The sequence below is a fragment of the Clytia hemisphaerica genome, unplaced genomic scaffold (genome assembly GCF_902728285.1).
Source record: "Clytia hemisphaerica strain Z4C2 unplaced genomic scaffold, Clytia hemisphaerica genome assembly, whole genome shotgun sequence".
Classification (NCBI taxonomy): Eukaryota; Metazoa; Cnidaria; class Hydrozoa; order Leptothecata; family Clytiidae; genus Clytia; species Clytia hemisphaerica.
Window position 1 is genome coordinate 243,892 of NW_027103699.1, and position 272,627 is coordinate 516,518.

The 272,627-nt window shown below is 35.1% G+C and overlaps 24 protein-coding genes and 1 long non-coding RNA gene across 33 annotated transcripts; 15 read left to right on the top strand and 10 right to left on the bottom strand.

The window, feature by feature from the left end:
- Positions 1-4,905: 4,905 nt before the first annotated feature.
- LOC136804006 (testis-specific serine/threonine-protein kinase 5-like) lies at positions 4,906-12,438 on the bottom strand. 2 transcript variants are annotated; one of them, XM_067060748.1, is made up of 9 exons: positions 12,183-12,438; positions 8,471-8,563; positions 7,638-7,813; positions 7,178-7,233; positions 6,799-6,949; positions 6,340-6,416; positions 5,920-6,185; positions 5,585-5,632; positions 4,906-5,220 (listed from the first exon to the last, which is right to left on the bottom strand). In XM_067060748.1, the coding sequence occupies exons 1-9, from the start codon at positions 12,345-12,347 to the stop codon at positions 4,993-4,995; spliced, it is 1,260 nt and encodes a 419-aa protein (XP_066916849.1). In that variant the 5' UTR covers positions 12,348-12,438; the 3' UTR covers positions 4,906-4,992. The 2 variants fall into 2 exon arrangements, with proteins under 2 accessions (XP_066916849.1, XP_066916848.1); XM_067060747.1 differs by lacking the exon at positions 12,183-12,438 and adding an exon at positions 8,808-9,061.
- Positions 12,439-13,616: 1,178 nt separating this feature from the next.
- Positions 13,617-15,773, bottom strand: LOC136804007 (transcription factor sox-2-like). The gene is made up of 2 exons (XM_067060749.1): positions 15,230-15,773; positions 13,617-14,865 (listed from the first exon to the last, which is right to left on the bottom strand). Exons 1-2 carry the CDS (start codon positions 15,519-15,521, stop codon positions 14,018-14,020), a joined length of 1,140 nt encoding a protein of 379 aa, XP_066916850.1. The 5' UTR covers positions 15,522-15,773; the 3' UTR covers positions 13,617-14,017.
- An 883-nt stretch (positions 15,774-16,656) lies between these two features.
- Positions 16,657-33,111, bottom strand: LOC136803986 (uncharacterized). The gene is made up of 22 exons (XM_067060719.1): positions 32,836-33,111; positions 31,871-32,020; positions 31,345-31,510; positions 30,434-30,870; positions 29,973-30,079; positions 29,606-29,664; positions 28,805-28,950; positions 28,306-28,419; positions 27,724-27,830; positions 27,279-27,337; positions 26,918-27,063; positions 26,122-26,244; positions 25,565-25,834; positions 24,806-25,201; positions 24,407-24,571; positions 23,659-23,874; positions 23,045-23,470; positions 22,143-22,529; positions 21,217-21,429; positions 20,756-21,004; positions 19,955-20,113; positions 16,657-16,818 (listed from the first exon to the last, which is right to left on the bottom strand). Exons 1-22 carry the CDS (start codon positions 32,885-32,887, stop codon positions 16,784-16,786), a joined length of 4,182 nt encoding a protein of 1,393 aa, XP_066916820.1. The 5' UTR covers positions 32,888-33,111; the 3' UTR covers positions 16,657-16,783.
- Positions 33,112-33,323: 212 nt separating this feature from the next.
- Positions 33,324-104,410, bottom strand: LOC136803984 (proteasome adapter and scaffold protein ECM29-like). The gene is made up of 55 exons (XM_067060718.1): positions 104,265-104,410; positions 92,930-93,060; positions 92,694-92,783; positions 92,106-92,132; positions 91,840-91,958; positions 91,598-91,747; positions 91,316-91,427; positions 90,885-90,982; positions 90,473-90,514; positions 90,219-90,306; positions 89,423-89,539; positions 88,889-89,053; positions 88,686-88,735; positions 88,487-88,553; positions 88,255-88,377; positions 87,854-87,957; positions 87,296-87,392; positions 85,569-85,607; positions 84,462-84,585; positions 84,188-84,256; positions 83,991-84,094; positions 83,659-83,793; positions 83,352-83,496; positions 83,129-83,242; positions 82,468-82,532; positions 82,165-82,266; positions 81,875-82,023; positions 81,450-81,637; positions 80,700-80,859; positions 48,775-48,892; positions 48,128-48,216; positions 47,762-47,843; positions 47,065-47,144; positions 46,788-46,941; positions 46,238-46,359; positions 45,230-45,263; positions 44,852-44,926; positions 44,607-44,660; positions 43,980-44,039; positions 43,510-43,599; positions 43,252-43,318; positions 42,584-42,678; positions 42,333-42,399; positions 42,017-42,139; positions 41,575-41,634; positions 41,305-41,433; positions 40,881-40,963; positions 40,402-40,445; positions 39,844-39,886; positions 39,230-39,370; positions 38,671-38,818; positions 38,060-38,165; positions 37,811-37,914; positions 37,474-37,548; positions 33,324-34,163 (listed from the first exon to the last, which is right to left on the bottom strand). The coding sequence occupies exons 1-55, from the start codon at positions 104,284-104,286 to the stop codon at positions 34,021-34,023; spliced, it is 5,382 nt and encodes a 1,793-aa protein (XP_066916819.1). The 5' UTR covers positions 104,287-104,410; the 3' UTR covers positions 33,324-34,020.
- On the top strand, positions 34,777-37,369 carry LOC136803996 (uncharacterized). Its single transcript, XM_067060732.1, has 3 exons — positions 34,777-35,256; positions 35,499-36,233; positions 36,763-37,369. The coding sequence occupies exons 1-3, from the start codon at positions 34,894-34,896 to the stop codon at positions 37,312-37,314; spliced, it is 1,650 nt and encodes a 549-aa protein (XP_066916833.1). The 5' UTR covers positions 34,777-34,893; the 3' UTR covers positions 37,315-37,369.
- Positions 49,915-55,907, top strand: LOC136804005 (testis-specific serine/threonine-protein kinase 5-like). Of its 2 annotated transcripts, none has more exons than XM_067060746.1 (9): positions 49,915-50,170; positions 52,586-52,678; positions 52,917-53,092; positions 53,416-53,471; positions 53,737-53,887; positions 54,246-54,322; positions 54,499-54,764; positions 55,228-55,275; positions 55,569-55,907. In XM_067060746.1, exons 1-9 carry the CDS (start codon positions 50,006-50,008, stop codon positions 55,800-55,802), a joined length of 1,266 nt encoding a protein of 421 aa, XP_066916847.1. In that variant the 5' UTR covers positions 49,915-50,005; the 3' UTR covers positions 55,803-55,907. The 2 variants fall into 2 exon arrangements, with proteins under 2 accessions (XP_066916847.1, XP_066916846.1); XM_067060745.1 differs by lacking the exon at positions 49,915-50,170 and adding an exon at positions 52,089-52,354.
- LOC136804003 (testis-specific serine/threonine-protein kinase 5-like) lies at positions 59,798-63,521 on the top strand. Its single transcript, XM_067060742.1, has 9 exons — positions 59,798-60,002; positions 60,233-60,325; positions 60,564-60,739; positions 61,060-61,115; positions 61,375-61,525; positions 61,884-61,960; positions 62,137-62,402; positions 62,840-62,887; positions 63,181-63,521. Exons 1-9 carry the CDS (start codon positions 59,835-59,837, stop codon positions 63,412-63,414), a joined length of 1,269 nt encoding a protein of 422 aa, XP_066916843.1. The 5' UTR covers positions 59,798-59,834; the 3' UTR covers positions 63,415-63,521.
- LOC136804002 (uncharacterized) lies at positions 65,581-71,601 on the top strand. 2 transcript variants are annotated; one of them, XM_067060741.1, is made up of 9 exons: positions 65,581-65,664; positions 68,609-68,701; positions 68,936-69,111; positions 69,470-69,525; positions 69,773-69,923; positions 70,162-70,238; positions 70,415-70,680; positions 70,914-70,961; positions 71,263-71,601. In XM_067060741.1, the coding sequence occupies exons 1-9, from the start codon at positions 65,647-65,649 to the stop codon at positions 71,494-71,496; spliced, it is 1,119 nt and encodes a 372-aa protein (XP_066916842.1). In that variant the 5' UTR covers positions 65,581-65,646; the 3' UTR covers positions 71,497-71,601. The 2 variants fall into 2 exon arrangements, with proteins under 2 accessions (XP_066916842.1, XP_066916841.1); XM_067060740.1 differs by lacking the exon at positions 65,581-65,664 and adding an exon at positions 68,114-68,378.
- Positions 72,624-80,040, top strand: LOC136804004 (testis-specific serine/threonine-protein kinase 5-like). 2 transcript variants are annotated; one of them, XM_067060744.1, is made up of 9 exons: positions 72,624-72,894; positions 76,985-77,077; positions 77,317-77,492; positions 77,835-77,890; positions 78,138-78,288; positions 78,550-78,626; positions 78,817-79,082; positions 79,315-79,362; positions 79,665-80,040. In XM_067060744.1, exons 1-9 carry the CDS (start codon positions 72,733-72,735, stop codon positions 79,896-79,898), a joined length of 1,263 nt encoding a protein of 420 aa, XP_066916845.1. In that variant the 5' UTR covers positions 72,624-72,732; the 3' UTR covers positions 79,899-80,040. The 2 variants fall into 2 exon arrangements, with proteins under 2 accessions (XP_066916845.1, XP_066916844.1); XM_067060743.1 differs by lacking the exon at positions 72,624-72,894 and adding an exon at positions 76,454-76,740.
- Positions 104,411-109,027: 4,617 nt separating the features above from the next.
- On the top strand, positions 109,028-111,861 carry LOC136803997 (collagen alpha-1(III) chain-like). 4 transcript variants are annotated; one of them, XM_067060733.1, is made up of 6 exons: positions 109,028-109,990; positions 110,125-110,268; positions 110,432-110,598; positions 110,798-110,939; positions 111,247-111,381; positions 111,714-111,861. In XM_067060733.1, the coding sequence occupies exons 1-6, from the start codon at positions 109,153-109,155 to the stop codon at positions 111,836-111,838; spliced, it is 1,551 nt and encodes a 516-aa protein (XP_066916834.1). In that variant the 5' UTR covers positions 109,028-109,152; the 3' UTR covers positions 111,839-111,861. The 4 variants fall into 4 exon arrangements, with proteins under 4 accessions (XP_066916834.1, XP_066916836.1, XP_066916835.1 ...); XM_067060735.1 differs by having other exon boundaries at positions 111,718-111,861; XM_067060734.1 differs by having other exon boundaries at positions 111,247-111,377; positions 111,718-111,861.
- Positions 111,862-121,454: 9,593 nt separating this feature from the next.
- Positions 121,455-123,768, top strand: LOC136804017 (uncharacterized). The gene is made up of 3 exons (XR_010846227.1): positions 121,455-122,182; positions 122,862-122,947; positions 123,312-123,768. It is a non-coding gene; the product is annotated as an uncharacterized lncRNA (long non-coding RNA).
- Positions 123,769-124,556: 788 nt separating this feature from the next.
- Positions 124,557-125,610, bottom strand: LOC136804014 (vesicle transport protein SEC20-like). The gene has a single exon (XM_067060755.1). The coding sequence runs from the start codon at positions 125,559-125,561 to the stop codon at positions 124,851-124,853; it is 711 nt and encodes a 236-aa protein (XP_066916856.1). The 5' UTR covers positions 125,562-125,610; the 3' UTR covers positions 124,557-124,850.
- A 294-nt stretch (positions 125,611-125,904) lies between these two features.
- LOC136803995 (uncharacterized) lies at positions 125,905-128,494 on the bottom strand. Its single transcript, XM_067060731.1, has 3 exons — positions 128,375-128,494; positions 127,129-128,139; positions 125,905-126,852 (listed from the first exon to the last, which is right to left on the bottom strand). Exons 1-3 carry the CDS (start codon positions 128,450-128,452, stop codon positions 126,235-126,237), a joined length of 1,707 nt encoding a protein of 568 aa, XP_066916832.1. The 5' UTR covers positions 128,453-128,494; the 3' UTR covers positions 125,905-126,234.
- A 206-nt stretch (positions 128,495-128,700) lies between these two features.
- LOC136804012 (oocyte zinc finger protein XlCOF26-like) lies at positions 128,701-136,907 on the bottom strand. Its single transcript, XM_067060753.1, has 3 exons — positions 136,712-136,907; positions 130,919-131,032; positions 128,701-130,307 (listed from the first exon to the last, which is right to left on the bottom strand). The coding sequence occupies exons 2-3, from the start codon at positions 130,985-130,987 to the stop codon at positions 129,450-129,452; spliced, it is 927 nt and encodes a 308-aa protein (XP_066916854.1). The 5' UTR covers positions 130,988-131,032; positions 136,712-136,907; the 3' UTR covers positions 128,701-129,449.
- A 1,847-nt stretch (positions 136,908-138,754) lies between these two features.
- LOC136803987 (ubinuclein-2-like) lies at positions 138,755-165,653 on the top strand. Of its 2 annotated transcripts, none has more exons than XM_067060721.1 (18): positions 138,755-138,996; positions 145,671-145,831; positions 146,308-146,391; positions 147,237-147,287; positions 157,256-157,341; positions 157,549-157,579; positions 158,031-158,155; positions 158,395-158,802; positions 158,956-158,998; positions 159,263-159,389; positions 159,891-159,972; positions 160,125-160,158; positions 160,275-160,351; positions 161,857-161,944; positions 162,152-162,207; positions 162,403-162,462; positions 162,641-164,692; positions 164,886-165,653. In XM_067060721.1, exons 2-18 carry the CDS (start codon positions 145,688-145,690, stop codon positions 165,178-165,180), a joined length of 3,843 nt encoding a protein of 1,280 aa, XP_066916822.1. In that variant the 5' UTR covers positions 138,755-138,996; positions 145,671-145,687; the 3' UTR covers positions 165,181-165,653. The 2 variants fall into 2 exon arrangements, with proteins under 2 accessions (XP_066916822.1, XP_066916821.1); XM_067060720.1 differs by lacking the exon at positions 138,755-138,996 and adding an exon at positions 145,252-145,393.
- Positions 165,654-177,261: 11,608 nt separating this feature from the next.
- On the bottom strand, positions 177,262-186,152 carry LOC136803990 (adhesion G-protein coupled receptor G6-like). Its single transcript, XM_067060725.1, has 12 exons — positions 186,014-186,152; positions 185,134-185,252; positions 184,647-184,705; positions 184,060-184,217; positions 182,634-182,857; positions 181,908-182,099; positions 180,865-181,489; positions 180,451-180,661; positions 179,907-180,172; positions 179,542-179,608; positions 178,881-179,266; positions 177,262-177,638 (listed from the first exon to the last, which is right to left on the bottom strand). Exons 1-12 carry the CDS (start codon positions 186,084-186,086, stop codon positions 177,574-177,576), a joined length of 2,445 nt encoding a protein of 814 aa, XP_066916826.1. The 5' UTR covers positions 186,087-186,152; the 3' UTR covers positions 177,262-177,573.
- Positions 186,153-186,351: 199 nt separating this feature from the next.
- Positions 186,352-196,462, bottom strand: LOC136804008 (uncharacterized). The gene is made up of 9 exons (XM_067060750.1): positions 196,390-196,462; positions 195,795-195,843; positions 194,452-194,514; positions 193,949-194,128; positions 193,131-193,210; positions 192,525-192,636; positions 191,737-191,775; positions 190,945-191,001; positions 186,352-187,445 (listed from the first exon to the last, which is right to left on the bottom strand). Exons 1-9 carry the CDS (start codon positions 196,435-196,437, stop codon positions 187,054-187,056), a joined length of 1,020 nt encoding a protein of 339 aa, XP_066916851.1. The 5' UTR covers positions 196,438-196,462; the 3' UTR covers positions 186,352-187,053.
- Positions 196,463-203,438: 6,976 nt separating this feature from the next.
- LOC136803991 (uncharacterized) lies at positions 203,439-206,722 on the top strand. The gene is made up of 2 exons (XM_067060726.1): positions 203,439-204,804; positions 205,195-206,722. The coding sequence occupies exons 1-2, from the start codon at positions 203,745-203,747 to the stop codon at positions 206,547-206,549; spliced, it is 2,415 nt and encodes an 804-aa protein (XP_066916827.1). The 5' UTR covers positions 203,439-203,744; the 3' UTR covers positions 206,550-206,722.
- A 7,498-nt stretch (positions 206,723-214,220) lies between these two features.
- On the top strand, positions 214,221-216,601 carry LOC136803998 (glutamate receptor ionotropic, NMDA 1-like). Its single transcript, XM_067060737.1, has 3 exons — positions 214,221-215,059; positions 215,756-215,925; positions 216,168-216,601. Exons 1-3 carry the CDS (start codon positions 214,298-214,300, stop codon positions 216,589-216,591), a joined length of 1,356 nt encoding a protein of 451 aa, XP_066916838.1. The 5' UTR covers positions 214,221-214,297; the 3' UTR covers positions 216,592-216,601.
- Positions 216,602-216,851: 250 nt separating this feature from the next.
- LOC136803994 (glutamate receptor ionotropic, NMDA 3A-like) lies at positions 216,852-221,043 on the top strand. Its single transcript, XM_067060730.1, has 5 exons — positions 216,852-217,034; positions 217,692-218,149; positions 218,518-219,358; positions 219,661-219,830; positions 220,394-221,043. The coding sequence occupies exons 1-5, from the start codon at positions 216,933-216,935 to the stop codon at positions 220,839-220,841; spliced, it is 2,019 nt and encodes a 672-aa protein (XP_066916831.1). The 5' UTR covers positions 216,852-216,932; the 3' UTR covers positions 220,842-221,043.
- Positions 221,044-221,119: 76 nt separating this feature from the next.
- LOC136803988 (uncharacterized) lies at positions 221,120-225,000 on the bottom strand. Its single transcript, XM_067060723.1, has 2 exons — positions 223,614-225,000; positions 221,120-222,680 (listed from the first exon to the last, which is right to left on the bottom strand). The coding sequence occupies exons 1-2, from the start codon at positions 224,962-224,964 to the stop codon at positions 221,302-221,304; spliced, it is 2,730 nt and encodes a 909-aa protein (XP_066916824.1). The 5' UTR covers positions 224,965-225,000; the 3' UTR covers positions 221,120-221,301.
- A 3,558-nt stretch (positions 225,001-228,558) lies between these two features.
- LOC136804009 (uncharacterized) lies at positions 228,559-232,756 on the top strand. Its single transcript, XM_067060751.1, has 4 exons — positions 228,559-229,259; positions 229,518-229,783; positions 229,935-230,064; positions 230,801-232,756. The coding sequence occupies exons 1-4, from the start codon at positions 229,136-229,138 to the stop codon at positions 231,211-231,213; spliced, it is 933 nt and encodes a 310-aa protein (XP_066916852.1). The 5' UTR covers positions 228,559-229,135; the 3' UTR covers positions 231,214-232,756.
- Positions 232,757-250,654: 17,898 nt separating this feature from the next.
- LOC136804015 (transmembrane protein 128-like) lies at positions 250,655-251,427 on the top strand. The gene has a single exon (XM_067060757.1). The coding sequence runs from the start codon at positions 250,759-250,761 to the stop codon at positions 251,257-251,259; it is 501 nt and encodes a 166-aa protein (XP_066916858.1). The 5' UTR covers positions 250,655-250,758; the 3' UTR covers positions 251,260-251,427.
- Positions 251,428-251,660: 233 nt separating this feature from the next.
- On the top strand, positions 251,661-271,950 carry LOC136803993 (integrator complex subunit 13-like). Its single transcript, XM_067060729.1, has 20 exons — positions 251,661-251,917; positions 252,202-252,276; positions 252,522-252,685; positions 252,932-252,997; positions 253,135-253,207; positions 253,421-253,546; positions 253,795-253,879; positions 254,454-254,546; positions 255,284-255,373; positions 255,761-255,835; positions 259,268-259,371; positions 259,612-259,690; positions 267,157-267,233; positions 267,461-267,532; positions 267,746-267,831; positions 268,580-268,661; positions 269,182-269,251; positions 269,609-269,848; positions 270,321-270,468; positions 271,335-271,950. The coding sequence occupies exons 1-20, from the start codon at positions 251,693-251,695 to the stop codon at positions 271,387-271,389; spliced, it is 2,085 nt and encodes a 694-aa protein (XP_066916830.1). The 5' UTR covers positions 251,661-251,692; the 3' UTR covers positions 271,390-271,950.
- LOC136804013 (heart- and neural crest derivatives-expressed protein 1-like) lies at positions 263,219-264,998 on the top strand. Its single transcript, XM_067060754.1, has 2 exons — positions 263,219-264,195; positions 264,576-264,998. The coding sequence occupies exons 1-2, from the start codon at positions 263,470-263,472 to the stop codon at positions 264,648-264,650; spliced, it is 801 nt and encodes a 266-aa protein (XP_066916855.1). The 5' UTR covers positions 263,219-263,469; the 3' UTR covers positions 264,651-264,998.
- Positions 271,951-272,627: the final 677 nt, after the last annotated feature.

Genomic DNA, 272,627 nt, shown 5'->3' on the forward strand with positions numbered 1-272,627 from the left:
TTCAGCTATCTTTGAAGGATGTGCCAAAAAGATCTAGAAGGTGCCAATAAAAACCAAAGCTAGGCTAGTCACCTACAACCTTTTTCCAACCCAAACCACTTTATTTTGACTCTGAAAGACTTTCCAGTAAGGCAAACTAGCTAAAAATAAAAAGGTCCCATTTCACATCCAATTTTAGCATGCCTGCTTCCGCCATCTTTTTCTCAAAAAATAAAGCATGCAACAGCAGATTTTTTTGTCAGTGGAAACCCCAAAAGATCGTTATTAGCTTTTCAGTTGTTTATATCAGTAGGAAACCCCTCCAAAGGAGTAAATTCAGACAGTTTTTCTTGAACTGTTATAATACTGCACATAACGCCATTTTTTTCGCAGTACCTTCTTGGCCAAGTTGTTCCCTAGCCTAGCGACATCAGACGACGCCGAATTCAATGGTCAACAATGAGAAAACAGCGAGCGGCAGCGGCGATTCTTATCCTCTTTTCCCAAATCTCTGGTAGGACTTATGAATAAATTAAAATTATGAAATTTCAAGTTCTAAGAATCTCCAATCCTGTAATGAAATATATAGTGGAGTCCCTTTTAACTTTAACGTCTAAAACTCCAATGTCTCCTTATCTCGATCAAGTTTCGTGGTCTCTTCAAATGCTCTTAAACCTTTCTCCAAAATATCAAAGTTTCCTTAACTCTAACAAATTGGTTTTCTATGTTCGAGTTCTGAAGATTCCACTGTAGAACGCTAACCCAGAACAAGTTGAAGTGAAAGAAAGGAAAATCTATGAACTTTTTTAAATAAAAATTTATAATGACGTTCAATCCCCTATTTTAGGTGGGACTTGACAAGTCAACTATGAAGCGGAATTTTCCTGAAAATTCATTAATAATTTGTCTATTTGCAGCAATAAAAAAACTTTGTAAAAATATTCTTAAAAAGTTTAAATCGGAAATATAATATGAAATACTGTATGATGTGAAAAATAATTGAATAAATTTACTTATGAATGTACACTCACTTCCCATTCTTGTGCAAGCGCTAACAAAGTAATACGTTTATCATCTTGCTTTGTAATGCCACAGATATCAAGTTCTGATTTTACTGTACCATCAAAATTCTGATTAAGTCCCCTATCATGATAAGGAATTGGCAAAAGCTGGTTATCGGGTAAGAGTGAATTATTTCGATGTTGACGTGATGGTCCATCGGTTGAATCAACTCTTGGGCCCTCTATCTGATGATTGTCATCATTACTCGTCAACAGAGGTCTTTGGGCCTCGTTATCCCGGTGATGGTCATTTCTATTACATGCGCAAAGATATTTGTTTACCAATGGCCATATGTGCTTATCGATTATAAAGAAAACACGAGCCAACTTCCCGAGAAGATTTTTATCAAACAAAATGACAGCAAGGACATTCAATAAAGGAGTGATCGATATAAACGGGAGGCAGTAGCTACCATTCTGTAAGAAAGATGAATTTATTCGATCTGCTATCTGTTCGCATTCCTCTTGGTTATAATGGCAATAAGATTGATAATCAATGATACAGATGTAGTTCGATACGTAATAGATGGTCCCAACGTCGTAAAATGAGGATAATAAGCAATGTATTAAAACAGATTTCTTGCTTAATGATTTAACGTTAAGATTCCTCCATTTTGTTACGCGTAAAGTCAACATAACAAAAGTCAATGAGATGAGAATACCTGACATAATTGCCGGGTTTAAGATGGCGGATAGGAAATCGGTAACAATAAAACTCTCTGGGTAATAAACAGAAACAATGCCGTTAACTATGATGAATATGATTATTTTACATCCAAAAGATATGAATATGTTGAATGCATTAATTACTTCGCGATATGCTTTGGCATATAGACGAAATACGAATGAGACAAACATTAACAGTAAAAGTAATTGCGACATAATCAAAGCTACAAAAAGACGTGCAGCCCACCAGCCGCTGAAAAGATCATATGAGAACCACCACCATCTATCGTATCCAGAAGGAAGTAAAAATAATTTTTTATAGATCCAATTCAAAGTCAAGAAAGATGCCAATTGCATTAGAAGACTTTGTTGTAACAGAAAAATAACGGGTTTGTCCAAAAATGTTTTGTCCCATAATTGGAGTAGGACGAGTAGTCCCAAGTGTCCGATAGAAGTCCGACCATTCAACAAGATAATTCCTATTTTATTCCATAGAATCCCCTCATGATAATTATGTGCATTAATTTCAAACTCTGTTTGATCGAAAGTTACTTTCTGTGACATCACTGTGTTGTTAACTGATAGAGATATTGCTTGAGACTTCACGGCTACAACAAATTGGTTATAGTTGCTTAAGACGAACCATGCGCAGATGAATCCCAATGATGTACATAACAGCAAGGTGAAAAATACTCCGGATAAACTCATATTTCCTTAAAGTTCACCTGACACAAGATACAAGATCTATTCTCTGCAGCCAAACACTCTGCAGTGTTGTAAAGGATTTTACTGAAACGCTCTTTTCCACACTACACGAAGAGACTTTCTCCCAGGAAACTTTTTTGTTACACACAGTTTAGCAGCTAGGTCTCGTGATTTTGCTTCTGTGTTGTTTTATGTGCAAGAAAGAAAGCAACTTATAATCTCAAATTACTTCAAATATTTAGATTACCTCAAGGGTTCTCTTATACCGGGTGCGCCACAAAAAAGTTTCTCTCTTTAAAACTAATTTTCTCGAAATCTAAAAATTTTAAAAGAACCATTCCTATTTCATTGGAAAGAAGAATGATAAACTTGAATTTGGATGGGTCATTTATTAAATTCGGTCCATTAGATCAAAAGGTATCCTCAATTGAATAAAAAAGTTACTTTCAGAAATTGCTCGAAAACGTTGAAAATCGACCTATCAAATTTTTACATTAAAATTGTCAATCGCAATAGCTTTTACATGATTAAAAGCATTTTTCGGTAATTAAACACATAAATTTCGAAACTGAAAGGCCGAACCGAAAGGGGTTTAAAATCTTCATCAAAATCACTTTAATTTACTTTTACCAAAATTTTCTTCCGATTTTTGGTTTTAGATTGGATAAAGTCTATGTAAGGCTGGATGTATCTCGAAACCCATATTTGATGTATTTCTATGAATTTTACCAGATATATTTGCCTTTTTCGACGAATTTTCTGCCTTTTATTGAAAATCAACCCTCCTTTATATAACAAAAGGTCATTTAGACAGCTAATTATCATTTTTAATGACAGAAACGAAGATAATGATGTATCGTGTAATTATGCTTCTGTTTAATTTGATATGTCGATTATTAACGCTTTTGAGCACTTTCAGAAAGTAACTTTTTTATTTAATTGAGCATAACTTTTGATCTAATGAATCGAATTTGATAAATGACCCATCAAAATTTAAGTTTATCTTTCTTCTTTCCAATGAAATAGGAACGGTTTTTAAAACATTTTTAGATTTCGAGAAAATTAGTTTTAAAGAGAGAAACTTTTTTGTGGCGCACCCGGTATATACACCATCTTCTCATAAACCCACTGGGACCCCTTCCCACCTGGAAAGATCTACCAAAATTTCGTCCCCAGCCGAAAGTTTATACTCTAATTTTTGTCCCCGCTGAAAATACAGTGATCAGACAAGTGTGGCTGTCGGATACAATGTCAATGTCAATTGACGTATTTACGTGCGAAAAATATTTTTCAAGTTCTAATTTTACCTTTAATTTTTTAGTGAGGCCTGTTAGCACATAAAAACGTAAGAATACTTCAGATAGTGATAAAAGCATGAAATTTGGCACAGATGATCCTTAGAGGGTCTAAAACTTAATTTTAAACAGCAACACCAAATTTTGCCATCTGACCACCTGCCAGATGACGTCATCAGGTGGCTAGGCAAAAATTTAGTTTTTTGAAAATATTCAAAATCCGATGGTTCCAGCGTGCGGAAAGAGCATGAAATGCTGATGAAAATCGAGGTATAAACATGCCTTGAAAATCTTCCTATCAAAAGTTATGAAGGTGGAAAGTTTTGTTATGTTGTCATCACAAGCATTTCCAGGCAAAACTTAAAATCCTCGTAATTTTGGAACAAGTTGAACAAATTGATGTTTTATACATGATTATACATTATATCTGATTCTGATGTTTCAAATTGAATTAAAAGCTTTAAATCCTACAAAACACTAAAACTTAGATTTTGAGATTTACAAGGCAAATCAATACAGCGTTCTCCCTTCAGGAACACAATACCGAAATTTTGATCGTGCCGTTGTGCCGAAGCTATTATCCCCTGGTGTAGGGTGGTGTAAACCCTGTCCCCTACTTGTTGGAAGGGTAGGCAAATGAAAACTCCAGAATTAAGCTTGGCAGATCATGGGCCAACAATGATGGTTTATGTCCAGAGACACAATTCTAAATCATTCAAATTTAGAATACCGTATGTATATGTCTTTGAAGATTATATTTCACTCTGAGAAATAGCAGAAAGAATATGTGCAGGATGATTGAGAAAAACCTTGCTTAGCAGTCAAGAACACCATAGGCTGTTTAGCTTATCATAGGGTAATTAGACTATTTTATATAGTCTAATTAGCCGAAAATCGACAAAAATATCAATTGCTGACGGAATATTGATAGTTGCGTTTTCTTTAAAAAATATCTGGTTTCCTATTGTCCGAGGAATGTTCATGCTAAATTTTGACTTTGTGTCAGTTCAATTTGCCTAGCCAGGATGCAGCATGCGGTGCTGATGAGTCCTAATAAGGACGAAATCTCGGACGAAATGCATATGATACCCTGCCACCCAATCTCCTGAAAGAAGAAAGTTAGACAGAAATTATTTGAATTTTTTCATATATATAAGTCACCACCAAATTAAAATCAAGACACGGTATTCTTGGGGGTTGTTTGGTATTTAATTTTGATTCGAACTTAACACCATGATTTTCTATTTATACTATTTACAAAACTGACAAAAATGTTTTTGATTGATTCATTCCCAGAATTCTTGGGGCTGGAAATGGTGTCCATTAGGAAATCGTGATGAGTTGTTAGCAACGCATCTGATTTTCTCGATGTCTTGCGCAAGTTTGGTATTTTCGTTCTTTAACTCAACTAGCATTTGGTTTTTGTCTTTGATGACATTCTTGATGTTGTAAATTTTGTTGATCAAATTGTCAATCAGCATGAGTTTTTCATCTGTGTTGTTGTTGATTGGAACCTACAGAAAATTAATAAAAATATTTACCATCATTACGAAGTCTAGTCATTAAGCGATCTGGTTTATTGAAAACAAAAGCCGTATATCCTGATTTAGATGTTTTATCAAAAATTTGAAAAATCAAACAGGAACGAATTCTAACTAGGATATATGTATGATGATAAACGTTCGAATTGAAAATGTCAAGCATTAAAAAACATTAAAAAACGAGATATTTCATTCTTGTTAGCCTCGTTCTTTTCAACTTCACTTGCAAAATTGCAATCACTGGTCCAGCGAGACAGGGGCGTTTTTTCTTAAGTATGCTACTGTGAAGACTGTGTAGTGGTTATTGAATAAAACTATTATTGAAGATAATAATTACCGTGTTTGGTTTCAAGATAGATTTTCCGTTGTGTTGGAGGATTTGATTCTAAAATCAAGCCGAAAAAATTCTATCATTAAATTCATCCAGCCAGAAGCCTAAGGAAGCCAGCAATTATTTTTTTAGCTTCATCTCCTCTTAACTTTACTTTCTAAGCAAACTTTCACAAGCCAAATACACCCCTTTCTTACACACCCGGTGGGATTTTATCATAGCCAGTGTGAGTAAAAATAACGGAAAAAAAAAACTTGATGGGGATTGATATTCCCATCTTTTTTAACGACAAGTGTTCATGGGCAACATTAAGCTTCAATGAAATTAAATTCTGAATTTACCTTTTGAGCAATGCCGAGTTGCTGTTTCAAAATCTTGTTTTTGTTGTTGGCTTGGACTAACGCTTCGTCAAGTTGTTTTTTGTTTGCGTTTAGACCGTCAAGCTTTTCAACAAGTTTGTTAATCATTTGAAGTTTTTCGTTCTCTTGACTTTCTTTGTTAACCTCTTTGTCTTGAGATGCAAACCAAGGGTGGTTGGCAATTTCGTTGATTGATGGACGATGTTGTGGTTCATATTTCAACATAGAAAGCAAGAGGTCTCGGCATTCTAAATTGAAGAATACGAAATTGTTTTTTTAAACAAAACAAAATAGTTATTGAAAGGTTAGGGTTTTCGGGAATGTTGAAGGAAATGGCACCTGATTATTATACATAACAATTATTAGAATTCAACTAAAAAAAAGTAAAGAAGTAATTTTTACCTGCAGAGAAAGAAGAATCTTTAAACCAAGTTTTATGTGGATATTTTCCAGTCAATAGTCTGTACAAGATGACTCCACTAAAAGTAAAAGGAAGTCATTAGATAATACCGGCCTTGCATCCAAAATACATCCTGAAGATGGGAAAAATATGACCCTATCATATAAAATTCTAAAAGTAAAAGTAAAAGGAAATCATTAGATGATACAGAGTGAAGATTGGACCCACCGACAATTTTGATACTTTTTTCAAAAACACCCTAAATATCGTTGAAAACACCATAATTAGCTAAACTGAACTTTTTGATATTCTATAAAAGTATGAATGGGGGGCTCTGAACTAAATGTTCCTTTTCACCATTTCGCCTTAGTGTCTTCAAGTTGAACGTTCTTTAGTTTAATAGTTAAAATTCAAAGGTTTTGAGAAGTCGTGAAAATAATTGAGAAGAAAAATCGACTTACAGACTGTAAATATCAGCTTTAAAGCCACAATACGGATCGTAACTTAAAAGCTGATAGCCATGGTCAACTTCTGGGGCTGTGTAACCTGGTGTACCACAATATTCATCGCATAGCTGTCCTGGTTTGGAAGGGATAAATCCAAGACCGAAATCTGAAATTGAAGGGAAATTGGGTTTTGAATACAAAACAGATTCATCGAAATAAAAATATCAAGTATATGAATGAATGAAACAGAAAACTCAAATACAGACATATATAAAGACACTTAAATCTTCTTTTAGTGGACAGTTCTGTTACAGATGGATACACCAGCAAACCCTGCTTTGGGCATGCTACAAACATTTATACTTTTGGTAACAAATCTTGTTGTAAAACTTACCAGCAATCTTGACAGTACCGTTTTGATCGATTAAAACATTTTGCAGTTTCAGATCGCTGAAAAAACAAAAGTAACGAAAAATCGCTATAAGTAAAAAGAAGGCACCACTTTATCTATTGGTTGCTTGAAACTTTGTTGGGCTAAAAAGATTAAGATGCTACCGGGAACCGTGTAGGCTGCGGGCATCCACTAACAGATTCATGCTCCCTATATATACGATACTACCTGTGGTTTTTTAGAGGGTTTATATAACTAGATTTGTGGGTTTCCAACAAATTTTCATCTAACCTTTTCTGAAATGTCCAAAGTTCGTGATTTCAAGGACCTAAGAGAGGTTGGGCAGATTTTGCAACCTTATCACTTGCAAATATCTGGTACTCTCATAAAGTATCCTAAGAAGTCTTCCATCAAGAACCAAAACGTTTAATACGTGTAAATGGTTAAAACAAAAAGATCTTACCGATGAGCAATGTTTTTTTGGTGGCATTGCTGCACACCAAGAACAATCTCTTTAAAAAATTTCATCGTGTCAATATTTTTGTTTTTGAACACGAAATGTGCCAGGTCTCCAACGCTGCAAAACTCCATAACAAAATATACGTGTTCTTTTCCTTGGAAGAACTTGAGGAGTTGAACCTGTAAAAAGATATTTTGACTTCCTTATAATTTTTCAAAGAAAGAAGAGTTTCGTAGTATATGATATGATAGAATTAATAGTTTTGGCATTGTAGAAGCATTTGTTTACGGTCATGATGCTACCTTTTTTTTCTGTATCTGGTGACGCGAAAAAGATGCTTTATGTTCTAAAGACTTTCTTAAGACTCACTCATATTATATACGAAGCCATTTGAAGTGAGGGACAAATATTTTCAGAAAAAAATTGTCACTCATATGTTTATGATTTTAAAAAATTGGTCTCCAAAATGAATAAACAACCCTGTCTCACAGCCCCGGTGGAACTTTTCCTGTACAGTGGGGATAACAATTTCTTACGAAATTCCAGTGGGAATAGAAATCATATTGTTTTCAGATAAAATAATCTAGTGTGGATGGTTTTGGAGTACAATTTTTTGATTGAATTCCAATTTGGAATAAAATCAAAGTCAATTTTCCGCTGAAAATGTAGGATATCTTCCCCACCAGACACGTAACAGTGGAATGGGGCTGTGAAACAGGGGTGTGAGTGAGGAGGCTATGACCACCGACATAATTTTTCGATTTTTCAAAAAGGATAAACGTGACCACGCAATTGTACTGAGTGAAACATTAATACTCAAAAGATGAAATACTTACAACGTTGGAGGAACCTGAAAGACTGATCATGCAATTCAGTTCGGTTTTGATTGTAACCATTCCGATAGACTTCGGCATGATCTTAATGGCGACCTGCAATTGAAAAAGAGAAAAGTATTATATTTTCAGCTATTTTGATTTGGTACTGTTATTCCTGGGTCAGTCTGAACCAGCAATTTAAGGTAAAGAGTGTGATTTCCTTTTTGTAGAATAATTATCTATTTCAATAGACAGAGAACCTCTAAAAAATAAACATTATTGTATCTTTAAATTTCTGAAAATTAATTCAAAAATTGGAATCACCAAACATTCAGGAATAAGCCGCAGGACAACTTACTTGGTCGCTGTGTCCTAAGGATCGGAGCCTTTTGGCAAGAGGATCGTTCGGGAGATCAAATTTAGCGTACTTTGCTTGTTTAACCATTCCAAAGCCTCCCTCGCCTAGGCTCCGTCCTAGAACAAATCCATTCAATAGACAATCTTCTACTATAGTAAGAATTACCATAATGAAGATTCAAGTGTTTCAAAATATGAAATTTTTACAATTATATTCAACTATCTTCTCAAAAATGAGCAGATACAAATCCTTCAAGTCTAAGCTAGAAGGCGGGTTCGAAGAATGAAAAGAAAGTTTTTTGAAATAGATTATCTACAATCAATTTTTTTATTTGACGTCAAATAATATATTTTCAGGTGACGTCAATTTTTAGTAATTAAGTATAATGTGGTTAGTAAAAAAGGAACTCTTTAATTTTTATAAGAAATTCTAGGAAATATTTTTCTTAATTTGCTATTTTTTGATTCGCTGAGAAAAAAAAACCAGACTTTTTGATTTTCGTTGTTTCATTAATCCTTAGAGAGTACCGACCCTTAAGTGAAACACAAAGCACTATTTTCGTCTAATTACCCTCAACTCCCCAACAATAAATACCATCCATCCCTGTCTCAATATTCTAGCTTCATGGTTTCACAACGAAACCTGTATCTTACCGTATTCTATTTCAACCAGTATTTTAGGTATTCACATTTTGACCTTTTTTGGGTAGGTCAAATGTCAAATTGAGATTAATCTAATCATATTTTCACATTACAAAGGACATTATCTGCATTAGTGCCGTTAGTATCGCAGTGTAAAGATATTATTCTGTGAGGACAAATATCGATTTTATTAGAAGTGCATTTGGCGAGAACAAAGGCAACCATGGCAATCATCCAGAATCTTGGATCTTGGAAATGTAGAAAAAAGTGATCTCAACACATAACATACACATTTTTCGGCTAGACTTTACATTTTTCTTACATCCTGTGAACCCAGTGGAATTCACTCCACACTGGCCACCCTAGTGAAAAATTCTTCACAAAATGGCCCATTTTGTCCAAATTCATCCCACTGGAATGCCGTAGTTAAAAAATAGCCTCATTGAAAATGATAAAGAATTCACACATACCCTAGGCTGCACGCATCCCCTAAAATAGTTTTTGATATATCAAAAGTAATCAGAGGGGATGCAGGCAGGCAGCCTACACATACCCCACTCAAAGCTCTGGTTTTAAAAATTTTCATCGAAAATCACTCATCCAATTTAAAAAAGATCTAAATTTTTCCTTTGAGAGTTATTTGTCTATTATGCGTCGTTATGACGTTTAAAGTTGTGAAAAAGATGCAAATTACATGATCGGTATGATGAATGGAATGGAATGCTGATATTGGAAATTTTCATTATCAACCTGAAAAAACACCTCGCAACCTCGTGCATCCGAGAGATTTTTATAACACAGTGAAGCCAAAACACAGAAAGTCTAGTGTATGTCAATTTTTTTTGTCAATTCCTCAGAAGCAGCCAGCGGAGAGATTTTTTAGAAATATGTGTTCTTATCTTCTAGGAGACCAAATGTTATGACCTTTCAATTTTTTATACAAATGATGTGTTCTTATTTCTAGGAAACCTTTATCGCACTATTTTTCTTCCTAAACTTATCACTACTTTATGGTTTGATGTGTTCTACAATCTAGGAAAAAAGTTTACCAAAATAAACTTTGTAAGATATTTGTTTTTCTCCATGAAAGATGTGTTCTGAAGATTTCTAGGGTTACTAGGCAACAAGATTACATCAATTTTCTCTTGATTACACCCCTGTTTCCTTAAAAGATGTGTTCTTAAGCTTTCTAGGGTTACCTAGACAACAAGAACACGTTAGATGACCTTGATTCTACCCCTGTCTCGTCCGAACACATCACGATTTCTAGCTGATTGATTTACGAAGGTCCTATCAGAACAGATCCAAATTTCTAGTTAAAACATGCTCTCAGAACACATCAGAAAAAAAGGTCGCCTCGCCGGCTGCTTTCGATTCCTTAAAACAGTGTGTAAGAAAAATATTCCAAATTGAAAAATTTCGTGTCACTGTAACTTACAGTGTAAGTATTTTGGTTGATTTTTCTCTTGTAATGATGTTTTTTTTCACACCATATTTTATAAATGTATTCCATTTGGTATTCTACCTTTATTTTCAAACTTTTGGCATTAGCGCTTCAAAATAGAAGAATTATTAAGGACTTTTTTGTTACCGTGAAAAGCACAGGCCGATATCATATATTGACCTGTGCCGACCAACCGAGATTCTATTCAGCGTGCAATCAACGCAGAGAAAAGTAACCATGATGACCATTCAAGATGTTGGATGAAGTTCAAAGTTGATATTTTTATTCCCGTCGTTTAAAACACAACTTAAAAATGTCATCAATGCTTTTTAAAAAGAGTCAGTGATAGAGAATCATAACAAGATCTGCCTATTATTTCCATTCCATTAAAGTGACATTTCCAAAACTAATAGTTTAGTACTGTTATACATCTGGGAATCATGTAAAAGATTTCTTTCGAAAGAAACTCATTTCAATTACATTTGGAGGTTATTGGGGAATTTGTAAATAGTAAACTGCATACTGATACAGTCTGATAGACATTAATATGGTAATATTTGCTCTTCATCTTTAATTCTTTCTACGCTGATTAGATTGACACATGCGCGATAAAATTTCTAGTATTGGTCCTCAGAGGTTGATACATTCTTTGAAAACTCAACCTCCGATACTCAGGGTACTTTTTTGTTTGAGATGAGATTATAAAACATTCTTAAAAATCAGAGACCTTCAAGCACCATGACAAAGCTAGATAGTCAATTGTTTTCTGAAAAAATTGATAAACAATGGTCACTATCCACCGAGTCTTTTATCCAGTGTCAACACCCACCGGGGCACAGAAATATTGGGTGTTTTCTTCATTAGAAGATTGAAGTAACGCGAGAGGATTGAAAATGACTATGTAACTACTGTTACACACTTGGGAGTCAAAGTATCGTTTTGATTAATTAATGTATTTTCCAATTTTTTGTACGATTTCCGTAACAGCTTCAAAGTGAGAGCTGAAAGTGAACCCCAAAAATTCTTAAAAGTTCACCTCACGGAAATTTTGACGATTCGGTGTCAAAATGCAGAAATTTTTTTTGCAAAATTTAGGTTTTCTGGACAAAAACTATTTTCAGTCTCCGACAATGTACTGTCAGTCATGTCTAAATTTTTGTTGAATTCCGCCATTCCGTACGAATATAAATATATATTCTACGGTTGTGATGTCGCAGCTGATTTTAACCGAACTTTCTTTAGATAGCTCTAAGAGTTTAAGAAGGAGAAGAAGAAGAAAAAATAACTTACTTGGTCTCTGTGTCCCAAGGAACGGAGCCTTTTAGCAAGAGAGTCATTCGGGCAATCGAATCTAGCGTACGACGCCTGTTTCACTTGTCCGAAGCCTCCCTCACCAAGACTCCGTCCCAGAACAAATCCATAATGTAAGCACTCTTGTGCTTTAATAGTCATCATGATACTTCAATATATCAATATAATTAACAAGTTTCAATAATACAATTCTCATAAAACAACGAGAATAATCCTTCGAGCGTCTATTCTCAAAGGTGGGTCGAAACGATGATTTTTTCTTGCAGAAACTTTTCTTTTTAATATTACTATTTTTTTGACGTCAAATTATTTTTTTTAAATAGTGACGTCAATTTTCCAAGTAGGGTGGAGTTTATGGCCACAGACACAGTGTCATAAAACTAAAAGCACGTTGGTCCTAAAGTAAAATCAAGGGTAAATCTTTTTTACAATAATTTTTTAAACCCTTTGGTTTCTTAACTTTTTGAGTTACAATGATCTTAAAGTACTTTTTTTTCTTTCTGACCAAAAAAGAAAGACACATTGAGATTAATTTTCATTGAAACACCCCTGTCTCAGTAACCCATTGGGTCTTAAAAGTTCACCGGGGTGACTTTGAAATGAGAAATATCCACCGGGGTAGAGATTTCAGTCGCTGGGTCAAGAAAATCGGTAATTTTAATACCGGGCAAAGTCAAAAGTCAGGATTTTTCCCTGGGTTTGTGCTATTTAGCATTTTAGAAAAATCAGATTTCGTCGGGGTTTTTGATAAAGTTCTCGTTTTTTACCCGGGTTACACCGGGTTATCGACCGGGGCGAATCTGACCGGGCCACTGATACAGGGGTGTATTGAATTTCATTCTTCTCAGTCCTTTAGTCCCAGGCTTCCTTGCTTTATACGATTATACTGAGGAAGTTCGAAAATATCGAGTGGACTATGAATGGAATGATATTTTCCACTGGGTCAGTTTATCCATTCAATTGCTTTAGATATATAAGTTTTCATGAATTCATCTAGTGGACTAACTTTCGCGAATCAACCTCTTTTCCACCCAATTTCTTTAATCAAAATGCGGTTGGGTTATTTTCACATAGGTCCATTTTCAAACTGAAGACAAAATGTGTAAGAAAACTTCATTAACTCGCCAATTAGTAGTTCTATGTTTTCATATTTTGAGCCTCATTGAAAGGGGTGTTACCAAAAGCCCAAGTCACCCACGCAAAACTAATTTGGTTAGCATGATGCGAAAGATTGTTTTTTTGTTTTCATAAAATTTTATTTATTTTTATAAGCTCGGTTCTTACGTCATTGTGGGCAAGTCATGCTTTCACATGCGCTAGAAAGATAACATATTTTCGAAATTTGATACACATGAAAATGCAAGATTACACCACGTAAAAAAGGGTATCAAAATACTTTTCACTGTCATTTTTCTTTTTTAACTAATTTTTTCTTTCTTTTTTCAGACAAAAAGTAGCATCTAGAGGGGAACATATTTTTAAATAGTTCTAATAAAAGAAGGTTTAAAATAAATTAATGATAAAGGATTTAAAAAGAGCTTGCATATTAAAAAATTCAAAAAAAAATAATTGTCAAGAGAAAAAAATACCTAAAATATTACCTATAAAACTTTTCTTTTTTAACTTTACGTTTTTGAATACTTTAAAATATATAATTTTAGTTTTACGATTTTTACGATAAAAAATAATAAAGAATGTTGAACCTAAACATGTAAGTCTAGGCTCAGTAAACATCAAAGAATCGTAAACTTTAAGATTTAATTAGGATAAAAAATTTTCTTTTTTCTTTCTTCGTTTTTCTTCATCTTCTTCTTCTAAAAGGGCGAAACCATATTATTATTGGCGTTGGCATCTAAGGGAAAGTTTTGCTGTTGAAAGTTCATATTTTCAATATTATTTTGATAATCTTGCATATTAATTTGTTGCTGAACGTTTTGTTGGTAAAATTGTTGTGGGTTGCCATTATGATAAGGTTCCTGGTAATTATGTGGCTCATTGAAGCTTTGGTAACTCTGAGGAGACGAAACTTGGTCGACATTCTGCTGAAGATCGCAAGCCAGCCATCGAATAGCATTAGCTTCATAATCTTGTTCAGTCATTGGAGAAGACTGCTTGCTCTGTGGAAAAGCATTTTGCAGATTCTCAAAAACGAACATAGGGCGTTGGTGATCGACTGCAGCTGGGCTAATAGTGGGTGTGGGCGGGAAGCTCTGTGGTAAAGGGTGTTCAGTGTAATCAATATATTCGTTGTTGTTGGTTGGATATTCTTGATGTGAACCTGATGTCAGAATTGGTGTATTTGGAGCTGATAGGTTACCTTCGTATGATGGTAATTGATATGAAGTGTTGGGTGGATTCTGATGGTTTATTGGTGTAGTTAATGGCTGAGGAATGGGCGGTAGATTCATATCGTTGGATGATGAAGCCGATCTCATTGCATTGTTAGAAGGTGAATGTGTTTCGCTCCTGGTGTTTGTTGGTGATGATAGCTCAGTATTGCTTTCTGATTGATGAGATTCTTCACCAGGCTTTTTCGGTTGATTTTTTCTACGCGGTTGATATTTATAATCAGGATAAATTTCAGTGTGAAGCTGTCTAATCCTCTCTGCTTCCTCGATGTAAGGCTGTTTTTCTGACGGTGAAAGTGTTTTCCATCTTTTACCTGGAGTCGGAGAAAAATAACAATAGAGTTTTAATGAGGTGTGTTATTGACCAAATTATATTTCTTGTTAGAATTTCCAAAATGAAAAAGTCGCACTCTTGCAAAACTTAATTTTAAACACAAACAAAATGGCGGTCAAAATATTTCCTGTTAAAGAATAAAAACTTTTTGTGGAATAGCTTTGGTGAAATGAATCAACAACAAAAATAAAGTTGCCAATCAAAAAATAAAATTTGAAATTTGAGAACATAGACATTATACCAAGAAGGAGGAAAGAAAATTCATTATTACCACACTATTCTCGTGTACGATGAAAACTTTGATTAGTTTGAGGGAAGATGGTGAATATCTGGAAAAAACTTACCGAGAATTTTGCTTAAATCAGCATTGTGTAATTCAGGGTGTTCCTCAGCTACTCGCTTACGTTCAAGATGCGAGAAAACCATAAAACAATTCAACGGACGACGTATACGATCTTTAGTCGGCATCAATCGCGATCGGTGTACCGTCCCATGATAAAACATCTTTGAAGTTTGTCTTTTAACGTATTTGAAATGACCATTTGGTGAAAGACTGTATGCTTTATTAAACTCAGTTTGCATGTTTGGTTTTTGTAAGAGTTCTTTTAAAGTTTGTGTTTGATGCTTTGAAGCCATTTCTTTTTACTATGTAGCAGTTATCCTTGATCACTCCTTCTCTAAAGAACGTTGTTTCAGCTTATGTCACAAACGTAAAAGAATCGTTGATTTTTGAATTGAAAAGAACGTTGCCTCATCTTGCCTTGACACACATGAAAGTAATTTTTTCTATAGAAGCATGTTATGCGAAATATCGCGATAACGAAATCTTTTGTTGACACGAACCGACATAACGGTAACTGGATAACTACGTCACTGCACTGTCTCCGCCAATCAGAAGCCAAAGTTCTGTTTTCCTTTGAACTACCAAAAGAAAATGCTTGAATAAACATGTATTATGGAGATAATCAAGTTTACGTTATCTCCCCAATGTTTAGAATAGGTGTTGGTACATCATAAACAGATCAGATTTCGAGATTTGGAGGAAAAAAGTTTTGAAATGAATGCACCTTTTACTTTGTGTGCCTTAGTTTTGTTTATTCTGACCCCTTTTCACGTTCTCAAGTTGCAAATATTATGGAAAATAGATGTTGACACTTGATTTGAAATTAAAAGTAAGACGTGATCGAAAAATGAAATACTTGAACCCAAGTATGCTTATTTATACTTACAAAAATTGATAATACCCTGAAGCTCAGGAAGAAAGGTTGCTAATGTCAAACTGCTAGATTCGAAAATCGTTGCCTGGCTCATTGAATTCAGTTTACCGTATAATCAAATAAACACCCCATTCCTTTAAACGCCCCTTTCGAATAAACGCTTCCTACTAGGAGGAACATTATTTGAAAAAAGCAGCATTAAGGGGAGTATAATATGAAAAAGACTTAGATATACAACAGTAATTGCATTCTGTTTGCATTCGAACTGGTTTTGACCCATATCTACATCCCTAAATTTATATATGTGTACTCAAATAGTAATGAAGAGGCAAGATAAGGTTCCCAATTCACGTCCCTAAGTGACCTCGTTTATAAATCATTTAATAAACGCCCCCTTATTTCAAACGTCCCCTCGAAATACGCCTCTCCTAAAATAAAAAAAATAAAAAACACCAGGGGCGTTTATTTGGACTAATACGGTATATAAGTTTTTAGGAAATAGGAATTCGAATGGGAATTTCTATAGTCACGCATTTTAAACCTTTAACATAAAGTTAAGTAATTTTTGAAAATTATTTTTTATTTATATTTGAAGTTTTTATTTACAAAAATATTATATTATTCGTAAAAATATAAAGGATAAAATCATGTTCTATATAGCACTAAATGGGATGTGTTGTTTTAAATGACTCCCCAACTACCTTCTTGTTTTGATTCTAAAAGTGACAAAAAAGAAATATAATATTATATTTCAAAGGAATTTAGTATGTGAGGTAGCCTCTCTGTCAACAAATATGCTTTCATAAGATCGTTAGTCGTTAAATAAAAGTGGAATATGAAAACATATATCTTTTTCTTTTGCCCAAAAAGCCTTGAGTCTGACTAAAGAGGCCCCCTAGCAGTTTGGATAAATGCGTGGATGGGCTTTTTTGGTTGCGTGAATGTGTGAAAATTAAAAATAAGTGCGTGAATGCGTGAATTAAAAAAAAACCTGCGTGAACATGAGAATTCACTTTTTGATTGCGTGATGCGTGATTCTGCGCCATTTTTGAAAATTCTGAAAATTCGGGATTGTGTGAAACTCGAGAAAATTTTCGTGAATGCGTGAATTTCGAAAACAATGCAGAAATGTGTAAAATTTGGGTCCGGTTGGAGGGGGGACGGTGCTTACTGAAAAACTGAAAATTTCTAAATTACGCATAAAAGACCTTAAACATTTCGTTCCCCACTTTTTGCCAGCCTTTGTCCCTACTCACTTGTTGAAGAAAGATGGAATAATGCAGTTACGATTACAGTTAGTTTACAGAATTCGAAACTTTGTGACGTAAGCAGACACTACTACTTCATTTCCAAAAACTGATATCCGATATTTTGTTTTCGTATGTGCAGTTTGTGTGTTATGTAATTTCGGGGATGATTTTAAAAGGCATACACGTTTAAAAAAAATAAGGAACACGTTTATAAGGAACTTCAGGATCAAAAGGGTCCGAAAAACTAGGAATTGTCAAGGAGCTGCTCAGGCTGAGAATAACAAAACAAGTCAAGTCACAGAGAATTAAACTTGAATTTGCACACATTTACAAAGCCTACACAAAGATAACAAAATGTTGACGAAATAACGTTCAATAAACGTCTCTTTTTGCATTTTAGTTCATTTTTATACTTATACATAAGTCACATTCTTAGCAAATCCAATCTTAGCAGCTTAGTAAATAAGGAACTGGATAAGGAACTTTGAGGCTGAAATTCTCTCGAAAAATAAGGAACTCCAGGCTCAGAGCCAAGTTAAGGTTCCTTATAAAAAAAAAAAGTGTATTTCTTACGAAGCAGAATCGACCCGAAATTGTCTTGAATTGTCCTTAAGGTCCTAAAGACAAATTTTGTCTGAAATTTTGCAGCAGTCCAAAAAAGGTATATTGAAATCCACCAACTTGAGCTCCACAGAACTCAAAATAATACTTTTGGTGTTATTTTTATCAGGTTTGTTCTTGGAAATATTGGAATAAATTTTGACGAAGCTTTAAGTGTCAGTTTGGAAATACCCTAACTGGTTAAATGAACGTGCCAAATCATCATAAAATGATGCGGTCTGAAAGGTCCGTTAGTTACCGCCTGATCTTAACAACCACTTAATATCACTTAACTCACTTCACATGAGAAGGTTTTAACTGATGATTGATTTGTTTTTATTTCGGGGATGATATTACGAAAGATACCAAATACTTTTAAATTTATTCTGTAACAGGAAAAACAGGTTTTTTTTACTAAACATGCCGAAATTTATCAATTTAAATTTTGTATCATTGGAAACTAAACACTTATCTATACACCCCCTTCTCACAGACCCGGTAGGATTCTTTCAGAAAGTGGGGATAAAAACAATGGACTAAAACTCGATGGGGATTAATATTCCCATAGTTTTTATGGCTAGGGATTTCCATTAATTTGTTTTCAAGTCAGAAGATTCAGTGGGGATGGGAAAAATAACATAAAATTTTGCGGTTAGGATTGGTTTATAAAGATTGGAGTATAATTTTCCACCGAGGACGATATTTTAGCCAATTTTTCCATTGGGAAGGGTTTCCAGTGGGTCTGCGAGAAGGGGGTGTATATAAATGTCATATGAAAAAAAGCTTTTATAATAAAAGATTGAAAGTGGAGGACTGGATTTCCATAGACTACTTTACTGAAGGCCAAAAAAATTCAATACAATCCTAATTTCGAGACATGTAATTATAATTCCCGCTGACTAAAATGTTTTTACCAAGACATCGAGATAGGGGTTTTTATTTTGATTTGATATATTTTGGTATGTAATTTAAAACCTTGTCATTGCACATTTATATTTTGACCCAAAGAGTGACTCAATCTATTTAAAAATAGAAATTTCATCGCATACAGATCTGTGCATACAAATTTCCTGACTTCAACACGACAAAGTGAGATTTGAACATTTTCCAAAGTAAATCTTTTTATAGATATATAAAATCCTTGAACTAAAAATAGATTTTGATAAAGCTGCATTTAAAACAAGACAAGACTTTTTGTAGATATATTATTTATTATGTTTGGACCTTTTGTAAACAATGGGATTAGAGTGTATGATTTGGGATTTGTAGTTAAAAGGATTTTCCGTTATCATCGTTTATAGGCTACATTGTGCACACCCCATGTACATCAGACCATTTGAGAATAAATTAAAGTTTTTACAATACCTAAAAGCTTTCTCTGTCTTAATTGGCAGTAGATTATTTTACCATGAGTAAGGAAAATTATATCGGAACATTCCTGTCTCGGCGATCTAGCAAGAATCTTACCGGCGGGGATAAAAGGAATGATTGGCTTCTTGGCTAATGGTGATAGTAAATATCGTCGTTGACAAATAAATCTCAAAATTATTGCCTGAGAAAACAAATTTTTCTGTTTGTCTAAACATGAATTTTGAGATTGACCCTGTTTCATGTAGATGGGCCCTCACTATGCAAAAAGGGCCAGACAGAGAATTCTTAGCTTAGATATCTTGTTAGATAGAATTTGGTTGGAATTTCTAAATTATTTTTAAAATTTTATAGCAGTAAAGATTCTAAAACAATTTTGGTATGTGATGAGTTGGGTGTTTCGGACGACACCCCTTGGTAGTAATTTTATGTAAGATATTGGCGTTTTGAACCAATAAATGAAGTTTATATAGTTCCTACATTTTTGCCTGAAGGATCAGGTGTCTTCAATTATTGGCAATAGAAGCGAAAAACATTCTTCTTTCACGTGCAAGCAATAGCAAGTGGCGGGCAAAGGCTGGCAAAAGTATGGATGTTTGTTATTCAAAAACAAGACAAGCAGAACGTTATTTACCTGCGTATATTGTTTTTGCTTTTGAGATGATTGATTCTGTGCCAAGTGTATTACGTTTAGCTCTTAACAATTTTGACAATTTTGAACGCCATTCTTGGACAGGGTTGTTTTGATCTAGTCCAGCTTTGACGATTCGTTTTAGCAGATCTTTTCCACGATCTATAAATAAACAAACATGTATTACGTTGATTAGATATCAGAGATGGCTCATCAAACGATACCCAGGCATTGTGCCCATATAAGGCGATCTTTACCTTAAGAGGTTGATCTATGGTTATCAAAATACAGATCTGCAGATTAATAAACAACTACTTCCTAAAACCTCTACCCTTCAAAGCGCAAGTTCAAGGAGCCTTGATGAGAACCATCCAACTCAGCGTGGGCAGGAATCGACATTCTTAAGATATTTCAATAAGCGTCAAAAACATTCTATGAGGTGTCACGAAGATCACTCTATCCTGAAGGGTTGACGATTGTTATCTCAATTTCCAGGAAAAAGAAATATCAATCTGCTTTTCCGCTGCTTTTAAAAATTTTCGTCACAACTTCCCTCATATTTGAAAGAGGTAATGGAAGCCCCCCCCTACTAAATTGAGAGGAAAGCATGTATCATTTTGCGGTTTCAAAGTTATCAATCAACCAGCAGACAGCAGAGTTATCCACTTACCAAATAGTTAAGAGTTTTAAACTGTTTTGACGAAAAGGAAAAAAATACGAGATTTTTTGGGTTGCCCTTCGCACTGACTGAATAATAAACAAATTTCGTAGTTGACAAAATAAAAAGATTGTGTCGTGACATACCTGATTTTTCAAGACATGCACCATCCGCAATATTTTCTTTGTCTTTTTGAGAGATTTTGATCAAGACAGCAAAATGCCAGTACTTCCATTCTTCCTCGTTGGGTCCACCAAGAAATTCTTTTGGATTCTCTCCTTCCATATCCTGACAGATCAAACTGAGATGACAATTTTCACGCGCTTCAACGATATACTGGCCATCCATTTTACCGACGCCACTGTCGCGTATCTCGGCACATGATCTTGGCAAACCTATAAAATGAAACAACATTTATAAATTTAACGCTTCTTCTTTGTGTAATAGCTTGGGAGAGTTGCCCTCATCACTTCAAGGAATATCTGAAGTATTCAGTTTGTTTTCTTTGCGTTTTCTGGACTTTGCCACTTATTTGGAATAAAATTAAGGATTTTAGTCGATGCAGTAAAATTGAATGAAAAAATTTCTCAATGGATGAAAAGCAAACCTTTAGGGAGAGTGACCAATTCATCACTTTCCAGGGAGGGTTGTGGTGATGATTGTAATGTTGCATTAGTGGTAGAGTTGTCAATAACGACAGTAGGGCTTCCATTAGGTCCTGCCACAAGTGGGTTCCCAGAAGTTTGTACTGCAGTAGTTGTGTAGGTTTCTGTTGTAGCGAACGGAACAGGTGTTGTTGCTACCGGCGTTGTCGTGGGTTCTAAACGATAAGCGTAAAGAAAACATGTCGGTGTAGTTTTAACACAGGCTAAATCGCAAATTAACTTGCATTTAATAAGCGCTGCATCATGCGCTAGCTGGGTGGCCATTCTCAACAGATTGGGTCTTTTTTCTCTGAGACTTTTTTGCCCTCCTCCCTCCCTGACTCTTTGCCCTTATCCGAGTGACGTAATAAGTTATAGTGGCCCTCGTAGCTCTCTGCTCAAGTCAACACTACCAATGAAAACCGAGTCAATGATAACATTTTGCATCCCCCTCCTTCCCTGCAGTTATGGTTGTAGGTGATCCCTGAATACTTGAATTGGTTTTGAATTTACCTCAATAGTTCCTTTTCTGGAAAGTTAAACTTAAATTTACAACATTCTCAACCACCGAGTCTGAATGACCAAAGGAATATCTTTCCCCAGGTTTAAAAAAGTGAATCCTTAACCATCATTGCGACCGAATGTTTCAAATAGCTTTTTGTTTTCAAGCCATAAGTATGTTTCTCAAAATCTTGCAGCAGTAAATTTTACTTTTAATCAGCCTGCGAATCGTACGCGATTGACTCCTCTCAATGAGTTTCAAATCTAACACCCATCTGACAACCACCCTACAACCACCCTATGGGTACTAAAAAATGCTGCTAAACACGATGGATACAGGTGGAATGGCAATAATATAGGCGAAGAAATTGTTTTTTATAAAAGTTACCTTCAAACAAGTTGAGATATACATCCTTGATCATCTCGATGAAGCCAGTGGGTTGTTTTTCAATCACCAATTGTTCATCTGCATACAAATCTCCTGACATCAACACATCAAAAGCAGACGTTGTATTCTCACCATGGCACCAACCAATATTCAAAATATAACTGATGCTGAAAGAACCTGTTGAAGTGATATTTTCCAGTTCGACATAATAGGGTAGACTATTATTGCGGTCAACATGTAAATCATGGAAAACTTGACCAGCGATAAGTTCGTGGCCACACTTGCTAGTGTTCTGGCAATCTTGTAATACTTTGACAGTTAAGCAGGAATGAGGAGGTATGAAGCTGTTGTTTGATGGTAAAAATATTTGGCCATCCACTGCAATTTCTGAAAAAAAAGAAAAATTGAAAATGCTATAAGCGTTTGGGGGATGACCAAATGTTTGACGGCCTGGAGTTCTTGATTCTTGATGTCAATACATTTGCCGATAAACATTTTTAGTGTCAAGAAAATCTGTGAATATATTTCTGCAGAGGTTGCTACGTTCTGGCACACACCTTCCATGAAAGTGTTTGGAATCTATTTGCTTACTTCAACTTTCTAACAAAGTCATTAAAAATCGATATTTTCTTAAGGTTCTTATATAAAACACTAGATATTATTTCCTAAGCAACGGCAGGTAAAGCAAAGTAGACCGCCGTTCTTGCTGAAACTAGCCCATAGTAGACCACAACTTGGTACCGGCAATTTGTTCAACCAAACCTGAATGGCGTGAAGCGACGAGGCGAAAATATTGATTTGATCGATCAAATTGCCGGCACCGAACTATAAGCTCAATCTAGTATCTTATATAAGATATTTTGTGGTTTGAAAGCGTTTGCTCAGAGAATAGTTTTACCAACCTGCAGGTTCTGGCTTTTCTAATTGCGTCTTATTGCCAGTATCTTCTTCACCAGTGAAAATAGCTGTTTGAATATTTTTGCCAATAGACGTTGCCGGTGATTTCAGTTCAAAATCATGTATTTTATCATTGTAAAGATCCCCTGGTCGGATCCATTTTCCAGGGACTTGAGACTTACACCAACCGTTATTGATAACAGCGCTGACCAAATAAGATCCAGGTGAATCGATGGGTAGAAAGAGAGTATATGGGATACCTTGGGGTTGATATTTGACCATTTCCCAAGTTTTGGACGCAACAGGTGGTATCTTACATCTCTTGTTTTTACACTTGATGAGTTTACGTGTTGAGACAGAAAGACAAGATCCACTTTGGAGTGATGTGGTTTCTGGTGGAAAGAGGACACGACCAGAGATGGATACTCCACCTAAAAACAACCAGTTTGAGAAAGTGACAATCAAGGGAGAATCATTGTAATATCAGCGGGGAAGAATAAAAGTTCAGTATTGATGATAAGGGAAGAAAGTGACTTCTTATTGAATCGCGAGAAACATCATACACTTTTAACCGTAACATTCAGAGCAGTGATTTTGCTAGCAATGAAGTTGCTCATACCTTCAGAATGCTGCAACTTGACAACAGAGATATCTTTCTCAACATCATTCGTATTATCATCGATAGTGAACTCTTCCATATCTTCATTGTAATAATCACCATCCACAATTGCCTGTCCATCACTCTCTGCGCATGCACCAATATGAATGACAATAGAGATGACATATGTCCCTTCATTCAAATTGGTCAAATGAACTTCGTAAGGAAGTCTGTTACCTACCAATGAAATAGAAAATTAATTGACTGCGACCAACTTAACTTGAAATCAAGTAAAACCGAAGAGATCGAATGCTGAGGCGGTGTACCATTAACTTACCAATTAGATCAGATTACCCAATCTAAGCTACTCACTGAGTTGGCGGTGACCGGAGATCGAACCAAAAGCCCTTTGATTATAAGGCGAATGCTCTACCGATTGAGCTACCCGGCTATAAATCAAGAAACTAAGATTTGAGGCGATTGTTAAAGAAATCCTAAAATTTTGAGCTTTTTGATTCTTATAAGAAAAAATCATTATTAAAAACTGTGTGGTTTTATTACAGGAAAGGAGTGATAAAACTAGTTTATGAAGATAATTTGAGAAATCAATCGACTGACATGAGATACAAAATCAAAAATTCTTTTTTCAAAATTCTTTTTCAAAAAGCCTTTTTTGAAGATATGTACTTGGAAAACTTTTCATCACAAAAAATGACTTGACTTTCTAAATAAAGGAGTGTTGATTTCTATGAATATGCAGTAAACTTACCGACAGCTGTGAGGTTACGAATGGTGTGATTGTTACTGGACATCAGTTTGGTGCAATCAGCACCATTGCATGGTTGCAAGAGTTTCGTTTCCATGGCAAGACAGGAGTTGGATGAAAATTGAATGTTACTTTCAGGTAAGATGACGTCACCATGTAATCGAATACCTTGAGAAATGCAATTAAAGGTTCCATTTTATTAAAGTTAATTAATCATAAGCGCCCAGTATGATCCTTAGCTTGATTGGTCTATTGCCAACCAGAGTTGCAACGACCGCGATACAATAGCAGATTACTAAACTGCACTGTACTCGTGTTGACAATATATTGTCCTTGGCGACAAATTATTCATTCTAGTTGACAAGTTTACTTATACTTATAATCGTGAAATAGACAACATACCGATTTCTGCAATGGTGACCAATTCAGCAACCAAGTCTTTTTGAACAAGATTATTCTGTTGGTTAACATAAAACTCTTCATTGCTTGTGGTATGATAATCACCTTCATGAACGAGATCGGATGTTTTCAAACTGTTTAAGCGACACCATCCCATGTTAACCACGCCACTGATCCAATAAGTGGTTTCTTTCAACGATGGTAACATCAACTCGTAAGAAATACTTCCATTTTGTAACTGGATATCATGGAATGTTTTATTACCAGTGATCGGCACCTGACAGTTAACATTATTTCCGCATGAAACCGCCTCTTGTACGTAGACGGATAAACAACTACCTGCAGGTATGGTAGGTTGTTGATAATCTAATAAAGCAACTGTTCCGTATATCTTGAAACCTAAAAGAAAATCGAATGAAAATGAAAATTTCACATTGCATTCTTACGCTGATATCGAAAAAGGAATGAATGAATGAATGAATGAATGAATGAATGAATGAGTGAATGAGTGAATGAATGAATGAATGAATGAATGAATGAATGAAGGGGTAGAATAAGAGAATAGAATAGATAGAAGGGTGGACGCAAAAATTAAACGAATGTTTTTTTTTCGTCTTTAAAACTTAACGAGGTAAAGATTGATCTAAATTGATCTGTATTATTAACATCTATGTCAGCATAATTCAACGTACGATTGCTTATCCCAACTGTTCCAAAATAATTTAAAATAAACACTAATTATATCCAAGAAAAGCATTATACCTCCACAGTTTGGCATTTTGAATCGTTCTTCTGTACCCTGCACACGTGCACCATTCCCATCCACACACCAACAGAATCCGGTCAAAGCGTGACATTGGACTGGCTTGTACGTACCATCAGATTGACATTGTGGAACAAAAGCTCCAACCACTTGTTTGTTGTTAATGGATTCTTCAGCGTTTTGTTGTTGCTGTTGGCATGGTGATACGGGATTGTTTGGCTGTTGATAAGCACTGTTGTATGGCACTGGTGTTGTCAGTACACCCGTGTCTGAAAGAAAAAAAACCGTTAAAGCAAATGGTAACTTTTTCTATATAAATATCGAGAAAACTTCATATTTTAATTATCATCATAGTTAAAAGCGTTTTTAAAGTTCCAGTCGTTTTGATTTAATTTTCCATGAAACTTGGAACTACTAAACTTCTGATCATCTTCTAGCTCTTATATAGAGTATAGAGGTCTGCAAATTCTAACAAATTGTGTAAGGGTGATTTTTAAAGTCAAAAATTCTGCATCGCTTGATCATAAAGGTGTTAGAAGAAAAGTTGTGAGATTACCTATGTTTGGTTGTTGATTATATTGTGCTTGTTGCTTTTGTCCATGAGCATCTTGAGTTGTTGTTGATGCTTGTGGTGGTTGTGTTGCTCCTTTTGCACCACCCTTCAATCGGTAACTGATCGCTGCAAAGTGAAAATATTCAACTTTCACTTTAATTTTTGTAAAGGTAGGTTAGTTTGTGGGAAGAATTTATATATTTAGGAACCTATAGTATTCGAATCTTTCTATAATTCGAACTAAAATATCTGTCCCCTCAGCTAGAAATTAGTATGAAATACTTTTTGTAATTCGAATCCTTCTCCGATTCGAGGAAAATTCTTGGTCTCTTGAAGATCGAATTAGAGAGTGTCAACTGTAGTGGTATAGTGGCAGCACGAGGGTCAAATGGTCGGGAAGGTATAGTATCTTTTTCACTCTACTTTTGATTCTCATTCTTTTCTTGTGGTTGAAATGAGGAATGAAAGACTGAACGGACAGTTTTTTTAAAAAGTTCAAAAAATTGACAAAGGAACTCAATTTAAAAAATTGGGCTATTCCAGAAATAGTCTGTATCCCTTATGTTAAAGAGGTGTGACGTCCAGGGTGGTCTGGAAAATAAAAAATCCAGGTCTGGTTTTTCGAGTGTAAAAATTCAGGAGGTGGAAAATCCAAAGTGTTTCAAAAAATGAAAAAAAAGGATCCTAGGGGTCCTGAAAAATTGAAAATTAGACCCAGGGGGTCACCTTTTTCAAAAAAGACCTCCTCAACATAGGGGGTACAATTTCTTCTTTCTGAAATATCTCATTAAACACTTACAAAAGACAACAAAGAAGGTAGGATCAACATGGATTCCACTGAGTGAACCATTCTTGATGGTATTCAACACCACAGGCTCTGGATTTGTCTCGTTTTGATAAAAATGAACAACGATATTGCCAATGGTTAATTTGTCACTGCTCTCCCTACGTTAGTGATTAGAACGATATTTTAGTTGAATTTCAACATTTCTAGTTTAGAATTCGATCCAACGCCTTAGACAAATTTTGGGTCTAAGCCGAGAAGAAAAATCAGTTAATTGTCCACTAGGCAATATAGAAATCAATGCACATAATCTTTTCAGTATTGATCCGAGTTGTTGAAACTTTTCCAGGGGATGAAAAAAGTAAACTTTACTTACAGGAATTCGACGACATTGCAATCAATATAGTTTGGATTTTCAGCCAACGATCTATCCACCTAAAAAGTGTGAAAAGAATTGAAGTTAAGTAAAGTATTTATTTTTTTATCCATGTGATTTGTAACTTTTACTGGCATAAGCATACGTATTCCACTGACCTTTATATACCCTGGACCAGGCTTTATCCGCTATCTATGATCAGAGTTTTTAGAAAAGGGTACCCTAATTGTAGCAAAACTCGATGTGGGCCAATGAAATTTTTTTTCCACCAGCATCGAGTAGTGCTACCATAAGGGTACCAAAAAACACTGATCGAAGATTTTGCTTGGCCAGGATCAAGAAATTATGTCCAGGGTATATAAAGGTCAGTGACGTAGTCCCAGTACGTAAGTATTTACGACAACAACTTATGAAAATTAAGTAAAAGAACAGATATTCTTCTTACAGCTTGTTCGACGTGTCCGCTAAAAACACCATAATGAACAGTATTATTATCGGACAGATCATCTGCCCATGCTTCTTTGATCTTGATTGAGTAACTTATCTCTACGTCTAGAAGAAAGGTTCACAAAATTTATGAAAATCTTGCTATTCTTTCGGATTTTTCTACATGAGAATGATTAGCAATGCTAATTTGACGGGAGTTTTAATGAAAATATCTACCCTCCAACCTCCAAACTAGCCCTATAATATAAGAAAACGTTGCTAATATTGGAACAAAACCTAACAACAAATGAAAAAAACAACAAAAACAATACCAGCTTAAGATTTGTGTCAGACGTTCAATATAGGAAGTTATTGTATCCGAGGATATCGAGGGTGACGGTAAGTGAAGTCGACGTAAAACAAAGTCGAAAGTTGATATACGGCTCTATATCGCCTTTGCTCACCTAAATAGACGACGGTATTTTGATGTTTTTACCGTCGTCGAGCAAAGTGGATGGCGATTTGGCGACATATCAACTTAACTTTATACCGTCTCCTTCGATTTATCTCGAATATACAAACTCAATATCGTTAAACTTACAGTGCAATGGTAACAACTTGAGATGGTATTTGCTTTGTGAAGGTTTGGGAATCTTTCCATCAACGTCGGTCAACGAATGCAAATTCTCACCCTGCTCGTCTGTTTCACTCAAAGCTAAAATGATGAGGGGAAAACTAGATGATTAAAACGTTTAAAAGACAAATTATCTGAATAAGTGAAATTATTTGGAATTTCACAAACAAGACTTCAAACTACAAAACACATTTTAATGAAGTCCGACTAATGTCTTCAAATGAAAAATCCTATTTACGGGCATGTTACGTCTAAGTCCTGCAAAGGGTCAGGAAAAAGGAAATTTCAACTTAATGATCCTTGAAATATTGAAATTTGGTAAGATTTGATCAAATTAGTCCCAATAAGGGTGGCAAAATTAACATAATTTTCTTATTTTTCCTCCCTTTAGTCCCGCTAAGGGTCAGAGGGTTGTAAGTCTGACAATACATATACCCCCTCCGTCCCGGGCCTATCAATGACTTACAGAGCACTCTGAAGAATCGATCATCCACAGGCATGCCATCAATAAGACCACTTGTGATCAACGATTGACATTTCTCAATTACAAATAATTCTTCATGGCGAAACCTCAATTTCAAAAATGCAATCACGTGACCACCTCCACTCTCGCTAAAAGATTACAAAAGAAATAATTGAAGAAAACAATTATTAACCGTTATGAGACTGGGTTGGAGTTACCAGGAAGGGAGGAATTGGGACGTGAAATTCTTGACTATGGGAAAATCAATTTAACGACTTTAGATATTTAACGTCAATCCTCTCAGGTAAAAAAAAAACTCGAACCTAGTCTTCTGATAATCTAAGGTTCAGATCCAAAAAAATTGTTTTTTTATAACACCACTTTATAGCACCTAAGCATATCATTTTACAGACTTTCGGAATTTCTTTTCGGAATGTTTCAAGCATTTTTCAGTCTAAGCATCTCCGAGCTAGTTTATGGGTTTTTGTATGTTTATAAAAAAACATGTACATTAGTAAGTGAGAGGAAACGATCATTTTTTTCATAAGAACAACGAGGCTAAAATGCTAAATAAGTAAGAACAACAGAACAACTTAAAGGATAAATTTATATCGAAATTAAGCAAATCGAGGGTAGATGTAGAAAAATTTGATGTAGAAGGAAATATCACAAATTTGGTCCTAAAAGTGAAATCTGACGAGAACAAATCTAGACTTAAGTGCTAAAAATTAACAGTTTTTGAGCCTCAAGCCTGATTCTTATAAAAAGGACTGTACAAAAAGGCAAGTGTCTGAGACTTTTTACCTGAATTTGACCAAGGTGCAGTTGATGTAATATTCATCTTTTGACAAAGCTTTTGATACCTGAAAAAAATGATAAAGATGAATTTGCTGATTGTGCAATTACAGTTGACTCTCTCTAATTCGATCTTCATGGGTTCAAAATTTTTCTTCGAATTAGAGAAAGATTCGAATTAGAGAAAGATTCGAATTACAGAGAGAAATTTAAGCCACTCTACATTTAAGGGGACCAATATTTTGGTTTGAATTACAAAAAGTTTCGAATAATAGAGGTTCGAATTGGAGTGAGTTGACTGTAAAAATGTGACAGATTTTGAAGTCAATGAGAACTTAATTTTAGATAAAGAGAAATCAAGTGAACGTAATTTTACCGCTTGTTCGATGTTTCCACTAAGTTCACGGAATTCTGGTGATTGTTTATCTTGTAAATATTCTTGATATGTTGCAGCTAGTTTGATCACAATCTCAGTTTCTTTGTCTATAAAAAAGAGGAAAGTTATATACCAGGAGTGAGAAAGTCAGGGTATTCAATCATTTGGTTGTGTGGTGTGGAAGTAATTAATACTCATAGAAAATGATAAACAAAGTCTCCTTCAAACAAGGGAACTCTAATTTGTTCCAGTTATAGAGATTTCGAGTAAAAGGATCCGTTTCTACGAGTTCGCGAACTTTAAGGATAGAAAAGAGTATTTAAATAAAAGCGATATTCGATATCGAATATCGAAGGTTCGAGAGACTTTCGTGTTGATGTAAAATGTATCAATGGTTTTCCAAGCTAGCTTTCAAAAAGTCTAACAGTGACTTTCATTCCCAAATATTTTATGATACATACATTGCAAATAGAATTGTTTAGGAGGTGCTTCTGTAGTCGATGGTTGTGTTAAAGCTTGTGCGACATGTTGAGGTTGTTGTTGTTTTGTTGCAGAGGTTGCGTTCTGCTCTTGTGGACTAGCATGTTTCTTGTGAACCTCTTCGTTAATCGCTTGTGGTGTTTTATGAACAATGTGGAGGAGGCCCTCTGCAGGTTTGTGATGGAGAGAGAGTGGTTGAGAATACTCAATCTTTTTGGTTCCACCGTAGAGGTTTTTATGATTAGTGGCTGTTGGTGTATGCGATGATTGACCATTCAAGAGTTTGAAGTAGTTGGGATCAACCGATTGTCCAGAGATCCATCCTTTGCTGATGATTCCTTGCAAATGACGTTGTGCGTTGATCTCGGTATTGAAGAACCGTAATGAGATGTCAACATATGTCTTCGATTTCCCATTCCTAGAAAAAATGTTGTAGAGATGGTTTTCTTACCTTTTTTATATAAGAACATCAACAAATTTTTGAAGCCTTTGGATGTTCTTAACCTTTTGAATTTCAAGCCTAAAAATGTTCTTAACAATTAACATGTTCTTTTTTTCGCCATTGTGTGAATATTTTTGTTTATTTTTCTAAGAAATCGGGTGTCTCAAAGTTTGCAAAGCCTTAAAATGTTCTGTTCCGAATTTGTTCTTAATATTTTTGTCATCGAAGCCTTATGTTCTTATATAGTTTGCTCCTATATAAAAAAACGTGTACTTGTTTCAGTAAAAAAAAGCTTTATAATCATTGCCTATGTAGTAGGTTAAAATGATTTCTTATGAATCATACTTAAACTTTCTTTCTTTAGTTGATTACCAGCATATCGAGGTAGAATTTCACAGGTCTAAAACTAATGACATACAAGAACAGATTGTGCAACATGAAATATCTTACCTTAGTCTTAACACAGTAGATGTGATGAAATTGAAATCAGCTACAAGTTCATTACTGACAGCGTCCGCAATATTGCCACTCAATAATTTGAATTCCGGACTGGTGCGATTGGCCATTTCGTCTCGCCATGGTCGGTTGAGTAGAAATTCGATTTTTAGCTCTCTCGCTAAAAAAAGGGAAGAAAGAATTAAGAACATGTGCACAAACTTAATTAGAAGTAACTGTAGGCACTGTATAAATAAATAATTCCTGATTCATTTGAATTACATAAAACGATGAATCAGTAGGGTTACAAATAAAAAAAACAGGATTGCTATAAACAGGAATGGCACTCTTAAACAAAACAAAGATACAGTTGACACTCTCTAAATCGATTTTCAAGAGACCTAGAATTTTCTTCGAATTTCTTGCTGAGAAGGCAAATATTTTAGTTTGAATTATAGAAAGATTTGAACAGCAAATGTTCAAATTAGAGAGAGTTGGCTGTAAGGGCTTTAAAGTCAAAAATTTCCTTTGTTTCACTTACATTGTCTTGCAATATACGGTTTACTAGTGGTGGATTGATTCTCCAGGTCCACATAAGCCGTATTATCTTTTCTCTTCAGTAACGCTTGATAAACAGTTCGTTTTGTTCTTCTTAATTCTTTCTCAGCTGTTGGCAATGATGAATACAATTCTATGGATGGAGATAATATGAATATATTGACAGGTAATTATGAAAAAGGGTATGAAAAAGGCCATCGAGCCAGTGTTGGAACCACCTTTGGTAAATATGGACGGAAAGTTCAAAATTACATAAAAAAGTTTGCTATACATTGTATAAAAAAGTTTAAGAATTTTTCTTCAAAGGCTTACAGTTGGAGCAGAGATCTAAGTGAAAAATCTCAAATAGATGGAGTGTAGAGTGTAGACGAAATCAAGATTCATGCATGAGCCAAGGTTAAATAAAAATCAACGTTCCCTGAGACCGCTACTGGATTTAAGTCCTTAAATGACAGTTACTTGATCTTGATCACTTCCTTAATGGCTCCTTTTTCGTTAAAGTTGCGTGAAAATTATTATTGTTCTTATTAATTCCAGTTATACAAAACTAGAAATTTCTAGGGCTCAAACACGGAAATAGTTTAATACTGGTTTTTTACAAGAACTAACTTTATAAGAACATAAGGTTTCGATGGCCAAATATTAAGAACATTTTAAGGCTTCGCGAACTCCAGAACGCCCAATTTCTTAGGAAAATGGACAAAACAAAAACAGTCACAAAACGTTGTAAATAAGAACATGTTAAGAACATTTTTAGGCTTAAACTCAAAAAGTTAAGAACATCGAAGTCTTTAAAAAATTTTAAATGTTCTTACAAAAAACGTGTAATTAATTCAAGTATACAATAGAAATTAGAGATTTATACGGTTTAAACACAGAAATAGTCCAATATCATCCAATTACTAAGAGTGACTATTTTACGAATGGACTGAAATCAAAACAACTTACCACCCAATAAGGTGAACAGAATCACCAACAAGCAAAATTGTCTTTCCTTCATTTGGTAATTTCAATCATTTGTCGAAGTAAATTTGAAACTACCTCCACATCATGTCAAATTGGAAAAAAGTAGCTTGAACAATATCTCTAAATTTTGCGTCACAGCATTGACAAAACAAATAAATAGGAAACAATGATAGCGGCTTCAAATAGTTTCGAAAAATTCGTCAAAAAATAAATTTTTTGCGACTCAGTAAAAAATCCATTAGCGGCAATCAAAATCTCATTTTGAGCATGAAACTAAACTGATCATTTGATCGCGTTTGACGAACAATTGTTTTGAAACTCAACATGAGCTCACGTACAGTATAAAAAAAGTTTTTCATTTGAATTTAAAAGTTTTAAATTTGTTCGAAATTAATTTTATATTGTTTGTAGTTTTTCTTATAAAATGTTAAAATTCTATAAATTTTATAAATAAATAAAGTTCTAAAATGAAAATTTAGGAAAATCTGAACAAAATTTCTAATTTAACGAAAGATAATCCTCGAATAGGGAAAATGAAAAAAAATTCAAACACTGATAAATTAACTGTTTCATGCAAACAGTAAATAGCGTTTGTTTGGCGTTCAAACTTGAAACAAGATCTCCAAAAAGGAAAAAAGGTTTTCAAGCAATCTTCAAAGCATAAAGAGACAATTCACTGAAATTAATTCACTTATATAATGTCATAATTTTAATATCCATTAATCTACGTACCTAGTCTCAAAAATTCTAAAAATAATAATGTTATCAACATCGGCCAAAACATTAGATCTACCTTAAGGAAAGAAATTTTTACAGGAAGAAAATTTGGCCGGATTTGGTCAAAATCCGCCAAATTTGATTTTTTCTACCGTACGCCAAATCAAATTCCCATACTAAAATTTGTGTGCCATTTTAGGCTTTAAAACAGGTTTTTCTTATTTAATGGCGTGTTTTGAACAAAAATGTCCTTGATCATCCAAATTAGATTCCCGCCAAATTTAATTTTTCAAGTCATCCGCCAAATTAAATTCACTCTGAAATTTTTTTTTCGGCCATCCGCCAAATTTAATTCCCGGTGAAATTTCTTCCCTTCTAATTCCTTTCTTCTATAATGTCAAAATACATTCCCATTCCCGAGAATGGTCCCAGTCAAAAGCCTACTTTGACTCAAGTCTGCTGATTCTTGGGAACAATGACCTTTATAGCGTCGATGAGTTTGTCCATGTCAGAATGTTTGTTTTGGAGTTTGTGAACAGCATTCAGGATGGCTTCATCGAACTCTTGCAATCCTTCGAAAATATTTCTCTTGTCTGAAAGAACAGAGAAGCATAGTTAGAAAGGAAAGCGCTAATCCCTTTGGAAGGCCCCCAAGCGGTCTACGTGATGTCGTGATAGGGACTTTTTTCTAGATCTTCTTTCCGATTTTTTTTGTTTTACGTGACCGTGATTGAAGACGAAAAAATGCGTGAATTCGTGATTAGAGTTACCGCTCGGGGAGCCTCCTTTGGCAGTTTTCGGGAAGAAAATGCAATAAAATCAGAAATCAGAATATTTCCCATGAGCTTTCACATGTGACAATCAAGGAAAACTTCTCACACGGAAAAAAGTGAATAAGAAAAATCACACGGCTGTAGTTGAGGTTTTCTGAAGGCTAATTTTAAACCAACTGTAACCCAAAAAGTTGATTAAAAACGGTCTGAAATCAAAGCCGCTTTTAGGTAAAAATCACAAATTTTATGTCATTCTACACCGGTCCTTCTTCCGTCACAGACCCAAAATAACGCATATGAGGACTATTATTCAAATTGCCTAAAGGTATTTCTCCTCAGGATAAGCGAGACATAAAATGTCAAGAGCGTTTAAAAGCAAGACAAGAAAAATTGACGTCAATATGTTTCGCAGATATATTTGACGTCAGAAAAATCTTCTTTCATATAGTCTTAGAATTTAAATCGTGCGGTACGCTCAGAAGTCATTTGGACTATTTTTTGTAATAATTGCTATATCTTATTGTTTTATCATTATTTATTGTGGTTCAACATGCAGTGGCAAGCCAATCAATTGATGAGGGATGATCTTGCAAAATGCAGTAAGACACACCTTTCGAAGAAGTTTTATAACAACAAAAATGACGAATCTATTGAACCCTCTTCACCAAATGAAACCCTGTATCGTCCACATTCGCAGCTTAAAATGGATGACTTTCTTACATTTCCTGATTCACAATTGGATGGAAAACAATCAAGAGACATCATTGGTGTTGCTGAGAAGAGGCTCAGTAAAGAGGATTTGACCGAAGCTTGGCAATGTCAAGCTAGAGTACGTCGGTTTAGCCGCCAAAGAGTTTCTCGTGTAGATGTGGAAGAAACTATAGACAACCCAACCGATGCTGAGATTAATCAGGTATTACACCTTTCGAAACATATAAAAGACACTTTCTGTTTTTATGGGCTAGATTAGAAAGGAGTATTCGTTGACCAGCTTTTTAATTCCCGTTAAGCACCTTCAAAAATACATCCTAGGCCAACAGGGCTTTCATTTGAATGTAGAAATCGACTCATACATTTACTGATAGATTTGCAGTATTTGTTCATAGTTCAAAATGGAAAACTTTTAACCATTATATTTTTCTTTCAATATCAAAGGTAACTGAAAGTGCTCTTGGAATCGTTCATAGTGAAAGTATAGAAGAGAAAGTCTTCACCAGTATTGAATTTGAGAAAGTTCAAAAGGAACACACAAACTATAGAGAAGAGAATAAGAATTTGAAGTTAGCATTACAGCGGACAGCGGACGAGTATGCACAACTTCACCAACAAAATAAGGGTTTTCAATCTGAAATCCAGTCACTCAAAAATGCACGCGATGAATCGACTCTCAAATACGAATCTGAACTTACAAAATTGCGCAAACAATGCGGTTTGGCTCAACAACAGATAAAAGAACTACACTTGGAAGTTGAGCAAGGTGTTCGAACCTTGAAAGAAAAATTCAATGATGAGCAAGCAATGTCTGCAGAAAAAAACGAGACCTTGACAAAGGAATTAGATTCGAAGTCTTCATTGGCAAATTCTTTGAAGGAAGAGGTCGAGCACTTGACTTTGAAAGTCAAACAAGGGATGATGGAATTAGACAAAAAGAACGAGAAGTTGTCTGTTGTCTCTGTTAAGGCTGAAGATTTGGAAACCAAACTCCAACATCGAAATATCGAGATACGTCGAAGGGCGGAGGAAATTTCATTCTTGATGAAAAATGAAAAGAAAATGTCAGAATCAGTCCAAAAGCACCAAACTGAATTGGAGTTAAAAGAGAAACAGTTGAACAAATTCAACTCTACAAACAATGTCTTATTGAAACAACGCGATGAGAGGAAACAGGAGGTACGGATATAGTTTCTTTTAAATGATAATTTTGATCAACGAATGGGTATCCTAACCCCAAATAATTTCATTTCTAATCGATGGAATTGATCTTTCTTGTTAATCTACTACCACGACTTTGGTCGAAATATATTAGAACATATCACGTATTTTAACTTTTTTCAAGAATTTTGAGTTCGGGGAATTGCGGTTTTAGTACTTCAACTTTATTTCATTGAATATTTCCATTTCGGTGGGATTCAACGGCTTCTAGGCTATATTCCCTTACCTTATTTGAACAATTTTGAGCTTTTGAATCCTTATATCCTAAGGTCCATCTATGTCTTATGACGTTAAAGCTCAGAGTTAAAACTCTACATTCGAGAAGGAAACTAAAACACTCATAAATCATTTGTGATGTTTAAATCTTGCAGGGAAATTCCCTTTGTTCGAATATTTTGTCCAAATGCAGGTCCTTTAAGCTTCACAACTACTATTTAAATTTGTTTAAAGTTCGATAGCAAAATTTAATCATTCCTTATTTTTAAAGTGCATTCGTAAAGACGAAGAGATCGCCAAATTGAAGGCAAAGCTTCAAAAGTATGTAGAATCTATCAAGAATGAGAAAACGAAGGTTGTAAAAGGAGGTTGCGGTGAAGAAGAGAAGGTGAAATCACCAAAGAAGAAGAACAAGAAGAAGAGAAAGAAGAGTAAATCAAACATCGAGGTTTGCGTTGCGAAAGGGGATGCCGAGATTAATACCAAAGAAGGAGGTGAAGCTTGCGTCAAAGACGCATGCGCAGAAGATATAACCAAGTGTGAGACACCATCACAAGAAGACATTCCTGCCACACCACAAAAAGATCAATCTAACGCTACCCAATCAATTACTATTGACAATGAATTCGATGAAGAAGATTTGTCCAACGAAAATGATCATGAGAATGTACATGGTTGGTGGAAAATATTTGTCATGCTCTTTGCTTTGATTGCATTAGTATTTTGCTTTTTTGCTTACGAATCGCAAGGACTTTATGAAGTGACAACCATTTTTGAAAATGTTTTTGGTCTGCTCACTGGAGGCTTCATGGAGCATTATTGAGTCACATATTTAGTAGTATAATGAATATTTTTTATTTTGCAAATATATAAAATTAGGTCCAAATCCACAAGTTTCTTTAAAGTTATTGCATCACTAGGGGGGAGGGGGGTGGTTGTTGGAAACTGGCTGAAAACACTGATGATAACGAATTCCTCTTACCTTGAGTTTTTGTTAATAAGACTTTCGTGCACTTTAGTGATTTGATCTTCATATTTTGCGTCGTTGATGTATTATCTGAATTTTATGATGGAGAACATATTAGCGCTACAATTGTTATCATAGGGGGGGGGGTGATTGCTCGTCATTTCTGGAAAATTTAGTCACTTTTCTAACACGAAAGATTGCCAAAAATGTTTCAATCTTTTAGTTTTAGGTAAATCTAGTCGACTTTGAGCAATAAAATGTATTCAAAACAGGGAAACTTTAAGTCACCTTAAGGCATCAATATGAAGCAATGATGTAAATGAAAGAGATAACTGTCTACAAAATCACTTACTGAGAGTGTCCAGGAGTAACGGTACCATCAAGATAATAAAATCGATGATCAACTTCATTTTGATATCTCCTTTCAGTTTGGTATATAGGTTTTCAAAGTCAGTTCTGAAAAAAAGGAAAACTAAATAAGATAAACCCCACACATTCGGCAATAGCTTACTTAAAGCAGAGTATAATTTGAAAACTGCAACATAAAACATGTAAACAGACATCAGACGTCGCAAGTTCGTTTATCATCAAGATTTGGTACCTTTCGACAACTTTGGCCAGTCCATCGATCAAAACTTCGATTACTTGTCGGCTGCTATGCTTGTAAAAACCTTTCAATTTTTCGAATACATATTCCCAAGTTTTCTCTATAAACAGAAAACAGGAATTTAAAGATTCGAGACTAAGGGAGTTAAAAGACATTTTCTCGAAAATAGTTTGAAGTGTAGTATAGTAGTAGCAGTGATTGTTCTTGACTCCAAAATGGGAGGTCAGGGTTCGATTCTGATCAGGTGCTACGATTCACTTGGCAAGCGAATGTACCTTCGCCCGGGTCAACCCATACAATGTGAGGGGAATTGGGTACTATACTCTGATAAAAGAGTGCGGGAGGTATCCAAGACATTGTATCTAGGGTCGTGATGTTGCTCACATGAATAAACACTCGCATGATCTCCCACGCTTGTCGGGATCAACGATGTCTGTGTCGGTGTATCCATTCTTCCTTTTTTACCAAAATCCATTTTAGCATTTGGGAACGATTCGTCTTAAACCATGTTCCGAAACGGAACCGTAGCGCGTGAACATGGTCTAATCTTCCTCCATGATCATGAGACCCTCCTAATAAAAAACTTAAATGAATACATAGCAAACCTTGTTCTTGGGCATTTTCAGGCCATATGGAGGTTAGCGCATTAATAATAGCACATGTCTTCGTGAGTTCATTATTAGTTTTCGTACGCGTTTGTTGTTCGCCGTTTTCGTTAGATATGTCCATTTCATCGTCACTGTCTCCTTGCACCTGAAAGAAGTGTTAAGAAATATCAAGTCTGAATTACACACCTCTACAAAACCACACGTATAAGGGGCACAAATCCGTTAGTGGATGTCAGCAGCCTTAAAAATACCATGTTTTAATAAAAATAACCTAAAAAAACCCTGGGGAGGATAGTTATTTATCTGAAACAGGGTATAAAAAACTAGGTAGGTAGAAAATGAAGCCGTTCAATCAGAGGGAATGAGATGATTATAGATATGTGCGATATCATGAACAGGTTGTGTCTACTCGACAGGGAGTACTTTCTCTAGAGAATGGCTCAGTGCACCAGCTAAACATCTTGGATCACCCTCCTGAGTGCTTTCTCATGATTCAGGACTACAATCATGATTGTAATATTTGAGAAATAAGGGAAATCCCCCTCCCCCTACTTACAGACAAGTCTTCGAATATGGGTATGAACCGGTCAACGAGATGAAATTGCCAGGCTTCGATGATGGAAGTGGTACACTTGATAGCATGTAGTTTGTATGTCAAATTGCTCTTGTTGCATTGGATCAACATTTGCTCCATCACCTGGAAGTACATTAAAAAAAAGTGAAATTCTGTAGATAACAATACTCTCGGGTACCTGATAAACGGGGGTTGGGAATAAGCAGGGTGGGTGAAAAAATTCTCAAATCCTAATATTCGGGGGGGGGGGGGGGGGGGGGGGGGTTAATAAGAATGTCCTGGGTGGAAAATTTATGAAATTAATTAGTGGGGGACGCTTATTAGGTACCCAAGAGTACACACTCTTTTTATAAGAATGGTGTTTTTATTTTATCATGTATGTTTTTTTCGGGATATTCTTAGCATATCTTTAATCTTTGGCCAATTTCATCATGAATATTCTTACAGTACATTCTTATTAAAAAAACGTGTAATCTCAGTCATAGCTTTCTCCAATTAAAAATAGACAAAAAGGATTCAGAAAGAGGACCCTAACTTTATTACAAAACTGATGACATCACAATCGAATTTGGACGGGTAAAGAAATTTTGACAAACCTTCTCCATTATAATGAGGTCGTCTTGACTTTTGATACTTTCCCTGTAAAGAATAATGAAAATCATAAATAAACAAGTGATACTTTTATGGACCTACCTGGCTGCTACATCAAATTCAAAATAAACAAATGTCAGAAAAAACCAATTAGAAAATCTCGAGGATTTCCCTAATAACCACTTTTCTGGGACATTTCTGGATCTGGCGAACAGAAATAATTTTTTTTTCAAAATTGGGCTTCATTACTCTCAATCTGTCGAGTATAATAAAAAAATCAAGGAAACCCGTTTTACGCCCGTTTTCAGCTGTTTCGACGATTTTTAAGGAGAATTTTTATTTTCGAAATTTGGGCTTCCTCACATTTTTCGAGAAAAGCTAATAACGAACGAACGGACGAACAAACTAATGAACAAACGAACACAGGTTAATTTATAGGACCTCCAGGTAGGCCCAAAAAGCGCGATGTCGATAAGATAAAAGTTGTAAATTTCTACCAGAATTTTTATCCGATTTTGTTTTAATTCAAGGTAAAATTACTTGTGAAAACGAATATATCTTACTTGCATTTGACACAGAGGTTCATAGTGGTATCCAAAAGTGTTTCCTACAGAACAAAATGAGAAATATTTATAATGAATATTATCAAAGTTGAAGTAATGAAAATTATTGTTTCAATACTGACAGTTTTATTCAAAAAATCCTCAGTTGAAAATCTAATATAATGAATATTAAAGCAACAAGACGAATCCAATCAAGGGTAAATTATGGCGAAAGAAGCTAAACTTCCGCTATTGGTGGCCAGTAAGAAAATGAAACTAATGAAATTCTGCTAGTTTGGAAGAAAACATTCCAATTTCAAGGAGAAGTAATTCCTTACGCGAATCAAATGTTTCTCCAATAGGGCTCCCATAATGGTTAGGGCTCCCATAATGGTTAGAGCTGACATTTAATTAAGCTGAAAAACCTCTACAGGAGATAATAGATGATGTAGTTAAGATTGAAAGGGGCATTAAAACACGTGACGGTTGAGTTTACACACCTTTCCGTCCCATGTTCTGCCAGATAAATTCTCCAAGGTCAATTTCAAAAAATTGATGACGTGCGAAGCTTGCATTGTCCCACCTGAAGTAAAAAGTAAAAACCCAAAATAAGGCCCAAATAAATATTTGGTATACGAATGACATGGTTATACATACATGAACCAAGATTAACTAGAAACACGAGAATGAGAAATTAAAAAAAAAATAAAACGTAGAAAAAGTCAAAAAGATTTGGAAATCAGGCCAAATTTTAGAAAGGCAAGGCAGCATCCGTTGGTGGCCAAAATGGGCACTTTTTCCTGTGTTTTTCCACTAAAAAGGCTATTTTTACCAATATTTGGGTAATTTCAGGAGGGGAGGCGTCTGATAACCGGACGCTTAAAGGGCATGAAAAATGGCCTGGAAATATAACTTTATACATACCTATCGACAATACAACCATATTGATGGCTTTGGTAGCATTTTTTCGAATCACCCATAGTTTGCTTTGGTAACACTCTTTGGCTAGTTCGTAAATTTCTGATAAGTACAACTTCATGGAGGCTTTGGTACCTGTGAGCAGAAAACAATACACAACACATTGAATGACGAGTAGGGTTTAGATCTCCAATAAGACTTTGAAAAGCTGTTTTTTACTAAAGAAAATGATTTGGGAATATATTGATGAAAGAACATATGAAAAAGCTAAAATACCTGAAGGTAGTTCTGCCCAAATTTCAGTCCAAGGTTTTTTGACGTCTCCTTTCGACGATTCTATGATAGAAAAAGTATGGAAAATCATCTCTTTTTGTTCAAACTTAAAGCAAAATAAGTCAGGTTAACTTGTAAAATATGATAGCATACACCCTAGTTTCACAGGCTGTTCGTAATTAGCCGTTACGTTTATCCAAAGAATGAAACCTTGTCACCTGAAAACAATTATATTCACAGCGTAAGGATTGATAAATCTACAAATGGCATCTAATTATGCGTCATAAAAACTACAGCAAAAGACGCAAACAGAGAAAACATCCTACATCTTCCCCGAAGATGAGAGAAGAATCCCTCAGAACGTAGCCAAACGAAAATCTTGTAATCCTAGCCATCCGACATTAATATCACTGGGTCGATAAACTCAAACTTATTTAGAGTTTACCTTCTTGTTGCATGGCAACGAGGACAAGGGGAACCAAAAGGCTGCCATAACTGGTGAACAATTCTGAAGAACTTTTGATCATTGCACCGATACATAGTGAGCAAGCTTCTTCGTTTTTGTTATCTGATGAAGTGAGAAAAGTGATAACGATATTGTAGTTTGGTGCACACAAAAGAAAGTAAATAAAGATAACTCGGTCAACCTGCGTAATCAGAAAGACTGGGTCCACCATAAGTAGCAAATCATTATTGTTACCTATTACAATGATTATATAATTCATATGGTGATATATTCATCATATATCTCGAATACGTACCTTCAGATTCAAAGAACCAGCCCTTGATCTTAGCGATGACTTTTTCTACTGTACTTTCTTGTGCATGCTGTAAAAGGGGAAGAGGGGAAAGACATATAATATAACGAAGATGTTTTCATGACGCTTTTTGATTGAATCTTTAAGAGTTTGAGAATCCATAAACAAGAAAGATTGATTTGATTAAAATGTACGTGATAACTATTACGTATTCAACAAGGTGTAAATGCAGATTCATAGAAACAAAGAACAACCTTCATAACTGCACCAATACAGGAACTATAAGCTTTCTTGATCACCGATGCATTTGAATTCTTCACTCCATTTAAAAGCGATGACAAAAATTTCCCTGAAGGTATATAGATTTAAATATAGAGTTAAATCCACGCAAAATTGCGAAGTCAATTTTTCAGTGATTTAAAATACGGGTTGGAAAGTAAAGTTTTAACTCTGAGTTTTAACATTAGACTTTTAAGACATTAACATTTACGACCTTAGGATATCAGGATTTAAAAGCTCGAAAATGTTCCAATGTGGCTAAAAATATAGTCTGGAATCGACTTAACCCCTTCCAAATCGAAAAATCCAATGAAACAAAGTGGAAGAGCTTTCATTCTGAAAAACATTAAAAACAGCCAAAATTGCCAACATATTTCGGCGCTGATTGTGGTACTTTTGTACAATTTTAATAATAACTTGTGTTTAATTTCTAGGCATGGTATATATTACGTTCAGAAAATGTTTGAACGCAAAAATACAATGTAAATATGCTATTTTTGGCGTATAAAGGACCACTTTCAACTTATTTTTGGCTGATTCGCAAAATTATATCTGAGCGAAATTTCTCAAAATGCTGATTCGTGAAAATAAATGCCATGTTTTTATTCTTCTATGCATCATAGTCAAAAGTTGAATAACACACCTGCATAAGGTTTCATATGTTCTTGACATAACAACACTAAAGATGATATGACGGTTGCTGTTCCAACCTAAAAGGGAGTCGAAAAAAAAGGCTGAGTGTGTGGAAAAATATCGCAAGGTCTACGAAATACACTCAGGTACAGATAATGGTTTTCACAGATATTCTTTATACCCGCATACTACGTCGAAAGTCGATATTTACCCAATGTAAGCAACAGTAGAAACGTAGGACTAATAAACAGCAAATAAGAAAACAAACCTTGGTAGCAATGCCCATGCCAGACTTGAGTAAGAGACACAACTTTGGTGCAAGGTCTCCTAAATTCGTCTCGTTGACATTCATTAAAGACTGCGAAGATAGTAATGGAATGAAATTTTGCTCGTTTTTAATCAGAAGTTAGTAAGAAGTTCTCTACACGTGTTTTTTTATAAGAACAACTATATAAGAACATAAGGCTGCAATAGCCAAAAAAAATTAAAACATGATAAGAACAATTTAAGGCTCCTGAGAAAGATTTAATTCTTGATATGCGTAGGTCAAGACTACGTCATTTTCCCTATAGGAAACACTCGAAAACACCGGAATTTGACCTCTATAGTGTTACTTAAAATAGCAATCCGATAAGGAAAATAACGTAATCTTGACTTACGCATATCAAGAATGGCGCCCGATGAAGGTCACAAAAACGAGTTGAAAATGTTAAGATTAGTGTGAAAAATTATTCTTACCAGATTGATAGCTTCCATCATAGGAGAAGAATTGGTAGAGGAGACACGCAGCACATCAAGCTAAAAAATTGTGTAGAAAGTGTTGTTTGAATAAGCAATAACCTGTGATTATGATTAATAGATATTTATAGAAGTTTTTTAGAAATTTACCACTTACATATATTGTTCAAGCTGTTAAAAGTGAAACTTGTACATTTTAGTACTCCGAGTTTCATTCTTAACAACTTAAACAGCATTGAGATATCATCGAACATTTTGACACCCCCTTCTCACAGACCCGGTAGGAATTTTTTAAGCCACTGATGGGGATAAAAATAACGGACTGCAACTCGATGGGGATTGATATTCCCATATTTTTTATGGCTGGGGATTTCAATTCTGTTTTTTTTCAAGACAGAAAATTCAGTGGGGACGGGAAAATAAGCATCATATTTTGCAGTGAGGATTGGTTTATTTCATTATTAAGTGGGGACAAAAATTGAAGCCCATTCTTTTTTGACCGGGGACGATATTTTGGATAATTTTTCCAGTGGGAAGGGTTCCCAGTGCGAGTCTGTGAGAAGGGGGTGTATTCTGTGCATTAATTTGAGCTAGAATTGTGTTACAAAATGTTCATTTAATAAATACCTTTTCTTGGACATCTCCATCATTAGAAAGCTGCATTCTCAAAGTGTTGAAAGCCTGAAAAGTTCAATTCAACTTCCATGAAATAGCATAGACGTTCTAGCTGGTTTACATGTATCGGTTTAAAAAAACTCACTCGTAACGAAAACTGAGGCAGTGTAACCGCAAAATTGACGATTTTAGGTAATTTTCCTAGAAAAAAACTCGTAACTAAAGCAAACACAGCGAAAAAAAATTGCTTTACAAACCTGTGGTTCCAGTCCACTCAAAGCTTCAAGCATTGTAGGAATAATTGTTGTAACATATTTGTCCAATAGTTTACCCTGTTAAAAGTGACAATAAGGGGAAAACTTGGGCATATGAATTGAAGATTATGTTTGGGGTAAAAAAAGGAGCGTTTGAAATCAGACATTTTTTGAAAGAAAACTATTTCCTGACGAAAAAATTAAAATAAGAGCAATATTACTTTTTTCCAATACTTGTACCAATATAACAACTTAATCGTTTTGCATTTTCGGAGATTCTCTTCCGAGGGACAGATTTTTGAAAAGTCTTGTATGTAAAAAAATATTGGGCACCTCATTACAATAATACGAAATATTAAAATCAAAAAGAAATTCATTTACCCCTGTTTTCGTGATTTTAACCAATGTTTTTAAACTGAAAATATAGAATAAAGAAGAGGAAAATTAAACAAATGCACTTCAATGTTTTAGACGAAAAAATATTGATCTTCAGTATAACGAATTGAATTCATGATCATGGAATCTGTTGCAATGTCTTCCACGCATCCAACAGCTGATTGGTTGCAAGCGAAGTATTGACTAAATTTACGTCACTAAGAACCAATCAGCTGGTTGGGCCCATGTCAGAAGACATTGCAATGGCGCATATTATGAATACCATAGTATAAGAAAGCCGCGGCTGGAATATGTACCACATTGTCTTCTCAGTTAATTGCTGTTCTATCTCTGCCTCCGAGCTTTATAAGAACATCAAGATGCTCAATTTATTATTGGTAGATAGTTTTTTGAAATCCTTCTCTTGTTTTCCTTCACAAAAAGTTTTTTGACTGCTAGATATCTTTGAATCTGTACCCAATAGAATACTTGAACTAATTTGGACATATTATTTTAGGGGTATTTTGTGGAAAAAAATAGTTCTTCGCCAAAATCGAAATTATAAGAACTATATTCAAGATGACAACTTTCTTGTCAGTTTGAACGATAAATTTTGAAGGTGCTGGCTTGAAACTTTCACAGTATTATCTAGATGTACTTTTTCATTGATTTCTAAAAAGATTTCACTGAAATATTGCGAAGGCATTCGAGGCACTTTGTTTATTTTTAAGTTCTTTCAGCCCAGCCATTTTGTGCTTGTTTAAATTTCTTATTGTTGATCTTTCCTTTACAATAATTTTATAATGCAAGTGTATTATCAAGGGTATATCATTAATGTCTAAAACACACTGAGAAGTAAGTATTAACGACAAACCAATAAAATTTACCATTAAAGATGCTACATTACTGATCTGTTGATCAAAAAATAGTCATCAAATACGACAGAGATAGAACAACAGAATTTCAGATGTTATCATTCCAGCCGCGGCTTTCTTATACTATGTGAATACCAACCTGATAGCTTTGACTTCATCCACTCGACTTGTGATACCAACATTCAGAAGAACATCTAGAATCTTCTCCAACGCTTGCTCACCAACTTCCGAGTTCTGTGTCTCACAAAATCGAACTGACAACTATAAAACATATTTTCAGAAGGTGTTTAGTATAAGGTTAATTGCATTGAAAAGTAGGAAGATATTCAACTTAGATTGTCCGGTGTGGGAATATGAGCTTTTCAGAACATATACACGTCGTACACCCGTATCTAAAGGATTAATGAAAAAGTTTCACGAAAAATCGCAACATTTCCGACAAAAACGAATTCAAGGAAAAAATATTTTTCACGAGCATAAACTTTCGCAAATGGCCCTAGAAAGAAATTTCAAAAACAATTTTCGTGTAAAAGACAAAATTTTATGCTCGCGAAAGTTTGTACGCCAAAACTTCTCTGTTGGGAAATAGAACAGCAAGAAATCGACAACAAAATAAGCAATTATAATAACAGATCAAAAGAAAGCGTGACAAGTTGGCCATGGTCAGAAAAAACCATAATACAACCTACATTACTAAGGGCGATAACAAGGGCGGTGGCGGCTTTCCGGACGGTTTCTTTGACGTCATCCATAAGTTTGAAGGCAATATTCCAGATGTCCACTAAATGAGGTACTATCTCATTGTCTGGGATTTCTTTCAGCAAATCTTTCAACGCCGAGCAACTGCAGCGTAAAAAGTTTAAAGTAAATTGCCTGAAAAAGCGTACAACCAAACTGATTTTTTTTAAATAAGAAATGAATCAAAATATCACTATGTTGAACTAGAATAACCAGGGACTACCTTACCAAGCTTCTCTTGTCCTCCACAAGTTATGTGTGATGTTCGACATCAAATCCTCTAAAATGCTTCGCCAATGGGTGGCTATCTAAAAGGGAAATATCGTCATAAATTACTAACGATACTTTACAGTTGGTCAATCAAGCGATTTTACTCTAGCAAACATATACTCACTCTAAAGTCTCGAATAGGAGGGGGTCCGAATTTTTTTTCAAAATCTAATAAACAAGGAGTTCCGAATAACCGGAATTGTACCTCCAAAAAAAACCCGAAAATAAGGTATTTATAAGCTAAAAACAGGCTATTTAGAGCAATTCATCTTGTAATGGCTGAAAATATTTTCAAAAGTAAATAAACGCAGGGGAGGCTTCTAAGAACGGGGGCGTCCGAAATTTTTCGAAAATTAATAACCGGGTGGGGACGTTTATTTGTATTTAGAGTACTATTAGGTGCCAAATAAACGGGGGGGGGTCCTAATAAGGTCCGGGGGTGTTGGAAAATTTTCGAAAAATTAACAAGCGGGGGCCCCCGTTTATTTGGCACTAAAGAGTACATGAATAAAGCTATGGATGTATGAAACTATGAAAGCGTTGTACCCAAAAACAGAAACGAGCTTGAAAAGTCTTAATTCGATCACCTGCTCACAATCTGGGAAAACTTGATTGAATACAAAATATAATGAAATGGTTAGAAAATGTTACTTACCATGTTTTTCTCATCTTTGACCAGTACTGACCAGATGCTCGTCATGGAACGTTTGAGCGATGAATTTGGGTCGTATTGATATCTGAAAAAGATTATTACAAGAATATGTTTTTTTATCATCAGTGGAAGTAATACAAGCGAATTATTGTACTTGCACTTTTGAGGACGGTGAAGTGACTGAAAGGATTTGGAATAACCCGCAGTTTTGACCCGCAAAATTGAGGATGGTAAAAGTGCTTGTTTACCGTCGTCCTCGGTCAATCAGGATCTAGATGAATTAGAAGCTAACTGTCTCCGTCACAGGAAAACACACATAGATAAACTCGCTACTAGAATATAAGGGAAAAGGAAAAACATAGACAATACCTGTACAGTTTCGGTATGATCAATCCAATTAAAGGTTTTATTTCTTCACCAGCAATTTCAGCGATAGCTTTGATACCAAATGCTGCACCCTAGAAGTTTTAAATCAATTGTTGAAAAAAAAAAATGGACGCAAAGTCATGCCAAAGATCATCATCAATAACTACGAACTTGATCTCACGGTAGACATTACAAATCAGTGTTCAAAGCAAGGTCTTTCGTCTGAGACGGAAAATAGATTTTACACGGCGATTAGCACATATATTTATGAGATTTTGGGTGAATCATGTAGCATGGGTAAGCCTCTTTATATACTTCACTGGAACGGAAATCCGTCTGAGACGGAAGAACTTTTTAGTCTGGTAATTTTCGTGCTTTCATTTGTACAGCTAAGTGAAGAGCTTTTAAACATCGGACTCATTTGGAGGCAGAAAAGGCAAAGAAAATCAAATAAATGGTAATAATTCTTTGAAAAGCCTAACAATCAGACTTACTTACGTATAAATACGTATAATTCATAAAGAACAAAAAATGAAAAAAGGTTTGAGTTTTACAGACCTTTCCTCAAAAATCGGTGCACCGTCTAAGAATGGAAGTGTGTCTTTCATGTGTCACAGACTTTTAACTGAAGAAGTGAGACTAAATGATACCTTTTTCGAATTCCAAACAGCGTTATGGTTGGCCAATGACATGAACTTGTAGATTAAGTCTGGTTTATTCATAGAGGTTGCAAGAGAGCAGAGCTCTTTGTACGTTGACAGTTTCGATCTAAAAGGAAGACAAAACTTTTCATTAAAAATTACCACATAAACAAAGTTTATCACAAAGGAAGTATTACGTTAACAAAGAAACGATAAGGATGCTCGAAAAGAGTTTGAACCGTCTCTTTCTTAAGACAGTGGCCAAGCAAGGTTTTTCTTTTGAGAAGGAAATAAAATTAACATCTTTTCCAAGAAAATTGGTAATCTGTGCTCTTTTGAACATTGTTCTTGAGGGAAAACAAACATAATAGAAAATATTTCGTTGAAAAGTTAATCTTAAGCTTTGGACGATATCTTTCATAGTATCAACCTAGGTTTAGGTCCCAGGCAAAAATAAGGTCCCCCTGAGTTTGAAGTCCCCCTAAAGATTTTTTGGTAGCCCCCAGGGCTTTCGACCCTCAACACTTTTAAAAGTTTATTCCACAAAAAAAAGGTTATTCGATGTAAATTGTGTTCCAGTTCAAAGGTTAAGATGAAATATTTTTTCATTTTATATAAAAACATTTCGCCGCAGCCGAAAATCTTTCAGTTTCATGAGCTTTAATTTGAGGAACTGAAGCCAACAATTAAGATGAAGTGTTCAGCCCCGACGTTAAATGACGAAATTCCACCCCCCAAATATGTTAAACAACTTCAGCCCCCCCCCAAATTCTTTGGGCTTTTTGGAGGGTGTAACTAGCAAGGGGGCTGACGATATGTCTTTGAAAATAAAGATGAAAAAATATTTTTTCTACTTGATCAAAACATTTGATAACATAATTTTCTGAAACTTTAAAAAAGCCTCGCTGATTTCGAACATAAATTCTGATTTGTCATCTTTTAAATCAAAAGTTATAACACCTTGCAATAGGTCCATTTCGACCATTTTTATCAATTTATCGTACATTTGGACCTTTTTTGTCAAAACGTAAGTACTATTGGTTTTATTGACGTCAATTATCAGAAAATAATTATTATGACGTCAAATAAAAAAAATTTGATATGAAAAGACTATTTTCTGCATAAAGAAAGTTATCGTTTCGACCCACCTTTGAGAATAGACGCTCGAAGGATTTTTCTCGTTGTTTTATGAGAATTGTATTATTGAAACTTGTTAATTATATTGATATATTGAAATATCATGATGACTATTGAAGCACAAGAGTGCTTACATTATGGATTTGTTCTGGGACGGAGTCTTGGTGAGGGAGGCTTCGGACAAGTGAAACAGGCGTCGTACGCTAGATTCGACTGCCCGAATGACTCTCTTGCCAAAAGGCTCCGTTCCATGGGACACAGCGACCAAGTAAGTTATTTTGTTTCTTCTTCTTTATATACTACGGCTTTTTAATGTCAGTTTTAATGTCAGCTTCGACATCTCTACGGTAGAAAATATTTGAATATGGGTTTTTTGGATAGTCTGTAACATTATGATTGCCACATTGGTATAAAAACATTTAATGATCGCTTTCAAGGCATAAAATCTATGAGTCAAGAAAATGAGAGATATGAAAGCATCGCTTGAATTGCAAGAATGGTTCCTTGATTCATAAAAATGACTTTGTCGGCGGGATGGGGGAAATTTTCCTTGAAGAACTTTCCAAAATGAAAAAGAAATTTTGTACATTAATGGAAACGAATTCTGATATTTTTTAATCACAATAATTGATCAAACGGCCAAATGATTAAGTTAAGTCCTCATAAATCGAGCATCGACCGATTGACTCATGACTGATTCGAAAAAAGAAATCTCCCTCAATTTTACTTTCGCAAATAAGGCACATTCATAAAAATCGGGAAAGATTGTGTTTCCGAATGTGCCTACATAATTTACACGTATACATTGAGTGAATATGAATACCTCAAATATTGAAAGAGTGTTGGTTTTGAGACTATAAAGGTACTGTTTGGGGGGGGGGTATTCAGTCTAAAAAAGGGTTTGTGTGGATCTTGCAGGTCGGTGCGCAGTTCCTCTAAAGGGCTATTTAGACTACACAATATATTGGCTTACAATATTCGACAATATGGTTTGTTGAACTTAATGTACGAACTAAACAACAGTAACTCTATTATAACAATGAGTTTTCTTTCTGTAGACAATCCCCTCTATTTCAGAGGGAGGGGTACGTTAGGTCACGATCATTTTTGACTGGATACCGCTAGTAGCACCCTCGGATTGAACCTATTGTTGAAATTTCCCAAGCGATTTTCAGGAGTGGTCTTTAGACGCCTTTTTAAGGGCCAGTAAACGACTTAATAAACAATGACTATTAATAGCGGACTTTTTGCAGCGTCCGTTTTAACAATTGGACGGCTGGTCTCAAACCGGACTCGAATAACCGGTCGACATCCTTTTCTAAAAAACAATTTTGTTGATATACTCGTTATTAAAAAACACAATCGAACCAGGAAATGGAAAGCAGCCAGGGTCTGTGGAAATCAAAATTTGCTCTGAAGGCCGATCTAAATACCAGTCTGGTCCGATTAGGAGTCAAATTATGAAAATCGAACTTTTAACTTAAACTCAAACTTATGCAACTATATTGCAAACGCATTTGCAATATATTGTGAGCGTCATATGGTACTCAAATTGCCTGATATTTAAGCAAATTACAGTCGGGACCACTACATGAAAAAGGCAACTATTGCCTTAACAGGAAATATTTTCCAAACGAGAAGGTGGAAAACTTCCCGAAATGGCTAGACTTTCCAAATCGGGAAGTTCAACAGTTTCCCGATCGGGAAAGTGTCCTCTGAGCACTCTGGAAATGCACGTGGGAAGTTTAAAACTTGTCCCTCTTGCAAAGGAGAGAAAATAAATAATATTCACCAGATAGTTAAGAAATCCAACGGGTATTCGCTTCTTAATTCTTCTTACTTCATTCCCAATTAAAAAATTCCCTATTTGGAAACTCGATCAAGAAACAAAAATCTGCTTTGTTTACAGAAATTCTGGGACGATGAAAAGTTCTTGACCAAAACGGGAAACAGAAAAGTAATGAAATTTTCAATCTGGAAACAGTTTCCTTTTCAGGTTATTTTCACCTTCCCGTTGGGGAAATATTTCCCATTAAGGCAATAGTTGCCTTTTCCGTGTAATGGTACCGACAGAAACTTGATTAATAAAAATTGACGTCATTGAAAATATTTTTTGACGTCAAATAAAATACTTGCAGATAACTGTTTTCAAAAAACTTTTATGTTTCATTCTTCGAACCCACCTTCTTGCCTAGACTTGAAGGATTTGTATCTGCTCATTTTCGAGAAGATAGTTGAATAAAATTGTAAAAATTTCATAAATTGAAACGTATGAATCTTCAATATGGTAGCTCTTACTATAGTAGAAGATTGTCTTTTGAATGGATTTGTTCTAGGACGGAGCCTAGGCGAGGGAGGCTTTGGCATGGTTAAACAAGCAAAATACGCTAAGTTTGATCTCCCAAACGATCCTCTCGCCAAAAGGCTTCGATCCTTAGGACACAGCGACCAAGTAAGTTGTACTGCGGCTTATTCCTGAATGTTTGGCGATTCTGTTTCCATAATTAAGTTTCAAATTGATTTTTCCAAAAAAGGCTTTATTTTGTTGACCAGCTCATTCTCGCTAAGTATTCATCAAAGAGAAAAACTGAAACCACAAACCTCCTTGCGGCCTAGGAATGGATGATAGTATGGAATCAAAATTGCTGAAAATATAATACTTTTCTCTCTTTTTCAATTGCAGGTCGCCATTAAGATCATGCCGAAGTCTATCGGAATGGTTACAATCAAAACCGAACTGAATTGCATGATCAGTCTTTCAGGTTCTTCCAACGTTGTAAGTATTTCCTCTTTCGAATAAAAATGTTTCAACGGAGTAGAAGGAAGTTTTGGAGCATCTTGGGGAAGGGAGGGGTTAAGAATTATATGTAAACAGAAATGAGTAGCACCACGACCATAAACCTGAAAAATGCCTCCAAAACACCTAAATTATGAATTCTTATAGTTTCAATACTACATTACGAAATTCCAATTTCTTTGGAAAATTATAAGGAAATCAAAACGTATTTTTACAGGTTCAACTCCTCAAGTTCTTCCAAGGAAAAGAACACGTATATTTTGTTATGGAGTTTTGCAGCGTTGGAGACCTGGCACATTTCGTGTTCAAAAACAAAAATATTGACAACATGAAATTCTTTAAAGAGATTGTTCTTGGTGTGCAGCAATGCCACCAAAAAAACATTGCTCATCGGTAAGATCTTTTTGATTTGATCAATTACAAATTTACCAGTTTATATAAGTAGAAAGGTTACATATAGACCAGCCCAAGCCCTTGAATAAGAATTTTTGAAATCATATTGGAGATAAAAATTCGATGAAAACTTGTTAAAAATCAAGAAACATTTTGAAAATGACTTCCAAGATGTTTTCCTCAAACACACTTGTCACCTAACAAATCTAGTTATGTTAGGGAAGAAATTTACATTTTACAACCCATAAATAAAGTGATATTTTCTTTTTTTTTCTCGATTTTTCTTTTTACTTAAAGATTTTTGGTTACTTTTGTTTTTTCAGCGATCTGAAACTGCAAAATGTTTTGATCGATCAAAACGGTACTGTCAAAATTGCTGGTAAGTTTTAAACCAAGATTTTTAAGCGTTTACAAAAGTATAAACGTTTGTAGCATGCCCAAAGCAGGGTTTGCTGGTGTATCCATCTTTAGCAGAAAAATTGTGACTAAGGAAAGATTTAAAGTCTTTATACATGTCAATGTTTGAGTTTTCTATCAAGTTATATTATGAAGCTAAAAGGCAATACAGCATTCATTTGATTAATCAATTTTGCCATTACGATATATTTGTTCATCTATGACCCCCAATTTTCCTTCAATTTCAGATTTTGGTCTTGGATTTATCCTTTCCGAACCAGGACAGTTATGCGATGAATACTGTGGTACACCAGGTTACACAGCCCCAGAAGTTGACCGTGGCTATCAGCTTTTAAGTTACGATCCGTATTGTGGCTTTAAAGCTGATATTTACAGTCTGTAAGTTGATTTTTTTATCTCAATTATTTTCACAACTTCTGAAAAACTTCGAACTTTAACTAACAACGCCGTCCTATTATCCACTGAGTCCTATGTGTACTTAAAGATTTCTCGTTGGATGGTTTGCAGGCTCGATTTCTCATGTTAGTTGAACTCCTCGAGTGGCACAAAAAAGAACGCTCGACTAACTTTTGTAACAAGACAGCTTGAAGGCACCAAGGCAAAATGGTGTACAGGGACATTAAAGTCCCGAGTCCCTCATTGATACTCTTAAACTAATGTCTATTTTTTTTCTTGTCGGTAGGTCCTATCTGCACTCTGTATCATCTAACGATTTCCTTTTTCTTTAACTTTTTAGTGGAGTCATCTTGTACAGGCTATTAACTGGAAAATATCCACAAAAAACGTGGTTTAAAGATTCTTTTTTCTCTGCAGGTAGGATTTTTGTCCTCGACTTTGTTCTAGTTGAATTTTTATGTAAATTTACATCTTCTCAACAAAAGTCGTTGATCAGCCACGATTCCCCTCAAATCAAACACTGCCAAAATCTATTTACAGACCTTTTTGTTCGGGTTCCTCTAAATAAAACAATTTCGCATTCTTCACTTTAGAATGCCGAGACCTCTTGCTTTCTATGTTGAAATATGAACCACAACATCGTCCATCAATCAACGAAATTGCCAACCACCCTTGGTTTGCATCTCAAGACGAAGAGGTTAATAAAGAAAGTCAAGAGAACGAAAAACTTCAAATGATTAACAAACTTGTTGAAAAGCTTGATGGTCTAAACGCAAACAGAAAACAACTTGACGAAGCGTTAGTCCAAGCTAAAAACAAAAACAAGATTTTGAAACAGCAACTCGGCATTGCACAAAAGGTACATTAAAGATTTTCTTTTAAATTAAGTAGATAACGTTTGCTAGCTCGTCAGTGAATTACAAGCTTTTTCACATCGAGTTGAACCGAACGTGGAGCAATATTGATTACAAAGAAGGGAAGAAATATTTTTTTTGTTTATTCAGCACAAATTTAACACAATATAACTATAGGAGACACCCGTCTCATATAAAACAAGTGTCTAAAATGAAACGGGAACACTTCTGTAAAATTAAAACCTTTAAGAAGTATATTTCATTGAAGCTTAATTTTGTCATATTTCATTGAAGCTTAATTTTGTCAAGTAAGCCATGGTCACCTGTCGTTTCTTCTCGTTGGGCCGATGAAACGATAACTCGGATACTATGCGAAATTCAAAGGGGAGGCAGATCTAAAATATATATTTCTTGCTCCTTTCTGGCCGATTGAAAATAATTGTATTATTCTTTTGGCCTTCATTTTAGGATCAAATCCTTCAACACAACGGAAAATCTATCTTGAAACCAAACACGGTAAGCATTATCTTCATAAAAATAATTCGCCTTTGCCTCGCTGACCCAATGAGAATTTTTTTGACACGTAAGAATGAAAAGAAGGAGGTGAATGAGAAGTAGTTTTTAATCGTGTTCAACTTAAAAGTTGTTTTAACTCGAGTTTGGGCGAGCGTTAGAAATCTTGTTCCTGCTTAATTCTTTTATATTTTTAACAAAATATTTTAAATGCAGTATCAAACAGATCAGTAAACCAGATTGATTGCTGACTCAACATTTTAATGATGGTAAATATTTTTATTTATTTTCTGTAGGTTCCAATCAACAACATCAAAGTCATCAAAGATGAAAAACGTGTGATGATTGAAAACTTGATTAAAAAAATTTACAACATCAAGAATGTCATCAAGAACAAAAACCGAATGCTGGTTGAGTTAAAGAACGAAAATACCAAACTTGCGCAAGACATCGAGAAAATCACATGCGTTACTAACAACTCACGATTTCCTAATGGACACCATTTCCAGCCCCAAGAATTCTGGGAATGAATCAATCAAAAACATTTTTGTTAGTTTTGTAAATAGTATATAATCAAAAGAACTTTATAAAATCATGGTATTAAAAATCAAAATCAAATACAAACAAAACTCTTTAAAAACCCAAGAACAATAATGCCGTGTTTTTACTTCCCTCGTTCTAGCACATGATAAGGCATTACCCAAAGACGTAGAGCCGATATTAATAAAATATGATGAAAAACTATAACAATAACACCTTTTTGCATCATGCCAACCGAAACATTTTGCGTGGGTTCTTCTTCGTATCGTAAAAAGTAAACACCTCTTACAAAGTAAACAGGCTCAAAATAAGAAAAATACCAAACCTATTCTGCACCGTAACGCATTTTGCTCGATAACACCACTGCTTTTAGTTTGAAAAGATCGGGATTAGTAGAATCCCTCTAACGGGCACCACAGGTAATTTTTTCACTATCGGATAAAATATTCACCATACTAGAATGTTGAACTTAACCAAGTGGAGAATATTAAAACGAACTATCCAAACCAATCGGGGCAGTTTAATCTGCGCATTTAACTTCTAGACAGAAAATCTTCATAAAAAGTAGTTGATTAGGATCGGGCTGTCCAGAAAACCAATTAATTAACTAACAGACCAATTAATGAGTCCCCCCTGCGGACCTTCAGTTTACACAATCACGCAATTTTTTCCCAAATTCACGCATTCACGCAATGTTTTTTCGCAATTACCAAAATTTTTGTTCGCGCAAAGTTTTTCAATTCAAGCATTCACGCAATTTTTTTTTAATTTTCACGCATTCGCGCAAGTGAAAAAGCCCATTCACGAATTCAAGCAAACTGCCGGGGGTTCCCAATAACCAACGGATCTCATATCAGAAATTATTGCATTCAGAAAACTTCACACGCCATTTTCAGATACTGTGGAATTGCCTTTTCTACTGAATTTACTCTGAGAATTCGTGATAATCTAAGTACCTTAAGTTTCATCATAGTGTTTATTATTTAATGGGTCACTAAAAACGTACAAAAATGGTATAGATAATTGATTTCGGAAAATTGACGTCACTCATTGAAAAAATTATTGACGTCAAATATAAAAAAGTTGATATAAAACGACTATTTTCTGCAGAAAAAAAGTTATCGTTTCGACCCACCTTTGAGAATAGACGCTCGAAGGATTATTCTCGTTATTTTATGAGAATTGTATTATTGAAACTTGTTAATTATATTGATATATTGAAGTATTATGATGACTATTGAAGCACAAGAGTGCTTACATTATGGATTTGTTCTGGGACGGAGTCTTGGTGAGGGAGGCTTCGGACAAGTGAAACAGGCGTCGTACGCTAGATTCGACTGCCCGAGTGACTCTCTTGCCAAAAGGCTCCGTTCCTTGGGACATAGCGACCAAGTAAGTTATTTTGTTTCTTCTTCTTTAAATACTACGGCTTTATAATGTCAGTTTTAATGTCAGGTGCGACATCTCTACGGTAGAAAGGGGTTTTTTGAATATAGTCTGTAACATTTTGATTGCCACATTGGTATTCAGACATTTAATGATCGCTTTCAAGGCATAAAAACTGTGAGTCAAGAAAATGATAGATATGAAAGCATCGCTTGAATTGTAAGAATGGTTTCTTGATTCATAAAAATTACTTTGTCGGCGGGATAGGGAAAATTTTCCTTGAAGAACTTTCCAAAATGAAAAAGAAATTTTTTTTCATAAGGAAGGTACATTAATTCAAATTTTTTAATTACAATAATTGATCAAACGGCCAAATGATTAAGTTAAGTCCTCATAAATCGAGCATCGACCGATTGACTCATGACTGATTCGAAAAGAGAAATCTCCCTCAATTTTACTTTCGCAAATAAGGCCCAAATTCACAAAAATCGGGAGAGATTCTATTTTCGAATGTGCCTACATAATTTACATGTATACATTGAGTGAATATGAATACCTCGAATATTGAAAGAGTATTGGTTTTGAGACCATAAAGGTACTGTTGGGGGGGGGGGGTTAGTTAGGCTAGACCATGAAAGTGTGTCTGGTATTAACTGTTGGGGGAGGGGGTATTCAGTCTAAAAAAGGGTTTGTGTGGATCTTGGAGGTCGGTGCCCAGTTTCTCTAAAGGGCTACTTAGACTACACAATATACCTTATCGGGGAAAAAAATGTCAGAGTTTTATTTAGTCGGTTTTTTTTTTGGTCGGGGAAGAATTTCGTCACCTAGAAGCATTTTCGTCACTTTCCCCCGGCCAAAATTTCAAATTCGTCACTTTTCCCCGACGAAATTTACAATTTAGTCACTTTCACCCAAGTAAATTGTCCAAATTAGCTCGAAAAAAGATCTTGTAATTCGACGCTTAAAGCACTAATTTCGGTTAATAAAGGTGTAAAAAATTTAGATTTTAATTTTGGTTGGAGTTTAAAAAATCGGATAAAAGTTTTGGTCGGGGATAAAAAAATCAGGTAAAAGTTTTGGTCGGGTGATAAAATATCGGGGAAAAAATTCGTCGGGGGAAAGTTTCGTCACCCCCTCAAAATATGGTTTGTGGAGTTCCATATATGTGTAATGTACGAAGTAAACAACAGTAACTCTATTATAACAATGAGTTTTCTTTCTGTAGACAACCCCCCTCTATTTGGCCATTCCAGAGGAAGGGGTACGTCACGATCATTTTTGACTGGATACCGCCAGTAGAGACTTAGGTGAACCATATGATAGCATCCATAGGGGCGATTTCTTGGAATGACCCTATTGTTGGAATTTCCAAAGCAATTTTGAAACCGTCTTTTAAGGGGCGGTAAATGACATTTAAAAGTTTACCAAAAGGCCACTACAAGTCCAATTAGTCTATTTCAACAATTGAACGACCGGTCTAAGACCAGACTCGAATGACCAGTCGACATCCTTTCAAAACAATTTTGTTGATGTATTCGTTACTAACAAACACTGAAGGACCAGGCAATGTCAAGCAGCCAGGGCCTGTGGAAATCAGAATTTGCTCTGAAGAACGATCTAAAACAATAAATAAATAATTACTAGACCACTCTTAATACCGGTCTGGTCTGATTAGGAGTGAAATAAAACAAGCGATACTTTTATGGACCTACCTGGTTATCAAATTAATCAGTGAACATTGAAACAATGAAATACATAAGACATAACTGGTCAAAATACAAAAAAATAAAGAAAATGAAAGCATATCTATTGAAAGAAACTATCAACACTATTGAAAAAGATTTTTGAAAAAGTTTACAGAAAACTCAAATCCTTACCCTCCACCGTGACATTTTCATCGTAAAAAAACTAATAATAATAATAATAATAATATGGCTAAGAACATTAATGTATTCTTATTAAAAGTGGTTCTTATAGATAAAAATGCGATTTTTGAGCCAAAAATATTTGTTTGCAAAAATCTGCTTGCGCCATCCTTTAACTATGATTGTACCCTACTTTCATGCTAAAAATCAGAAAAAATTAATGATCCAATTTTTCACAAAGTCCAAAAAACCCGTTTTTAAGCCGTTTTTTGGCCCAAATTTGCCCAAAAATTTTTTTTTTTTGAAAATCGGGCTCCGTCACATTCGAGGGTTTATGGTCATGCACCTTTGTGCCAAAAATCAGAAAAAACTAATGAGCCAATCTCGAGAAAAGCTGGTAACTAACACACTAACTAACTAACGAACGAACATGGGTTAATTTATAGGACCTCCACCCCACCGGGGTAGGTCCAAAAATCGAACTTGCAACTTATTGCAGACGCCTTTGTGAGCATATGCCAGTACTCACACATATATCGCCTGACATTAAGCAAATTACTTGATTAATAAAAATCGACGTCACTGAAAATATATTATTTGACGTCAAATAAAAAAATTGATTGATAGATAACTGATTTCAAAAAAAATTATTTTCATTCTTCGAACCCACCTTCTTGCTTAGACTTGAAGGATTTGTGTCTGCTCATTTTCGAGAAGATAGTTGAATATAATTGTAAAAATTTCATATATTGAAACGTTGGAATCTTCATCATGGTAGCTCTTACTATAGTAGAAGATTGTCTATTGAATGGATTTGTTCTAGGACGGAGCCTAGGCGAGGGAGGCTTTGGCATGGTTAAACAAGCAAAATACGCTAAGTTTGATCTCCCAAACGATCCTCTCGCCAAAAGGCTCCGATCCTTAGGACACAGCGACCAAGTAAGTTGTCCTGCGGCTTATTCCTGAATGTTTGGCGATTCTGTTTCCATAATTAATTTTTGAATTGATTTTCAAAAAAACTCTTTATTTTGTTGATTAGCTCATTCTCTCTAAGTATTCATCAAAGAGAAAAACTGAAACCACAAACCTCCTTTCGGCATAGGGATGGATGATGGTATGAAATCAAAATTGTTGAAAATATAATACTTTTCTCTCTTATTCAATTGCAGGTCGCCATTAAGATCATGCCGAAGTCTATCGGAATGGTTACAATCAAAACCGAACTGAATTGCATGATCAGCCTTTCAGGTTCTTCCAACGTTGTAAGTATTTCCTCTTTCGAGTATAAATGTTTCAACGGAATAGAAGGAAGTTTTGGAGCATCTTGGGGAAGGGAGGGGTTAAGAATTATATGTAAACAGAAATGAGTAGCTCCATGACCATAAACCTGAAAAATGCCTACACAACACCTAAATTATAAATTCTTATAGTTTCAATACTACATTACGAAATTCCAATTTCTTTGGAAAATTATAAGGAAATCAAAACGTATTTTTACAGGTTCAACTCCTCAAGTTCTTCCAAGGAAAAGAACACGTATATTTTGTTATGGAGTTTTGCAGCGTTGGAGACCTGGCACATTTCGTGTTCAAAAACAAAAATATTGACAACATGAAATTCTTTAAAGAGATTGTTCTTGGTGTGCAGCAATGCCACCAAAAAAACATTGCTCATCGGTAAGATCTTTTTGTTTCAATACAAATTTGTTTTGCTAGGCGAAATGAGCACCAGGTTTATATAAGTAGAAAGGTTACATATAGACCAGCCCAACCCCTTGGATAAGAATTTTTGAAATCATATTGAAGATAAAAATTCGATGAAAACTTGTTAAAAATCAAGAAACATTTTGAAAATGACTTCCAAGATGTTTTCCTCAAACACACTTGTCACCTAACAAATCTAGTTATGTTAGGGAAGAAATTTACATTTTACAACCCATAAATAAAGTGATATTTTCTTTTTACTTAAAGATTTTTGGTTACTTTTGTTTTTTCAGCGATCTGAAACTGCAAAATGTTTTGATCGATCAAAACGGTACTGTCAAGATTGCTGGTAAGTTTTACAACAAGATTTGTTACCAAAAGTATAAATGTTTGTAGCATGCCCAAAGCAGGGTTTGCTGGTGTATCCATCTTTAGCAGAAAAATTGTGACTAAGGAAAGATTTAAAGTCTTTATACATGTCAATGTTTGAGTTTTCTATCAAGTTATATTATGAAGCTAAAAGGCAATACAGCATTCATTTGATTAATCAATTTTGCCATTACGATATATTTGTTCATCTATGACCCCCAATTTTCCTTCAATTTCAGATTTTGGTCTTGGATTTATCCTTTCCGAACCAGGACAGTTATGCGATGAATACTGTGGTACACCAGGTTACACAGCCCCAGAAGTTGACCGTGGCTATCAGCTTTTAAGTTACGATCCGTATTGTGGCTTTAAAGCTGATATTTACAGTCTGTAAGTCGATTTTTTTATCTCAATTATTTTCACAACTTCTGAAAAACTTCGAACTTTAACTAACAACGCCGTCCTATTATCCACTGAGTCCTATGTGTACTTAAAGATTTCTCGTTGGATGGTTTGCAGGCTCGATTTCTCATGTTAGTTGAACTCCTCGAGTGGCACAAAAAAGAACGCTCGACTAACTTTTGTAACAAGACATCTTGAAGGCACCAAGGCAAAATGGTGTACAGGGACATTAAAGTCCTGAGTCCCTCATTGATACTCTTAAACTAATGTCTATTTTTTTTCTTGTCGGTAGGTCCTATCTGCACTCTGTATCATCTAATGATTTCCTTTTTCTTTTACTTTTTAGTGGAGTCATCTTGTACAGGCTATTAACTGGAAAATATCCACAAAAAACATGGTTTAAAGATTCTTCTTTATCTGCAGGTAGGATTTTTGTCCTCGACTTTGTTCTAGTTGAATTTTTATGTAAATTTACATCTTCTCAACAAAAGTCGTTGATCAGGCACGATTACCCTCAAATCAAACACTGCCAAAATCTATTTACAGACCCTTTTGTTCGGTTTCCTCTAAATAAAACAATTTTGCATTCTTCACTTCAGAATGCAGAGACCTCTTGCTTTCTATGTTGAAATATGAACCACAACATCGTCCATCAATCAACGAAATTGCCAACCACCCTTGGTTTGCATCTCAAGACGAAGAGGCTAACAAAGAAAGTCAAGAGAACGAAAAGCTTCTAATGATCAACAAACTTGTTGGAAAGCTTGATGGTCTAAACGCAAACAAAAAACAACTTGACAAAGCGTTGGTCCTAGCCAAAAACAAAAACAAGATTTTGAAACAGCAACTCGGCATTGCACAAAAGGTATATTAAAGTTTTTCTTTTAAATTAAGTAGATAACGTTTGCGAACTCGTCAGTGAATTACAAGCTTTTTCACATCGAGTTGACAGGAACGTGGAGCAATATTGATCACAAAGAAGGGAAGAAATATTTTTTTTGTTTATTCAGCACAAATTGAACACAATATAACTATAGGAGACACCTGCCTCATATAAAACAAGTGTCTAAAATGAAACGGGAACACTTCTGTAAAATTAAAACCTTTAAGAAGTATATTTTATTGAAGCTTAATTTTGTCAAGTAAGCCATGGTCACCTATCGTTTCTTCTCGTTGGGCCGATGAAACGATAACTCGGATACTATGCTAAATTCAAAGGGGAGGCAGAGCTAATATATATATTTCTTGCTCCTTTCTGGCTGATTGAAAATAATTGTATTATTCTTTTGGTCTTCATTTTAGGATCATATCCTTCAACACAACGGAAAATCTATCTTGAAACCAAACACGGTAAGCATTATCTTCATAAAAATAATTCGCCTTTGCCTCGCTGACCCAAGGAGAATTTTTTTGACACGTAAGAATGAAAAGAAGGAGGTGAATGAGAAATAGTTTTTAATCGTGTTCAAGTTAAAATTTGTTTTAACTCGAGTTTGGGTGAGAGTTAGAAATCTTGTTCCTGCTTGATTCTTTTATATTTTCAACAAAATATTCTAAATGCAGTATCAAACAGACCAGTAAACCAAGTTGGTTGCTGACTCGAGTTCGCAATGATGGTAAATATTTTTATTTATTTTCTGTAGGTTCCAATCAACAACATCAAAGTCATCAAAGATGAAAAACGTGTTATGATTGAAAACTTGATTAAAAAAATTTACAACATCAAGAATGTCATCAAGAACAAAAAACGAATGCTGGTTGAGTTAAAGAACGAAAATACCAAACTTGCGCAAGACGCTGAAAAAATCACATTTGTTGCTAACAGCTCACGATTTCCTAATGGACACCATTTCCAGCCCCAAGAATTCTGGGAATGAATCAATCAAAAACATTTTTGTTAGTTTTGTAAATAGTATATAATTAAAAGAACTTTATAAAATCATGGTATTAAAAATCAAAATCAAATACAAACAAAACTCTTTAAAAACCCAAGAACAATAATGCCGTGTTTTTACTTCCCTCGTTCTAGCACATGATAAAGCATTACCCGAAGACGTAGAACCGATATTAATAAAATATGATGAAAAACGATAAAGATAACACCTTTTTGCATCACGCCAACCGAAACATTTTGCGTGGGTTCTTCTTCGTATCGTAAAAAGTAAACACCTCTTACAAAGTAAACATGCTCAAAATAAGAAAAATGCCAAACCTATTCTGCACCTTAACGCGTTTTACTCGATAACACCACTGCTTTTAGTTTGAAAAGATCGGGATTAGTAGAATCCCTCTAACGGGCACCACAGGTAATTTTTTCACTATCGGATAAAATATTCACGATACTAGAAGGTTGAACTTAACCAAGTGGAGAATATTAAATCGAACTATAGTTCAAAATTTTCTCTTTTTGTCCAAACCGATCGGGGCAGTTTAATCTGCGCATTGAACTTCTAGACAGAAAATCTTCATAAAAAGTAGTTGATTAGGATCGGGCTGTCCAGCAAACCAATCAATTATCTAACAGACCAATTAATGAGCCCCCCTGCGGACCTTCAGTTTACACAATCACGCAATTTTTTTTCCAAATTCACGCATTCACGCAATGTTTTTTCGCAATTACCACAATTTTTGTTTGCGCAAAGTTTTTCAATTCAAGCATTCACGCAATTATTTTTTAATTTTCTTGCATTCGCGCAAGTGAAAAAGCCCATTCACGAATTCAAGCAAACTGCCTGGGGTTCCCAATAACCAACGGATCTCATATCAGAAATTATTGTATTCAGAAAACTTCACACGCCATTTTCAGATACTGTGGAATTGCCTTTTCTACTGAATTTACTCTGAGAATTCGTGATAATCTAAGTACCTTAAGTTTCATCATAGTGTTTATTATTTAATGGGTCACTAAAAACGTACAAAAATGGTATAGATAATTGATTTCGGAAAATTGAAGTGACTCATTGAGAGAATTATTGACGTAAAACAAAACAAAAAATTGTATAAAATGACTATTTTCTGCAGAAAAAAAGGTTATCGTTTCGACGCACCTTTGAGAATAGACGCTCGAATGACTATTCTCGTTATCGACCGCCGGAGGCGGTTTCTTTCATAGTGGTACGCTAATCTCATTTTGCCTTGGCTCATTACTTTGTCTACCATTTACTTTCGGTTTTTTTAACTAGATTACCCAGGTGTTTCTCTTTTTTTTCCCTAAATTTCTTTTATTCGGAATTGAAAAATCGAGACATGAAAAATGACTATATTGTAATTTGTTTTCAATGAATAATCTAAAATGTACTGGAGATGACATGTTTATCTGGTATATGACATGTAAGCGTTAATAATGTGCGCGCGCTCTTTCGCGAGCGTGATGCGTGATTGCGTGATGGAAGGCGGTCGTTTCAGTGTGGTTTACATCCACACTGTGACCTAGTTTTATGAGAATTGTATTATTGAAACTTGTTAATTATATTGATATATTGAAGCATAGTGTCCTTTATAAAGGGGGGGGGGCGGGAACCAATTTTCCAATTTTGAATGGGCAAGGGGGGGAAATGAAAATTTGAATAGTAAAGAGGGAAAAAAAGAGGGGGGAAAACATCGATAGTTGGCAAATTTGGAAAGGGGAAGTGTGAAATCACTTCAATTTTATCTCAGCAACCAAGGTCAGTCCACATGATATCATGTGATTAGATCATGATTGAAAAATTAACCAATTTTCGTTCTATTTTGTTTAGTATTCCTTTTGCAGCAAAATTTTACGTTTTTGTCAGGTTGAAATTTGAGAAATTTATACGGGTATATGGGGGGGGAAATGATATTTTCAGAATTTTCTGGGGGAAAGCAAAAAAGAGGGGGGAAACTAAAAAACTGAAAAATCATAGGGGGAAAAAAAGTGGGAGATTTAAAAAAATCAAGAATTTGGTGGGGGGGACAGACCTGGAAGACACTATGTGAATATCATGATGACTATTGAAGCACAAGAGTACTTACATTATGGATTTGTTCTGGGACGGAGTCTTGGTGAGGGAGGCTTCGGACAAGTGAAACAGGCGTCATACGCTAGATTCGACTGCCCGAATGACTCTCTTGCCAAAAAGCTCCGTTCCATGGGACACAGCGACCAAGTAAGTTATTTTGTTTCTTCTTCTTTAAATACTACAGCTTTTTAATGTCAGTTTTAATGTCAGCTTCGACATCTCTACGGTAGAAAATATTTGAATATGGGTTTTTTGGATAGTCTGTAACATTCTGATTGCTACATTGGTATTCAAACATTTAATGATCACTTTCAAGGCATAAAATCTATGAGTCAGGAAAATGATAGATATGAAAGCATCGCTTGAATTGCAAGAATGGTTTCTTGATTCATAAAAATGACTTTGTCGGCGGGATGGGGGAAATTTTCCTTGAAGAACTTTCCAAAATGAAAAAGAAATTTGTTTCATAAGAAAGGTACATTAATTAAAACGAATTCTGATATTTTTTAATTACAATAATTGATCAAACGGCCAAATGATTAAGTTAAGTCCTCATAAATCGAGCATCGACCGATTGACTCATGACTGATTCGAAAAAAGAAATCTCCCTCAATTTTACTTTCGCAAATAAGGCCCGAATTCACAGAAATCGGGGAAGATTGTGTTTCTGAATGTTCCTACATAATTTGGTGCGGTGCGCAGTTTCTTTAAAGGGCTATTTAGACTACACAATATATTGGCTTACAATAAATGTACGTTTCTTCTTCTTTAAATACTACGGCTTTATAATGTCAGTTTTAATGTCAGGTGCGACATCTCTGAGGTAGAAAGGGGATTTTTGAATATAGTCTGTAACATTTTGATTGCCACATTGGTATTCAGACATTTAATGATCGCTTTCAAGGCATAAAAACTGTAAGTCAAGAAAATGATAGATATGAAAGCATCGCTTGAATTGCAAGAATGGTTTCTTGATTCATAAAAATGACTTTGTCGGCGGGATAGGGGAAATTTTCCTTGAAGAACTTTCCAAAATGAAAAAGAAATTTGTTTCATAAGAAAGGTACAGTAATTAAAACAAATTTTTTAATTACAATAATTGATCAAACGGCCAAATGATTAAGTTAAGTCCTCATAAATCGAGCATCGACCGATTGACTCATGACTGATTCGAAAAGAGAAATCTCCCTCAATTTTACTTTCGCAAATAAGGCCCAAATTCACAAAAATCGGGAAAGATTCTGTTTCCGAGTGTGCCTACATAATTTACACGTATACTATAATATTGAAACCATATTTTTGAGACCATAAAAGTACTGTTGGGGTGGGTATTCAGTCTAAAAAAGGTTTTGTACGGACCTTGCAGGTCGGAACCCTGTTTCTCTAAAGGGCTATTTAGACTACACAATATATTGGCTTACAATATTCAACAATATGGTTTGTAGACCGTAATGTACAAAGTACAACAGTAACTTTATTATAACAATGAGTTTTCTTTCTGTAGACAATCCCCCTCTATTCCAGAGGGAGGGGTACGTTACGTCACGATCATTTTTGACTGGATACCGCTAGTAGCACCCTCGGATTGAACCTATTGTTTAAATTTCCCAAGCGATTTTCAGGACTGGTCTTTAGACGCCTTTTTAAGGGCCAGTAAACGACTTAATAAACAATGACAATTAATAGCGGACTTTTTGCAGCGTCCGTTTCAACAATTGGACGGCTGGTCTCAAACCGGACTCGAATGACCGGTCGACATCCTTTTCTAAAAAACAATTTTGTTGATGTATTCGTTATTAAAAAAAAACAGAAGGACCAGGAAATGTTAAGCAGCCAGGGCCTGTGGAAATCAGAATTTGCTCTGAAGGCCGATCTAAATACCAGACTGGTCCGATTAGGAGTCAAATAAAGAAAATCGAACTTTTAACTTAAACTCGAACTTATGCAACTATATTGCAAACGCATTTGCAATATATTGTGAGCGTCATATGGGCGTCATATACTCAAATTGCCTGATATTTAAGCAAATTACAGTCGGGACCACTCCATGAAAAAGGCAACTATTGCCTTAACAGGAAATATTTCCCAAACGGGAAGGTGGAAAACTTCCTGAAATGGCTAGACTTTCCAAATCGGGAAGTTCACCAGTTTCCCGATCGGGAAAGTGTCCTCTGAGCACTCCGGAAATGCCTGTGGGAAGTTTAAAACTTGTCCCTCTTGTAAAGGAGAGAAAATAAATAATATTCACCAGATAGTTAAGAAATCCAACAGGTATTCGATCAAGAAACAAAAATCTGCTTTGTTTACAGAACAAGGCCCGTTCGGGGACGATGAAAATTTCTTGACCGAAACGGGAAACAGAAAAGTAATGAAATTTTCAATCTGGAAACAGTTTCCTTTTCGGGTTATTTTCACCTTCTCGTTGGGGAAATATTTCCCATTAAGGCAACAGTTGCCTTTTCCGTGTAGTGGTACCGACAGAAATACTTGATTAATAAAAATTGACGTCATTGAAAATATATTTTGACGTCAAATAAAAAAATTGTAGCTAACTGTTTTCAAAAAACTTTTATGTTTCATTCTTCGAACCCACCTTCTTGCTTAGACTTGAAGGATTTGTGTCTGCTCATTTCGAGAAGATAGTTGAATATAATTGTAAAAATTTCATATATTGAAACGTTTGAATCTTCATTATGGTAGCTCTTACTATAGTAGAAGATTGTCTATTGAATGGATTTGTTCTAGGACGGAGCCTAGGCGAGGGAGGCTTTGGCATGGTTAAACAAGCAAAATACGCTAAGTTTGATCTCCCAAACGATCCTCTCGCCAAAAGGCTCCGATCCTTAGGACACAGCGACCAAGTAAGTTGTACTGCGGCTTATTCCTGAATGTTTGGAAATTTTGTTTCCACAATTAATTTTTGAATTGATTTTCAAAAAAAGTCTTTATTTTGTTGACGAGCTCATTCTCTATAAGAAATCATCAAAGAGAAAAACTGAAACCACAAACCTACTTTCGGCATAGGGATGGATGATGGTATGAAATCAAAATTGCTGAAAATATAATACTTTTCTCTCTTTGTCAATTGCAGGTCGCCATTAAGATCATGCCGAAGTCTATCGGAATGGTTACAATCAAAACCGAACTGAATTGCATGATCAGCCTTTCAGGTTCTTCCAACGTTGTAAGTATTTCCTATTTCGAATAAAAATGTTTCAACGGAATAGAAGGAAGTTTTGGAGCATCTTGGGGGAAGGGTGGGGGTTATATATGTAAACAGAAATGAGCAGCACCACGACCATAACATGAAAAATGCCTACACAACACCTAAATTATGAATTTTTATAGTTTCAATACTATATTACGAAGTTCCAATTTTTTTGGAAAATTATAAGGAATTCAAAACATCTTTTTACAGGTTCAACTCCTCAAGTTCTTCCAAGGAAAAGAACACGTATATTTTGTTATGGAGTTTTGCAGCGTTGGAGACCTGGCACATTTCGTGTTTAAAAACAAAAATATTGACACGATGAAATTCTTTAAAGAGATTGTTCTTGGTGTGCAGCAATGCCACCAAAAAAACATTGCTCATCGGTAAGATCTTTTTGTTTCAATACAAATTTGTTTTGCTAGGCGAAATGAGCACCAGGTTTATATAAGTAGAAAGGTTACATATAGACCAGCCCAAGCCCTTGGGTAAGAATTTTTGAAATCATATTGAAGATAAGAATTCCATAAAAATTTGTTGAAAATCGAGAAACATTTTGAAAAATTTTGAAAAGCCTTCCGATGGTATTTATAACGTCGAAGACATTTTCCTCAAACATACTCGTCACCTAACAAATCTAGTTATGTACCCCCATGTTAGGGAAGCTCTATACTTTTTACAACCAATATATAAATATATATCTTCTTTTCACTTAAAAAAATTTCCTTATTTTTGTTTTTTCAGCGATCTGAAACTGCAAAATGTTTTGATCGATCAAAACGGTACTGTCAAGATTGCTGGTAAGTTTTACAACAAGATTTTTTATCGAAAGTTTAAACGTTTGTAGCATGCCCAAAGCAGGGTTTGCTGATGTATCCATCTGTAACAAAACTGTCCATTAAAAAAATATTTCAAAGTCTTTATACATGCCAATGTTTGAGTTTGCTATCAAGTTATATTATGAAGTTATAACGCAAAACAGCACTCATCTGTAAATTGATTTTTTCAAAAAATTTCTTCAAAACCTAATTTTCTTTCAACTTTTAGATTTTGGTCTTGGATTTATCCCTTCCGAACCAGGACAATTATGCGATGAATACTGTGGTACACCAGGTTACACAGCCCCAGAAGTTGACCGTGGCTATCAGCTTTTAAGTTACGATCCGTATTGTGGCTTTAAAGCTGATATTTACAGTCTGTAAGTTGATTTTTCTTCTCATTTTTGATTATTTTTATAACTTCTCAAAAAACCTACATTGTTGTCAATGAACTTTCTAACTGGAACTCAGACAAAAAAAAACAATGCAAAACTAACGGGGTAATTGACAATCAATAAATTTCAACGAATTATATATCATAGGGTCATAGTTACCAATCTTCAAGATATATTTTGGATGAAAAACCTGTATTATCTAATGACTTCCTTTTACTTTTAGTGGAGTCATCTTGTACAGACTATTGACTGGAAAATATCCACATAAAACATGGTTTAAAGATTCTTCTTTCTCTGCAGGTAAAACTTCCTCTTGACTTTGTTCTTGTTGAGTTTTTATGTCATTAATCTAAGGTACTCAAAAAATTCATTGACCAGGCGCCATTCCCCTCACTATTGCCGCAAAAAATCTTTCTTCGCACCAAAAGATAATTTTGTTTCGTCTAAATAAAACAATTCTGCATTCTTCAACTTAGAATGCCGAGACCTCTTGCTTTCTCTGTTGAAATATGAACCACAACATCGTCCATCAATCAACGAAATTGCCAACCACCCTTGGTTTGCATCTCAAGACAAAGAGGTTAACAAAGAAAGTCAAGAGGCTGAAAAGCTTCAAATGATTAACAAACTTGTTGAAAAGATTGACGGTCTAAACGCAAACAAAAAACAACTTGACGAAGCGTTAGTCCTAGCCAAAAACAAAAACAAGATTTTGAAACAGCAACTCGGCATTGCACAAAAGGTACATGAAGTTGATTTAACTGAAGCTCAATTTTGCTGAGTAGCCATGAACAGCTGTTGATATACATGGGTTTTAATTTTTTTGTCGTTTTAAGTTTCCTTTTAACCTTTTTGTTTGACTCATGATAAATTGGCTTGGATGGTAAAGTGTCGGGGAGACGAAGCCAAAATACAAATTGCTTTCTCCCTTCCGACTGGTTGAAAATAATTGTATTCTTTTGGCCTTGATTTTAGGATCAAATCCTCCAACACAACGGAAAATCTATCTTGAAACCAAACCTGGTAAGTATTATCTTCAATAATAGTTTTATTCGATTGACAGTGTAAAACACCTCCATCAAGATAAGCCATAATTTTCGATTTTACAAGTGAGCAATTAGGCTTATAAGGATAGGACTCCTTTCATTAGGCGAATTCGTCGTAACTTGGATAACCTATGTGAAATGAGAGTTAAAATATTACCCTACTTGATTCTTTTATATTTTCAACAAAATATTCTAAAAGCATTATCAAACAGATCAGTAAACCAGATTGATTGCTGACTCGACTTCGTAATGATGGTAAATATTTTTATCTTCTGTAGGTTCCAATCAACAACATCAAAGTCATCAAAGATGAAAAACGTGTGATGATTGAAAACTTGATTAAAAAAATTTACAACATCAAAAATGTCATCAAAAACAAAAACCGAATGCTGGTCGAGTTAAAGAACGAAAATACCAAACTTGCGCAAGACATCGAGAAAATCACATGCGTTGCTAACAACTCACGATTTCCTAATGGACACCATTTCCAGCCCCAAGAATTCTGGGAATGAATCAATCAAAAACATTTTTGTTAGTTTTGTAAATAGTATATAATTAAAAGAACTTTATAAAACCATGGTATTAAAAATCAAAATCAAATACAAACAAAACTCTTTAAAAACCCAAGAACAACAGTACCGTGTTTTTATTTGCCTCATTCTAGAACATGATAGAGCATTACCCGAAGATGTAGAACCGATATTTATAAAATATGAAAAAAACACCTTTGCGCATCATACCAAACGAAACATTTTGCGTGGGTTCTTCTTCGTATCGTAAAAAGTAAACACCTCTTACAAAGTAAACAGGCTCAAAATAAGAAAAATACCAAACCTATTCTGCACCTTAACGCGTTTTAATCAATAACACCACTGTTTTTAGTTTGAAAAGATCGGGGTTAGTAGAATCCCTCTAACGGGCACCACAGATAATTTTTTCACTATCGGATAAAATATTCACGATACTAGAAGGTTGAACTTAACCAAGTGGAGAATATTAAAACGAACTATAGTTCAAAATTTTCTCCTTTTGTCCAAACCGATCGCAGCAGTTTAATCTGCGCATTGAACTTCTAGACAGAAAATCTTCTTAAAAAGTGGTTGATTAGGATCGGGTTGTCCAGCAAACCAATCAATTAACTAACAGACCAATTAATGAGCCCCCCTGCGTACCTTCAGTTTACACAATCACGCAATTTTTTCCCAAATTCACGCATTCACGCAATGTTTTTTGCAATTACCAAAATTTTTGTTTGCGCCAAGTTTTTCAATTCAAGCATTCATGCAATTATTTTTTAATTTTCTTGCATTTGCGCAAGTGAAAAAGCCCATTCACGAATTCAAGCATACTGCCGGGGGTTCCCAATAACCAACGGATCTCATATCAGAAATTATTGCATTCAAAAAACTTCACACGCCATTTTCAGATACTGTGGAATTGCCTTTTCTACTGAATTTACTCTGAGAATTCGTGATAATCTAAGTACCTTAAGTTTCATCATAGTGTTTTTATCTAATGGGTCACTAAAAACGTACAAAAATGGTATAGATAAAAATTGACGTCACTCATTAAGAAAATTATTGACGTCAAATAAAAAAAAATTGAGATAGAAAGACTATTTTCTGTAGAAAGAAAATTATCGTTTCGACCCACCTTTGAGAATAGACGCTCGAAGGATTATTCTCGTTGTTTTATGAGAATTGTATTATTGAAACTTGTTAATTATATTGATATATTGAAATATCACGATGACTATTGCAGCACAAGAGTGCTTACATTATGGATTTGTTCTGGGACGGAGTCTTGGCGAGGGAGGCTTCGGACAAGTGAAACAGGCGTCGTACGCTAGATTCGATTGCCCGAATGACTCTCTTGCCAAAAGGCTCCGTTCCTTGGGACACAGCGACCAAGTAAGTTTTTTTGTTTCTTCTTCTTTAAATATCAAAACTAACCAAATACAGCATCCTCGAGCGTATAGCATATTTAAGACATTCACTGGGTCAAGCAAATACTTAAAAATACTTTTTCTGGCAACCGAAAAAAATTCATTTTCAAACATCGACTTCCATCACATTTAGGGAATAACTATTTGCCTCATTGTGCATATAGAGATTCATGAAAATCTGTCAAGCTTAACTCAAAAAAAGAAAGAAAGAAAACCGTTTCACGCCGGTTTTCGGCTGTTCCACTGATTTTTAAGGAGTTACAGGTCGAAAAAATGATTTCTTTTACAATATTTGAAATAGGCTTATTTATTACATCTTTGATATGAACAGATTAACTTATAGCAACAGTCCATATTGTTAAATCGTTGAATAAAGTCCTCAAAACTTTCTGTAACGATGATATCTGATTTGGTAAGCTCAAAAATATTGATTTTAGCACATTTTCACAATATTTTTTGAATAAAGAACCTCATGTAGTAGGACTTGTCGCAAGCCTGAAGGATGTGAAAAACGTGATTGGAGATTCGAAATCAGCGTGAAAAAGTGATCTAAAAATAAGTTGTCATCGTTAAATTTTTCATTAAAAATTCATTCAAAGTCAAACATTTTCGAAAGAAATAAAGTTCACTGCGCGACTGTCGAAGATAGAAGATTGGTGAATATATTGCCCCGAGCCGAAAGGTGAAATCTCTGCGGAGGGACTTTACAAATTGTGAAAACATTATCAAGATCAAAGCTGAGAAAGAAGCAGAGCTGCTGGAGAAGTTCAAAGCAAGCAAAATCAATGTCACCACGTCAATATTTCATCCTCAGTCGAAATTTGTCTATGCGGAAACGATCTCCTGGTCTTCTCCATCTACCGCTCCCCAACAAATAATGACACGTCAGCTGAAAATAACGACAAGTTGAATCATTTATCAAAGATATCACATTAAACAACAAAATACTCTCATAAATGCTTTGTCGGGGACTTTAACTCCCCAACAATCAATTGGAAATATTTGACGACGCCACATCTCGTGTGAAAGTAAAGAAGGAAAATTTATTGATGCCCTTCGTGACTCCTTTCTCCATCAGCGTGTAGACGAACCAACTAGATGTCGTGGGACTGTCGATTCATCTTTATTCGATCAGGTGAAGCTAACCAAGCTCTATGTCTAAAGTATATCAGTCCTTTGCGTTTAAGCGATCATAGCTGCTTGACCTTCGGTATCAAATGTGATGCTGTATTGGAACCTAAATCAGAAAGATACAAGTACGAGGAAGCAGACTTTGAAGCAATGAAAAAAGATCTCAACTCTGCTGACTGGAACAAGCAGTTCCCCGAGTGAGTGAACAGATTGACGAGACAAGCTCATAGTAACCACGAGCAAAGAATTTGTGATAACGCAAAGAGCAAACCGAAAATCTTCTGGTCACATGTGCGAAACAAGATGGAATCTTCTAGTACAGTTCCATCACTACTTGAATCACCAAATGTCAAATCATCGTTAAAGCATGAAGATCAGAAAAAAGCCAATATCCTTCAACGACAGCTCTGCAATGTATTCACAAAAAAAGCAGGGGAACTTCCTGCATTTAAAAAGAGAACTGATTCATCCATATCTCTGAGGAGATGGTACAGAATCAATTGGAGGATCTCAACCATAATTAGTCATTCGGTTCAGACAAAATACACCCTAGGACACTAGCGGAATTTTCTGAATATCTCTATATAACATTGACTGTATAAATCCTTGAAGGCTCCTTACCAAAAGATTGGAAGGTGGCACATGTCACACCTACCTACAAAAATAAAGGACCTCAGAATTTTGGAGTCAATTATCGACCTGTTAGTTTGACATCGGTAATGTGGAAATTGATGAAATCAATACTAAGGAAACACATCATGAAGCATCTTTCTGATCATAATCTTTTATTCGACAAACATTATGGCTTCATTAACAACCGTTCAACCGTGAGACAGCTTTTGTACTACCTGGATAAATGTTATGAGAGCATCTCTGAAGGAAACGTTGCTGATAGTATCTACTTTGAGTACCTCACCGTCGACTATGCGAGAAACTATCAGCATATGGTATCAACAGTCCAATCTTAAACTGGACAACGTTATTTCTAACAGTTTGAACACAATCAGTAAAAGTGAACAAGTCTTTCTCGACTACAGACCCTGTAGTAAGTGGTATTCCACATGGTAGTGTACCTGGGACCGATACTGTTCGTGCTATACATCAATGATCTTCCTGAAAGGTGTTTGCTGATGATACCAAAATTCTCAAAGAAGTCAACTGTTTCAAAGACTCTGTTTCCCTTCAGATGATATAGACACACTTGCACAATGGTCGAAAGACTGGTTATCACTATTCTATCATGAAAAGTGGCATGTTCTGAAATTAGGAAAGTTTGGTAACATGCTCACCCATATTCCTTAGATGGAATACGTCTTTGAAGAAAAAGATCTTGGAATCATCATTGACTCTTACATTTGAAGAAAACTTTTAAAGCAAGTCAAAAAAGCAGACTCGATACTTGGTATAACCAATCGAGGATTTGTAAACATGAGTCCAAGTACATTCAAAACATTGTATTGTACGTTTGTTCGACCACATCTGGAGTACGCTTAGTCGCTTTGGTCTCCGTTTCTACGTAAACATGTAAATCTGATTGAAGGAGTACAAACATGGACATAAAGACTTGTTCAAAAATGTCATAATATGTCTTATGAAAAATATTTGTGTAAACAAGATCTTGCTACACTCGAGTTTAGAAGACACTTTTGTGACATGGTCCAACTTTATAAGCACATCAACTATTACGATAAAAATACCATCCCAAACAAGATAGCCCGTCGAGCGCGACCAAACAGAAAGCACAACTTTGAGACGATTCCAAACTTAGGAAGCGATGTCCGTAACCACATTGTTGAATATTGTTTACAGTCCGTAATGTACGAAAAAAATAACAAAAACTCTTCTTTAGACGTCTTTTAAAGGCCGGTAAAAAATGACCTGTAAAAATTTACCAAAAGGCTGCTCCGAGTCCAGTTAATTTAACAAACTTTTCGGACTCGAATGACCGGTCAACATGAAATAGGGAATGTCAAACGAGCGGCCAGGGGCGTCTGCCAGCGGCAAGGATCGGTCGAGATAAATTTTCTAAAATTTGAACTGTAAGCCAATCTAAATTAATAAATCGATCGCTCTTGAAACCGTGACAAAACTGGTCCGATTTTCAAGCACTTAAAATCGCCTGAGGAGTCACATATTGCAGATCGAAATGGAAATGTATAGACGACTACTCTAGCGTTTATATTTTCTGACAATATATTGTGTAGTTTATGTAGCCTACAAAACAACGAAAATAGAATATCAAAAAATCTCAAATATTCATGAAAAAACTTCAGAAATTTTTGTGAAGAGTCACCATTTTAAAGCAATTTCCAAAATTAGTAAAAAATGACGTCACTAAAACATATTATTTGACGTCAAATAAAAAAACTAGATAACTGATTTCAAAAAACTTTCTTTTCATTCTTCGAACCCACCTTCTTGCTTAGACTTGAAGGATTTGTGTCTGCTCATTTCGAGAAGATAGTTGAATATAATTGTAAAAATTTCATATTGAAACACTTGAATCTTCATTATGGTAGCTCTTGCTATAGTAGAGGATTGTCTATTGAATGGATTTATTCTAGGACGGAGCCTAGGTGAAGGAGGCTTTGGCATGGTTAAACAAGCAAAATACGCTAAGTTTGATCTCCCGAACGATCCTCTAGCCAAAAGGCTCCGATCCTTAGGACACAGCGACCAAGTAAGTTGTCCTGGTTCATTCCTGAATGTTTGGTGATTCTGTTTCTACAATTAATTTTTGAATTGACTTTCAAAATTTAAACTGAGTCTTTATTTTGTTGATTAGCTCTGTGTAATATTCTCTCTAAATATTTTTCAAAGAAAAAAATTGAAACAACAAACCTCCTTCCGGCCTAGGGTTGGGTAAACGGTATCAAATCAAAATTTCTGAAAATATAATATTTTTCTCTCTTTTTCAATTGCAGGTCGGCATTAAGATCATGCCGAAGTCTATCGGAATTGTTACAATCAAAACCGAACTGAATTGCATGATCAGCCTTTCAGGTTCTTCCAACGTTGTAAGTATTTCCTCTTTCGAGTATAAATGTTTTAAAGGAATAGATTGAAGTTTTGGAGCATCTTGGGGGAAGGGTGGGGGTTAAGAATTATATGTAAACAGAAAAGAGTAGCGCCACGACCATAAACCTGAAAAATGCCTCCAAAACACCTAAATTATGAATTTTTATAGTTTCAATACTATATTACGAAGTTCCAATTTTTTTGGAAAATTATAGGAATTCAAAACGTCTTTTTACAGGTTCAACTCCTCAAGTTCTTCCAAGGAAAAGAACACGTATATTTTGTTATGGAGTTTTGCAGCGTTGGAGACCTGGCACATTTCGTGTTCAAAAACAAAAATATTGACACGATGAAATTCTTTAAAGAGATTGTTCTTGGTGTGCAGCAATGCCACCAAAAAAACATTGCTCATCGGTAAGATCTTTTTGTTTCAATACAAATTTGTTTTGCTAGGCGAAATGAGCACCAGGTTTATATAAGTAGAAAGGTTACATATAGACCAGCCCAAGCCCTTGGCTAAGAATTTTTGAAATCATATTGAAGATAAGAATTCCATAAAAATTTGTTGAAAATCGAGAAACATTTTGAAAAATTTTGAAAAGCCTTCCGATGGTATTAATAACGTCAAAGACATTTTCCTCAAACATACTCGTCACCTAACAAATCTAGTTATGTACCCCCTGTTAGGGAAGCTCTATACTTTTTACAACTATCTTCTTTTCACTTAAAAAAATTTCCTTATTTTTGTTTTTTCAGCGATCTGAAACTGCAAAATGTTTTGATCGATCAAAACGGTACTGTCAAGATTGCTGGTAAGTTTTACAACAAGATTTTTTACCGAAAGTTTAAACGTTTGTAGCATGCCCAAAGCAGGGTTTGCTGATGTATCCATCCGTAACAAAACTGTCCATTAAAAAAATATTTCAAAGTCTTTATACATGCCAATGTTTGAGTTTGCTATCAAGTTATATTATGAGGTTATAACGCAAAACAGCACTCATCTGAAAATTGATTTTTTCAAAAAAATTCTTCAAACCCTAATTTTCTTTCAACTTTTAGATTTTGGTCTTGGATTTATCCTTTCCGAACCAGGACAGTTATGCGATGAATACTGTGGTACACCAGGTTACACAGCCCCAGAAGTTGACCGTGGTTATCAGCTTTTAAGTTACGATCCGTATTGTGGCTTTAAAGCTGATGTTTACAGTCTGTAAGTTGATATTTCTTCTCATTTCTGATTATTTTTATAACTTCTCAAAAAAACTACATCTACCATTAAGTTATGCTAAGAAGATAGTTGTTGTGAATGAACTTTCTAACTGGAACTCAGACAAAAAAAAACAATACAAAACAAACGGGGTAATTGACAATAATTAAATTTCAAAGAATTATATATCATAGGGTCATAAATCTTCAAGATATATTTTGGATGCAAACCTGTATTATCTAATGACTTCATTTTACTTCTTAGTGGAGTCATCTTGTACAGGCTATTGACTGGAAAATATCCACATAAAACATGGTTTAAAGATTCTTCTTTCTCTGCAGGTAAAAATTACTTCATTACTTTTTTTTAGTTGAATTCTAATAATTGTTATGTAAATTTTCATCTTCTTAACAAAACTCGTTGATCAGGTACCATTTCCCTCAAGTCAAAAACTCCCAAAATCTATTCTTACTACAGACTGTTCTGTTTCGGTTTTGTTTAAATAAAACAATTTCGTATTCTGCAATTTAGAATGCCGAAACTTCTTGCTTTCTATGTTGCAATATGAACCACAACATCGTCCATCAATCAACGAAATTGCCAACCACCCTTGGTTTGCATCTCAAGACGAAAAGGTTAACAAAGAAAGTCAAGAGAACGAAAAACTTCAAATGATTAACAAACTTGTTGGAAAGCTCGATGGTCTAAACGCAAACAAAAAACAACTTGACAAAGCGTTGGTCCTAGCCAAAAACAAAAACAAGATTTTGAAACAGCGACTCGGCATTGCACAAAAGGTACATGAAGTTGATTTCATTGAAGCTCAATTTTGCTGAGTAGCCATGAACACCTGTTGATATACATGGGTTTAATTTTTTTGTCGTTTTAAGTTTCCTTTCAACTTTTTTGTTTGACTTTTTGAACTTGGCTCGGATGGTAAAGCCGAGGAGGAGACGAAGCCAAAATGCAAATTGCTTTCTCCCTTCCGACTGGTTGAAGTTAATTGTATTCTTTTGGCCCTGATTTTAGAATCGAATTCTCCAACACAACGGAAAATCTATCCTGAAACCAAACATGGTAAGTATTATCTTCAATAATAGTTTTATTCAATCGACAGTGTAAAACACCTCTATCAAGCTAACCCCGTTTTTGCAAGTCAGGATGCAAAGAATCAGGTTTACATAAATGAGAAATTGTCTTAATAGCTGAATTCGTCGTGATTTGCATATCCTAGGTGAAATGAGAGTTAAAGTATCGCCCTGCTTGATTTATATTTTCAACAAAATATTTTAAATACAATATCAAACAGATCAGTAAACCAGATTGGTTGCTGACTAGACTTCGTAATGATGGTAAATATTTTTATTTATTTTCTGTAGGTTCCAATCAACAACATCAAAGTCATCAAAGATGAAAAACGTGTGATGATTGACAATTTGATTCACAAAATTTACAACGTCAAGAATGTCATCAAAGACAAAAACCAAATGCTAGTTGAGTTAAAAAACGAAAATACCAAACTTGCGCAAGACATCGAGAAAATCACATGCGTTACTAACAACTCACGATTTCCTAGTGGACACCATTTCCAGCCCCAAGAATTCTGGGAATGAATCAATCAAAAATATTTTTGTTAGTTTTGTAAATAGTATATAAATAGAAGAACCTCATGGTGTTAAAATCAAAATAAAATAACCAAAAACTCTTTAAAAAACCCCCCAAAACAATAATGTGTCGTGGCTTGATGTGTCTCACCCCGATCTCGTGATATGTTTTCGAACAATATTTTGCACGCTTCTAAGGTTTGACCTAAATTAATTGCCACGAGGGTATCCCAATGTATGAATTTATTCACTTTGGTTGTGAATTGCGGTTCTCTCAATTAGAGAAAAAGTTTTCCATGACATATGGCACAATATATTGTACCGAAATTAGCGAATCTCGTAACAGTAATATGTGCGAGTGCCTCTTTTAAACATTGAAATGAATTTGTCATGAACTGGATTTTGCTAAAAAATCATTGTTGTTAATTGAATTTTTATTGATAAAACTGTTATGATATTGCCTCTTGATAATTCGAAGTAGAATTTCTTTTGAAGTGATTGAAGACGGAAAATCGTAATTTTACGCTCGAAATTAGCTCCGGACAAGAGTAATTTTTGAATATTCGTAATGATCTTCATAATACTGCCATGGAAATACAATTCATATCAGATCATTGAAGTATCTTATCAGAATCACGTCACGGATTGTTTATTACTTTATGCAGCCAGCGCACTCAATCAACTCACTGAACTCATCCCACTCATTACATTTACTCAATGCTCACAATACACTCATCCCTCTTAATTCACTCGCTCAATACACTCATCCCACTCAATACACTCATTGCTCTCTACAATAATATATCATACCCATCAGGACTGGAGCCCAGAGCGCCTTCTTCGAAAAGCTTGGTATCAGCATCAATCTTCTGTTGTTTGGGACGATTTCCTTGCATGAGTGAGTCAGTGAGGTATTCCATCATTTCCTGTTTGTTTTCATCAGACGTTGACTCGTAAATCAATGACAGCCCTAAATGGATAAACCATAATCATAAATATTCCAAGAAAGAAAGGGGATGTCAAATTCTAAGGTGTTATAGTTTTCGTATCATTCTGGTATGGTTTTCTTTACGGTTTATGGTTTCAGAACGTTTCGGAGTAAGACAGCGGAGTAGGTTTGGAATTCCGACGAAAGTAGTGAAAAGTAGTTTTGCTTTGTAGCTAGCCTAGAAATCTAAACTAGTTTGATTCAGTCACTAAGATAAATCTGATTGGAAGTTGTGACTGAAAGCAAACTTAAAATCCTTAAATATAAAAAATCTTTAAAACGCCGAAAACGTTATACTCCCTGAGCCATGTTTTTTAGTCTTGTGAATACGGGCTTAGGTAACTAAGGCTGCTTTATAACGTCTCCACACGGTGTTTCGCAACTGTTTCGTTTCAGAACAATGTGGAACCGTAACGTGTCTGAACATAATTTCAAACTGTTTGTACATTGAGAGCTTTAGAAAATATAACGCGATTATTTGACTAAGGATTGTTCCTTTTTCTCTTGATAAATCCCACCGCAAGATCAGAGACGGTATAAATATTACTCCTTAACAAGACATTAAAGAGTACCTCTTGAAGCAACATCTTGAGTTACTTCATCAGCATCACATAAGCAAGTCATGAAGGCTTTTTGAATCTGTTTGATCTCTTGTGAAACCACTGGATGGTCTGACGTGTATTGAACCAATGATAACAACCAAATAACACCTGCTTGACGAGCAAGAGCTAATGGACTGTGAACCACCTCTGAAATAATCCTGAATATACAAAGAAATTAAATAGTTTTAATAAAAATTATAAAATTTAGGTTGAATTTAAGAAACAATGCTAACAGCCGAAACCTCAATAAATATCTCATATTATATCTTCTGTTGGAAATTTCAAGAATCTAATGTTATTTTTCTCTCGATCCTTCATCCAATTTATCTATATAAAAATGTATGATCAACAAGCAAAATAGAAACCTCGTCAGTTCAAAAGCAAAATTTTAAGACCTTTTAAGTAGGCCCAACATAACTTCATCTTCAGGAACCTTTAATGTCATTTCATGGTGGTAGTAACGTTTGAATACTTTGGAGCTTTGACCAGCACCAATGCAAGAAATACATTCTCCAATAGCGAACTGTAATTCTACTTCTTTTATCTGTGAAAAAGAATACATAAAAACACAATGTAATAACAAAGGAGACGTTTCCAATACAATCTGAAAAGTAAGTAAAAAGTAATCATACGTCGAATATAAGAGGGGTTGTGTTACTATAGTCAAACTATAACGATATCAAACCTTTGCTGATTTGAAGAGTAGCTCGACAACTTTTTTTTTCAGTACAAAATCTGTATCACCAACGCATAAACTCGTCAAAGCCAATGCAAATGTTTCTTTCGTCTGTAAAAGAAATGAAAATGTGCAATATTTTACGAAAGATTTCAAGATTTTAAGAAGATTTCAAGATTTCTTTTTCAGTACTTCATCATTTTATGATATTCATGACGTAATGTTTTATAAGAAAACATCTGAAATAGCCCGGACGTTTACCGCAACACAAATACGTCTCAGTAAATCTCCATCTAAATTTTGAATAAATACCTTGACGTGGTTGGTACTTTTGAACAACTCTGACAACAAGGTAACCATTTCGTCCGCATATACAGCTAAAATGAATAAATCAGTGGTCAGAGCAAGGCTTTTCGTCTGAGACGGAAAATGAATTTACTTATCAAATTAGCACAATAATCCGTATAAAAAACCACGGTCTGGAAGCCTTAATTGTTTCTTTCTATTGTTTCGAGCTTGCGTTAAGATATTAGTTTGTTTTGCTCACTTTTTGATCATGTGATTAACTTTTGACCGATCCCAAGAGGAGTTTTTGGTAACGTGATCAAAAACTGAGCAAATTGATTTTTATAGCCTTTACTAACAAAGGAAAAAGTTAACGAAAAGTTACAACAATAGGCTTCCAGATCAGGGTTTTTTATAAGGACTTTGTCTTGAAACTTTAGTAAATAATGCAGAATTTTGAGACGGAAAAGACTTTCTTTTATACTTCGCTGAGACGGATATCTTTTATAAAACTGATAAATAAAAAGATTATATAAACAAAAAGCTATTCATCTCTTCTTTATGCTAAAACAACAACGGATTCTTAGTACTTTTAGTACTTCTAGTACTTAGTCTTTTTTCACATTCATATGTTAAAATGAAATACAAGATGAAAAGCCAACAACTTTTACTTAAATCCGTTGTTTACCTTTGGTCGATGCATCAGATACAGGCAACTCCACATAACGACAGATATTGTAAAGAGAAGTACAGCATGACGCCATTATGAAATTCTGCTGATTTTTTTGTTTCACTATTGTACCTGAAAATGAGTACAAAATGACGTAATTATGGTCTTTAAAGCTAAAAAGTATTCAACGAACCATGTATTCCTGAAAATTTTTATCTGAGACTGTTAATGATCAACTTACAAAGAACTTGCAGCATTTCTTTAGTTAGTGCAACCAGGGAATTTAAATCAAGGTTGATTTCAGCGTGACCACATTGGAGAAGTTCAAAGTATCTTGAAAGTGTGTACCCAATGCAATATATCTTTCCATCTTTGTAAAGTTCATGCTGCAAAGGAAAGATAAAGATCATTCGTAAGTTACTTACTTAACATAAAAATTAAAGGAAACAATCGAGGGGCATTAGTTTGAATGACTGATGAATTAATTCTTCCGACTTAAAACGATTAATATTATATAAATCTTAAAAATTCCCTGTGAATATTTTTACCTGGTTTGAAGAGGAAAGTTCATCCAGGAGGTTCTGAATTGGACTTGATTGAAGGGGTCTGTGGCGAGCGAACAAAATACTCAACACTTGAGCCGCTAACCTCCTAACATCATCATTCGGTGATGAGAACAATTTCTAAAAAAAAAAAAAAATGGCTATACATTCTAGAAGTATCCCTAAAGAGATTTTATAAGGCGTCACGAGATTGAGAGTACATAGATTAAGCACAAAAACAAAGCTTCACATTTTCTGATATTAAAAATTACGCAGTTTTTGCGTTGGGTTCATTGAGTTTCGACCGAGAAATATTTGAAATATTCTGAATTACTTACACTGATTATAGTTTGGTCTTCAACTTGAAACAGCAATGTTAATGATTCGTTTGAGGTGAAAAGTAGAAACAGATTTTCCAGAGCTAATGTGTAAGTACTGTAGTCTGAAACAAAAGAATCACAATGGAATGGTTAACACAAGCATTGCAAAGAAAAAGGCATCTTATTGTCTGTGTATTTGTGAAAAAAGTACGTACCTAATGAGTATACCAACGCATTCTTTAACAAAATGATGTGTTTGCCGATAAATGATTTGCCAAGGTTTTCTAAGAATGAAAGTTAAATATTTATTAAGAAGTCAGTACAGTGAAGGTACCCTTTTCGACAGGCTGTCTGACGCAAGGTAGCATTACTCTTTTGTCTTGGATTTGCTTACCCTTGACTTTTCTTGTTAATCGTTGCAAGATCTTAAAGTATAAATCTAGAAATATTAAACCAACTTTGACAATCTATCGAATCAATTCTAGATACCATTTTCGATGCCTTGAATTTTTTGATTGAGATAAGCAGTAATTTTTGTTGATATCGTATCCTCCAAATCATCTTCTTTGATATCACACGATTGATACAAACATTTCTTCAGGAACAACAATACCTCGAATGAAAATAAAAACAGGTCGTCAAAATATTTCAGTTCCATTGCCTTAGCCTGGTGACCACCTTTCCTAGTTTTGAGTTTTCATTCATAGGTTATTTCACAAGCGCAAAGCGTAATGGGTAATCAGGAACACTGCACGCTAATGACGACTACTATTGGTCCAAAGTTAAGGAAAGATCAGACGAGAAAGAAGAAGACTAGAAGAACGAATTTGTGGTCAAGCAAAAAGAAGCCCTAAGAAGTTTTGGAGGCATATCCAGAACTCAATGAAGACCAAATCGGGAATTTCCCCTCTTCTCCTTGATCCAAATGATAAATCATCACTTCGATTTACTGATGAGGATAAAGCTGACATCCTACAGGATCAGTTTTGCAGTGTTTTTACGAATGAACCTGCTGGATCACTACCTGAGTTTCCATCACGAACAGACACAGATGTAGCATTCGATCTAACAATCGACATGGTCAAAAAGGAACTAAAAGGTTTGAATCCTAATAAATAGCTAGGGCCTGATGAGATACACCCAGTCATGCTGAAAAAGCTGGGCATACATACTACATAGCTGGTCCGGTTAGCTAGACGAAAACACCTTCAAAAGTTTTGAAAACTTTTGAAGGTTTTTGCGTCTAGCTAACCGGAAGTCGTTACTAAAGCGCAACCAGTCCTGATTACCCATGATTCATTTCGACTGTGAAATGGCCTATTGTATGGCAAGTGTTGCCTAGTTTTGGTAATTCTAACTAATTGCTAAGAGGGTATTCCCCAGGGTGTATCTAGATCAACTCATTTTCTTTATGACCTGTAAAAAATAATGTGAATGGCAAACATTTTCTTTGAGAGCCTTTAAAAATGGCTATTACATTTTTATAGACAAAAGATGGTTCAAATTAGAAAAGGAAACTCGACATTACTACACTCTTTTTTCACATGAGTTTCAATACTATAGAAATATAAACCAACTTTCCTATATAAGGCTCACCTGTCGAATTGCCAAAGAGTTTTGAGTACTTGTTGAAAACTGAAAATTAAAAGAGAAAAATATACCATTATTGGGGTTTTCCAGAAAAGAAACCGGATCCCATCTGTTGAGGAGGTCCAACCCTTGAGACTGGAAATGCTATAGCCTTCTGAGATTCAAGGTAACTTTAGGGGTAAACCACTGTGGAATTCTGTATTTTTGTAGGATTTATAAAGTTACCCCCATGGAATTCAAGTTATTTTTGAGAGACTTTTGTATATCCCTATGGAATTCAGTCACGTATCAAACCATACCACTCCTGGGGTATGTATGTATGTATGTATGTAATAGTTTATTTCAAGTTGACGAACAGGTAGCAACAAAGGCTAATAAAAGTCAACGCTACTTTACAATTTGTAAGGTGATAAACCGTTCTTGTACAAAAAATCTTTTTAAAATATAATTTTTCACGAGGGCTTCCTCGTACCCTCCATTTAAAATCTTCATTCGATCTGGCTTTATTCATCTCGTCTGCTCTCTTTTTCCACTCTTTGATTTGTTCCCTCTCCATTTTTGTCAAGTCGTCGGTGATACTTAATTTCACGTACTTCTCGTGTTGTTTCAATTCAGTCAACTTCTTCATGAATCTGTATTTGTTATGACTGTCTTTGAATACAACTTTGATTGGGCGCATAACCTTAGATTCTTTTCCAACACGAGAGACGTAGGTTGGTTGAGTCTTTAAATTAACGTCATTCAGAAGCTCAGTAACGAAATCGATATCTTCTTTATCTTCATTTTCATTTACCCCATGGATAATGATATTTGCGTCTGTCGATAGTTTCCTTTGGTCCTCAATTTGTTCGTCGATTTTTTCCTCTCGTAGTAGCTGTTTCATGCTATTTACGCTTAATTGATCATTGTTTTTAGTGGCTTCAGCAAAACTTTTCTTACGTGGTTCTGTTGCGGTTTGAATTTTTGCAGTCTTGTTATTCAACGTCTCTTCTATCTTGGATGTTAGTTTTGTTTCTAGCGTGGAAAACTGGCTCTGTATTAGATTGGTAACTTGATTTTTATCCTTGATGTATTCCTGATATCTTGCCTGTAAATCTTTGATCATTGTGTTTAGACTTTTTTCACTCTCACTTTTGACTTTTATTATACTTTCGCACGATTCGATTTCTTTATAACTGTGCGTGCAGCTTTTAATTCTTTCCACTTGATTATGAACTTTTCTACCGAGTTCTTTTGCCGGAGAGCAACAAGTTATACACACGTATTTTCGGTAACCTTTATTTAAAAACATATTTAACTGGTATGGTGGTAGTCCAGTGCAGGCATAATGTAGCGTTCGTTGGCATTTATGACATTGAATTCTCATTTTTTCATTGTCTTTTATACAATTATGCTCGGTACATCGATTGTTGTCACTCGCATCTTCATCAGGGATCAGGATCTTGCCAGGTGATGTCGTTTTTGGTTGAAATTTGGCTATTTTTTCCATATTTTTAAAATTTTATTGAAAATTCTTCATTTTGAAAGATAAACGAAGAGCACAACCTTTCTGTTTGACGTCAAATTTATGGTGGATAAGAAACCACTCAACAGCGGGTATAAGGCTTTTTTTTGGAAAGCCCATTATCAAGTCAAAACACGCAATAACACAAATTAGTTCTGCACACACTAGAGTATGGGAATGTGTGGATTGTTAAATCTAAACTAATCTCATGGTTACAGTTCAAATTCACCTGATCGAACATGTAGTAGCAGACATCTTCATAAACAGGGTAGGTACCAGACGTTGGAAAGAGAGCTCTTGACGACTCTTCCTTCAGTTGTTCTTGGCTGGAAACAGATGAAATATAAATAAAAGAAGGATAAGCTCTAGTTTAGATGGCCGATTTTCTGCCCTATTCTTCTTCTTCTTCTTGTTATAAGAGTATGCAAAAAGTGGGGAAAAAGTTGGCAATTATAGCTAGAAAAGATTGAAAGAAGAAATTGCACTGACGTCAACAGTGACTTTAGACCACCAAACTTCTTCCCACTTAATAAATAGACAGGGCAAAAAGCGGGCCGTCTAAACTAGAGCTAAGAAGTGATGTTGTGTCTTTCCAAGGTGACATTCAAACCAAATAACACCCTCTTGAAGCCTTCTGTGTTTCTTATGGATGGAATTCGAAAACCTAGCGTTCAGTCTCAGTAAATGAGACAAATTGAAACCTGTCCAAAAGAAATATAGCTCATCATTAATTTTTCTGGTGACTTCTTTTATAGGAAAAGTCATTTATTTGTGACTGAAATCTCACCTATCAACAGATAGTATAATAAGGGCAAATCTTGAGGGTAAATGAACTGATGAAAAAGCACTCTGGGCCAAGCGACAGGCTCCAATTCGTACTTGCGAAGATTCCTAAAATGAAAGAGTTTATGGTGTAAATCCGGTGGTGTAATTTGAGAATGGATCTATTTCCAATCAGCCACGATGTGTCTTTATCAAATTAAAGTTTTATTTTTACATAATAAGTGTTCCTGTTTCATATCAGACACATGTCTCATATTGTGCTGAATAAACAAAAAAGATTATTTTCCTTTTTTAATGAATGGCATCTGGGTTCTATCACAAGACATAAAAGGTTATCAACGAATAATTATTCTTTAAACTATTCTTTCATAACTTGGTTCATAAATACATTATAATGTAACTTACTGATGTACAATATCTTAAAAGTAGACTTTCCAGCACGTTCTGATCTTTTCGTTGAGCAGTTTCAAATGTCTTGGTAATGGATGAAATTATACTCAGTACTGCTGATTGGATCTCTGAAGACTCCTGTAGGAAATAGGAAACAATTAAAAAATTAATAATTCAATGGTTAGGCATGAAGGACATATCTCGAAAACAAATAACTCATGTTTGGGTATAAGTTTGAAATTAATACCTCTATTAAAAGTGAGAATAATTTTTCTACGATTGTGACGTCTCTTTTAATAACTTCTGGGGCAGACCTAAAAAGGAAATTGGTGAGAAGAAGTGAAATGAAATTTTAAGAAAGATGAGACAAAAATAATAAGATAATCATTGAAATTTGAAGCATTCTTTTTAGTGTATAAAGCTTTTTAAGCAGAAAAAATTATTACTTTGCAATTTTTGAGAAACCATTGAGTGCAAGAATTCGTAGTTTTGCATCCTGAAACAAAAAAACATTAAAATGATTTACATATTTTAACCGTGTTGTTTGATGATAACCGGGTGATAACCTCAAACTCGATTGAAGAAATAGACCTTAATTAAAGATATTTAGCTGATTAGTACAGCATTTTGATATAATGAAAACATATACCTCATTTCTATTGAAAGAAACTCGTGAGAGTGCTTGATTAAACAGGGGTGCTAAGAATGACAACGTTTTACTGGAAGCTGTCAATGAAATATGATGAATGAATTCCAAACAGTATTGTTTCAGCTTTTGATTCGTTTTGTCTCCAAACTGTCCTTCAAAGATTATCTAAAAAATAAATTGCATCATGCATGTGACAACCTAAACAGAGTGAAAAGTTTACCATTCCTCATAAATCTATTTAGAACCAACTTGTGTGTGTAATTTTTAAACATAAAAGATAAAATACTCATTATATGTACATGGTCTTCTGACATTACATCAGGGACCCAATAGCTGAATGATTGTAAGTGACGTACTATTAGTCGAATATGTCAATTTCAGCTGTTGGGTCCGTGGAAGACATCACAATTATTGTGCATATCATGAATAATATATATCCTGATAACAAAAGAATACCACACACCAAATTCATTAGTCAATTTCCTTGTCACAGATTCACACAACTAAGCTAACACAAAACGAAATGAATGTCACCTGTAAACAAAGCGCTGGGTTGACATCAGCAATAATACGGGATTTCAACAAGAAAGGAAATATCTTCATTTTCAATCTGGGACTTGATGGTAGTCGAACGTTGTCTGCTGCTACATACTGAAATGTGAAAAGATTAAGAATTGGATAGGTGATAAAATATTAGAAACAAGCTAGATGCTGAATGGACCTACCTGATGATGAAAGTTAGATAATAATAAGGAGAAAAACGGAAACAATCCGTTAGAAAATATATAATGTTTAGCGAAAAGGCATTTATGCGTCATAACGCGTTAAATTTCATCATTGATTGTTGATGGGGAGAGGGAAGGGGAGAAGGGAAAAAAGATATAGAAAGTTCCGGTTGCAGAAATCATGTCGAATCATGCTTGATGGTGGGAATTGCTATCAATGTTTTGTTTTTTTTGAGAAAAAACAAAGAAAAGTTAGGAAAAAGTCCAATGAAAATCTGCAAAAACGGCGATTTCTGGCATATTTCCAGCATTTTCGGCCGTAAAAAATTTTTTCTCAAGAAATCGAACTCGGTCATGTTTTGAGCATTGCGAATATGCATCTTTCTGCAAAAAATCAGAAAAAACTAATGAGCCAATCTCGAGAAAAGCTGGTAACAGACGAACGAACGAACGGACGGACAAAGGTTAAATTATAGGACCTCCAGGTAGGTCCAAAAATAGAGATGACAAAGTTAGGCGAATGTTAAATTGTACAATAATGGGGAATTGAATAAGTAAAGAAAAAGTCAATTGTCCTTAAAAAAAAGGGATAAAAATGTTCTCACTGTTGCCATATTTCCAGGTTTATGTACAGTCCCTTGATAGAGCAGTAATATTTTGTTTAGTAATTTCTTGTCTTCCCATGTGTTGGCACTGAAAGTAAATGAAGTGCAATGGCTTTGTTACCTTTGAGGGAACTTGGAAGTGCATCAGTATGGTCATAGCAATAGAGGTAAGTAAAATATCATTTGCATTACCCTGATTTGATCTCTTGGAATCTTTACAATTTAGAACTTGATAATATCTTTAAAGATGTTACCTGGAATATGTTTTGATCCCATTCTCTCCTTTACCTGCAACACTGAAAGTTAGAATAGAGAGAACTTATCCCTGGAGTATTGCAGATCATAGAGAAAGGGCTAAGCAAAAAAGGTTACTAAAATCTTGAAGAATACTGAAATAATTTGGAGCCATTTTGTGATTAGTTTCATTTCTCAGACTGAAACTTAAATAATTCAAAGTGATAAAGATGTGTTTAAATTTCTAAGTTCTTCAGATTTTTCAATCACATTTTTTGGTTTATAACTCAATATTGCTATAATGATACACCTTATCTTATCTACCAAAAACAAACCAATTCTTAGGGTTTGAACAATAAATAATAAACCATCCCAAATCATCTAAATTGTGACAAGACACCTCTACATCAGTTTAAAAAAAGAACAACTTACGTGTGTTTAGTGTCACTTGATGAGATGATGAAATGTGGTATAACATCCTCTGCATCAATCAATTCGGATGACAAGAATTTCAAAATTGCCAGTTTGGCCTGTAAAACAATGAAGATAAAAAATAGTACGGAAAAAAGAGACATTTTCGTTTCAGTGAAAGAAAAAAAACAAAAAAATTTCAACATTCGTTTAGACTTTTATTAACTTTAAAGTCGAGAAATAAATATTAGTGTTTTATGCCTGTTGTTTAAATGGATCAAGTTTTCATTTCATTGGTAATTTTTTAAGTTGCAATTTATAATATTGAAAAGGAAATTCCTCCAGATTTAGATATTATTTTTTTCAAATTTGGAAAATATGTTTCCTGTAATAAAATTTTCTATTCTTTTCTACTCCTGAATAATTATGTACAAAAAATTAAATTGACTTACAGTTTCAATTTGATCTCTGTTCATGATTGGATCCGTTTGAGTCCTGTGAAAGGAGGCTCGACTGAATGAGGGTGGAGGTAACACAGTCTGATCTTTCATATCAAGATTCATGCTAAAGCAGAAGCAAAAGGTATTTAGAAATTAATCTTTTCTGGCTTGGGGGTAAGTTATGGACAAAAAGGATGATGATTAATAATCCAAGTGCTAGCTACGACAAATTGGGAAAATTGTGCCTTTTTTTACTTGATCATTTTTATTATACTAAGCAAATAGAATACTTACTCATAGGGGAGTAATAGAAAATCCAGGAAATATTCCAAAACAAAAACACGTGTAGCTTGATCTTCTAGGAAAGGGAAGAGCTTTTTCTTTTCTGCTTGATTTTCTGGGTACACCAAGGAGTTCATATCAAATAAGATACTTCCGAGCAGTCTGAAAATTGAATAGAAATTATTTCTCACTGTTTAATCAATAATTGATTGTATTTTAAAGAGTATATATAAATCAATATAATGAAAACTTACTTGCTTTGGTGGGCTGGGTTTTTACCAATAATAGATTTAAACATCTTTGGCATTAATTTCAACTTTTCTTCTAATGAACATCTCTGATATCCCATCTTGATGTAAATGAATGTAAAGTTCTGCATTTAAAATAAATTAATATGAATATAGTTTTTTTATAGTAACTTGTAAAATCCAAAAAATGAAATCTTATAAAAAACATCCTATTCTTCTATAATGGTTTATTGCAAAAAGAAGAAAAAAGAAAACAATACAAATTTTCTCACCTTCACGGATGATGGAACTCCAGCATCCTATTGAAAATTTAATAAAATTCTATTAGGATTAATCACAATAATAGTCATAAAGATTATATAAATTTCATGCTTTACTGACTCGCGCAGTAGTGTAGCTTTTATCAATCTTGACTGCCATCTGTGAAATCAGGAAAAATCGGACAAATTCCCACTTAGTGCTGTGATTCACTTGGTAAGTGAATGTTTCCTCATCAAGGTCAACACATGCCATATGCAAGGAGAATTAGGTGGAGAGAAACTCAAGAAGCCTATCACTGACTAGGTGCTAAGGTATTGATTTTTACAATAAATGGTGAATGAGGTGAGAGTAGGCTGGCCTTAATCCCAGGGGTTGGTTCGTGCCAGATAAATCTAATTAATCAGAAAAACTGTGTGTCAGTGTCTCACATAAACAAGACCATTCTAGTGAGGCTACTCCTAAACAAATCAGTACGGAACCATACATCTTCTGTAAGGAGAAGCCAGTCATCAAACAGTTTTATTCTTTACTGAATAAAAGATTTTATTTAAAAGACATTTGAATAAATGTTTGAAAGAGAAAATAAATTATATTCTTACAGTGTACTGAACCAGTAAAGTACCCAAAGGAAGTTCAATAGTAGGTCTGCTTTTCAGTCTTTTGTTCACATGAGTCAATAATTCAAGAACCTGAAAATTTAAGTAAATTATTACCTGAAATGTATTAAAAAACTAAAACAGGGTTAGATTTAAGAGGTACCATCTTATTGCTAGAAATAATCAAAAAAATCTGAAATCAAAACTAATAATCTTAAGATATTTCAACATATTCCAACCTTGTTTTTCACTTTTTCATCTGTGGTTGCAATTTTAAGTAGCACAGGAGGGAGAAATCCATTTAATTCTGATTGAAATTTATCATCAGACTCTGCCAAAACCAGTCGGAAAAATACTCTTTCAACCAGTTCTAAAAAACAAGAAAATTTCAAGTTACAAGTTCATTTCAACTGTTGATTGAACTTTGGGATTTAAAAAGTTTGAGAAAATCTTTCTGTAAATCATGAGTTTTGCCTTTTACATGTTGTAATGAAGTGAATACAGTTGCTCTGCTGTTGTTATCAAATTTCAAATCAAAACAATCCTAAAACAAATTGCTGTCTGTTATTAACAATAATTTGAAATTGTTGGTTTTTCATTCTATTGTACTTCTTTTTAGTAAAAACTATGAAATTTATATTCAAATTTCTAGAATTTATGCTATTTATTTCAAGTGCGGCAAAAAAAGTATAAAGTCAGTTTTGTCAAGATATTATGAGCTTTTGGTTAAAGATTTCTTGTTGATTTCTTTTTTATTCTATATAGAAAAGCCTCTAACTTAAATTTTGGTATAATTATAAAACTCTAACATTGGTTCAATCAAATCAACGTTATGTTTTTAAGGAAACTGAAAATTTTGACCTACCCAAAATTACAAAATTCATTAAAAACAGTTAATCAAAATTTGAATTAAGAATCAACACTATTATTGAAGGTAATTATTTAATCAAAATGAGATATCTTATAATGGTATAATAATATTGTTGTTGTATTTTTTGAGATCCCAAAATACCATTTCCTTAAAAAAAAGATCCAGCCTAGTTTCTAATTCAGATTTATTTGCATCAGCAAAAAATTCTGGATTCTAAAGCACAGTAAGCACTATTACGTCAGCAAAAGCCAAATTTATGTCGGCAATTAGCCAAATGCCGACACAAATTAGAATGGCTGAAGATCCAAATAAGGCGCGTAAAACTGATGAATGGGGTTAAAGTATCCATATGATGGCATTTGGATTTCTTAAATTTTGTTAGGTTTCTTGTGTTTTTAGTTATTTTACCAGCTAGAAAAACACTCACTGAAAATTGAAACTAGGAATTTATTGAAATATTTCACCAATTGAATACCAAAATTTTGTTTTTTTGTCCTTAATATAAATTCATAGTTTTTGAATACTGTTTTTTGAAAGTCAAATAATTAAGTAAATCTAAGATGATTGGGTGGATATTGGGCAGACAGGAGTTTTGCAAGTTTGGAGATTGGAAATTAGACGATACTAATACATTTTACTGACATAAAACATAATACTGATGTACATTTTAGTAATATTAATTCATATTTTCTTTATTTTATTTTTCACAATTGTAAATTGATTTTTTGTATTTTTGAACTAAGAAAATACCGTCAACTGCTCTAACTTGGGACGATTGGTCGAAACATGGGACTGTTCCAAATCTGGCCTGTATTTTCACTTACTGTTAAATCTCCTTTGACAACAAATTTGTTGTGATAACTCCATCAAGTTTATCAATCATACATTCTGTCATAACATGTCATAATACCGGGTGTGCCACAAATAAGTTTGTCTCTTTTATATGATTTTGCAGGCAGTAGCAGAAAGATTTTTCAAAGATTGTTTTGGAATCATTCAAAGGAAAGCCTAACTTAAAATTTGGTGTATTACTTTTTAATTTTACTTCATTGGTTCAAAAGTTATGTTCAAAAACCTAATAAAATGTCAATTTAAAAAAAATGTCAAGAAAAGGCTAAAAACAAGGGTATCAATTTATGAGAGAAAGGACTTCTTTTACCAAAAGATTACAGTACAAAATCTTGCTCCTTGTAACACTCCTTATGTTTTCTTTATCTCTATTGTGTTTTTTTTACTTCTGTTTTCCCCTTGGGCATAAACAAGATGCAGAATGAATGCTTCAACCCCCATGTGTGCATCATCGTTGAGAAAGGTGGAGAAGGTGAAAGTTTTGAGAAAAATGCCTTGTTTGAACTGTTGCAGCTCATTTTGATTCACCCTGTATTTACAGGGATGCTTAACTTTGGAAATAAGTGCTATTCATTACAATCAATTTAATACTCTCGCTTTTCGCCTTTTTTGACATTTTTTTAAAATTGGCATTTTAGGTTTTTGAACATAACTTTTGAACCAATGAAGTAAAATTTTTAAAAGTAATACACCAAATTAGGCTTTCCTATGAAAGATTCTGAAACAATCTTTGAAAAATCTCTTCTCTATTGCCTACAATATCAAATCAAAGAGGGTAACTTATTTGTGGCACACCCGGTAACTTTCACTGATAGCGCACCCTTTTAACTTTTTGTTTTCATTCAAAATGACTGGACGCTGATTGGAGAATTAGAGAACGCCCGTCACCTAACTGCCTATCGCCCGACAGGATTAACAAATAACGAGTGTTTAACTTGTCGTGCGAGTGACGTCAAATGCTCCATTGTTTTGCCACTAATATGGTCTTCTTCGTTTCAGACATTTGCATGTGTTCCACTAGGGACTTTTTTCATATTTCGGTTCAAAAGCCTACTCGGTGCGAAAGAGAAATCGTGTATTTTTTAATACGCCGTTCATTAACTCAATCAAATGACTTTTTTGAGGTTCGGTGAAATGGTGGCCCAATTGCCGTCCCATGTTTTGTCAGATAGTCCCAAGTTAGAGCAGTTGAAATATTTCTAAACAAAACTCAAAATATGTCAAATAAATGCTTTTTGAATGGTTACTTGCATCAAAGACAGGCTAGCTCTAAAGCTCTAAAACAGCATCTAATAACATGAAAACCAACATATGATTCTTCAATGGGAATCAAAACTATAAAGTGCACAGTACAAACATCAATTTGTCAGATCTAACAAAATTAATAACCGCAATGTCATCATTGACAATAAAACAAACGATTTTCTGTCAAGAGCCTTGTAAACATTCCAACAACTTCCATCAAAATGATCTATCACAGCTCAGTCTACCATTTTTAGCGCGATCCGAGGATTGAGCCGAGAACGCTTGCAGAACGCTCGCGAGCTCCCGCGCGGGTGAAAAACTTCAATCTGCCAATCATTTTCTCAAGCGAAGAGTACTGAAATTGAACTTAATCGAACTTTTTTTAAAGAGACCTCGATAGTTCGATTAGTTTGATTACATTAATCGAACTTAATCAAACTTTGTCAAGTTTAATGGAACAAAAATTTGAGAAAACCTGAGCAACTGAAGGCCGCTCCACTTGCGCGTAATTCGATCGCACTTTTTCGAGCAAAGCTTCCACGTTATTTGTCAAAAGAAAAAAAGAAAAATGAAGCATTTCAAGCGTGCGCTTCATTTTTATGATGTAATCTTTTTTCAGAGCAAAAATGAGTAAAGCCCAAGCAAAAGGTGGGATTGCAGCTCTCGCAAGTCGAGATCTGCGGAATTTTGCAAGACCACGTCAAGTATTTTGCAGCGGCAGGTCTGAGGAATGTAGCCCTTGTCATAAGATTACGTAATCTCTTGTGAAAGTGGCGACTAAATAGGCCACTATTTTCAGGGCGCTTTCGGCGGTTTTACCCCCATCCCGCTTTTGCCGAGCTGATAACAGCCTACTTATGCTCACTTTTATATACCTGATTTTTGGTCAAAATTCGCTTTGAGCAAATTATAGTCTGAAAATTATTTTGATTTCGAAAATTGTTTGATTAGACTCGGTAATATATTTAGTAAACTTTGATTTGATTGATTTGACATTATTTTTTTCTGTTCTTTTCATTTCAGGGAATGGAGTTTTTTGTCGAATTTGTCGAACATTTCTTGTTGTCAAACTTTTTCGAACAGAGTTTTTTGTCAAATTTGTCGAACTTCTTGTTGCGAACATTATCGAACAGAGTTTTTTGTCGAATTTGTCAAACATTCGTGAAAATATTGACACCCAATAGTGCCACCCGCAAAATTAAGTCCTCGCGAAAGTTTAATCCATTAAACCAGACCCCCGCGCTTGATAGGATTGATCATCGAAACGACTCGATGACGGATCGATATGTGATCGATGGATTACTTATAACGATCCGGATAGGAGATCGATGGAAGATTCAGCCATTAAAAAGTCTTGAGTATCGATCCTTCGTTGATCCATTATCGAGCTAGTATTTCAATCGAGTATATCGATTCGTCATCGATCGTTAATCGATTCGTCATCAATCGTTAATCGATTTGTTATCGATCGTAAATCAAGTATGCATCGATAGGGTCGATTAAGATCGATGAAAGATGGATGATAGATCGATAAATAATTGATAACTAATCATAAGCTTAAAAAAATCTTGAGTATCCAGACGATGTCAATCGAACGAATCGAACGCCGAATCAATTGAACGCAATCGAACGCAATCGAATGATTGAAATTTGATTGGCGAACGCAATCGAATGCCAATCGAATATTACCGCGATTTTCTCGATTGATTCGATTGCGTTCGTAATCGAATATCAATCGAACGTAATCGAATATCAATCGAACGTAATCGAATATCAATCGAACGTAATCGAATATCAATCGAACGTAATCGAATATCAATCGAACGTAATCGAATATCAATCGAACGTAATCGAATATCAATCGAACGTAATCGAATATCAATCGAACGTAATCGAATATCAATCAAACGTAATCGAATATCAATCGAATCAATCGAATTTTACCCAGAATTTTACGTTCGATTGATATTCGATTGCGTTTGATTGATTCGATTGGAATTTTCGTTCGATTCCGTTTGATTGACATCATCTGGGAGTATTGATCCTCTATCGATCTCCTATCCGGATCGTTAAGTAATCCATCGATCACATATCGATCCGTCATCGAGCCGTTCCGATGATTGAACCTATCGAGCGCTGGGGTCTGGATTAAAGTACGTAAATTATTGTGGAAGTGAACGTTTGAATTTGAAACAAATGTTTGGGAAATCAAAATGACAACTTTTGTAAAGATGTTAATTTTTTTGAATATCAACGTTTGTGTTGCACTGATTAGATGCTGTTTTAGAGCTAGCCTGCAAGATGCTGTTGCTTTTTAGAGCTTTAGTGTTTACAGTCAGTTAGTCACACTAGCGTCCCGCCAAACAGTTACATCAATATTAATGATATGTTTACCGTAATGACGATTTTCAGAATTCGATGCGGCCAAGTTTTCATTATTCATTATTCATTATTTTCCCATAAACATTTATTTTTACCAGATTTTTTGTTTTTCCTTATAGATACACAATCCTCGTGTTTTTATTGATTCTTTTGGTTCCCGTTTGTACGAGCTTAAAGAGATAAATCTTTTTCTTCCCGCTAGAGAATTATATAATGTTATCTCCACAATATGACAAAATTAAATTCACACGGTAAAGACTACTAGAGGGCCGTTCGGGTTGTTAACAATCTAAAAAAGCCACGGGCCGTTTTTTTTTATATCAACTTCGAAAATTTTTATTCTCTGCTCAAGTGGGAGGAAAAATAATGACAACTTTTCGAGAAAATGGCAAATAATGACAAATGACAACTTGATGCAGCAGGTTTTTGAACATGCGGGCGGCTTACGGTAAACATAACATTAAATTCCATCAGCCTTATTTTCATTCCTAGAACTTTTGCAAAAAAAAAGGAAAAGTTGCGGCTAGTTCGAAACACGGGTCACGGGTCACGGGTTAAGGGTAACGGGGTACGGGTCACGGGGCACGGGGCATACAATTTACAGACCGGAAAAAATATAACGATATCATGATGTATAATTCATAACACGTACTACATAACACATATAATAGTACTAATACTACTACAGCCCTCGAATTTCAGGTCGGCATTCGGCAGTGCCGACCTAAAAGCCGACCAAAGAGTGCGTATGGTCGGCAGTTCATTGCCGACCATATTCATTGATTCTCTCGGCAGCCGACCATAAGTCATCTTTTAGGTCACTGTAACTGTAAAATGAAAGTCTCTAATAAGAACCATATCGCACTCAAATAAAAAAACAAACATTGCCGTAGCCTTTAAACAACTTTGCCGACCTAAAATATAGCTCAGATCGGCATTGCCGACCTAAAAACAAGCTTAGGTCGGCAAAATTTTGCCGGCCTTCGGCCGGATTTGGACGGCACTTACGTGCCGACTTACTTTTTTTACAGGGTGGCCACACTTATTTTAGATGAAAAATCCAGCTTTTTGGGTCAAAAACATCCTTTTTTCCAGGTATTTTCAGCTGAAAAATGTACCTTTTTCCAGCCTTCACCCAAAAATCTGTACTTTTTTCCAGCTATAAGCGAGTGCAAAATTATTACCAGCGGATACCCCTCAAAACCTACAAAAAATAAAGGTACCCTCTATCAGAAAACGTAGGTGGAATTTTAGGCTGAAACTTTTTGTGTTGAAAGTACGCTGTCTGTGGTATTTCATTTTATGAAAGAAATGAGAAAAAAGATAACAATGCATTTCAATTTTTAACCACGATTAAGTAAATGGCTTAGAAGAATTATATTTTTATATTCTTATAGATCTTATAGATATTCTATAGATCTTTTTGGCCATCGTGGCTAGCCATCGCATGGGCCCCGGCGAGCCATTTTGAGTGAGGGGGCCAACATTTTGGAAAAAGAATGTCGCCCACCATGGTTGGGCGACGAAGAAAATTTTTCACATTTTACACCCTCAAAACACCTTAAAACGATATCAAATTGGGAAGAATAATAGTTTTGTGGTTTGATTTGGTCTCAAACCAGCTTAAAATAGTAACTCTTAAAAACGTATGACATGGTCTACCAAAAAGTGGGGGGGGGGGCATGGACCCCATACATTTATAAGAGGTTGTAAAAAAGTGAACTAAACAATATTGAATTAAATTTGGTGGCTAAGAGAGCCCATAGTGCAGCTTTGTAGGTTTTAAGGGGTATCCACTGGTACTTCTAGATTTTCAAAAGACATTTCTTTCAAATCGGTCATAGAGATCTATGCTTTGACAAAAGAATGTCTGATGAACTAAACTGAAAATGGCTAAACTCATACTAGATAACATCTTATGAAAATTATATTTATGTATAATCACATAATAATTCTAACCAATTCCTGACATAAAGTTGAAATTAAAATTTCAAAAAAGTTTTTCCAGTTTTTCCAGCTTTCCTGTTTGGAAAATGTACCTATTTCCAGGTTTTCCAGCTAGTTTTCAGAAAAAGGCCATTTTTCCAGTTTTTCCAGGTTTTCCAGTTTTTCCAGCATGCGTGGCCACCCTGTTTTACTTGAATTTCGAGGGCTGCTACTAGTATAGTATGTCTGAAACAATTATATACGAATAGTATTATCATGAAAATTTTTCAATAATATGTCACCCACAAATTTTGACAAAATGATATTGACTGCCAAAAATATTGTCAAAATCATGAAATATAAGGCCTCTGAGCCAATTTACAGCAAAATGTTTTTTCATAGTCAATAGGATGCTAATCATGTGACTGGATATAAATTGACATGTTTTAAAATGATTAAATGCTGCAAGATAGTGCTTTTAGAGATATGAGTATAATTACGTCATTTTTATTAAAAATTCATAATAAACGTAGTGGTCTAAAGAAACGACTATTCTTTTTTAGAATCAACCTTACAATCTAGTTTTTATATTTATAAAAACTAGATTGCTGACGTGTGAAAAGGAATGTCGGCGTGAATGATCCTTTTGTTTCGATAATAACATCAAAGCGGGAACTAATTTTCTTCTCGTTTCTTTCATTCCTTTTTCTTTCTCATAAGTTCAAGCTTTCCCTCAGTCTCTTCCAAGCGTGATTAGTTCAAATGGTTAGACGGTTGTCTCAGAAGCATGGGTTTCCGAGTTCGATCCCTCTGGGTGTCAAATTTTTCAACTCTTCAAATTTCTTATTTTAATTCTCTTTCTATTAAAATGAAGGTCAATCAAACAGGTAACTAGCATATATTACCTCCGCTCTCTGTGTAAGGTTTAGATAAGCTATGATAGCATCACTTAATAAGAACTTTTTTAAGTTTTTTTTTTCTTCAATCTTTTTTTACCACAAGCGATTATTCAAGCCTGAGATATAGAAGAACGGGTATAGGCGTTTGCGCCTGCGTTTGGTGACTGACAGTTTCAGTTTCAGTTTCACTACTTTCACTTTCACTTTCACTTTCAGCCAGCGAGTGAGCGAGCATGATAATTGATTTCCGGGTCAAAATGTTTGACTCTTGATCCAATCGTTTGCTTATCTTTCTTGCGTGGTCGTCATTTGAATTTCAGTATTCAGTGCTTATAAAATACGGTTGTTATAAGGGTATCAAATTCCTCACTAAGAGGGAACAGATCATAGATTCGAATTGAACGCGTAATTACTAATAGCAATTAACATTACATAACGCGTCGATATCTCTTCACTCCCATGAAATGTGATTCAAAATTAAAGTGATGAGCACGAAAACAAAATCAAGAATTGGAAAATTTGACACCCAGAGGGATCGAACTCGGAAACCCATGCTTCTGAGACAAACGCTCTAACCATTCGAGCTAACCGCACTTGGGAGAGACTGAGGGAAAGCTTGAAGTTATGAGAAAGAAAAAGGAAAGAAAGAAACGAGAAGAAAATTAGCTCCCACTTTGATGTTATTATCGAAACAAAAGGATCATTCACGCCGACATTCCTTTTCACACGTCAGCAATCTAGTTTTTATAAATATAAAAACTAGATTGTAAGGTTGATTCTAAAAAAGAATAGTCGTTTCTTTAGACCACTACGTTAATGGTAAGTGGAAAATATTGACACATTTATAAAATACCATCATTTTACTTTATTATCCATTAAAATTATATTCATACTCAAGGTGATGGAGGGGATATAATGATATATGATTTAACAATCGCCGTACTATCATTTTAGTGAGAAAGCTCGCTTTTCAGGCGATGGGAATTGTAATATGTATATTACTTACGTATAACATACACTACTAGGTCAAAAAACATTGATTAGGCCCATGTTCAATGTATTTTCTCGACTGTCATCAAGTTTTATTGACTGTCAATTGTAAATTATTGACAAGAAATTGTTTGCATTGACCATCAATATTTCCTTTATTACAGTCAATGATTTGTATTGACAGTCAATTATTTTGTTGCCAGCTGTCAATGTAAGTAATGAATGGTCAATGCAAAAAATTGACTGTCAATATTGACAGTCAATATATTCTTTTGGTTTTCAAGAAAATTGATTGACAGTCAGTGTTAAGTATTTTTTGTCAATAATTTTATTTTAACAGTCAATAAAACTTGCTGACAGTCAATTAAAAGCGTTGAACATGGGCCAAGTCAATGTTTTTTGACCTAGTAGTGATATAACATGCATATAACACTAAAAGTGTATTATTGATAATATAAGCTTATTATATGTATGTAATATGTTGCTGTGTTTTCTGGTCTGCATTATACACAACGCAAACTTTGAAAGCACGTGGAAAGCACGTGGTTAGGTTTTAGCGTTTTAAATATAATCATACGTGGATAAAATACCTTAAAATTGATTTTTTCGATAGCTATTAGTGTTTTTAAAACATTTTCTGTTTGAATTACTTTGATCTGAGCTGCCCCGTCACCCCGTGACCCGTGACCCGTGCCCCGTAACCTGTGACCCGTGACCCGTGACCCGTGACCCGGACCCGTGACCCGTGACCCGTATTTCGAACTGCCGGAAAAGTTGTATTTTTTACTGCTCTATTCACATACTGAATTTGAAAGATCTTTTATGTGGCGTTTTTTTGCAAACTTTAAAAAACTGATTTTTGTCCCGCCTTTGCATTTGCGGGATTTTGGCTCAAGTGCTTGAGTGCAGCATACATAGGGTACAAAGTTCAAATATATATGCATTTCCTGTAATTTTTGTATGAAGAGTTAGGTCTACACTGCCATTTACACGTGCAGAATTGTTTTTACTTTAGCGTATAAACAAGGCCTTAAAAATCGAAGCGCTGTCTCGGGAATTGAATGACAAACTTTGGTTGGTTGATTTTGGCTGCTGCACGTTTTATTTTGTTTCAAACTTTCAAGTTTTAATTAAATGTCTTGCGAACTTGATTCAGGTAACTCTCATCCTTGTTGTTCAAATACATCCTGTAGATGACTGATGTTGTTTTTTCTGAAAGCTAGATTTCCTAGTGTGATTATAATAACTGACAGAGTGTTTAATTTAGAGCTATATCTTCTTGTTATTAGGGTGGTCAGAGGAAATTTCAAACTTACTTGCAGAATACCAAACCAAGTTTAATGGAAAGCCATAACCATCAGAAGAAAAATGAGGGGTCATTTACCTTCCAATTCTTTAAAGTTCCAAAGATATTACATTTTGAAGTTCAATTTTTCAAGCATTTTCGTGCACGCATCGCCAGCCATTTTGTACCTTCATTATGGCACCAAAAGCGAAAGTGTTTTATGAAAAATTCCGCGCCGGAGGTTTGGTGCGAGTTTTATTTTCCGTAGATGTAGCTGAAACGGGGGTAATTACACCATAATCTTTCCCTTAGCGCTTGCCACCGGAAACAGCTTGATTCTTACTTTTTTCACATTTCGAAAGAAAAAACATTGTTCTTTCTAAAAAATTCACGTTCGATAAAAAAATTTGATTTTTTCAATGAAAAAAACGCATTTTAAGTACATAATTTGACTTCCTGAAAAATATACGTTGCTCCAACCAACGAACGTGGTACGTCTCAAAAGCTAAACTATTGTGGGGAACGATGCAAAAAATTCCAGGTCGATAGCTGTTTCGGGTGGCTAGCGCTTTGGATTTTAGAACCCCCGGATAAAAAATTTTGCCGTGCCGCGAACAAGAAGTTTAAAAAAACTCACCCGCGAGTACTCATTTTCAAATTTTGAAGGAACATGAAGACATGATGTGCTGATTTTTTCTGCAAAAGAAAGCTGAATAAATTCTCTACACTTTGGAAAAAATACTTATGTTAAAAGAGGTTTCCTTCCTTGAGATATGTAAGCTTGAATATTTTTTTTCGAAAATCTATGTTTTGTTACTGCCGCACGCGTACACGGTGAGAGTGGGTAACTTGCATCAGTGGAGGCTAACATGCATAGCCCTCAAATGAATTCGACCCGTCTGGTCATTAAAATACAAAGTTAAATCAAAACAAAAATGGTAGACTAGAGCTGCGAGCGGAGCTGAATATAGTTTATTTTAATGACCAGCCAGGTCACTCATTTTAGGGCTATGCATGTTAGCCTCCACTGATGCAAGTTACCCACTCTCACGGCGGTAAGGCCTGACCTCCCTATTGTTATTTATCATCATGAATCCTGATGCTGGAGTTAAAAAAAATTGTTTTACCTAGTTCCTTTGATCCACTCATTATTCTTCTAATTGTCAATTTATTTTTCTGATAACTTTGCTTATTTTCCGATGGATTCAACTCACAAGAGTGCGATAACAAAAAGGCTCTTCGACTTACTTTTGATTTTCCTGATTTTTGTTGTTACTGATGAAATCACTTTCACTTTCGATTTTTGCGGAGTCAGCACTGTACCGATACTGGGTTATTTTCCCGAAAAATCGTAATCCAGCATGATAATTCGGGCAAAAACAACAATCACTCCGCCCATGATCCGTGGTGGTGAAGTTAGAGAGTAGGGCGGGAACTCCCGAGGACATAAATTGGGTTATTTTTCTGATCAAGAAGGCTAAAAGCACAGGCGCTCCTCTACAGGGGGGGGAGGGGTTCAAGGGGTCCCCGATTCCGTCCATTCCGAAAATTCTGGAAATTTTTTAAATTTCATCAAAATTCCGAAAATCTGACCAATTTTTAGCTAAATTCCGAAAAATAGCAAATTTTCCGTCTCCGGCAATGGACCTATATTTCGAATTCCGTCCATTTTTTCGTCGAATTCCGAAATTCCGGACGAAAAAAAGGTCGATTCTGTTCCTCCGGCAACCATGAAACCCCCCTCTCTACTATTACTAGTCTGAATCGCAGACCTCTATAGATATACCTCCTATATATCAACCTTTTTCGCTAGAGGATGAGCTTTTCTCAAGCCTTTCTCGGACTTTAAACTCTAAAGCATGCCGCCATGCCTTTAAAAGCAGTATTTATTGCAAGTGTCTATTAGAAAATTTTGCCAGTGTAGAAACAAAGAAAGCGCCATATTCAACTCGTCGTGCGAGAAAGACGGTGAAAGTCAAGTTTCAAATTTTATTGATTTGGAATCTTGGAAGGTTACAAACTATATAGCTTTAGCCATTTGAGATTTAAAGTCGATGACTTATGCCGGCGTGAAATTATCTATATATTAATACGCTTAAACGTGTGTGTTTACAATATTTTGTAAAAAGTTTTCGAAAATCTAACAAAGCTCTACAAAGCCTCCTCTTCATGGCGTTGAACCATCATCTTTTTGCACCTTAAGCAGATTTTCTACCACTAGACTAACTTTGAGACCCCAAGATGCTATTTTCTATTCACCAACTTTTTGGAGCTTGATGGGTTAAAATCAACCATCTTCACAATTTTTTTTGTCATTTTAAAGAATTCTTATTCTTAAAACTTTTTGTTTACAATAGAGGCTCCCTATCACTTTCAAAACTTTTCAAAACATTTTTATATAATATTTTGTCGCCCGGTTTGACCTTTGGTCTTTTTTATGAATGTGCATTCTTTTAAACCAGTAAGCCAACTGTAACCTGAGATCAGATTGTGAATGTTTTCTGCACACCACGCTGAAGCTCTAAAGGGATGTGTGAAAACAAACAATCTGACGAATATGCAATCTCGAAATCGTAAGGACCGCGTTCGTCTAAAAGGACTGGGAATGACAACAAAGTTGCGCGATTGTGTTTATGAATAGGGCGCCGTATTAGTTTTTATTTTTCCGGCGCACAACAAGATTCTTGTTGTAGAATTTTCCGCGGGAGGACTATTTTCCTCAGATGTATAATTTTCAAGTGCCTTTAGAGGTTTACCGTGCGCGTAAGAAAATTATGAACATCTGTTATCAGGTTAGCCAACTGTCGCTTGCGTAAAATTAGTTACTTCATTCATGGGTATAGCAAGAGTGTCTTTCAAACTTTCACTTTGAAATTGTCCCTGTAATCTATATATTAATACGCTTAAACGTGTGTGTTTACAACATTTTGTAAAAAGTTTTCGAAAATCTAACAAAGCTCTACAAAGCCTCCTCTTCATGGCGTTGAACCATCATCTTTTTGCACCTTAAGCAGATTTTCTACCACTAGACTAACTTTGAGACCCCAAGATGCTATTTTCTATTCACCAAGTTTTTGGAGCTTGATGGGTTAAAATCAACCATCTTCCCAATTTTTTTTTGTCATTTTAAAGAATTCTTATTCTTAAAACTTTTTGTTTACAATAGCGGCTCCCCGGGGGGGGGGGTACTAGGGCAAAATGGGGTACGGGGATGCTCCGCTGGTCAGGGTATCTTTTTCAACCTCCACGAGTCCCAGGTAGGGTCGCAAAAACACCAAAATAGAAAAATCAGTCCCTCGTAGGGTGCCTATTTTTGGAAAATTTGGGGGAAAAGTAGAAAATTTTGGAATTTCAGTCCCATTCAGGGTCACTTTTTTCGCAAATTTCGAGTCCCACGTAGGGTCCATTTTTCGAACCTCAGCGGAGCACCCCCGTCGGTCGACAAGGGTAGTACCCCCCCCCCCCGGGAGCGGCTCCCTATCACTTTCAAAACTTTTCAAAGTCTTTCAATTTGAAAGTCTTTCAACTTTCAAAGTCTTTCAAAGTCTTTCAAAGTCTTTCAAAGTCTTTCAAAGTCTTTCAAAGTCTTTCAAAGTCTTTCAAAGTCTTTCAAAGTCACCCTCGAATTCACCCTCGAATGTCCAACCACGATGGCTAGCCACGATGGCCAAAAGAATCTAAAATATACTTTTGTTAAGCCATTTATTTAATTGTGGTTAAAAATTACAATGCAATGTTATCTTCTTTCTCCTTTATTTCTTAAAATAAAAATCAAATCATCAATCGGCGGCTATCTTTCTGCCGTTAGAACTTTTTAGATGTGTAGTGATTCACTGGAATGGGACACGCAGCGTGTGACGCTGCGCATACGGCTAGTATCATTTAATATGCGTCTAGCACTGATACCACAAAAAAAAGATTTTACGATAAGTGAAAACTACGCTGATGATATAACAGTGGAATCAAAATGTTATTTCAATTATGCTGATTGTAATGATTAGTTCACACGAAACATAAACACAACATTTGATGCTATACCTAAAATACGTGCGTCATGATTCCTTGGTGGTTCGATCGTTATTAGAAGGACTGTTTAGAAGACTTGAGGTGCGAAGTATTCTGGTTTGGTAATCAAATTTTCATGCTCGCTGACAAGCAGAAGTTTACATGGGATTGTTGTAATAGTACTATGCATCGTGGAAGATTAGGGGAGTTGGACTGAATGCTGTCAATACAACTATCAATTAAATACGTGCCAACTTCTGCATCAGGATTAAATGCCCGACCATGGTGCTAAATTCATCACGCAAGACAGCAAAGTAAACATGTTGTTTACGCTGACTGCTTGGTTATAGTTGACTCTCGCTAATTTGAACTCGAATGGGGAATATTATTTGTTCGAATTGCAGAGAAATTCGAATTATAGAGAGTATTTCAAGAGGGTTTCTCCCTGACGGGAAAGGAGAATAAGTTTGAAATATAGAGAGATTTGAATTCCGATAAGTTCGAAGGAGCGAGAGTCTAGGTACTGTAAATGATCAATGATGTGGGCCTGCATTCATCAGTTAATGACTTTCTCCGATTTTAAGACAAGCTAAATCATTACCGTGAAAAGCACAGCTCAAAATCATATATTTACGCTGTGCCGACGAATCGAGATTCTATTCATCGCGCAATCAGCGAAGACAAAAGTAACCATGACGACCATCCAAGATCTTGGATGAGCGTCATAGTCGATATTTTTATTCCCGTCGTTGAAAATACAACTTAAAAAAAGTCATCAATGCTTTGTAAAAGGAGTCAGTGATAGAGAATCATAACATAAAGTCTGTCTATTATTTCGATTCAATTAAAGTGACATTTCCATAATTAAAAGTTTAGTAATTACTGATATACATTTGGGGATCATGTAAAAGATTTCTTTCGAAATAAACTCATTTCAACTACACTTGGATGTTTCTGGGGAATTCGTAAATAGTAAACTGCATACTGATACAGTCTGCTAGACATTAATATGGTAATGTTTGCTCTTCATCTTTGATTTTTTCTACATTGATTAGATTGACACATGCGCGAACAAATTTCTATTATTTGTCTTCAGAGGTTACTATTTTCTTTGAAAACTTAACCTCTGATACTCAGGGTACTATTGTGCATCTCAACACTGTACTCATCGAGACAGCGTTGAGATAAGCTACGTTCTCATTAATAACATACTTGAAGGAAAATGATAATGAGATTTCAATGAAAATCACAGGGGAATAAGTATATGCACAGTAAGTAAACATATTTTTATTTTGCTTGAACCAAAGAAAAGTCAGCTGCACTGACATATTTCAGAATCAGATTTAACATCTTCTTCAATGTTTAGAACAATATTTACTACAGAGAATTAGGCCATATGATGGTCAATTTAGGCTTTCCTTATCAAAAATTCTTATATCTTGTCACTCCGCTCTCAAAAAGGCACAAACTTTTGGCTTAGGAACATAATCAGTGGATAGACCAAAGATAAAAGATCGAAAACAAAAACCAAATTAACCAAATTGACTTCACGCCTAATGCAGTCCAATGATAAAATGAGGTTGACATATTGAAAAAGAAAGGAAAGTAAGAATTTAAAAACGAATCATATTCGAGTGAAGCAATTCTTACTCGTGTGGCTGCAGACACTAAATTGCCTGCAGAAACCACGTTTAGACTTGGTGAGGTAGAAAAGAAAAAAATAGTGCATTTAGAATTAGTTTGATTATAAAATAAACTGTCGGAAACAGACGAAAGTTTGATTACAAACTAAAGTTCTTTTTGCAGCAAATGAGTAAACGAAGATTTAAAATGATTCTCAAACTCATTGAACCAATGGTTTGCCACCAGCTGTGGAAAAAATATTCAGCCAATCAGCAGACGTTTGTAAAGTTGGTTGCAAAGTGTGGCTCATCCAAAAAAATTAAAAAATATTACAAGAAAATGAGATAAAAATCTATTTGGACATTTCGTTGGGTCATATTTTAATTCATGATGTTTTCTGTGGTTTTTGTCTTCGTTCTGGGGACATGTATGTGTTCACCACTACCGAAAGGATTCAAGGAAGCTGAATATGATATTCCTTTAGAGAAGTTTGCGGGACAGAAAAGTTATTTCATTAAGACAGAAGAAATGCCCGTTTATGAGCAGCAATTTGCAAAGATTCGAGAGCTTGGTGAAGAAATCAATTGCAAGATTACTGGTAATTGTGCTGGTTCAAAGCGTGGTTTCATCTCTAAGAAATCCATGTTTGATGATAGCATGCCAGGAGCTGGTGAGGCTCAATTTCAAGACCAAATGGCCATGAATGCTGAAGCTATGGGTGGTGGCGGAAATCCAATGGGTGGTGAGGATGTAAGCGCCATGATGGGTGGAGGTGCTGGAAACCCAGGTGCCAATGCTTTCATACAGAAAGATGCAGCATCTTTTGGTCAACAACCACAAATGGATCTTAAACTTTCAGACCAAGAGAAAGCAGCTGCAGGAGAAGGAATGGGTCAATTTAGCATGGGAGGCGGTGGTCCTGGTGGAGCTGGTGGTCCTGGTGGAGCTGGTGGCCCTGGTGCAACAGGCGCTCCAGTGGAACCAGGAATGCATGGTGGGAATGACGAATTAATGAAACTCCGTGAGCAACAAAATTCTCAGGTCATTGATAGTGCGATCCAAGATAAATTGAGTTTCATGGATAAAGCTAATGGTGGGCCAGCCATGCCACAAATGCCAGGAGCACCACAAATGCCAGGAGCAGCACCAGCAGCACCTCAAGTACCCGGTGTCATGGATCCATTGTCACAATTATCTGCACCACAACCAACCTCCGATACTAAAGGTAGATTTAGTATGATCAATTGACATACAAATAGAACACAACTCATTCAATTATGAGTGAACAAGTTTGAAGCATTCATAAAATATGAGTTTTGTTTTATATTTCGAACTTCTCTTTTCATCTTTTCTTTGTAGATGGTATGCCAGGAGGTGTCTCAGAAAATGATTTATTGAAAGCTGAAGACATTCAACCCAATGAGATGAAAGGAATCAGCAGTTTTTTGAAAGATTCAAACCATGTTGAAAAGCCAGTCTCCACTGAAGCTGCATTTAATGATGGTGAGAAACGGATACTTCATTCAATTTCAGATTCATTCAGATACATAGATTCATTAACTTTGCAAAAATTAGTCCAATTGAAGTATCTTCTTTGTCAAATTGTCCCAAAAAAATTAGAAAATAAATTTGAATTGTGTTTGGTTATCTTTTATTTGATTTATAGCTCCATCAGAAGATGGTATGCCAGGAAAGACGAACATTGATTTCGGAGGATCGAATTCAGCCTCCATTGATAACGAGGGAGGCGATACCAATTCTGATGGAGGACCACCTGGTCCACCTGGGCCTGAGCCAGCAAACGCTTCCCCTGTATCCCCAGGAGGACCCGAGGTATGTTGAAACCAATTTCAAAAACAGTAAATAACTCAAAACATTAGAAAGCTATTTTAAGGTTCGGAATCAAAATAACCCATTTTATATTTCACGGTGACCGGCGTCAATAAAAGTTGATAGGTGTATTGATAAGATCCAACCAGATCCGATCTTCAATCTGAGTTTAAAAAAATTTCTTTTGCTCTTCCTTCAACAGGTTCCCACTTTGAACAATGTTGGTTTGGGAATGAATGCAGCAGAATTAGGACCACCTGGAATGCCACCAAGTTTCAAATTTGTTCAAGATAACACACGACAAATGATCCAACAAAATTCCGATTACAAAGTACCTCAATCAGGTAAAAGTTAGTCTGTATAAAATCAACAAATGTTTCCCAAACCTGATGTTAATTAAGTTAAAATGCATTAAAATTTCACCAAAATAGTAAATATCGCAACAAATTCATTTGGTAAAAGGACAAGTACAATATTATAAGCACAAAATTATCAGACTTTTGTGATTCGAACCTTGCCATAAAACAATAAGCTATAAAAACAAATAATTTCGCTACTTACGTTGGTCGGGAATTAAGTAGTGTTATTTCTAAAATGTAAGAATTCGAGGTTACAAAAATAATCCTATCGACTATTTCTCATTAACCTCAGCTTTATCAAACTTATGGAACTCATACATGCAATCAACACAAAGTTTGCTCGGAGAGAAAGATCCATCAGCCAACAGCCGTCAATCAATTTGGAGGCCAACCATAAACAACAAACTCCATCGTAGATCCAACGTAGGTGAGCTTTTCTTTACCACACAAATCACACCGTCACAATTTCGTTTCACCATGCATGCATCCATCATTTTTTCGATTTTTATTATTTGTGTTTTACCTTATTTAAGATTCCCTTGTGCAGTGGATCCCCTATAACTCGAACCTTTTTTACTCGCGTTTAAGAGCAGGTCTCCCTAGCTCCTAACCCCAATACTTCATACAAAATTTGCGTTCCCCGAGCATATCCGAGACAACAATGATCTATAACTCAAAACTCGCACAAAATCGTCTTTTAGAAGCTATTAAAATCTTAGGAAGACTTGTAATCGTCACTTCTCTCTTCTCTTCTCATAGAAAGGATCGAGAAGGCATCACTAATTCCAAACAAAGACGACAAATCGAAACACAATAATAACAACCTAGTTTATGTACCTACTTTTGTAATAAAAAACGTTTACAACAAGTTAAAAAGACATTGAAAACACTACCAAAACAATCTAAAGGAGATAAAAGAAACAGTAAAGCATCAAAAATCCCTCCTGTTTATATCACTGAAAAGCAAGGCAAACGTTATTTAGTAATCAACCCTCAAAGTCCAGCACTAATCCAAGGATTTGCGAATGTTGATGATCATTTCACTGGATTTCAGCTTCCTCTCGCGAATAGCTTCATCAATGGAGCTCCGGCAGCCCTCCCGTCCTTCGGCACCCGCGGTGTCTTCCCAGCGGCAATGCAAGGTCCCTGGTCCTCTATGACGATGAGCGGAATGCCCGTATTCAGTGGTCAATCAACGGGTGGTATATTTCACGGGTATATGGCTGTTCCGGTAGTTTCCCGAGAACCGTTAGGACCAATGTCATCATTTGCGACACCACAAATTTCCTATCCTCTTCCAACAGCGTACGCTTCGAGAACACCTTTCCCTGAAAACGGCCCTGGATATTTCCATGATAACGGCCCTCTTCCATTTCACAATGAAGGTTACGTACACGAAGGGCCACTAGATCCAAGAAGGGAAGATCTTGGAGCATTCAACCACCCAGTTATACATCAAGAATCAAACTTCGGAACACCAGTTCCTCCTAGTTTCCATCAATACGACGTACACCATGTGTCACCGGGAGAAGGCTACAGACCTTTTCCAACATTGTATGGCGAACCATTCCATCCTAACCACCCCAGCAACATTGCAGACGGATTTAACTCTATGTTCGCAAAAGGTTATGGTGAAGACTATCACCCCGGCTTTCATGATCACCATCCAGCTATTTATGACGATTCAACGCACTTTCCAGATGTGTCAAGATTAGGAAATCGGTTCGGGGATACAACGGCGTATTATGGTGATCCATATCATCACCCAAACCCGCCAAGCAATATTGCTGAGAGCTTCGACGCAATGTTGTCTAAAGGATACGGGTCTGACTACCATCATGACTCGCCCACCTACCACGATTCAGCCTTCCCTGATACTTCAAGACTGTCAAATCCTCTCGGTGACCCAACCAATTATTATGGCGATTCAATGCACGGTCCAAACCATCCAAGCAACGTTGCAGATGATTTCAATGATATGTTTGCAAAAGGTTATGGATCGGATCCAGGATATCACCACCAAGCTCTCCCTCCATCTGATCATGATACAACCTCTTTTCCTGATACTTCGAAACTAGGCAATCCACTTGGTGATCCTACCAACTACTATGGCGATTCAGTCCACCACGGAAACCCTCAAAGTGACATAGCTGATAACTTCAATGCAATGTTTACAAAGGGTTACAGTGACAGTCATAAAGAACCTGACCTTAAAACACATTCAACCGAGTTTGGTACACCACTTTCACATCCAAACAATTATTACGGCGATGATTCGTCTCGCTCATCAACAGCTGAGGATTTCAACACAATGTTCAACAAAGGATATGGAGGCGATCATTCTGATGACAGAGCCTCAAGAATCGACGAATCATCACCGAATCAATTTTCAAAAATGTTTAATGGTGATTTTGGACATCAGACAAACTTTGATAAATCAAAAGTGGAAAGGCCATCCAGTCAACCACACCCTTATGTGTTTACAAAAGAACATGTGGGATTTGGACCGATCACGGTTGAAGCTCATACAGCTTCTTTTAAAGGAAACGATCCAAAAGATGATGACAACTGAGGTGTTGTGTTGGAAGGGAAGGAGAAAGTTGTATATGTTGCATGTATTGGGTTGAAAGATCTGTCTGCAACGACGAGACTATCGGAGGTCAGTTGTGTTGTGTCAACGGAAGTACAGAGGATCAAAAAATTCATAAAACAAAGGACTCGAGAAGAAGTTATCACATAACTTTGCAACTAGATATATTTTTTCTTGAACTCTTAACTGAACCGGACATTTTCAAACGTGGAAAATTTGGTAGTTTTCTCAATACCCGTTTAAACTTAGTGAGCAGGAAAGAGAGGAATTTTGCGTTATATTGACTTTTCGTCCCTTTAAGATTTCCAGTGGGATTATTTGAAAAATTTTTGTCTTGAAATATTGAGGTATGTAAATGGGTAAAACATTAAATAAATTGCGATTAAGTGCTTAACTGATACCCCTAAAATTTTCTAATCCAACGATGTAATTAAAAAGCATTTATTCTTTTGATTTGTATTGTTCAGCGCTTTATTCATTTTTTTGTAAATTTTAATTCTAGTGTATAGTTATATGACAAAAAAACTTAAAGAAAGAAATTCAAATTTCAACCAAACAATCTTGGCTTGGTGACCTTTAAAACCATAAAAATTTTGAAAAATATTTCTTGGGAAAATTTAGGCTTAACGCTACATCAAAGGCTACTCGAAATTAGTAGATTGGTTCTTTGAAGGATCATAGAGATCTTTAAGCTTTATCATATAAAAGTCCGTACAAAGTCCAGACTCAGGGTTATTTGGGTAAATGTCATTTAAAGAGAGGTTAATTTCGTAGATTTTCTCAAACCTCAAACACGCATGTCTTTGGGTTCGGAAGTGTGTAGTCTTGCGATCGAATCTGTAAAGGCAGGATTAGAGACTTTGAGATATCAAGAAAAAGGCAGATCGGTTTCCATATGGCTACTATAACAAAACCCGAATTTAAAAGGGATCAACCCGATTAAGAAGTTAATCTACGAAACATGTGAATAGATTGATCTTCTTTTTCAAAGATTGTACTTTTCATTCGCTAGTGAGAGAGAAATGGAAGTCCGCGCGCGCGTGCACGCCTTCTTTCAACAAGACCAACCAGCCATCTTGACTACACTTTTAACACAAGGCTTACAGAACGAGATTAAAACTTTTTTTCAGACCGCAGATTTAGACAGAATCGTCTAAACTAGCAGACGCGATCTGGAGGTGTTCTAACATCATGGCTTCTTTCTTTGGATATTCTTGAAGGCAGAAATAAAGGAACTCGAATTTAAGATTTGTATATCATAAATTATAGGCATGCACCAAAACTAAATAATCGTCTAACAGACGTTCCTTCTATTCATCGAAAGCGCTAACAATCAAAGGTTTCTCCATATGGTCGAAATTCTAGCAAAATGTTTGATTTACCCAAAAGGATAACAAAAATGTTACACTATCAGATCAAAAGCAAACAATTACGAATAAATTTTTAACCTGGAAGATCATTCCACCTGATTATAACACATCGGGATATTTGAAGTCAGCCAATCTACCCTTTTACTAAAACCGTCTTCAAAGAGATTCCGTAATTACTTTGTTTTAGTCTTTTTCAAGGTGTGATCCTAAATTATGTCTTATTCTAAGTGAAGGAAAAATCAAAGAAAGCGAATAATTACCAACCTGTCAAAGAACGATCATTATAAATTAGCCCGAATTACTTTAGCATCTGACTAATTTTCCAAGAAATTAGATCAATCTAAAAACAAAGCCGAGTCTGAATTTCCTTTATTCTCAGAAGAAAATTAAGGATCAAAGTAGGAAAAAATAAAGCCATCAATTTTGTTCTGAAAATAAGAACATGATAAGAACAATTTCAGAAGTAAAGTGCCGACGAAAAAAGTACAGCTGAGCCCAAGCAAGAAATTACTGGCTTCCATAGAAAAAAGGGTTAACTTACATTCGAAAGGTTAACCGAATTAAAATGAGGCGTGCAATTGTCACAAGCTAATTCAAACGTCATTAATTACATAAGATTAGAAAGCCTAATGACAACTTGTACTACAAGGCAAAAAAAAAAGCGAGTCAAAAATTGGTCTACAAAATAGACAGTTTCAGGCTAACGCTCGAAAAGAAGGAAGATATGACGTAGCCTAGGCATAAATGACATTACAAAAAAGAGAGAAGGATTAAAACAGGATGCATGACAATCATAGCAAAAGTTGCTGACCGTTTTATTGACATTTCTCCTATTATGGCATTGCAGCTTCTCTAGTTTCATTTTCAAGACTTGTCTCGGCAAGATATATCTGAAAAGAGGCAAGGACTTTTTCATGTACATTATAGAAATAGTGTTCCAAAAACACACAAAATGGTTTTAGACTATTTTGAGAAGCAATAGAGTGGCCACTATCCAAATATTATGTGAAAGTATTTGGAATTGTTATCTTACTTGAGGAGTCCGTAATCGATATCATATATCATTAATAAAACCTGGTGACGGGTGTAAACTTTACAGACCGAATTATTAAGCAATCCAAGGCATCGGAGAGTAATAAAAAAAATCATACCATTCACCAACTATTGTGAAAAGAAATCCTAAAAAAATGGTATGTAGTCAAAAAAAAAATTTTTCGTTGAAAAGGTAATGCGTTAAGGTCTTCGCATGGCACATTTAAAAAAAATCTAAATTCCGCCTCAGGCGGCTGACGTGTTTTACAGTCTAGTAAAAAAGAGAAATGACAAGAGTAACTTCCAAAGGCAGGATGTGTTGGTGTAAAAGTTGACATCAATTCCACCCTCAGACTGACCAAAATTATTAAAATCTAACAAAAAGCTTTATTAGAGTAATGTTTTCTCATAATTAAACCATACTTTGATTGCATAAGGATGTCATTTTTTATTTGGCAAGATAATTAACACATCCCTTTCATTTTTAAGTGTGTGTGTGTGTAGATATAGAAAAGAGAAAGAGAGAAAACCAAATTTTTGACATAAAAGCCAATATGCGTGAGATGACGAATGAAATTTATAAGAATGTCAATCAATGGTTTCGTTTGTCATCGTTTTTGTTGACATAAGTGTTTTAAGCATTGACTTTTTGCGCAAAGGAACACGTTTGGAACATGCATAGGCAGGTATTTTAAAGATGTTGGTAGCAACATATTCATCGTTCTCAGAAAATCAACAAAGTTATTTCACTCTAAATGATGGATATGACAAGTCATTGGGACTAATAATTGTAATAAGATCTATTTTTCTATATTTAATAACCTTAGTTAGAATTGTAGTATAATGTACATCAAGAGGTTGAAAGGCAACATCTAGGTAGTCCATAACTGTTTAGAAGGGCTACTTAGGGGCCAAAGGAGCTGAGGGTAAAAAGGCAAGATAAGTGGTTAAAATATAGTAAGTCATAGTAAAGTGATTGTATTCACAATTAATTTATAATGTCAATTAGAAAGACATTCAAATAAATTGGGTAAGCATTCAAATTTTATTGGCAAGTATAATTATATCACTTAAAACTGGTGCTGATAAGATAAATGATGAGATTTAAGTGTCATGAGTGACATTGAAATGACATTTTTTGTTATCTATACGTAGCTTTCGTGAGTTTCTCGTTTTCGTCATTTCTTTCGAGCTAAATTTAAGAACAAAGTATAAGAACAAAGTATAATCAGGGACTAGCAAAGAATTGTACACTTCGGAAGTTAAGAACATTTGTATTTTTTTCTTAGCTGAAATTATCTTCGGAATTTTGGGAAAGTATAATAATCAAGTAAACTCTAAGAAAAGAAGTTAGGTGTCCTACATGTTTTCTTATATAAGAACAAACTATAATAAGAACATAGGCTTCGATGGCCAAAACATTAAGAACATCCAAAGGCTTAAAAATTTTTGGATGTTCTTAAAAGTGTAATAAAAATTAAAATGAAAATAAAAAACTTGAATGGCATAAGAAAATTTTCATAAAAAAACATTACACTAAACATGCCACAACAGGCATATCGAGACAAGGATCAGCTGATGTATGTATGAGGGAAAACTAAGGAGGGTAAAGGATGAGGAAGTTATAAAAAGATCGAAACTACCAGTTACGAGGATGTGCTTCTAAAGGAAGTCAATGCATCATTGGAAAGCACCGCAAAAGGGAAATGAAATTCTTAATGAGGTGGGAAAAAAAAGTTAAAATCTCTTTTTTTGAAGCTGAATAAAAATCGACAACAAGTATCAATCCTTAATTTAAAGTTATACTAAAAGTTTTTAGATATGTTGATTTTATATGTTGACGATTATGATTAAAAAGAATGACAAAGAAACGCAACGCCCTCTTTTCAGGGTTTTTCTTAATTGCAGCACATTTTTCGATTGCATAAGCAATTTAATTTTTTTGGCAAAAATATATTGACATTCCTCTTTTGTTTGTGTGTGTGAGCAGGAGAAGAAAAGAGGAGAGAAACCTCATTTAGACAAAAGTCATTATAAACAGATGATAGATGAAGAGAAAGAGGGATGGGAATCCATGTCAGATTTTAAGATTGTTAAGAGTGTCTTGTTTTGTTTATTTAGCGATAACGGTTTGTATTGACATAAAATTACGTGTCATCTTTCTTGACATGGGATAGAGTAGATACCTTTAGGTAAAAATCTTGCCAAGACAGGTCTCTTTGAGGCAAGTTTAGCCTTGGAGACCGTGACTCGTTCTTCAAAGCTACATAGTGGGAACAAGAGCTACAAAATCAAATATTATATTATTTGAATAAGGATATGACCTAGAGCGAAGGTAAAAAAGTTCATGAGCTTCTATGAAGACCAGTATTTTTTTTATCTTACGAATGGAAAAACATGCTTAAAAGGGACAAGCTAGAGTTTTTACAAGCTCTTATTTGATTTGGTTGGTCGTTAAAGATGTAATAAAAGAATCTTATTACTTTTTCTAAAGAACGCGTAATCTCTATCACTTTAAATGACCAATTAGTGAAGTATCTTGTAAAAAATCCAAGGCATCTCGCTTAAAAAGGTCTTTATTACTGCTTTTTCTTCAGCCATCAGGATAACTTTCTTTTAATTTACAATGTCAACCCATTCGACCTTTTTTGTCAATATTTTCAAACCGATGCACCCTTTGATAAAAGAAAATACAACTGAGTATGTGATAGGGCTTTACCCTGTTGGAAAAGGTAGAAGTTCTTTAAAGAGAAAACAGAATACCCCTTTTGAATAAACTTTGCGGTTTAGGGAGAAAATACATGGTAACGGGCGTAACTCGAGAACAGCATGGGAGAGAGTTTTGACACAGTCGATGACAAAGATGAGATGTAACTTAACTATTAATTGAAATTTAGAGATAGTGATCGAATGATCCTGATAATTTGATGATATTAAAAAGTAAGAGGGGAAGGGATTAGGTTTTGATATTCTGTGATTACTGTCAGGTATATGTTAGTACTCCATGTTTGTAACTATTGTAAGGTAAATTCAAAATGTATTTTTTAAAGAATTTCAATAGTTTTCCAAATCCAAAATAAATTTGTTTGATTTTGATTCTTTAAATGCCAGATGCATAAAGAATATGAAGTTTTCACAATAAATTTGTTTGGTACAAAATTTTCAAATTGCATTCGCAAAATTTATACTGTATCTAAAACAATTTGCAAAAATGTAAAAAGTTTTCTAATTTGTTTGTTATAGATTTTTGAGATGCCACACATTTCTTGATACTAAATGTAAAAGTATAGAGGTTTTCAAGAAATATTTTCAAATTTGCTTACATTCTACAAACTAATTTGTTGCATTTTGAATATTGTCATGTATTTATGTAATGTAACAAATTAAAGTCTATTCACGATAAGTGTGCACTCTTTTTTCATTTACCTATAATTTTTGAAGGAATTCTTCAATCTTTATAAATTTGGTATCATTGGAAAGATATTAGTGAGTGGAACAATTTGAAATAAAAAAAACTTTTAAAAGATGATAAAAATGAAGATGAAAATGAAGAAGAAAAAAATGAAGATCTTGTAGAAAAGTGCTATAACTATTATTTTCACTGAAGTAAATCCTTAATCATCGAACGTCATCACTGTGAAAAAAATTCTCAAAAATAATCATTCAGTCAAAAGATATCAAATAAAGTTATAAGCTGATTGACGTCTAAAAACGCTGTTTTCTGCAGTTTTTTGCTGTTTTTTGGGGTCAATCACTTATTAACTTTGTATCATAACTTTGTACTGAATAAATATTTTAATGAAATTTTTTTACAGTGATGATCTCCTAAGATCAAAAAATCTCTCCAGTGAAAATGAAAGTTAAAGCATTTTTCTACAAAATCTTCATTTTTTTCATCTTCATTTTCATCTTCATTTTTAGAATTTTTTTGAAAATTTTTTTATTTCAAATTGTTCCACTCACTAATATCTTTCCAATGATACCAAATTTATAAAGATTAAAGAATTCTTTCAAAAGTTATAGGTAAATGAAAAAAGAGTGCACACTTATCGCGAATAGACTTTAATACATACTGTACTTTGTAAATTTGTTTGATATAGTATCCTTGAGTATCTCTGAGTCATGGTTTAGCCTATTGATCTCTTCTACAGTGAAAGTAGAATACTGTAGGTGAGATTGGCGGAATACACTTTTTTTTATAAGAACCAGTAAATTTTTGCTGAGGCTCGGCTGTTCTTATTTTTTTGGCACTTTGAGCCTTGAATTGTTCTTATTTTGTTCTTATTTTTTCTAAGGTAAAAAAGTTTTGGCTATTTACTTTACTATTTAGAGGATTTTAGAAACCGGTGATTCTTTTTGCTATAACTCTCTAACTTCAGCCTCTCCACTGTTCTTAAATCGTTCTTATTTTTTTGGCATTTTTGAGCCTCATTGTTCTTATAAAATTGTTCTTATAAAAAAAAAGTGTATGGCTTTTACAAAGGCTTTCCAATCTTCAACAAGTTATCTTGACTTCGTAAGGAATATACAGTAAAAAATGAATAAAATAATTCTCGCTGAATTCATCTCAGTCTTCTCAAACTTTTTTCGCGAAGCACTAGATTCTTAGTCTGTTTCAATAAACAAAAATCGTTTCTCAAGCTGGTAGGATAAGAAACTTAAAAGAAAAGTACAACAAAATTGCACAGTATAACAACAACGATGATTTTAAATATTTTTTGGCTAGTAAAATTTCACTTTATTTTGTCTACTTGATCAATATGCTATCGAGGTGCTATATATCACATCTGCGAACATTTCACGACTCATACATATAATTTAAGGAGACTACAGTAAATGTTTTGTCTCTAACTTAGAAATCAATTTGCTTTTCGCGAAATTCATGTTGTGAGACAGAAGCTGCGAGAGAAGGTTGTTATTTTGTTATCCTACTTATTGTTTTGGTTTGTTGTCTAGAAAGAATATATATCCCATTGCTGACCGCTTTAATTGAAGTATGTTATTGTCTATTCGTATCATGATATTCTGTGATAAATATTTACAAGTCAATTTCCTGATCAGTGAATGGTTTGTAGATAGTATCAAAAAACTCCACACGCAAAAAAAATCGATAAAAAAGTTAATGTAGTCTATTGCGCTAGTTGTATAATACAGAAATAACCTCACAACACGTTTTCAGTTTAACGGTTTGGAGACATGTTTCAGATTATATCGGGTTCGTGTATTTTAGTGTTTTTGTGTTAGAAAAGAAAACACTTTGTTTCTTACAACAAGAAAATTTATTTTTTCTCACAAGCGCAGCTGATTCTTTTAACAAAATTTTTTAAACGTGTTCCCGCGTTTCGGTCTTGTTTTGAAGCTAAGCAATTAAGAAAGGATTATCTGTGATCTGATTGGCGGATACGAAACAATAGAACTTTTTAACCAATCATAGCGTGTTTACATTTTAATAACAACCAATCGGAGTTGAGTAAATTTGTGAATGGGTTTTTTTAATATGTGTTTGTTACGTTTATCATTTAGATATTTGATCTGATCGAGTTCAGTGATCAGAAAAAAAACAGAACGAAATATAAGAAATAATAAGTAGAGAAGTATAATATTTTTTTGGTGGAAAGATGGAAGCTGTTGATTTGAAGAAAATCAGGAAAAGTTTATTCGGTTTACCGACGACTAAAGTGAGTCGAAGTTTATTTGGTGAAGTGGACCATGATGAGGTGAAACGAGATTTGGAACGTGAATACAAAGAACTACTGGATGAAAAAACCAAATTATGGAACTTTAATTTCGAAAGATACCAACCAAGAGTGGATACAGAATCAAAGTTAAAATGGATTCCTTATTCATCTCCTGTTACAGAACATTCGATTAAAAGTCAAAGTAGTTTGATAACATCCTCAACAAGCTGTCAAACAATTGATTATACTTCACGATTTCAAAGACCAGCTGATGCAAACCTACCCAAGAAAATTGCAAAATCACCATGTGTAAATAATACCAAGTCACGTTAAATAAAACAATAAAGGACACTTTGAAGCAATCACCGAAACAACAGAGTACTTTGTTCATTACGAACACCGACGAAGAAAGCATCAAGATCGTTAACGAATCTCCCATACGAAATATTACATCACCAAAAATTTCCGAAGTACCCATCGAAGAAAGCAAAGTCAAACTCGATATCACTAAGAGTCTATCACGAAAACGGAAACGAGGATCACAGCCTACAATAGACGGTATGTATTATACTATCAATGTAATTTTAATCTAAAGTGAGCCTAATTACCCCTACTGTATTATACTCCTTAATAGTTAAATTTGCATCGATCTTTCACAAATTGATCAGTTTTTTTGTCCAGTGACGAAAAATCATACGTTTTTTTAGACAATTGATTTCTTAACTTTCTCTTTTTCTTATAATTGTCACGATGTCATTGTTTACTGACGGGAAGTCTTAATGAGGGTGATTAAGGGGTCCAAAATAAAGAAAGGGAGAAAGTTCTAGATTGTTATTGTCTAAAAAATGATGTCTGAAAATAAACTTAAGATTTATTGATAACCCTCTTTGTAATGAAGTTGATAAAAGGCTACCTGGATTTGTTAAGTAGTTTTTATTAATTTGGAAAAGCATGGTCAACTATGTATGATAAAGCACGACATGACTCAGAGTGGTTCTAAAAAACAAGTTTTCCAATACTTTTATTTGATCTATAAATTATATACTAATATTTTGGGACCAAAAAACCCACAATATGAAAGGGAAAACATGTTTAGAACTGCTGGGGGTCTGCTGTTCAAATGTGTCTTTTGTTAGCATTGTTTTAAAATGGCATAAGAAGAATTAAAATTCCGTTTCTTTACTATTTCAATATTCCAGTATTTTTATTCTATTTTCTGGTATCTTTCTTTATTCAGACTTTATGAAGAAAAAGAAACCTCGAACAAATATGATGGAATTCAAGAAAGATTTATCAAGCCCCTCTAGGAGACGCTCGGGACAGGTAAACATCCCTTTTTATTAGTCTAAATATATTCTTATAAATAAACATCAAGGAAGTTCCTATAAAAGGTATTTTTGCTTAAAACGAAGTGTATCCGAGATTTATATTTCCTGGTTTTTCAAGATGTGATTTTAAGAAACATGGTTGTCTAGACCTCATGACGTATAATCAAAGTACGTCATTACTCTTTACTGATATATCTGAGTGTTCCGTCCTAAATTTAAATACTAATATTGTAGGCCTTACTCTGGACCTTAACCAACCACGAGCCCATTCAAAATATTTCCTAAGGCATAGTAAATGGTTCTTTACATTGTATTCTGTATGCAGAAATTATAACAAGACTTTTTATCCCTCATTTCAGATTCAACAACAAATTTAATGAAGAAACGAATTGGCGTACCTTCGTTCGATTGTCAACCGAAGCCATCATCCACGTTATTTGGACCACATTTTTGTTTGTTTTCTTTTGCGAAACTTGGATCAGCTATCAAAACATTGTCTTCTGTGAAGAACAACCAACAACATTATTTCAATATTTGAATCGATTTTCCAATCCATCATCAGTGATTGTGAAAAATTGCAGGATTTCGATATAACGAAAAAAATTCTCTAAAAATATTAAGAATTTAAAGAATATTATGTTTAATTCTTTTTTTTTTGTAGATAAATTTCACCCCTATCATTAGTACCTATTCCCCTAATTTGTTATAATTCCCTTCATTTTTGTAAATACAATTATTTGTTTCATAAAAGTAATTTATTTTCTGTCAAATAAATGAATCGAGAAAAGAAAAGAAAAAACTCTGAAAAGATCGAAACTGACGCTGTGAAGATTTTTTCTTTTTCATACCCCCGTCCTTATTGGAAGGTTGCCTTGGTTGGCTTTTAGTTTGATTACAGTAGTGTGTATTCCAAATAATTTTTCTTTTCCTAAAAAAAGAATACAATGTAGTTTATATAATAATAGATAGGTTTTTAGTACATCGGAATTAAGTTAAAGGAGGTTTAGAGAAGTAATAATGTTCAAAGCATTTCGGCCTAGCAACGCAATTGGGTAAATTTAGTGAAAAATAAAATATAATTCTATCAAACCCGAAAAGATGCCTAGTAATAATATTAGTAGTGTATAAAAATCCAATACCGATATTGAACTTTGAAAAAAATTACAGTATAAAATATGTCCAGGAGCTTTGGAAAAACTTATTTTTCTTTCTTTTCCTTTTTTTTTCTGCTAAAAATAATAAATAAGATTTGTCAGCTATGGAAAAATTGATTACACATACAAAAAAGAAAACACTTGCATGGCTTTGAAGCTTTTAAAAAGGTGTTTCTTGTAATGACTATAATTATCGGTAACAACTAACAGACAGCCGATACTTAATATGACACCTTAACAATAATTGCTACCGACAGTTGTGAAATTCGTCGAAAAAAGCGAACGGCAATTCACTTGAGGATTGTCAGTCGTTGTTTTAACGATATAAAATATACCCTATATACAGCCTGCCTTTCAAATTTCGAGATATTTTGCACATTGTTAGAACACTAAGAGCACCACTATTACTAAAAATCTACTATCTGTGACATTTAGAATGGAAAAAAAAGGAATTAAATAAATTGGTTGACTATTAAAATAATATAACCACATATCATGAAATAGCCTCTAATATTTTGAGAAAATGTAGACCATTTCCCATTTCATTTCAGTGTGTCAATCTTCGAATTATTACTACCAGTTATAGTATAATTCTTAAAAAGTGAAAAGCCCATGACAAAAAATTTATAACAAAATGAATACAAATAAATCCAATAAATCCCATTCCATAAAAATATATAACCTCTTTACAAACGAAGACTAGTAAAGAATAAAAGTATTTCAGCAAGACAAGAGATTCTAATTTCAAAGTCTCTTGGAAAGGATGTATAAAACGGTAGCAAAGAAGAGAAGGAGACCAAAGAAAATAAGCAGAGTATCCGTCAATTCTCTTCGATTGTACTTGTTCAATAGTTTTCTGGACAGTGCAATAATTCCAGTCAATCCCTTATACTCATCATGCATTTTCTCAATTTGTTGCGAAGAAGTCCCCAAGATTACATTACTTTTTTCATTTTGTTCAACTTGGGAAGCCATCAGTAAAGCAATACGTTTCAAATCTTGTGTAGCGTCTTTAGACTTAGTAGCAGCTTCTGCTTTTTGTAATTTACGATTCCGTAATTCTGATTTTCCGGTAGCATCAGTAGGTTTATCAGAACGTGCTAATAAATGATCTGATTCTAATTTTTGTATGCGAGCTCTGCCACTCAAACAAGCTTTTTGAAAGTGACTTTGATGAGATTGTAATATGGATTCATGAGAACCAACCAACGGCCGTAATTTATCTTCGAATATCCTTTCATCATCCCATTCCAATATAGAGTTTGAAAATTTCTCGTTTGCTTCTCTAAGTGAAGCTAATGCTGTACGAGCTCTTTGGATACCTTTCTCGAATTCCAGCAATGTTTGACTCTTCAATTCAACAATTTGTAGCGTTTTTTGTAATTCCAATTCTAGCTTCAACAATTTTTCATTTTCAATTGAAATCTCGACTGGTAATTTAGCATTGTCTTCCATTTTTTTAATATACTAATAGTCTGAGAGAAAGAGAAAACAGATCACGTTAAAAAAAATAATTTACACCGTTTAAAAGATCACAGAAGATATGAGACATGTTTTTTGAGTTTCGTGATGTTTTAAAAAGATTTCGCAAGCAACAGAAGATGGGATTGTATCAGAAAATTCTCAAAACTCAACAAAATTATTGCCATACATCGGACATTGTCCGACCCGAATAGCTCCATGTCCGAGAAAGATTTCATAATCTTTGAGCCAAATAATACCCTGAACAGACGTTTTGTCTGAAGTCGTTATTTCGAGTCTTGTTAGTTGTTAGTATATGATCAGTTAGAGATGAAGATACAGAACAACAAGTCACGCCAATCTTTCAAAAATTTCAAATTATCCTAATTCTGAAAAAAATGATATAATATATCAAGAATGTAAATACAGTCGACGCTCTCTAATTCGACGTTCTACTATTCGATACGCTCCATTATTCGATAATATTGTAAGGCCCCGTCAGCAAGGAACTCTCATAAACTACGATCTACTATTCGATGCGCTCCCTTATTCGATGAAATCCAATTCCCCTTGAAAATCGAATTAGAGAGCGTCAACTGTAGTTACAAGAAAAATTCTTCAATTTGAATATAACAGTAGCGAAAAAATCTAACTACAAAATACGGAATTAGTCAGTTTTGGATTGTTTAAGGAAACTAAGCAATGCAAAACCAGGAGCCATATTTTCGACACTGATCCCAGCTACATCATCTCCAACGACGACTGAGGTTGAATCTGTCGCCACAACATACTCCAACGTCTCATTAAGTGCTGATCCTAATACGACATTCTTACCAACAGTAATTGGTTCTACTTGTTTATTGACACTAATAACAGCTTGCTCTCCTTCTGGCTGATCTGCAGCTTCCTCCACAATCTTCAGCTCTGCAGTTCCTCCCTCATTGTCTATAATACCAGTCAAATCAACCGTTTTCGCAATTGGATTATCAGGCTCGATACCAAGGTCTTGTAAAATTCTCATTTTGGTAGCTTTCTTTTCTTTGTATTTAGCTTTATATATCCTGGCATTTTGTCGATTTTTCTCTTTAGATGCTGCTAGTCGTTGTGCTTTTTTCTGCAGATACTCTTCAAGGTTGGTTTCTTGGTTAGCTTTGTGTTTTCCGAGATGGATTTTCATCGATTGAAGTTGAAGGAATTCACGACCACAAATTTGACAATTGAAAGGACCTCCCATTGGCGGTTCTGTTTTCTCCTTTTCCATTCTTTCATGCATATTCAAGTGTTTCTAGAAAATAAAGGGAATATGACAATTTTAGTACTTCAAAATACAAACTTGTAATTGAGGAACTTTCGATCAACAACAAAAATGGAGTAAATCTTTCAAGTAAGAAACCATAAAATCAATCTCATCCCCTTAGTTATCGCACTACTTTACATAATGTAAAAAATCAAAAAAGGAAAGATCATCATTTTTGAAAAAGCTGACTCGACCATTTGATTGTAAAATAGATTCTCAATTAACTATCTATCTATCTAACTATTAATTAGCTATCAGAATTACCTCTAAGTGACTTTTATGCTTGAATCTTTTAGAACAAATACCACATACAAAATTACGGATTCCACTATGCCCAACACTGTGTTTATAGACAGAAATTGGTGATTTCAAAAGTTCTTTACAAACACAACATCTTTGAGGATCTTTGCTAATATCTTTATGTTTAGACATACAGTGCTGTTTCAACTCTCCTTGAAATTTGAATGTTTCGAAACAAACATCACACATCCAATTATTCTCAACTGTGTGCATTTTCATGTGGACACGGTAAGGTGCTGGTTGTTTGAACTTCTGGTCACAATATGGACACTCATAATTATATTCACCATGAATAAGCATGTGATTCCTCAAATCTGACCTGGTTCCACAGACTTTGCCACAAGTCTCACAAGAGAATTTGCTATCCTTAGAATGAAGTAACATGTGTGAATCTAAACGTTTACTACGGATAACTCTCCCACAAATGGGACAATCTACTTCTTGGCTGTTCTTTTTGTTTGTTTTGTTAGCAGTGCATGTTTTTGAACGTTTACTACCGACCCGACGTTTTTTAAAATCACATTCTGACATCTTCATAGATGGCTTTCTAGTTCTTTTAGATCTTGTATTTAATGATTGAGGTAGATCTGTGGAAGGCAGGCTTCCTCGCCACTTTATCAATTGACACAATTCTAGATCAGTGGAATTTAAGTCAAGTATCTCTAGGCTATCGGGTATCTTTTCAACAATTTGAGTCTGTAAAACGATCAAATCGAGTGCGTTTAAAAGTCTTGAATTCTCTGTGTTAAATATAATGCTATTATTCTCATTTGCAAATGAATCCATAGAATCTTGCATTGCTACTTGCACTTCCTCACCAGGCAGGGATTGGACTTGTTCTGGAGCATCCATAATGATATCTTTCTGGAGTATTTTGTTTTTATATTCTTGAAGGAGATCAGGAAACATACATTGCATTACATTCTCTGGGACCCACGTGTCTTCCCATTTGATACGATAAGAAGGCTCGCTACTCTGAAGTTGAAAAGGGAAAACATATATCAAAGAAAATACAAATCTATTCGCTTAAAACACCTTTAAGGAGAATATTGTAACTTTTTGAGAAGCTTTCATGATATTAGACAAAGAAATAGTAAAATTTAAGGAGGTATTACATATAAAAATTACCTAGGTGTTTGAATAGTGTTACTGAAGAAGATATTCTATTGGTCCAAATAGAATTGGTGATGTTACTATAAAAAAAACTTACCTCACTGTCTACCTTGAAATCGATGATCTTTTCCACCACAATATGAGGTACTCCACTAGATGTGCCAAATGCATCCATTAGAAATTGTGATTATTTTGTCTAAAATTATTATCTTTTTTTGTTTCTATAAAATATCCAAAAACAAAAATAGAATGTTTAATATGACAGGAAAGCAAAGTCACTTAACAATGATTTAAAATATAATTTTTATCAAGCAAAACAAAAAAGGATAGAACACACTTGTAATACTGATGTACCCAAAAGTTAATTCATAGTGAATTTTGAAATAAAACAAAAAACCTACAAAAATAGTTTAAAATAGTCTGTGCCTTATTTACTTAGTTTTTTTCATGCCTGAAAATCATGTTTTAATTCTATGCACAAAAATTAAAAATAATATGTACCTAAAATATGCTAAATAATGTGATCTATTTTAATCTATATCAATAAAGGGGGGGGGGCGGTTTGTAGGGGTTTGAAATACCGTTTTCCCGTCAAATCTTTTGCTGAATCCCAGAATCCCGAAAATTGAAAAAATAATAACACCGTCACATCGGCTTGTACAGGGCAAAAATGTACCTAAATACCGTCACCGTCTGATTTTAAAATACCGTTGTTTTCCCGTCTTTTTTTTCGTCAAATCCCGTAATACCGTACTAAAAAAGGGCCAATCCCGTCACACCGTAAAAGTACAACCCCCCCAATAAATACTATGTTTAAAAATCTTATGTTACATTGTCATCACTATCCGTTAGGGCTGAGAGAACGAAAAGCTGAATTGAAGGATATACTACAACAGCCCAAAAGAGCATTCAATTAAAGTGCGCAAGGCTGTAGGTTCAAGCCCAAGGGGGGTCATACAAGAGATTCATAAAATGGTAGCCTCTCTGCTTAATTTTCAGCAATTTAAGATATGGTAAGTGGAGAAATCCAGGGAAAGAATAAGTGGGCCTTTTCCTACCCTCAAGTTGGCTTTGATACAAAGGTTACTTATATACTTAAATATGTACAAAATTTTACAAACAAAATTAAAATTAAATGTTCAATCATTTATACTATTGGATATTTTGTTACACTATTTTCTAGTGCTTGTTTCCTCAGCATTTGGTGTTTGAGTGCACGGTTTCTTGAGATGCCAGTCTAGGTCAAGAAGATGCTTGAATATTTTATTACACTTCTTGCAAGTATATTCCCCTTGTGAATGAAAACGATTCTTATGATTCTCCAAATGCCTCTTTGTTAAAATTTTACCACAAATATCACAGCTTGTTTTCTCAAGCTTTCCATCTTTGTGTATTTCTGCATGCCTTTGAAGATCCCTGTTACATTGAAAACGCTTTTCACACTCAGAACAAGGAAATTTTCCATTTTTCAAATGATAAGTAATTTTATGTGACTCTAATCTCTTTGAAGTTACTTCTTTACCACATATATCACATTTTGTTTTTTCTAATGGTGTATATTTTCTTGTTGGCTTTCTTTTTGATTTGTTCGACTTAACTGGGGCTATAGAAGGGCCCTCTCTTACTCCAGGTTTTGTAACCTTAATTCGATCATTTGCAAACTGATGAATATAAATATGACATTTCAAATCAATTGATGTCTTGAATTTCTTTTCACAAAAATCACAATGAAACGCATCAGTTCCAGATGCATTTTTTTGTTTCTGAATCAATTTTTTTGCCAATACTTCTTTTGCAGAAAGTTCTTGAGAATATGTTTTATGGAGAATTTTTTTAGGAGAACTTGGAATTGAGGTAGTATGCTTTTGAGATTCCTTATGATTACTTTTCGTTCCACCTCCCTCCTTTTGATTGGGCTTGACCTTTTGTTTTGACTCATATTCTTTGAGTAAATCAGGAAACATCTTTCTCAAATTGCTTTCAGGAATGATACTGTCATACCACTGCACACGATAGACCATCTCACCTGTCTAAAAACAATCAATTAATATACTGGTCTCAAATAGAAATTCTAAACACTTTAGTAAGGGAATGTAGGAAGATAGAAGCACAAACTTTTGTCCTTATAGAATATATTTCATTTTCACATTTAGTGTGGATAAAGCAAAATGAGGAAAAGCCTAAGTCCAAGATTGAGTTGCTTAAAGTGGGAACACTTCCGGATTTTTACAAATCATTGATAACAACTGAAAACCCAGTAAATATTATAGTAAATACACACTTTTTTTCAAAGTGTACTTTGGCTGAGGGTGAGAAGCATTATTCTTATTTTCCTATTGTTCTAACCCCAAAATCTCACACTGATATTTTTATAAAAAAAGCGTGTAATTAAAGTTATGTTTTACGAGGTCATTTGCCTACAAAAGAGGAGACATGTTGTTCTAACCCCAAAATCTCACACTAACATTCTTATAAAAAAAGCGCGTAATTAAAGTTATGTTTCACAAGGTCATTTGCCTACAAAAGAGGAGACATGTTTTCTGATTGTTGTATTCTGGAGCTTCGCCTCGTGAAGCCTTACTTCATAATACCAACTAAGTAAAATTATATTTTAACAATTATTCTTTTAAGAAGCCCTTACCTGATTGCTTTTGTCATTGCTTATTATCTTTTGTGCAAGTATGATTAGCCCCTGCTTTGTTTCTGCCATTTGAATGTGATTCAAATCAAATACTTTCACTTCAGTTTCTTCGAACTTGATATAGACAAAACAAGAAAGTTTTAACCCTAAGTTTAATAAAAAGCATTAGGTTTTTAAGGTTTTCTCTGCAAAGTCAAATTTTGACTCGAAAACCTAACAATTTACCCTAAGTTTTTGCGATCAAAAGCAGCCATTATGTAAAGTAGGGATCCACTCAGGGCTCAAAGGTTATACCTTGAAGTTTATGAATCTTGTGACCTAATTAAATATAACCCCAAAAATTAATAATCAAAGAAATTGTTGTTATGACGTCAAAATATGATCCAATTTGATGACGTCATGAATCATAAAATCGCTATAATATTAGAAATACATTTCCAAACTTCACCAAATTTGGACCAAAGATGCATCTAATTGAAGTGTAACTATTTGAAGAAAAATGTTTATTGAAATATTTGATGACGTCAACAAAAATTACCTTATTACACAAATATTACTAGGCAAGTATTCAATGGGCTTGAAATTAGCACGCAAAAAATTTTATTTGCTTTTTCAAGGACACAGGCATCGAAATAAGGGATAGAAAGTGCATCGAAATTTTCTGATAAGCATGATTTTGCATCCTAAAATGGACCAATTTTCAATTTTTAGCTTGTAAAGTAATCCAAAAACGCATTGCGAATTGCGAAATGCGGTATGCTAATTCGATCCCTGGGACACCACGGCTGGTTTTAATAAAGGCGGTTTTTATTTTCAATTCGTCTTAATAAAATGACTAGTAATATTTGTGTAATAAATAAGGGAGCAGCTTTCAACTTTTTACATATTTTGCTGACGTCATCTTTCCAGAAAGTAAAAGCATTAAGAATAGTCCAAATTTGACAAAAGTTTGACATAGATATAGATATTTTACGATTTATGACGTCATAATCTGATTACGTCATAAATCACATTTTCCTCAATAATTAATTTTTAGGTGGTTATTTAATTACCTCACAACTGGCAACAAATAATTTGCAGTGATGAGATTTCATAGGAAAATAATGTACTAAAACCTTAATGTAAAACCTATGTGAAAAGATAGTACTAATATAAAACTTACATGCATAATTTTAATGACATTATATTAAAGTGTACTCTTATATAAAAGAATTTTAATTAATTTGGCTTTTCTTGAAAACCAGACATATCCTATCATCTCTAAGAACAAGCCTTTCAAAAAACCATAACATTAGACATAAATTCAACCTGAAAATCAGCAGAAAAGGTACAAGCGTTTGTTTGGGAGAATGTGACAGTCTCTTGAATAGCTAATGCTAAAATTAGTCTCTAGCATAAATTTTGTTAATGATGACATCATATATTATATAATTGATTTTGTTACAATAAATCTGTTACCAAGGCCAAGGGACAAGATAATTTACATCAATCAGTTAGTCACACTAGGAAATTAAGCTTTCAGAAAAACAACATCAGTTATCTACAGGATGATTTTGCATTTTACAAGTACATACTAGCGTCCAGCCAAAATGCGTATCAAAAATTAATGTTGCGAAAGGGCTTTAACTATAAGGATGAGAGTTACCTGAATCAAGTTTGATCAAGAATTGATTGCAGATGTGTAGCAGCCAGAATATCAACCAACCAAATTTTATGATTCAATTCCCGAGACAGTGCTTCAATCTTTATTTGAAAGGCCTTCAGCCAATTCGATTGACTTCAAAATATGCCAATTTTGCCCTGTTTGCCAATTATTTTACATTCGATTGACAGAAATTTGGCAAAGTTGGCAAAATTGGAGTGCCATAAATGCCAAATAAAAAAGAAGTGGTGAATCTGGCATTTTTGGCAAATTTGGAACTTACCTCCATACGTCTCCAAACAAAACACTGTTCCCACGAGACCTGTGTTCTTTTCGGCTCCAATTTTGCCACTTTTGCCAAAGTTTTTGAAAAATAGAAGACCTTCCAATGCTAAAGCAAAACAATGCCGATCGGCAATTTGATTGGTTAAAAAATCGTTCGCTTTACAAACGCCGACAGAAAACTGCTGACTAAGCATCACAAAACGGAAATCATAATGGCAGAGTAGCGATGTACAAATTTGCCATGAAGCTGTGATCTTTTGACATTGAAATTGTGGATTTGGCAAAGTTGGTGAGTATGGCAAATTTGGAAGTCAATCGAAAGGGCTGCTTGTTTATACGCTCAAGTAAAATTAAATATGCACGCATGTAATGTAAATAGTGGTGGGTTCTGTCTCCCCCGTACCCCGTAGATCTTTTTCTTGGGAAGTTGGTCTTCAAATTGGGCTGTCGTCACAAATAAGTTGTGTTCGCGTCCTCCGGCGGACTCACTTTCTATATTAAAAATCCGACCCTTTTCTAGTCGAAAAGTTGGAAAATTTGTCAGACTTTTTAGTGATATTATTCAAAGTATTTTGTAGACTCAGTGATCATTGAGTGTTTTTAAGATTTTTACCCGCAACATAGTGTCCTCCCCCCCCCTTTATAAACCAATTTTCCAATTTTGGATGGGTGAGGGGCGAAAATTAAAATTTGAATAGTAAAGGGAGGAAAAAAGAGCGGGGAAAACATTGATAGTTGGCAAATTTGGTGGGGGAAGTGTGAAATCACTTCAAATTTATCTCAGCAACCAATTAAGGTCAGTCCACATGATATCATGTGATTATATTCAGTATTTTTTAAAGTTGTTTTGATTTTATTTAGGATTTTAATTTTTCATTTTATTGTTGTTTTAACTGGTTTTAAAGTCTGCTTTTCTAAGCATGTTTGTTTACATTAACCCATTTTCGTTCTATTTTGTCAAGTATTCCTTTTGCAGCAAAATTTTACGTTTGTGCCAGGTTGAAATTTGAGAAATTTATATGGGTATTATGGGGGGGGGGACTGATATTTTCAGGATTTTCTTGGGGGACAGCAAAAAAGAGGGGGGAAACTAAAAAACTGAAAAGTCATAGGGGGAAAAAAAAGAGGAAGAGATTTATTTAGAAAAATCAAGAATATGGTGGGGGAACAAACCCTGGAGGACACTATGCGCAATTTTTCAAAGATTCTTTGCATTGAAAAGCGCTATGCAACTGCTTTTTGCGCGGTTGCGACATGAAAAATAATCACATTGCAACTCGCGCACTGATTATATCATGATTATTCTAATGATTCTTGTTGTCGCCTGAACAAACCTATGATCAGAGCGCATTTTTCCAATGGTTTAAGATGCCGAGCGAGCGACCGACTCACATTTTTGGGCTGGAAATGACGCAAACAAAACTTATTGGTGATGTGACCCAGACAGGGCCTTAGTTTTCAAGGTTGGCTTGGCTCAAATTCTTTAATTTATGGCTCAAATTTTAGGTAATTTATAACAGTTTTTGAAAATGTTAATTTCATTAAAAAGTGCCAGGTTGTTTTTTCATAAATCCCTCTAGATCCCTCATTTTTTTTGCTTGCAAGTCAACGATAAACGATATACTGTCAACTGCTCTAACTTGGGACTATCAGTTAGTCACACTAGCATCCCGCTGAAATGCGCATCAAAGATTAATGCTGCGAAAGCGCTATATCGTTTACCTGACTCGCAAGCGAAAAAATGCGCCCCAAAACTACTCCTAAAGGGATTCATGAAAAAATAACCTGGCGCTTTTTAATGAAATTAACATTCTCAAAAACTTTGAGAAATTGCCTAAAATTTGAGCCATAGATGAAAAAATTTGAGCCAAGCCAACCTTGAGAACTAATTTGAAGATCAACTTCCCAAGAAAATATCTACTGGGGAGGCGGAACCCACCTAGATCCGTGCACTGCCGGATAGGCTAATTCCCAGAAATTTTGCCGGACCTCAAACACTGACCCATTTACATGTGCGGAATTGTTTTTACTTTAGCGTATAAACAAGGCCTTGCGAACTTGATTCAGGTAACTCTCATCCTTGTTGTTGCAAATACATCCTGTAGATGACTGATGTTGTTTTTTTGAAAGCTTGATTTCCTAGTTAGTGTGACTAACTGACTATCTGACAAAACATGGGACGGCAATTCGGCCACCATTTCACCAAAACTCCAAAGTCATTTTATTTGAGTTAATGAACGGGGTATCAAAAAAATACACAATTTCTCTTTTGCACAGAGTAGGCTTTTAAATCAAAATATAAATAAATCCGTAGTGGCAAAACGATGGAGCGTTTGACATCACTTGCGCGACAAGTTAGTTACACATTTGTTATTGGCTAATCCCATCAGGGGATAAAGATAGGCGGTTAGGCGACGGGCGTTCTCTAATTCTCTAATCGGCATCCGGTCATTTTGAATGAAAACAAAAACTTAAAAATAGCCATTCCGGGTTTGCTTGTTTTAATTTAGAGCTTTCTTTTAGCTTTCCAACCATATATAATGTGAAGGTGTAATATTCTATACTTTTGTCTAAAAATTCATTCAAACTAAGGCCATTTTTAGAAAAATTAGATCTGCGGGACACAAAAAATTTTACAAGTCATCTTTGATTTCAAACAGCTGCGGAGGAAAAAATGTTCACACAGTGAAACTTTTGGAATACGTTTTCTTGATATCAACTTTGGTTTCCACAACAGAAGGGTTGAAATCACTTCAGAGGATGCACGAAGATATTTATCAGAAAATACCTGAAAGAAATCCAATGGTGCTACTCTCTGAAATTAATTCTTTCATTAAAGTTATTATTTTTTACTTTTCATACTTTGGTAAGCATTTTCAGCCTGAAAATGAGGACTAGAATTATAGAGACTGGTACCACTGAAAAATTTGACCCTTTTTTAGCCTTAAACAGTTATTTATGCCATGGGGAATTTTTCCTCCACAGCGCTTTGATTACAAAGATAGGTAGGTTCAGCAATTTTAACTTCCGCTTTATAACGTTTTTATTGTTTTTTGCAATGCAATGTCTTCTTTTTCAAAAAGATGTCTTTTCATTTCTTCTTTGAAGTGTTGGCAAGCCATTACAAAAAGAATTTGATAAAAGTCTGCAATCAAAATTAAGATATCTGGATTTTGAAATTAGATTTTGAAATTGGAAAACCATCAAAAAGTGTATATTTCGGTGCCATTTTATATGCCATTTCTGGGCTAGATTTTCAACCTCAAATGTCTAAAAAGGTGCTATTTTAGCGGAACCAAAATCTCAATATCTCTGGAACTGCTTATCATTAGGAGGTGTATGACCCCTCATTTTTTTTCTTTTTTGAAGCTCTACAAGATGAACTAGGTTTGATTGCCACCAGAATAGTTTCAATTTGACCCTGGAATGGCTAACTTAAAAAGGGCACACACTATCAGTGAAAGTTATCATGATATAATGTTATGACAGAAAAGTATGATCTAGATAAACTTGGTGGAGTTATCAAAACAAACTTGTAGTCAAAGAGATTTAACAGTAAGTGAAAATACAGGCCAGATATCATACAGTCCCATGTTTCGACCAATCGCCCCAAGTTGGAGCAGTTGACGACAGTAGGTCCTACTAGGGCTTTCGCGGCATTAATATCTTTGAAACGCATTTTGGCGAGACGCTATTGTGATAAACTGTCAATGTTCTGGCCTTAACTTTTAAGGCTTAAGAATGTTTGGTTATTTTGACCCGGAATGACCCAAGCATTTTTTATAGCTAAGCGAGGATGATGTCGTGTTGTGTGACAGTACAGTGTAGCTGGAACCTCCATATTCCAGGATTAGAAAAAGCTCTACCTGTTATCTTTTTTCTTTAAAGAATCAACAAGCCATCAACATCGATAAATTACACACATTCCTTCAGAAACTTTTAAAATTATCTGCCATTATGACTTTCTTGAAGTCGTTCCGAAATTAACCAATAGGGTTAGGTATCGGAATTCCTATGGGAGTTCTTTTCCGAGATTTGTAAAATAGCTAAGTCAGCAAAAAAACTTTTCCCTGGGGGGTTGAGGAATAAACAGAACTGTTATCATTCGTTTTTTATTTAACCCTATATTTAAATTTGCGCTCAAAAATACTTTAATGAATAAGTTATTAATATTCAAATATACTATTTGTATCTCTCAGAAAATAAACACTTACAGAACAACATAGTTTATCATTTAGACTATACCCGTGTTTGGACCATTCTATCGTGGGCAAGAAATAGGGCGGAAACTAAGTGGGTGCATGTCACTAGTCAGACACTTTCTAGTCCGACAGTAAAATAGTCCGAATCTATAAAATAAATCTAAAATTTGGAAGTCTTTTTTTCCGACGTCACTTTTGTCCGAAAACGAAAGATTTTTGGGTGTCAAATGTTGAATAAGGGTTTTTCACTGAGGTAATATTAATAAAAGTTGATTTTGGCAAAATTTTGACATAATTAGAAATAAAGGAACAATCAGGGTTGTAAATCACTAAAGAAGGGTCGTAAAAACAGCTAAATCCAATTTCTTGACTCTTGAAAGCCTAATCCTAACAAGCTTACCAAAATTTAAGAAAAGTCGGGTATAGGGGCCTAACCTCAAAATCGGAACTTTGGATTTTTATAAAAGATGTGACTCCTCTTCCGCGATTCATATTACGTTTTTTATATGTTTTTTTTTATTCGTTGTCGGACAAAATTGTTGTCGGAATACTGACGCATTCGTCAAACCCAACGTCGGACATTTATACTGTCGGACTAGAAAGTGTCGGACTACTGACGACCTCCCAACTAAGTAGCACCCTCAGTGCAAGATTGCCGCCTCATCTTTATTCGCCCGCACGAAAACGAAGCTAGTCATCTTTTTTCTCGCGAGCTCAAGGGGAAAAGGAAAGTGATCGATATTCTTTGAAGAAAAAATGTCAGAAACAAACCCAAAGACCAAAAGATGTATTTTGTTGTTGAGAATCGATCCTGTGAAGATGAAAAAATTTCTGCTATGCGTTTTTTTCGGAACGCTGAAAAACTGTAATTTCGATCAAGCTTAGGCGGTCATCGAAAAATTGTTGTATTCGCGTCACCTGCCCGCATCAAATTTTCTGCTGATTTTCCGGTGCGGAGATGCGGAAAAAAATCTGGGAAAAGCAATTTGTTCTTTTTACAGCATAGCTTTTTTCTCAATTGCTCTGACGACGACCATCCAAAAATTGTTTTGCTCGCGTTACCACCCGCCCCTGTGTTACTGGCATGATTAAAGAAACCCGGGAATGTTTTTGACCGCCCGTCCGCCCGCATGCATTTTTAACACCCGTTGCGACGCGAACAGAGCATTTTTTCGATGACCGCCTTAAGGGTCCTTAAGGTATTAGAGGTTGTGAGATTTGGGCTAGCGAGGCACGCAAAAATGACCAAAAAACTGGTAAAATCGTAATCCTCAAAAATCGAAGTTCCAGCCTCACTGCAGTATCACCAGCACAGCAGGTTCCACCACTACGACAACAGTGTACAATACAAGAAAAGTAGAAATATTTTACTGGACTGCCTGACTGACCTCAAAACTTTGGAAACCCATGCGGAGAAGTAAAATATACACATAGTCAACTTACCATGAAAACATGAAAGATCAATAAATGATAAAAGAACTCTAAAGACTATAAAACTCTGAGACTCCAACAGTCCAAAACCAGCAAAGCAGCTTGGCTTAGTCTGGTGAAGGCTTAGTCTAGCCGAGTCCAGTAAGAAGTCTTCTAAACTATGTTGGACTTTATCAAAGCTCAAGGTTTCAATATCCGCTGTTGAATTTTTGCCTTGCTTCTGAAGCAAAACTCTGTAAATAATCCGGTAGCATACAGCTTGATATAGAATAAGAGCTTTGTTCGTACTCAGAACAAAAATGGTAGATTTGAAGCGAGGGAAAATTGGTATAAAGATCTGAATAAAGTCTTTTTTTATTCCACTGTGTTTTTAAGTGATTTTATAGTTTTTACATTTATTAAGTAAATTAGAGAGTCATCCAAGTGACAAGTATTCATATAGAAGAAAATATAAAATATACAAAGGGAATTCAAAACAATGTAACCATTATACACATACTGTACTATAGATTTAGAAGGTAATTATAAATACATATTCCCCGTTTTTTAGCTTTTTGTTGTACATGCTGTACTTCTGTCTGTCATCAGACCAATGTAACTCTTATCGAACTAACTTCTATTGTTTCAAAAAGTGCTAGTCTTCTATTAAGTCCAATTATTTTTTCAAAATGTTTTATTTGTTTATTTTCCAACAAGTCCAGGCAGTGTCAATCGAACTGTTCGATTATCAAACTAATCGAACTTAAAATCGAACCCTATCGAGCGATAGCTGTTCGATTACCGAACCCAATCAAACACCTATCGAACCGGGAAACCTTTCGTAAAGTTCGATGACTGTTCGATTATACGATTATAGTTTGATCGCAGTTCGATGAATACGATCAGCAGTTTCGATCAGTTGTTCGATTTTAAGATCGATAAAGTTGGATTGGTAAGATTAAATCGATCTATACCCTGCCGCTCAATTTTTTATTTATATTCCGAGGGTGTATTGGCGGCCGCCCACGGACCATTCTCGCGGGCCATCTTATATCTATCCCATCGGGTGGGACAAGCTCTCTTTACCAGACGATCTCAATCGAACGGAATCGACGATCGAACCAGTCGAACCAAATCGAACGCAATCAACCGATTGAAATTCGATTGTCGAACGCAATCGACCGATTGAAATTCGATTGTCGAACGCAATCGACCGATTGAAATTCAATTGTCGAATCTCAATCGAATCTCAATCGAACGTCAAAATTCTGGGTAATATTCGATTGGTTCGCTTGTTGTTCAACTGGTTCGATCGTCAGTCAGGCACATCCTGGCAAATGAACGGGGTATTTTTCACTTGCAACCATTGGCAAATGAACGGGGTCGAAAACGAAAGTGACGTAATAGCGCCGAATACCCAGTTTAATAGACCTTTTTTCAAAGAGGCCACCCTGTTGAATAATTATGTATATAGTCCAGCAGAAAAACAATGATAAAACCATGCATAATTATTACAATATGTATGATACAGTAAAATTATGCATGGCTCTATCATTGTTTTTATGGCTGGACTACATAATTATTCAACAGGACGTCCTCTTTGAAAAAAGGTCTATTGAATCGGGCTGGAAATATTTTGCTTCATTTCAAAGAACTGCATAGATGAAATTTTTTTTCAATGGGTCGATTTTGTCTTCGAAGATTGAAGAAACTTTTAACGAAAAAATAAAGTTCCCAGTTTTTCTTCCTTTTTTCCCGTTTTCAGTTTGAAGTTCTATTAAGTTTTATTCATTTTCACGCTTTTAGCCTGAGACGTCCTATCTCATTTACACTGGGTGACGAATACCCCATGCAAATGCTCACCCCGTTCATTTGCCAGGATGTGCCTGACTGATCGTTGATTCCGTTCGATTGAGATCGTCTTGCTTTATTCTTGCAGCTTCCCAACATCCAAGCTCTCAATTCCGTTCGATTGAGATCGTCTGGTCTTTACTTTGGTCGTTTAATTTGTAAAAAAAAGGAGATCTAATTTTGATAACTTTCTTTAAAGAAAGTGTCATCTCTATTAATTTTAAATGAGCAACAATGAGTGAAGCATACGGTGCCTGTGTTTTGATTAAACAACCTCATAATTTTCTGAAAGGTAAAGAAAAGTAAAATCAATCCGACACAATCATCGAAATCAAAAAATCGAACTCATCGAACATCAATCGAACTTCATTGAACAAAGAACACTCATCGAACTAAATCAAACTTATATCAAGAAATTTTCGTAAAGTTCGATAGCTGTTCAATCAGGTCGGTAATCGAACAGCTATCATTTGATTTTGTTCGATAAAGTTCAATGGTTCAATAACAAAAATCGGTTCGATAGGGTTCGGTTGACACCGCCTGGACAAGTATTTGGACTTTCTGAAGTAGTTTTTTCTCAAACTTTGGCGCCTACAGTAACCAAAAGCAGAATTTTGTTAAAATCATAGAATTGAAAAATTTGACACCCAGAGGGATCGAACTCAGAAACCCATGCTTATGAGACAGATGCTCTAACCACTTGAGCTAACCACGCTTGGGAGAGTCTGAGGGAAAGCTTGAAGTTATGAGAAAGAAAAAGGAAAGAAAGAAACGAGAAGAAAATTAGTTCCCGCTTTGATGTTATTATCGAAACAAAAGGATCATTCACGCCGACATTCCTTTTCACACGTCAGCAATCTAGTTTTTATAAATATAAAAACTAGATTGTAAGGTTGATTCTAAAAAAGAATAGTCGTTTCTTTAGACCACTACGTTTTAAGTAAGCAATAAGATGAATTTCCCAAATTGAGACTTTTCAAATGAAAAAACTTTTTGAATAGTAAATTCAGTTAGGATCATTTGGCAAGTTCCTGTATGCGGCCGAAATGCAATAAAAAAAATCATAACAACACTCATTAGGACCCTGCCGACTCACCAGACTTAACGAACACCGGACACGCGAAAGTCCGGTGTAAAATGAGAATTTTTTTACCGCCGGACAATCTCTACACCGGACTTAAGGAAGTCGGATGTCCGGTGCCGGAGAAGGATATTTTTTCCACCAGACAATCAACACACCGAACGTGACCAGTCCGGTGCGTTCGGTGTTTCTTAATTTTTTGTTTCATAAATGTCAGGCGTCCAAAATTCCCTGTGCTGTATGTAACACCGGACTGACACCGGACTTATTGCGTCCGGTGTAGCGAAATGATACTTTTTGCCACCGGACAAATACACCGGACAGTCCGGTTTGCGACAGGGTCCTCACTCATTATGGCGTTCGTGTCTTTTCTCATTTTTTTAGCCTAGACGATGTAGCAAACAAAGTAATGATGACAGTGCTGTAATTAATTTTGTTACATTTGACAAATTGATGTTTGTGAGTTCACGTTAAAGTTCACCTGAAGGCATAAGTTTTTAAAGTATTTTCAGGGGGGAATGCGTTACAAAACCTAGCATAGAATGCACCCCAGAGGCTAAACCATTTTTGCTTGATTGAGGGCTATTTCTGGCTATTTTTCAAAAAGGGAATTTTTCAAAAAATACTGGGGAATAGCTTGCTAAGGTTAAGGGAGACTGAGTGTTGTTTAATAGAACTGGGGGCAGAGCTGATAGGTTGAAGATATTTTAAATTATGTTAAAAATCCATGCTGTGGGGAAGGTTTAAATCCCCCTTGAAAAAAAATTGAAAAAGATTTTGCATGCAAAATTTCTTTGCCTTGTGAAGTTGGGGGCTATGTTTCTAGAATTTAGCCGGGGGCTATTTTCCTTAGCCCCCCTGAAAAATGCTGGGGTCTGGACCCCTCTGCACACTATGCTGGCAGTCAATTTAACCTTAAAAATTAGGAAATTTTCCGCTCTGATTTGTCAAAATTAGGAATTTCTTGACTACCACCAAAAAAACGAAGTTCAGTACCAGGTACTAGCTAAAATTGAGAGATATGTAAAGTCTGTCTCAAAATAATTTGCACCTGGAGACAAAAATGGCTGTAACTTTTGATAGAATTCGAATCAAGTTGCGATTTTGTGCTCGTTAAAAAGATATTTGTGAGTTGAATATTATCAAGTAAAAAATTTGGAAAAAAAAAGGAAAATGAAAATGAAAAACGAAGAAGAAAAAATTCAATTTCTTGTAGAAATGTCGTATAATTACCATTTTCACAAAAGTGATTCTTCAATCTTAGATCATCATCACTGTCAAAAAAAAATTCAAAAATATTCATTCAATTAAAAGATATCAAACAAAGTTTATTGCTGATTGACTCTATAAAGTAGTAAAAAACGTTAAAAACGACAAAAAACAGCCTTTTGTCGATCAACCAGCAATAAACTTTGTTTGATATCTTTTGATTGAATGAATATTTTTGAAAAATTTTTCACAGTGATGATGATCTAAGATTGAAGAGTCACTCCTGTGAAAATGTTAATTATACAACATTTCTACAAAAAGTTGATTTTTTTCTTCTTCATTTTTCATTTTCATTTTCCTTTTTTTTTCTCAAATTTTTTACTTGATAATATTCCACTTACAAATATCTTTTTAACGAGTACAAAATCGCAACTTGATTCGAATTCTTTCAAAAGTTACAGCCATTTTTTTCTCCAGCTGCAAATTATTTTGAGACAGACTTTAGTAGTGGGTACTAACTTTTTTGAGATTTAAAATTAGACACTGACCACCAACCAGCTATAGGTCAGTACCCTGCAGCTGTATATCCCCCATAATGGGCCCAGAAGGGGGTGTCAAGCACTTCCAGCATTCTTACTTCAAAAGTTATTGAATCATGAGCCGCCCCTCCAGGGGGAGCACTCTAGCTCCTCTCAAATCCCAAGGTTGACAAGTGCAACGAACTTGAAATCTATACCAGTGGTAGATATGGATAATTGGACATGATTCGCAAAGTTTTAGTGTACAGCCACCTGCCTGGTTGGTATTTTACAGACCAAAATGTGAAGTTGACTAAAATTATGTATTGGATGATTGGCTCGTTCGATTTGATTGAAATCTGTTTCTGAAGGCTGTCAATTGTCAAATTATTTTGACCAAAATCTCATAAAATGATACAAAAACAATAGGCAAATCTGTTTTTTTTTCGTTTCAAAGTCTTTCTATCTATGCTATTGACTGGCATTTTCAAAGCTCCCAATAAAGGAGTTAAAGTTACCAAATTCTCAAAATTGTCAAAATGCTCAAAAACCTTCTTTCAGGTTAGGATTGAAAAGAATTTAGGTGGATTTGGGCCCAAGATTGTGGAGGTTCTGATGGTAGCAAATTTTAGATGGGGGTTACCCTATGCAGTGGGGGAGTGGCTTTATTCACGGTGGGTGTTGGAGGGGTGATGCCCACTATGGTGACTTGGATGTATGGACCAGCCTTTTCATTTTAATATGATAAAGTTTATATTCCAAGATTTTTAAACTGATACAATAATTTAAATAAGAGTATTAATATAGAAATAGAGATGATGATTTGATAATGATAAATATTTGACGTCCCAGGAGCATCATTTCGCTAAACAAAAATCCTCATTTATTGCTTCAAACAATTCTTCAGGCGTAAGAAAAGATTTGATACTTTGATCATCGAAACAGGAATCTTTCAGCTTGGCACGTTCATCACGATAACGATAATGTTGGTGCTGTATAAGTGGAGTGTATTGTTTACAAGTATAAGGTGCCAGGTTCCCATCCAGAAGGTGAATGTAAAGGTCCCCTTTCGCTCTATAACGATAAAGAGGATGCCCATCCCAATCGCTTGCAAATTTCAAATATTCACCACCCTGTACATTGCGATTTTGAAAGCGTTGCTTCACTATGTATGGAAAAAAGATACGATAAACTATTTTCAACGGTTTTCTATTTAATTTTGCTCGTCGGTTGTTGATGTCTCTCAATAATGCCAGCATCATTGGAAGGTTTGCATCTGACCAATGATATGAAGTGATATGTATGGTGTTGGTTTTTCTCATGCATGATTCATTGAAAAATTCATTTTTTAAAACTACCCATCTATATGCTGCTTGAAAACGATCATAATCTGGGTTTTTGATCAAGTCCATCAAATCTTTGATTGGAAAGTGGAACTTTTCAAAATAAGCATGACTTTGTTCATATTGGATGTCTCTATGCAATGGAAGCCATTCCATTGGGGTAAAACGTGTTCTATACCTATATATGATAACATCCCAGTTATGCTCTTCTTGGAGACGTTTTAAATTGGCAAAAACTGTTTTTTCGAAATTGTGAGTTGGAGAGGTGATGTACACAAAAGTTGGCTTTATTTCTTCTTTTTCTTCCTTCGGTATTCGTTTGATGAAATTTGATATTCTTGTTGGTAGTATTTTATGATCATAACGTCCCACTTCATTCCTGACAAGTGTGTTGAAATTGTAGCCCTTCTTTAACTGCACTGCACGGTCCTCATTGTTGAGATAAATGTTAATAACAAAGCAATGTTCGTTAACTATCAACTCATTAAGAGCATCGACAAAAAAATAACGAAAAAGTTCCAAGTGGTCCATCACAATAGTGATGTTTCTCTGCTGAGAGCAACTCAAAATGGAGAAATCAAAAGTTGATTCAAGCAAAGTAACTTCATCTTCGCAATGATGCATATTCACCAAAACAAAAAGTATAGCAAACGTCCTCATGTTTTCTGTATAAAAGGTTTAAAAGATAAAGATGTAGTGCACTTTCAAAACTAAACTAAGTTATCAGGGTGAACTTATTTGATAATGGGTTATAGATTCGTCATAATATGCTAATTAAAAGTCTCTCTTTTTATTCTAGCTACTTATGAAAGGCAACAATAGTATCGTGGATACCTTTTTGTGTGTTTGCGTTAAGTGCTTATCAACGAAGCTCAATGTGTTTCGTGACAGATATGAAATAATAAAAATTGATTAATGGTTACATTTCTAAAAGGTTATAAGCAATACTCCTTTTAATTTATATAATGTTATTCTTAGAAAGTCACAGTCTTCTGGGTAGAAAAGATGAAGATCTTTTTTTTGCTAGCTGTATACTGAAAATCTCCTATCGTCCACCGAATAGTCGATTAACATCGAATCTACAAAATAGGCCATTAGGAATGGGCATGCAAGGGCGCAATGTGGAAAAATAAACACCGCCATGTGATTTAATATCATAACAATAGCGTTCCCCAGTCATGTCAAACATTATTGTCTTTTCCTTTTTGTAGAAGCAAAAGAAGGTGAAATGGAGAACCTTTCGTTCACGTTCAATCAAAACAGTAAAAGTTCTGATGAAAATGAACCAGCCTTTCGACACACCCTCGATCTTGATCAACTCAACAAAGACGAGTACTGTGAGATTGACTATTTGCAGATTCTCCGTAAAAGTGTAAGACCCTTCTCTCATTCAATGATGGATATTTTACTTCTCCTCATCGTAGTAATAACCAGATATGAAATGATTTGAAAACTTTTTGCAACTAGACTTCATTTAAACTATAAAGTCAGTTTTCTTCGTAGAAAACCTCCCCAAAACGTCTTCGACTTTGACACTAGTTACGGCGTAGTAATAACCAGATATGAAATGATTTGAAAACTTTTTGCAAAGACTTCATTTAAACTATAAAGTCAGTTTTCTTCGTAGAAAACCCCCCAAAACGTCTTCGACTTTGACACTAGTTACGGCGTAGTAATAACCAGATATGAAATGATTTGAAAACTTTTTGCAAAGACTTCATTTAAACTATAAAGTCAGTTTTCTTCGTAGAAAACCCCCCAAAACGTCTTCGACTTTGACACTAATTACGGCTATAATCCCTTTAAAATCATGTTTTTTCATGTCCATTTTTATGATTTTAATTTCAGAGAAAAGATTCATCAGAAGAGACATCTGAATCATTAGATGGCATCCCTGAACAATTATTGAAATACACGTCCGAAAAATATGTAGTAAGTAAATTTATAACATAACACTGATGCTCCATGGAATTCTACAATTCTACAATTCTACAAATCTACAAATCTCAAAATGATAATTCCTCAAAGCAGGTATATAACGGAGATTTCATCTCAAGAACTTAGTTTTTTAGTTAAACCTACCTTTATTTGTTCTATCACGTTCAAACCTATAAAGTCACGCTTAAATTTTTCTTCTTGAGTTGTATGATCTGATGTTCTCCTCATTTTTATCGTAGTATAAAAATTTCCTACTATTTTTTACCACGCCCCCGTATTCAATGAAAATTCAATTTCCCTTGAAAAGCGAATTAGCGAGCGTGAATTTTACTATATGGGAGCCCTGAAAATCAGCTTTGAAAAAGAGCAAATTTTCGAATTTCCTTAAATAAGGGGATTGGGAAAACTAGTTACTTAAGCTACAGCTAAACATGGGGCAAAGTTGCAACTTTTCCGACTGTGGACGGCAATCTGTCTAGTTGAATTTTCTAACATGAATGAATATCCGTCAAAATAAAATGCCTTTTTAAAGCAGAATTTTCGTGAAGTTGTAGTCAAGTTTTAACCAAAGCTGATTGTTAAAATTAAAATTATCATTCATGTATTCATAAGTCTTGGGGGTCATCTGAAATTTAAGGGATCTCCTAAAACCTGCTTAGAAGTTCATTTTCTTCTCTAGCTACTAAGTAAAAATATATTTTTACTTTCAAGGATTCCAACCTTTTTACTTTTTGCCTTCCCTAGAGAAGGGTGAAGAAGTCTAAGTATTGTTTAAATTTCCAGTGTCGAGGGAGCGTGACCACTGATCTGTTTTTACTTAACTGCTATTTTTTCTTCAGGATGGATATGGTTATGAAGATGACGATGGCTTCATCGACAATTCCGAAGCTGTGAGAATAATTTAATTCATCATATCGTTACTACTCTTTATCAATCCCATTTCTCATAACTTTAATAATCGATAAGCCTTCTCTCCACGGCTTTTTGGACTTACCCCGGTGGGTGGAGGTCCTTATATTAACCGATGTTCGTTCGTTCGTCCGTCCGTCCGTTCGTCTGTTCGTCTGTTGCCAGCTTCTCTCGGGATTGGCTCATTAGTTTTTTCTGATTTTTTGCACAGTGATGAAAAATGGTGATTCCCAAAAAGTCACGGAGCCCGATTTTTGAAAAAATAATTGTTTGGGCGAATTTGGGCCAAAAAGTGCTTTTAAAAATTGGGGTTTTTTGGACTTTGTATGAAATTGCTTCATTAGTTTTTTCCATTTTTTTGGACTGCTCACTACAGTTTCTTACTACTCGCTTGCTATTTGTCTTATTAATTTCGCTTAGCGAAAGTATTACGATAGCCTTTCGCGGTGTTGGTGTCATCGGAAAAATAATTAGAAAACGAAAGTACTTGATACGGTGGACGAACTCACTAAATTTACTTTACAAATTACACGCTCGTATAACCACGGACAATTTTCGCGGGTTTTCTTTGGATTACGTCATATATCTTTGTGTCTTTAGCTTCACAGTTTTGATTTTTTCTTTATTTTCTTATAAGCATATACTTTATAAGATTCAAACCAATAACTCTTGATAGACGGTGATATACCTTTCGGTAATTAGTTCTTCAAAGTAAACAAGGGATGGCGCACAAAATGAGCATATTTATTTTTTATAAGCATATACTTTATAAGAATCAAATCAATAACTCTTGATAGACGTTGATATACCTTTCGATGGCGCACAATATGAGCATATTTATTTTTCTTATAAGCATATACTTTATAAGAATCAAATCAATAACATTGTGATAAACTGGTACCAACAACAATCAATATTTATTTTTACGATATATTTCGGATATATTTATCCATCATCAGGTCTAAAAGAATAAAAACAGTTAAAAACAGTTACATAGATTTAAAAATTATATAAGGTAAATTTCAAAATAATGCAACGCATCCCTTCACTACATACACATAAGACACTATAAATGAATAAGCAAAATTGAATTGATACAGAAAATAAAAGGAAAAATTAGAAAAAATACATACAAGTATATAAATCGCTCAGGGAGTATAGACGTAGCGTTTTGGGAATTAAATTTTAATTACCAAAGCCCTACTTCTACAGGGTGTCCCTAATAAAAGTATCGAGTTTGAACATGCGATTGAGTAGAAAGTTTGAAGTGTGTATTCACAAAATTGTATTTTAAGCTCTCCCTCTTTTTTCTTTGTACGTTGTAACTACCTTTTGTAATGAGCCTATGTGATGGAGAACGTTCTTATATTTTAGCGATAACACACACAAACTTTTTTACTCAATCGCATGTTCAAACTCGATACTTTTATTAGGGACACCCTGTATACTCGTCTTTTGTATTAAGAGATGGCTTATGCTCATTAATCATTAATGCCTCAAGGGTCATTAAATAAAATGTTGAACGTGACGTAGTACAAAGAATTGATACGTTCTCAATTGATAGCTCGATACAACAATCCTTAAAATGATTCCCCACGGGGCCAGATCTTTTGTGTTCTTTAAGTCGTGTGATTAAATGACGGATCGTTTGACCGACATAGCACGATTGGCATCGTGAACAACAAATTTTATCACGTGACTTTTGAAACACTTTTCAACTGGAGGTTTCAGACTTGGTAAATCCATTTTAAGTTTTTTCGAGGTAAAAATGATTTTACACGGAACTTTCAATTTCTTTAGCGAACTTTCAAAGCTATCCGACACTTTACCGCGATATTCAATAACTCTTGATAGACGGTGATATATATACCTTTCGGTAATTAGTTCTTACAAAGTAAACAGGGAATGGCGCACAATATGAGGATATTTATTTTTCTTATAAGCATTTACTTTATAAGAATCAAATCAATAACTCTTGATAAACAGCCATATATCTTTCGGTAATTAGTTTTTACAAAGTAAACAACAGATGGCGCACAATATGAGCATATTTATTTTTCTTATAAGCATTTACTTTATAAGAATCAAATCAATAACTCTTGATAGATGGTGACATACCTTTCGGTAATAAGTTCTTACAAAGTAAACAAGGGACGGCGCACAATATGAGCATATTCATTTTTCTTATAAGCATTCACTTTATAAGAATCAAATCGATCAAATCAATAACTCTTGATAGACGGTGATATACCTTTCGGTAATTAGTTCTTACAAAATAAACAAGGGATGGCGTACAATTTGAGCCTTTTATTTTTCTTATAAGCATTTACTTTATAAGAATCAAATCAATTACTTTTGATAGACGGTGACATACCTTTCGGTAATTAGTTCTTACAAAGTAAACAAGGGACGGCGCACAATATGAGCATATTCATTTTCTTATAAGCATTTTACTTTATAAGAATCAAATCAATAACTCTTGGATAGACGGTGATATACCTTTCCGTAATTAGTTCTTACAAAATAAACAAGGGATGGCGTGCAATATGAGCCTATTTATCTTTTATAAGCATATACTTTATAAGAGTTCTTAAAAATTAAACAACAATTCTTCTTAAATCCGTCTTAATTTTTTTAGCGATTTTAAGCCTCGTTGTTCTTGTAAAATTGTTTCATCAAGGCTCGATGTAAAGTAGATTTCAGATTAGCTTCAATCTCTACTTCTTGTTTTTCCCATGCAGTTCAAATTCTAGGCGAAATTTTCGACTTCAAGTCGTCTTGTTTTTATTTGATTCTCATCATCAGTTAGGTCCATTCAGCATGTTGCTTGTCATTCTTAAATTCTAACTTAATTCTAAAAAATGCTCTCTAATTTTGCTAAATTGAAAAATGAATAATAGATTTTTCCACTGCTAAAAATGTTTTCAAGTTACAGCAGTTTACAGTTATTTCAGTGTGCCACTTCAACACTACCTTATCAGCAATGAAATCTTTGATCTACTACGCAATGTTTTTGCAAAGATCTCCAATCTTTCTACCTTTGCCTGCGTATTTGATAAACACCATTCCATTTACAATACCAGCACAGGAAAGCACAATGTACGAGGAAAGTGAAATGAGTGCTCTCATCCTATCACTTTTGGCAAGGCCTAATAGGAAGTAACAAGCACCCCACTGGACGAAGCAGAATAGAAAAATTAAAAAATAGGTTTTAGCCAGACTTGTTATATCACGGTCTTTTGATGAAAGCTGTCTGGAGTTTTGTTGGTGCTTTCGTAATTTAACGATGGATCGATAGTAAAGAAATATGGAAACTAAAATAAAAAAAGTGTCGCCTGCTGCCAAGCCTAATCTTAAAATTTGACGTTGCTTGAAGATGGTGCTACCTAAGCCGGTGATTATTCCTTGGGTGATAGCTGATAAAATATAAATAGTAGAAATGATGTAATATCTTGTCCTTGTTATTTCCACTCTCCCATTAAAAATTTTCATAAAGTGCACTCTGAGATATCGATCAAAAGCCAAAAACAGAGCCATAGTATTAGTAATGTAGCTAATGACAAGACCAGCTGTGTACAATACTTTTCTCTGTATGCAACTCAGTGTGTCGATAGCTAACATTGTTGCAGCATAGACCATCAAAGTGATTACAGCAGTAAAGATGTATAAAATAGACACAATGACCAATATCTTGAAGGCGAATTTCTTGTGCATCCTTCTTGACCACATAATGTAAAGAACAAAACCATTTATGGCAATTATGACAACAGCTTGTAAGAATAGAATTGTTGCAAATAGTTCCCGATCTGATGGATCCAGAAATTCATAAGCTGTAGAGGTACAATTCACCTCTTTTATTTTCAATAGCTGTATAGCCCGGACTTTATGGTGATCAGTTCCGTTAACTGTTGTTGTCCTTGCAAGTTTGTCTTTCTTTATCCCTGGAAGTTAACAATAATGAATATATACAACTCGATCTAAAGTGAATCTTGAAAAAACGATATTGTAAAAAGAAGACTAGTTAAAAACCCTTCGTTTGAGTTCTCGATTTCTGTTGTTAAAAGGTGTAAAATAAAATGGTTTTGCAATAGATATGAATGAACGTACGTTTTATCTGTGTAACTTGATGGTGTTAGTTAAGAAACAAAGTCATGAATTATTGAGAATTTTTAATCATTTAAAATCTCTTCCACTTTGGCTCCGTCCTAAAGTAGAAGAAATAAACCAGCCGAGGCTGGAAGGTCAGCCAATAGAGCTTAGCTAGATAGCTTTAATAAGTGGGTTAACAGATGTAAGAGATGTACTGAAACAGAGTAGACCAAAAATGTTGAATAATGTACAAAATGTGAAACATTTGATAACTTGATTTAAAATTATTTAAAACAAGCCTGAGAGCTCCTCCAACCCCCCCCCCCCCCACGAGAAGATCAAAGTATACTTCTCTTTAGCATTGAACATGGTCAAAAATAAACCCCTGTTTTGTGACATTTTACATATGATATCTTTAACCAAAGGTTTTTAGGTGATATAATGTGGCTGACACTAAGTTTATATATTCCTCAAAAGGGGAAAAGATCGAATTTCAAAGTGCAGAAAAAACGGTTACAATATCTCTTCTAGATATCCCTAAATTTCACTCTAAATCAGGTGATTTTTTGTGGCTTAAATTGTCATGTGGCTTACGTCAGTCACAATTTTTGGAGAACAATTGTGGCTTACCAGGTATGTGTAAAAAAAACAGTGGAACGATAGAGAATTAAAATTTTTATTAATGGGTGATGGATCGTGGTTAAAACTCGACGTGAAAACATGTGGTTGACATTTCCAAGTAGTCAACTGTAAATGGTTGTAAGCCCCAAACCATCACCTAACAGAACTTTTCAAACTACTACAAGCCTAGGTTAAGCTTTGAACTTGAAGTGTGTAAATTTTCAGCTGTCAAAACAAATGTCAGCCACATTTATCACCTGAAGTGTAAAATAATTGAAATATTGTCAATTTTCGAATGTCACACTATTTTTGACCATGATCCATTGTAGCACTGTTTCTACGACATCAAACAATTAAACTATAGTTCATTACTATAAAATAAAAGAGAAACATAGTGTAATTAAAACTTTTTGTTAATTTCATTCCAGTCAGTTATGATACATTTTCTTCTGTTGGATGTAGACAATATCCATATCTAACCAAAGTGTTATCTAGAAATAAATTAGCAAATTGCCAAAACGTCAGAACCAAAATAAAGATATCCATCAAATATACATAGAAATTGTACTTTTTGTTTTAGTTGATAAAACTCCAATAACACTTTAAACTAACAAGCTACAAACTTTAAGTCACAAAGCACAAACTCCAGAAAAACACAATTTGCATCAAAATCTTTGCAAAACGTAGTTCATATTTATAACATTTCAACAGGAACTGTATTTTGGTAGACTTGGTCAAATTACAGAAACCATTTGTCAGTTGTCTGCAAGGCCAATGAGTACGTAAAAACTGACTGCTATTCAGTCAAAGCCATAATTTGGCAAGGTCAGAAAAACATAATTTACATCCAGTCTTCGTAAATAAATTTTGTAGTTTAGTACCGTCAAGTTACACAACATGCACACAACCATCTTGAAGACTTTGCTGGTCGCAAATGATAATTGAAAGCAAAACTATTCAGGGAAGCTCATTTTTCCCCTATTTTGCTTTAAACTCCCTTTTGATTGGTCTATGAATTTGGGCGATCGCTTTACCGCCTTGACAGAATAAACACACAACCATAATAAATAAATTCAACAGGGCAGCGGAGTAGCAATTAATTTCAACTGGGAGTCCTCTCTTCTGTGCCAAGCACTGGCAGTGTTTTTTAAACTTTAAAACAATGTTAAATGAAGACCAGATGGATCTGTTTGTTATGACTGTGCAAGTTGTGACGTGAGTGTGCATGTTGTGTAACTTGACGGTATAATTCATTAAATTCTAGAAACCATTTTTCATAACTTTCTGCAGTCCGCTTTCTGCAAGTCTGATAAGAGATATGTATAAAAAGTTATCGCCATTCATTCCATTCCATCATTCAGTCAAAACGTGCGCCAAGGTTAGAAAAGGTTAGAAAAACACAATCTGCGTCCGGAACTGCGTGAAAAATAGTTAGATCAATTTCAACAAGAACTGTATACATTAATATTAATATAATTGATCAAATTTCAAAGACCATTTGTCATAATTCTGCAAGTCCAATAATAGGAGATGTGATGTCATCATTTGGTTCCCGTCATCTGACCGACCCTGATTTACGGTCAGCAGGTAGAGTTGGAGAGTCGGAAAGCTTTTCCGCTGCTTTGCTGGATTTCCAATGTCGAGCTCTGCACGCTCTGTGTTTACAAGTTTTCAAATCGAAGTAGCGAGCCGCATGCTAATGGAGAGTAAACCGAAAACCAGTTTATCCACGGTTTCTCAATTTCTTAATTCGGATCAGTCCACACGGATTCCCTTTCAACAAGATGTATACCGACCGACCGACCGACCGAATGACCCCCACTTTAAAAAAAAAATGACGGGAATCAAATAATTTTTTGCGATTCGCCTTATCAAACACTTCCAAACCAAGTCCAAAAAAGCACGATTGCATCCAGGCTCTATCAAATTTAGACAGTAGCTGTACTTTTGTAAACTTTATCAAATTCCAATAACATTATAACACCATCAATCCCACCTAGAGGAAACAAGAAAAATATGTTTTTATTGCAAAAAACTAATAAAAAGCAGCAATAAAAAGTATCAGAAAATTCAACATAAACAAAAACTTGAGCAAACGGCTTTAAACCTTCAAAAGATGTAGAAAAAGAATCCCCTTGATGAAAATCATGTGTTTGATTTGCCGAGTTAAAAAAATAAATGACAGAAATTGAAGCTTGCAACAGATTTACACTGGAAATACTTTGGTACAACACTGACTTATCACATCTGACTTATCGCTTGAGCCGCCATCTTGAAACACCACATTATGATAAACAACGCACGCTAAAAGTACCCAAAAAGTTAACCCGATCGGAAGAAAGTTTAGAAATCAAAGTGAGATCGATCGGGAAATCGGATTTTTTTTTGCCGTCTTATGGAACTGGAAGAAAATTTTACCTATTTGAATGCTCAGCTTAGGCTGACCAATGAACAGATTTTTGAAACAAAAAGCCAAATATAAAACCTACCTTCATATCACACATCTGCAGGTGCATTTATTCAAATTGATATTTTTCTAATTAATATGAATTTTCACGAACGAATTACATAAAAAATTCAAAGTAAAATAGACGGTCGTTATGTTAATTAAATTAGTCTAGTTTTTCAAAATGGATTAAATGTAAATAGATTTTAGTGCAATTACTTCTTCGAAACTCATCCTCTTAGCTTCGAATAGATTCTCATGTTCTGCTAATACTTACATACAAGCTTTAGTAGGTGAACTCTTCGAATTTTATAAGTGACCCCTAGTCGAAAAGTATTTCTGTTAAAGCCTTTAAAGCCATCAGTCGAACTATATTAGCTTTAAAGCTAGTACAGATTTGTACAATTTTTTCGACTTTAAAGAATATATACATTAACATTAACATTAACAAAGCCAACAAGTTGCGAATTTGCATAATTGAGGTGGCAAGATAAAAAATCTAGACCTTTTACAAAGACTAGTAAATATTGTTTGTTTTACACAGCATTAAATATCTAAAAAACTATACCTAAAGGAGTCAGCCTCTAGATGTAGTTTGAAAAACTGGGTGACTCCTACATCAGCTGGCACAACCTGGCTAAAATCAGGAGCTGGCGCCCTCTTTTTGAAGCCCAGTGGTAATAGAGGGAGAAACTATGAACATTATTTTCGTTTTTGAAAACCAATTTTTTTTAAATGGTTCCATATTCATGTGTGGAATATGCTGTGAATATTTCAGAAAAACAGTTCAACTGAAACTGAAAATATTAAGCTTTAAAGTTATTTTTCTCCTATTCATGATATGCACCACTGCAATGTCTTCTGACATTACGTCACGGAACCAATAGCTGATTGGTTGGAAGTGACGTAAAATCAGTCAATACGTCACTTTCAACCAATCGGCTATTGGGTGGAACGGAAGACATTGCAATGGTGCATATCATGAATACTTTGCAAAAAATAAAACTGGGTTTTGCAGCCGGACTTTTCTAAAAATCGCCGGAACAGCCGAGAATCGCCGGAAAAACGGTATTTCTTGAATTTCTCGAGCTTTACTTTATACTTTTTCATGAAATTTTGCACACTGATGCAAAATTGCAATACCTAAAGTGTGACATAGCCCGATTTTCTATAAACGTAATTTTCCGGTCGAAAATGCTGGAAATATGCCGGATAAACCGGTTTTTGGGCATTTTCTCGAGATTTCATCATTAGTTTTTTCCGATTTTTTGCTCCAGGATGCATTCCGGCCGAAAATGACGGAAATCGCCGTTTTTGCAGATTTTTTTTGTCTTCTCACACAAAAACATAACTCAGGTAAATTAACGAATGTCCAAATTTTGGGCAATTTTTCGGAAGTAGTTCCACCCCTTTTTGTATGATGAATTATACATGAAAAGAAGCATATTTCGATGTAGAAAATGAAGATTGCTGTTATATCATTTTAATTTTTGCCTTTTTTGCGATTTTGGCTAAAAACCTGTTTTTCAGGCCTTTTGCGATGACGTCATAAAGCAACAAAAAATTAATATCTCAAGAACTTGGTAACATAACTTCATGAAATTTTCTCTAAGAAATATTCTGATTGCGGACTGGAAATCGCCGTTTTTGCAGATTTTTATTTGGCTTTTTCGTTATATTTCTTTATGTCTTCTCACACAAAAGCATTATTGATAACAATGGCCATCATCAAGCATGATTCAATTGTCAATATAAAGTTATTTTTGCAACCGGAACTTTGTATTATATTCTTTTTTCCCTACTCCCCTTCCCTCTACCCCCATCAACAATCAATGATGAAATATAATGCGTTATGCATTTTCGCTAAATGCTATATTATCTGACTGATTGTTTTCATTTTTCTCCTTTGCTATCCAACTTTCATCATCGGGTAGGTCCATTCAGCATATAGCTTGTTAAATCTAAGGCCTAGCAAACGTGGAATGACGAGATGCCTCTGATTTTAATGTAAATTCACGTTTGCTAGAACTTATATTCAGAACGCCGTGAGGTTAGCACAAAATTACTTCAGACGAAATAAAAGCATGAAATTTGGCACAGATAATCCTTAGAGGGTCTAAAACTTTAAACAGTAACACCACATTTTGCCACCTGGCCACCTGTCAGATGACGTCATCAGGTGGCTGGGCAAAAATTTATATTTTTGGAAATATTTAAAATCTAATGGTTCCAGCGGAAAGAGCATGAAATGCTGATGAAAATTGAGGTATAAAGAATACCTTGAAAATTTTCCTATCAAAAGTTATGGAGGTTGAAAGTTTTGTGATGACGTCATCACAAGCCTTTCCAGGCAAAACTTAAAAACCTTGTAATTTTGGAACAAATTGACCAAATTTTATGTTTTATACATGAATTCATATCAAAATTAATTGCTTTTTCTGATTCTGATGCGGAAATTGAATTAAAAGCTTTAAATCCTACAGAATACTAAAACTTAGATTTTGAGGTTTACAAGGCAAATCAACACAGCGTCCCCCCTTCAGGAACACAGTGTACAACGGACTAATTTTTTTTGGATGTTTTACGCCTTCCTATGTCGTTTAGACTCAAGCATCAGAAGGAATATCACCATCTGAAGTATTCTTACGTTTTTATGTCCTACCAGACCTCACTACACGACTTAAATCTTCTTTTAAATAGAGCTTTTCACGGTCGAAATGAGTCATGGTAAATCGGAAAAAGATAATATCGGTAAAAAGATTTATGATAAGTTTGTTTCCTTTCAACTTTTAGTATGATGAGAATGTGCCGGTAGACTGGACCACAAAACATGGTGGATTCTATATAAACCAAGGAGAATTGGACTTCACCAAAAGCAAGTAAGAACAATACTTTTTAACCTGTCAACTTATTGTACAGAAGTCAGCTACGGGAGTAGAATTTTCCAGATTAAGCATAACTACCAATACTGATGGAGTGTTTATCTCATCGTTCCAGTGTTTTGTATTACGAGTGTGGCGGAGTTTTTTTAAATCAATACTCAACTCTCCTTGATTTATATAGAATAATTATTAATCCTGTTACAGAAAACCCTCCAAAGCGACTATCAAAAGAAAGGTAACTTGGACTTTCCAATATTTTGAATTTCAATTTCTCATTCTTTCAGGTATGTAATAGTATACTAGTAGGTGCAAAACCTATCAAGCTCTAGCCGGTATAATTCATTTCCGCTTAAGTTAACCTTCAAAGTGTCGAGTAGTTTTGTCGAGAACCTTAGTTCTAAGGCTATAAAGACTTTCGCAAGGAGTCTTTTCAGAAAGTCACAAAATTCTTTCGACTTTCTAACTAACCAAAATTTGGTTGCGTCCCAGGAACGGTGTTAGAACTTGGCCCTTACCCTTACCTGTTTTCCATAGAAAAAAGCAGTATAAAAATTTAAGAACAGCGTAAGAACATTTTAACGCTTAAAAGCAAAGAAGCTTTTCCACCTCTTGTTAAACGCGTTTTAAATCTCCTAATCGAATTTATATCGATGTATAGTTGAAGACAGTTCATTTTTAATTCATAGTTAGCGGCAGTTAAGAATGACAAGTTATCCAAGATGGGGAAGCAGAGTAAAACTCCGAAAAAGAAAGTATTGATCAACCAAGAGAAAAATCGGAAACGCCATGAAACATTACTCAAGGCCCAAAAGTAAGGAACAATGCCCTCTTCTCATGATATTCGGGTTTGAATTAGCTCTCTCTTTATTAATTCCTTCTAATTAGCACGAAAACATATCAAAAATTCTTTGTTTGTGCTCATTATTTCAATGAGACTTTTTACACATAATCAAAGCTAAAAACTAATTCGATAACTCATGTATTGTTTCTCTGCCTTGCTTGTCCATAGAAGTAGGGACTTGAAAATTATACTTTTCACGCTTTTCTTAGGATACTTAACAAGAAGAAAGCAAAGACATCAGCCCCATCAACAACAACGAGCGCTGTTACCAAGGCACCAAAAGACGCCAACAAATCATTCGAAGATGATCTACCGCTTGCCAAACTTGCATCAAAATCATCCAGCTCCTCTTCATCTAAAGACGAAGACGAAAACAACGATAATGTTCCTTTATCCAAAATCCTTGATAAACAGAAATCTTCAACATCCGAGAGTGGAGAGGGAAACTCAAAACCAGTCCCCAATAAAGACGTTCCACAACCTCCAAAAGTTCCACCGCCTCTACCAACCAACCTTTCAGAAGAAGATCGCAAATTGATCGAAGAATTGAAGAAATTGGCTGAAGCATGCATCAAAGGCAAATTCTTCACACCTGAAATCAACCAAGTTCTTTTACGGTAAGTTGTGAGTCTCCGTGCTTTACAATCTATTCCGAGAAATGAAAACATTATGGCGGCAACTCAATTTAAAACGAATGGAATCTACCTCTGAAAATTCTAGAAATACTACTGTGCATGCCTAATTTGATTAAGATATTTTTGGAATTTCAGATTTGCAAAGATGTGCAAAATGTTCTCACCCAAAGATCGAAATGTAAGTTTCATTTTATTCGTAATTTTTCTCAAAACAAAAACAAACCCTCTGCGACAACAGCACATTTTCATGGTTCCTCCCTCTTTTTAGGGTCAGGAAAGTATATATTTTTTGAAATGGAGGGGTCTATTATAGTGGTGCTGGTGTGCTTAGAACGCAATAGAATAGAACGACAGGTCTGTTGGCATTTAAACATTTTGGCATTAGGTCTTGTTTAGTTTGTTAAAACAGCTTTTTCGAAGAACAGTCCTTTGTACCTTTCAGGCTGTGTACGACCACGTTACTATATTCACGCCATGTGCGAGGGATACACTATTGAAGCGATGTCGAGCATTGTTGCTTCAGAACCAACGAGACCTCGAAGACGGACCCATAAAGAAATTGAAAGAAGGTAAGATAGCTCCTGTACCCGTTTTCTTATAAAAATTCCTTTAAATATATTTATCTTAGTGCGCACTGTTTTTTTTGAAAAAGTTGAAATTTTTCTAATTTTTTTTGTAACTCAAAACTTTAAAGTGCCATAAAAGCTTGATTTTGAGATGATTTTGGTACCATTGGAAAGCTATTTTCCTACTCTTTCTTAAAGCATTGGGTTTATGCCCCTTTAAATTAAGTGGTCAGGAGCTATGGCCTCAAGTCTGAGACTCGGTATTTTGGCTTGTTTTGGACGCATATAGGCGTCCTTCGGGGTCTAAGGGTTAACACGATACTCAGTTTGCTAAATTTTAAGATGTCACTTTTGTATAATTTGATTTGAGTTTTATCAAAGGAAGGAATCTTCTCCATTTTTTCCAAAGGAATGAATAGAAGAATTTATCAAAAGTTTTTGGCTGTCCAAATGAATTCTTACAAATTTTACTTGCACAAATTCTCAAAAATTTCTATTTTGTAGAAGTTGCAAAAGCGATGACACTACAAAAAGCAGGATATGACGCCGAAGTCGCCAAAGCACTACAAGATCAAGCCCGAGAGCAGTGAGTTTATTTTTAGTTGAAATCACATAATTTCCATTTAAGGAAAAGATGAAATTTTATCCAAATTGATTCCCTATAAAAGAACTATTTGTCCCTCGATACCATTTTATCTTAAGTTTTTTTAAACTATCAAAATTGTTTTCCCTTCACAGAATCCAACAATCTTCTAAAGACGAAACAAAACAGGTATTTCCTCCATATATTCGCCTTCATATCCTTTGATTTTCTCATTCATCTATGAAATCGGCTGTTTTTTGCAGTATGATTTAATCGCAAGCTTTATTGTTTCAATTTTATTTAAGGAAAATGAACCAAATGCGGAAGAAAAAGCAAAGAAACCGATGCCTAAACGAAAATTCAATTGGAGTGATGAATTGAGGTACCTGACAAGGCCTGTTTAAAGCTTTTCTTACTGAGCTGGATGGATTGAATAATGAAAGTCTGTAATTTAATTCATCTTGGCGTTTCGGGGTTCTCTCTTCTGTGTGGTCCCAATGAATGAAAATTCAGATCAATTTTCAATTTAAAAACATTTAAAATTCACAAAAAGAAATCATTACAAGGTAAACTGATCATTAGATTTCAAGACGAAAATGAAGAGACATGCTCATTTAAGGGCTCTGGTCATAGTGAAAAATCAATTTCAGAATTTGAAGATAAAACCTTATGTTTTCGCTTCTTTGACATGTTTAAGAACAAACTGCTTTTGAAAAAATGAATTTAAGTAATTACATCATGAGTAATTAAGGAATAAGTGTGACATGGACCTTAATAAAACGTCATAACGACGCTATTCATATACTTTTCACAAAAAAGCCTAATCTCATTGGGGAAATCATTTTATTGTTTCAAACTTTTTTTAAGTTAATGACAAATAATTTCCTAATTTAGATTTTTTTGGAAAAATTTTCTATTTGGCTGCATCCCAAGTTATAGCTGTTTTCGTATGGAAATTTAGTAGAGAAAATTGCCAAAAATGAGGTTTTTTGGAGATTTTAAAGGAAAGACACTTCCACAAAAATTTTCCGAAATTGTATTTTTAGATACTAAATAGATCACCTGAACCAAAAAAAAATTCCAAAATGTTTGATTTTTACCGAGATTAGGGCTTGGAAAGGTGAAATACTCTTCTTCGAAAAACTGTTCGTTTTCTTCTTCATTTAATTTTTTCATTTTAATTTTTCGATTTTTAAATTCTAAAAAGGTAGGTTTAACACGACATAAAAAAAATTATACATTAATCTTTTTAAAATGCAGAAATTGCCATTTAAGTTGGTGTAAAATCGAAATGTCCAGAGCCCTTAAACCCGGAATGAGTCCCTTTATGATCAGAGTTCTTTTATGCAAATCTCTTCATCAATCTGATAATTATTATTATTATTATGTAGACTTTTGATATTGTCAAGGGTGCTGTTTAGGCAGCAAATTCTTCCTATATACTTTAGGCGTACAAACTTTCGCGAGCAGAAACTTTCGCGATTTTCGCAAATGTTGGCCCTTTTCGCGAAGGTAAATGTCTTTAAAAATTCTAAGAAGGGCCATTCGCGAAAGTTTATGCTCACGAAAAAATCTTGACAAAATAGAAAATCTTAAACTTTGAATAAAATGTAACTTTTATGGTACTTTTTAGCCCGCTAAAAGACTATTAAGTCAAAGGACAAGTGTTTCAAGCCAATCCAAGAAGTATTTGTCCCTCTAAGCCATTTTTTCGTGTGAAAATTCTCAATTTTACGTCTTGATTCGCGAAAGCTTATGCTCGCGAAAAATATTTTTCCCGCAAAAGTTTCTGCTCGCGAAAGTTTCTACGTCGAAAGTACTTAACACCGTCTGTGTTGCTTTTACCTGAAACTTGGTCGATTTGTATCCGAGCTTTTTCTTCTTCAGGAAATTGTTATGTGAAGTTGTGCACAACCGAGTATCGTTATTCAAAATCTCGAAATCACGTTATATGACTGGTGAAGAATACATTAAGGTATAATTTAAGGACTCATTTGAACTATAAAATGTAGACCTTGGATTATCTCTTTTCATAACTGCAACATTCTAATTCTATCTATAATGGTTTTGAGCTATTTAGCCACAACTTCTTAACGATGGGATGATTTACCTAATCTTCCAGTCAACCGCAATTATATTTTTCACAGGCTCTATATTGCTATAATATTTTAATTCATTTCAGGACTTTCTTGAAAATGAGATTCGCAAAATATGGCCGAAAGGTTGGATGACTAGTCGGTAGGTAGCACCAATCTTTGTAACCTCTAAGTAAAATGATATTAATCAACCAATGATGTAGATATGTCATAAGTTCGAAATGATTTTATTCCTTACAATCTAACGAACAAGATCAAAACTTTCATTTCATTTACTTGAAGAAAATAGTTGTACCTTTATACGCAGTTATTACTTGTTTCTTGTATTATTCCATAGCATACTTTACAAAGAAAGTCGGCAAGGACACTTGGAAATCACGCAAAACAAAACTAAAACGTATGTGAAGCCAATTATTTTCTTATTTTTCTCATTGGTCACTTTGGTTTGAAAATTCACTCCTTGTCCGTCCTGATAATGCGGAAAACAGTATATCAAAAAATAAATTACCCCCTGAACCAAAATTGAAGATTAATGAGGTTTTATAATAAGGAATTCACTCTCTCTCTTTCTGCAGCGTAAAAGTTGACAAGAAGCAAGGAGGCGCATTAACCGCCCCAAGTTCCACAACCACAACCATTACAACGACATCAAAGGTGGCGCCGAAATCCATAACAGCGGCAAGTGTGTCCGTCAAATTACCCGCTAAAACTACCAGCACGACTGCCACAGGGACGAAGGCTTCTACCGCAGTTTTGTCATTAACAAAACCAAACACAACGTCTAAAGTTATCATAACAGGCATCAAGAACATTACTGTACCAACTTCATCCGTCCTAAAAGCCAACTCATCCAATCAAAAAGTAACGCTGAAAGCTTCAACTGTGAACGATGCCAATAAAGCGAGCTCTAGTATTTTCACAATAACCTCACCATCATCGCAAACTAAACCTTTGACCGCAAATACTTCAAAAACTATAACTGTGCCACCGTTACGAAAACTTCCCGCTTCCTCTAAAAGTGCTGCAACATCGAACGTGCTAACAACAAAAGATAGTAAAGAGAAAATACAATATTCTAGTCCGATATACCATCAGCCCGAACCTCGAAATCACATTGACTCACCTGAACAACAAACGACTGTCATATTCACGCGGACAATTTCTAACTCCAAACCGACTCTAGTGTCTTCAAGTTTACCCGCTACTTCCTCGCAAAATGATAATAACATTCCACGCTCAACGCCAACCAAAATATTTTCTAAACCACAGACTATTTTTTCGAACGCGAAACCGTCTTCCTCTGTAATGAGTCATTCAAGACAAGAGGTGTTTTCCCGACCTAAAAATCATATTAATATCGATGAGAAAATTATCTCAGTTGCTAGAGGACTGAAAGACAATAAAAGCGTTTACGACGAAGGGATAAAAGTTCAGCGGACAGAGTTTCGTCAAGATGCTTTGCAGAGAAACTCAAATTCTAAACAAGAATCTTTACCACAAACTTTGATACACAAAGAACCTGCTAGTAGGAACAGTAGTAGTAGCACTTCATCTCAACGAAACATCTTTAATCAAAGGTCACCTACGCCGGACGTTGTAACTCCAAAGTCAACCACGAACCAAGGAGTAACACAACGAACAATCATCCTCGGTGGACAAAAGGAGGAGATTCGTTCAAAACAAGGTCGTACGAACCTACATCAAGAACTATCGCCACAAAAAAGTTTAATGCATTTTGAGAACCACCCTCGAAACCAACTTGAAACTGCACAAAAATCAAGATTGAGTTCTGAGCCTCAGCAACAAGTAACTATAAACAAGACGACAACGCATCATCAATCTACAACACGTTCAGTATCACCACAACAGCAATCCACCAGAGTGAGGGTATCGCCTCAACACCCTTCAGCTGCTCTCAAGGCGTCACCTCAGCAACAATCCTCAATAACCAAGTTATCACCACAACATCCTGCAGCAATGCTCAAAACATCCCAGCAACAACATCAACCACGACAGCAACGAGCGAACGACACACCCTTACAACACCCGAGAAATGCTGTTCCTCATCGAGCCGCAATGACATCACCTCAAAAGCAACAACAAGCATCCATGAGTTCTTTTGAACAACAACAGCATCAAAAATTGTTGCAGTACAAACGAATGGCTTTAACCAAAGAACAATTCAGGGAAGCTTCTCAGCAACAAAGGTCTGCTACTTCACTGAAAGAATCACAGCAAAGAATACCGACTTCTCCACAAAAATCGTCTCAATCCTTAATACATCAAGACATGTCCCCGCGTACAGTTGTCAATCACAAGGCTCCTCAACGAATGACAGTAACACAGGCAGGACCACAAAGAACACTTGCTCATCACGAAGTGATTCAAAGGCAACCCACCTCGCAACACATAAGTCACCGAACCACCAAAATGCAACATAAACCATTAGAACATTACTCGAGCCAGATGCTTGCGAAAGTTTCTTCATCTTCTTACATGAGCGATGATGGCCACTCACCAATTAACAATCAACGCTCCTCCTGGATGACAGTCGACGAACAAAAACGTCAACAATTACTCCAAAGCGGTCACTCAAGAAGCAAAGCGATACCTAACCCCCCTTCAAGGTAAACCATGACGAAATCACACTATTTTAAACTTAGTTTACATTTGTTCATTCGCAGTTAGAAGAACTAACGGTCAGTGTTGTTTTGCTGTTCATATAAGGGGCCATATAATGTCTTCAAAATGCTTTTGTTCAATGATAAAATCGCTGATGAAAATTTTGTTTAGAAAAATTTTACCTTGTTCGTTATTCAGGTACGACAATTCATCACACCTTTCACATCAACAAACGAACAATTTGCACGCATATCATCAGCAACCACAAAAATCAAGCATCAAAAACACTTCTATGGATTTCAATGACATCGTCCCCTTTTCTGCAGAAAGCCACACTACCAGTGGACAAAATCCTTCACCTTTCAATCCGCACGCTTTTCATCCAAATTTCTCACCAAGTTTAGCAGACATTAAACCGTCTCTGTTTAGTTTCCCTTCGACTTCGAAAGAAGGTGGCACAAACAATAACAATACACGAGAAAACCATTCATGATATTTTACACATTTTCAATTTCTTTGTTCGTTGTTTGTGTATCAGTTCCAGTTCAATGTTTATCGTCTTGCCGAACTTTTTAATCATTTATATTTTCAATACACCTTCAGGGGTTTTTAGGGCCTACACGAGTAGTAAGCTCACTACAGTAGTCAATTGCTTTCACGACAGAATTTTGAGATTAGAAATGTAATACTTTTGCAAATAGACATTTGAAAGTTTTCTTTTCTTCGTTTTTTTTCTTCAAAAAAGAACCATAATATTAGTGTTTTTTCGTATTTCTACTTGAAGATGATGTGAAGCTTTTGATTCATCCCTTCTATAACCTTCATTCTATTCATTTTATGGATACTATAATTTTTTTGGAAAAATTACAAAATATTTATATATGACCAGGAATATTTCAGTGGAATTTTTATATATTTATCATATATTGTCATTTTTAAAAGATGTTTTCATGGATTTTCCACAAATTATGTGGTCAACTTTTCTTCTACCCATTTTGGATTTTAAGATATTTTAAGCCTATTTTTCAATGACTTCGTTTATTTTAGAATATTCAAACATTTATTCCATGTTTTTATTATAGGAAAACATGGATAGAAATAAAATTTCCCGAGATAAAAGCATCATTTTCTCACCACAGCGTGGTGACAGCGGGAGTTTAGTGTAGCCCCTCCCAGCGACGACCTTTTATTGCATGTATTTGGATGAGGATGTTAAAATCCTTTTCACACCACTTATTTCGACGGCCCTTTCATTATTTTACCGCAACAAAATAGCTGTTTTTAGCCGAAAATAGGAAAAATCATGCTAATTTTTCGCAGTCGCTTTGCTTGGCAAGCTTTCTTATTACTACAGGGTGGGCAAAAAACTCGTTTTGAAATTATTGTTATGGTGATTAACTCCCAGTGGATTAAAAAAATCATTTAATGTCTTAAGGGATATAATCACCATGGTAATTGTTTGGATACGAGGCAAGTGGTGTTCGTGACATAATTTATGAAAAGGTCTATTAGTGCCATAGAAATTCCGAAACTTTGATAGCTTCTCTTTGTCACGACATTTTGGCATCTCGCTGAAGACATTGTATCAACTTTCTGACAATTCTCAGCTATTTTCTCTTCTCAAATCTCAAACAATTATAGATAGGCTAGTTTGATAAGCCTGTATTCACACGGCTAATGGCAATATAGCATTTTCGGCGCTTTAAAGATTTTCCATATTTACGGATTTTAACCCTTTAAGTGCCAATGTCGTATATATCAGACATGGGCTTTGTAGCAGGGCGAAGCCCTCCTCTAATGCCCAGTTTGAGTTAGAAATCGTCAGTTTTGGTCTAACTCGAAGGAATTGAATTGGGCTTCATAGTCAAGCAAAAAAAAAATCAAAAGTGAGTCTTTCCTGTGAGATTTTAAGCCAAAAAGTAAAAAAAAAATGCAAAATTTTGACACTTTTTTTAAGATTTCGACCGTTTTTTGATCATTTTTGGTCAACAAGTGATCCAAGAACCTCCAGATTTGGCCCTGCATTACTTGATTCTGTCCTCCAGCGAATTAATTTGAAGTTTTACCACTGGGCACCTTTCCATCATTCAGGCAGGTCCGTGCAAAATTATCTTTTGGGAAAGAAACTAGACATGTCATAGCATAATTTATAGGTACATTTTTTAGCGATCCCTGTTTTCTGATTTTACTAGAAATATTTCAATTTGCAAGGACGTTTTGGGGGTCATATACTGTAAAGGACGTAAAGGCTTTCTGCCTTCCACTTCGATATCTAATTTGAAAAAGCGCCTTTTTTATACCCTGAGTATCAGAGGTTAAGTTTTCAAAGAAAATAGTAACCTCTGAAGACAAATAATAGAAATTTTATCGCGCATGTGTCAATCTAATCACTGTAGAAAAAATCAAAGATGAAGAGCAAATATTACCATATTAATGTCTAGCAGACTGTATCAGTATGCAGTTTACTATTTACGAATTCCCCAGAAACCTCCAAGTGTAGTTGAAATGATGAGTTTATTTCAAAAGAAATCTTTTACATGATCCCCAAATGTATAACAGTAATTACTAAACTTTTAATTATGGAAATGTCACTTTAATTGAATCGAAATAATAGACAGACTTTATGTTATGATTCTCTATCACTGACTCTTTTTACAAAGCATTGATGACTTTTTGTAAGTTGTGTTTTCAACGACGGGAATAAAAATATCGACTATGACGCTCATCCAAGATCTTGGATGGTCGTCATGGTTACTTTTGTCTTCGCTGATTGCGCGATGAATAGAATCTCGATTCGTCGGCACAGCGTAAATATATGATTTTGAGCTGTGCTTTTCACGGTACCTTTTTTAGGATAACAAGATTTTCAAATTTCGCGCATTAAAATAAAAATATTGAAACTCGATAGTGCAAAAAAACATTTCTCTGAGCTCTATATTGAAATTTTTTTTGGGCCAATCCCTTTTTATATCCATATACAGAGGGATGGACGAACTTTTCCAGGGGGTAAATCCGCAAAATAATTTCAAGGGGGTTTAAGTAAAGGTTTTATATTTTTCCAGGGGTTTCCATTATTTTATAACTTCCATTGGTTAAAAGACGGGTTTTAGTTCGCCCACATCTTTAAAGGTATGAGAAGAATTTTTCAAAGGGTGTTTTGCAAATTTTGCAATTTTCCTTATGGGGAATCCACACATTTTCAAAAACTTTTTCTTTGCTTGGTTACGTCACCTCTCCTATTTATATGGCTTTCTTCCATTCGTATATGATAAAAAAAAACAAATTTCCTTGAAACAGATTTAAAGAACGTCGACTATACTGAAAACATGGTGTTTTTCAATTCCATCATGGCTCTTCTTAACATTTTGGGGAAAATCATCCTAAAATATTCTTACAGTATTTTCTGGTTAGGATCCAATAACTCAACCTAAATTTAAAATAAAATACAAGTGTCTAAAGCATAAAATCGGCATGATATTATAATATTTCGATCAGTAGTATCATTAGTGTCTTTGTTCGGATAAAGCTCCAATTTTAATATTCCAGTTATAATAGTATAAGTATCAACTAATTTTTCATAAAAAAGTGAGGAACCACAACTAATTATATCTCGTAAAGAAACTTGTAAACATGTTTAGGAGTTTCGCTACTGAGTTTCGTTTTCATCACTGGACACTCTTGCGTTATATAACAATTTCAATCTGAGGTTTTTCATTCAAGTATTTCTGCATCATATCAAAGGTATAGTCGTTTTTCAAGGCAGACCTAAAATTCCGTACATCATAAAAATCATTACAGCACCGATAACGCTATATTGCCATCAGCCGTATCTTGGCCTTGTAAAAACTGGCTTGGTTAACCAGGCTAAGGTGGAGTTGGGATTGCTGTTTCATGCAGTTTCCAAACTAATTGAGCAACACACTCTTCTCTCTTAAGGGATAAACAAATTTGAGTCACCGCGTTTGGCTTGGCAGGCTAAACGCGGTGATCGGATAGCAAAATGAGCGATTGACCGGTGTTCTAAGGCCTGTAGTAGGGGTCAGAAGGCCTGATAAACAAATTTGAGTCACCGCGTTTGGCTTGGCAGGCTAAACGCGGTGATCGGATAGCAAAATGAGCGATTGACCGGTGTTCTAAGGCCTGTAGTAGGGGTCAGAAGGCCTGATAAACAAATTTGAGTCACCGCGTTTGGCTTGGCAGGCTAAACGCGGTGATCGGATAGCAAAATGAGCGATTGACCGGTGTTCTAAGGCCTGTAGTAGGGGTCAGAAGGCCTGATAAACAAATTTGAGTCACCGCGTTTGGCTTGGCAGGCTAAACGCGGTGATCGGATAGCAAAATGAGCGATTGACCGGTGTTCTAAGGCCTGTAGTAGGGGTCAGAAGGCCTGATAAACAAATTTGAGTCACCGCGTTTGGCTTGGCAGGCTAAACGCGGTGATCGGATAGCAAAATGAGCGATTGACCGGTGTTCTAAGGCCTGTAGTAGGGGTCAGAAGGCCTGATAAACAAATTTGAGTCACCGCGTTTGGCTTGGCAGGCTAAACGCGGTGATCGGATAGCAAAATGAGCGATTGACCGGTGTTCTAAGGCCTGTAGTAGGGGTCAGAAGGCCTGATAAACAAATTTGAGTCACCGCGTTTGGCTTGGCAGGCTAAACGCGGTGATCGGATAGCAAAATGAGCGATTGACCGGTGTTCTAAGGCCTGTAGTAGGGGTCAGAAGGCCTGATAAACAAATTTGAGTCACCGCGTTTGGCTTGGCAGGCTAAACGCGGTGATCGGATAGCAAAATGAGCGATTGACCGGTGTTCTAAGGCCTGTAGTAGGGGTCAGAAGGCCTGATAAACAAATTTGAGTCACCGCGTTTGGCTTGGCAGGCTAAACGCGGTGATCGGATAGCAAAATGAGCGATTGACCGGTGTTCTAAGGCCTGTAGTAGGGGTCAGAAGGCCTGATAAACAAATTTGAGTCACCGCGTTTGGCTTGGCAGGCTAAACGCGGTGATCGGATAGCAAAATGAGCGATTGACCGGTGTTCTAAGGCCTGTAGTAGGGGTCAGAAGGCCTGATAAACAAATTTGAGTCACCGCGTTTGGCTTGGCAGGCTAAACGCGGTGATCGGATAGCAAAATGAGCGATTGACCGGTGTTCTAAGGCCTGTAGTAGGGGTCAGAAGGCCTGATAAACAAATTTGAGTCACCGCGTTTGGCTTGGCAGGCTAAACGCGGTGATCGGATAGCAAAATTGAGCGATTGACCGGTGTTCATAAGGCCTGTAGTAGGGGTCAGAAGGCCTGATAAACAAATTTGAGTCACCGCGTTTGGCTTGGCAGGCTAAACGCGGTGATCGGATAGCAAAATGAGCGATTGACCGGTGTTCTAAGGCCTGTAGTAGGGGTCAGAAGGCCTGATAAACAAATTTGAGTCACCGCGTTTGGCTTGGCAGGCTAAACGCGGTGATCGGATAGCAAAATGAGCGATTGACCGGTGTTCTAAGGCCTGTAGTAGGGGTCAGAAGGCCTGATAAACAAATTTGAGTCACCGCGTTTGGCTTGGCAGGCTAAACGCGGTGATCGGATAGCAAAATGAGCGATTGACCGGTGTTCTAAGGCCTGTAGTAGGGGTCAGAAGGCCTGATAAACAAATTTGAGTCACCGCGTTTGGCTTGGCAGGCTAAACGCGGTGATCGGATAGCAAAATTGAGCGATTGACCGGTGTTCTAAGGCCTGTAGTAGGGGTCAGAAGGCCTGATAAACAAATTTGAGTCACCGCGTTTGGCTTGGCAGGCTAAACGCGGTGATCGGATAGCAAAATGAGCGATTGACCGGTGTTCTAAGGCCTGTAGTAGGGGTCAGAAGGCCTGATAAACAAATTTGAGTCACCGCGTTTGGCTTGGCAGGCTAAACGCGGTGATCGGATAGCAAAATGAGCGATTGACCGGTGTTCTAAGGCCTGTAGTAGGGGTCAGAAGGCCTGATAAACAAATTTGAGTCACCGCGTTTGGCTTGGCAGGCTAAACGCGGTGATCGGATAGCAAAATGAGCGATTGACCGGTGTTCTAAGGCCTGTAGTAGGGGTCAGAAGGCCTGATAAACAAATTTGAGTCACCGCGTTTGGCTTGGTAGGCTAAACGCGGTGATCGGATAGCAAAATGAGCGATTGACCGGTGTTCTAAGGCCTGTAGTAGGGGTCAGAAGGCCTGATAAACAAATTTGAGTCACCGCGTTTGGCTTGGCAGGCTAAACGCGGTGATCGGATAGCAAAATGAGCGATTGACCGGTGTTCTAAGGCCTGTAGTAGGGGTCAGAAGGCCTGATAAACAAATTTGAGTCACCGCGTTTGGCTTGGCAGGCTAAACGCGGTGATCGGATAGCAAAATGAGCGATTGACCGGTGTTCTAAGGCCTGTAGTAGGGGTCAGAAGGCCTGATAAACAAATTTGAGTCACCGCGTTTGGCTTGGCAGGCTAAACGCGGTGATCGGATAGCAAAATGAGCGATTGACCGGTGTTCTAAGGCCTGTAGTAGGGGTCAGAAGGCCTGATAAACAAATTTGAGTCACCGCGTTTGGCTTGGTAGGCTAAACGCGGTGATCGGATAGCAAAATGAGCGATTGACCGGTGTTCTAAGGCCTGTAGTAGGGGTCAGAAGGCCTGATAAACAAATTTGAGTCACCGCGTTTGGCTTGGTAGGCTAAACGCGGTGATCGGATAGCAAAATGAGCGATTGACCGGTGTTCTAAGGCCTGTAGTAGGGGTCAGAAGGCCTGATAAACAAATTTGAGTCACCGCGTTTGGCTTGGCAGGCTAAACGCGGTGATCGGATAGCAAAATTGAGCGATTGACCGGTGTTCATAAGGCCTGTAGTAGGGGTCAGAAGGCCTGATAAACAAATTTGAGTCACCGCGTTTGGCTTGGCAGGCTAAACGCGGTGATCGGATAGCAAAATGAGCGATTGACCGGTGTTCTAAGGCCTGTAGTAGGGGTCAGAAGGCCTGATAAACAAATTTGAGTCACCGCGTTTGGCTTGGCAGGCTAAACGCGGTGATCGGATAGCAAAATGAGCGATTGACCGGTGTTCTAAGGCCTGTAGTAGGGGTCAGAAGGCCTGATAAACAAATTTGAGTCACCGCGTTTGGCTTGGTAGGCTAAACGCGGTGATCGGATAGCAAAATGAGCGATTGACCGGTGTTCTAAGGCCTGTAGTAGGGGTCAGAAGGCCTGATAAACAAATTTGAGTCACCGCGTTTGGCTTGGCAGGCTAAACGCGGTGATCGGATAGCAAAATTGAGCGATTGGACCGGTGTTCATAAGGCCTGTAGTAGGGGTCAGAAGGCCTGATAAACAAATTTGAGTCACCGCGTTTGGCTTGGTAGGCTAAACGCGGTGATCGGATAGCAAAATGAGCGATTGACCGGTGTTCTAAGGCCTGTAGTAGGGGTCAGAAGGCCTGATAAACAAATTTGAGTCACCGCGTTTGGCTTGGCAGGCTAAACGCGGTGATCGGATAGCAAAATGAGCGATTGACCGGTGTTCTAAGGCCTGTAGTAGGGGTCAGAAGGCCTGATAAACAAATTTGAGTCACCGCGTTTGGCTTGGCAGGCTAAACGCGGTGATCGGATAGCAAAATGAGCGATTGACCGGTGTTCTAAGGCCTGTAGTAGGGGTCAGAAGGCCTGATAAACAAATTTGAGTCACCGCGTTTGGCTTGGCAGGCTAAACGCGGTGATCGGATAGCAAAATGAGCGATTGACCGGTGTTCTAAGGCCTGTAGTAGGGGTCAGAAGGCCTGATAAACAAATTTGAGTCACCGCGTTTGGCTTGGCAGGCTAAACGCGGTGATCGGATAGCAAAATGAGCGATTGACCGGTGTTCTAAGGCCTGTAGTAGGGGTCAGAAGGCCTGATAAACAAATTTGAGTCACCGCGTTTGGCTTGGCAGGCTAAACGCGGTGATCGGATAGCAAAATGAGCGATTGACCGGTGTTCTAAGGCCTGTAGTAGGGGTCAGAAGGCCTGATAAACAAATTTGAGTCACCGCGTTTGGCTTGGCAGGCTAAACGCGGTGATCGGATAGCAAAATGAGCGATTGACCGGTGTTCTAAGGCCTGTAGTAGGGGTCAGAAGGCCTGATAAACAAATTTGAGTCACCGCGTTTGGCTTGGCAGGCTAAACGCGGTGATCGGATAGCAAAATGAGCGATTGAACGGTGTTCTAAGGCCTGTAGTAGGGGTCAGAAGGCCTGATAAACAAATTTGAGTCACCGCGTTTGGCTTGGCAGGCTAAACGCGGTGATCGGATAGCAAAATGAGCGATTGACCGGTGTTCTAAGGCCTGTAGTAGGGGTCAGAAGGCCTGATAAACAAATTTGAGTCACCGCGTTTGGCTTGGCAGGCTAAACGCGGTGATCGGATAGCAAAATGAGCGATTGACCGGTGTTCTAAGGCCTGTAGTAGGGGTCAGAAGGCCTGATAAACAAATTTGAGTCACCGCGTTTGGCTTGGCAGGCTAAACGCGGTGATCGGATAGCAAAATGAGCGATTGACCGGTGTTCTAAGGCCTGTAGTAGGGGTCAGAAGGCCTGATAAACAAATTTGAGTCACCGCGTTTGGCTTGGCAGGCTAAACGCGGTGATCGGATAGCAAAATTGAGCGATTGACCGGTGTTCTAAGGCCTGTAGTAGGGGTCAGAAGGCCTGATAAACAAATTTGAGTCACCGCGTTTGGCTTGGCAGGCTAAACGCGGTGATCGGATAGCAAAATGAGCGATTGACCGGTGTTCTAAGGCCTGTAGTAGGGGTCAGAAGGCCTGATAAATCAAATTTGAGTCACCGCGTTTGGCTTGGCAGGCTAAACGCGGTGATCGGATAGCAAAATGAGCGATTGACCGGTGTTCTAAGGCCTGTAGTAGGGGTCAGAAGGCCTGATAAACAAATTTGAGTCACCGCGTTTGGCTTGGCAGGCTAAACGCGGTGATCGGATAGCAAAATGAGCGATTGACCGGTGTTCTAAGGCCTGTAGTAGGGGTCAGAAGGCCTGATAAACAAATTTGAGTCACCGCGTTTGGCTTGGCAGGCTAAACGCGGTGATCGGATAGCAAAATGAGCGATTGACCGGTGTTCTAAGGCCTGTAGTAGGGGTCAGAAGGCCTGATAAACAAATTTGAGTCACCGCGTTTGGCTTGGCAGGCTAAACGCGGTGATCGGATAGCAAAATGAGCGATTGACCGGTGTTCTAAGGCCTGTAGTAGGGGTCAGAAGGCCTGATAAACAAATTTGAGTCACCGCGTTTGGCTTGGCAGGCTAAACGCGGTGATCGGATAGCAAAATGAGCGATTGACCGGTGTTCTAAGGCCTGTAGTAGGGGTCAGAAGGCCTGATAAACAAATTTGAGTCACCGCGTTTGGCTTGGCAGGCTAAACGCGGTGATCGGATAGCAAAATTGAGCGATTGACCGGTGTTCTAAGGCCTGTAGTAGGGGTCAGAAGGCCTGATAAATCAAATTTGAGTCACCGCGTTTGGCTTGGCAGGCTAAACGCGGTGATCGGATAGCAAAATGAGCGATTGACCGGTGTTCTAAGGCCTGTAGTAGGGGTCAGAAGGCCTGATAAACAAATTTGAGTCACCGCGTTTGGCTTGGCAGGCTAAACGCGGTGATCGGATAGCAAAATGAGCGATTGACCGGTGTTCTAAGGCCTGTAGTAGGGGTCAGAAGGCCTGATAAACAAATTTGAGTCACCGCGTTTGGCTTGGCAGGCTAAACGCGGTGATCGGATAGCAAAATGAGCGATTGACCGGTGTTCTAAGGCCTGTAGTAGGGGTCAGAAGGCCTGATAAACAAATTTGAGTCACCGCGTTTGGCTTGGCAGGCTAAACGCGGTGATCGGATAGCAAAATTGAGCGATTGACCGGTGTTCTAAGGCCTGTAGTAGGGGTCAGAAGGCCTGATAAACAAATTTGAGTCACCGCGTTTGGCTTGGCAGGCTAAACGCGGTGATCGGATAGCAAAATGAGCGATTGACCGGTGTTCTAAGGCCTGTAGTAGGGGTCAGAAGGCCTGATAAACAAATTTGAGTCATGGGAACGCATGTATCAGTAAAAAAGTATATACGACATTTCAGAATAATTTTTTCAAAAAACAAATAAAATAATCAAAAAGTACAATGAATATGGTCAGACACGACTAATATGGACACCGGGATGTCATCCAGCTTAAAGTGAGTAAAATGAATGTATATTAACAGAAACAATCTTCCAAGAAGTATTTTTTCAAATAAAAGCCAACAAACAATGATTAGGAAAAGTTAAACTATAATGGCCATATCTGTTAGACGCAACCAATATGGACACTGTTAAGTCATCCAGCTCAGAGTGAGTGTAATGATTGTAAATGAACTGAAACAATTTTCCAAGAAGTCTTCTTTTCAATAATAAGCAAGTAAACAATGATTTGGAAAAGTTCAACCAAAATTGCCATTTCGGTTAAAAGCAACCAATATGGACACTGGTATGTCATCCAGCTCAGAGTGAGTTAAATGAATGTAAATTAACTGAAACAATCTTCCAAGAAATATTTATTTTCAATAAAAGCAAATAAACAATGATTAGGAAAATTTAAACTAAAATGGCCATATTGGTTAGACGAAACCGATATGGACACCGACATATCATTCAGATCAGAGTGAGTTCAATGAATGTAAATTATCTAAAACAATCTTCCAAGCAGTATTTCTTTTCAATAAAAGCAAGTAAAAAATGATTAGGAAAAATTTAAAGAAAATTGCCATATCGGCTAAAAGCATCCAATATGGGCAATGGTATGTCATCCAGCTCAGAGTGAGTTAAATGAATGTAGATTAACTGAAACAATCTTCCAAGAAGTATTTTGTTTTAATAAAAGCAAGTAAATAATGATTAGAAAATGTTAAACCATAATGGCAATATCGGTCAGATGCGACTGATATGGACACTGTCATGTCATCCAGCTCAGAGTGAGTTTGATGAATGTAAATTAATTAATTAATCTTCCAAGAAATATTTCTTTTCTATAAAAGCAAGTTAACAATAATTAGGAAAATTTTCCAAAAAGTATTTCTTTTCGATAAAACAAAGTGTGATTTTAATAATTACAAATTAACTGAAACAATCTTTCAAGAAGTATTTTTTTTCAATAAAAGTAAGTAAACATTGATTAAGAAAACTAAAATGGCCATATCGGTAAGATGCAACCAATATGGACACTGGCATGTCATCCAGCTAAGAGTGAGTTTAATGAGTGTAAATTAATTGAAACAATCTTCCAAGAAGTATTTATTTTCAACAAAAGCAACTAAACAATGATTTGGAAAATTTAAACTAAAATGGCCATATCGGTTAGACGAAACAAATATATAGACACTGGCATATTATCCAGCTAAGAGTAACTTTAATGAATGCAAATTAACTGAAAAAATCTTTTAAGAAGTATTAGAAAGTGATTCTTTTTAGTAAAAGAGACTAAACAAAGATCAGGATAATACTACAGTGAAATAGCCATATTGGGTAGACGCAACGTTAGGCGACAGGATTAATATAACTTATGGTAAAAGGATGAATAGCCCAAAACTATTCATTTAATTTTTGGATGAAACGAGATGGTTGTACGGAGATTTTTTCTTTTTCATGAAAATGTATTCTATTTCTCAAAGTAAAACAGGAGAAAAATGGTTAAACCTTTTGTATTTTGCACGTATATTCTAATCCACTTGATAGAGGTCATTTTTTAGAGTACAAAGAAGCGAGAGAGCTTTTTCATTTCAAAAAATATAAGATAAGAAAAAAAATAAAAGATTTTTCGATTTTCTCTTGTTTTGCTGTGGGAAATGAAATTTATTTTCGAAAAGAAAACATAAACCAAGTGTAATTATCTCTTTTCCTCCCCATAATATGAATAGTTTTGGGCTATTCAGCGTTTTATTAAGACGTCAGTGGAAAAACACCCTCTTTCACGGTTGTAAACTCATCCTTAGATTTAAAGCCGATTTAAAGGCATTTCCCAAGGGAAACTTTAATTGTCAATAAATGCGTTTGTAGAATCACAAAACTTTCTATCACCGTCTGGAAATTTCCTCAAAAAGCACAAGTGAATTTTTTGGCAAAAGTGAAATAATATACAATTTCAAGGCACTTTAGTAGTTTCCGTTTTTGAGTAATCTGTAATACAATGCAAACATTGAGGTGTCTGTATGGCGGCCCTAATCGATGGCATTGTTTCTGTATTGCAAGGGAAGCTAGTAGACGGTGTAAACGAAAGTGACCTCACTACTTGCATTGCCTTATTAAACATTAGTTGATTCCTCGAAGTAGCAAATTCACACACTACCATCGATATAGGAGCCATCGAGCCAATGCTGGCGGAATGAGTGACCGCTGAATAATTAATTCTATGAAGAGTTTTTCGAGAATTGTTTTATCCCAGCAAAAATTGAATGATTTATAATTGTTAAAATGTAAGAATCACTCAAGGGGGGGCTGAGGGAATGCTTCTATGACTTCAATTCTCCATTTTTCTTTTTCAAGTTATTCTTGGACACTAATCAGGGTGAACTAATTTAAATTCTTTTTCATGAAAATTGTCAATGCTGTTACAACAAAAATTAAACATCAGCCCCGGAAAAAGACTTAGAATTGCTATCGAAAATCAAGATGCTACAGAGAGAGGTTTCAGACACGTACGGTTACTATTATAAAGATAAAAATGGAGGTATATAGTTAAAAGTGCATCAGGTGACTTTGACTAAGCTGTAGGAGAGTTGAAAGCTGTGTGACCCCGAATAATTTCCAGTTCTCTTTCTTTAAGCTCATAACAATGCTTGTTGCATTAGAATTTTTTCTTCAGTTCTAGCTTAATGTGTTCAACGTCCATCAAGAGTAGCAGTGGATATCTTTGATCGCATTGGAATAGTTGGTGCCCCAGTACCTAAACAAAAAGATAGTGTAACTTTTATATCATCAGCAGCGGTGGTCGATGCGGAATGAAGTTTAGAAAGCAAGTGTAGATACGGTGTAAAATACGTCTAGAAAATTATATAATATTCTAAAAATAGATTCACTTTCGAACGTGATCGACAAAATATCAAGTGAATGAATATAATGGCGCACAATATCAACATATTCTACAAATTAAAGAATGAATGGTGCACAATATAAGCATACTTATTTCCCTTATAAACATCTACTTTATGTGATATACTTTCTTGACACATTTGTTAGCATTTGAAGACTGAATTTGTCTCAGATTAGATGAAAAGTCAAAAATTACTGTAGGGCTAATACCATTCCTTTTGAAAGCAAATTTAACTCTATGTGTTCGTTTTGCTGCGGTGGCACTTTAATGAAAGTTATGGCTAGTTATACAAGAAAGCCTATGCGGCGTAAAGGTCCAGCAGTTGTTGGCACTGTCAGCATATTTTTCCGCTGCAGAATTGCCATACAACAGGAGCGATTTTTTTCAATGTATAGACTCGAGTCGGGCGAGCAATAAAGATTTAATTAAGTTAAACTTTTTTCTACTAATTAAGAAGGATGTGACCATATAAGTTGAAGGTATTAATTATATGTGGTATTTTCTTACGCATGCACACAATAGAAAGTCAGGTAGTTCGATTTTGACCTGGAATCGTCGATTGATGATTGTGCGCATAGGCGACAAAGTCAATTTTTTTCGACCAGTTGTGTTTTAAAGGCCCATTGCGCTGCGCGCTGGGCCCATAAGCATTAAAAATGTGTAACATCGAGGTATTGACATGATTGCGCAAAGTTCTCAGCATTTTTCAATGACCACATAACTTAGGAATTAGCGTTCAAAATTGGTTCTGTTTCAGATTCTCAAGGTAATAATGCAGACCAATCAAAATCTCTATTATAAATGAATAAGTCTGCTTAAACATTGTGTATAATTAAACTAATATTACAGAAATGGTATAGATATGTATGGAAGTAGATGGGCGCTCTGTGGTGGAGGTAAAATTACAGTATTGACGGGTATTATTCTTAAAATATAATCGTGAAATAGCAAAGTGTGTCGTTCTGTTCAATATTTGATTTTACTATAAGGCAAATGCTACTTAGAATTATCATTTAGTTAAAAAAACTAGTCTATGTGTTTACCATAACGTAATTTTTCGTTCAGACAACGTTGAGAGTCAGCTGGGATACTTACTTGATCCAATGTTTTGTTTCTTTTGGATATTCAAGAAATCCATCCATTCTGTTTTCAATTCTTGGTTATTGAAAGTGTAGAAGAAGAAGATAAAGAATCCTTGAAGGGAATTGAAAATGCAAAACAACCATTGGAAAAAAGACGTCAGGGCACCAACGGCCAGAACACCAAAAATATAAGTCAATCCCAATAAGACTGAACAAGCAAATGCAATTTTGGCTTTTTTCATAGCTTCGTTACCATCTTGTTTATTTTTATTGGCTGCCATTGTACCCGATTTTGTTATTGCCCTGACAACTAATACGAGAACCACCATATTAGCACTGAGAATCAAACAGATTGGAAGTAGCATCGACAAGAAAAATGGTAGCCCATTCACCACACAACTGAAACAAAAAAAATAAAAAAGTATTATGAGATCGTCGTCGTAATTCTCTAAAAAGCGAATTTCCAAGATCCAGGAAAGTTCAGTTTTCCCAAAGGTTCTTTCTCTAAAAAATTTACGAAATTATTTTTGGGCAATTTTTTGATTGGACAGACGAGGGCCCTAACCAGCCATTGACAAACGGGTATGCGCGTTTACTTTGAATTACTTACAGTTCTTTAGGATGCAGGAGTATTGGAAATAAAACTAAATTGCTTTTTAATGGTGTTAACTTACAATTTGTCATTTCCATAATTTTCAGGTCTCAAGGAAGCTGTAACTGCGACAATTACTGCTGGCGATCCTAGGAAAAGATTACATACTAAATTGAAAAATTGATCACTTAGCTGTTCACAAGACCTGTTGTTAATTACGGAGTGGGACGTGGATATTTATTGCATAAATAAATCGACACCATCGCTTCTTTATCGTCAAGGAAAAAAATGATTCTTAGCTAAACTATTTCTTAATTGAAAATTTGCGTTCCAGGATTCAAATCATATAAACTAGAAAGAAAATAGAACGCTGCAGGTAGATGCACACAGTCTATGAAAAAATCTGAATTGAATGTCGAGATCCACCTACTCTTTTAGTTAACTTACCATATGCAAAAAGTAAAGCCTTTCTGAAGAATCTGCTATCACTACCAGTAGCAAAGATTTTAACGAACGAATAATACAAATGGAAAGCTTCCACTGAGGACCAACAAAACATGGATAACAGGAAATATTGTATTAATCCAGCAGTTGTTTGACATAGATAGCGAGGTTCTGTTTTCTCTGCAGCCGCCAGAAATATGATCAACGTCATTGCTAAAGATGTGCTTAGACATATGAGTAGTTTGGGTACCAATTTCCTTCGAACTTTCCTGAAATGTTGTATAAAGGGCCATCGTAACTAGATCATTTGAACAAATTACTAGAGCTACTTTACGTCAAAACTTGCTTCATAGACCTTTAGAGTGTTTGAACAAATTAGTAGAGCTACTTTACGTCAAAACTTGCTTTATAGACCTTTAGAGCATACTAAGTTTTTAAGAATAAAGAGAAATCTTTGCAAGTATCTATTTCTATTGTTTATATCAAACTTCAATACGAATTCAAGCACCAACAAATGGGATTATCAAAAAGAAAGACACTGCCTTACCGGAAAATCGCAAAGGAGACAATTGTCAACAATAAACCAGCCAATGAGATTCCACATCCTATCCACGTGATAATTTGAAGAGCCAACGGATTGCTTCCGGTCTGGGAAACATCCAATAGCATCGCGAAATTTGTCAAATGATCAGTAGAACATTCGACAATGCTTTGATCATTTGTTAATGATGTGGAAACTCCTCTGGTAGACCAAGAACCTGAAATACCAAGGAATAATGTCAGGGATTGCATCATACCTTCCGAGGCTTCATCCCCTCATTTTCAGACTCATAATTAAACACACACAAGTAAAGATATTTCCATATTGTTATACATCGACAATCCAGAGAAAAGGTTTTCACGTCTCAGTACTTGACAAGCACTTTTTGAGTAAAAAGTCAAATTTGAAAAGAAGAAATACCTGTCAATGTATCCCAATATCCGCATTGATTTAAAGGTATTTCCTCTTCTTTTTCGTCTTCGCTAATTACTGCAACCACAGGTTGTCTTGGAAATTTCAAAACAACTGGTCTTCTTAAATTCTCTATCTTCTGGCTGCCACAAGAAGCACCCAAGACGTTGCCTTTCAATTCAAAGTTTGACAATTCTGGTTGAAAAAGAAATCCTGCATTCTTGATAAGATAAGAATAGAATCCATCTTGGCAGCCTACAGACTCTTGTAACACTTCCCGAGGAACTTTGACTGACCCTAAAAAAGCTTCCTGTAGACTAGGGTCTGATACATTACCAGTTGTAGTTGTTTGAGATTGTTGGATTCTGATTTCGCCAGAGTTTTCAGTTGAATCGAAAGATGATACCTCTAAATCCAAGTCTGAAGATGGATTCGAAGTGACAACAGCGATGTTTTGACTTTCAAAACTAGTAGACTCGTTAGGTTTCAATCCTTTCGATGTTTTCTCAGCAAGTTTCTCAAAACTTTGAAGCATTGATTGACTGTTTTGACGTGAAGTTTCTTGGTCTGTTATTTTGATGTTATCTGATGCTTCTAAGATTTTCTCAACGACTGAGACTGTATTATTCATGATCTGAAGATTGAAAAAAGTAGAAAGTAGATTGGGAGTTTTTTAATCGTATTAGTCAATTTAGCATTTAAAAAGGGACTTGTTTTTCTTTTTAAAGTGACCTAGAATGGGACTGAAATTCCTAAATGTTCTCTAAACAATTTTCCATAATTCCCCTAAAAAGGCACCCTACAAGGGACTGATTTTTATATTTTGGTGTTTTGCGAACATATCTGGGACTCGTGGAGGTGATAAATCCCTGTACCCCTATTTGAAAAGTACCCTCCCTTGGGTTTTCTGTTAACAGGAGAACGATATCACCCAGATTAATAAGAACATGTAGCTTAGAAATTAACAGGTTTAACCCCACAATATGTTTTCATTACCCTTAGATACATTAACATCAGAACATAATTGAATATGAATAGAAGAGACAGCTTACCTTTTTCATGTCTTCGTTTGTCTGATTTTGTTGATTCGCTTGATTGACAATATTTCCCAAAATTTCAGTCACCAAGTTGATGTCTTCCTCAGTTGTTAGATTATTCGCACTTGCAATATCTCTATCCAGTTGTTCAGATGTGTTAAATGCAGTCAACCTGCAATCTTTACCCACTCCACATTTTGCCAATGTCTAAGAGGAAAATTCTATGATTTCATTCTTATTTCAGAATTTCCAGTAAAGGCGCAGTAGTGTAGTGGTCATCGGGCTCATATGGCTCAATACCTGCGAGAACGCATGGTTATCCCGTAATGTTCGAGTATCATCATCGATATAGCACGGCTCTGATTTTTCGCGAGCACAGAGTATAATGTCTGGTACGCGCTGTGATTTCCCTATCTAGGGGTAGGAAACTATCTCCCGGGATAGGGCCCGGTCCGATGATATCGGAGGGTCAGCTTCTCTTCTCTCTCATTGCCAGTGAAATTATTTTTTCTTTCATCAGGTTGTTTAGATTATGTGGTTGGCAACTGTCCTATGAGGTACCAAAGAGCAATTTCGTAGGGATGACTTTCCCGAAGCAATTACCATAAAGTTTCGATAATCACCAGGATAGACTTGTTTTAAAGTTTATGCAAATAAGTTATGCTGTTCATTTCTTGATTACTCTTTATTACAGAACGATCAAACTAGATCAATAAGCTACCAAGTAGTGCAAAGTCGTACCTGATTCAATTCAAGTAAGGATTGAGTAGTTGCACTCTTCGCATCGCACTTTTTCAAATCAAGCGGGGACCACACGGGACCATTTGCTCCCAGATAACAAGATCTTGAAAATGAAGACTTTCCATAAGCACAGCGAAACATGATTTGACTTCCAACAATTAAGTTTGGGAAGATATATCGCCCTTTGAATGATTCCTTTCCTTCAGTAACACCAGGGCAATATCCTTTGGTGAGATTGTTGAAAATATCAATAAGAAAAAAGTTAGAATATTTCAGTTTCTTCATTATAGCAAAGATTTGCTAACGTCCATCGGGACGGAACTGATTATTGCAGCGTCACACCCCTGACTTAGTTAGAATTCTCAAGTCAAAGAGCTTTATTATTCACAGCTCCGTATTCCAATGGAGATCCTCAAAATTTCAGCTCATGTTCCCGATGGGATTAGATTATGGTCAGTGGAAATGATTTTCTGACTAATTTTTTCGATTGGTAGGATTTCCCACCAGGGATGTTCTTATCATATGTAGAAATGTGAGATGAGGATACTTTAGCTACTTCTTGCGTCACAACTATTCCTAAGAATTTGTGATACTTCGGCTATCCGTAAAACGTATTTAATGTAATGAAGGGATACTCAGGAAAGAAGATGTGTATGAGAAGAATCTTCAACTGCCCATGTAATATTCCTATGGCTTGAAGCCTTCCCCTTAGTTCCAAATTAAAATGCTTAGTATTTTCATGAACATATAAACGACTGGACGCCTATCTTTTATTGTCTCTTTAAAGCGAGCTTCGTTGCCGCCTGTATTTCAAAATTGGTATGAAAAATCTGACAGTATTCCGTCATAATTTTATTTCTATGAATTATTTAGGTAAAATAATTGATAGAGCTTGAACATTACTCCTAATGTACAAAAAAATTATTTTCGAATTTTTTTACAAGTTTGCAATATATTTTATCAACATTTTCAACTCTGAAATGTAGAATTTCAACTGCGTGTATACTTTTGAATCCCTTTTGTCACTTCAATAATTCTTTTTATAACTTGAAAAAAATAGCTTGCCACAGTTGAGAGCCTGTGTAATAAGAATATCAAAATTAGAATGTGACACTCTCTAAAATTATTAGACACTTTTAAGTCAAAATTTAGAAATATTAGTCGGAGTTTTGACAAGCTGACGATGATTTTGCCTCTGTTATCTTTGTTATGATATAGATAAACGACTTGAGAAGGGTAGAACAACAGAGACTTTTGTCGAAGTTTTGACGTTGTTAGCAAGGTATTCCCAAGTGATATATCATCAAAATCTATTGTTTCATTTTATGCTTTTAACGAGGCGGCAACGAAGCTGGCAGCCCTTTCTACAAAAAAACAAAGGAGATGGATGTCCAGTCGTTTATATGTTCATGGTATTTTCACTTACCAAAGTTTTCAGTTGACCTTTCTTTCAACGTATATTTAGAAATGGTATCTATTGAGCTCAAAATTTGTTGGTATCTGTCTTTGACTGCTTGGTACTTCTCTACTGTTGCATTTTCTTGTAACATTCGAAAATCCATTTTCAACTCTTTAAGATTTAGCCTATACAGAGTAAAATCTTGTAAAACTAATAATAAGCGTATGTAATTTTTTATACGTTTATCCGTCTTAATCTTGGTGACCCGACTAGCTAATGATTCACATGAATCATTCTCAGCTTGTTAACAGGGATGGAATATCCAGTTTTATATTGGTGCAGGATTTAAATCGTAAATACAGTTTGCGGGATTCACAATCTCCTAGCAAAGTAGGGATAGAAACTCAACGTGATTGGAATTGAATTTTAATTGTGTTTATTCTTTTCATCTAATTGTACCGGGCACAGGTACAGGACAAGTACTAAGGACCAAGAGGGGTAACAAAAAGGTCCGTTGTTCATAATGTTTTGATATGATTCATTACCAAATCTATCTCAAATATTAGGGTAGAGTAAGGAAATATTCTCCGGCCAGTCGATAAAGGATAGCTTACTGTTTGATATCAAATTCAATTTTCTCATGTCGGTCAACGTCCTGCATCACCCGGAACATCTGGTATGAAAGTTGTAGGATTAGATTCGGACTGAGAATAATAAACACAATAATATGCGCACAGTTTTACAGCCAATAATTGCAATCTCATCAAATAAAATTACGTGCCGTTAAACTACCGCCGTAAACTTACTTCAGCCGTAAAACACTTCCACGAAATTTACCTCCAATAGGAGCTTTCTTCTAAGATAGTTAGTAGTTTAAGCCAATATTACAGTCTTCCAAGTGACCGATCGAACACACTCATTATTATAAAACGTTATGTTAAAATTTTTAGCCAATCTCGTAGCCAGAGCCACATGCATCACTTTTCGATTTTACTTATGGACGTGATACAATGTTTCTTGAACACTATAAAAAGTATAAAGAAAGTCCCTTAACTGAGTTCGAATTTGACTTTTATACCGCGTGGTAAATTGTTTACATACCTCATCTCTAACTTGACGAATGAGAGATAGACGTCCATTGAATTTACCATGGTTGTAATTGGAAACATCTAAAGTGAATCTTACTTTAACATATGGTGAACCGGCATTTGATCTGTCATCTGAAATGATGAAAGAATAATCGTTCATAAACCTTCTAGTAATAAAGTTTTTTTCTTCTTGGGTATATGGCATAAAGGTTTTACTTTTAACTCAATCTGTCCATAGGAGATATATATCACTGATAAAAATTAATTTGACGTGCTAGCACAATACAATACCTTCTCACTCGTTTCTTGTTGTTTTTTTAAGCAAGATTATATATGTAAGCGCTTAAATATATAATCTTTCTTAAAAAAAAAAACAGGAAACGAGTGAGAACGTATTGTATTGAAGATAAAATCAAGGAGCTATGATCTCAAATCTCTTGTTTTTGATACACCCCTGTCTCGTACAGCCCCGGTGGAGCTTTTTTCCTCAGTGGGGATAAAAATTCCTATTGAAATCCCAATGGAGATAGAAATTTCACTTACTCAAAGGTTAAAAAATCCAGTGGGAATTGCTTTGGAGTGCAATTTTTAAACATTTAATTTCGAGTGGGGATGAAATATAAGTCAATTTACCAGTGGGGCTAAAATGCTAGGGTATTTTTCTACTGGGGAAGAAATTTTTGCCAGATTTTCCGGTGGGGCTTGGGTCCCAGCGGGTATGTGACACAGGGGTGTTTTGATGATTGGAGATATTGGAGACTGTTATAGGGATGGGCTTTTGAGGGTATTTTCGATAGCAGGATGATATTTTTTTAATTTTCGAGATGAAAGGGGAACTCATCGGGTCTTTTATGCTGTATTGCAGTGCTGTCCATATATTTATGTGCTCTTACCTGGTTCTGTCCCTAGTGTTTCTTCCAAAACTAATATAACTTTAAACACTGCCAAGATTGTTGATTTCTTCATTGTTTCCCCATAAAGCTTACTGATAACATCAAATGTTTGCTTAAAGGTTCTACACAAGTTCACTAATAATATTTTTAACAAAGGTAATGATAAAAAAAACTTACAATATCAAATTATGATAAAATTTGTTACACAAAATTCATGCTGTTTTGATTTCATTTCGAATATATAGATGACTCCGTATGGTTACTATGAATTTGACAATTCAAGCTATTCTTTTCAGGATATGCTGCTAATACAATGATAACAGAGAATACAATTCACTGTATATAAAAATCAACCAGGGTTTTGTCTTTTACACATAATATAAAATTACCTGAATATATACAATAATCTTTTTAATACGATAAATTTTATAAAAAATAATGAAATAAACATTTTTAACATTGGAGGATGCAAAGGGGGTTCAACAAAGAGGTAATTTTCACGATAGGAAAGAGTAGTGCCAACAGACTTTGATGATAGGTTAAAACTTTTCCAATAAAGTTTTTGACTTCTTTTGTTTGGAGAATAAGTCAGCATTGATTAGGTATTGTGTGCCTATAACCCGCAGTTCATTAATTTCTCCGTGGATATGAGTTTCGAATGCTCTGCATTTTCATATCTAAGTATCTTATAATATACAAATTATCCAACCTTAACGTCTTCGTCAATATCAGCCAAAAACACAATTTAATACTATAAACACATTGTCCGACTTTATCCGATTATTCATGAATATGAAATTTATTAACAGCTCCAATTCAATGGTACCCTTGTTTGGGATGATAATTCTTTTCCCCGGACTACAACCACCACAAGTTGAAAATTGACATTCAAAAGTTATTTATTGCATTGCAACGATTAATTTTGGCCGAAGATCTCGGTAAAAAGAATTGAAACATTCCGCAAAATCAAATGAAATCTTAGGTTTAAAGACGATCATTATATTATCATGATTTATTACCGGTAATCTTTTATAGCTTTGTTATCTAACCATCAAATAGTCACCTTCGGCAGCAACTTTATAAGTCACTCTTTCCACGTTATCTAAATGTACATTAGTGCTCTCAACTGATGTTACTCTGGCAATTTCTTGTCTTTTGCATCGAAAATACATTATCACAATAATGATTAGGGCAACAACCAGGACCATACTAATCGCTGCCAGTGAAATATTAGCCGGCGTTAAATAATTTACTTGAGGAGTTTCTGGTGGCTTAGAATTGCCATCGTCAGTTTTAAGATAAAATTCACATCGTCCTTTCACTTTGTTGAATCGGGTCCGTACTTTATTTAGGATCAAATCTCTACGTTGTTTAGCGGAATCAGGTGAGATTCGGCAAATGAGAGTTGCTAGTTCATTCCGAGTTGTGAAGTCTGAAATAGGAATATTTTGATCAGAAGGGTCCATCTTTCAAATATGAAGTGGACAGTGCCTAACAGTTGGGTCCGATAGCGGGGAGCATTATGCTTCTAAGTGAAGCTATCTTAAGGGAGGCCATAAAGGTGACGGGCGCCAAAAAGGCAGACAGATTGATTGGGCTTTTCCAGAAATAGTCCGTGCCCCCCCCCCCCTGTGTTGAGGATATCGGACATCCAGGGGGTCTGTGTTATCCTTAGACTGGATATCCAGGGGGTCTTTTTTTTAAGGCCGGATATCCAGGGGGCTCTGAATCTCGAAAAATGGATATCCTCAACAGGGGGGGGTATGGACAATTTCTGGAAAAGCCCATTGTATCCACTTTGGAATTTCAACATGATGGTACGAGGGTAAAAAAGCCGTGTTTTGAAAACTAAATAAAGTTTTCAATTAAATGATAAGACCTCGTTTATTATGTCCCCAAGATTTTCTCACTGAAAGTTTTAGCGGTTCTTTTTAGTACCTTTAAAGGTTTATTTCAGCGATACCGCAAAACGACCCTTTAAAGGTACAAATTAAAAAAATTCCTATAAGGTATTTTTTCATTTGTACCTTACAGTTACTTTTAGATACCTTTTGAGGTATGAAAATAATACTTCCAAAAGAATTTTTTTGCCCCCGAAAAGGTATTCCTAAGTCACCAAAAAGGTAGTTTTCAAGCGATACCGCAAAACGACCCTTTTAAGGTAAAATTAGTCTGATATACCATTAATGTGCTTTAAAAACACCACCAAAAGGATTCAAAAGTGCCGATAAAGCGGTTTTAGTTTTTACCCACGGGGTTGTTTTTCATCACTTACATGTGATGGTGCGAAAAAGGTATTTTCCTTTTACCTCCTAGGTATTTTAAATTTCCTATCATTTCTTCTAAGCGAATACTAAATGAACGAAAAACTCATAAAGTTTATGGGAGATCAAAGCTCCAATATTGATAAATATAGAAGAAAGCCAAATAATTCAATAAATGGAATGGTGTATCATACAATTAACAAAAACTAGTAAACCGATTATATATCAGCTAATAATTATACACTATTTACTATTCAGTAAGATTATTCAATCTTTCTCATTTATTCACTGTCGTGATTTTTTTCTGTATAAGACAGAGCAATTTCATAGCACAACGCCGTCAGAGGATCTCTTGACTTTCCTATGGTGATGCCATCTAGGTGAATGAAGAAATCTTAATCCTCAAAAAGTGTCAGGGTTAGCATGGCCGATTCGAGGAGAAAGCGCGGTTCTCGATTCCATAGTAATTTTTGGTATCTTCTCGAAATAGTACCGGTAACGTTATTATTAATACTCCCACAACAGCACATCGATCTGTTGAAAAAGAAAGTTACATTTTGTAAAACTTTTGTTCGTTATATTCTTACTTTCAATGATATTTCAATGATCCTATATACGCTTGTTGCAAAGTAACATATTAGATGCCTGGGGGCACTGACCTTGACAGCCGACGGGGACGTGCCGCTGTAGTTTGCAAAGTTGACACTGTCAGATATGAAATTTTGGTAAAATCGGGACCCTATCAGAACAAAAAATTGAGGTTTTTCTCATTTCCAGATAATTTGGGCCCTGTCAGATATCTTCAGAGCCTTTAAGGGGGACTCTGACCTAATTGCCCCCCCCCCTGATTCAATTAGCCGAATTTTGCTTACCTGTTCGCCATTCGCAAGGTTTGGGTATATTTCAATCAGAATTTTGACGGATATGTGATCCTTGATCAGTTTTGCTCATCGATTGTGCAGGATAAGCTCCAAACGAGTCGTTCTTTTTGCTTAGAGCAATAGGTTTGTGATTTCAGAGTTTCAATATGCTTTTGAACCGAATGTTGATCTTCTCCAGCGAGGGATATTTGGGAGAGTTGATCAATCCCCAAAATTTCAGCATCACAAAATAATATTTATTAGATAATCTAGCGAGCGGCTAAAATTCGGACTTTAAATAATTTGCGAATGGGAGCTTCGACCTGTCAGATTGACAGACAAAGAGGAAATGAGCGGCACAATCAAAAAGTGTATTTTTGAAAGAGGCGGGAGCTATGGGTTTTTCTCGGACTTTAAGGAGAATTTACTCTTTCTAGTGCTGGAATTATACCGCGGAAATATGATTGTTTTCATTTTCTCACAACGTCCCGTCGTTCTCACCGTCCCAGGACTCTTTGGAATGATACCTCAAAGAGCATCGATTTTATCAGAAAGGGTACGAATTTGTATCTCTAAGGTATCAAAAGTAGCGAAGCTCCATAGACACGATTAGGCAAGAATCATAGACGCGATTAAAAATACCTCTAAAGGTATTTTTTTGCCGCCTGTTTTCCCGCAAGAAAACATTCAAAAATACCTCAAAGGGTTCGAATTTGTATCTCTAAGGTATCAAAGGTAGCGAAGCTCCATAGACACGATTAGGCAAGAATCATAGACGCGATTAAAAATACCTCTAAAGGTATTTTTTTTGCCGCCTGTTTTCCCGCAAGAAAACATTAAAAAATACCTCAAAAGGTTCGAATTTGTATCTCTAAGGTATCAAAAGTAGCGAAACTCCATAGACACGATTAGGCATGAATCATAGACGCGATTAAAGATACCTCTAAAGGTATTATTTTGTCGTCTTATCCCCGAGGCTTCAAAGGCAGCATATCTCCAACCCATGATAACATCTATGGAACAACCTTAGGCTAAAAGATAGCTTTTAAAAGTGAAATTAACTTAGCTTTAAAGGGTTTCAAGCGGAAATACGGTTAGAAAAATTACTTTCAGAGTCTTGGATTATAACGATTCCCTAACACAGAGCATAAAATGTTCAATTAGAGACCTTTATGATCTGTCTTGCGTGCTCGTTAATGCCAAACTAGACTCCTCAAGGTCTTGCCGTTCAATCTTAAGTTTTTTTCAAATGACATCCCAAGGATTTCTACTGAGTGAATGAGAATTATGACACTCTACTTTATACCGTCGAATGGTATTTTAATATACTTTGAAATTTCGGAAAAACTGAAAATTGTTTATGAGGTACCTATGAGGTACATAAAGACCCCTTTAGAGTTAAGGGGATTTTCAGAATTCCTATGAAGGCTTTTTTCCTGCCCCTACGGTTACTATATCATACCTTCTTAACTTTTGAATTTTTGGAAATTCCGAAAATCACTCAAAAGGTATTAAATAATTCCTACAGGGTGTTTTAAAATTACCTTAACGGTTTTTTAAAAAATCGTACCGCGGAAGGTATCATTTTAATCCTTAAAGGACTATATTTATTCCCGAAAAGGGACAAATTTGTTATCTAAAGGTAAACGCGATTATTAGAACCTCTAAAGGTACTAAAATGAACCGCTAAAACTTTCAGTGTAGAAGCTGATTTTCTCATCTTTTTCCCCCAAGATTTCCCCCTGTCTAAAACAGCCTTCAGTTGTTACTAGGCTCTATTAAACCAGTCCCATTATTTTTCATATACCTATACTATCACTGCCACTACATTCATTTGATGGACTTGTTTGAATTATCATCAACACTGAAAATGAGATCAATAATAAAATTAATTATTTTTTGGATAAAACCTTTATTGTATAGGGAGGGATCCGTAGCATATTTTGTAGAACTTAACCGCATGTGGTTGGTTCAAAAGTAGATAGTATTTTGAAACCTTTTTGAAAGGGGCCGCGATTTAGGCCTGGCAAAAGATTTTATGGCCAACAAACTAAAGTTGTAGGCAAAACTCTTAATCCCTAAAATGAGTAAAAAATTTACGATTTTTCAAAGTCGAATTAAATGAAAATGATTGATACCATCGGAAGGATGGATTAAAGTTCGAAATCCTGTGAAATCTGTAACGTTTGAGATAAAATTTGACGTCGAAATCGTACTCAAACTGTCAGGATTTTGAGCTTCAAAAGCCGTTATATATTTGAGTACAAGCCTTGTTGTAGTATACTTTTTTGCTTGGAAATTTCTTAGAAAAACCTTTGCCAGGCCTAAATCGCGGGCCCATCTTTCAATAAAGTCTCATAAAATCCTATCTACTTTTGAAACACATGTGCTTGTTTGAGTCCCACGAAAGATGTGAAGGATCCTAAGGATTAGCCCCTACTATCAATTACGTCCCTTAGCAATGATTTTCATCCCCCATAAGCTTCGAAGGTAGACGAAACGGGACGTATTCTTTCGCTTGCACTTTCATGTGATAATAATTGCAACCCTGAGAGCGTGAGAATTATGAAATATTTACAATGTGAGAATGTTTACTTACTGTCATAAATCGTCTCAAGAGCTGCATTTTCGCAATCTCCTAAAAATTGACAAACAAAAATCTTAGCATTAATCCTATTTTGAATCTACAGTTCAAAGGTTTCGAATTAATTTTACGTTTGAATTTGTGGAAACGGCACGAAACAATATCAAATAAACAAAATATCTGCCTGAATAATATGGTGTATCGCGTAATGAACCAATGAATAATTTTTTTTTTTGAAGTTATACGGAATCAAAGCAAAAGCTATTATTCCAAACTCATGTACTTGAATAATTTGAAAAATAGGGGAAGGTTAAATTTCATTGATATTACGAAAAAAGTCAAAATGTTCCTATTGAAATCGACTTTCTAACCAGAAAAAAGAATAATTTCTAATCCCTTGTTAGTAAAAGTTGCGAATTATAAACTCAAATACTTTATCGACCAAAACTTAGTCAGCCCTAAGTGACTAAATTTTGGCTTGGTGACTAAAATTAGGGCCGAGTAAAAAATTTTGGGCCAAATTAAAAGTCTATAATTAAGCTTTCTCCTATTTTCCATCTGCTTGTAAATTTAGAAATGGCCCAAATTTTTAGTCGGTCTTAATAATTAGTTGGCCCTTAGTGACTATAATTTTGACGAGGTGACTAAAATTAGGGCCGGCCAATAATTAAGCCCCACTAAAATTAAGGCCAAACTAAGTTTTGGCCGATAAGGTAGTAAATTTTATTTTGCCTAGATTTTGCTAAGATCTTGTCAAACATAAATCTATGACGAACTAAATCAGTAAACCTATTTTTTTGTACCTGGTGTTCGAACTTTAATCTGAAGTTTGTCACCGAACGGTACTGGGTACAAACTGAACGTGTAATGGACATTCTTTCTCGCTCTAGTATACATTGCAAGGTTATCTGTGTCCTAAAGAGAAAAAAGTGATTTAAAAAAAGTAAATTGATACTAAAGGTTCTGCCCAGGCTGTCTGACTTAAGTAATTACCAAAGATAATTACAGTACGTACTATTGTTTCAGGAATATCGGAAAACAAGGGTTTTTATTAGACTAAATTATTACTATCGACAGGAACTCCCAATGCTTAAGCTCTTCATGTACGGGAAATCTAATTTGTTCAAAGATTCGATATATAGAAAATATTTTGTTAGGATTTCATGAATCGGTGACAGGGGTTGGAACTGGCTTAGATTATCTGGAAAAAATCAAGCAAAATAGGTTTAAATTGGCGAGGCTCCAATGTATATATCGATACTATAAGAAAAGCAATCAAGCTTTCTCTTAAATTCAACCTGCGACGAAAGACTGCGAGAGTTGTTTTATCGCGCATGACTCAATGTGTGATATCCTCACGGGACGAAATAACAGCATGTTAATTTCAAACAAAAACCATATATACATACAGGGTTAAAGAAGTTCACATATCTCATATCCACCAATTGACCGTCTCCGGCACGAATATCTGCATACATACCCCAACAGTCTGAAATGTGAATTAAAATTATGAGACAGGCACGTGTTACAGACAACGTGGAACCACTCACCCAATGGAAAAATTAGCCACGAATATCCCCGGTGATAGAATACTGTGGGAAATTTTGCATCGGAAAAACTAAAAGTCGCCTCCCCAACACTCAACCCGCAAATAGCTCCTTCATTCTATTCCACTGGTTTAATGGTTCTCACCGGTTCACTGAGACAGAAACGTGTTAAGATATTTAAATATTTTTAACAGTTTGTTATGTTCTTGCTTGAGTTTTTTATGTCTCTTTTTCTGTTTAATAACTCATGATTTTTGTAAGGATCAAACTTATCACCACGAATGAACTGGTAATGACACCACAATAGGGAAAAGATAGGACTTAGTGGGGAATTGTTCTGCGAGAAATTATCTGACGCAGCCGTTGTCTTTACACTCCATACCAGTTGGAATAGTGCTCCCCAACGCATACGCATAATTATTACTTTTCACTTTTTTGATATTTGTACACGTTGAAATTCAACAATTCAATGCGGCTCAATTAAAGATACATGCAAGTTGTTATACTGTATATATTTTGTCAAATGATGCAATTAACGTGCAGAGAGATTAACGCAAAGGTTGATGGGATTGGAACTCGTACAAACACATCGAGAGCAATGATTATGTCAAAAATAAAATATATTTTTAGATTCAGCGCGGTGCGCTGTTGAATCAACTTGAAAATCTATAGGCACATACCGTCTTTTGTATGGTTTAGATTGAATACATCGAAAATCCAATAAAACTGTGATGTCTTTTGAGCTTCCGCGTACGTAATATAAGCATCCCCTGTTCGACAAGCTTTTTGTTTCGCACCATGTTGTTTCTCATAACACAGTTTTTTGTAATCATCGAAAAATGAAGTCGTCATTCCAAGATCTGTGTGAAATTACATTATTTAAAAATTCAACAAATGAAAGTGTGCTCCTGGCACTCTCTCAGAGGGTTTTTGGCTCCAGAAATCTAGCTACTTAACAATTAATGGCATTAAAAGTCAGAACAAATTTCAACGCCTGAAAGGTTTGAATTATCGTCTGAACTTGCAAAAAGTTAGGTCCCATTTTAAGGGATAATCCGTAAAAATTATTTATATTTTTTTTTACGCAGGAACAAGTCATAATAGCGAATTATTTATTGGCTTAAATAATAATATTGTCAGTGAAATCAAGTCAAAATATCAAGAGCAATAAATAAAATATTACCCTTTCCAATCAAAGTCTTGTTGAACCAATCTAAAGTGCATGTGGTGTTGTTCTCATAAGGACCTGAAATCGACAAAATGTTAATAAATAATCTTTTTGACAGTGACTTAATCCCGGGGGGAGGGGGTGCTAGGTTTGCGAGATAAATAAGGGGTATGTCCAAGCCAAAGCTCGGAAATCGACCGTTAGAGAGACTGACTTTCAAAAATTTAGTCTTTTTTTTGACGTTTTTGCGACAGTTAGAGACACACTATTATTCCCCATAATTTCAGCTAAGATTTTTAAATTTTAGACCAAATTTTAAAAATCTATGACCCTTTGAGGAAGTCGATTTTCGATTTTGATAATTTTGGGACACTATCAGAAACTCAATTGCTTTTAAACAGTTTTTCCCGTTTGAGGGATATTCGAGGGTGTGAAAATGGTCCCTATGGCCGTATGGGTCACACATACCGGGCACCCATTTTACCCGGAACTAAATTTTCAGATCTTATACTGAACCTTATACTTCACGGAAACAGTTTTAAAGATTTAGTTGCAAAATCGGGTCTAAAAATAGGAATATTTATGTCAAGAAACGAAACCTTAAAATGAAACTTATTTAGATGTTAACAATAAAAGTAAGGCCAAGATCAGTCCATGTATTTATTTACAATAATTATAATAACACAGCAGAATTTATTAAACTTTTTTCACTGTATTTGACGTTGGACTGAGGAGGGTCCTAAGGAACACCACTTGACTTTAGGAATTTTATTCAAAACAACAATAATTTATTAACATATTGATGCCTTGAGGTCAGCAATCTTCAATTATCTAGAAGTGTTTCGCAATCTATTTGCGCAAAAATAATAATAATAATAATAAGTGAGGATTTCTAATTATTAATTGTTTCCAATGGAGCTGGCTCATTGTTCGTAAACAATTTTCCAACCTCTATCGGGAACATCACTGTACACCCCCTTCTCATAGACCCAGTGGGGTTTTATCAGCCATTGGCGATAAAACAACGGGCAAAAACTCGATGGGGATATTCTCGTGTCTTTTAATGACTGGGAATTTAAATTCTTTTGTTTTCTAGCCAGAAAATTCGGTGGTGATGGAAAAAATAGCACAATATTTGGCAAAGAGAGTTTGCTTATCTAATTATTTTCAGCGGAGACAAAAATTGTAATAGTATAATTTTCCACTGGGGACGATGTTTGGCCAATTTTACCAGTGGGAAGGGTTTCCAGAGGGGCTATGAGAAGGGCGTCACTGCTAGTTTCACTTCAGGGGACTTTTTAGACAAAAGACGAAAAGACAAAATAATTATTTATTTAAGAAAAATATAAAAGACAAACCTATGAAAAAGTTTCTAGCAATGTCATTCCCAGAAGTTTTGTGCAAAATCTAAAAGAGAAGAAATTTGGTAAGATTTGATAAGCTCTGACATTAACAGATTTCTGTTTCAATTTTGTAGACTTCAAGCATCAATTGTTTTCAATAAATTCGGCCCAATCATCATATCAAATGAAACGCTCTTTAAAAAATTTCAATTTAAAACTTCTCTTGCCTCCGTTAAAGAGGCCCTTACGTTGAAAAAATGGAAACGAACCCCGAACAAAACTCCCTGCCAATTAAATTCAAATGTCTCAAAGACTTCTAAAGATCTTAAAGTTTTAGAATTTTAGAAATTGAAGAGAATTTCTAAATAGGTTCATTTTATTTTGTACATTTGAACTGAAAAGTGCAGTAGCACGAACCTCGGAGTAGTGTACTTTTTTAATTTTTGTGATGAAAGATATCTTTTAATATTTTACTTGGCTCTGGTTTTCATTGATCACTCTGCAACATCAATCACAAACAATACTTTTCCGAATTTTAGAAAGTATGATGTTAAAATTTATTAAAATAGCGAGATTTTGAATGAATCCATTATTTTGAGAATTTCCTCACCAGTACAAATATCACAAATGTGACTGCAAAAACGTTTGTCGTTGTCATCTTGAATTGTTTGTTTTTTTCTTTACACTATAACATGAATAATGATTTTAGTTTCTAACGATGTTCTGACCCATATTCTTGAATTTGATTGAAGACTAATAAAGAATATATTTTAATGCACCCTCCTTACCATTTTATTTGATTTGCTATTTCAAAATTTTATAATTTTTATAATCCGGCTGGATACATCTAAATTCTGACAAAATAAAGTGGGGGCGTACGGGACTTCGTAATACCGATACACCCATTACCGAAAAAACCGATAACTTTTCGCTCAAATACCAATACCAATTGATTTTAATATTGTGTACCAACCAGCTTTCATATGGAGATGGAGTCCCCTTTCTCATTGAAAAGTTCGATATTTTGTACCATCATTCAAATGTAGATTTTCTAGACTCCATTTCTCTTTTATCTCTTAAAAATTTCAATGATGAAAATATAATTTCTTGATTTCACATAATGTTGATACCGAAAATACCGAAATACTAACATAAAAAAGGATCTTTTACATTTTACTGATATCGAGATGCTCTGAAATACCGCTTACCGATTTATTTTTTCCCTAACACTGATGTACCGATATCCCGTACGCCCCCTCTCCAACATACATATTTAAAAATATGGCATAAACTAATCATTCATTTGCAATAAACGCTGCTTTAGCGCTTTTTCGATTCAAAAGAGAGCTCCTATTATTTAGCGGTTATCAATAAACTTAAGATAAATTTGAAGTGTTGAAATGTTTATTTTGGAAAGCTGACTACAAATTTAAAGTGAGATTTTATGCAAGAAAGAGAGAGCGAGGGAAAAAGAAAGGAAACGAATTCCCCAGCTAAGTATTACGCTTGGCCTCGTTCGATACAGTTCCCACTAAAAATTTACTTTAACCATGAAAAATTTAAAAAAGTCAATTTGCTAATATTGTTTTTATCGCGACAAATTTTCTCCAAAACTTATTATTCAAGGATAATTACGTAGCCATAATTTTACGCCAAACCTAAAAACTTATTATTCAAGGATAATTACGTAGCCATAATTTTACGCCAAACCTAAAAACTTATTATTCAAGGATAATTACGTAGCCATAATTTTACGCCAAACCTATATCCACCGACTCTCACTTATTTCTCAGCTGTCTGACTACTTGATTGTTTTCTAACCTTAATCTAAGTCAAACGCAAATGGAAAGCCAATTTCTAACATTTTTCTAATCGATATTGTGAAATACTTCAAAAGCGGAAAACTCGTGGCGAGAGTGTTATTACACAAATTTATCCAAAGATTAAGAATTTGCGATTTTTTCCAAAGTGGAAAAAAGTACTTAAAAGAATATTTTAATTTTGTCTTTAAGAATGTCTTTGGAACGAAATATGACATAACGATGCACGTATAATTCCAAGACACGTGCAAAATACACGTGAGAGATTTATCCTGAAATTGTATCGCAATCACAAAATCTCTTCGCAAAGGAAATCATCCTTTAACAACGAGCATTCTGAATCCCAGTTCATTCAAGTAGGAAATTCCATATGTCCTTTGACATTCACCCCTTTGATATTATCATATTCACCGAAACAAAGTTCTAATAGAATCCCGGGGGTACTAGGATCGTGAGCTGACAGGGTGGTGCCGCCCAGCTTTCAACCCTTGGACCCTTACCGGGACTAAAAAGGAGAAAACAAAGGAAACTTTTGTGAATTCTACGACCCTTATTTGAGACTTATTTGAGACAAATTTGACCAAATTTCCATCTTTCCGGGGGTAAAAAGTTTTAATTTTCCTATTTCTCCGACCCTTAGCGGGACTGAAATTTGATTTTCTGATCTTTCCGACCCTTTGCGCGACTTTTGAAATCCAAAAGAGGTACCCTTAACGGCGGCAGATACCGTACCCTCCATTTGTCTAAGAACCCCCTCGCCGGGAGTAGAATAACCTTAGAGCTAATGAGTGATGTGCCACCTTGACTGGTACTCCACTGAGTGTTACAATATACCACCTGACCAGTTTTACAGTTAACTCTTAGTAATTCGAACTCAAACGAGAAGTCTAATTTGTTCGAAGAACGAAAAGATTCGAATTATAGAAAACCTTTTACGAGGCTTTCCCTTTGACGGGGACTGAGCATTACCTCGCATTAGAGAAAGATTCGAATAATAGAAGTTTGACTTAGCAATAATAATAATAATAATAATATCTTTCTTTAATGTTGGGGTACCGTAATTACAAATCAAGTAAATTTATAACTAATAAAATCCAACAATATCAAAATAATAAGTAAAAACGACGAGATCCTTAGGGCCAATTACCTACAGATGTTACATGAGCATTTAGAGCCTTTCCAACGTTTTATCTCTGTTTTAAATTTGGCTAGAGTTTGAATGTCATGTAATTTCAACTTCTTAGGTAATTGGTTCCACAATAAAGATGCTCTAAAGGATAAACCGTAAATACCGAAGGTATAGCGAGTAGCTTCAGGGGAGAGTTAAGAGTTTTGTGGATCTTAGTTTGTATACCACTGTTTTTATTTGAAAAATTTCTGCCATGAAGCTGGACTCAAACCTTTGATTGATTTGAAAAATTTCCACCATCAAATATTGTAAATTTTGAATGTGGATTTTTACAGTATTTGTACGGTTTAATAAAACTCCATAGTCTAAAGAAAAGTTTGAATGTACCACACGTAAAGCCCGTTTATGCACTCTGTTTATTTCATCGTTGGATGCTCTTGAGGAAAACATCCAAATGAGGGACAATATTTAAAGGTGACAAAGGATGTATGAGTTACAGAGTGTGAGGGCTTTTTCGGGATTCAAATATTTCCTTATCCTCTGAAGAGCTGTAGTATTCCTACTTACAGTAGAACATATTTTTTGTCTACATGTTGGTTAAAATTCAGTTTTCTCATCAAAAATAATTCCTAGTAGCAAAACTGAATTTTTTGCTTTTATAGTAACATTCTTATACTTGATTGAAATATTTGAGAGTATCAATATGTTTTCCTAATAGCATCATTTGGAATTTTCCTGGGTTTGCAACAAGATAGTTGGATTCGAACCAAGATATTAAAATAGTTAAATCGTTTTGCAATTTTTTCAAGACGATACTTTCAGTGGTTCCACAACTATCGATAGTGTTGTCATCAGCAAAATTGCAAATGTCGCATTGCTCTACAAATTTAATTATATCATTGATAAAAATATTGAATAGTAAAGGACCTAAGATTGAAACCCTGTGGTATCCTGAAAGGATCTCAAGCCATTCGCTGAAAATTGATCCAATTTTAACCCTTTGCTTTCGTTTTTTTAGGTAATTATAGATAAGAAGCAAAGCTGGACCCCGATTCCATAGGCTTGTAACTTTGCAATAAGTAACTCATGGTTCAGACAATCATAGCTTTTGACAGATCCATAAGGACAGTGCCTACAATCTCATTTTTATCTAAACATGCTTGCCATCTTTTGAGAAGGCGTAACATAGCATGTTGTGTGCTGTGACCTCTCCGAAATCCACAGAGAAGTTTGCTAAATTTAGGTTCGATAAATGTGTTAAGTTGATTGAAAAGCACACGTTCAAAAACTTTTGAGATTGCTGGCAGTATGCTTATGGGTCTGTAATTCACTTTATCCATCTCGTCTTCTTTCTTAAAGACGGGACTGATGTCAGCAAATTTTAGTTCGTTTGGAAAAACGTTGCTTTGGATTGATGAATTAATAAAATTTGTTATAAAATCTAAATAAATATCGACTGATAATTTTAAGATATTACTAAGCAAGAGTCAACATTACTACTAAGCAAGAGTCAACTGATTGAACAAAATTGGACCCTCGCAGCGCAGACAAAATTTAGCCAAATTAGCTAAATTTGATTCGGAATAACCCGGTGAATAAAAATTGCCAAAAAATGGCAAGTGAAAGAAGCCGGTCAAAATTTGTTGAAATCCTCCACCCCTCTCAAAAGTTAGAAATTATTACCCTACTCGGTCAAAAATCGTATCAACGAGGGCAACCTGGTCAAAATGGAAGAAATAAAATGTATTATTGAATTCTAGTAAAACCAGACTCGCCAATGCTTTAAAATGAAAACACATTTTTTCTACCCCGATGAAAATTGAGTCAAAAGTTCGTACCCCAGTGAGTTTTGAAATCACGAATATAAACCTTGTGAAATTCCCTTTTTCCATAACTATATGGTTGAATTTCAAAAATTTACTGGGTCGCTGGGACACGGGTGTAAACATGGTCGCAATCTAGCCTTAATACCTCTCTCCTGTGTTGAATTCCATATGAAATACCGTGTAAAAACTCAAATGAGTATTTGAGATCAAAAATTCAAACCCATTGAAATTCATTTTTTTCAGAACTATCAAGGTGAATTTCAAAACTTCACCGGGTCACTGCGGCACATGGGTGTAAGCTTGGCCCCAACTTAGACTAAAGGCACCTCTGGTTGCATACAAAATACCATGTAAAAACCAAATTAGTAACAGCAAGCGAACGGCTTATCTTTCTATACGTAAATAGAACAGACAGAAAAAATGAAACACAAGGAATTCTTTTCCTTAATCTATTTTTGTTGACAACAATCAACCCATACAAAAATCAACAGACATACATACAATCGAGCCAAATATTGCCCTTTATGTGTGTTTAAAACCATGTATGTTTAGATAAAAGTAAATTTCTAATACATCATGCCTCTCCTGTTTTCGTTTCGTTGTTTAAAATCTGAAGTACCAATACTGCCGTTTGTTATCATTTCACGTCTCTTTTACGAATTTTTCTTGTCAATACTGAGGGATAGATTTGAGTAACGTCGATATACACGGTCGGATTAAAGTTGTGCCAATATAAATGCTTAACAACTGGCAATCCTTAACCGACGCTTCACGAATTATCTACCTTATAAATAGCTGAGCCATCAAAGCCATCAATGATCAGACTCTGTTTTGAGTTAATCTAATTTCTTATAAAAGCTGGTCTATTTTAAGTGGGACCTCGTGATCTCTCGCATGTGATTTCCCTTGAATTTTGATAAAATAACACAAAATTTAGAATTAACTGACATTTTAAAACCAAACACAAACTCAAACCGCAAAGTGGACAAACATATTTCTTTTCCAATAGAAACTTGCGTAGCGAGAAAACAATTTATCAAGCAATAACAAACTCTCAAAACAAAATCAACTCAAATGAAAAACTTTCAATACACAAATCTACGATGGCTCTGAAAGCGGTTTTATTCTCTTTTTCAAACTTCTCCATTCCTTTTAATGAAAAGGAGAAGTGAAATATAAAAGGTGAATTTTTTTCTCCTTTTAAATTTAACACAAAAGGTGAATTTTTTTCACTTCACCTTTTGACAAAATGGAAATGGGAATTCTAAGGGAATGCACACGTGTGTGGCTAATAGCCAGGCCATGACATGATAACCTTTATTAGATTTCCCAGAAACAAAACGACCGTATTTAGAGTGAGGAGGGGAAAATGAAGTAAAGCCGAATGATTGGAGTGAATCTCCTATGTAACATAGTTGCACGGGCCGCATGGTTTTCATACAAACGCCAGATTAAAGATGGTCCAAAGACAACAGGAAATACTAAGCTTTTCCTCGTCAACTCACGATTAAGGTTAAGGTTAAAATTCAAGGTTAAAATGCATCATGACTAGTCTAAAAATCCAAATCCAGGCGATAAAAAAATTCTCCTTTTGACAAAAGGTGAAAAAATTCTCTCTTTGACAAAAGGTGAAAAAAATTCTCCATTTGACAAAAGGTGAAAAAATTCTCCATTTGACAAAAGGTGAAAAAAATTCTCCTTTTGACAAAAGGTGAAAATAATTCTCCTTTTGAAATTCACTTCTCCTTTTGTTAAACAATAGAACCTATTGTTTGTTTTAAAAGGAAAAGAGAATTTGAAATGGAGAAGAAATTCTCCCTCAGAGCCATCGTACAAATCCACACACATGTTTTTCTCAAGAATTATTTTGAGCGGCAAAAAAATATAATTGCAAATATTGACACTTTTCTTTTATTTGGAGTTTGTGCACAAAGGTTTCTAGACGACTAAAATTGTTCCCTTTATTACTTTTTGCTTTATTTCTACTATGTATGAATTAGTCGTCTAGCTTGCTAGACTACCCACCTGTGGGAAAGATTTCAACCGGGGCTGTGAGACAGGGGTGTCAAATAACACGTTTTGTTTTTTTCTGCCTGCGAAAGCGATTTTTTTAACCTTATTATTATAAGGCTTTTTTGGGGGGGGTTCCCATCACCCTGGCATAACTTTTGTTAACCCTAACAAACTAGGATAAAAAATATCAATAAGCAACCTGCAAACCTAGGCAGCCTTTTTAGGGGAGTGCCATATAAGATGAATAATACGTTTTGAATGCGGAGTACTCACGATGTTCTTAGAAATTAGGGTTCCTATTTACTAGGCTCAAACAGGGGGCTCAAACCATTGAGTTTCAAGCCCGAAGGGCTAGAGGTCAATCTCTAACCTTTCTCAGGCAAGAAAAATTGAAGCCTTAAAATATGCGCCGTATTTTTGATGACGGATTGAATCTAGCAATTCCTTTGTCTTCGAGTGATATATTTTTTGAAATTAAGCGGTAAATTTTAGTTTTAATCTGTCATTTGTGTAAAAACCAGGCGGGTCGCTCAAGGCCGCGCAACTTTGGTAGGATTTGTTGGCTTCAAATCCTACCAAAGAGATTGACCTCTAGCCCTTCGGGCTTGAAACTCAATGGCTCAAACATTATTACAATTTCGTGTTTGATAACGTTCCTAATGCTTTTGCATGCACTATTGGATTTATACAATTTATTAAAACCTACTGGAAAAAATGTTGACCACAATTTTTCAATATTAAAATGAAAGCTCACATTAAATCAAAAAGAATTAATTTAGTTAATTCCTTTGACATATTTATTAACATATAACGAAGTTCGTGTTATTAGCATTTAGATATTAAAAATCGTAGCTTTGGGATGAAACTAGTGTTTTGATGTGTGATTTACTCAGCTTTTTTAATTCACAACTTGCATAGAAACGAAAGCGGAGTGAATTTAAGGAAAGGATCAAAGTGTTATTTTTAATAAAAACAATGATTATTTGCAAAGACACTAAAGAGTTTTTTGGTTTAGCACAAGAGTGAAACATTTTACGTGTCAAAAAGGTTGAACGTTGAGAAATCTATAAAGAGACACTACTTAACTTTAAAGATACTAAAATTTACTTTAGAGATTTCGAAGAGTAGCAAGAGAAGATTAACAACTGCAACAACTGCACTGTGACGACAAACGCTTATGATTTCAATTCGAGTTTCTTGCAAAACCAGATGGACATTGGTGGTCTGTCTGGCCATGTATGGACTACTGACCGTAATTTATTTAGAATCAAGAGCAGCTACTACTAGAACCAATATACTTTCTTCTTCGTTAAACGTGTTTGTTAAGAGCCGTGAAAGAACTATCTCTGATGAAAAAGGTTGTCCAAAAAATTTTCTACCAAAGAAAACAGAATATCAGCCAGATCAAAATACAACATGCAAACCGCATCTTCCGACATTGAGTTCCTGTAAATACGTAAATAGTTTTTTCGCGTATGATTTTGATAAATGGAACTGCGGCTATGATGAAAAAATCAAAATATGCCAATATGTTGGTGACTCTGATCAAACGATTAAGTGTACTCGCTCTCAATGTATTAGCAATATTATAGCTCAAACTTTCAATGATAATACTGGACGTATTGAACCACTATCTAAACCATTTGAGTCAGTTGATATGTTAGAAAAATACATAGAGTACCATAAAGAGCACCAAATTAAGTTTCCGTTTATGTATCTGAGTTGTGAGGACGATCCTTCGAAGTCGCAATTATTTGTTTTGGATCCTCCAGTTAGAGAGGAAGCAAATGAACTAATACTTGATAATAAGCCAGTGAAATCAAAGGAAATCAATATCAATCTTATGTTTATGGATTCAATCTCAAGAGCACATTTTTATCGGTCACTTAAAAGGACAATATCAACTTTCCAATCCTTGAATGGGAGGTCTGATAGCAATGTAGAAGTTTTAGACTTTGAGCTGTTTCAATCGATTCACGGACATACAACGGAGAATATGCTTGGATTATGGACTGGAAAGATCTTCCCTAAAGGTATGACGGATGATCAAAAGGAGAGAGAATCAAGCAGGTTCCCTGAGATGTTAAAATGGTTGAAAATGAAAGGTTACCAGAATTTATATCAAGAGGATATGTGTTGGGAAGGTATGTGGGGACTGAATGCTGATCTTGGAGCTTTTCAAGATTGGAACCAGTTTCATGAGGAATTGAAAAAGTCGTCTTCAATCGATGATTACGGTATGTCGGGGTTTGAGACAAGTTTTCATTTTATTTAATCTTTTGAATAAAGTTCCTTGTTTGAATATACAGCTGTGGTGCTCTTTGGCGTGTGAGGAATTTTGATTAGGCATTCTTAAAAACAGCACACTTCAGATACCAATATAAAGAAAATAGTTGTAATTGGGGTCTTTTTTGACTAAAATAATTTGAAATGACTTTTCTGATGTCCCAAGTCTCGTTCTTTGTGATACACAGCTGTTATCAATAAGAAAATGGCACTTTGAAAAGAGGCCTTAATCTTTGTGAACCTTCTTCTAATTTTCATTGACTGTACACCGTAAAAGGGTATTTCGAGGTATATATTTAAACTCTTAATGTAATAAGTTACTCGTTTATGTTTTCTTTCAGGTTTGACGTTTTCGACATGTAAAATTATCCAAATGTATGCACCAGAAACTAACCACATCTTCAATACTGATCAAAACATTTGCTTCAACGGGCTAGATATTGATGCTTATTTTCTAAAGTATCTATCCAGAAAATTCAAGATGGCAAAGGAAAAACCTCTGTTCAGTTACTCGAATCTTAATTTAGCCCATGATCCTTCAGGTAAGAGGATTCAAGGCTTTGATGAGAATCTAAGTAATTTTGTTAAAGAAATTCCAAAACTGGATAACACACTAACCATCATTTTTGCTGATCATGGAAATACGTATAACGATTATGTTTATACAGAGCTGGAAGGTCGTTACGAGCAATTTCACCCGACTTTATTCGTGTTTGTTCCTGATAAGGTAAAGAAACAATTAGGTTATCAAGTTATGCAGAACATGAGACAGAATCAAAAAAGGTTGATAAATTTAATCGATGTTCATCATACTATAAAACATATCGCCGATAAGGAGCATTCACGTAAAGGATTCTTAGATCTAATACCAGCTGAAAGGACCTGTGGAGATATTGAAATGGCAATGCCGAATTTATGTGTTTGCCAGGGCTGGGATTCACCAGTAGAAAATACAACAGATCTAATGCCATTTGTGGATTTTGCGATTGGGACATTGAATAATATTATTAGTGAAGCTTCCCCGACGGGGCGATGTAAAAAGATAGTCCCGACCAATTTTCAAAATATATTACAGAGGAAAATAGAGGAGAAAGTTACAATGAGTTTTGAAGTAACTGCTTCACCTGGCAAAGGATCAAAAAATTTTGAAGAGAAAATGGGTTTTGAGATCAGTTATCAAAAGACTGAGAGCTCGGACACTCTTTCAACTAAACTTGTTTCTAAAGACCGTATCTCAATATTCGGGAAATATCGGAAGTGTAGTGATACAGATCCGAAATTTCGGTTTTGCGTGTGTGATTCAAATCCAAAAGCTTCGCCAAGGAAACTGAGCCAATTTCAAGATTTAACACCGATAAGGACAAGCGATGTTTATAAATTATTTGGGCCGGGAGTTATTGACGAGGTTATGTACTTCTTGGTTCCTAATAAACTTGCACTATTGGTTAGAAAAACATTGGACCCTAAAACATCATTTTTAATTTCTGCAACGTTTGAAGCCATAAATTTGACTAATGATAGATACAAAGTTGAAGTTATCTTTCAAAATTTATCAAATATGAAACACATATCAGATGGAGAGTGCAAAGGGATCGTCACCGAACATAATATGCGCTATTTGTGCACTTTGATTCGAAACTGGTCAATTTATAAAGCTGACTTTTTCCATGACATCAAATTTGAGAAAGTTGATTAAAATTCCTTTCGATTACATTTAATTAATAAGATAGGAATGTTAAAATTTATAAACCTTTATGGGTAAGGCAAAATCAAATTTATCGTATTTACAAGTTTTTCAGAATATGATCAAAATACAATATTTTTACAAGATTATAAGATTAAAGAAAAATTTCATTCTACCCAATTTAATGAATATTGTACCGTCAGAGATACTTTAGGGTGAAAAGGTGAAAATTAACACTTTATAACACAAAGATACTTCAGACGTAAATTTTTTGAAAGAAAAAAATATATCCCGGAGAGAAAAACTCAAGGGGGGTTTAAATCATTTCTGTCAGATCTTTATGTCATTTATTGAACCATTTTTTTTAATGTTCGTAATGTTCGTTCAAAGTTGACAGTCCAAATAATCAACTTAAAATTGAAATTTATCATCCAATTTGCTAACTTCTAAAATATTTCGAAACCATCCTCCAGAGGTAGTTGTCGCCAACTCTTTTGTTTCAAAATTTAAGTCATAACCGTAAATAGATTTGTACTGCGGATGCTCATATGTAAAAACCAACTTTCCATTGTCCAAATCATAAAGTGCAAACACACCTGCCTTATCTATTGACCAAATATCCGTGTTTATCACAGACAAAAAATGCTTCCCATTTCCTTCGAATAATCGATATCGGTATTGATCAAAGGATTCGTTTATCGCTAGTGGAAATTTTTTCAATCTAATCATCCCATCAACAGTGGCATTGAAAATTTCAACCTCTTTTGTGTGGAGCCAAACCACAAGAAATTGGGAGCCTTTGCATTGTGCAAAGTATTCCCAATAATGAGGATACTCTTTTTCTTCATTCACAATTGGAAACATGAATAGTTTTTTCCCTTTAAAATCAAAACCGCTCATCAAACCTGAATCTCCAAATCCTTTGTATAATAGAGATTCACCGTTCATTGGCTTGTTATATTTAAGTTTTTGACAAACGATGTAAAACTGCTCAGCATTAGGATTTATGAACAATCTTTGTACACATTCTTCATATGCAACATGGTCTGTTATTGATATTGTCTTAAAATGAGATATTTCTTTCTCATCAAAGCGAAATAAATACAAAAAATGTTTCCCGTTTTTCTTATCTCGCAACAATGTGATATAGAAATCACCATCTTCTTGAGACTTATGGATATGATCACCTTCGTAAACCAAATTCGACTCAAGGTCAAAAGGTAACTTAACAATGTTACTTTCGCTCACATCTTCAGATTTTATTTCGCCTGAAGTCCCTAGATACTCTTTTAAAACATCGCTGCGTATTTCTAATGTACCAGGTTTCCCTGACTTAGGCTTTGTTATAGTGATTTGGAGCCAGCGAGTAGTTTTAGGATCATAACGTTGGCATCTAGCTTTCAACTTGATCAAGCTAGCCTCCAGCTTTCGTGATTCTCTATTAAAGCAGTAAACTGAAATTTCATTATCAGAAAAAATATTTTGATAGAAGCTAGTGTAATAAGTCCCAGCTTTATCGAAACCTTGCACAGAAGCGTCATAGAGAAGCACAGAGAGCACATCAATCTGCAGTTTTTTCTTCTTCCAGGGAAGTATACTTTGTTTACCCCATGTATCTTCATCCTCGATGCAACTATCTACGGAAGACGGTAGAAAAGATTGTCGAGTATCAGGCTTAGATTCCATACTTTCAAGATGATGCCAATAATCTTCAAGATGACTTTCCTAAATTGTTGTGTATATAGATATTACCACTCTGTTTTCTTCGTTCTTTTCTAAATTTATTCAGAAGTTTTATTTTGGGTTTTGGTACTTCCAGGGTGACATAGTGACGTTTCATATGAATGAATTAAAAAAAAACAATGAAACATTTATCATAGTTTTCATTTTCATACTTCATTGAAATTTCAATTCGAATCAAAATTTGAATAGAATTTACTCATTTTAATTTCGAAAGTCTAATTTAGGCAAAGATGACTTGGATGCATCGTCAACCCAAAAAAAAACTGACTCAAAAAATTCCATTATTTCGGACGAAATACTACAATCAAAGTCGTAATATTTGAGAAAAAAAGGGACACTTTTACGAAAACCTATAGCCACGAACGATTTGGAAGCGCTCTGACTTAGGTTAGAAGAGTTGAATTTTACTCTGAGTTTAAAACTAGAAGGTATCTAGAGGTATCAGTCATTATAATTGCGTTGTTTTTTATACTTACCATTTCACTGTCGAGCTATTCTTTGACTCAGGAAATAGGAGGCCCCCCCCAGCGGCACCCCTGATCACGCCATCACGCAAAAAAATTTTCTCCATCACGCATCACGAAAATCGCTAAAATTTGTCATCACGCAAAAGATAGCGAAAAATAGCCCAAATCACGCATCACGCCTCAAATTTTTGCCCTATCACGCATCACGCCAAATTCTTGATCACGCCATCACGCCAAAAAAATCTCTAATCACGCCATCACGCAAACCGCTGGGGAGGGCTCAAATAGAGATGTATTGAGACTAAATAGACTTTAGAGAGAAAAGTTAAAACAAAATAGTGGCGTGAAACCTACCGTATCAATAACTGAAAGTTCGTTAGTCTAATACGTTAGACAGTTTATTGTTTGGCCTCTAATCACAACTTTACAGGTGTTCACATTTCAACATGCTATTAACGGCTTGTTTGAAATATGCATATCTTGACCGAAAAGTTTCGTGAACATACATCTGAAAAACTTTCCAGTATTTTTATAAAAATTACCGAAGAAATTGCTGATCTTTTTTAAATCTAAAAAAAGTTTAGTATGATCCGGGTTAGTTACATGATTCACATATAAAAAATTTGAAGCCAACTTAGCTGGCACACAACACTGTTTTAACTTTCCAATAACGTTATTTGGACGTTATGAATGTCACATGGACGTTGTCTTGACATTTTTTGCCGTCTGGGAAGAGGTTGATTTTAACGAGCACACTAGTAAGAAGGTTCTAAAAGAGAACAATTAAAATTACCTATTTTCTTGATGGTATGCTTGGGTTTATTAGTGATTTTCTTGATAACATTTCCAATTTTCTTCCTGCAGTTTTTTTCACTTTGTTAACAACTTTATTGACTATTTTTGATTTTTTAAATCTTGATCTCGAATACTCATCTTCTTCTCCTTTGGCCACCGAGAATTAGGTTTTGCATCATCTAAATGATGATTTACTCGATACCAATTTAGCGTAATGCTTTTATTTCAACAAAAATTATGTAACAATTTCATACGTTATCCAGCCTTTCTACATGAGAGATGCACTTCGAAAAAAAGGGAATTTTAAAATCTCTGTAAACACATAGTCCAGCAGAAACAATTATTATTTTTCTGCGATGGGGTTGTAATTAACTCAAGTAGATAATACTTTTGGCAACCCAGCTGGCACACAACGTTGTTTTAACCCTATTCGTACTAGGGGGGGGGGCTCTTTCTGTTCGAAGGTCAAACTATTGGTAATAGTTCATGAAATAATAGAGCTTTTGCCGTGAAATTTTCTGTAAATTCCCAACTTTTATTTAGCTTCAAAATAAAAAAAAATTTGACACCTAAATATTTTCACACCTTGAGCATGATGACATTTCTGACAGTAAAGTGTCACAAAAATTGACACTTTTCTAATACAAATTTATTTTTGATGTCGAATATATCATTTAAACCGCAGTTTAATGAATATTTAGGATAAAATAAGCATTTTAAACTCAGACAACTTTTTTCTAAAGCCTTTGTTAGAATACAATAGCTATTTATAAGAACAAAGGAAATTTTCGGTTTTTGCTCACTTTGGGCATGATGAGTGACGTCATCAAAAAAAATTTTTGTCAAAAGTTACCTTACGTGACAAGGATCTTGTGTGCCAAATTTCATCAAAAAAGACCCACTAGATCAAAATTTAAGGGGTGGTACAGGAAAAGCCCCCCCCCCTAGTTCTGAACCGCCCCTAAAAGCCTAGTATGAATAGGGTTAACGTTTCATCTAACGTTATATGGACGTTGTGAACGTTAGATAAATAAACGTTGAAACAACGTTGTGTGCCAGCTGGCAAAAGCAGTCTTAACTTTTATGAGATATAATCAGTTAATGACTATCGGTTCAAGAAAAAACATAACCCGAAGATCAGCATCCTTCTTAGTTTTTAAATAAAAAACAACAAGAAAGTGTTCATAATGTGGAATATTTCGATGACTTCTATCTCATCATTTTCAACCATAAACTAAATACATTTCAAAAATCTACTTTTATTCTAAAAATCTGTACAGCAGTAAAATGATAATTAAAAACGTTAATGAGTTATAAAATGTACAAGGGAAATAAAATTTATATAAGCTAAAAAATGACTGAATGAAAAGAACAAAAGAATGTCAATTTTCAGGGGCCTATCCAAACAATTGAAGTTCTTTTGAAGCTTTCAATCCGTCATTAATCTTTGGTCTTAGTTTTTTTAATGTAAAATGCTTCTAAAAAGGCCAACTGTGACCAATTATCATTCGAATCTAAGATTTTACAATTATTCAAAACAGCGTTCATTTGATAAAAGAAATGACGCCAGTAGAAATTAGGAAAAAAGAAAAAATCCTTTTTTTTGCTAACGTAACCAGAATTTCGAAAAAAAACATTTTTTCGAATGATCGACTTTAGTGGCATACATCTTTGGTGAAAGTTTGAAGACAATTGGATAAACAAACCTTGAAAAATTCAATTTGTAGTTTTTATAATGTCATTATGTTTTTATGACGTCATAATCTGTTTTTGCGGTTTTTCGCGAAATCGGCGAAAAACAATTAGGTTGCACACCAGGCTAGAAAATACATCACTGTCCCCTTCATGTTCAGTCATTTGTTTGGTCGTTTTCTGTCGGCTAATGCGATCTAAAAATTATGGTAACAAGGATTGCAAATCCTTTCGTTTCAGGAATAGCATCATTATTATCATGGTTGATATAGGTTCCCCCATTTTCAGCACTGGATTACTTCTTCCGAATGTTCTTCATCTTCTTCATCATCATATTCCTGGGCATCTTTCATACCGATTACATGATTTGGTTTTATCCAATCAACAGCGTTGTTTTTATCCTCTTCTTCTGAATCTTTAGGATTGTATAAAGTTTGCGAAAGTTTTTGGTGAATATTAAAAAGGTAGATTAGTCTGGTGATACCTATCACCAGACTAAAATTCTCTACAAAGCCATTATATTATCTACCTTTTTAATATTCACCAAAAAGGGTGTTTTAGTCATGCGCTCTCATGATATTTGCAGTTGTTGTTAATTAAGAGACATCTCAAGCTTTTAACCAAATTAGATTCTTGATTGTCATGATACAATTATGTGACATTAAACTGTGACATTTTTGTGGTGGCATATTAGAAACTATCTTTCAGTTTCTAAATGGATATGATCACCAGCGAGAACATTATCGTGTGTTTTATCTACTTTTTTAAAATCACAAAAATTCCCCTAAAAAACTTAATACCGTCAACTGCTCTAACTTGGCACTATCTGACATAACATGGGACAGCAATTCAGCCACCATTTCACCGAACCTCCAAAGTCATTTGATTTGAGTTAATGAACGGCGTATTAAAAAAAACAATTTCTCTTTCGCACCAAGTAGGCTTTTAATCGAAATAAATCGAATTATGAAAAATATTTGCAGTGGAGCACACGCGAATGTGTGTGCACTCTAAGAGGAACGAAGAAGTGATTGATAAACTTGGTGGAGTTATCAAAACAAATTTGTTGTCAAAGAGATTTAAAAGTAAGTGAAAATACAGGTCAGATATCAACCAGTCCCATGTTTCGACCAATCGTCCCAAGTGAGAGCAGTTGACGGTAGAACAATAACTTTATAGAAGAGGAATGACTATGTTTCTACGCCAACAGTCAAGCAAATATTGTAAATCGCGACACGATGGGACTCCGGTGGTCTGCTTTGTTTGATAACCCGTGGCATTTTGACGATAGGGCGCAGTACGTTTATAACCACTATGGGAAGAGAAAGAATAAGCTTTGATTATTTGATGAAAGTGTTTGTTAAGTTTTTGTAGTATAATCGATTCTCAAAATTAAGATTTGATAATGTAATGAATTATGAATAATATATCACTAATTGGACCTTTCATTCCTTATTAAAGATTTTAATTAATTTTCCAGTTAGAATTTTGATATTATTTTGCTGAAAATGGAAAAATTTTAATTTTTTTCATAAGAGGAAAACAAACAAGAGTAAAGACAGTCTCAAAGTATTTTAACAATTTCAAGCATAATGAAAATGAAAGAACTAAAAACTTTTGTCTACTGCATGTTTATGGTTTTACTCACTTCAGAAATCTTTGTAAAATGTTTTGATGGACTCACTTCACTTCATGAATTCAGCAGATTTAATTTAGCACTGAAAGTAAATAGAACCGAGATCATTCCAATGGATATACTAAAAATTGTAGATAGTTCAAGTCTACTCATAACTTATGGTGTTTGTAGTAAAAAGATTGGTTTCTATGTTATATCAAAATCTCCTTCAACTCAAAATAATTATGAATGTACTATATTATCTTTTGAGAGAGCTTCTAGTGATGGTTTATCTTTACAAAGTCTAACATCTAAAAGGATAGTAGTTTTTTTGCAACCAGATCTTACATGGATTTTCTTCGAAGAAATTAATAAAAACATATCATATGGATTGAAAGTAAACTTTGTTGGAATTTCTGATAAGAATCTACTGAAATATAAACAAGAATTTCCAAACTTTTTTATTACAAGATATTTTCAGGAGAATTTAAAGACCTATGATAAAATGATTTTTTCATTTTTCAATTTCACGAACATTCAAGAGCGGAGGTGAGTCGATTATAAACGTTATCCTACCTTGCATCTAACCATCCATTCAACCTACCTTATCGGGAAAAAAACATCGGGGGAAAGTGACGAGAATTTTGAGAGGGTGACGAAATTTTTCCCCGACGAAATTTAACCCCGACGTTTTATCACCCGACCAAAACTTTTACCCATTTTTTTTATCCTAGACCAAGACTTTAACTTTTCCCCCAACTAAAACTCAAATCCAAATTCTTTATTAACCGAAATAGTGCTTTAAAGATCAAATTTCGAAGCTAGTGAAGGAAACTATTTCATTTGGACAATTTAAGGCCGGTCTCCACTTGTGCGCGCTACAATCGCACTTTTTGGCTTCAATCCTTTTTGCTTGGAAAAAAGATTACGTCATAAAAGTGTAGCGCGCGTTCAAAAAAAAAGTTGAACACATTTCAACTTTTTTCAACCGTTACGTCAGATCGCGCCAATGGAGTTGCTTCATTTTTCTTTTGACCAATAGCGTGGAAGCTTTGGTCGAAAAAGTGCGATTGAAGCGCGCGCAAGTGGAGACCGGCCTTTAGTCGGGTGGAAATGACTAAATTGTAAAATTGGTCGGGGAAAAGTGACGAATTTGAAATTTTGGTCGGGGAAAAGTAAAGAAAGTGCGTCTAGGTGACGAAATTTTTCCCCGATGAAATTTTTCCCCGGCTAATTAAAACCCCGCAATTTTTTTCCCTCATAAGGTATACTTCCGTGAAATCGGGGATTAAAGGATTTTATCAAGATTTAAAACTTTTTGGAACAGTGAAACTTTAAAATACTATTTCATCTTGCATTTCAGAAACTCCGCAACTCAAACTCAGACATCAAATGTCGATCATGGGAAGTTTAATGGATATTTTAACTCGAATCATATCAGTTTTCATATGAGAGCTGTAACAGCACTTTATGCCCCATTTGTTACACTTGTACCAACGCCAAACTTAACCAACGCTAAAACAGAATGTGGGGTCGCCCATTGTTGCCAGATACCATCCAAAAATCATAACGGAACAATAAAATGGAAAACTAGCTGTTGTTCTGGCTTTACCGTAGACGTTTTTGAAATGGTGCAAAGAAAATTAAATTTTGAGTATACTCTTTATATTGTTGAAGATGGAAAATGGGGTACTTTTGAAAACGGATCTTGGAATGGGATGATTGGGGATCTCGTAAACAATAAAGCTGACTTCATTATCAATATCATGACTCCTCTGGAGCAAAGGGCGCAATACATACATTTTACAAACCATTTTATGGAATCTGATTTTGGAATTGCAAGAGTCAAGGAAATGACAAAGGACATATCGAGCTATATTTTTAAACAGCTTATTTCAAATCCTTTGAAAAGAGCTTTGCTAGTTTCCTTGATAGTGGCTTTATTGAGTATATCTTTATTTGAGAATCTCAATGCAAAGTGTACAAGTAACCCCTTTGTATTTTTGCAAGATACCATGGCTTATGTCTTTGGACTGACATTTCAAAGAGATATGGGAGGTACAAATCCTCGAATGTGGTCAGGGCGTCTTGCTGCTCTTGGTTATGCATCTGCAATGACCATCATTATGTCCATCTATACTGCCAGAATCACTGCTAACTCTATTGAGCAGGTCGTTCTGGATGACTTCAAAGGTTTCCAAGATGATAAGGTATTTAGTTTGCTTAACCCATAATCTTTGAGCAATTCTACACTGACACTCAATCTAAAGGCCAGTTCCGTAAGAGAGGCTACCCAGGCTGGCAAACCACTTTGATCTTTTTTCATCCAGATTATTGATGAATATAAAACCGGTTAAAAGTAAAACAATCATCCCAGAGGCAGAATTTAACCAGGTCATTACTTTCGCCACATCTCTTATGAGTCGAACGTGGTGTGTGCAGAGTGGATAATGCTCTGTTGTGATTAGGTTACCTCTGCCTTATTAAATCATATTGAAGCAATAATATAAACACCCCTGTCCCTGAATTTGATTTGAAAAGAAAAGAACACCCCTGTCTCGCAGCCCCCGGTGGAACTTCTTTTTACAATTGGGATGAAATTTTCTATCGAAATCCCAATGGGGATAGAAATTCTATTTTTCCCATTAAGTTCTGAATAGGGATAAACGTAAATTCAAATTTCCGGAAGGGCTGAAATTTTAAGCTATTTTCCCACCTGGGACGAAATTCTTACCAAATTTGGTCCAACCGCTATAGCATATTTAATTATTACTCGCATCGTAAGATTATCAAAAGAGAATACACTTGGACAATAGGATTCCTAAATTGTTACACTTATAATTATTGGATCCAAATCTCTATATTACTTTTCATGTTAGCTTTAATTAAACTTTCACTACTTTTAGTTTCAAAACCCAACAGAAAACTACAAATTTACGATGGTTGGCAATCAAGGATGGGCTATAGAGTCATACTTTAGAGAACACCCTGATGAGAGCTATCGTAGGATGTATAAATTCATGTCTAAATACTTTGTCAGCAGTGCCATTGAAGGTGTTCAAAAATTGCTAGATGGGTAAGTGCACCTGAAATTGAGAAAATAAACTGTGAAGCTTGCATTGTCTTGATGTCTGTATTAGAAAACATATTTGTGTTATTGTAACTCAATTTTCTTTTCACTGCTGCAATTTTGTGGAAAAGTATATTTCATATTTTACCGCTCCGGAAAAGATTTGTTAAGTTACATTTTAGATTCTTACAATCTTAGCAATCTTAATGAAGGGCTAATTGAATGATTCGACGAATTTGTTTTACTAGATCAATTCAAGCCTTCATCACAGACAGTGGCTCATTTCCAGTCGAATTACATAAAATTGTTGCTCAGCTGGGATGCCCAAAAGAAATCGAGTTATTGGAAAATACGTATATCGGAAAACATGGATTGTCATTCGCTTATCGTAAGAATTTCACTTATGGAGAAATGATATCTAATGCTTTATTAGGTCTTTACGAGACTGACAACTTAATTCAATTGAGAAAGAAATGGTTCCCAAGCTCTCATTGCAAAGGAAAAACACCAGTACAGCAATTTGACTGGACTTATTTTTCTAGTATTTTGGTTCTCGTTGGCTATACTGTTATAATTGGAATATTTGTCAACCTTATTGAGCATGTTTATCTATTCGTCAAAAAGCAATGGAAAAAAAGCCAAAATGATGAAAAAGTTACAGTTACGGTATAGATACTGTAAGAGTCCCCTGGTATCAATGTTTAAGCATTGATTTTCGATACAAACGATAATAAAGACGAAAGTTTTAATTATTTACGATTTGTGGTAATATCGATTCAAAACTGTGACACCTTCACTATACTAAATATTTTATTCATCAGTTTATGAATGTATTTGTAAGTTATCTATTAACTTTCCATCAACTGTCTTCCTCAAGTAAATACCATACATTCTTATTTTCATACTATTATGTCGGTTTTTTTTTTCAGCGATGAAGTTAAATATGATTAAAAAACAAGAGTAGTTTTTGTTTTTTGGCAATTTGGCAAACTTTGAATTTGATTACTATAAAAATGTTTTGGTATTCATTTTATACAATCTTGACGTTTTCCATTTATGGAAGATCCCAAAATCTGGTAAGCATTGTCGAGAATAACACAATCTTCAAAGATAAGGTAAATTTTTACATTCTTAATGCTCTTTATTTTTTTTTTTGGCAAAGGTTGATTTTGCAGGATTTGAATTTCTTGGTTGAGAACATCCGCAAAATCTTAAAAGGGGTTTAATTTAATTATTCATTCATAGAGTTATATTTCACAGGTCTATCGACCTCTACGAAATAATTTTAGATTTATAAAATATTGTCTAATTCTTCATCTCGTCCAGTCGTCAGAAGATATGGACAGAGAAGACGTTGTTTCGGTCTTTGTCCTAGGTTTTCTAACTAGGCGAAGGTTTGTTCTAGGGCTTCCTCTTACATGCCAAGCGAAATCATCATTTTTTTAATTCATTTTTTTCGCCTTTTGGCACATATCTTTAATAATTTTTCTTTCGTTGATGGTGAAGTCGTCTGTAATGCTAAAGCCACCAATTTCGTTGAATCGTTTGTCAGCTTATGCAGATTTTACATTATTCGATCTTTTTCCTCCATACTTTTTAAGATCAACTTGATCAACTTAAAAAGTAGTGTTTTGAATTTTTTGGACATTTTTTGGACATTTTTTCGAGAAAACCCTCTCTAGATTTTGTTTTCTTTTTCCCCTTCAAGTAGCTTAAAATCGCTTTTTCTCAACATTGTTATTTTACGTGACATGAATTTTCTATATTTTCAGTTTAATCATGGAGCAAATCACAGTGCCGTTATAGAACTGATAGAATCAGATTTGAACCAAGTAGTAATTACATATGGTTATTGCAATGAAGATATCGCTGGATTCTTTCTCATATTCTCTCCTTTGCCTGGTGCAAACGAATCCAGTTGTGTTTTGCTGTCGATAGTGAATAATATTGATAATGGTTTGTACCTACCATATATATCAAAATCGCCAAAGAAGAAGATTGTTGTTTTATTGCAGTCAGATTTTCTTCAATTACTCTTATTAGAATTGGATCGGCTTCTACTACAAGGATTAAAATTATATTTAGTTGGACTAACCAGACAAGAACTATTGAGATACAGAAAAGATTTTCCTTTCTTTACGTTGGTGCCGTACTCAAATGAAGAATTGACTGACAATAACAACAGTTTATTAGCAACATTCTCCAATTTTACTGAATTTCAGTTTAAAAGGTGAAATACTTTTTGTTCCTGTTAACGTATTCCATTTCACTCGCATTGTTTTTAAAACTAAAATTTTTCCCATCGATCAACTGCAACTTTAAAAATGTAAATTTGTGATTGAATTGAATCGACACGAATTTTCACACCGTTATGGAAAGCTCAGCTTTCCGAAACACGGTAGACATTCTCGCAGAAAATAGGAGTGAAATTACCTATTTCATATACCTTTCTGATATTTTTCTTAGCCACTGTTTGCGAATTTTTGAAGATGATATAAATCACCAGCCGAAGAAGCTTTCAACCTTTTTTTATTAAACTAAGGCAGGTCTCCAGAACTTTAAGGTCTTTTTTAGACTGACATATCCATTTCACTTTAGAACTTCAGTTATGGATTCCTTGGAAAGACATGCCAACATATATCAGAATGATAATACTGGATCTTTTGAACGTGCTGTGAGAGTAGTTACAGCATTTTATCCACCTTTTGTCAAACAAGTTTCTCCAGACATATCTAATGTGACAGGTGATTACAAATGTGGGCAAGCAAAACTCTGTGAGGTACCAAAGAAGAATCAAAACGGTACAGTAACATGGACAGTGAGCTGCTGTACTGGGTACATTGTCGATAGTTTTGAAATGGTGCAAAGAAAATTAAATTTTGAGTATACTCTTTATATTGTTGAAGATGGAAAATGGGGCACTTTGGAAAACGAAACTTGGAATGGAATGATTGGTGATCTTGTTGATAAGAAAGCTGACCTTATTATCAATATCATGACACCTTTAGAAATACGAGCTAAAGATATACATTTTACTCACCATTTTATGGAGTCAAATTTCGGAATCGTTAGAGTCAAAGAATACAATAGTGATATTCCAAGCTTTGATTTTCTGAAGCCTGTTGGTGGGAACTTACATTTTGCAATATTAGCTTCGACTATCTTGACTCTATTGACGATTTCATTTCTAGAAAATTACTTTTTGAAATTTACAAAAAAACAAGGAGTTTTCTTTCAAGAAACTATGGCTTATGTCTTTGGATTAACATTCCAAAGAGATATGGGTGGTACAAATCCTCGAATGTGGTCAGGGCGTCTAACTGCTCTTGGTTATGCATCTGCAATGACCATCATTATGTCCGTCTATACTGCCAGAATCACTGCTAACTCTATTGGGCAGGTCGTTATGGATGATTTCAAAGGTTTCAAAGACAAAAAGGTTGGTATATCTTTTATTCCTAATAGATCCAGCCACGCCCAAGACTAATTTTGTTTCTATAATTGTTTCTGTCAAAACTTTCTAAAATCGAGTATATAGTACCATGAACTGATTTTCTATTTTAAATGTCGATTTAGCTCAATTTTCCTAGACAAACTCTGTTTTTCAATCCAAGTGGCAATTATTACCCCAGTTGAACTTTATAATCCTTTTTGGATCCTTCCTTTCCAGCTTTGGAGAATTCTCTTAATTTTGAAACACTTTTTATCAAAGTGATAAAATAGGGGTATTCTCTATTTTAGTTTCAAAACCCATCTGAAGATTACAAATTTACTTTGGTTGGAGGTCAAGGTTGGGCCATAGAGAGTTTCTTCAGAGATCATCCAGATGAAAGCTTTCAAAGAATGTACAAATTCATGTCTAAGTATTTTGTGAAAACAGAAATTGAAGGAGTGAAAAAGCTTTTGGATGGGTAAGCAACAAGTGTACAAAAATACACGTATTAATCCTAACACTTCAAGAGCTTGAGTTTACATGGTTACTGTGGTTGAATGACATTCGGGGTGGGTACTTAGGCAAAAATGGGTGCTGCAGACCTGTCTGAACGACTGAATGATAGAAAGGTACCCAATTGTAAAATTTCAAATTAATCAAGTAAAGCAGGGCCGAATTTGGAGGTTCTTGGATCACTCGTTGACCAAAAATGGTGAAAAAACTGTCCCGTTCGGACATACCCCTCATCCGCCAACCCTAGTACCCCCTCCCCCAGGAAAAACGTCAAAATATATTAAAAATTTGACGTAACTCAACACTGGTAAACTAGAACCCAGTACTTTTGATGCCGCTTTAAATGCAAGAGAGTTTGGGTTTATACCGAATGTTTTATAGACAAAAAAAGAAGTTTTTGCGAAGGAATTCTCTGGAGAGAGCTTTTTTTCTTGAAATGCGTGATTACTGTGATTCGTACCTGTTACATCTAACTTCGTTTTAATTGAAAGGAAATAATGATAACTTTTATTTTATTCTTCTTTGCAGCACCATCCAAGCCTATATAGCTGATAGTGGTTCATTTCCAGTCGTTCTACAGCGAATCACTTCTGAATTAGGCTGTCCTAAAGAAATTGAGCTTTTAGAAGAAAGCTTTATCGGAACACATGGACTTTCCTTTGCATATCGTAAAAACTTCCCTTATGGAAAAACAATATCAAATACTTTGCTTGGTCTTTACCAGACAGGCGCCTTGATTCGATTGAGAAAGAAATGGTTCCCAAGCTCTCATTGCAAAGGAAAAACACCAGTACAGCAATTTGATTGGACTTATTTTTCCGGTATTCTGGTCATCGTTGGCTATACTGTTATAATTGGAATATTTGTCAACCTTATTGAACATTTTTACATGTTTCTCAGAAAAATGTACAAATCAAAGTCTGCTGATCTTACAGAACAGAAGAGGTCCACAAAGTACACCGAAACAAACATTTGAATATTTTGAAAATATATGTTAAATAAAAATGAGTGTTAAATAACAAATGTTACATGGATGAGATTCGGTGTTTTTTTGTTAGCTAGGTCGATCTAAGTTTTTCTGCAATCCACATAGAATAAAAATGAAAAACCAAATCAAAATGAAAATTTTTGTCAGAATAAAATGGAAGCTTACAAGAGTACGTGACTATAAGTTTGTTGAGTTTTGCTATATATAACATACAAAATAATTTTATCAATGTTTGCAAATCAGAATAATCAAAATCGAAAGTTTGGCTGATGGTATTGTGGGGTGTTTTTTGGAGTCTGGGTGAAATTATATTTTATATTCCTATCTAAAATATTCCAAAAAATAGCTAGAATATAATTTTTTTATATCAAAAAGCTACTTTCCAGAGACCATCGACTGTATTAATGTATGTAAAATATATTTTTTCTACGTTTATCTACACAAGCATCTAAATTTTCTGAAAATCAAATTTTAAATTAAAATCAACATCATTGACAGGGTATTGTCTTGCGAACACACAAAGAAAAACCATTGATTTCGGTTTCGATATTCCTGTACACGACAAACCATTTGATACTTTCTTCAAATTGAAAAGTGAAGTAAAGGTTAAGGTAATGTTGTATGTCTCTGTTAAAGATATATTTACCACTTCGAATGCAATAGACACAGGATGTCTTTTCATATCTCCCGCATCTGATATTTGCTCTATGGTGTATATTTTACGGACCAGTAATCCAAGACCTTTAGAATCATACTCATAGACTGCTTCATCGATATTATCTTTACCAAATATTTCATAGATCTGTGACGTTCTTAGTGAAGAGAGATCATCAAAAGCTAATTGATTGGTGGCTTGTTTTGATGATTCCATATTACAAACACAAAAGCGAAATTGTTTTGGTGCGTCACTACACTCTCGATATTTACCAAAGGTTGATATACGATCGTATGATAATAGTTTCCCTTCATATGTTTTCAAGTGTTCAGCATTTTTATAACTAATTTCAGTACTAATCCTCTCTTCTGTATTCTTGGACCCTTTCCCAGGAGATGATGTTATATCAAACGTTAAAATAACACTTTCAGTTGTTTTTCGTTGCATTACGTTTTTAAAACTTGTTGGAACCATTCGTTTACATTGTCCTTCCAATGATACAGAACTAATCAAATTGTTCACTTTCCCAAGAGCAAATTCGACAAACGACATTAGTTCTGTTGTGTTTTCGATTGGCGAGTCCCAACCCTGGCAAACACACAAATTTGGCATTGCCATTTCAATATCATTACACGTACGATTGGCTGGTACCAAATCTAAAAGCCCTTTCCTAAGGTGATCTTTCGAAATGAGTCTTTTAACCGTATGATGAACATCGATTAAGTTAACTAATCTGTACTGATTCGCTTTCAAATTCTGGATTCCTCTTTTTCCAATAAGCTGTTGAACTTGCTCAGGTATCACCATGAACAATGTTGGATGGAATTGCTCATAACGACCATCTAATTCCTGGAAAACATAACTGGTATATGTATTACCATGGTCACTGAAAAATATAGTCAGTGTATCTTTAGCTTTAATCATTTTCTTGAAAAATGTCTTTAATACTTTATCAACACCTTGGATTCTTATCCCTCCTTGATCATGTCCAATGTTTAAAACGGTGAAACTGAATAATGAATCCTTAGTTGATGAGATTTTCTTGTAAAGGTAGTCTAAGTAATAACGATCAATATTTAGTCCATTGTAACATATTTGTTCCCTGGTGTTGAAAATATGTTTCTTGTATGGTTGAGATATGTCAATGATTTTGCAAGAAGCGAATGTAAGACCTGAAAATAAGATAAGATTCTTGCGTCAGCGTTTTTTTTTTGTACACCCCTGTCTCGATGACCTATGGTAAGATATTTTTCTTTTAATAGCTGAGAATAGTGAGTGGCACTATCTAAATAGCTCATAAAATCTAGTGTGAAAGAGAATCAGCTAAAAAGTAAAGGATATTTATCTCGAAGCACTTTTTGAGTAGTGGTAGTCGTGATAGCAAAATCATCATTAACACCCCCTTCTCACAGACGCAATGGGACCCCTTTCCACTAGAAAAATTAGCCAAAATATCGTGCCCTGTTTAAAATCGTACTCGAATTTTTGTCCCCACTGAAAATAATCAGATAAGCAAATCCTCACTGCAAAATATTGTGCTATTTCTTCCATCCACAATGGAATTCGAATTCCCAGGGAAAATCAATCAATTAAAATTTTTGTCTATTATTTTTACCCCCACTGGCTAAAAAATTTCACCGGGCCTGTGATAAGGTGATGTTCAGTAAGATTGGGTTTCACCTCGGTCTTCGAGAACACCCCTGTGTCACAGACCCGGTGGACCCCCCCGCCCCGGTGGAAAAATAGGCCAAACAATCGTCCCCGGTGGAAAAAATACCCTACATTTTCAACCCCACTGGGAAATTGCCCTATGATTCTATCCCCATTGAAAATTGAATGGAAAAAATTGGATTCAAAAACCATCCCCACTGGAATTTTTGAGCTGGAAACAATAGATTTTCTATCCCCATTGGGATTTCGATAGAAATTTTCATCCCTGCTGAGGGAAAAGGTTCCACCAGGGCACTGAGATAGGGGTGTTCGAGACGAAAGTGCTACTAGTTGACAAAATCAAACTGGCTGAGGTACCGCAAGCCATAGAGGGAAAATGAATTTTTTTTGGTAGAGTTTATTTGATGCAACGTTGAATAGAAATATTCATTTACCTGGGTCATCAATATGAGTTGATTCATTTTTGAATTCGGCATAAAATTTCTTCCACTCTTGAAACTTTCCCAAGTCGATGTTCATTCCATAAAGACCCTGCCAACACATATCTTCCTGGTAAAATGTCTTGTATCCATTATCTTTTACAAATTTTAACATATTCTGAAATTCTATTTTCAGCGTTTCTTTTTCATTACTTGTCAAATTTTTAGGAAATATTTTCCCATTGAATAAGGCATATAAGTTCTCCGTAGTATGACCAAAAACAGATTGAAATAACTCAAAATCTAATATCTCAACTTTTCTGTCTTTATTTCCTTTAGTTTGGCGTAAGAAGTCAATTGTCTTTGGCAATGAGCGATAAAAATGTGACCTTGATACTGAATCTAGTAAAACAATATTTATGTTTAATTGAGTCTTAACACCAATTTTGTCATTTTTCCTTTGAAATGAATTCAAAAGCTTTGATCTATCCAATATCAAAAGTTGTGTCTTATTCTCATCGTATCCACAGCTCAAATATAAAAAATCGTTCCCTTGTTTCAAAGTCTTTAGGGCATACCTCATAACATTAAAACTTAGCTGTCTGGCTGATTTGAAACCTTCCAGAATAGGTCTAACGACACCTGACTTTAAATCAAGTAAATGAATTAAGATTTCATTTTTTAAATCGAAACCACATGCATCAATTCGACATCGAAATCGATTCTCATTCTTTGCATATTGGCATATGATTGTCTTCTCAATACCTCCACAGGTATTGTTTGTAAAATTGTATTTGTAATTTTCAGTCACATATTTACAAGAACTTTGGCTCATCTCGTGTTGCTTGCAAGAGATAATGCCTCTTGGTACAGAATCTTTAGGCGATAAGTATTGAACTGGACAATTGAACGTTACTCCATCTGTTCCATTTAAAAAAGTCTTAAAAGATTTAGACTTTGATGCTTTTTCAATATTTGACTGGCTGATCCCATCCTTCTTAGATTTCAGTTTGGTTTGTAATGGTGTAGTCCTTATCTTTAGTTTACTTGAGAGTATAGAAGTTACAACTTGGCCTTCACTTAGATCAACAGTAAAAGTTTTTGGAGGATGTGGTGCTCCAGATTGAGGTCTTTCATTTTTTGTGTAGAAGGCATGATCCAATAACTGTGATTGCCCGGTATTACGCTGTTTGACACGTCTTGGGTTCAGATTAAATTCATATACCGGATTTAAATTACTTTGGTTTTCTTCGAAAAAACTTTTATCCAAATGAATAATAGATGTTACCAAGAATAAGGCAAATACAAAAACAACTCCAGAAATACTGAAAAGGCATCTTTTTATTTTGAGCAATTTGCGTAGCATGATAAACCACTTCTTCTTTGAATGAAATCTAAAACATAACACAGACACAAACTACACAAATTAAGCTATTACTTATCTATTGAACATGGAATTAATTGTACTTCCTCAAAATGCCCCATTAGTATTATTTCAAATAGAGAATATAATTGATTAATCTAATGAGAAGTCGCAGCGTCGTAACTCCCATAACAACAAAGTTAAGGCTAAAATCAATTTTCAAAGGGACATAACCACGTGTCATTAAAGAGAACATTTAAAATCACGTGTCCAAAACAAACTTATAACTAACAAGTAGCTGTCTATGATTGCCTCGCCAACGCATTCATAATCGAGAATGTTTGAAGGCCGAATTCCACCGGATCGTTTTATTGGAACACCATCCAAAAAGCGCACAGCTAGAAATTTCTAAAGTTAAGCGCTATGTCTTGTTCCTTTGAGTACAATCTCGAAAATTATTTTATTCAAGAAAAAACAAACACAAAATCAATTATTTTTCTTTAAGTTTTCTCTGTTGGCTGATAAAAAAAGAAACGAGGTGTACAGCTTGGTGCACACAGTAAATATCTTGACATCCCTTGTTTACTTTGAACTAGTTACCGAAAGGTATATTGCTGTCTATCAAGAGTTATTGACTTGATTCTTGTAAAGTGGATGCTTATAAGAAAAATGAAGAAGCTCATGTTATACGCCATCCTTTGTTTACTTTGTAAGAAATAATTACCAAAGGGTATAATGGCTGTTTATCAAGAGTTATTGATTAGATTCTTGTAAAGTAGATGCTTAAGAAAAGTAAATCTATATTATAATACGCTTAAATCGGAACTCTTCCATTCTCGCATGAGGCTTTTTCGCTAGCGATTTTTAAATACACGGCAATTTTTTTCGCGCCTTTTTGATTGTATATTCAATTCTATTCGCCAAGTGCACTTCCATTCAAGAGAGCACATTTCTCCTTGATGGAGAAACACAACTGACTGTGCAATAGCACTATCAGCATAATTTATAGTTTTTTAAAAAAAAGTTTATGTCGGTTATGAAATAATTTTGATTCACATGGGAATACGTCGAAGATAAAATTTGAGTTTTCAAAAAGACATCATATTTATGATTACCCTTGAGATTAATAAAGCTCCGATGACATTTCCCTTCTATTTGATACTCTGATAAAAACATTTCAATTTAATGGACTTGACAATATGAGAAAAGTTGATGACTTATTCCCGTTGATGACTTATTCCCAATTCAATTATGAAATTTTTTAATCAATGTTTGCTATTTTTTGTTCTATTGAGATAGCAAAATGAAAACGCTTTTACTTACGCATTGAGTTTAATTGTTAAATAATTGTTGACTCTGTTAAGAGGTATTGAAAAAAGGCACTCTTTATATTCCACCGTAAAGCACTGTGGTCTTTGAATTGATCAGTGTTGCCAAGTACCTCTAATACTGAATTTGAATTTCTATTTGTTTTTTATCTTCATCCTTGCGTGAGGAAAATAATAGTCTTTCCTCTCCCAAAACCCAAAAAAAGCACGTTTAAAGTATGACCGATTTCTCGCGAGAAATTTTTAACTCAATTTTCACCAATATTTGCATGAGCATTATTTTTAGCGAGTCAAGAACATTAATGTTTGAAGGTTTTCAACAAAAGAAATTATGACAAATTTATACAATTTAATAAGGAGAAGAAAAATCAAAATTCAACTAAAAATACTTTCACCATATTTTTTAATGTGCATTAATTTTAGTGTCCCCTTAAAAATTTTAAACATCAATTTTTACGAAAAAGGCCTAAATTTAAGAACATTTCTTCTCGCAAAATAAGTACATTTGTATACAAATCCCTACAAGTTTCTGAAAAATAGAAAAGCGAGCGAAGCGAGCGTATTAAAAGGAGTAAGAAGTCGTCTCGGACGACGCCGGGACGGCTAGTATGCTTATATTGTGCATTGTCCCTGTTTTACTTTGAAAGAACTAAAATCAATACAAGTCACAACAAAATAGATAAAACAATAGGTGCGCGTGAACATTTTTTAACCACGGCGGCCCGCTCAGAATCGGAAGAAACATCAACGACATGAATACAAAAGCTCCTGCGGGGCAAAAACAATTGAAACAATCAAATCAGCCATATTTGTTTTTATACTTTATTTTGACATGTGACATTTGTTTTGATTTTGTATCCCGCTGTACATACTGTTTGTTTACCAATTTCGTCAGTGCTTTTATGTCCCTTTAAAATGCTAGATAGAGTTATTGAGAAAATTTACAACCGAGGTGAACATTTAACCGATGAAAACAAATTATTTTCAGAAAAAGCAAAGAGGTACTGTTTTGCTGGAGGATACATTGTTTGTGGAAGGGCATATTTTAAGCAAAAAGTACTTAAATTAATTTTGGGCATTTGGCACCTTTTTTTGTCTGCAAGTGCATAGTTTTTCAAGCTTTACACTTTAAACCAGGTGCACTTCAGAAGCTTAAAATATTTAAAAGATCAGCTCTTGTGATATTATATCTTTGGGGCTTTGGTCCAACTTTTAAGGGAGTTGGAGCCATTCTTGAGAGAATTCATTTTTTGGTTTTTATGACAAAATCGATTATGACTTTATAATAATTTGTTTGCGATTTTTACAAAATCGAGCAAAAAACATAGTGTCTGGAATAATACAGATTAATTCTCTTCTTAAAGATATTTACTAAGCAGGAATTACCTGATTTTTTATAAACTTTTTTAGAAACTTTTGGCTGAGGTTTTTTTTTCGTGAATTTCAGGCTTAAATGTACTTAAAATGTTCACACATAATTGACTTAAAAGGTGCACAAAATAAACATTTTCTGGAAAATATGGTTGTTCTTAAAATCGAGCCCCATGTTCTCATGAAGATATTGCGAAAATATAACGTTCTATTTTTCACAATTTGAGAAAAGAAAATATTATATTCTTTGGATTTCTTCCTTTGAATTTCTTGCGAGAATTCCTGGAAAAAGAATTCGTACAAATTGAAAAATGATGCTGCACCAAAGATTAAATGTTGAATAAATAAAGATCAAGCAATTCGAAACAGCAATGAAAGACAGTTGTAGTTTAAAAGTTATACTTCTCTAAAAAACTTCACTTTTCTAATCAGCCTTGCCTTGCTAAAATTGTTTCATAGTATTAATTTTATGAGTCAAATGCCCGGAAGAGAACACTACTGTCTCACAGCCACAGTGGGGATAAAAAATTTTAATGAAGACCCAATGGGGATAAAAATTCTATTATTCTATTGTTCCCTAAGTCAAAAAATCTGGTGGGGATAGTTTTGGAGTGCAATTATTTAAATTGAATTTTGAACGGGGATGAAATCAAAGTCAATCTTCCAGGGGATGAAATTGTAGGGTATTTTTCCCTTCGGGGACGAGAATTTGGCCGAATTTTTCAGTGGGGCTGAGGTCCCAGCGGGTCTGTGATACAGTGGTGTAAGAGATTACCGTCTATTGGCTAGAGGTTATTGTCGTGTATGTTATGGCAATTGTTGTGGGGTTGATTATCATAGATTATCGCTCCTGTATTTTAGTTCTTCTTCCTATTTTCATTTTAAATCATTGCTATGATCAAGACACTTAAATAAGAGAGTTTTTTTTGCTTGTCATGTCTTTTAAAACTCCGCTGTATCAGTGCCCTGGTATACGCAGTTGGGTTTCAAACGCGACCGGTGATCAATGCACAGGTTAAAAATATTATTTTGAGGATTTTCTAGGAGAAGAAAGAGGATAATGAAAAAACTTGAATAGATTAGTCAATTCATCCCCTCAATCTTAACCGTTTGACATTATCGAATGCAATGGCTAACAATAAGGTACTATTCAATATTGTCAAGACGATAAAAGTTAGCACAAACGTCAGAATTTTAAATTAAAGAAATGGAAGAAAATATTTAAAAATAACTAAAAAGAAATGACAAACTTGAATAATTTTGTCCTGGAAAAAAAAGAAATCGCAGTCAAACAAAGCGTTCAATTGATTCGATTTCTACGTTTTTTTTATATAGAATTAATAAGATTTCGATTTTGTGCTCGTTCATAACGTTAGTGGGGTTAAAATTTATTACTTAAATTATATAAATATATATTTTACCAAGAAAGTTTTATTTTACCAGTTAGAATAGCCTATGTCGACGGTGAGTTATCGATGAAGATAAGGAGTATGAATCTGTTCTTCGGGATATTTCTACGTATTTCATTGGTGATTCTGCCAAGCTGTTGTCGTTGTCAACAAATTAAGAGGCTTAGTACGGTGCAGACAAATAGCAGTGGTAAGACTTTTTAGATTTTAAATGATTTTTTAGTCCTATTGACAATAATTTTACTTGCGAAGGTTTCAATCCATAATCATTCTTTAGTTTGAGCCAAAACATCGACAGTATAAATTGTTATCATTTTATATTATCTTGCCCTTAAGTTAAGGCAAGAATTAAGTAAGTTCATAATAAATAGACATGGGTTACGCAATACCAAATTTATATATTCATTTCAACCTTTCAAGTGAATTCAAGAGCCGCGTTTTATTTCAGTACAATATGGATTTGCAAATATGGTGGCCCATGTCAATCACATCCTTGATGTAACACCAATACAAGTTATTACAAGTAACATAACATCAAACTCGAATTGCATTGCACATTGTATCAATTTTGACACGTGCACCAGTACCAATGTTGTAGTACAGAACGCACTAGCCAGTGCTGGCCACCTTGAATGTCAACTACTGGGCACTGACCGTTTCAGAAATTCTACAAGTTTTGTTGAACAAATTGGATCGACACATTATGCTATCAGTGTGAGTTTATTTTAAATTTCAATAACACATATAGTGGTTCAGGAGGGGGTGCAGTGTACAAAAGGGCGACATCTATTCTGATGGGGTGTGTGTGTGTGTTTGTTGAAAAAATTGTCATGTACTGTGTCTCTAAGTCTCATTGTTTTTATAGCATGATTGTGAATGGGAAGATACGTGTATCAATCCATACCATAAATGTATACCACATTATGACAATGACACTTATGAATGTCTATGTCCGTTTCAAACCTACGATGAACATTGCATGAATGAGCTAACAGGTATTGTACAATATGGTCATTTTGAGGCATATTTTTTAATCTTTTTCCCTGTAGATTCATTCTATGGTCCTAAGCGAAACCTCAAAGGAAGTTTTTTTTTAATTTAAGATTAACGTTTGTAAACTTTTACCAAAAAAGATCATAGAACAATGAATTTTTTGCTGAAAATTTGACCTTGGTTTAACCCCCGGGGGGGGGGCACTCAAGGTAAATGACCTACCAGACGTTCGGACCTTAAGGGTAGGTTTTTCATAGTTCAGCTAGTGCACTGTAAGGGTAGGACATTACAAAACTGCACTGAACTGCACTGTAAGCTTTTGCAATTTTTTTGGTAAAATTGGCACAAAATTGGTCAATTTTGGAGGAAAAATTCGACATTTTCTTGGAAAATTGCAAAAATTTTGAAAAAGTGCACTGTAAGGGTACGATTTTTCATGGAAATTCACTGCACTGTAAGGGTCTGATTTTAGAAGCCAAATTTTGGGCCGAACGTTTGGTCGTTTTCAGATCGTGTGCCCCCCCCCCCGGGGTTTAAGAAGGATTTTTTTTCTCATTTTTCATCTTCATTCTCAAAGCTTTTGCTGATTATTTCATATTTGATAATGTCTCACTGTTGCATTTCTTTTAAATAAGCATTAAACAGCTATTTAATTCGAGTTCGATCAAAAGTACTGCCGTTATTGTCTCCGCTGCAGTTTTTTATGGTGACAGACTTTATTCTACTCTTTATTTCAAGAAAACATGGCAATTCACAAACCTGTACTGATGTCAACAACGTATGGAAACCAATACAGTTCGTATTGTACTGATGGCGAATTCGGCCCAGGCTCCTCAATCTGTCACACAGATAGTAGTAAAAATGGATGGATACAAATCGATCTTGGATCACGAAAAATCATCACATTCTTAATTTTACATAACCGACATACAGAAAATTTGAATTTATTAAGGCGCCTATCACAAACTGATATCAACGTCTTCGATAGTCCAGGCAACAATCAACGATTTTGTACACACATTGGGGATACTGTTGCTTTGGTTTATTTTGCTCGATGCACTAAGCCTCTTTTAGCACGGTACGTAAAGTTGTCACAACTTGATATTGGATCGTCAAGATACATGAGTCTTGCTGAAATCATGGTTTATTAATTCCATAAGAAAAAAAGGAAGGAGGATAATACGGAAAATACGGAACTTTTCAAATAGATTTTCCAAAAAATTGAGGGGTTAGAATAAGAATGTCCTGGGTGGATCATTTTCAAAAAATTAATTAGCAGAGGGGCACTTATTAGGTACCCGAGAATATTTGGCACTTTTAAAGTTGTAAAAGATGAGGTACATGAATATGGAATTCAACCCAAAACCTTGGTTGAAGCACTTTAGCTTGAACATTGATGTATCTAATATCTCACTACTATGACATGGCGCAGTAGTGTAGTGTGGTTGTTTTCAATCTTGACCACCGTTAAGGAGCTCGAGGTTCGAAAGTGTGTTGGCAGGTAGTCTAAACTACACTACGTAAGATTCTAGCGAGACTATTTTGCTCCTCCCCTATTAAAAGAAACAGGAAAGGGGACACTTGATACACATACTTGTGACGCGCAGTTTTTCGGATCAAGTGCGATAATCAAAGAGTCTGCTAAATCACGCGCCCATATTCTTTACGCGCCCATATTTTTTACGCGTCTTAGTTTCTACTTATTTATAAGCAATATTATTTATTTTGTTATTTAATTATTTAATTTAAAAAGGAATCTAAAGTCGTAGCCAACATATATGTCTAGTTCTTCAGCAGTCACGAGCTGAAGCAGTAAAATCTCAATACTATCATAACGAATAGTCCATCAACCTTAAGCATGCCATTTAGTCTTGCTCGTTTTTGCTTTTCTTCTAATTACCAGTTTACACTTATTTATAAGCAATATTATCTATTTGTTATTTAATTATTTAATTTAAAAAGGAATCTAAAGTCGTAGCCAACATATATGTCTAGTTCTTCAGCAGTTACGAGCTGAAGTTGTAAAAAAATCTCAATACTATCATAACAAATAGTCCATCAACCTTAAGCATGCCATTTAGTCTTGCTCATTTTTGCTTTTCTTCTAATTACCAGTTTACATTTATTTATAAGCAATATTATTTATTTTGTTATTTAATTATTTAATTTAAAAAGGAATCTAAAGTCGTAAACAACATATATGTCTAGTTCTTCAGCAGTCACGAGCTGAAGCAGTAAAATCTCAATACTATCATAACGAATAGTCCATCAACCTTAAGCATGCCATTTAGTCTTGCTCATTTTTGCTTTTCTTCTAATTACCAGTTTACACTTATTTATAAGCAATATTTTTTATTTGTTATTTAATTATTTAATTTAAAAAGGAATCTAAAGTCGTAGCCAACATATATGTCTAGTTCTTCAGCAGTCACGAGCTGAAGCAGTAAAATCTCAATACTATCATAACGAATAGTCCATCAACCTTAAGCATGCCATTTAGCCTTGCTCATTTTTGCTTTTCTTCTAATTACCAGTTTACACTTATTTATATGCAATATTATTTATTTGTTATTTAATTATTTAATTTAAAAAGGAATCTAAAGTCGTAAACAACGTATATGTCTAGTTCTTAGTAAAATCTATACTATGAACAATGAAAAACAAACAAAAAATTACCAGTTTACACTTATTTATAAGCAATATTATTTATTTGTTATTTAATTATTTAATTATTTAATTTAAAAAGGAATCTAAAGTCTTAAACAACGTATATGTCTAGTTCTTAGTAAATTCTATACTATGAACAATGAAAAACAAACAAAAAATGAATCTTGTAAAACTAGGATAATTTCTCGTTATTTCTTGGACAAGAGATCATGGAGGCCTCTTCAACTCTTCAGTCGGGGTAGCGATGTTGGATAATAAACAAATTGGAGGACAGGAAAAAATAATGCTAAAAAGAAAAAAGAAAAAGAAACGGTGATAATTCATGATCAATGCTAGAAGATCACAAGGATCATGAAGTCTTTCTTTTAAGGGCTCTGACCATAGTGAATTTTTCATAATTGCCGTGTTTAAAATGTGTTTTCGGACTGATGTAACCAACAAAACTATGGCATGTTATACATTTTCTGTTAGACAAACTATTCCTGAATCTGAAAATTCAAAAATTGCATTGAAAAAATTTGATGAAGAAGACAATGAAGACTTTTGCGAGGAAGAGTATTTCAACTTTGAAGAGCTTAGTTTCGGCGAAGAAAAAACATTTTGAAAAAACTTTCGCACTAGATGGTGTATCTTTTACCGAACAATAAAAATTTTTGCGGAAAATTTTTGTAAATGCTTCTTTGTCTCGAAATCTTCAAAATAGTGGTTTTTCATCAATTTTTCATCTGGATTTTGCTTAAAAAAACAGTCATAACTTTTGACACATCTTTTTAGAAAAATTTTCCGCAAAATTTAAAATAGTAACAATTCTTTGCGGACAGTGTAAAGAAATTTTGAAACAAAAAGGTTAATTACCCATTAAAACTTAGCACTTTTTATAAAAGAAGGTGATGCAACATATTATTAACGTCTTTTTAAAGTTCATAACGTCATTTCTGCAATTAAATTCTTAATTACTCTGAAGGAATTTGATTAAAGAGCAATTTATAAAGGTAATTCTTTGTTGAAAGTGTTAAAGAACCTAAAACATAACTTTTATGTTCAAATACTAAAATCAATTTTCTGACTACGGTCAGAGCCCTTAAGAACTTTATAAACTCGAGACAATATAGCATAAAATAATGCAACAACTTTATTGAAAAAAAATACCAACATAGCTCCATCTAGGGATTTCCCCCGGGGGAAGGGGGGGGGCACACAATTTCGAAACGACGGTATGTGCCGTGCAAAATCTGCTTTTCAAAATCGTACTCTTACTGTGCAGTTCAATATGGCTGAAAAGGTACCCTTTCAGTGCATTTTCTCTTGATTTACCCAACCCTTATAGTGCACTGTATTTCTCAGCTGTAAATCTGTGTGAAAAAAAAGTTTGGGAAGTTTTCTGTTTTAAAAAAACTTTACAAAACATTGACTCGATTCGTTACCTTTGAGAAAACTGGGAAGTACATTGATCCGTTGATTCATTACCCATAAGTAATACGCACTTGATTTCACACAGTGACTGTTGATGGACTAGTTGTCCGAAATCGGGGCTCCGTTGGGCTAATGCCTCTCCCCAATGTACATAGCTTAACAGTTCTCTCAAAGTTAGCGGGTTGGTTGGAGATTGGACACTAGCTGTGTCTCAGTTCGTGGCAATACACCGTTTAGGAGTGTCGACTGCGCACGCGTCAATCCAATTTTCCATTGTTTTGATTTTAGCGATCACGGAAAATTCACTCTCCTCCGCAAAAAAACGGTAGGTAAACATCTGGTTCTCACAAGAAAACATAGCAGAAAAACGGTAGGTAAAGAACTCCTTTTAATCATAACTTCTTTTCCTCTTGATGAATTTTTGTGAAATTTTCAGGAGAGACTTATAAGATTATCATTGATATCATGTTCAAATATCTAAATCATTCTCTTTAAAGGGGAGAAAAAAATTCACAATGTTTACATTCCTCTAACCTTTCACAGTACTAAAGTGCGCATTTTTACCTACCATTTTTACCGGGCCTCTGCAATGGAGTACCCTGAAATAGCGAACATTTCGCTAAATGCACAGAGCGCGACGGCCCATTTTCCCTTTCCTACCGGGTGCGCCACAAAAAAGTTTCTCTCTTTAAAAGTAATTTTCTCGAAATCTAAAAATTTTAAAAGAACCATTCGTATTTCATTGGAAAGAAGAAAGATAGACTTAAATTTTGATGGGTCATTTATTAAATTCGATTCCTTAGATCAAAAGTTATATCTAATTGAATAAAAATGTTACTTTCAGAAAGTGCTCGAAAACGTTAAAAATCGACCTATTTTCAAAGAGAGAAACTTTTTTGTGGCGCACCCGGTATCTTTCACCTTACCTGTTATTCTACTTTCTGAGATTTACTCTCTCATTTCTGACTGAGTTTTCATACCTGTCAATCATTTGTCAATCAATTTCGACCAGTCTAATTTTCGCACCGAGTGGGATTCGAACCACCACCAAAGAAAGACATTCCGATCCGGAAGCCAGCGTTCTATCCGTTGAGCCAGCGCCGCACAGCAATCCCATGCAATTCATAACACATTATACCGAACTGGCAAAAGACGGGGGTAATGTTATTATAATATGGGTAAAAGTACCCCTTTTTTAAACCTGACTGAAATGACCCTACCTCCCAATACCCCCTGAATCACGGAATGACGGATAAGAAAAATTATCGGGGAAAAAATCGCTCTGCGCGCTCTGTGCATTTAGCGAAATCTCACCTAAGGTTTACCGTCGCAGAAAAGAAAATAGGCACTTTCCGCAGTCACAACGAGAACGGCAACGACAACGGCAAAACTTGTGAAATAACATATAGGTGTGAAAAAAATAGAGAAGTTGCCGTTAGTTGTGGCTCATTTTTAATTCCGCAATTATTTTTCACAACGTCAACGTCTATCATTTTTTTTAAAGTAACGGAAAACGAAAAACCTCTGGAGAAAATCTCGAAGCTTTTCATTTTCAATGCAAACTAAAAATACTGTAATGATCAGAATTATTTTGTAATGTTATTAGTAACGAGATTAACAAACTGAACAAATTTAAAATCAGGATTTCAAAAATTCAATACTTGAAACTTACACATCTAGCACAAGAAAAAAAGCTAAAAAATGATAAAAGGATATTGACGAAGTAGTGCTATTGCACACCCCTGCGAAAGGTTTTTGGGAGTTCAAAATTTCCTTGAAAGCATTCAATGTTTCGTGTGAAATCAAGTGCGTATTACTTATGGGTAATGAATCAACGGATCCTGCACTAATGTACTTCCCAGTTTTCTCAAAGGTAACGAATTGAGTGGGGATTGAACTCACGACCTCTCGCTTGCGGGCGATTACTCTACCAACTGCGCTACCGGTTCGTTTCGTCGTAAATACACTAGTTCGTAGTAGACGAGGGGAGCGACGTGCTCAATGTTCACCATCCGGTACCTGAATTCTACGAATACAACGTTTAGGAGTCTCGCTATTAGATTTCGCTAAATGCACAGAGCGCGCAGAGCGATTTTTTCCCCGATAATTTTTCTTATCCGTCATTCCGTGATTCAGGGGGTATTGGGAGGTAGGGTCAGGGTTGCTAGTAACGGCTTGTCACTGTGCCGGGTGCATACTCGGCGCCTTGGGCCCCGCAGGGTTGCTAGTAACGGCTCGAATTTCAGTCAGGTTTAAAAAAGGGGTACTTTTACCCATATTATAATAACATTACCCCCGTCTTTTGCCAGTTCGGTATAATGTGTTATGAATTGCGTGGGATTGTGCGGCGATGGCTCAACGGATAGAACGCTGGCTTCCGGATCGGAATGTCTTTCTTTGGTGGTGGTTCGAATCCCACTCGGTGCGAAAATTAGACTGGTCGAAATTGATTGACAAATGATTGACAGGTATGAAAACTCAGTCAGAAATGAGAGAGTAAGTCTCAGAAAGTAGAATAACAGGTAAGGTGAAAGATACCGGGTGCGCCACAAAAAAGTTTCTCTCTTTGAAAATAGGTCGATTTTTAACGTTTTCGAGCACTTTCTGAAAGTAACATTTTTATTCAATTAGATATAACTTTTGATCTAAGGAATCGAATTTAATAAATGACCCATCAAAATTTAAGTCTATCTTTCTTCTTTCCAATGAAATACGAATGGTTCTTTTAAAATTTTTAGATTTCGAGAAAATTACTTTTAAAGAGAGAAACTTTTTTGTGGCGCACCCGGTAGGAAAGGGAAAATGGACCGTCGCGCTCTGTGCATTTAGCGAAATGTTTACACTACTGAAACTACCATCTTTAATTTTAAGGATGACGTAATGTCACGGAAAATAATATTTTGACGCTCGAAAAAGAGCTTTCTTTTGGTGTATCACATTGCTATGTTCCGACCGAGATTGAAGAAATAAGTCCTTAGCAACGGGATTTTTTCCGTTGCTAGGGCGATTTTTCAAGCACCCAGCAGGACAAAAATGCTCACTGCGACCTGAAAAATAAAGATATCTCTCTGAAATTTCCAGGAGATGTTCAGAAAGACCTAAGGATTTCAAAACACCCAAAAACCAAAATTCGACAATTTTTTCGATGATTTTCCATTTCTCAGTAGACTACCACCTTAAAACGGGCTTTCTCCATAATAATAATTTTCAGTGTCAAAACGCCTTCCGTACGCCCTGACCGACGCCCGTTTTAGCGCCTAAAGAAAGTCTACTTTATAAGAATCAAATCAATATCTCTTGATTGAAGGCAATATGCCTTTCGGTAATTAGTTCTTGCAAAGTAAACAAAGGATGGCGAAAAAGATGAGCATATTTATTTTTATTATAAGCATCTACTTTATAAGAATCAAATCAATAACTCTTGATTGAAGGCAATATATCTTTCGATAATTAGTTATTAGAAAGTAAACAAAGGATGGATAAAAAGATGAGCATATTTATTTTTATTATAAGCATTTTCTTTATAAAAATCAAATCAATAACTCTTGATTGAAGGCAATATATCTTTCAGTAATTAGTTAATAGAAAGTAAACAAAGGATGGCAAAAGAGATGAGCATATTTATTTTTACTATAAGCATTTTCTTTATAAGAATCGAATCAATAACTCCTGATTGAAGGCAATATATCTTTCGGTAATTAGTTATTAGAAAGTAAACAAAGGATGGCGAAAAAGATGAGTATATTTATCTTTATTATAAGCATTTTCTTTATAAGAATCAAATCAATAACTCTTGATTGAGAAGGCAATATATCTTTCGGTAATTAGTTATTAGAAAGTAAACAAAGGATGGCAAAAAAGATGAGCATATTTATCTTTATTATAAGCATCTACTTTATAAGAATCAAATCAATAACTCTTGATTGAAGCCAATATATCTTTCGGTAATTAAGTCTTACAAAGTAAACAAAGTATGGCGAAAAAGATGAGCATATTTATTTTTATCATAAGCATCTACTTTATAAGAATCAAATCAATAACTCTGATTGAAGGCAACGTGCCTTTCGGTAATTATTTCTTACAAAGTAAACAAAGGATGGCGAAAAAGATAAGCATATTTATTTTTATTATAAGCATATCTACTTTATAAGAATCAAATCAATAACTCTTGATTGAAGGCAATATATCTTTCGGTAATTAGTTATTAGAAAGTAAACAAAGGATGGCGAAAAAGATGAGCATATTTATCTTTATTATAAGCATTTTCTTTATAAGAATCAAATCAATAACTCTTGATTGAAGGCAATATATCTTTCGGTAATTAAGTCTTACAAAGTAAACAAAGTATGGCGAAAAAGATGAGCATATTTATTTTTATTATAAGTGTCTACTTTATAAGAATCAAATAAATTTCAGAATTTTTGGCGTTTTCACTGTGATAACATGTGAGCGATAACTTCTCTTTTTGAGATGTCTATCCCATGTCATCTCAAAAGTAAAGTTAAAAGTAAAGTTAAAACCAAGCTTTCTTCCTCCAACTTAAATTTTATTGATAAAACGAATTTAAAAAATCTACACATGCGTAATTTTGCTTACTTAGGGATATTTCGATAGGAAGCTCTGCGGGGCATTCTTAGCGACAACTACTTGCTAGTATAGGTCAATAATGGGTCCATTTGTTTCATCACCTTTTATGCCACTTATGCCACTTCGTTTTCTTGTTAGTTTGTTTCCGACATAATTTATGCGACCATTATTGACGTAACTAAGAGATATAACTTCTGTTGGAAAGCTTCTCTCGTTAAAACGCTGGTGGTCACGAATTACAACCGTTGGTCCTCACTTCGGCTACTTTCCACAACCGACTAAATCGTGGCTTATCGTTAAAGAGGAATACCTAGACAAGGCTGAAGAAATTTTCCGGGAAACGAACATCCAGGTTTCGAAAGACGGTGAAAGGCATCTCGGTGCAGTTATTGGTAGTATAAACTTTAAAGACCGTTACTGTAAAGAAATTGTTGATAAATGGTGCAAGGAACTTACTCTTCTTTCAGAAATAGCGGTGACTCAACCACAATCAGCATACACGTGTTACACCAGCGGTTACCAGCATCGTTTTTCGTATTTTTTAAGAACAATTCCAGAAATGGAAACTACTTAACACCCCATCGAAACAATCGTCAGACACCAACTCATTCCAGCCATTACAGGGGGTAAAATTGTAAATGACTTAGAAAGAGACTTGTTATCATTACCACCTAGACTGGGAGGCCTCGGTCTCAAAAACGTATGCGAGATCGCACCCATCGAACACGAAACTCGAGACAATTCACCAAACATCTACAAAACCAAATCTTGAACCTCCAACCACCAAATGACAATGAAACAAAAACTAAAGCAGCGATCAAAACTGAGAAAACCCGAAGAAATCAAGACAAACAAGATCGTATCAGGGCGGAAATGACTGATGATCAAAAACGAATCCATGAAGCCAATTGCTATACCGGAGCATCGAACTGGTTGACCAACCTTCCAATCAGAGATCAAGGCTATGATCTTAACAAGGAACAGTTTCACGATGCACTGCGAATTCGTTATGACTGGAGTATCCCTCGTCTACCAAGTGAATGTGTCTGTGGTAATCGCTTTGATATCAGCCATGCTTTGTCCTGCAAGAAAGGAGGCTACGTTACTCTTAGACATAACGAGGTACGAGATATCACTGCTAAACTTTTGGATGAGGTATGCGTCAACGTACGAAACGAGCCGAGACTAATCACCCTTGACGGCGAAGGACTGACGCACAAAACCGCGAATACGTCCGAAGGAGCACGACTTGACGTTAGCGCAACTGGGTTCTGGACACCTGGCCAAAGAGCATTTTTTGATATTAGGGTCTTTGACCTAAGCGCTCGAAGGTACAGGGGTTTGGAGCTCAGCAAGTGCTTCCAAAGAAACGAAAACGAGAAAAAGAGACATTACAATGAACGTGTGAACAGTGTCGAAAATGGTACCTTCACCCCATTAGTATTTTCTACAAACGGAGGTATGGGACGTGAATGCCAAACATTCTACAAAAGATTGGCCGTGATGCTTGCTGAAAAACGTGGTGTACGTCTCCATGAATCAATTTCGTTTATTCGATCAAAAATATCATTCAGCTTGTTGAGATCGTCTTTGTTATGTATTCGTGGATCCCGTTCCATTTGGAGTAGAGAACTGAATACAAATGATATTGAACTGACTAACTCTCGTTCAAGAGTTAGCAATAATTAATGTTTCTTAATTAATTTTTTTTTTTTTTTTATAAATTTTATTGAGTTTTTATGAAATTTTCAAGTTTCTGTTTCTTTACAGCCCGGCGCAACTACTTAGTTGTGCTATTACATTCTTTTTCAATCGGTCATTTTCGTTAGACCCTAGGTTAGACTTATTGTCACTTGCTGCTAGCTACAGTCTAGTGCCACTAGCGGTTATTGTTTTCAATTATTTATTTTATTTATTTATAAAACCACATTTACTCTAATTTATTGCCCCTATTGTAAGTATATATGAAATAAAGATAAAAAAATTTTGAAAAAAAAAAAAAAAAAAAAAAAAAAAAAAAAAAAAACTAAGAGTTCGCAAGATGGTAGATTTTCACATTTTTAACACGGTTTCCATTTGTTTCACACGATGGTGGCATTTGGGGGAAAGATAGCCTGGATATCCAGGCTGTAAACTATTTTTTACAGCCTGGTCTCCCTAGAGCGATTTGCATTCTCTTCATGCAGTCCGCTTGCTTGCGCTCACTTCGCTAAAGTCGTAAGGGCCACTCTACACAGCGCGGAGCAATTCTAAAGCAAAAATAGGATAGTCCTCCAGTTGCTAGTGAAGATAGGGCTTTCTGTTACATGAAAACATGAAAAAAAAGAAAACAGAGGCGAGTTCATTTTCCAAGAAAACATGGTTGGTCATGATAATGCATGCAAACTTTTTTATGGACTTTGGTGTAATCTTTGGATGTTTTAAATAGTTTTAGATCTTGTAAGACTTCTTTTTATTAATTTCTGTTTTGCTGCCCTGGGTTGACTAGGAAACATGGGTTTGCACTTTCATTCTCTAGACTAGGGAGCCCGGGGGGGGCACTTAGGCAAAAATAGGTACGGGGACGTGCCGCTGGTCAGGGTACCTTTTTCAGTGTTGCAGAATTACTGACAGGGTATCTAAAATTGCAAAATCCTGATCTGACAGGGGCGCAATTTCATGATGTGTGTCTGACAGGGTCTGTTTTTGCCGTTTTTGCATGTAGAGTTCTTTCGCAAATCGTTTTGACGCGGCGGTGAGCAGACCCCTGCGAGGGGCAAACAGCTTTTTGCAAATACTTATCGCACGGCCAACACAGGCGCTTTGCTGCTGTTGTCTCGCACCACACGCCCGCCATTGCGCCCTCTTAAAGGGATCGAGGCTAATTTCAACGATATCTCTATTGAACTATTTAGAATAAATGTTCAGCTGAATAGTGGTACTAACAACATTGTTTCCGGAAATTTTTTTGAAACTTGTATTCTTTTCGAGTTCGAAATCGAAACCTTCTGAGTCTTGCACATCTCCCACACAACATAGTTAATCAAACAAAGCAAGCATTTGCTCTCGTCCTCTTTGTAAAAGCGTCGTTTTAAAGCTTATACTTGCAAAATAGTCCTTTCAAACCTAGACTTCATCAGTTCTGATTTTGAGACCCTTACCGTAGGATCACGTAAGATTCCGATTCCTTCTATAACATTCCACTTGCCACTTGAAAACAGATGATAGTTAGTTCCGACTAGTTGAAAACAATGAAACAAGTTGGCCGATTATAAATAATAATCAAAACATTACAGCACCTGACCCCGAGAATGTAGGTGAAATTTGAATCCCAAAATCCTTTCCCGGGGGTTAGTTTCATTACTTTTGATAGATAGGCTAATTTTTTTGGTCTTTGAAGTTGACTCCCATTTTCGTTATAACCCCCAGAATGTAGGTTTGGAATGGCTTCATAGTGCGGAAAGGGGTCTGACCCCCCCTTCTTGACATCCCCCCAACCTTTAAAAATGCCTATCCCCCAAGGGTTTTGGGCTAAATTTTTTATGGTAAAAAGGGAGGGGAAACAGTAAAGAAAAATTAAGTCTGACAAATAGAATACCACTTTTTAGTGAAAATAAAGAACTTCCTTTCATGCTGACCAAATTTCATAACAGTGCTGGAAAATAATCTACAATCTTTTAGCGCTGTGAACCCTACGTTAAGTTAGGGCTTATTCCCTGTGCCAAGGGAAGGTTCACCTCCTCCTCCTCCTCCATAGTAAAATGTTGATATTTTTTCGATTGAATTAATTATAACAGGAAATTTTAGAAATATTTTATGCCAATACAATATTCTAAAGAGCTTTTGGTAATCTGAAAATTGTTTTTTTTCGCTTTTTAACCCCCAGAATGTAGGTGAAAAGATTCGGTTGCTGAGAGCGAAATTTCAGTATTCATCGGAAAGTTTTGTTCTCTAAGTGAAATTCGTACTTTAAAAATATACTCTGACAAAGAATTAATAAAGATATTAATTTTAACGTGCTACAAATGATGAAAAGTAAAAGAAAGGACGAAAAGAAGAGACAAGAAAGTTGTTTTTATTTTGTAGGTTGAAGATTCTCTTTTAAAATATGTGAATAATGTAACAACACCTCTGCCTCACAGCCCCGGTGGAACTTTTCCCACATCGGGTCAAAAAATTTCTACTAAATTCCCAATAGAAATTTTATTGTTCAAAACTTAGGCAAATTTTCTGATTGGGCTGGGGTCCCAGCTGGTCTGTGACACGTCGTAAAAGCTTAAAATGCCAACATTAATCATCTCTCAGGTAATACTTTCATGTTATGAAAGTACAACAAAAACGTTTTATATAATTTGACAGACTTTTTATGTCGGGTTATGAAGGCTCCCAAATTGTAGGTCAACTAACCCCAAAAGGTAGGTCAAACATTTTCGTTAAAATATCTAACTTAGAACAATAAATATTCAAATGGACTATTTTCCACATTTCCTTAGTTCATTAGGAATAAGAAAATACCCTATTAATTCCAATAGATTTCGATTTAGAGAGGATTTATTTTTAAAATGTCTCAATTCGAATAGTATCCAATCAACTTCGATTCAGATTTCGCCTGAAAAGATCAATTCAAGCATAACTCTCGTCGTCGATTCTTTTGGTCGGTTTTCCAGGTATTGAGGTTTAATGTTTATGCAATGCTGTAGTTTTTTAGCCTGGAAATGTTGATATCACGTTATGCTTTACGAAAAACGCGAATATATGTGTATAAAGAGTAGGTTTTTAACATAGAATCTGACAGGGTAGGTTTTTCAGGGTAGAATCTGACAGGGTAAGGTCTTTCACAGTAGAATCCGACAGGGTAGGTTTTTCATCAAATTTTTCTTCTGACAGGGTCTATTTTTCATCAAATTTCATTTCTGACAGGATCGACTTTTGAAACTCCAGCGGCACGTCCCCGTCGGTCGTCAAGGTCAGTGCCCCCCCGGGCTAGGGAGACCAAGCTCTATAATTTTAGAACTTTGTATTAAATTTTGTTTTTTCTAAAATTTTGAGCTTGGATATCCAGGCTAGGGGAAAGATGGCAAAAGTGGAAGTTTTGAGGTAAGAAACAAATGGCCCCAATGACCTTCATTTTTAAGGAAATATTTAGTCGCATTTTTGCGAGGATTCTCAAAAACCTAAAAAAAGTTGTAAAATTAAACAACGTTTTTTGAGGGAAGAAGCTTCTAGTCGTTGAAATTCAGAAATGAGACGCAACTTCACCCCTTCGATTCTTTTTATCGATTCCTTGGGGGGCAGCCATGACATGCTCTGAAAACTGGGGCAGTAAGTTGTTTTGTAATAAAGATACCGTGAAGTCGGGTGTAACTTGCATCAGTATGGAGGCTAACATGCATAGCCCTCAAATGACTGACCAATCAAAGCAGCAAAATTTCAAAACAAATGAACTACGCAGCCAGTTGGGTGTTTAAGATAAAAACAGCAATTATTGCTCTTTTTTCTGCAATACACCTTACGACCCACGGCATGGCACGACCCACGGCATGGCCCGAACATGTTCGGGCCTGTTCGAACCATGCTCGGGCCACAAAATAGTATTATTGAATCGGCCCGAACATTTTGTTCGGACCATGTTCGGGCCATGAACATCATCAGGAATAGTAGAATTTAAATTTATTTACCTTTCCTGCTCCTGGTTTATCATCATCCATTGTTAAATATTTTCATTAGACAAATTCAAAGTTCCAAATACCAGTTTGATTCACAAAGATAGTAGAAATAATAGTACAAAAAACGATCCAGAAAAATTCTGCTTCGAATAGGAGAAGACCACAAGCAGTGGCGTGGTGGCAGGGGGGGCCAGGGGGCCAGGCCCCCCAAGCGGAGCCCTTTTGAGAAGGGGCGCCCAAAAATAAGCGACGCCAAGAAGGATTTTTCAGGCGCCCATATCGAAAGATTGACAAATGAAAAAACAAAAATGGCGCCCCTAATCATCTCAAAAACTCGAAATTTTCTGGCTCGCTTCACTCGCACACTCCCTTTTTTGTGTTCATAATGAGCGTATAGAGAGGGGCGCCAAAAACAAAAAATCTTTAAAAAGGGCGCCATATTTGCCTTGGCCACCCCAGAGAAATTTTCCCACCACGCCACTGACCACAAGAAAAGGGAACGGGATAAAGAATAAAAAGAAGACCATATTATGTAAGATTCAAATCATTCTTTTTAATAATTTTCCTAACTTAATTGGAAAATAGATGATTAACTTTATATTTGAACAATGATATAATATTTGAATAAAGATGAAGATTTTTAAATTTGTTTGCTAAAATAAGGAATTTAAAATATAAATTACACGCGCGATCGTAGCAAGTTTTCAAAAATCTGGCCTGGGCCATTTTTAAAAAGTATTAATCAAGAGGCCCGAACATGTTCGGGCCATGCCGTGAGTCATTACACCTTTCCCGTAATTCAAATTTCTCAGAAATCGCCCGGGAAAATGTGCGCTCCACTGTTGTGTATAAAATTGTTTGGGAGGTGTGAACGAACGCGTTTTTGCCTGCGAGGGTTAGGAAAAGTTGGTTTTCAGCTTACTACATAGTTCGAACCCCCCCCCCATTTTTTAAGGGGGGGATGACACCTTCCAAAAAAGTGAAGAAGGGGGCGGGGGATCAGAAATTTTCACTAAAAAGGGGGGGATAGCAAGGAGGGGGAGGATCATTTAAGAAGGGGGGGGCTTACATATATTGTAGATTATTTTCCAGCACTGTTATGAAATTTGGTCTGCATGAAAGGAAGTTCTTTATTTTCACTAAAAAGTGGTATATATTTGCCAGACTAAATTTGTCTTTACTGTTTCCCTTCCCTTTTTACCATAAAAACTTTAGCCCGAAATCCTTGGGGGATAGGTATTTTTAAAGGTTGGGGGGGATGCCAAGAAGGGGGGATCATTTAAGAAGGGGGGGATCAGACCCCTTTCCGCACTATGGCTTATAACTTTTGATAGCGATCTTCTTTTGGCAAGAGGTTTTCAGGGTGGTATAATATCATGAATAGAATGAGCATATATACTACAATTTGAGGGGGTTTTGTTTGACAGAACTTAAGAAAAGCTCAAAAAACAAACTTTCCCTAAGGAAACGCAGGCAAAAACGGGTTTGTTTACCTCTGTCTAGAGACCAAACGGTGGAGAGCATGAAAATAATGCGCGCTCACTAGTTTTACAAACTACGGGAAAGGTGTATTATTGCCGAAAATGGCAATTTTTTCAACAATGAAATGCTGAAAAAAGAAAAAGAAAAAAGTAAACGAAAAACGTAAACAAAATGAAAATTGCCGTTTTCGGCAATTATTGCCGTTTTAAAAGTTGATTTTATTTTTGAACACGTGTAATTTGACACCTCGCAATAAGTAGGTCCACTGTGCCTCATTCACTTTTGTTTTCAACTGGTTTTTGCCGGAAATGCAGATAGCAAAATCGAGTCATATCAAACTTACGACAGGGGTTTTGTTTTCTCTTTCTGACTGTGTTTCAGCATCAATGCAGGATCTTGTTACATATTATTTTAAATTTTTTCATGTTATTGAGCATAATGAAAAATTGAAAAAATCACTTTTAAAAATCCGAAAAACCTTTTCCTCGATGCAATTTTACAATTTTCAAACACCTCTTACACCTTTGCCCTCATACAGGCTAGCTCTAAAGCTCTAAAACAGCATCTAATAACATGGAAACCAGAAAATGATTCTTTGATGGGAATCAAAACTATAAAGTGCACTTACAAACATCAATATGTCAGATCTATCAAAATTAATAATGTCACTGTCATCATTGACAATAAAAGAAAGGATTTTCTGTAAAGGTCTTGTAAACATTCCAACAACTTCCATCGAAATGATCTGTCTCAGCTGAGTCTACCATTTTTAACACAGTCTGAGGATTGAGCCGAGAACGCTCGCAGAGCGCTTGCAGAGCTCCCGTGCGGGTGAAACATTTAATCTGTCAATCAACTTCTCAAGCGAAGAGTACGCAAAGCGATTCTAGCTTTACGATAGTGCCACGGATCATCAGTGGATATTATTTAATTATCATTATATATCCCTTTATTTTCATTCCTAAAGGGTAAAACTTTTGCAAAAAAAAGGAAAAATAGAACATTTGAATTTTTTACTGCTCTATTCACATACTGAATGTGAAAGATCTTCTATGTGGCGTTTTTTTGCAAACTTCTAAAAACTGATTTTTGTCCCGCGGGACATTGGCTTCAGTGTTTGTGTGCAGCATAGGGTACAAAGTCCAAATATGCGTTTCCGGTAACTTTTGTACGAAGAGTTAGGTCTATACTGTCATAAGGATGACAAATTTTGCTGACTCTGAATTTCATCGTTGAAAAAATTGCCGTTCTCGGCAATAATTGCCAAAAAGAGCAATAATTGCTGTTTTTATCTTAAACACCCAACTGGCAGCTTCGCTTGCAGCTACTCTACTACCATTTTTGTTTTGATTTAACTTTGTATTTTAAGGACCAGACAGGTCATTCATTCGAGGGCTATCTATGTTAGCCTCCACTGATGCAAGTTACCCGACTTTACGGTATTGTGGTATTTTGAGAAAAAAAAATTAAATTATTCATGATATGATATGCATCATTGCACCCAGGGTGAATTATTGCACCAAATCTGTACTGTGGTTGTTAAGTTTTTGCGGATTTGGTACTGTGGCAGAAAGTATCAGTCAGAGCTAAGTCACTTTTTGATATTTACGCATATGCCTGTCTTCCTACAGTACTAGGGTAGATCGTCAACTACCATTTTTAGCATGATGTCAAAAAATTCAAAGTATAGTATTTTTTTGTGAAAATTTAATCTATTGTAAGACATTTTGCGCAATTTTTAACCTCCTAGGTCAAAAATCCAGCATTCCCCAGGGGGTCTTTGATTAGCACTATAGCGAAAAATGAGTAAAAAGTGGCATTTTTTGCCCATTTTAAGACTATGAAAGCCCAGTAAAGGGTCAAAATAGTTTCTAAATGGAGTCTTGTACTAATATTCACCATAAAAAGACAAAATAACCCCAGCTAAATCGCTCAATGTTTCAATTTCAAGCTGAAAAGGCTGATTTTCTCCGATTCTGGGTAGCAAAATGAATGAAAGCAGCATTTTTGAGGACCCACAACTTTTAAACTTTTTAAGGTACACACTTGAACTTTTCAGTAATGAAACACTTCAGAGAAAGCTCCAGAAAAAATCAAACTTGAGTTTTCAAAAATTTCCTATAAATCCATAATGGCGCCCTAGAAATTGAGTTTTCATGCTAAATGCCAATATTTCAAGCTAAAACTTGGTTTTCTCAGGCTAAAATCTCAAAAATGGTTTCAAATGGTGTCCTGAAATCTTTGGGTGTTGAAAGTATTCTGGAAAAACTCTGGGAGAATCAAAATATTTTGGGTTAGAAATTTGCCGAAGTCCGCCATTATGAAATTGCATTTTCACTTAAAAAGCGATATTTAGAGTTAAAGTCTAATTTTCTCAGGCTAAAACCTCAAAAATGGTTTCAAATGGTGTCCTGAAATCTTTTGGTGTTGAAAGTATTCTGAAAATACTCTGGGAGAATCAAAATGATTTGCCCAGGTCAGAAATTTGCCCAAGTCTGCCATTATGGTATTGCATTTCCCACTAAAACGGGATATTTAGAGTTAAAGTCTGATTTTCTCAGGTTAAAATCTCAAAAATGGTTTTAAATGGGGTCCTGAAATTTTTTGGTGTTGAAAGTATTCTGGATATACTCTTGGAGAATCAAAATGGTTTGGGTCAGAAATTTGCCCAAGTCTGCCATTATGGTATTGCATTTCCTACTAAAATGCGATATTTAGAGTTAAAGTCTGATTTTCTCAGGTTAAAATCTCAAAAATGGTTTCTAATGGGGTCCTGAAATTTTTTGGTGTTGAAAGTATTCTGGATATACTCGGGGAGTATAATATAATAATCAACTTAACCATAAAAACTCTTCCACAACACAAGCTCTAGACTTTCAAAACTACTAAAAACCACATCAAAACATCAGCCATGTATTTAGACTTCTAGTCAACAGCCATTTTGTTTCTAAATGAATCTATGTTTTCATTTTCATTTTTTCTGCAGAATCAGCTTTTTCATGCGTGCGCATCGAAATTATCAAAATGTGCGCGAAAGTACTACTAAGTAATACGCTGAAAGCTGGCCAATCAGGCAGAACCTGCATTGCAGGGAAAAATCTCCCTGCAGGCAAGTTACCTGCACCAAGCGTTAAACAAGCAGCAAAAATATCATAAACTAGACTGTGAAAAAAGCTTAACGCTTGGATTCCCAGGTTATGGAAGTATATGATTTGAAAATTACAAGCCATTTTCTTGAACCAAACTTGAGTTATAACTGAAAATGTGTGACGGGCAGGACACAATTTTGTTGTTTGGTACAGATTTGGTGCAATTCACCCACCAATGTCTTCTGACATTACATCACGAGCCAACAGCTGATTGGTTGTAAGTAACGTAAAATCAGTCAATACGTCATTTTCAACCAATCAGCTCAACAATAGAAAACAGCGACTATTGCTGCACATGGCTACTGTTTTCTGCAATATTGCTAAAAGAGCATTACAATTGCGATTTTGGTCAAAAAAATAAAATACCCAAGTATACATCCCTTTCTGTTAGCCAGTACAAACGGGATAAATTATCTTGTCACTTCAGTAGGTAACAGCTATATATATTGTAAAAGACAAATCATATGATTGTATGATGTTATCATTAAAAGAATTTATGCAGTTGCTAAGACCTTATGCTAAAGCAATAAGTCCTCAAAAATAAGAATCTTACTTGTATTTACTCAAATATTGATAGTTGACACTACTACAGGCTGAACTTGAAAAAGGGTTTGGAGGGGGGTTTATTAAATAATTTTAGTTTAAAGTCGAATATTTAGTGCAAATATACCTTTTGTTTTAGTTCTTTATCAGGATTTTAGTGCAAAATTTCTTTGTTTCAACGACTAAAATTGCATCGAAAACTGCTCTGGTTACAAGAAATGACTAAAATCTTCCTTTTTTTCAAACCCAATCAACACTGGTATTGAAAGTATTAAAGTCACAAGTTTCTAATATTTAATAAACACCCCTCCCCTAGAGGGGGCGTTCATTCAAAGGGGGCGTTCATTTGAGGGGGGCGTTTATTAAATAATTTTCCTTTTGGGAGGGCGTTTATTTGAAGTAATACGGTATCCAATTTTATTTCAAAATTGGCAGTCACAATTGCTTTTGAACTAATTAGAGCGTTTCTTAGTAATTAAACGCACAATTTTGAAACTTGAGCCTAAAAAGGGTTTGAAATTTTCATCAAAATCGTTTCCATTTGTTTTTACCATGATTTCTTCAATCTTCAGATTTTGGGTTCTAGACTGGATTTATCTCCAAACCATTTGATGTATTTTCATGAATTTTACTAGTTTTTTTTTAACATTTTCCAATGAATTTTTGTCCTTTAGTTGAAATTCGACTTGACTTTACATATCATTAAATAGATATAGAACCTTTTCGAGCACTTTTTGAAAAAGAACTTTTTTATTCAACCGAGCATAACTTTTGATATCTAATGAACCAAATTTAATAAATGACCCATCAAAATTTGAGTCAATTTTTCTTCCATTTAATGGAAAAGAATTCCTTGTTCTTTTAAAATTTTTATATCTCAAGGAAATTCAAAAAAGAAGAGATGTATCTTTAATAAATATTTTGCATTTTTGAGGAGCAAACATGATCCAAACATTGAGGCTTGTTCAAGCCACACCTAAGTTCCTAGCTATTTCTCAAAAACTTTTGATTGCTAGACTAATTTGAAATTTTTTATTTAAAAGCTTTTATTTTTACTTTCATTCCATGATTTGATTTTTTATTCAATGCATATATTGTAGATTTTGCAATTTTTCTGCTTGTGAAAGTTTGCATATCTAAAGTATATTCATCAGGTGTTCTACTCTAATCTTTATCAACTCTAATACTGTTAATTATAGAGTAAAAAAATATGACAGATTCAAGTGCAGCTTTTTCAGAATCTTTTCTGAGATTCAGGGAAAGGACATTCAATCAAGACACTGATGATCAGCTGAAAAAGGAAGGTCAAAAGATACTTGACAAACATGTACCAAAAAAGTCCGGACCAATCAATTCACACAGCGTTTTTTGGATGGTGGTATCAATTTTCACATTTTATTATACTGATTTCTATTTAGCACTGAGATATGATCCAAGAATAGAAAGGACCTATTTGAACATTGGATTGGGATTTTTATCATTAAGTACACTCATAGCTGTCACACTTATTGGCTATTACCATTATTACATGGGGATAAAAGACTATGAGAAACACCAACCATTTGCAATACCAATATCGGTTGTCTCTTTTCTGGTCGGTATGACTTTATTGTCAATTGCATTATGGCCTGTTTGGAGTTTCTTGACACCAATCATATTATTCGTATTATTTATGGGGTTCATGTTTTTTTTTACAATTGTTCCTTTATGATAATTTTATGTATACAAGAAGCCTTTTTTGGTACAAAAATGGAATTAGGTATTTAGTGTATATTTATTTCACTCTTGATTTATGTTTGAATTGTTCCAATTTTATTTAATAATTCCAAATGACTTTGTACATATTTGTCGTTTTTTGTTAATTATTATGATTTTAAAAATTAAAAGTAACTTAAACAATATTTTTTGAATTTCTCCCAAGAATATCCCAACAAAACCTCAAATCCTCTATCTGAAATATCAACTGACCTTATTAATCTCAACAACACCTCTTCTCAATGCAATGATTTGACCTGCATGGCGTAATGATTCCATGTTACTAAAGTAGTAAAAGCCAAAAAATGGCTTTTATTATTTTTTGTATTGTCTGACATAATATAATCCTGTTTTTAGAATGACAATTAACAAATAAAATCAGAATAAATATGGTTGGAAAGCAAAATGAAATCTGTACTGAGACTTGTATTATTGTTGATCATGCAGCTGTCTTTCTTGAGGAATCTGGAGCTAAACTTGAACTAGATACAAATCCAAAGAATAAGAACTTGTTATCATTTCTCTCAAACATCAGTAAATCAACTTGGACTTGTATCGTGGAGGGAGTGATAGAATATTGTAGAATCATATATGACATATCAACAAACTATAAGGTAATCTGTGTTTGCCGTTTTATTAGATTTTGGTTTGTTTCTTTTAATCTTATTGGATTCCATATATTTTGTATTAGACTGTACTTCATGTAAGGGATGTAAGTGAATCATATTAGTTAACAAAAAATAAATAATTAAAAGTAAAAAATATATATCAAATATATATATATCTTTAAAAATAGAGATAGTTACTTGGAAGTCTTCAAAAATCTACTTCAAAGGGCTTAAAAAAGATTGAATTGTGGAAAAATTGACAATAAAATTCTAACTTCATTTTATTTTAGGTGCTAGTCCTTTGCTCAAATGAAAACTCTATCAATATCAATGACTTTGAAGATCAATATCAAAACATACAACAGGTAGTTAAACATTTATTGCTACCAGGGAGGATTATTGAGTATGTTTGCAGTATTTCTCGTCAAATTGTTCTATCTGAAACAAACTCTAAGATAATCATTTTTATCGAATTCTCTTTAGAGAGGAAATACCTACAGTTTGGACATGAATGATTATAATCCTCCCAAATTATCTATAACTCTCTCGGGTATTCAATTTTCGTTTGGACAACATATGGGAAATTATTTATTTGAATTTAAAAAATTAGGTTCTAAAAGGTTTTGGTGATCTTGGACCTCCAAACAAGGAAACAGAGGCGAATCCATCCATATACAATGGTGTTGATCATGCAGCTAAAGAACTGATCAAAATATCTTCTGAATCTTCTATTCGATCTACAAAGAGAATAATTGTCATTACTTCTTTGGAAGAGTAAGCTCGTATTTGTTTATGAAGATTGGGTGATTTTACTGTTAGCTTTTCTGATTTATCTGTATTTGCGAAGAAAGAATTTCCGTCAACTATATTCAATAAGGAGAACTGAGTTACAGAGCAGCGTTTCAGACTTATTTACATTGCATTTTGGTTATGTCCATATCGCATTAGTCAGCCTTTGTGCATAGGACTTAAAGTTATTATTTTAGGGTCCATTGTATACATTTTTAATTATCTATTTAGTGAAAGTGATGCAAGATCAATCAGCAATGTTATTTGGGAAATACAAAATGAACATGATAAAAAGGGGTATACTGTTTTAGATACTTTATTTAATTTACTTTATTTAATTTTGATTCTTTTCTTCCCTTCCCTCTCTACCTGTCTCTACTAAATATACGGTATGATTTTATTGATTTTTTTCTTATTCATTCATTTTGTTTTAGATTTTGTGACATAGATTTACTGGTTGTCAACATCACATTAAAGGGTCCAGAAATCATAATTCCACTGAAAGAGGTAAAACTAAAAAGAAAATAATCAATTCAAACAATTAACTTTTTAAGAATAATCTTTAGCTTGATGTCAGGTGCTTATTTCAGCAAACTAAAATGACATTTCTACAATACCAAATTATATTATGTCACATAACATGATGTTGATCAGTTGCAAGGGTATCAATAATGGAATACCAGCACAATAGTTTATTTAGCAAACTTTTGTTGCTTGTAGGTCTCACCACACCTTCATATGGCAGCGATCACAATGGAAGCAGAACATTGCTCAAAACTTATTCCTCTGTTGACAAGAAAGCATTATTGTTTGAGGTCAACCATTATCACTGGTATACCAATGAAGGTAAGATGTTTCATATATAGTGGATGTGTAGGAAAATTTTTGAAAGGCAAATTTCTCTCAGAAAAAACCACCGTATGGGTCGACTTATTGCTAGAGTTAGGGCCTGATTTTGAAGCACTGCTTTTTTTCTGCACATTATGGCTGTTTTCAAAGTGAGTGCACTCGGAAATGAGTCCAATACTTAGAGCTCGTTTGTTTGATTGTTTACAATTCACTGTTTGTTTTTTGTTTCACAAAATCTTTCTTAGGAAGAGCAACACGCAGGTACATCTGCGAATTACGATGTTGAAATCATCCATTCAGCTGCTGCCCATCATGAGGGTGATTGGCTTTGTAAGTCTACACTATAAACAACGGGATAAGCTGGAGTTTTTATAAGATACTTCACTAATTGGTCATTTGAAATAATAGAGATGACGCGTTCTTTAGAAAAAGCAATAAAATCCTTTGTCTCAAGATTCAACGACTAACTGAATCATCGAAAACCTTGTAAAAACTCCAGCTTGACCCTAAACAACCGGCCAGTCCAAAGTATTTAAATATCTAGAGAACAAAATGAGTAATTTTTTGATCAAGGGGTGAAGATTGCTTGAAAATGCATTGGGGTATTTCCTGGTTGCTACAGGCCTATAAATCAAGATAATATGAGCTCAGATCAGACATTCAGTTGATGCTATTCAACAGCTGTCACCAGCTATTCAAATGAAATAATATAGTTATTTGATAAAAGTTTCTTTCTTTTCAGTTTAAAATGGTTTCATAGATCTTATTATGGGCCCTAAATCATCAATTGATGCCCACATCATCATCGCAAAATCACAAAAATAAACATTAAAAAACATCTTTTGTCAAAAAGTTTTACATCTGTATCTAGTCAAGCTTTTTCTCTAATTATTTGATTGTATAGATACGTACCAAAATTCACCGAATATACTGGAAGATGCCAACAAATCAATCGTAACTTTGAAATGGTGCACACCGAAAGCCAATTCTTTGCAAGGTTTGTATATCATATATTTTTTGGATTCTTTCGATCTCTGGATTGCTTTATGACAAGTAAGATTGAATTAATATCGGGTTTTAATGAACAGAGTGGCCTTGCTGATACTTTGCTTCATCTCCAACCATCGACTCTCAGTCGCAAAAGTTGAATGGGTAATGAGGACAGAAAGCGTTTTTAATAATGACTTTCCAATGCGAAAGAGGCGGATCCAACGGATTTTTAGAACATTTTTGAAAGACGTTTTATTAGCTTTTTACCTGGGGGGGGGGGGGTACTTAGGCAAAATGGGTGCTGGGTATGTGCGAGCCATAAGGGTACCTTTTCTCATTCCTCAAAAGTCTCTCAAAGGGGTACAAATTCAAAAGATAGTCTCTGAAAGGGTCCCAAAATCACAAAAATCTAAAACTTCTCTCTCAAAAGGTCACGATTTCCAAGAATTTTGACCAAAATTTGGTGAAAATCAAACCAAAATTTGGAAAAAATGGACCAAACTTTAGGAAAAAATCTCTCAAAGGGTCCCAAATCACCAAAATTTTGTCTCTCAAAGGGTCGATTTTCGATTTTCCGCTCGGACATACCCGTCACCTCGCAAACCTAGTACCCCCCTTGCTTTTTTATCCTCGTGATTGTTGTGACAGTAAAAATGGCTCATTTAGTTGAACACTCTTTGTGTTTTACGATATTCCTTCGTGAATTCCATATTCTAAGCAACAATCAATTTCTTTCAATTTTAGATATTCAACCGTGCGTTGGTGTGTACAAAATAACTCCTTCTGAAGTCAATTCAAGACCAGCGGCATGTTTGACCATGTTTCTTTTACAAGGTATCATCGATGTTTTTCTTTTTTGATTGTTGCAAGCTCGCGATAATATTCCCGCACTAGTATGGGGACGATCCTTTCTTTTTGTAAGGTGCGTCCTAGATAAGAGAGGGCAGAATGTATCTTAAAAGAATAATTGAATGTTTGTAGCTCAAATCGAACGTTTAATTTGAAGTCTTTTGATGGTTCAAGGGTCCTGCATATGTTGATAATTATAATATTGAAATTATAAGTTGAAATTATGTAAAAGTATTTTTTCTGCCGATTTGAAGTAAAGGGTCTCTTTTTATTGACATATACACTGTCCAGTGAAAGGTTGGCAAATAGATTTCCCTTTCCTCGTTTGCTGTCATTTTAATTTTGACTTTTGATCTTCAATACATTTTTCAGGAAGGACAGTGATGTTAGAGCAACCTCGTAAATCGGGAGCCAAAATTTTGACACACATGTTGAACAGCCATGGTGGTAAGATTTGTTACTTTCTTTTTGAAAACCAATACAAATTTCTAATCTGTGTCTTGTTCCATTTGTGATTCCTTGCGATACTGTTTGTATGCTGGGGTGACATAAAATGAGGGTTTCCAGAAACAATCGTTTAGGGTGCGGCGAAGATATCGAAATCTAGAAGTTCAAACGACTTGATATCCAGGGGGTCAAATAGTTTTAAAAATAAAAAAAGATTATGGTGAAATATTGAGCATTTTCGATTTTAAATCATTCTTTTAGATAAAGTGTGCTTTAAATTAAAGCATGTAGGAAACAGTCGAGATCGAATACTATTAACTGATACCTTACAAATTACAGGAATCTAAAAGTTGTCCAGGAATTGTATTCTTAACCGTTTAACTGCCGTGCGTATTTTGTAAGGTCCGACCTAAACTTTCACTTTTTCTGTGGCACGGAGAAATAAGTGAAGGTGCGACCTATTTGCCAGATGTCGTCACATGCTGACATGAGCAACCACAGAGTTTACCATCATATTTAGCTTTATTTTCTGAAAAATATCAGGAAAAATCCAATTCATTTTTAGGCTATAGTACAAAACGGATTATATTGCTTCCACTGAGTAATTAACCACATATTACGATAATCTTAAAAAGTGAACAGGTTTTTCAAGGTAGATCAGTAGGGAGAAAGAGCAAGTAAAGTTAATTTTAGACCTCAAGTTCTACTTTGCTTCTACAATTAAAATAGTAATTTCAGTAATTAAAATTCAACAATAGTAGTTTAAACTTTTCTGCTCCTTTTTAATTGGTTCAGTAAAATGTTAGGGTTATTTCGAAATATTTTCAATAATTATTCAAGACTAAAGAATAAATAAATTCGATTATAACCAATTTTAGGCAAAACACACTGTCGAATATTTTTAGATATCCGATAGCAAAATATCTCTTCTGTAGCGGCGAGCATTTTTTGATCAAATAATTATTTAAATGTCACATGTATAAAAACAGATAAAAAAGAAAGTTGTTTTTAACAAAAAAGAGAGATAGAAAATTCGAACGTTTTGAAATTAGAGAAAAAAACAATGAAATTGACTTCCTTTAAATAACATAGTAAAACGCTCGAAAATGTCATAAAAAGAGAGATACTGCTTTTCTGCTAATTGGTGAACGATAAACCAGAATATTCAACGTGAAAAATCGGATATCGAAATTATTCAGTCTCGCTTTAATGATAATCATCTTCGCTTCGTCGAAAATCATCAAGCTCGACCGATTAATTTTCAATATCCAATTTTTCTTGTCGAATATCTGCTTATTATAACTAATTTTACTATTTTTAGGGGCTATAGATTTCTAATCACCCTAAAAACCATGTTATCAATAGTACATAGAGAGACGTTTTGAAGACGTTTTTATTATCTAATCAAACAAAATGTGTAATCGTTGAAAGCCCTTCGATTGTAATGCTTTTCGGACCAATTGCTTCGAACACAATTCGATCTCATCTTACTTAAATTTGGTAGTATCGAAAGAAAATAAACGGTATCAATTAGAATATGTCGAGATAAAAGGTCCTGTGAAATAGAAATCAAAAGGCTGAAAAAAAGGTTTTTTCGTGGTAAAAGACCATGCTGCACCCATTTATCTAATTAGAAAAACGACAAACAAAAGTCGGTGTTTTGCAGTTTCAGGTTAAAAAAAAAACACCATAAAAAGCCTGAAAACAAGAGTTTTTGTTTAATCTACTATCAAGCTCTATACATGCGTTTGTCTTCCAACTAACCTCATTTCAAAAAGTGATTCGAAAAGAATTAACACCAAAAATGTAGCACATTAAGATAATATATGGCATGGAATCATCTATTTATGGGTTGAGCTATATTTCCAGATGCTTTTACAGCGTACTCTTAGCATCATGTGCAATCGCATCCTTAACTGGAAATATAATTTCAATCATCATTCTTCGCAAACCCACCATGCGTTCAAGATCCAATCGATTCTTAATATCACTGGCAATATCAGATTGTTTTGTTGGTGTTCATTGTGTTTGGTACACATTTTTAATGTTGATTGATTCATTATTTTTGAATGACGATTTGCAATATGTTGACTTAATATTAATGACATTTTTAACTGTCAGCTCAATCATCACTCTTGCTTTCATCTCTTACGACCGATTCTGTAAACTTAATCCGAGCACTTATGACACGAAAATCAGTGATAAAAAATCGAAAATCATGGTCGCTTCAGCTTGGATTTGGCCTGTGGTCATACAGTTGACTTTGATGACAAATTTTTACGTAACAACAGCTCTGTTGATGTTTACAGCTACAACAGCCGCTGTTGTGATCTTTGCTTCATACAGACGAATAAGACTGAAGATTAAAACAGACACAATAACTTTCAATGATTCAACACAAGACGAAGAAACGAAACAACTAAGGCTTCATAAGAACACAAAGATCGCTCGAAGACTCTACGTTTTGATTGTGGCATATTTTGCATGCGTTGTACCAATTATGTCCAGTTCTATCATTGATATAATAGCTATAGAGGTGTTCAAGCTAGATCACTCAACAATGGTTTTACAACATTTGAGAATTATTGGTCTTATTGGACTATACATGGATTCAGCCCTTAATCCGATAATCCATCTCTCAACTAATACTAAAATGAGAAAGGCGGCTAAGGAGATAACTTTTCTGAACAGAATTGGTTTTTCCTCGTAGAATTCGTCGGAGTATATACAAAAACACTAGATTTTTTTATTTCATTTCATTTCAATTGTCAGTTTGTGCTTGATTTCTTGGTACTTCGAACTAAATTTGTTTGAGCACCCCGTGGCTCTATTTATTTAAAATAATGATATTATTGTAATAGAATGTAATATAGTCTCTTTAACTCTAGTTTTCAAATCGAATGTTCCTTTAACTGCCGTTCTCTCTATTGCCCTTGATTGTTTCATATTACTGTTCGTGGTAATGGAAACTCGACTAGTTGAACGCCTGGGGGTAGGGGGGGGGCACTCAAGGTCACTGTAAGGATCGAAATCAGCAATGATTAAAAAATTGCACTCTAAGGGTGTAAAATTTCGACCATATTTTGCCTGAAAATGGTAAAAAAATTTCAAGAAAACACACCGTAGTGGTCGATTTTTCGTTTATAATAATTAGCTCAAAAATAGCAAAATTTTCTCTGCACTGTATAGGTCTCATTTTAAAGCCTAAATTTGGGCCGAAAGTATGGTCGTTTTCGAATCGAGTGCCCCCCCCACTTCGGGGTTAAACAGTTAAACGTTTAAACACTTGATCGGTTGGTTGGTCGGTCCCTAACCCCTCGAAGACAAAAAACGGATAAGGAATCAGGAGGTTATAGCGTCATGATGATTCGCACCATTAATTTAATCGATTGAGTTTCTGCTGATTATACACCACGATATTTTTACTTTCAGGCGATATTTACATCCATGTTTTGGCTGCAGGAAGAAGTTCATTAGAAGACCCACCATCCATAACCGAAGGCGTCGGAGGGCGTGTTACTGACTATCGTGTTAACGTATGTAAAGCACGATGTGTTGTTAGGAGTGCGTATGAGTAATTGTTGTCGGGTATTTTGCGGAATTTTAAGGGTCATTTTTCTAAGCTTCCCAAGTAAAAAACGAATCGAAAAAAAGCATACAGTATAAGATCATAAGATAGAAAACTTTTAGATACTTCCAACTGCCCTAATTGTATTTTAAAGGGTGGAGTAACAATTTAACTAAGATCAATTAAAAATGATGATTGTCTTTTGCAGGATTTTGGCAGGTTAATGAAGGAAAATCGACTTGCGCCCTTTACAGACATCCCTGATGGTCAAACCCCAAACAAGACAGGTAAGGATTTGATATTATTTTTTAACCCTGCAAATGAACACATGGCGTAGAATTCACGTTGTGTCTTTTGTCATGCCCTGAAATCCGGGGATTTGACATCCCTTTTTTACGTAAAAAAACCTGTTTAAAATTCTAACGCATCCCCAGTCGGGTTCAACTACCCTTGCGCGTAAACCTGAAATATTTCGGTTGAACCCATCAATCCTGAAAACGAGGGCTGGGTTACCAGACCTCTCGCTGCAAATCCTTGACGTGGTCTTGCAAAATTACGTAATGTAAACCTTCAAGACGTTGAAAATTTCCTGACCTTCAGAGTTTTAGCGTGTCGGATGGAAATTTCTGCATCTGGGTGCCAGATAAGTGTAAGAGAAAGTATAACGATACATTAAAACCTCTAATTAATGGACACTCTAAAAGGTGGACACTCAATTAGCGGATCCTCAAATTAGCAGCCAGTTTTTTGCACGAAATAGCCAAAACCCTACTTTTTCCTCTCTAATCAGGGAATATCGACGGTCAAACTGGTAACAGACTTAAATAAATTAGCAGGATAACTATTTCTTAAATCTTTCAAAGTTTCATTGAACAAATCGCTTATAGACGTTTGGAGCGCTCCCTTTTTCCAGTCGTTGAATTTGTCATAAAAATGATTAACTACAGGGACCTGAAGACTACTAATGATTCATAAAAACTATTTTTGCTTTTGAATAATCGTTCTCTTATTCTTTCATGTTCTAATGTCTCTAGAAAAGCACTTAAGACCAAAATTTTACATACTTTATCCCTTAATAGTACCTTATACCAAAATTAGAGCACATAATTAAAAAGTTTCTAAACGGCTTCTAATTAGCTGACACTAACCCTATTCCCCGATGGTGTCTGCTAATTAAAAGTTCCACTGTATTCGCGTTTTCAGCCTTTTCGTTTAAGAAATAAACTAATAACTCGCAAAAGTGTTTTTCGCGATGAATCAATTTTTTTATTCCTTTTTGGACCTACCTCGGAGGTCCTATAAATTATAAACCGATGTCCGTCCGTTCGTTCGTCCGTCCGTCCGCTGTTACCAGCTTTTCTCAGGATTGGCTCATTAGTTTTTTCTGATTTTTGGCACAATGATGCAAAATGGCAATGCCTAAAATGTGATAGAGCCCGATTTTCGAAAAAAAAAATATTTGGGCAAATTTGGGCCAAAAACTGCCTAAAAATAGGGTTTTTTCGACTTTGTGCAAAATCCTGTCATTAAATTTTTCTGATTTTTTGTAAAATACGGATTTTCGTATTTTGGGGAAATTCCCTTTAACCAAATAAGAAAATATAGCTTTTCTCAATGTTGACTCATTATTTTTTTCTGATTTTTTGCACAATGATGCAAAATGACAATACCTAAAATGTGACGAAGCCCGATTTTCAAAAACAATTTTTTCTGGCCGAAAATGCCGGAAATATGCCGGAAAAACTGTTTTTTTTGGCATTTTCTCAAGATTTTATCATTGGTTTTTTGCTCAAAGATGCGTATTAACAATGCCCAAACAATGGCCGAGTTCGATTTTTGAGAAAAAAATTTTTCCGGTTGAAAATGCTGGAGATCGCCATGTTTGCAGATTTTCATTGGATTTTTTCCTTATATTCATTTCTATGTTTTTTTTCACAAAAACATTATTGATAACAATGCTCACCATCAAGCATGATTCAATTGTCAATAAAACTGATTTTTGCGACCAGAACTTTCTATTTATTTTTTCCCTGTATAACCCTTTCCTCTCCCCCATCAACAATCAATGATGAATTTATTGCGTTATGCATTTTCGCTAAACGCTATATTTTCTGACTGATTTCTTTTCATTTTTCTCCTCGCATTGCACTATCTAACTTTCATCATCAGGTAGGTCCATTCAGCACCCAGCTTGTTTCTCTTTTTTTTATTGTAATTTTATTTCTTAAAAGGATTTTTTTGGGAGTTTTCACGAAAGTATTTTTGAATCTCGCAAAAAATATTGCTGCTATTGTTTTCGAAAACCTGCGAAGCTTCTGATTGGTCAACCGTAGAAATTCTATTGTAATGTCACGTGACTTAGGTAGGATTTCTGAGCTGACCTCGGCACACTTTTCAGCAAAAGCACGATATCTAGCCCTTCGGGCTTTTACAAATCTATGGATTGGACTACACTTTAGCTAATTTAAACTTGCTCTCCTTTTTCCACACTGACTTTCTTCGTTTTTTGTGGTGTATGGATGTTGTTTTTTCGGAAGTAGAACAATTTATCAAAGTTTGTATAGAAAACATCGTAATATTTTCATTGAAAATGGCCTCCAAAGGGAACCTTTGTGATAGCAAATCATTTGTTATTCTGCCAAATAGAAGTTTATTGACGCTTAAAACCAAGAAATGCGTGTCATAAAGGTCAGGTTTATAAACAACCATTCTTTTCGTCTGACCTTTTTAAATGAGTTTTATCTCAAAACACGACCTCGTCGTAGGTGTTTGCGTACAGGTAGTCGTGTAGTAAAATATTATTGTTTTTGTCGTATTTTTTTATTGAACATTTCTGACATCCAATATCAATGAAACTTTTGTATGATGACTATTACTGTAAGTGAGTATTTCCTGCCCAACCTCGATGGGTTGGGTAATTAGAATTCAAATTTTTTCTTCATGTACTCTAAAAGGAGGTATTATTTTTATCTATTCACAGGGAGAATTTCAAATAATTGGTTACTTACCTAATTCTATTAATCAAACTCCCATATCGCCTAAGGGAACTTTTTTTTCTCGAAAACTTGTGTAGTTTAGTGGTGATCACCTGAGGATTTTTGAGCCCAAATCAATTTAATATGAAATCCCTTTCCAAGAAAACAACAAAGGATAGAAAAAGATTCGGATTTTTAGAGGTTTTCGATTCGAGGTATTGTTCTGTTTGAAAAGTTGCTGTGTATTTTTTTTTAACTACATTAAAGGAAGAAATTTTGCGGGGATTTAATTTGGCGGACGAGGGACATTTTTGTCCAGGAAAAACCTGTTTTAAAGCCTGAAATAGCACACATTTGGGGGAATAAATAGAGCAACTTAAATTTGGCAGGAATTAAATTCGGAGGATGACGGAGAAAATTAAATTTGGCGGGAACTTAATTTGGCGGATTTTGACCAAATCGGCCATATCCGCCAAATTTTATTCCCGCTAAAATCTCTTCCTTTAATGTAACTCTTGTGCCTTATGAATTTAATCCCAATTCACGTTGGAGCTTGAAAACTTTTTGTCCCATCTCAGTAAAATGAAAGAAAGAAAGACAAACACAAATGATGATAACCTTTACTTTGAACTTGTGACGAAAGTTTAACCACGTGTTAACAACGACCATCATCATCAAGTCATTCTTTAAGACATGATGGACTGTAAAGAATTTGTCGATAGTCAACCTTTATAGCCTCTCATGGAAGTTTGTTAGATACAGGCTACTGGAGTATATCAATGTCTCTCGTTCCTCATTATGATATTGAATAATATCATAATCATACAATAATATAAACAATCTCGTTAGTTGACCCGCCACTGGGTTTTTCAAATATTACTTTCAATAACATTTTAAGTAGCGAGTACCGATCCAAATACACAAAAAAATTGAAGTGATTTAACAAAGATCAAATTACACACGGAATAATATTATATATATATATTCGAAAAACGGAAAATTTACTCCTTGTGGGTTTTGAACTTATCATTTGCTTAAACTCTTTGCTGGTGTAAGGAGGTGTTCCGCTGTTGATCAAGTAACGCACCGTCATGATGAATCTACCTCAAATCAAAGTTGAACACAACGAACTATCTTCATATAACTTCACATCTTCCTCGTGTAACTACGAGAGTGCTGGGAGCGCGTACAATAGTAGTCCAGAAGCATCCATCACACCATCAACCAACTTTCAGCACCAACCGTATTCAACTATTTTCCAATTCGAAGAACAATCCTGCTATGACGGGTCCTCACAAATCTCAACACAAGCAGCAGACCTCGACTACAGTTATTTTAACGGTGCCAATGATTTCATCAACAGTTACGAACAGTACCAAACGGCAACTCCTTATTCGCAATACGTCAATCCTTCTACGACGTCGACAGCCCCGTATACGTCAAGATCCGTACACACACGTAAACATAAACGCTTCCATAACAACCAGTATCCTTATTTACCAACTTACTCTAAGAATACACGGCGATCTGAAACCATCAATATAGCATTTGCAGCCGTTCGTGGATGTATACCAAACGTTTCTGAAGATACTAAATTATCGAAGATTCAAACATTGCGATTGGCGATCAGTTATATGCGTTTTTTGATGTCTTGTTTGGGTGATTATCGCTTCATGATGCTGATGAATGATAAGGAGAGAGAACTTTATAAAGAATTCTTTGAAGAAGACAAAAAGGTGAAAGAATCTGAAGATCATGATGACAAAGAAGACAATAAAGATTTGGAATGTCTAAATGACGAGCCCTCCAGTGACAAGGTACATGGTGTTTCTTTACTCCTAAGTATGAAAATAAGTAATTTTCTAAGGTAAATCAATTTCAGCCTTTATGGGAAAACTCGAGCTGGGAACTTTTTAGATACCATTTCCCTCTTTTCGCTGAATAGAAGGGACTAATGATTATAAATGACTATTGTCTGTCTTTGAGAATGACCCGTTTAAGCTAGTGTTCTGGATATCCTTTTAAAAAATACAAACACCAGACAAAAACAGCATGAAAAATACTGGCGCGTACACACAGGCCATAGCAAGCAAACATTCCTTTATGCTTAAGACTGAATTGTCATGAGTTCGGTCTCTTTTTATTTGCTGCTCTAGCTGTTGTCACCTTCTTAATTTTTAATTGTTTTTATATCCAGGTTGATGAGAAGGACAGGATGAAGGGACGCTCGCGATGGCCACAAGTGTTATGGCAAACAACTCTCAAAACATAGAATTTGCTTATTGGTTTTCATCATATTGTGTTGCTTAGGCCACCAAAGTCTTTTTTTAGGGTTGGTCAGTGTTTCAGTATACCAAATCCTGAGTTGATGATTGGTTCTCAGTGAAAATTAGTTTTTGTGATGATTGAACGAACGTGATATTTTACAAATTAAATGAGTCGTGATTAATTTTTTTGGTTCTTGTTGCTAAATTGGATGGAAATGCTTGGCAATCATAAGAACAACGAAGCTCGAAAATGCCGAAAAATAAAGTTATAATAGCAGCTAGTGATATCTGAGTGTTCTGAGTATTAATTAAGCAATGTCCAAAATTGTTCCTAAAATAAAACGGGAAAAAGCATTTTGAGATTCCGAATGCCAAAAGTGAGAGAAATCTGAAATTATCACGAAATTTTAAAAAAGTCGAAAAAGGTGTTGATAGGTTTTATTAGCACCACCAATTTATTTATGTAACGTGAAATGAAATACTTCAAAAAGAATTGCACGTTAATCAAATCATATTTTATCAAGTACTTTCATCACCTATTGACTTTTTGATTTCGTGTTACTTCATTTTTTGGCCGGAGAAGAAATGATTCGGAATTCTTAACATATTTTAAAATATGTACACTTTATTTTCCATAACTGAACAGGTCCCGAAAAGGTAAATTAAGTGTGATTTATTTAAGATTTCAAGTTCCGGGTTTGCTATAACTGAAAAGGCTACTTTAATCTTTTTCGAGTTAAGGAGACATTTGAGTGCGATAGAGACATAGAGACTCTAAGAGAGAGATTAGACTTTAAGACTTTCAGATTTTAAACGTTTCTAGGAATAACATATCACTGAAAATTTAAAATTTTAATTCTGTATATTTCCAATAATATTTGCAATGTTTTTTTAATTGAATTTTTCGTTACTAATTTTTAAATCATATTGATTTCCACAATTGTAGATAGGTATTAGTTGTAAATTTGCATTTTTTACTGACTGTTAAAACGTATTCCATTCCAGGTATTAGATTTTTCCAATTTTTGTATTTTGAAATAACACATTTTGATAAAATGAACACAAAATCATTCTCTAATCGTATCAATTTCGCTATCATCTCTTATAAAATCATTTACATTGATTTTCAAAATCTAAAATTCACGGGTGTAAGAATTATTCTGAAAATCACTGGAGAAGGCCAGGCTCGGATACAGAGGGAGGCTATATCCAATGGAGGAGAGTTTACTTTATTATCGTATTACCTTATATGGAAACTAATTACTCTCCATTAATAAGATAGCCTACCTCCTGTATCCGACCCTGAAGGCCGTAGCCCTTTAGCTGTAAAATTTGTCGATGATCCCCCGAAAAAAGGATGACTTGAACTGGTTGTAATTCTACTCATATTAAATCGGTTCGAAAAACTTCGAATGATTGAAGTTCGATCAACTGAAGGAGCTTGTCTGAGTTGAATTGAATCAAATCCAATGGAGAAGTCATCAAATTCCGAATATTAGAAGTTTTCGAATCGTGGGGGAGGTACGAGTAAATGGAATGCACTGTGTTTCTCGCTTCTTTCAGTAGGGATCAATCTCAGCAATTTTATTGTGTTTAGCTTTCTATGCGGTTAGTTGAAAAAAGGAGCTACTTTTAGTGATAATTTCTCACTGGTTACTCAGTGAGACGGGGGAATATACGATTATATGTCAAAATACTTTGTGGAACTGTCAGAGCTCAAGATATAGACCAGCGTCCAAGATTCAGAAAAGGCCTTAAAAATGGTTTTTGTAGGGCACCCCCTTATCAGGGCAAATTTTTGATATTATGCTCCTAATAGGGTGTAAAATTGACAAAAAAAATTTGCCCTTCGAATCTCCTGCAGTTTCGAATGAATCGATTTTTAGTTAATCGATAGAACTTATTAAGGGTCCCCCCCTTTACTAACGGTTTTTTCGAAGTCTGAAAATCAAATAGCTGAGGCGACCAACGGATTCAGCGTGAAAAGTAGAAGATAGGGTTATTTGTTAAGTTTCTACCACCTGGTGCCGAGAAATGGTATTTTTTCAGACGTTTTTGGCGTTTTCCGATGACGTCAGCATTTTTCTGGGAGCATTTTCAGAAAAAAATCATTCTCACAGCTGGATAGCCCTGAATTAATAGTATCCGAAAATGGTATGGTTTCTTAAAACCATCGATGTTCCGATCTTGAGATATTTAATTTTTAAGGTGGGTAAGTATGCTGAAAAACTGCTGACTCAGCAAAAATCGATTCACCTGAAAACTGCAGTAGATTCGATGGGTAATTTTTTTTTGTCAATTCTACACCCTATTAGGGGCATAATATCAAAAATTTGCCCTGATTTAAGGGATGCCCTACAAAGTGACACAATTCACTCCATCGACCTCTGGTCTAGTAAAGGGTGCATTGCACTGGATTTTTAAATCATTTATGAGCGAAGCTTCTACACAATTTGCATTGGGTGCATTGTCCTTAAAGACGATCACACAACTATATTTTTAATTTTTCAGCTTCATCGAGATTGGAACGTTATACAAAACATTGGCCAATGGTGATTTGTGATACACTCATCTTTAATATGCAACAGGTAAAGCATTCTATTCTTACCCTAGAAAGCCTTTTTTCATGCCCGAAATGAACAAACATTTAATGCCAAAGGAAGAATACTTGACTTAGTAAAAATCAATTTTAACGACCTAAGTTTCCCTTTTGAAAATTTGTGAAAATTTAATTTCGCGAAAATTAAGAAATTTTCTGACACTTTCTGAAAATAGAACACTTTTTGCCTAAATCATCCTGCTCATCTCTTCGTAGAATTTGGAGCCGTTATTATCGCTGTTGATGAAACCGTCATTGAGTGAAGAAGATGTCCAGGAATGTAAAAAGGTTTGTATTGATAGCGAGAATGCTACCAGTGATTGACCAAGGAATAGCTTGAATGATAAATTAGAATTTCTTTTATTTAAAGTTAATTTGATTGACTGAGGGTGCAGCATTATTTTTTAAACTTTCGACTCGAATAAGAATTGGAATTTTTTAACTCATGGAGAAATATACGATTGTTTATCAAAATAATGTTTCATTTCCTTTTTTTTAAAGGTTGTTTACAAATTGCAAGCAATGGAAGCACGAAATGATTCTTTACCATTACCTGTTGTTACACTCAAAGGAAAGAACAGTAAAAAGTAAGATTTTATTTTCCATATGTTTTGATACATAATTTGGCCTAAGTCGTTGTTTTTTTTATCGAATTCATGATATGATTACTGAGTACTCTATTTTTACAGCGAATCCCTATTTTGAATCGCAGACTTCTACAAAACCCCCAGGTAGTGAGGAGCACGAATCTGTTAGTGGATGCCAGCAGCCTAGCGAATCCCCAGTTCTGTAATTTAATGCTTCTAGGAGACGCCTTTTAAAACCATTCATACTTGGTTTTATAATACCACATGACTGCTTGTGAGTCACTAATACAAAGTTCGCCAACGGTTTGTTTAAACATACTAAACCATATACTTTTCTGAAAGCCCATGATCAAGGCTACATGACAAGCAGGACGGCGTTCCAGTTCATCGCTCTCATTAAAAATGCTTACGTCATCAAAATCTTCATTTTTTGGACTTTAGAGGTCATATCTCGGGACCACGTGGTCCAAATTGACCCCATTTTTCTTATCTACTCGTTGAGAGGAATCTCCCTGTCTAGTTATTTTTGACATTTGAAAACCATTATTGTAGAAAAAAGTACCATGTCCGCCTTTTATGGATTTGTGGGTGTTCCCATCTTCCTGGAGTGGGGCTTTTTTTTGGCGATTCCTGACATGTTCCTGGAACTCTGTGCAAAATTTCACACCATTTTTAGTCCAGATAGTTATGTAATTCTACCTGATTAATAACAGCAATATTACTTGTAAAAATGCTCTCTTTCTTTCAGAGAAGACCAGTACAAACACGTATGGACCGAACTCGATGTTTATGTGGAGGGAGCTTCAAAAACCTCTCCAATGCATAAAAAGGTTTATTTTTGGAATAAAATAGTTGCAACATTTTTACACCATTTTGATGTTGAAGAGTCTCCCCAGTAGCCATGACTAGATACCCAAGGCTACCTACTTTAATAGGATAAAATTTCAAGGGGATTAAATTTCGCGGATTTCCCAATCGAAATTTGGAAAAGCTTTATCCGCGAAATAGATTTAACCAAAACTCATAAAATGGCAAATAAACCACTTTTTAAATGCTTAATGACATCAAGAAAGCTCCTCACATGCATGATTTGACAGTAAAAGGCACGAAATCGTGAAAATATTGTCTCCCAATAGTGCCATCCGCGAAATAACTCCCTGTGAAATCTAAAAATTTCGCGGATGAGCTCAACCGCGAAATTTAATCCCCGTGAATGTTTATCCCATTAGAGCACTGCTAATGCAGGATAATGCAATCGCTGTCGAAGGTGACTGCTCCAATTCGATATAATTCGGTGGTATTCAGAAACTACCGCCCCTTTTTTCAAGGACACCAGTTCTTTTACTTTAGGTCTTGGATTGTTTACGGGGCACACAAGATCCGCCTTTACCGCCACCTCCAGATATGAAACCACCAGAAGGTAAGATAATTTAATGCGAATCTTTATTTTAGATGATCATATAATTTCTTTGAAACAAGAGATCAACTATTATCATCTGATGCTATTGCTTTCGCTATGTGTTCAAGAAACTTTGGCGTTTTTGTGCTTGTATTTTGATGACATTATTGCAGTTTTTATCATTTTTGGTATTTTTTGATAACTAGAGTATATTCAAATACATGGCTTTTTTTTTATTTTATTAAAAACAAACTAAGATTAGAGAAAAATGACTTACACTTTCGTGTAAATTGTGTTAATTTTGAAACGCTTTTTAGATTCCTGTATATTCAAGCACTCAATATGCCTGATGACTATAAAAGAAATTCTCCATTTTAGAGCCGAAAGCAGTGCCGTCAACAGACAAGAATCGTGCTGAAGCACCATCAGAACGCAAAGCAAAAGAAGTTCCAAGTGATCCACGAAGGCGTCGACGTACCAGCGAATCATCCTTAACGACCAATCAGAAAGATTCCTCCCAAGCCGCCCCTATAACGCCCAAGAAGTCACCACGCCATGATGAGCCAACTAGTAAATTACGAAAAACAGGAAGCCGTCCAGCTCTTAATACAATTACGCGTAAGCTTACCATCTTGATTTTTCTTTTTCGGTGGGACTCTCTTGCGAAAGCCTATTCTATATTGAGTGGGTTTATCTAAATAATCCTGCATTTAGAAAAAATAGACAAAAAGAATGACAAATTATGCCGTCTACAACCCCGACCGAAAGTGACTGTGCCACCCCCATTCCTCTTGATTTATCACGGGTATTAACTACATATTATGGTTTAAAGAACGACAAATTACGCATACGTGTTACAATGCAGGATTCTTTAGAGAAACAGACTGATTACACTCATCTCCCTTTAGACTTTAGTTAAACATTTTTACAGCCTTGAATAATATCCAGAGATTAGGCTTATTCGACATCATTCTGGTTTCAGATGTCATAATGCTTCTGAAACTGTTGGGTTTTTTTCAAAAATGGAAGGTTTTAATTTTCCTTGTAGAGATATTCTCTTACACCATGCTCCCATTTTTCTTCAATATAGCTGTGGTCAAAGCTAAATCTTCCTTGCTTTCCATTTGGACGAATCATCTAAATTTAACGGCGTCGAGATATCACGAAGAATTCTTTGGTCGAAAGGTTTCTGGTAATCGAAAGTTTGATTTGTACGCAGCCGATGCTGATCCGACCGGGTAAGTCCCAACTTATAATATGATTTTTCTACTTGATTTAAGCGATTCAAAAGTCTACTTCTCATTCTGACTTCATTTGTTTTTATGATACACGCTTTTTATTTATTAGAACAATTTTATTTAACACCAGCTTTAGAACAATAGAATTAAAAAAAAAACCTCAGGCTCAACCAACATTTCCCGGTTCTTATAAAAAAAACAAGCGTGTGTAACTCTTTGCACTATATTCTCATAGAATATATAGAGATTTGATTTGAAATTTTTAATTTTTATCTGGTCTGCTCATAGGCTTTGAATTAAAGTCTGTCTCGAAATATTTTGCAGCTGGAGAAAAAAATGGCTGTAACTTTTGATAGAATTCGAATCAAGTTGCGATTTGAAAATTTCAAAAATATTCATTCAATCAAAAGATATCAAACAAAGTTTATTGTTGGTTGATCGACAAAAGGCTGTTTTTTTGTCGTTTTTTACCATTTTTTACTATTTTATAGAGTCAACCAGCAATAAACTTTGTTTGATATCTTTTGATTGAATGAATATTTTTGAAATTTTTTTTGACAGTGATGATGATCTAAGATTGAAGAATCACTCCTGTGAAAATGGTAATTATACCACATTTCTACAAAAAGTTGATTTTTTTCTTCTTCATTTTTCATTTTTATTTTTTATTTTTTTTCACAATTTTTTTACTTGATAATATTCCACTCACGAATATCATTTTAAGAAGCACTTAATCGTAACTTGATTCGAACTCTATCAAAAGTTACAGCCATTTTTGTCTCCAGCTGCAAATTATTTCGAGACAGACTTTAACAGATTACCGAAGGAGAGGATGTTTCTTTATGAGATATTCTTGATTCTTTTAGGCATAACGATTCAAAGAGTTATGGAAGTAAAGGCTCATCGAAAGGGGAATGGTGACCAATCAATACACCCGTAATGAGAAGAAAGGAGAGTTCGGATTTCCATGCGTAAGAGCAAGCGATATCAAATGCAACTAAGAGCTGGCAGCGTAAAACTTGTAGTTTTCATTCGGTCTTAATCTTCTTGATGAAAATCAATATCTTTACCCTGCTCCGTAGGACTTTCATAATACATTTTGTACCGTTATATCGGAGCTATACCCAGTATTAACCATTCAAATCAATACGGACTTGATGTGATTCGAATCATGTGTTAAAACTTTATATACTTTATATAAGTATTTGGAATCTATCAAAGATTTCAAAGGATTAAAGAGAGACAGCTGATCATTTTTGGATTGATGAACTGCCAGAATTTGCCAACTAACATAAACGCTTGATGGCAAAGCAAACTCTATGCAAAATGAATAATGTGGAAAATGTTTATTTTGGTTTTCAAGGTTCGAATGCTTGAATTTTCATATTATTTCGAAAGGTATTTTGGTTAGTTTTTTTATGTACATAATGCAATGAAAATCGAATGTGAAGATAACGAGCAGTACTCGCTTGAACAGAAGAATCACTCCGTTTTTTTTCAGTTGTTTTGAACAGCACTTCAATGACTTCATGTAAAGCCAATCCCCCCAGATCTTCTTTGGGGATATTTGTAAAATACGGAACGTGGTGTCGACGTAAAAGCCGTTTCCGTCTGGTACAGACAGCTCGACAAGTAGCTTAACAGAAATGATTTTGCTGATCTACATTTTTTTGATGAATCAAATTGGAATGCACGCTCTTTTCAGATTCTTCTAAAAAGTACTTATATAATTACGCCATAGTGTTATCAAAGAGAATGTAAAAACATATGTGTGTACATTTGTTTTTATATTCTCTTTGGTGTTATTGCTCAGCGTAACAGAAATGATAGCTTGGCGACTGGGGGATGGGTACAGCCATTAGTTGGGGACATACCGCCGTTGGTTTTAAGCTAAAATTGGATACCCGCACATAGACAAAATTTGGCCTGTGAGGAAAATTGGAAAATTTGATATTCCCTTCAAAATCCACCATGAAACCTGAAATAGTGCGGAAAAGAATGAAAATTAAGAAATCTCGAAAAATTTGTCCTATATTTTGTTTCAAAGCCTAAAAGAACGTTTTCTTATTAGCTTTTTATATACAGTGTGTCCCAAAAAAGGAGAAAGTTTTATAAAGTAAAATCCTCATAATTCATGCAAAAAATATGACTTGTATACT

Excerpts from the sequence above, each read along its gene's own strand:
- LOC136804006 (XM_067060747.1), bottom strand. The coding sequence starts at position 8,975 with ATGGTAATTCTTACTATAGTAGAAGATTGTCTATTGAATGGATTTGTT. Across the intron at positions 7,234-7,637 it reads CAAAAAAACATTGCTCATCG|CGATCTGAAACTGCAAAATG; the intron begins GTAAGATCTTTT and ends TTGTTTTTTCAG. Across the intron at positions 6,417-6,798 it reads AAAGCTGATATTTACAGTCT|TGGAGTCATCTTGTACAGAC; the intron begins GTAAGTCGATTT and ends TTTTACTTTTAG.
- LOC136804003 (XM_067060742.1), top strand. The coding sequence starts at position 59,835 with ATGGTAGCTCTTACTATAGTAGAAGATTGTCTATTGAATGGATTTGTT. Across the intron at positions 61,526-61,883 it reads AAAGCTGATATTTACAGTCT|TGGAGTCATCTTGTACAGGC; the intron begins GTAAGTCGATTT and ends TTTACTTTTTAG. Across the intron at positions 62,403-62,839 it reads AACTCGGCATTGCACAAAAG|GATCATATCCTTCAACACAA; the intron begins GTATATTAAAGT and ends TCTTCATTTTAG.
- LOC136803988 (XM_067060723.1), bottom strand. The coding sequence starts at position 224,964 with ATGCTACGCAAATTGCTCAAAATAAAAAGATGCCTTTTCAGTATTTCT. Across the intron at positions 222,681-223,613 it reads AACTCATATTGATGACCCAG|GTCTTACATTCGCTTCTTGC; the intron begins GTAAATGAATAT and ends TCTTATTTTCAG.
- LOC136803984 (XM_067060718.1), bottom strand. The coding sequence starts at position 104,286 with ATGAGTGGATCAAAGGAACTAG. Across the intron at positions 84,257-84,461 it reads AATTCAAGGCATCGAAAATG|AAAACCTTGGCAAATCATTT; the intron begins GTATCTAGAATT and ends TTTCATTCTTAG. Across the intron at positions 43,600-43,979 it reads TGATGGAAGCTATCAATCTG|TCTTTAATGAATGTCAACGA; the intron begins GTAAGAATAATT and ends CTATCTTCGCAG.
- LOC136804008 (XM_067060750.1), bottom strand. The coding sequence starts at position 196,437 with ATGACAACGACAAACGTTTTTGCAGTCACATTTGTGATATTTGTACTG. Across the intron at positions 194,515-195,794 it reads TGCTAGAAACTTTTTCATAG|GTCCTTATGAGAACAACACC; the intron begins GTTTGTCTTTTA and ends TGTCGATTTCAG. Across the intron at positions 193,211-193,948 it reads TCTAAACCATACAAAAGACG|ACTGTTGGGGTATGTATGCA; the intron begins GTATGTGCCTAT and ends TTCACATTTCAG.
- LOC136804005 (XM_067060745.1), top strand. The coding sequence starts at position 52,187 with ATGGTAGCTCTTACTATAGTAGAAGATTGTCTTTTGAATGGATTTGTT. Across the intron at positions 53,888-54,245 it reads AAAGCTGATATTTACAGTCT|TGGAGTCATCTTGTACAGGC; the intron begins GTAAGTTGATTT and ends TTAACTTTTTAG. Across the intron at positions 54,765-55,227 it reads AACTCGGCATTGCACAAAAG|GATCAAATCCTTCAACACAA; the intron begins GTACATTAAAGA and ends CCTTCATTTTAG.
- LOC136803998 (XM_067060737.1), top strand. The coding sequence starts at position 214,298 with ATGAGAGCTGTAACAGCACTTTATGCCCCATTTGTTACACTTGTACCA. Across the intron at positions 215,060-215,755 it reads AAGGTTTCCAAGATGATAAG|TTTCAAAACCCAACAGAAAA; the intron begins GTATTTAGTTTG and ends CACTACTTTTAG. Across the intron at positions 215,926-216,167 it reads GTTCAAAAATTGCTAGATGG|ATCAATTCAAGCCTTCATCA; the intron begins GTAAGTGCACCT and ends TTGTTTTACTAG.
- LOC136803997 (XM_067060733.1), top strand. The coding sequence starts at position 109,153 with ATGATGTTTTCTGTGGTTTTTGTCTTCGTTCTGGGGACATGTATGTGT. Across the intron at positions 109,991-110,124 it reads ACCAACCTCCGATACTAAAG|ATGGTATGCCAGGAGGTGTC; the intron begins GTAGATTTAGTA and ends TTTTCTTTGTAG. Across the intron at positions 111,382-111,713 it reads CCATCGTAGATCCAACGTAG|AAAGGATCGAGAAGGCATCA; the intron begins GTGAGCTTTTCT and ends CTCTTCTCATAG.
- LOC136803994 (XM_067060730.1), top strand. The coding sequence starts at position 216,933 with ATGTTTTGGTATTCATTTTATACAATCTTGACGTTTTCCATTTATGGA. Across the intron at positions 219,359-219,660 it reads AAGGTTTCAAAGACAAAAAG|TTTCAAAACCCATCTGAAGA; the intron begins GTTGGTATATCT and ends TCTCTATTTTAG. Across the intron at positions 219,831-220,393 it reads GTGAAAAAGCTTTTGGATGG|CACCATCCAAGCCTATATAG; the intron begins GTAAGCAACAAG and ends TCTTCTTTGCAG.
- LOC136803996 (XM_067060732.1), top strand. The coding sequence starts at position 34,894 with ATGCAGTGGCAAGCCAATCAATTGATGAGGGATGATCTTGCAAAATGC. Across the intron at positions 35,257-35,498 it reads CCGATGCTGAGATTAATCAG|GTAACTGAAAGTGCTCTTGG; the intron begins GTATTACACCTT and ends TCAATATCAAAG. Across the intron at positions 36,234-36,762 it reads GCGATGAGAGGAAACAGGAG|TGCATTCGTAAAGACGAAGA; the intron begins GTACGGATATAG and ends TTATTTTTAAAG.
- LOC136803993 (XM_067060729.1), top strand. The coding sequence starts at position 251,693 with ATGGTTGGAAAGCAAAATGAAATCTGTACTGAGACTTGTATTATTGTT. Across the intron at positions 259,372-259,611 it reads TTACTGACTATCGTGTTAAC|GATTTTGGCAGGTTAATGAA; the intron begins GTATGTAAAGCA and ends TGTCTTTTGCAG. Across the intron at positions 267,234-267,460 it reads TCATCTTTAATATGCAACAG|AATTTGGAGCCGTTATTATC; the intron begins GTAAAGCATTCT and ends ATCTCTTCGTAG.
- LOC136803995 (XM_067060731.1), bottom strand. The coding sequence starts at position 128,452 with ATGGATGCATTTGGCACATCTAGTGGAGTACCTCATATTGTGGTGGAA. Across the intron at positions 128,140-128,374 it reads ATTTCAAGGTAGACAGTGAG|AGTAGCGAGCCTTCTTATCG; the intron begins GTAAGTTTTTTT and ends TTTCAACTTCAG. Across the intron at positions 126,853-127,128 it reads AGCATAAAAGTCACTTAGAG|AAACACTTGAATATGCATGA; the intron begins GTAATTCTGATA and ends TTTATTTTCTAG.
- LOC136804007 (XM_067060749.1), bottom strand. The coding sequence starts at position 15,521 with ATGGCTTCAAAGCATCAAACACAAACTTTAAAAGAACTCTTACAAAAA. Across the intron at positions 14,866-15,229 it reads TGATTTAAGCAAAATTCTCG|GTAAAAGATGGAAAACACTT; the intron begins GTAAGTTTTTTC and ends CTCCGACTCCAG.
- LOC136804015 (XM_067060757.1), top strand. The coding sequence starts at position 250,759 with ATGACAGATTCAAGTGCAGCTTTTTCAGAATCTTTTCTGAGATTCAGG.
- LOC136803990 (XM_067060725.1), bottom strand. The coding sequence starts at position 186,086 with ATGAAGAAATCAACAATCTTGGCAGTGTTTAAAGTTATATTAGTTTTG. Across the intron at positions 185,253-186,013 it reads AACACTAGGGACAGAACCAG|ATGACAGATCAAATGCCGGT; the intron begins GTAAGAGCACAT and ends TCATCATTTCAG. Across the intron at positions 182,858-184,059 it reads AAGGTCAACTGAAAACTTTG|GATATTGCCCTGGTGTTACT; the intron begins GTAAGTGAAAAT and ends ATCTCACCAAAG.
- LOC136804014 (XM_067060755.1), bottom strand. The coding sequence starts at position 125,561 with ATGGAAGACAATGCTAAATTACCAGTCGAGATTTCAATTGAAAATGAA.
- LOC136804013 (XM_067060754.1), top strand. The coding sequence starts at position 263,470 with ATGATGAATCTACCTCAAATCAAAGTTGAACACAACGAACTATCTTCA. Across the intron at positions 264,196-264,575 it reads ACGAGCCCTCCAGTGACAAG|GTTGATGAGAAGGACAGGAT; the intron begins GTACATGGTGTT and ends TTTTATATCCAG.
- LOC136803986 (XM_067060719.1), bottom strand. The coding sequence starts at position 32,887 with ATGAAGGAAAGACAATTTTGCTTGTTGGTGATTCTGTTCACCTTATTG. Across the intron at positions 32,021-32,835 it reads TCTGTTCACCTTATTGGGTG|AATTGTATTCATCATTGCCA; the intron begins GTAAGTTGTTTT and ends CTCCATCCATAG. Across the intron at positions 27,831-28,305 it reads CAAGTTGTTACCATTGCACT|ACGTAGAGATAAGTTACTCA; the intron begins GTAAGTTTAACG and ends CCTTTCTTCTAG.
- LOC136803991 (XM_067060726.1), top strand. The coding sequence starts at position 203,745 with ATGATTTCAATTCGAGTTTCTTGCAAAACCAGATGGACATTGGTGGTC. Across the intron at positions 204,805-205,194 it reads GTCTTCAATCGATGATTACG|GTTTGACGTTTTCGACATGT; the intron begins GTATGTCGGGGT and ends GTTTTCTTTCAG.
- LOC136804002 (XM_067060740.1), top strand. The coding sequence starts at position 68,211 with ATGGTAGCTCTTACTATAGTAGAAGATTGTCTATTGAATGGATTTGTT. Across the intron at positions 68,379-68,608 it reads CCTTAGGACACAGCGACCAA|GTCGCCATTAAGATCATGCC; the intron begins GTAAGTTGTACT and ends TGTCAATTGCAG. Across the intron at positions 69,526-69,772 it reads CGGTACTGTCAAGATTGCTG|ATTTTGGTCTTGGATTTATC; the intron begins GTAAGTTTTACA and ends TTCAACTTTTAG.
- LOC136804012 (XM_067060753.1), bottom strand. The coding sequence starts at position 130,987 with ATGGCAGAAACAAAGCAGGGGCTAATCATACTTGCACAAAAGATAATA. Across the intron at positions 130,308-130,918 it reads GCAATGACAAAAGCAATCAG|ACAGGTGAGATGGTCTATCG; the intron begins GTAAGGGCTTCT and ends GATTGTTTTTAG.
- LOC136803987 (XM_067060720.1), top strand. Across the intron at positions 159,973-160,124 it reads CAAGATCAAGCCCGAGAGCA|AATCCAACAATCTTCTAAAG; the intron begins GTGAGTTTATTT and ends TTCCCTTCACAG. Across the intron at positions 164,693-164,885 it reads ATACCTAACCCCCCTTCAAG|GTACGACAATTCATCACACC; the intron begins GTAAACCATGAC and ends TTCGTTATTCAG.
- LOC136804009 (XM_067060751.1), top strand. The coding sequence starts at position 229,136 with ATGAAGATAAGGAGTATGAATCTGTTCTTCGGGATATTTCTACGTATT. Across the intron at positions 229,260-229,517 it reads GGTGCAGACAAATAGCAGTG|TACAATATGGATTTGCAAAT; the intron begins GTAAGACTTTTT and ends GTTTTATTTCAG. Across the intron at positions 229,784-229,934 it reads CGACACATTATGCTATCAGT|CATGATTGTGAATGGGAAGA; the intron begins GTGAGTTTATTT and ends TTGTTTTTATAG.
- LOC136804004 (XM_067060743.1), top strand. The coding sequence starts at position 76,573 with ATGGTAGCTCTTGCTATAGTAGAGGATTGTCTATTGAATGGATTTATT. Across the intron at positions 76,741-76,984 it reads CCTTAGGACACAGCGACCAA|GTCGGCATTAAGATCATGCC; the intron begins GTAAGTTGTCCT and ends TTTCAATTGCAG. Across the intron at positions 78,289-78,549 it reads AAAGCTGATGTTTACAGTCT|TGGAGTCATCTTGTACAGGC; the intron begins GTAAGTTGATAT and ends TTTACTTCTTAG.